The sequence below is a fragment of the Mauremys mutica genome, chromosome 15 (assembly GCF_020497125.1).
Source record: "Mauremys mutica isolate MM-2020 ecotype Southern chromosome 15, ASM2049712v1, whole genome shotgun sequence".
NCBI lineage: Eukaryota > Metazoa > Chordata > Testudines > Geoemydidae > Mauremys > Mauremys mutica.
The window spans coordinates 30,594,907-30,882,226 of NC_059086.1; the positions used below are offsets into that span (position 1 = coordinate 30,594,907).

Sequence of the window (287,320 nt, forward strand, 5' to 3'; positions counted from 1 at the left end):
AGAAATATGACCAATTAATTCTCAGATCAGGTTGCACTGTACATATTATCTCCCTATTTTCCATGTAGAAAACTGTGCCTCAGAGAAGAAAAGTAACTTGCCCAAAGTCTCACAAAAAGCCAGTGATATAGCTTGAGTTATAACTTGGAGCTGTGACCCAATTCCTATCCTGTACACCCCAAATTTCTCCTGGAACCAGAATAGAACACAGGATTCCTAACTCCCCTTCTACCCAATTAAAAACCACTCTACACCCAGAAGCTCTAGCTCCCAGCTGCCTCTATCTAACCAGTAGGGCCTATTCCCCTCCCAGAACCAGTGATAGAACCTAAGCCCATGCCATAGAGTCCCCTCTGCTACAACCCACACTCCACCAACAGATACAGAATAGAGCCCAAGAGTCCTAACTCCCAGACACCTCAATCTGAGCACTAGATTCCTTCCTAGAGCTGGGATAGAACCCAAGAGTTCTAATACCTGCTCTTATTTCCAGTCTCCTGGTACCATCCCAGTTAAACAGCTCCAGAAACAGAATCCAAACCGAGCTTTGTTTTCTTGGTTAGCCACTTAGCGAGTGCCTGTTTCTGTGTCAGTGTGTGGTTCATGGTGTCTAGAGTGTGAGCAAGTTTATTTGCTTTTCTGCTTTTCTGCATGGTTCTGTGTTAGTGTATGTGAATTCTCTGTGTGTATCATTTAGACTTGGCCCATGTAGGCCTCACTTGGTCTGAATGGGCCCAGCAGCCAAGAACAAGCGAAGAGATAACCGGTGTAAAAACAAGTTCAAGCAATAATTGGCTCACAAGCTATGGCTAAGATCATGTGGAAGGAGATTTAGCAGACAGGGAGGAAACTTACAAAATACCGGAGGGAACTAATCAAATATTCTCTGTTTAGATTTAGATTGGACATTAGGAAAAAATTCCTAACTTTCAGGGTCGTTAAGAACTGGAATAAATTGCTTATGGAGGTTGTGGAATCTCCATCATTGAAGATTTTTAAGAACAAGCACCTGTCATGGATGGTCTAGATAATACTTAATCATTCCATGAGTGTAGGGGATTGAACTAGATGACCTTGTGATGTCCCTTCCAGTCCTGTGATTCTAGTTTCATGGGGTGAATTTTGCTCGAGGAACAATATCAAAACAGGGCAGCCCTTTCTTATTTAGACACTCAAGAATGCATGATTGTGTGTTTGTATCTGAGTGCTTGGATGCTGTTGGTTGGATATAGTGTGTGTGAGTGCATCTCTGTGTATTGTGTGTTTCTATGTGTTTCTACAAGTGGGACTGCATGATTCTATGTTTGTTTCACTGTGTATTTGTGTATGAATGCATGACTGTGTGTTGTTGTTTGTATACAATTCCTGGGGATCTCTGGGGTGAGGATGGCAGCTGAACATCAGCTTCCTACCTGTACTGGCACAAACTCTGTGAGCAAACCAGGCCTAATGAGTGTCTCTGTTCCAGCTCCCTTGGGTCTTTAATCACCTGAGGGAGTTGCCAAATGCTCTTTTTTGCCTGCAGGGGAACAATAGCTCTGTCTCTATCCAGCCTCATGAAAGGACTGTGAAACTGAACTGCTGATCAATCCACTTCAATGGGGTGTTAACTCCCACTCAGTCAGCTTCTTCAATCACTGGGGGATGGAATCAAATCCATGTTAGAACTGGATGCAATTTAGAGACTGGTATGCAGATGAGGGGTTAGACCTCAAAATGTGATTCCACAAATGCAAATACACCTGTATAACAGAATTCTGAAGCCAAATACTTTGCTGTCTAGGGAAGGTTTCAGGTAGAAACCCTCCTTTGTGTGAGCCCAAGCTCACACAAAGAGCCAGTGGCATAGCTTGAATTATAACCATGGAGTTGTGATCCAAAGTCCTATCCATTACACTGCATGTTCCTCCCAGAACCAGGAATAGAACACAGGATTCTCAACTCCCAGCCATTTCAGTCTAACCCATTAAACATCACTCCACCGCAAAGCTGGTGATAGAACTTTGGAGCCCTCATTCTCAGCCCCCTTCCATCTAACTAAGCAGCAAAGAGTCCTGTGGCACCTTATAGACTAACAGACGTTTTGCAGCATGAGCTTTCGTGGGTGAATACCCACTTCTTCAGATGCAAGTGGTGGAAATTTCCAGGGGCAGGTTTATATGTGCAAGCAAGAAGCAAGCTAGAGATAACGAGGTTAGATCAATCAGGGAGGATGAGGCCCTGTTCTAGCAGTTGAAGTGTGAAAACCAAGGGAGGAGAAACTGGTTCTGTAGTTGGCAAGCCATTCACAGTCTTTGTTTAATCCTGAGCTGATGGTGTCAAATTTGCAGATGAACTGGAGCTCAGCAGTTTCTCTTTGAAGTCTGGTCCTGAAGTTTTTTTGCTGCAGGATGGCCACCTTAAGATCTGCTATTGTGTGGCCAGGGAGGTTGAAGTGTTCTCCTACAGGTTTTTGTATATTGCCATTCCTAATATCTGATTTGTGTCCATTTATCCTTTTCCTTAGAGACTGTCCAGTTTGGCCGATGTACATAGCAGAGGGGCATTGCTGGCATATGATGGCATATATTACATTGGTGGACGTGCAGGTGAATGAACCGGTGATGGTGTGGCTGATCTGGTTAGGTTCCATCTAACTAGTACAGCCTAACCCCCTCCCAAAGCCAGTGATACAATGCAAGTCCAGGTGCCCAGACTTCTCTGCTCTAACCCACAGGACCCCACCCAGAGATAGGCAGAGAACCGAGAAGTCTTGGTTCTCGGATACCTCAATCTAACCACTAGACCCCACTTCCCTTCCAAAGCTGGGATAGAACCTTGGAGTCATAATACCTGCTCCTATTTTCAGTCTCCTGGTATCACCCCAAATACACAGATCTAGGAACAGAATCCAAACCAAGCTGTGTTTTCTTCTTTAGTCACAGCGAGTGCCTGTTTCTGGGTCAGTGTGCGGTTCATGGTGTTTAGTGTGTGAGCACGTTTATTTGCTTTTCTGCTTTTATGCATGGTTTGTGTTAGTGTATCTGAGTGCTGTGTGTGTGTCTTTTAGACCTATCCCATGTAGGCCTCACTTGAACTGAGTGGGCCCAGCAGTAAAGGACAAGGCAAGAGAGAAGCTATGTAAAAACAAGTTGAAGAAATAATTGGTTCAGCAGCTATGGCAAAGATCATGTGGAACAAGACTTAGAAGACAGGGAGGAAACTAACAAATTACAAGGAGGGAACTAACCATATGTGCTCTGTTTAGGTTTAGATTGGACATTAGGAAAAACTTCCTAACTGTCAGGGTTTTGAAGCACTGGAATAAATTGCCTAGGGAGGTTGTGGAATCTCCGTCATTGGTGATTTTTAAACTCAAGTTAAACAAACGCTTGTCAGGGATGGTCTAGATCAGGGTTTCTCAAACTAGGAATCGTGACCCCTCAGGGGGATCATGAGGTTATTACATGAGGTCATGAGCTGTCAGCCTCAACCCCAAACCCTGCATCACCTCCAGCATTTATAAGTGTTAAATATAAAAAGGGGGTGTCACACACAGAGGCTTGTTGTGTGAAAGGGGTCACACTGTACAAAAGTTTGAGACCCACTGGTCTAGATAATACTAAGGGCTTGGCTACACTTGCAAGTTGCAGCGCTGGTAGAGGCTTTCCAGCGCTGCAATTACACCCTGTCCACACTTGCAGGGCACAACCAGCGCTGCAACTCCCTGGCTGCAGCGCTGGCCATACACCCAGGTCTGCTTGGGGTATAAGGGTTGCAGCGCTGGTTCTGCAGCGCTGGTCATCAAGTGTGGACACTCACCAGCGCTGTTATTGGCCTCCAGGGTATAAGGAGTATCCCAGAATGCTTTTAACTAAATTATTCCCTTTGTTTTGTTATGCAGCCTCTCTTTGTTTTGTTGTCAATTTGGAGCTCCGGGCTCCGTGCACCGCACCGGGAGCTGCTTATAGCTCCTGTTTGCTGTCATTAATCTGTAACTACTGTCAACAATGAAATGAGATAACCCCTGCAGGGGCTGAGTGTTTGCTTTGCTTGAGAGAAACGGGGGGGAGGGGGCAGAGGGGAGTATGTTGGATGCAGGTTGTTTGCAGTTAACAGTAAGGGGGTGGGAAAATTTTCTGATTTTGCACAGTGTCGGTTCCAAAAATCCACTCTCTCTCTCTCCCCCCCGGTCCCTGTCACACTGCCCCACACCCCCCTCTTTTGAAAAGCACGTTGCTGCCACTTGAATGCTGGGATAGCTGCCCATAATTCATCACTCCCAACAGCGCTGCAAATGCTACAAATGTGGCCACACTGCAGCACTGGTAGCTGTGAGTGTGGCCACACACCAGCGCTGGCCCTGCACAGCTGGATGACCAGCGCTGCAACTACCAGCGCTGCAGATTTGTAAGTGTAGCCATACCCTAAGGCTATGGCTACACTTGCAAATTTGCAGCGCTGCAGCAGGGTGTGAAAACACACCCCCTCCAGCGCTGCAAATTGCAGCACTGCAAAGCGCCAGTGTGGTCAAAGCCCCAGCGCTGGGAGCGCGGCTTCCAGCGCTGTACGTTATTCCCCACAGGGAGGTGGAGTACGGACAGCACTGGGAGAGCTCTCTCCCAACGCTGGCGCTTTGACTACACTTAGCGCTTCAAAGCGCTGCCACGGCAGCACTTTGAAGTGCAAGTGTAGCCATAGCCTTAGTCCCCCCTTGAGTGGAGGGAACTGGACTAGATGATATCTTGAAGTCCCCTCCAATCCTATAGTTCTATAATTCTAGTTTCACAGGGTGAAATTTGCTCCAGGAACAGTATGCAAACAGGGCAGTCTTTTCTTATTCAGCCACTCAACAGTACATGTTTGTGTGTTTGTATCTGAGTGTTTGGATGCTGTTTTGGATATTGAGTGTGTCATTGCCTCTCTGTGTATTGTGTGTTTGTATATGAGAGCCTTTGTACTCTTTGGACATTAATTGTGTGAGCCTGTGCTTGTGGGCTATGTGTTTCTTTGATTGATGATATAAGCATGTTTGTGTTACTCTGTGTTTCTACATGTAGGAGTGCATGATTCTGTGTGTGACTGCATATTTGTGTATGAGTGCACAGTTGTGTGTGGTTGTTTAGATATAGTTTCTGGGGACCTTTGGGTGCGGATGGCAGCCTGACATCAGCTTAATATCTGTACTGGTATAAAATCTGTGAGTAGTCTATCCTTCTCTGTGTCCGCTCCCCTGGGGTCTTTAATCACCAGAGGCAGTTGCCAAATCCTCTTCAGTGCCTGCAGGGGAACAATCTCTCTCCAGCCAGATCAAAGGAGTGTGAAACTGAACTGATGAATAATCCACTTCAATGGGGTGTTAACTCCCTCTCAGCTAGCTCCTTCAGTCACTGGGGGATGGACTCAAATTCATGTTAGAATTGGATGCAATTTAGAGACTGGGCTGGGTAAAAGATGTTAAGATTCCAAAATGTGATGCTACAGGGACCAACCCACCCGAACAGCAAAATTATGAGCCAAAGTCTTTCCTATGTATGGGAGGTTTCATGTAGAAATACTTTTGAATATGTATGCATGAAGGTGCCAAATGACAAATAACCAGCAGTTTTCACTGACTTCTTTTTCTAAAAAATGATAAATGACAGTATTTTTACTTTAAAAGATATACAGACAACATCCCACATGACAGATCCCATATTTATAAGAGGTTGTTTATTTATGATATAAACATAAATTGCAAATCCTTGTGGATTTTAAATACAAGTTCAGCAATGAAACTACCTAATAAAACTGTGTGTGGGGTGGTGGTGGTGGTGAGCATGTTCGTATGTGTTAAAAATACTAACAATATTTTAAAATATTCCTCTGAACATCTCACCCCACTAACCCCACAGAAATATTACCAATTATAAAACTTTGCTGAAATCTAACCTATTAATTATTTATGAGGTTGCTCTGTGCACATTATTAGCCCTCTATTTTCCAGATGGAAAACTGTCGCCCAGAGAAGGAAAGTAACTTGCCCAAGGTCACCCAAAGAATCAGTGGCATAACTTGAATTATAACCTTGGAGTCATGATCCAAGTAGAATTCTCTATACCACACACTCCTCCCAGAACCTGAAACAGAGCCGAGGATTCCTAACTCACAGCCCTTTTACTCTAACCCATTAAACACCACTCCTCACCCAGAGCCAAGAATAAAACTCAGGAGCCCTGGCTCCTAACCCTCCTCCATCTAAAAAGTAGAGCCTACTGCCCTCCCACAACTACTGATACAATGCAATCCCTGGCTCCCAAACCCCTCTCTGCTAACACACAAGACCCCACATCCCATCTAGAAATAGGTATATAACCCAGAAGTCATGGCCCTCAGGCCCTGTCATTCTAACCACTAGATCCCACTTCCCTCCCAGAGCTGGGATAGAACCAGGAGTTCTAATACCTGGTCTTATTTTCAGCCTTGTGGTAGCACCCCAATTACACAGCTCTAGGAACAGAATCCAAACTGAGCTTGTTTTTGTATTTAGCCACTCAGCAAGTGCATGTTTCTGGGTCACTGTGTGGTTCATGGTGTTTAGTGTGTAAGCATGCATATTTGCTTTTCTGCTTTTGTGCATGGTTGTGTGTTAGTGTATCTGAGAGCTGTGTGTCTGTGTGTCTTTTAGACCTGGCCCATGTAGGCCTCACTTGCTCTGAGTGGGCCCAGCAGTAAAGGACAAGGCAAGAGATAAGCTGTGTAAAAACAAGTTCAAGCAATAATTGGTTCAGCAGCTACGGCTAAGATCGTGTGGAAGGAGACTTAGGGCTTGGCTACACTTACAAATTTGCAGCGCTGCAGCAGGGTGTGAAAACACACCCTCTGCAGCGCTGCAAATTGCGGCGCTACAAAGCGCCAGTGTAGTCAAAGCCCCAGCGCTGTCCGTTATTCCCCACAGGGAGGTGAAGTACGGACAGCGCTGGGAGAGTTTTCTCCCAGCGCTGGCGCTTTGACTACACTTAGCGCTTCAAAGCGCTGCCGCGGCAGCGCTTTGAAATGCAAGTGTAGCCAAAGCCTTAGAAGACAGGGAGGAAACTAACAAAATACAAGGAGGGAACTAACCAAATACGCTCTGTACTTGTGGCACATCAACAGAGCATGGTACAAACAGGAACCGGGTCTAAAATAACCTGAGCACTCCTAAAGTGCATGAAATGTCATAGATTGGAAGACTCATGCACAGGGTCACATTTGTATATAAAACAACCAGTATTCTTTGAATTTATGCTATACCCCTCACCCATCCCCTACACATGAGTCTGACCAGTTCTGTGCAAGTGCTAATATACACCAATAAAGAAACTTGAGTGACGAGTCTGAATAAGAGCTGAGTTCTTGGGATCCACGAGGCTAAGAGCTTGAAAGAAATTCCAACAGCCTATACACAAAGATCCACCTATTTAATTACAGGTATGATTTTAAATTACTTTAGATCCCACAAGGATCAACTCTGGGCCCGGTTCTGGTCAATATTTTCATCAACAATTTAGATAATGGCCTAGAGAGTACACTTATATAGTTATCGGGTGATACCAAGCTGGGAGGATTCACAAGAGCTTTGGAGAATAGGATTAAAATTCTAAATCATCTAGAAAAACTTGAGAACTCCTCTGATATAAATAGGAAGAAATTCAATACGGACACATTCAAAGTACTCCATTTAGGAAAGAACAATCAGTTCTACACCTAGAAAATGGGAAATGACTGCCTGGGAAGGAGTACTGTGGAAAAGGATCTGGGGGTCATAGTGGATCACAAGCTGAATATGAGTCAACAGTTTAACACAGTTGCAAAAAAAGGAAACATTATTCTGGGATATATTAGCAGAAGTGTTGTAAGCAAAAACTAGAAGTAATTCTTCAGCTCTACTCTGCACTGATTAGGCCTCAACTGAAGTATTGTGTCCAGTTCTGGATGCCACATTTCAGGAAAGATGTGGACAAATTGGAGAAAGTCCAGAGAACAGCATTAAAGGTCTAGAAAACACCCTGTGGGGGAAGGTTGAAAAAATTGGGTTTCTTTAGTGTGGAGAAGAGGAGACTGAGAGGGGACATGAAAAGAGTTTTCAAATACATAGAAGGTTGTTACCAGAAGTCAAGTCAATTATTTTTGTTAACCTCTAAGGATAGGACACAAATTAATGGGCTTAAATTGCAGCAAGGGTGGTTTAGATTGGACATTAGGAAAAACTTCCTAACTCTCAGGGTTGTTAACCACTGGAGTAAATTGCCTAGATAGGTAGTGGAATCTCCGTCATTGGAATTTTTAAAGAACAGGTTAGACAAACACCTGTTAGGGTGGTCTAGATAATACTTAGTCCTGCCTTGAGTTCAGGGAGCTAGACTAGATGACCTCGTGAGATCCCTTCATGTCATATGATTCTGTGATTCTAGTTTCATGGGGTGAATTTTGCTCCAAGAACAGTATTGAAACAGGGCAGTCCTTTCTGATTTAGACACTGAAGAGTACATGTTTGTGTGTTTGTATCTGAGTGTTTGGATGCTGTTGGTTGGATATTGAGCATTGGAATGTCTCTTTGTGTTTTATGTGTTTGTTCATGACAGCTCATGTACTCTTTGGATATTGATTGTGTGAGCCTCTGTTTGTGGGTGGTGTGTTTCTTTGATTGCATATATAAATGAATTTGCATTACTCTGTGTTTCTACATGAGGGAGTGCATGATTTTATGTGTGTTTGACTGCATATGTGTGTATAAGCACACAGTGGTGTGTGACTGTTTAGATATACAGTCCAAACTAACACGGCTACCCCTCTGATGTTTAGATATAGTTCCTGGGGATCTCTGGAGTGAGGATGGCAGCCTGACATCAGCTTCCTATCTGTACAAGTACAAAATTTGTGAGCAGACTAGCCTTCTCTAACTCTCCTGGGGTTGTTAATCACCAGAGGCAGTTGCCAAAAGCTCTTCATTGCCTGGAGGGGAACAATAGCTCTGTCTCTATGTGGTCATATCAAGGTAGTGTGAAACTGATTAATCCACTTCAATGGGGTGTTAACTCCCTCAGTCAACTCCTTCAGTCACTGGAGGATGGACTCAAATCCATTTTAGAACTGGATGTAATTTAGAGACTGAGGTAGGCCAAAGAGGTTAAGATTCCAAAATTTGATGCCATGTGGATGAACCCATTTGAACAGCACAATTCTGAGCCAAAGTCTTTCCTGTTTCTGAATGTGTGTGTAGGCTAAAGCCAAATGCCAAATAACCAGCAGTTTTCACTTACTTACTTTTCTAAATAAAGATAAATGTCACTACTTTTACTTAAAAAGAAATAGAGACAAATTTCTATGTGACAGATCATAGAATCATAGAATATCAGGGTTGGAAGGGACCTCAGGAGGTCATCTAGTCCAACACCATGCTCAAAGCAGGACCAATTCCCAACTAAATCATCCCAGACAGGGCTTTGTCAAGCCTAACCTTAAAAACCTCAGGAAGGAGATTCCACCACCTCCCTAGGTAACCAATTCCAGTTCTTCACCACCCTACTAGTGAAAAAGTTTTTCCTAATATCCAACCTAAAACTCCGCCACTGCAAGTTGAGACCATTACTCCTTGTTCTGTCATCAGGTACCACTGAGAACAGTCTAGATCCATCCTCTTTGGAACCCCCTTTCAGGTAGTTGAAAGCAGCTATCAAATCCCCACTCATTCTTCTTTTCTTCAGACTAAACAATCCCAGTTCCCTCAGCTTCCCCTCATAAGTCATATGCTCCAGCCCCCTAATCATTTTTGTTGCCCTCCGCTGGACTCTTGCCAATTTTTCCACATCCTTCTTGTAGTGTGGGACCCAAAACTGGACACAGTACTCCAGATGAGGCCTCACCAATGTTGAATAGAGAGGAATGATCATGTCCCTCGATCTGCTGGCAATGCCCCCACTTATACAGCCCAAAATGCCATTAGCCTTCTTGGCAACAAGGGCACACTGTTGACTGATATCCAGCTCATGATCCTGTATTTATAACAGGTTGTTTATTTATGACATATACATAAATTTAAAATCCTTGTGAATTTTAAATACAAGTTCAATGAGTGAAACCATCCTAATAAAATTGTGTGTGTGCATGTTAAAAATAATAAAGTTATAAAATCTTGCTCTGAACATCTCACTCCATTAAGCCTACAGAAATATTACCAATTATTAAACTTTGCAAAAATCAGTCCTGCCTATTAATTCCATGTAAGTTGTCTCTATACATATTATATTTTCCCTCTATTTTCCAAATGGAAAATTCTGGCCCAGAGAAGGAAAGTAACTTGCCCAGGGTCATAGAAAGAATGAGTGGCAGAACTGGAATCCTGATTCCTAGTCCTATGCTCTAACTCACTAGACCCCCTCTTCCCTCAGCTAGGAATAGAACCCAGGAGTCCTGATCTCCAGCCCTCAATTTTCTAACCCACTAAGCCCCACTCCTCCACCAGAGATGGCAAGAGAACCTAGTAGTGTTGACTCCCCACACTCCCACTTTAACCCTTAGCTCCCACTGTCCTCCAAGAGCCAGGGATAGAACCCAGGAGTCCTGATGCCCATCCCTGTGTTTGGTCTCCTAGTACCAGCCTAATTAAATACCATATTTCTGGTTCCAGAACCACCTAACCACTTTCAATAACAAAGAGCTCACTCCCACACCCCTTAGACTAACAGGCACAAGATCATAGGCATTGCCAGACTGGACCAGACTCTAGGTACATATAGCCCAGGATCCTGTCTATGATAGGGACCAGCCCCTGGTGCTGCAGAGAAAGGTGTAGGAGCCATCTATTAGCAGATGGAGGATAATCTACCTCTGACATTAACTCTCAGTTTGGTCTCTAATAGAAAGAGATCAGCTTCAGCCCTGAAGTTATTGTCTGACCTCCTGTTCTTCACTGCTCCCATAATTTCCCACCACTGGAAAATTTAAATCAATAAATATTGATTAAAAAAAGCTTAAAAATCAATATCCACCAAAATTATACAAATTTAAAATCAAATTCTACCAAGTCTAGTCATCATCCCTCTATTTTCCACATGGAAAACTGTGCTCCCAGAACCACTGAGAGAACCTAAGCCCAAGCCATAGAGCTCCCTCTGCTGTAACCCACACTGCACCAAGAGATACAGAACAGACGCCAGGAGTCCTATCTCCCAGCAGGGCTGCCCAGAGGATTCAGGGGGCCTGGGGCAAAGCAATTTTGGGGCCCCTTCCATTAAAAAAAGTTGCAATACTATATGCTCATGGGGGACCCTAGAGGCCTGGGGCAAATTGCCCCACTTGCCTCCCCAGCACCTCAATCTGACCACTAGACTCCACTTCCTTCCCAGAGCTGGGATAGAACCCAGGAGTCCTAATACCTGCTCTTATTTCTAGTCTCCTGGTACCACCACAATTAAACATCTCCAGAAACAGAATCCAAACCAAGCTTTGTTTTCTTAGCTCAGCGAGTGCCTGTTTCTGTGTCAGTGTGTGGTTCATGGTGTCGTGTGTGTGAGAAAGTTTATTTGCTTTTCTGCTTTTCAGTATGGTTATGTGTTAGTGTATGTGAATTCTCTTTGTGTATCTTTTAGACCTGGCCCATGTAGGCCTCACTTGGTCTGAATGGGCCCCAGCCAAGAACAAGGGAAGAGATAAGAGGTGTAAAAACAAATTCAAGCCATAATTGGGTCACAAGCTGTGGCCAAGATCATGTGGAAGGAGACTTAGCAGATAGGGAGGAAACTTACAAAATATAGGAGAGAACTAATCAAATATGCTCTGTTTAGGTTTAGACATTGGACATTAGGAAAAACTTCCTAATCTGTCAGGGTTACTAAGAACTGGAATAAATTGCCTAGGGAAGTTGTGAAATCTCCATCATTGAAGATTTTTAAGAACAGGTTAGACAAACACCTGTCAGGGATGGTCTAGGTAATACTTAGTCCCACCTTGAGTGCAGGGGACTGGACTAGATGCCCTCATGAGGTCCCTTCCAGTCCTGCGATTCTGTGATTCTAGTTTCATGGGGTGAATTTTGCTTGAGGAACAATATCAAAACAGGGCAGCCCATTCTTATTTAGAGACTCAAAAGTACATGTTTGGATGCTGTTGGTTGGATATAGACTGTGTGAGTGCCTCTCTTGGTATTTTGTATTTGCATGTGAGAGCCTGTGTACTCTTTGGACAGTGACTGTGTGAGCCTGTGTTTGTGGGCTGTGTGTTTCTCTGATTGCATATATAAGTGAGTTATGTTACTCTGTGTTTCTACAAGTGGGACTGCATGATTCTATGTTTGTTTCACTGTGTATTTTGTATGAGCACATGGCTGTGTTTTGTTTTTTGCATATAGTTCCTGGGGATCTCTGGGGTGAGGATGGCAGCTGAATATCAGCTTCCTACCTGTACTGGTGCAAAATCTGTGAGCAAACCAGGTCTAATGAGTGTCTCTGTTCCAGCTCCCCTGGGGTCTTGAATCACCAGAGGTAGTTGTCAAATGCTCTTCTTTGCCTGGAGGGGAACAATAGCTCTGTCTCTATCCAGCCTCATGAAAGGAGTGTGAAACTGAACTGCTGATTAATCCACTTCAATGGGGTGTTAACTCCCACTCAGTTAACTCCTTCAATCACTGGGGGATGGAATCAAATCCATGTTAAAACTGGATGCAGTTTAGAGACTGGTGTGCTGATGAGGGGTTAGACTTCAAAATGTGATTCTACAAATGCAAATAAATCTGTATAACAGAATTTTGAAGCCAAATACTTTGCTGTCTAGGGAAGGTTTCAGGTATAAACCCTCCTTTATATTTGTTTCTGAAGATGAATGCCAAATACCATGTAAACAAGCAGTTTACACTGAATTACTTAACTGAAAAATGATAAATGACACTATTTTTACTTAGAAACACCGACAACATCCTACATGAAAGATCCTGTGTTTATAGACAGATTGTTTATTTAGGACATAAGCGTAGCTTGAAAATCGTTGTGATTTTATATATAAGGTCAGTAATGAAACAATTCAAATATAGGTGAGTGTGCTTAAAAATTAATAACAATCTCACCTCTATCCCTACAGAACTATTAACCAATTATAAAACCTTGCAGAAATATAACCTACTAATTCTCATATGAGGTTGCTCGGTACATATTATTATTCCTCTATTTTCTAGATCAAAATCTGTGGCACAGAGACAGATAGTAACTTGCCCAAAGTCACATAAAGAACCAGTGGCATAGCTTGAATTATAACCATGGAGTTGTGATCTAAAGTCCAACCCATTACACCACACACTCCTCCCAGGAGCAGAACCCAGGATTCCTAACTTCTACCCCTTTTCTCCTAACCTATTAAACACCACTCCCCACCCATAGAGCTCAACAGCCCTCGCTCCCAGCACCCCCTCCATCAAACCCATGAAGATTATTCCCCACCCAGACCCCTCTGCTCTAACCCACAGGACCCCTCCCAGAGATAGGCATAGATCCCAGAAGTCCGGGCTCCTGGACCCCACTTCCCTCCCAGACATGGGATAGAACCAGGAGCCCTAATCCCTGCTCCTATTTTCAGTTTTCTGGTACCACCCCAATTACACAACTCCAGGCACATAATCCAAACCGAGCTGTTTTCTTCTTTTGCCACTCAGCAAGTGCATGTTTTTGTGTCAGTGTGTGGTTCATGGCATTTAGTGTGTGAGCATGTTTATTTGCTTTTCTGCATGGCTGTGTGTTAGTGTATCTGAGGGCTGTGTGTGTGTCGTTTAGACCTGGCCCATGTAGGCCTGACTTGGCCTCAGTGGGCTGAGCAGTAAAGGACAAGGCAAGAGATAAGCTACGTAAAACAAGTTGTAGAAATAATTGAGCCAGCAGCTATGGCTGAGTCGGTCAGTGGGGCACACCTGGAGTGGGGCAGTTTACCAAAGGCAGAGGCACCAGCCTCTGGGCTGGGTGAAGAGGATTTTCCTCTCCCCACACATCCGGGTGGATGGAACAGAAACAATGTGCAGCCGGGCAGATGTAAAACCCCCTTGTTAGCAGGTGGCTCTGGGGGGTGGCCCACCTGGCAACTCCATAAGGGGAGAGCGACTCCGAGGGACACCCAGCGTAAGCCAGGGAGATGCCGTCCAGCGAGAGGCTCCTGGCTTGGGGCTCGGTCGCCCTGGCCCTGTGCGTGGCAGCCCCAGGTAACACCTTCCCCCTGGATATCCCCAGGCTGGGTCCCCCAGGACCCCTGTCTCTCTGCTCCCCTGGGTTGGGGAGAGGGGAGAACCGAGCACACAGGGGAATCACTCAGAAGCTTTTCCTTTTTGTGGACTAACTTCTGCTCTGATTTATTGATCTGCTGCAAGTAGCTGAGCCTGTCACAAATGCAGCTGCAGAGAGTGTCCGAGGGGCAGATACAGGGTCCCTGTGCAGGGCTGGGGGAGTGAAGCACAGGCACGGGCAATAGCTAATGGGTGTGCGGCTCGGGCACCCGAGGGCAGCTCAATGGGTGAGGCAGCTGCCTCTGCACCACCCGCAAAGTGGAGAATAGGGGAAGCGGAGAGTAAAACCTTCTCACTGTAGCGATGTCATAGCCATGTCGGTTCTGGGGTACTGAAGAGATGATTTGGGGGAGGTAACGTATTTTATTGGACCAGCCTGTGCTGGTGAGAGAGACATGCTTTGGCGTTTACACAGTTCCCAATAGCTTGTGTCTCTCACCAGCAGAAGCTGGGTCAATTGAAGAGGTTACCTCACACAGCTTGCCTCTCTGAATATACATAGACCTCCCCTCCACTCATTTAAGGCCTTTACATAGGGAGGGTAAACAACAGATTTGATATATGAGGAAACTGAGGCGCAACATTGCCAAAGTTCAGCGAAGAGATTAGAATGCAGGTTGCCAGCCTCCTACTCTAGCACCATCTCGACTAACCCACTCAAGGGGTCATGGCTTCCCTCCCCCCCCCCCCCAGTGCAGCGATTCCTCCAGCCCCAATGCATAATAATTAAATGGCAAAGAAGTTGGGGACCCAGTGGGGTTGGCTGTGTCGCTAGCCAGATGCAGGGGCTCCTTGCCTTGGGGACACCTCAGCGGTGAGGAGGGAGAGGAGGGCTGCCAGTGAGTAAAGTGATGGGTAAGTGAACGTAGAGTGATGGTCTCGTGTGCCCAAGGGTGAAGGACTGCACAGGGCGGAAGGAGCTGTCACGGTCAGTAGCTGTGATTGTCTTTCTGCGGCGCAGGCGAAGGGTTTGAGTGCAGGGAGCTGCTGCTCAAGGACATTGCGCAGGATCATTGGGGCATGGCTGTCAGAGGGCAGAGCTTAGGTGGCGTGGGTGCTTCCCTTCCTTCCATGCTGTCTGGTGCTCACCAGTTTTGCTGAATTTGATGTCCTGGAAGAGCACGAGCCATTGCTGGGCAACATTAACTGTGTGTTAACAAAGCTTTTTGCTATTTAATTTCCCAGCTTTTGGAACAGAAAGAAATGTTGTTATAGTTCCCAGCTGAGAAAGGAGTAAACTGAGGCACCCAGACAGGAGGGGACCTGCCAAAGACAACAGCAGAGCCTAGGCGTCCTAGCCAGGGCCGGCTCCAGACCCCAGCACGCCAAGCGCGCGTGTGGGGCGGCATTTTGCCGGCAGAGTGGCAGGCGGGTCCGGCGGACCCTCCGCAGTCATGCCTGCGGGAGGTCTACCCGAGCCGCGGGACCAGCACCTCCCGCAGGCATGACTGCTTGGGGCGGCCAAATTCCTAGAGCTGCCCCTGGTCCTAGCACCCAGGCATCACCCTCAAAATCATTTTTCCCACCCTCTGCAGCAGAAGGGCGGGTGTCTGGTCAGTGCCCTGAACAAGCACCAAATAACCAGGGGCTGGAATCTGTCTGGATTAGGTGCAGCGGCCATGCCACCAGAGCTAAGGTTGTGTGCAACATCTTTGTGTTTGGACAGTGGCAAGGATGATGAATCTCTTGTGTTGCTGATGGAGTTCCAATTCAACAAAACCTGCATTGTAACTTTTGGCCCGTGAGGGACTGTTTGATGAGTTGTTTGTACAATGTGAGGGTCTGGAAAGCTTTTGATAAATTGTTGAAAAATAGGCATTTGTGTGTGTGTGTAATAACATAGTTAACAGACCAGGTATTCCAAGGATACCATTTTTAGGAACATCCGTATTTTTTTAAAGTACTTTAAAGTGATCATGGTCAATTTTGTGCCTCTGGTTTTTGAAGCTGCCAGGTTTGAATTTGATGATAAAAATGTGGTGTGGGAAAAATGGCAAAAAATGTCCAGGACCCAGGTCTCTGAGATGACAAAAGCCACTGGTATGGCCCCAGGCTGTTTTCAGAGTGACTAACCCAGGTTGGGGTCTCAGATTTCTAACCATTAAGCCACACTCCCCTCCCAGAGCTGTAGGGAGAATCCAGGATTTCTGGGCACCAACACTCCTGCTGACAAGTGAATATTATGGTACCCCACTGAGAAAACATTGCTCACGTCCTTCTTCTGTGGCTGCTTGAGGAAGGGGCTAGTAATTGCTTCTGGAGCCCAGAGAACAAGCTGGGGATCTGAGCGATTGAAACCCTGCTGCTGATCTGTGTGGGGGCGGAGTGTATTTTCCTTCTGGGCTTGTACAGAACTAGCACAATGGGGTCTGGTCCAGGACCTGGGTCCTAGGTGCTGCCACGGTCTGGTTTCATGCAATTCACACAGTGAAAAGACACCTTGAAAACAGGTTTTGTGCTTCACAAGTCTGTCGCTGGGGCAATTATGGTGTGAATCCCTGACACACACATGTCAGGTGCTTGTCGCACGTTTTGTCCGTGGAAACCTTCCCCTCCAGTGTGGATGTGTGGTCAGTCTCCCATGACCTGCCCCACAGGCAGATGATCAGCCTGGGAGTCTGGCACTTTGGTACGAGCTGTAAAGTAAAGACTCATGTGTTTAGCAGTGGATTCATTGGTCTCGTCCCCAGCATTGGCCATGCTGGCAGCCAGCCCACGGGCAGGTGTTCCTTGTCAGCCTGCTCCACGGAAGTGAGGTTTGGTTCACATGGGAGAACCTGGGCAGATTGGCTGGTGCCGTGCAGGCTTGGCTGCTTCTGGCCATAGCCAATTTCCCTGAGTGCTTTGGGAGGTGAGTGATTGTGCAATACGTGCCCCGAAGTGTCCTGCTAACGCAGCCTCTGAGCAGTGACCCCTCTGCTTATATCTCCGTTACAGCAGCCCGCCCCATGGCCACACACTGCATGCACTGGCACCAGCCTCGTGCCCATAGAGGTCACTGCTGGTTCTGCCTTCCCTGCAGGTTTGGTGGAGCTGGGGATGGATTGTTCTTGCTTGTCCATCGGCGAAGGGCATGAAAGTTTGGGGCAGCATTGTGGGCAATGAGAAGGTGGGAGGGACGTACAAGTCTTCCTCTGTCACTACTTGTGCGATTGAACGATCCTTGTAATTTTCCATTAAATAGAATTTGTTCTGATTGCTACAATCCGTTCCCTGCACATTGCCCAGGTTGTAAAGTTTTATCGGGTTTCTCTTGTGTTTGATTAAAGCCGCCTTCATGGAACAGAAACCTGCTCCTTCTCTGAATTGTCTTATGAAACTCGGGCTTTAGCGACAGGCACCTGACCCTAGCCGTGGCCTTTACCACCCACCTGTCCCCGTCAGCGGATCCCGGCCTTGTTAACAAGCAGATGAATCTGGCTCAAGGGGAGAAGCGGATGAAACGAACAGGCATGTACGACTCACCAAACCAGGGCAGGCCCAGGTTTCTGTCTAACCGGCTCTCCTATCCCCTGTTCTCGTCCCCCATCCCCAGCGCAGCACCTCAGAGCCTCCAGCCACTGACTGGAACCTCATCCCATCAGGCCGGGGAGCTGCAGGTCCCCGTGGAGTGACGGGGCACCTACACGTCCCACTGCAGGTGGATGTTTGTTCAGTGCTGGAGCCAGGGCGCTTTGCCCAGCAGTTCTCGTGGGGCAGCACGTGTGGCCTCCATGTCATCAGGCTCCCAGGGTAGGACGTACAGGGCAGATCTGCCCCGAGCCCCTCTCAGCCCCTTCCCATCAAGGGTTGGGTCTCCCCGCTGCCAGTAGGGGGCTGGGAGGAAATATGCAAACTAGGGTCTGTTCCTTGTGCTCGTCGCATGTCTTCTTCCACTTCACCAGCAGATGGCAGCAGATGGCCAGGTTCATCCATAGCGAGCCGGGTGTCTGGCAAAGGCTGCCCGGCCTCGCTTCCAAGGGGGTGACTCTGCCAGGGGTCTGGGCTCAGGGGGAGCCCCAGGCCAAACGTGGGGGCCCGGGCTTTGGCCAATGGGAGTGGCGGGGGCGGCGCCTGTGGACAGGGCAGCGCGCAGAGTGGGGACATGCCGCTGCTTCCAGGAGCTGCTTGAAGTAAGCGCCGGCTGGAGCCTGTGCACCTCTGAGACCCTCCCAGGCCCCAACCCCCTGCTCCAGTCCTGATTCCCCTCCTGGAGGGTTGGGACTCCCCACCCTCCAAACCCCTCAGTTCAGCCCAGATCCATCTCCTTCACCCCAAACCTCTTGTCCCTGGCCCCATACCAGAGTCCGCATCCCCAGCTGGAGCTCTCCCATCCCGCAACGTCCCAACTCCCTGCCCAGCCCAGAGCCCCCTCATCCCTACTCCCACCCCAGAGCCTTCTCCCCGAGCCGGAGCTCTCCCCCCGCCCCCAACCCCCTGAGCCACCCTGGTGAAAATGAGTGAGTGAGGGTGGGGAGAGGGAGCGGAAGGTGGGGGGGATGGAGTGAGTGGGGCCAGGGGGCCTCGGAGAAGGGGTGGGACATAGCCTTGTAGGAGGGGCGGGAGGGGCAAGGGATGGGGCAAGTGTTCGGTTTTGTGCACATAGAAAGTTAGCAACCCTACCTGCAAAGCCGAGAGGCACAGACAGAGACGAGGGCACCAGACACACAGACAGACACAGGGCCCCAGGATGCTTCGACACTTTATTGGTGTTAATCATACGGTGAAGGGGACGGACTGCGAGAAGAAATATCCCACCACCTCCAACCCTGCATCCCCCCGTTAGTGCCCCCAACCCCGTCATCCCCCCATCAGTGCCCCCCCGCTCTGTCATCCCCCCAACCCTCTGATGGCGTCTCCTGCCCCACCACCACCCCAGTCCTCTGATGGTGCCCCCTGCCCTGCTACCCCCCCCAACGGTGCCCCCTGCTTGCCCCTGCATCCTCTGCTCTCCCCTGATTTCCCTCCTGCCCCACAGCTCACATCCTCGCCGGGCAGCGATTGGTGTTGGGGTCGTTCCCTCTGCAGTTCGTGCAGCCGTTGTTGTCACAGTGCAGCAGGGGCATGTCGTGCAGCCGGTGCCGGTGCATCTCATGGTTCCAGTCCCACGTGTAGATCTTCTGGAAGACGAAGGCCTTGTAGTCGTTGCTGATGTGGCAGAGGGTGTCGTTCACCATCTTTAGCATGTTGCAGGGCCCGTTCTCCCGCAGTCACGTCCCCACACAGGGTGAGTTGATGGTGAAGAAGATCAGGCAGCTGCTGCTTTGTAGATCTGGGCCAGGAGCTTCTGCACGGGGCTTTTCCGGTGACTCCAAAGCAGGTGCCACTCTGTGTGTTGCCCCACCCTACCCAGGCAGTTCATCCGTGCAGCCACAATGGGCCCTTCCTTCAGGTCGCCTGTTTATCTAATGGCTTTGCGCCTGCTCTTCAGCGCATCCTCCGGCAGCTCCTGTTCCAGACCAGATGGGTTCTGGCAATAGGTGCTGTTCAGGCTGACGGTGAAGGCGAATTGCTCATCCACTCCATGCCTAAGGGAAAGCAAAGTAAAGGGCAGTGAGGCCACATGGGGCTCCAGCTGGCTTTGCCCCCAGCCCTGAGTGGCAAATGGCTGCAGTGCACAACACTTGGGCTGGGTTACATATTGTGCTGTCACTGGCTGGTTCTGGGCTTCAGCCTGGATCAGGGGATGTGTGCGCCCTGGAAGAATGAAATACACTCAGAGAGTGGTTTTAAGAAGATCAGAAACTGCCACAGGTACCTCCAGGAATCATCAGCATGATGTGAGCTTTGGTCCATCAGTCCCACAGGGCTGAGTGTTACCGCTTGAGCTCCAGGAGCAAGCCAGAGCTTTTATGCGGAGCCACCCCAAGAGAGGGACCTGACACACAATTGGCCCCAGGACACATAGCGATTAGCTGGAGAACTGAAGAACACTGGAGATGGGGGCTCCTTGGTTTGCCCCTTAGCTCTGGGAGGGGACTGTGACTGTGGTTAAAGGGAGGCTGACAATGACATGTATATGTGGCACAGTCCCTGTGAAAGGCTCTGTGTCTGCCATGTTAGAGAGCTGGGTTCTAGTCCCACTTCTGCCTGAAGGGGCCTTGTACAGCTGAATTGGGGAGGGTTGGGGGCTCATAATTAGCTGAGGACAGGGCACTAATCTGTAAAGCCTGCACCCTTTTTCAGCAACACAAGGAGGAGGGATAGCTCAGTGGTTTGAGAATTAGCTTGCTAAACCCAGGGTTGTGAATTTAGGGAGCTGGGGCAAAAATCTGTCTGGGGAATGGTTCCCCTTTTGAGCAGTGGGTTGGACTAGATGACCTCCTAAGGCTTCTTCCAATGCTGATAGTCTATGAGCTAGGAAACAGAGAGACATTCCCTCTAAAGCAGGGACAGGCAAACTTTTTGGCTTTAGGGCCGCATCAGGTTTCCAGAATTGCATGGAAGGCCAGTTAGGGGAGGCTGTGCCTCCCCAAACAGCCAGGTGTGGCCTGGCCTCCACCCCCATCCAACCCCTCCTGCTTCTCAGTGGCAGGATGTGATTGGGTAAAGAATTGTTTTGTAATGGGCTAGGACTGATGAAAAACACGATTTTGTAGCATTTCAGGTTACAATGGGGAGCCCTACATGACCTGGCACTGACTGGCCCCCAGGAAAAGTCCATCTGCCTTATTGGGAGTGGTGAGCATTGTCTGCTTCCCCTGTGTATTCTCTTATGGTAACTGTTCGTAAATAGAGATTAAGGATATTACTGTGCAAGGCTCCTTCACTGGTAAAAGGCCCCACAAACCTGCAGAGAATTACTCCGAGCCCTAGGAAGTGGGAAAGCGCGGGGGTGCCTAAATTAACCGGAGCACGAAAGCTCATGCTCCAATATTTCTGTTAGTCTATAAAGTGCCACAGGAGTCTTTGCTGCTTAAATTAACCGAGTTATTCCTTGAGCCCACGGAAGGGTAAAGGTGGGTGGAGTGTGCAGGTAACAAATCAATAACATGGGCGGTGCTGAGCCCTAGACAGCAGACATGGGAGCAGATCTCCTGGCTCCCAGCCCAGTGCACCTTCGCTTTAGCTACCATTTACTGGGAGGGAATCTTGCTCTGAGTGGCTTGGGGGAGCACAGGTGTCATCTATGGGTCCAGGGTTAGCCATGCAGACCCTTCATCGTCTAAGTTGATCCCCCCACACTCCTGCTGCAGCCCCCATCCTCTGGAGCAGGGGGTGGGAATGAAGCTGGGTTCATGGTGGTTTGCCTTACTATAGGGCCTGAGTGCTATCACAAATATTCATGCTAATACTCAGCCTTGCGTGTCCAAATCTAACATCCTCACCTTGATTATATTGGGGGGCACTTATCCTACAGTGATACAAATTCATTCTATTTTAACTCATTATCATACTCGTCACCTCGCATTCAAGCAGATTTGTGGTTATCACTTCCGTGTTCCTGTGGCTGACGTTTACCTCTAAATTCCAACTCCTGCTGTTAAGCAAGTTATTTCTATTTCCCAGAACTGTCGCTCAAGGGAGTGGATTTTTCACATCTCTGAGCGACGTAGTGGGGTCAATCTACCAGGCCTCTGTCATTCCCAAGTAAGAGCCAAAGGGCAGCTTCCATCCCAGCCTCCTGTCACCTCCTGGCCCGTCGTCCTCTGGCAGAGCCATGGTAGTCAGCACAGCTACCTTTATCAACCAAACACCTCATCTCCTCCCAGAAGGATTCTGAGTTTGTTTCCCAAGACCTGTTTCGGCACCAATTCTCTTTTCTTCCCTTTAATTCTTTATTCCTAGAGCCCTGTATGAATCATTCCATGATTCTGCCCAGGGTCAGTGTCAGAGATAATGGGGGGACACACTGAGCCACTGGCGTTTGTAGGGGAGGACCCTGGTATCGAGATGTGTGGGCAGTGGAAGCGCACACAGATTGTGCCCAGGATTGGTGTCAGTTACCAGGCTCTACTTCCCCAGACCATCCCATTTATCCATTGTAAATACAGACACAATGTTAGCTTTTCCCCCATCCTTTGGAACTTCCCCAGGGTTCCAAGTTTTGTTAAAAATTTTAATGAATTGCTGAGAAATCTCTCGGCCAGTTCTTTTAAGACTCCTGGGTGGAAGTTACCTGATCCTGATTTATTCCAAACAGAATGTACAGCAAGCACATGACTACTGCTGGTTAAAATTTTTCAGACAGAACAGTTTTCCTTAGGGAAAGGCTGATTCAACAAAATCTAAATGTTCCAAGGGAATACATCAATTTTGTGTAATTTTCTGATGAAAAATTATCAGAACAATTTATTTAGATTGAAACATTTAGTTATGTTTTTTTTTTACTTTTGTTAGCTTATATTACTGTTTATAATATACAAGTGAAAACATCTGGACTATTTATTAATTATAATTACATTATATTAAGCATGAAGGTCAAGTTACTAAAGCTGAAATGGAAATATTTGGATCTTATTCAAATGAAATATTTAGATACTGTTAAACCGAAATCGGTTTTTATTTTTTTCCAAAACAACTTTTGTAGTTCCCGTTCTGTGGAAGTTTTCAAATTTTAGTGCTAATTTGGATTGAAAAAAAAAATAGAAATTTCAGAATTTCTGAGGGAATTGGAATTCCGCTTTCCAACCTGTTTTTCACATGAGTAATGAGACCCACATCTCCCCTCTGCACCCCTAGAATTACCCAGCTCCCAGCTCCAGGCTCCATTTACCCCTGCACCCTAGAATCATCCCTCACTGCTCTGCCATGGACTGAGGCACCTATGCCAGATAGAAAGCCACAGAGAGCAAACATGAAGCGTCTTCCCTCCTTTTCCCTTCATTTTCCCCCGGGGAGGGCAGAGGGGTCCCAGCCAGATGGGAAATGCCCCACTGGGGCGTCACTCTCTTATCTACATGATCCAGATCACTCAGGATTTCAATCCCTCAGATTCCCAGATTGTTCTCTGAGCTCCAGGAGCAATTATTAGCTCCTTCCTCAACCAGCCACAGGAGAAGGACGTGAGCAATGTTTTCTCAGTGGGTTACCATCATATTCACTTGTCAGCAGGAGTGTGTTGGTGCCTAGAAATCCTGGATTCCCCGCCCCCCCCAGCTCTGGGAGGGGACTGGAGTGCGGCTGCGTTTGTGACAGGCTCAGCCACTTGCAGCAGATCAATAAGTCAGAGCAGAAGTTAGTCCACAAGAAGGAAACGCTTCTGAGCAATATACTGTGTATTCGGTTCTCCCCCAGCCCCACCATTCACCTTGGTGCTTCCCCCTCCCTCCCCCCCCCCGACAGAACCATTCACGCTGCCACCTTCTCTGGGCAACAGGCTGCTGTGGGCATGCCCGTCCCTGCCTCCCCCCCTCCCGTGTCTGCCCCCTCGTGCTGGTGGGTGTTGCATTAATGCCAATGGCGGGAGCAGACCATGGCTCAGCGCTGGCTCCATGCCTGGGCGCTGGCTGGAAGGGAGGCCGCGGGCAGAGATTGAGAGTACGCCAAGCTGGGTTACTTTTCTGGGCTGCCAGGCTCAGAGCACAGGCCCAGAAAGGCCAGTGACGTTCTCCCCCAAGTCGCTCTGAGAGCGTTCAGAGAGTAACCCAGCGCTAGGAGCCAGAGCAGGCTCCCTTTGAAGCCCGAGGCCTCCACTGGGCTAGTGCAGTGCCACTGGGATGCAGCAATTCCATTCTGGCTTTGCAGTGGGCACTGTCACACCCGGGCACTCAGACCCGGGGGCCGATCACCGGGTCAGTTCAGCAGTGAAGACAAACCCAGAGATTCATAGGTCCCAAGGCCAGAAGGGTCCATTGAGATCATCCACTCGGACCTCCTGGATCACACAGGCTGGAGAACGGCCCCGCAGCTATTCCTAGAGCAGAGCTGGTAGAAAAACATCCAATCTCGATTTTAAAAATGGCCGGTGATGGAGAATCCACCATGACTCTCAGCAGAGTGTTCCGATGGTTAATTACCCACCCCCTCTGTTAGACAAAAAACCACTTAGAGCAGGGATTACTGGGATATGACCCCAGGACCTCTTGTTTAGTAGGGAGAAATCACAACCAACAACGCTGTGCCCACCCCCTTTGAAAGCGCATTCTTGGATCTACATCGCGACACAAGAGACTCAAGAGAAAAAGGGGTCAATGGGCCAGGTCACCAGCTGGTGTGAATGGATGCAGCTCAGCTGAATCATATACAGTAAATTCCCACACAACAACGCCAGCACTAAGCGGGGAGATCTTCACTGCCGTCCTCTACAAACTGGCCCTGAGCTGGTTTATTTTTGCAGATTATTCACCCCAGAAATGCTGAGGTCTTTAACTGCAGCGGGGCCCAGTGGGCCAGGTTCTGACCCCAGATTCTGGGCCTTGTTAGGGGTGAATCTGAAGTCAACCCCAACAGTGGCAGAGTGAGGCTTCGAGTTTCTATTAATTAACCTGGCCACCTGCTGCCATCTGCTGGTGAACAGGAGGAAGACATGTGACTAATGCAAGGAGCAGACCCTAGTTTGCATGGTCCCTGCCAGCCCGCCACTGGCTGGATCAGGCGGATGGAAGCTCGCAGAGCAGCACCTTCAGTCCAGACCCCAGTTTCACACTGGACAGTTTAAGGGTTCTGGGCAGGGCTGTGGGTCAGGCAACCAGTGGGGAGCAGGCGGTGTCAGGGACAGTTAGTTGGTGAGAGTGGGGCTGGGAGTCCCCGTGTCCCCTCCCTCCACCCCGTCACATTAATACTGGAAACCTCCATGAAAACGAACAATCTCGTGATCACATTCCAACATCAGGTGATGAAGTTAATGCATGTCGGTAGAGCTGGTCAGTAAAATTGCAGACCGAATTAGTTTTCCATTGGAAAATGCAGGTTCGGCAAAATGTGTTGTTTTGAAGGTGTTGATTTAGATGAGATTTTACATGGGAAAGGAAACAAGTCACTTTGAGGTTCTCAATTCACTGCAATGATGCAGAAAAGTTTCCTTCCCACGAGGGAAAAACGTTTCAATTCGAATTTATCATTTCAGTTAATTTCATTTTGACTTTAATTACATTGTAATATTACAATGTGAATTTTAATGGTATATATCTCTCCTGTTTTATATACTTTAATTACATTGTATATCTCTCCTGTTTTATATACTTTATTTTTATAGTTAGAGTTTCAAAATGATCAGAGAGAAGCATTTTACCTTCAACAAAATATTAACATTAACATTATAGAATATAGCATATATTTTATTTTATAATATAGTATAATGTTTTGAAATTATTGGACAGAAACATTATACATTATTACAAAATATTAATTAATTATACAAATGAAACATGTTACTTTACTTCAACCTATTAATTCAAATGTTTCCTTCTGATGAGGGGAAAATGTTACATTTTGAATTTATTGTTTCAATTCTTTTCATTTCAACTTTTATATTGAAATCTGGATTTTTATATTATTGTACATATATTTTATCTATTTTATTTTATATTGTAGTTTAATGTTTCAAAATGGTCAGAATGAAGCATTTTACCATACTGAAACAAAATATTACTATTATAGTATATAATCTATATTTCATTTTTTATTAAAGTATAATGTTTTGTAAATATTAGACTGAAACATTTTATTACAGATGTTACTTTATTACAAAATATTAATTGAAACATTTCCTTCTAAGAAGAGGAAAATGTTTCATTTTGAATGTATGGGTTCAATTCTTGTCATTTCAACTTTTATATTATATTGAAATCTGAATTTTAGTGTTATGGTATCTATCTATCTATCTATCTATCTATCTATCTATCTATCTATCTATCTATCCCCCTCCACCCCATCTATCTATCTATTACAAATCAGAACACAACATTTGAAACAACTGAAGACAGTTGGCAATTTTTCAAAGAGACCTTATTAAGGGCACAAGACCAAATTATCCCACTGCGTAGGAAAGATAGGAAGTATGGCAAGAGACCACCCTGGCTTAACTAGGAGATCTTGAATGATCTAAAAATCTAAAAAGAATCCTACAAAAGAGATTCAAAATTCAAAAGGATCAAATTACAAAGAATGAATATAAACAAATAACATAGGAATGCAGGGACAAGATTAGAAAGGCCGAGGCACAAAATGAGATCAAACTAGCTAGAGACATAGTGGGTGACAAGAAAACATTCTACAAACAAGTTTGATACGCCGGCTTTTCATTCGCATTCGGACTGACAACAGATTCCGGAAATGTCATGTTTCCTGTGGAGCAGCCATGCCACTTTCCCTCTGTCTCTGCAAGTAGAGTCATAGGTTCCGAGGCCAGCAGGGACCGGGCTGATCTAGGCTGAGCCCTGTGTAGCACAGGACAGGGAACGTCCCCAAAACAATTCCTAGAGCAGAAAAACATCCAATCTTTGTTTTAAAATTGCCAGTGATGGACGGGGTGGCCCCATTCCTCTCGCTGTCCTGGAGCCAGCCCCAGGTAGTACGAGTGCCAGTACTGGGGCCCATCTGGCAGCACGGTTACCGACCCGCTTGTGGCCAAAGCCCTTGCCGGTACATCAGTCCCAGTGGCACGTGGGAAACCCACTGGCTCACACTGCTCTGATTTCTGGGCTGTTAGCAATATCCAGCCCCCATGGGACCCACGGCAATACCAGCCTCCGAACCCCCCGTCCACAGCACCCACAGGGGCCCTGCCAACACCAGATGGGCTAGTCACAGACCTGTGGGGCTGAGGAGGCCTCAGCCTGACCCCGAGCCCTTCGGGGGTGACTGGCCCAGTGTCTCCCGCCTGGCTGCACTGATGTCCGGAGTTCAGCCAGTGCGGGGATGGGCTGACCTGCATGGGGGCCCAAGGGGTCAGGGATGGGGGTTCGGGCTGAGGCCAATGTGGGGGCTCTGTCACCCTGGGCTTCAAGCCATTATTATAGCCTATCCCCCTTGCCCCCCGTCAAGCTGTGTGGGGCTGATCCTGCGGCATCTGGGGGTTGACGGAGCCCCCTGGGTGGGCTCCACATGGTCTGTCCCCACCAGAGGGAGGAGGCAGCCATCTTTGTCACCATGGCTTACAAGACCCAGTGCCCCCTCACTGGTGCAAAGGGAGGTGATAAAACCCTGAGGAGCTGGGGCAGGGGAGAGGGTTATGGGTCCAGATGTGGGGCTTCTCCCTGAGCCTGGTGGATGCCACCTGAGGGTGTGGCCCTGTTGAGGATGCGGGTCCAGGGTTAGGGCACAGTGAGGTTGGGGTATCCTGGGGAAGAGACTGCAGTTGAGGTGGGCGTTCCAGGCAGGGGTCAGAGTCTGCATGGGGATAGAGTTCCTGGGGCAGGGAGCACAGTCGGGGGGGTAGGGGGTGTCTCCAGGCAGAGGCGTGAAATTGGAGTGGAGGTCCTGGGGAAGGCGGTGCACCTGAGGCAGAAGTCCATGGGCAGGACTCACCGTTGGGTGGGGGTCCCGGGACGGGGGCACCATCGGGGTGGGTGGGTGGGTGGGGTCTCAGGGAAGGTGTTCCATCGGGTTGGGTGTCCCCAGGCAGAGGGTGCAGTGGGGTTGCTGGTTCCAGGGCAGAGGGTGCAGTCGGGTTGGGGGTCCCTAGGGCAGGAGGGGTGCAGTTGGGTTGGGGGTCCCTGGGGCAGGAGGGGTTCAGTTGGGTTGTAGGTCCTAGGGCAGGGGGTGCCATTGGGGTAGTATCATGACCCCCAGAGTTTCCATCCCACTCTGTTCATTACAAATGTGATGAAGTTGCTGATTCTCTGCAGGGCGACCAAGGTCCCGGCACCTGGCATCTCTGCCCCAATGCTGGATGCCAGGACATCTTCATCCAACTCTGCCCAGAAAACCTCTTCCTGGGCTGGCTCCCAAACGGCATCAGCTTGTGCCTGTAACACAGGAGACCCCGACTCAGCCCCTGGCACGGCAGCTGGGACAGCAGCCGGCCAATCAGCACCTGGCCCAATAGAACAGCTCCTGTTTATGATCCTGGGGTTGAGTCAGACGGGTACATGCTGTGCGAGACGCCCGTCACTTGTTCCCTGGTTCTTACCCAGGCCAAAGACCGTTCCAGCTGGATTCCTCTGGAGGGGGTAGGGTGAGCAGATGTCCCAATTTTATAGGGACAGTCCCAATTTTGAGGGATTTTTCTTATATAGGCACCTATTACCCCCCCCCCACCCCCTGTCCCGATTTTTCATACTATCTGGTCACCCTAGGAGGGGGCTAGGGGCAGGGAGGTCCCTTTGCCCTCACAGAAAGGATGAGGGACTTGGGAGGGAGGCCCACAGAAAAGGTCACCAGAGGGTGGTCCCTCAGGGGCTGGAGGCTGCCGGCCCCACGGCTCTTGTGCCACCAGCACGGGGCACGGCCACAAGGGCCGTTTCTTTCTCAAACCAAGGTTAGGCCACAGGGGAAGTTCGGCCAGGACTAAGGCAAGGGGTTGGCGTAAGGCTCAGGAGCGAGGCCTCCCGGCTGCACAGCACTTGCCCCACCGTCACCACCGCAAGGGCCGTTTACTTCCCAAGCCACATTTGCGACAGTGGGGGGAGCTCGGCCAGTGGGGACACCCTGTGCCTGGCACAGTGCGGTGATGGAGGGTGTCTCACCGAGCCAGGCTGGGCCATGAACCCCTTTGTCAGGGTGAGCACCCCACCAGGACAGGCCCCAGCCCTACCCCCAAGTCGCACAAACCGCCCTGCCCTATCATCCCCAGCTGGGGGCCCAGCTCCCACCCACAGTCTCCCTGGGGTGGAGGCACCAGTTGGGTGCCGATGGGACACACAGCCCGATGGCTTTCCAGACGAGGGCGTCATTGGCAAGGACGGCACCAGGAGCTCCTGGAGGGTGGGGGGCTGGCGGGGAGCCCAGCCAGTATCTTGCTCTCAGCGCAGGGTGCACAGCCAGGACAGGGCTGGGACCAGCCAGCCGGACTCCTGCGTCCCAGGCCTGCACCACCTGCATCCAGCCCAAGCCTTGGGCACAGCCAGAGTGAGAGCAACATGGAGCAACAGCAAGGGGGGAATTGGCCCATCCCTCTGGGGAGCTGTCCCAGCCCTGATTCCTCCCGCTGGCCTCTGGGCACCTGGCTCCACAGGGGCTCGAGCACCCTGGAGCCCTGCTCCGGCTGGCCGGGGGAAGGGATCCTCATGGGTCACGGCTCCCCTCCTGGAAAGGGGCGTCCAGGCTGGGAGCCAGGGACCAAGCTGAGGGACTGCGGGGCAGAACGAGCAACACCCACACTCCCTGCTTTCCTTCATGCCCCCTACTCTGCCCCCAGCCCCCTGCTTTCCCCCAAACTGACAGAAATACCTTCTCTGCGTCCCCCCCGGCCTCCCAGAGACCACATCACCACGATGCTCTACCCCCCTTGCCCAGCCTGCCGGGGATCCTCGCTCTGCCCTGGTCCCTCCCTCTCACCCGGATCCCAGGTTCTCATTCTCCTGGGGGTCCCTTTGCCCCCAGAGGAAGGGTGAGGGGCTCAGGAGGGAGCCCTCGCCTGCTCCCCACTCCCTGCCACAGACAAGGCCACCAGCGGCTGGTCCCTCGGGGGTGGAGCCTGCTGGCCCAACGGCTCTTGTTCCAACACCCTGGCCACAAGGGTCATTTATTTCTCAAGCCACAGTTGCACCAGCAGGGGAAGCTTGGGACCATCACAAGCTAAACCTTCATCCCAATGTCCCCAGGAGGCTGAGATGCTGCTGGCGTGGGGCTCTCGGTTACATTTCTCTGTCCTGGACCTTCCCAAAACCTCCGTCAGTCCTGGATCCTAGCGAAACGCCGTCTGGTTTGGCAGAGGTGGTGCTGCATTTCTGCCAGTCCCTGTGGGGCGCTTTCCAGAGGGAAAATCTGCCCCTGCTGAGCACCAGTATGGAACCCACACGTATGTGCCAAGCTCCAATCTAGAACCCCCTCCCCCAGAGTGTGTAACAGCCTGAAGTCTAGAACCCCTGCCCCTCCTGAGTGTGCACCTGGCTCCGATCTAGAACCCTCACCTCCTTGTGCATGTGGCTTCTATCTAGAATCTCTGCCCCACCCAGAGCATGCGCCTAGCCCAAATCTAGAACCCACACCCTGTCCTGACTCTGCTCCACACTCCAATCTAGCACCCCCTCACTTCTTAGCGACCTCTCTGCTTCAGTCTAGAACCTCTGCCCCTTCCCTGAGCAAGTGTTGAACTCCAGTCTAGAACCCCCACCCCGAGCACACTCTAAGCTCCCCTCTAGAACCTCTCCCCACCCCGGGGTGACCTTGGAGTGAGGATTCCCAGCTGGAGCAGCTCCACTGAGGTCAGGGCCAAATGGCAGCCACTGGGAGCTGCCCCATTGTCTCCAATATCTCAGGGCCGATTGGCAGCTGCTGGGACCTGCCCCATTCACTCCAATGGCTTGGGGCCAATTGGCACAGGCTGGGACCTGGCTGACGTCCCATTTCATTGCACAGTGCTGCTGGCACACACAGCCGCAATCCAATCTTGCTTGATCTAAATGTTTTTGTAACGCTTGCAGGTAGGCTTTTAATTTTATTTCTTCTACCTCTGAGTCACTGGTATACCACAAAAGATGCTCTGGCATTCACATAGTTTGTTTAGTTATCACCTCAAAGGGTGTGTGATCTGTGGAGGCCGGTGGAGTTGCCCTGAGGGCCATTAAAATGAGAGGAATCAGGGTGTTCCAGTTCCATTTACTGGCATCTACCAGTTTTCGCAGCCTAAGTTTGATGGTGCGATTTGTTTGCTTTGCCATCCCTGATGACTGAGGTCTATATGGAATATGCAATTTTTGTTGCACTTCCAGTAACTGTAGACATTTTGGAAACACTTGTTCAGTAAAATGTGTTCCTCTGTCTGACTCTACCCTAGCAGCGAGTCCCCAGTGAGAAAAGATTTGTTCAGTCAAGACTTTTGCAGTAGCTACAACAGTATTTGCTTTTAAAGGAAATGCGTTTACCCACTTGGGTTAATAATAACCAAAAGGTGTTGGTTTTCCCTTGGTAAAGGTCCCACAAAATCATTTTGCAAAGCTTGTCATGGGCGCTTATATATTTGAGATCTTAAAGGAGCATTCTTTTTTTGTGGGGGTAGGAATTTGTTTTGTGCACAAACCAAACAATTTTCACAGTATTGTGGTATATCTGAACATAAGAACATAAGAGCGGCCATACTAGGTCAGACCAAAGGTCCATCTAGCCCAGTATCCTGTCTTCCAACAGTGGCCAGTGCCAGGTGCCCCAGAGGGAATGAACAGAACAGGTAATCATCAAGTGATCCATCCCCTGTCACCCATTCCCAGCTTCTGACAAATATCTGCCTTCATGCACGGCCACTAACCTACTGAGATAGGCACTGCATGGGGTATTTTGCCCCTGGATGACCTCCTGATCATGTGGCATGTACCAGATAGATTATTTCCCTGTGCAGCTGTGATGGGACTACCTATACCGGAAAACATTTTTTGAAATACATTAATATATCCTTAGTTATATACAGTTCTGACTTGTACTTTTGATACGGGGAGTCTGGTGACAATGAACTCCAAGTTTCTTATCTTCTACTGTAAAAGCGAGACGATGTTGACTTTCCTTAGACACAGGACCAATAACCACTGGCAATATCCACGGTAGAAAACCATTTTGCTTTGGGATTAAAAGATTTAATCGGGTTAGGCATTTTGGATCCAACAGTTGTACAAGCTGCAGTCACTTGATTTAATTTTCCATAATCAATAGTAAGATGCCACGACCCATCTGTTTTTTGTACTGGCCAAATTGGAGAGTTACATACGAATGTACACTCACAAATAATTTGTTGTTGTAGTAAAGAGTCAATGGTTTCAGCAATATGAGGTTTGGCTTGATCTGGAAAAGGATATTGCTTCTGTGGTGGAAACCCTTCTGAAATTTCAACAGTCACATTCGTTTTTCCCTAGTCGTGCCTATGGAAAAGCATCAGAATGCTTAGTTATTAATGCCTGCACATTAGCTTGCAGTTTTGCAATGTTTTCTAGGGTATACATTCCTGGTTCTGTTACTCTTGAAATAAAGTCACCAATGGAAATGACAACATATTGATTGTTCAATGCCTGAGTTGCAGTTACACATACCAAGTAACTGGTCAGATCTATAATGCATTCATGTTTCCTTAGAAAGTTTACTACTAGTAAGTTATAAGGTTCTTTTAGATTTGCTAGTGCAAACATTTCCTTTTTAAGTCTTCTATTTTTATCACCACTGGTTTTGATAACACAGCTGTGATCTGGTTACTTGCAAAGGTTGTCCTGATGATAAAGGGGATAATTCTGCATTCACCATTGCTGAGAATGTAGGTTTTCCATTTCCATTTCCTCCTAACGAGGCTATAATTTTACATGGGGTCTTTTGGAGTTACATATTCTGTTCCTTTAGGTGCACATTTTTTTGTTTGTTTCTCGGCTTTGATGCTTCATACACGGTTTTGAAATTCAGGCTGCCAGTTCAGTCCCTACTACAATGGGCTGCGGTGGCGTGTATTGGTTGTCCAACATTATGGCATTCATTTGCTGCTGTATTTCTTGTGTTTCACATTTGTGAAAGTCTAGTGTTTTTCCAATTTGGCAAAGTTCTTTTATAATCATCCATCGTAGGACTAGAGGGGTTGATCAATTGGGCTTCTCAGATGGAAGCAATAACTATTCGTGTCAGGCATGAATTGTTTCCTGCTTGTGATTTATTTTATAGGCAGCAGGTTTAAAACAAATAAAAGGAAGTTCTTCTTCACGCAGTGCACAGTCAACTTGTGGAACTACTTACCTGAGGATGTTGTGAAGGCTAGGACTATAACAGCGTTTAAAAGAGAACTGGATAAATTCATGGTGGTTAAGTCCATAAATGGCTATTAGCCAGGATGGGTAAGAATGGTGTCCCTAGCCTCTGTTTGTCAGAGGATGGAGATGGATGGCAGGGGAGAGATCACTTGATCATTGCCTGTTAGGTTCACTCCCTCTGGGGCACCTGGCATTGGCCACTGTCGGTAGACAGGATACTGGGCTAGATGGACCTTTGGTCTGACCCGATATGGCCGTTCTTATGTTCTTATGTTGTGATTGGTGAAGATGGTACAGACCATGTCCCTGTCCCATCATTCATGTTTCTAGGGTTATACTATCTGGGATTTTGAAGTTGGGGGTGTCGTGGTGTGGCCCCTTTTTGGTCTGATTTGATTTTAATATGATGTAACCCTCTTGGACTAGATGATTGACCTTGTGTCTCAGTCTGTGAACCTTCAACTTTAACTACTGCTTTATCAGAGGCTCCTTGAACAGTTGCTATAGGAGGATGATTTCTCTTGGAATTTTTTTGTTGGGTTTGAATATAACTCTAAGATTTAGACAATAAGTCCAGCACTTCTGGCAGAGTGCTTCCAGGGTTAATGCATTATTACTTTACCCCAAACTGCTGGTGAAGAATTGTTAACAAACAAATTAATACACTGTGGGTTTGTTTCCTTGCCAGGCATTTCACGAGAGACCAAAGAGGCTGAAAGTCCGTTGTGAAATGTATGCGGTGACTTGCCTTCCCATTGCTTCATGTTAGCTACCAAAGTCACTCCTGCCTGGCTTGGGTGCATTTTGCTTTTTAAGAACCCTACAGTGTCTTTAAATGTCTTGTCTTGTTTTGAAACTTTGGGGGCCGTGTATTTCATAAACCCCCTCTGCAGTTAACTGTAAAATCTTAACCTTGTCTTCTTCATCGAACTGAAACAATCTGACTACAGTTTCTAAATGGACTGCGTGAGCAGCCACCAGATTTGCTTTATTTATTTATTTTGGCCCCACTGTTTTTACGTCGCCTTCTAAGGCTATTATACTTGTTACTATGGCTATTGGAGAGACATGGTTACTGGAGTCTATAGATTCCACATTAGAAATTGATTCTTTTTTCTCTTTTACAGTTCCACTGGGGAGTCTGGGTTCCTCTTCCTCTAGAGGAATTGATATCTGCCAAGTTTGGGCAACTTTAACAGTGGACAATTTAGGTAGGGAATTTTGCTGTAACCTTTTACATTTTCGTTTGGCAGGCACCTACCCCAGCACCTTAGAAAAGTCCGGCACTGGCTTGGGTGCATGTGGAGGCTCTGGTTTGGGCTCTAAAGTGTCTTGGGGTACAATGGGCATGTTAGATTTAAAATGAATGATGCCACTTGTTCTTTTTATTATGGCTCCTGACTTGATTGGCTTAGAGAGATTAAAGTGACTTTTAGATTGCAAATACTTTTGTCTTTCTTGAGAGATACTGATATCCAGAATTTCACCCTTACAGGCTTTTACAGCAACTTCTACAGTTCCCTGAGTTCCTTGCAATAAACGACCCTGTTGTGGATGGGCTTGCAAGATATTTGGCTTACCCATTTTTGTCCTCCTCCCCCCCACGATAGATACTAATTGCCGTTAGCTTCATTTTCTGGTTTAATCCTTTAATATTTAAGTTTTGATCAAAACTTTCACTAACGCTGGCTGTGACCTGCTTTCCCCCCCCCACTAACAGCTTTTTCAGATTCTCCGCTTCCCCCTCCCCTGAAATTTTTGCAACTGTGTTTGCGTCTGATACTTTCTCTATTCCTAAGTTTCCTGTTGCTCTTCCTGTCTGGTTTTAGTTTTCAGTCTGCTTGAAAAATAAGAATCTAGCAGTAGGGCTATATTACAGACCACCTGACCAGGATGGTGTTAGTGACTGTGAAATGCTCAGGGAGCCCGTTGCTGGTCTGGGGTTCTGTCCGCCGGCTTGTGCCAGCCAGGGGTCCTGGCTGCCAGCCCCACTCAGCCCGCTGCCGGTCCGGGGTCCCGGCCCTGCCCACATACAGTGGGTACCTACCTTCTCCCTGGTTTTAGCCCATTCTCTTCCTCTCTCTCTGCACTGAGCTGGGGGCTGGGGGTGAAGGAGCAGGCTGGGGGTTGGGATGTAGGGTCGGGCCAGGAGCTAGAATGAGGGAGGGGATCTGGGTTGGGGAAGGAGGTTTAGGTTTGTGCTGCCTGCCAGGGTCCCAGACGCTGGCCCTGCCCAGCCCGCTGCCAGCCTGCAGGGCCGGCTCCAGGCACCAGCTGAGCAAGCTCGTGCTTGGGGCGGCCGATTCTACGGGGCGGCATTCTGCCCAAACCTAGGGCGGAACGGCCGCATTTTTTTGCTGTTGTTGTTTGCTGCTCCGGCCGCCCTGTAGGCCGACCGGAGTGGAGCGGAGCCCTCCCGGCAGGCGGTGCAGCGGTCGGGGCCGCGTGACAAGCGCCCCACTGAAGCGCTGACCACCCTCCTTCTCTCTTTCCCCCCCGCTCCCTCCCCTTCCCCCCCATTAGGCCAGGCGCGCGCTCTGCAGCACAGGGAGTCCCCCTGCACCCTGGCTCCGGCTGCCCTGTAGGGTTTTTTGTTTTGTTTCTCCCCCCGCTTTGCTGCTCCAGCCACGCCATTTTTGTGTTGTTCCCCCCCCCTCACTTTGTCACTCCATCTGCGCCGTGTTTCCCCCCCCGCCCCCGGCGCCTTGCCGCTCCAGCCGTGCTGGTTTTTTTTGTTTTTTTCCCCACACTTTTTTTGTTTTTTTTTTTTTTTTTGCTTGGGCGGCAAAAAAGCCAGGCCTGGGTTCAGCAGTGGGCTGAGTGGGGCTGGGGGCCAGCAGCCGGGACCCCGGCATGCAGCTGCGTGCCATTAAAAATCGGCTCACGTGCCGTCTTTGGCACACGTGCCATAGGTTGCCGACCCCTGGTCTAGATCCATCCTCTTTGGAACCTCCATTCAGGTAGTTGAAAGCAGCTAGCAAATCCCCCCTCATTCTTCTCTTCTGCAGGCTAAACAATCCCAGTTCCCCCAGCCTCTCCTCATAAGTCATGTGCTCCAGACCCCTAATCATTTTTGTTGCCCTCCGCTGGACTCTTGCCAATTTTTCCACATCTTTCTTGTAGTGTGGGGCCCAAAACTGGACACAGTACTCCAGATGAGGCCTCACCAATGTCAAATAGAGGGGAACAATCATGTCCCTCAATCTGCTGGCAATGCCCCTACTTATACAGCCCAAAATGCCGTTAGCCTTCTTGGCAACAAGGGCACACTGTCAACTCATATCCCGCTTCTCATCCATTGTAACCCCTAGGTCCTTTTCTGCAGAACTGCTGCTTAGCCATTCGGTCCCTAGTCTGTAGCAGTGCATGGGATTCTTCCGTCCTAAGTGCAGGACTCTGCACCTGTCCTTGTTGAACCTCATCAGGTTTCTTTTGGCCCAATCCTCTAATTTGTCTAGGTCCCTCTGTATCCTATCCCTACCCTCCAGCATATCTACCACTCCTCCCAGTTTAGTGTCATCTGCAAACTTGCTGAGGGTGCATCCATCCCATCCTCCAGATCATTAATGAAGATATTAAACAAAACTAGCCCCAGGACCGACTCTTGGGGCACTCCGCTTGATACCAGCTGCCAACTAGACATAGAGCCAGTGATCACTACCCATTGCACCCGATGATCTAGCCAGCTTTCTATCCACCTTATAGTCCATTCATCCAGCCCATACTTCCTTAACTTGCTGGCAAGAATATTGTGGGAGACTGTATCAAAAGCTTTGCTAACGTCAAGGAATTACACATCCACTGCTTTCCCCTCATCCACAGACCCAGTTATCTCATCATAGAAGGCAATTAGGTTAGTCAGGCATGACTTGCCCTTGGTGAATCCATGCTGACTGTTCCTGATCACTTTCCTCTCCTCTAAGTGCTTCAGAATTGATTCCTTGAGGAGCTGCTCCATGGTTTTTCCAGGGACTGAGGTGAGGCTGATTGGCCTGTAGTTCCCCGAATCCTCCTTCTTCCCTTTTTTAAAGATGGGCACTACATTATCCTTTTTCCAGTCATCCGGGACCTCCCCCAATCACCATGAGTTTTCAAAGATAATGGCCAATGACTCTGCAATCACATCCGCCAATGCCTTTAGCACCCTCAGATGCAGCACATCCAACCCCATGGTCTTCTGCTCGTCCAGCTTTTCTAAATAATCCTGAACCACTTATTTCTCCACAGAGGGCTGGTCACCTCCTCCCCATGCTGTGCTGCTCAGTGCAGTAGTCTGGGAGGAAAAAGGGGTAAACAGTAAGATGGCAAAATTTGCAGATGATACAAAACTACTCAAGAGAGTTAAGTTCCAGGCAGACTGCGCAGAGCTACGAAAGGATTTCACAAAACCGGGTGACTGGGCAACAAAATGGCAGATGAAATTTAATGTGAATAAATGCAAAGTAATGCACATTGTAAAACATAATCCTAACTATACAAATGCAATGTTGGGGGGTCTAAATTAGCTGTTACCACTCAAGAAAGAGATCTTGGAGTCATTATGGAGAGTTCTCTGAAATCATCCACTCAATGTGCCGCAGCTGTCAAAAAAGCGAACAGAATCCTGGGAATGATCAAGAAAGGGATAGAAAATAGGACAGAAAATATCATGTTGCCTCTGTATAAATCCATGGTACACCCAGACCTTGAATACCGCGTGCAGAGGTGGTCGCCCCATCTCAAAAAAGATATTTTGGAATTGGAAAAGGTTCAGAAAAGGGCAACAAAAATTATTAGGGGTATAGAATGACTTCCATATGAGGAGAGATTAAGAAGACTGGGACTTTTCAGCTTGAAAAAGAGGCGACTATGATAGAGGTCTATAAAATCATGAGTGGTATAGAGAAAGTAGATAAAGATGTGTTATTTACTCCTTCTCATAATACAAGAACAAGGGGCCACCAAATTAAATTAATAGGTAGCAGGTTTAAAACAAACACAAGAAAGTATTTGTTCATGCAGTGCACTGTCAACCTCTGGAACTTCTTGCCACCAGGACATTAATGTTCAACAGATCGAGCCCTTTCGAATGATGTCTCACAACGCCAATATTTAAAAAGGGCTCTAGGGGTGATCCTGGCAATTACAGACCGGTAAGTCTAACGTCGGTACCGGGCAAATTAGTTGAAACAATAGTAAAGAATAAAATTGTCAGACACATAGAAAAACATAAACTCTTGAGCAATAGTCAACATGGTTTCTGTAAAGGGAAATCGTGTCTTACTAATCTATTAGAGTTCTTTGAAGGGGTCAACAAACATGTGGACAAGGGGGATCCGGTGGACATAGCGTACTTAGATTTCCAGAAAGCCTTTGACAAGGTCCCTCACCAAAGGCTCTTACGTAAATTAAGCTGTCATGGGATAAAAGGAAAGGTCCTTTCATGGATTGAGAACTGGTTGAAGGACAGGGAACAAAGGGTAGGAATTAATGGTAAATTCTCAGAATGGAGAGGGGTAACTAGTGGTGTTCCCCAAGGGTCAGTCCTAGGACCAATCCTATTCAATTTATTCATAAATGATCTGGAGAAAGGGGTAAACAGTGAGGTGGCAAAGTTGCAGATGATACTAAACTACTCAAGATAGTTAAGACCAAAGCAGATTGTGAAGAACTTCAAAAAGATCTCACAAAACTAAGTGATTGGGCAACAAAATGGCAAATGAAATTTAATGTGGATAAATGTAAAGTAATGCACATTGGAAAAAATAACCCCAACTATACATACAACATGATGGGGGCTAATTTAGCTACAATGAGTCAGGAAAAAGATCTTGGAGTTATCGTGGATAGTTCTCTGAAGATGTCCACGCAGTGTGCAGAAGCGGTCAAAAAAGCAAACAGGATGTTAGGAATCATTAAAAAGGGGATAGAGAATAAGACTGAGAATATATTATTGCCCTTATATAAATCCATGGTACGCCCACATCTCGAATACTGTGTACAGATGTGGTCTCCTCACCTCAAAAAAGATATTCTAGCACTAGAAAAGGTTCAGAAAAGAGCAACTAAAATGATTAGGGGTTTAGAGAGGGTCCCATATGAGGAAAGATTAAAGAGGCTAGGACTCTTCAGTTTGGAAAAGAGAAGACTAAGGGGGGACATGATAGAGGTATATAAAATCATGAGTGATGTTGAGAAAGTGGATAAGGAAAAGTTATTTACTTATTCCCATAATACAAGAACTAGGGGTCACCAAATGAAATTAATAGGCAGCAGGTTTAAAACAAATAAAAGGAAGTTCTTCTTCACGCAGTGCACAGTCAACTTGTGGAACTCCTTACCTGAGGAGGTTGTGAAGGCTAGGACTATAACAATGTTTAAAAGGGGACTGGATAAATTCATGGTGGCTAAGTCCATAAATGGCTATTAGCCAGGATGGGTAAGAATGGTGTCCCTAGCCTCTGTTCATCAGAGGATGGAGGTGGATGGCAGGAGAGAGATCACTTGATCATTGCTGTTAGGTTCACTCCCTCAGGGGCACCTGGCATTGGCCACTGTCGGTAGACAGATACTGGGCTAGATGGACCTTTGGTCTGACCCGGTACGGCCGTTCTTATGTTATGTTCTTATGCTCACTGTGTACACAACAGAGCCGAATTCTATCACCATGGTAAATATGGGGGTGCCAGGGAACTGCCTTGGAGCACAGAGGGTCACAGCGCCAGACACAGGGACAGAGATGTGAGGCCCCAGGCCTTGCTCATGAGGAGGAGAATCAGGAACTTCCCCCCGTCGACCCCCAGCATGAGACAAACCAACCCACCTGGACAGGGCCAATGCTCCAGCCTGGAGTCTGCGCTGGCCGGTGTTCACCACCTCCCATCCCCCACTGCTGTGTGCCCTGGCCCTCACCATACCCCATCCCTCACCCCCATCTGCCCTGGCCCTCCCCAGCTCCCAGCCCCCTCCCCATCTGCCCCAGTGCCCTCACCACCTCCCATCCCCCACCATGTCTGCCCTGCCCCTTGCCACCTCCCATCCTGGTCCCCCGTCTGCCCCACCCCTCCTGGCTCAGCCCCACAATATTTCCTTTCAAGGCAATATTGAATGAATTAGTTGAGTCCCACCTCCCCTGCCGCTGGCCTGGTCACAGGGACAGAAGGAATGGGCACCGTCCCTCTGCAGCATGGGGGGGGGGGGAAATGGAGCTATAAGAAGAGGGGCTGGGAGCTGAGAGCCCATCACTGGGGATCTGGTATGAGCATCTGTCAGTGAGTGACAGCACCTCCTACTCCTGCCCCATGGAAACCCTTGTGAGTCCCTCCCACCTCCTCCTGCCCCACAGAAATGCTGGTGAATCGCCCCTTCCTCCTGCCCCATGGAAACCCTGGTGAATCCCCCTTGTCCTCCACTCCTGGCCCATAGAGCCCCACAGAAGACCTGTTTGCCATTCACACCCCACCCCATCAATCTCCAGGGGGTTATCCCCTGCCCCCTCTTCTGTCGGTAGCACACCAGGGGCTAGGGGATGTGGGTTGGTGGCTCTGGGTCTGTGCCCAGGCTCGGGGGCACTGACGCTGTGGGGTCCTGTGCAGGTGTCAGGACGGATGCCCAGGGCTGGACTCCTGCTGCTGCCCCTTCTCCTCTGCTTCGGGCCAGAGACTGTCAGGAGCATCAACCCGGCCGCGCTCAGAGAGATTTTGGATCATGCAGATAAGTGAGTGAGGCCCCAGTGGGGCATTTCCCATCTGGCTGGGACCCCTCTGCCCTCCCTAGGTGGTAAATGAAGGAAAAAGGGAGGGAAGATGCTTCATGTTTGCCCTATGTGATTTTCTATGCCATAGGTGGCTCAGTGCATGGCAGCACTTGGAGGCGTGATTCTGGGGTGCAGGGGGAACTGGGGCTCGGAGCTGGGAGGGGTGATTCTGGGGTGCAGGGGACTGGAGCTGGGAGGGTTGATTCTGGGGTGCAGGGGGAGATGGAGCCTGGAGCTGGGAGAGGGGTAATTCTTGGGGTGCACGGGGGTGGGGTTGTGGGTCTCATTACTATTGTGAAAAACTGGTTGGAAACTGGAATTCCAATTCCCTCAGAAATTCTGAAATTTCTATTTTCTTTTCAGTCCGAATTAGCACTAAACTTTGAAAACTTCCACAGAACGGGAATTCCAAATTTTGTTTGGAAAAATTAAAAACAGATTTCAGTTGGACCATATCTGAATATTTCATTTCAGTAGGCTCAAAATATTTCCATTTCAGCTTTAGCAACTTGAGTTTCCTGATATATAATATAATATAATATAATTAATTAATATGAAAGTCCAGATGTTTTAACCTGTATATTATAAACAGTAATATAACATAAAAAAAGGTTAAAAAAAGTCATAACCAAATGTTTCAATCTAAACAAATTTTTCTGATAATTTTTCATCAGAAAATTACACAGAATCAATGTATTCCTTTGGAACATTCAGATTTTGTTGAATCAGCCTTTCCCTAAGGAAAACTGTTCTGGCTGAAAAATGTGGCCCAGCACTAACCATGTGCTTGCTGTACACTCCCTTTGGAATAAATGAGGACCAGATACCTTGCACCTGAGACTCTTAAAAGATCTGGCCTGTAGGATAAGTGCCCCCCAGTATTGTCAGGGTGAGGATGTTAGACTTGGACATGGGAGGCTGAGCATTAGCATGAATAGTCATGATCACATTCAGGCCCTATAATAGGACAAACCACCATGAACCCAACTTCATTCCCACCCCTGCTCCAGAGGCTGGGGGCTGCAGAAGGAGGAGGGGGCTCAGCTTAGAGGATGAAGGGTCTGGAGGGCTCACCTTGCCCCCATAGGTGACACCTGTGCTCCCCCAAGCCCATGCTGTGACCCCCCAGAGCAAGATTCCCTCCCAGTAGATCGTAGCTAAGGCGAAGGTGCACTGGGAAGGGAGCCAGGAGATCTGCTCCCATGTCTGCTGTCTAGTGCTCAGCACAGCCCTTGTTACTGCACACTCCACCCACCTTTACCCGTCCGTGGGCTCAAGGCGTAACCCGGTTAATTTAGGCACCCCCGCGCTTTCCCACTTCCTAGGGCTCAGGGCATCATTTTCTGCAGGTTTGTGGGGCCTTTTACCAGTGAAAAAGCCTTGCACAGTAATATCCTTAACCTCTATTTATTAACAGCTACCGAAACAGAATACACAGGGGAAGCAGACAATGCTCACCACTCCCAATAAGGCAGATGGACTTTTCCTGGGGGCCAGTCAGTGCCAGGTCATGTGGGGTTCCAGCTGCTGCATTGAGGGCTGGCAGGGTGCTGAGGGCTGGCAGTGCTGATCTTGGGCTGTGTCCTGGAGTTAGCGTCCCAAGAACTTCCTTCCTTTTGGACCCCACTTTATATAGTGAAACTTGAGTCCTGCTTAGCTGTACCTGACCCAATCATTGTAAACTGAAATGCTACAAAATCATGTTTTTCACCAATCCTAGCCCATTACAAAACAATTATTTACCCAATCATATCCCACCACCTGAGTTGATTTAAATATTGCAAGATTAGTTATGCAACTGACAGAAACAATCAAAGAACCAGACAGAGACCATCTAGATAAAGAGGAGAGAAGTGGGGGACTATAATAGCAAAGCAATAGAAGTACAGATTGAACAATGACAATTGCTGATAAAGGGTTTCTTGCCAGGCTGCTGAACTCTGTCAAACAAAGTTTTGATTAAAGATTTTAAGACCTGGTGATGGTGGGGACTAGTAGGACAGGAGGGCCACCTTAACTGCCCAGTGTTACATTGTTTGTTTTTACAATTTAGAGGGAAGGTGAGGATGTGACTCTCTGTTTCATGGCTGCTGCTGCTAATTGCTGAAAAAAGGCCTCAGACCTTACAGATTAGTGCCCTGTCCTCAGTCAGTTATGAGCCCCCAACCCTCCCCAGTTCAGTTGCACAAATCCACTTCAGGCAGAGGTGGGATGAAAACCCAGCTCTCTAATGTGGCAGATACAGAGCCTTTCACACGGAATGTGCCACATATAGGTGCCATTGTCAGCCTCCCTTTAATCACAATCACAGTCTTCTCCCAGAGCTGGGGGGAGAAACGAGGAGCCCTGATCTCCAGTGTTCTTCAGCTCTCCAGCAAATCGCTGTGTATGCTGGGGCGAACTGTGTGTCACGTCCCTCTCTTGGGGTGGCTCCGCATAAAAGCTCTGACTTGCTCCTGGAGCTCAGGTGGTAACGCTCAGCCCTGTGGGGCTGACGGACCAAAGCTCACACCAGGCTGATGATCCCTGGGGGTGCCTGTGGCAGTTCCTTCTTAAAACCGCCCTCCACGTTTATTTCATTCTCTCAGGGAGCAAACGTCCCTTGATCCAGGCTGGAGCCCTGAGAGCCTAGAACCGGCCAGTGACGGCGCCATGTGTGACCCACCCCAAGTTTGCTGCTCCGGGCTGGGGGCAGAGCTGTTCAGAGCCCCATGCCCCCTCACTGCCCTTTGCTTTGCCTTCGCTCAGGGATGGGTTGGCTGTTGAATACGCCTTCGCCGTCAGCCTGCAGAAAGCCAGTTGTGAGAACCCATCTGGTCTGGAACAGGTGCTGCGCAGGAACAAGCTGCGGGACATGCAAGCGGCCATTAACCCAGAGGGTGTCCTGTACGACCCAGACGAAGGGCCCATTGTGGCTGCCCGGATGCAGCGCCTGGGCAGGGCGGGGGAACACGCCGAGTGGCGCCTGCTCCAGGGCGACCGGAACAGCCCCGTGCAGAAGCTCCTGCCCCGGACCTACAACGAGAGAAGCTGCCTGATCTTCTTCACCGTCCGCTCGCCCTGTGCGGGGACGTGCCTGCTGGTGAAGAGGCCCCACAACATCCTACGGATGGTGAGCGACACCTTCCGCCCCATCGACCACAACTACAAGGCCTTCGTCTTCCGGCAGATCTACCGTCAGGACCGCGACCTGGATCCCCAAAGCCTGCTGGAGGCCTGGCACCGGCTGCCCGACGTGCCCCTGCTGCGCTGTGACACCAACAGCTGCAGGGCCTGCAGAGGGAACGACCCCAAAACCGACCCCAGCGCCTGCCTGGATGAGATTTGAGCCATGAGGCAGCCGCTGCACTCACCTGGCAGGGGGCAGAAGGAAGAGCAGGGGGCAGAGGGGAGAGCAGAGGATGTAGGGGAGAGCAGGGGGCACCTTCGGGGGGATGGGGAGATGGTGGGACAGGGGGCACCATTGGAGGGCTGAGGGGACAGCAGGGCAGAGGGCGACATCGTAACATTGAGAGGATGGCCGGACATTGTGCTTCGTCGGAGGCACTGGAGACGGTGGAGTGGGGGGTGTCCGGGATGGCGGGGCATAGGGCGGAATGCGTTTTGTAGGAGATGGTGGGGCAGGGGGCGTCGGGGATAGCGGGGCAGGAGGCATGGGGGGTGGAGGGGACGGCGGGGCTGAGGGCACCGCTGGAGGGTTGGGGGGATGGCGGGCCAGGGGGCGCCATCGGGGGAATGGGGGATGGAGGGTTAGGACGCTCCATCGGAGGGTTGGGGGGGTTACAGGGCAGGGGACACTGTTGGAGGGTTCGGGGACATGGGGGGGATACAGGAGGTGGAGGAGGTAGGACATTTCTTGTCTCAAGGCCTGTGATTTTGCGGAGTCCCCCCATCCTGAATGATTAACACCAATAAAGTGTCAGAGCATCCTGGGGCCTCATGTCTCTGTCCCTGTGTCTGTCTCCCTCCTCTCTGTCCGTGTGTCTGGACTTTACACAGCGTGGGAAGCCTCCCAGCCTCCCTGGCAGTGCCCCCTTCATCGGGCCAGGCCTGGCCTCCACTTTTTGCCTGGGGCTCCCCCTGAGCCCAGACCCCTGGCAGAGACACCCCCTTGGGAGCGAGGCCGGGCAGCCTTTGCCAGACACCCAGCTCGCTATGGATGAACCTGGCCATCTGCTGCCATCTGCTGGTGAGGTGGAGGTAGACACATGAAAAACACAATGGGCAGACCTGAGTTTGGGGCTCCAGAGCTGGGCGCACGTCCACCTGCAGTGGGACGTGTAGGTGCCCCGTCACTCCACGGGGACCTGCAGCTCCCCGGCCTGATGGGATGAGGTTCCAGTCAGTGGCTGGAGGCTCTGAGGTGCTGAGCTGGGGATGGGGGACGAGAATAGGGGACAGGAGAGCTGGTTAGACAGAAACCTGGGCCTGCCCCGGCTTGGTGAGTCGTACATGCCTGTTCGTTTCATCCGCTTCTCCCCTTGAGCCAGATTCACCTGCTTGTTAACCAGGCCGGGATCCGCTGACGTGGACAGGTGGGTGGTAAAGGCCACAGCTAGGATCAGGTGCCTGTCACTAATGCCCGAGTTTCATAAGACAATTCAGAGAAGGAGCAGGTTTCTGTTCCATGAAGGCGGCTTTAATCAAACACAAGAGAAACCCGATAAAGCTTTAAAATCTGGGCAATGGCCAGGGAAGGGATTGTAGCAATCAGAACAAATTCTATTTAATGGAAAATTACAAAGATCGTTCAATCCCACAATTAGTGACAGGGAAAGACTTGTGCGTCCCTCCCCACCTTCCAGGGCTGGCTACAGACCCCAGCGCGCCAAGCGTGCGCTTGGGGCGGCATTTTGCCGGCAGGGCGGCAGGCGGCTCCGGCGGATCTTCCACAGTCATGCCTGCGGGAGGTCCACCAGAGCCACAGGACCAGTGGACCTCCCGCAGGCATGACTGCGGAGGGTCCGCTGGTACCGTGGCTTCGGTGGACCTCCTGCAGGCATGCCAGCGGATGCTCCAACGGAGTCGTGGGACCAGCGGAACCTCCGCAGCCACGTCTGCAAGAGGTCCCCCGGAGCCGCGGGACCGGCGACCGCCAGAGCGCGCCCTGCGGCGCGCCGCCCTGCTTGGGGCAGCGGGATTCCTAGAGCCGCCCCTGCCACCTTCCCATTGCCCACAGCACTGGCCAAAACTCGCCTTTCATGGCCTTCCCTGACAGACACCCAAGAACAATCCATCCCCAGCTCCACCGAACCTGCAGGAAAGGCAGAACCAGCAGTGACCTCTACTGGGTCCGGGCACAAGGCTGGTGCCAGTGCATGCAGTGTGTGGCCATGGGACGGGCTGCTGTAATGGAGATATAAGCAGAGGGGTCACTGCTCAGAAGCTGCGTTAGTGGGGCAATTTGGGGCACATATTGCACAACATTCACTCACCTCCCAAAGTGCTCAGGGAAATTAGCTACGGTCAGGTGCAGCCAGGCCTGCGCAGCACCAGCCCATCGTAGAATCATAATTTATTAGGGACCTCAGGAGATCATCTACTCCAACCCCCTGCTCAAAGGAGGACCAGTCCCCAAATGGCCCCCTCAAGGATTGAGCTCATAGCCCTGGGTTTAGCAGGCCAATGCTCAAACCACTGAGCTATCCCTCCCCCATCTGCTCGGGCTCTCCCCTGCCCTCCCATGTGAACTCAACCTCACCACCCTGGAGCAGGCTAACGAGGGACACTGCCCGTGGGCTGGCTGCCAGCGTGGCCAACACTAGGGACTGGACCAATAACTCTTGTCACAGACTCCCTGGGTGTGTGTCGGGGGGGGCCGGGGCAGGAGGCCAACCACACACCTACGCTGGGGCTTCCACAGGCAAAGCGTGTGACAAACAGCTGACGTGCGTGTGGGGGGGGATTCACACCATAACTGACCCAGCCTCAGAGTTGTGAAGCACAAAACCTGCTTTCAAGGGGGCTTTTCACTGCATGAATCACATGAAACCAGATCATGGCAGCGCCTAGGACCCCAGTCCTGCACCAGGCCCCCCCTGCGCTAGGCGCTGTACAAACCCAGAAGGAAAGACACTCAGCCCCCATATAGATCAGCAGCAGGGTTTCAATCCCTCAGATCCCCAGCTTGTTCTCTGGGCTCCAGGAGCAGCTAGTAGCCCCTCCCTCAAGCAGCCACCAGAGAAGGACGTGAGCAATGCTGTCTTGGTGGGTTACCCAAGCATTCACTTGTCAGCAGTAGCAAGTTGGCACCCAGGAATCCTGGATTCTCTCTCCGCCCCGGGTTCTGGGAGAGGAGTGTGGCGTAGTGGTTAGAAACCTGAGACTCCAACCTGGGTTAGTCACTCTGACAGTGTGGGGCTGTAGCAGATCAGAGGGGCTTCTTGGAGACCATAGATCTGGTCTGTGAACGATGATATCTGCAAATGTCACACACATACACACACACTCTTTCTCTCTCCATCACTGGCCAAAAATTAAAACCCAGGTTTTGTTTTATTAGAAGTCACTCAGCAACATAAGATATTCACTATCCCTGCTCTGCCCAAACACAAACGTGTTGCACACAACCCTAAGCTCTGGTGTCACTGCCACGGCACCTCATCCAGCCCCTGGTTACGTTTTGATTTTTGACACTTGTTCAGGGCACTGACCAGACACTGGCCCTTCTGCTGCAGAGGGTGGGAAGAATGATCCTGGGGCTGACGCCTGGGTCTGGGTGCCAGGACACCTGGGTTCCAGCCTTAGCTCCACCCCTGTCTTTGGCAGGCCCCCTCCTGTCTGGATGCCTCAGTTTGCCCCTCTCTAAATTTGGATCTATAACATCTGTGAGGTTTATAAGGGAGTTAACAACCAGCACAAATCTGAAGGCAACCATAGAAATGACATCCCACCGGTGTGTTCACAGAACCAGTGACTGACGTGACAAGGAAGTGTGTCTGCACAGCAACTGTACGGTTGCCAACTTTCTAATAGCAGAGACCTGAACTCCTTGACCCACTCCCTGCTCTGCCCCATCTCCAAGCTCCTGCCCCCACTCACTCCATCCCCTTCACTTGCTCACCCCCACCCTTGCTCACTTGTACATTTTCACCAGGCTGGGGTAGGGGGTTGGGGTGTGGGAGAGGGTTTGGGGAGCAGGCTCTGGTGTGGGGGCAGTTGGCTGGGATGTGGGAGAGGATACCGGCTCTGGCCTGGGGAGTTTGGGCTTGGGGTGGGGGAAGTAATGAGGGGTTTGGAGTGTGGGAGGGGGCTCCGGGCTGGGGTAGGCAGTCGGAGTGCAGGAGGGGGTTCAGGGAGCAGGCTCTGGGTGGCGCTGACCTCTGGCGGCTCCCAGGAAGTTGCGACATCTTACTCCAGCTCCTAGGCGGTGGCACGGCCCTGGGGCTCCACGTGCTGCTCCTGTCCACAGGCGCTGCCCCCACAGATCCAGTGGTCATGGTTCCTGGCCAGTGGGAGCTGCAGATCCTCCATGGCCGCCTCTGTGCCTAGAGGTTGCACCCTGCAGGGACATGTTGGCTGATTCCAGGAACTGCACGGAGCCGGGTAAGGAGCCTGCCTGCACCTCCAAGCAGACTTTTAATGGAGCCTCCAGGGTCCCTATTCGACCAGGTGTCCCGGTGAAAAATCAGACACCTGGCACTGGGCAGCCCTGACTGGGAGGCGTGACTCAGTCTCAGCTCATGTAGAGGGGCCCGTGCTAGTGCCTGTAAACATCACGACAGCTCCAGTTGTGCGGTGGGTGCTCGGCCCAGCCGCCCAAGTAATCGATCACTGTGGTCAGACCTCCCCTGTCACCAGACACATCCCCCTTCTACTCTTCCCTGTCGCATCCTCCCAGCCCAGCTCATTCCCTGGTTTTCTCAGGTTTTTGGTTTCCAACAAGGGTTTTAGGTGAGAATTTTCCGCTCACAGTGATGGGACCTCCCCCACCCCCAGGCCCGGCCCCATGTTTCTGATCACAAGCCATGAATGGCAACAGAAGGCCCCTGGGTGGCGCCAGACGTCTCCAGGCCAGAGTAGGGAGGGGTGAGTAGGTCTGTGTCAGACACCTGTGCAGAGTGTCTGTGTGTCAGTGCTGCACCTCCCGGGGGGGGCTGATGAAGAGGGCCCCCCCCCGGGGTTCTCACCTTTTGGTGGAGCTCTGCCAGGGAGGTGTTTAAGCTACAGGAGAGTCTGAGGGGTCACCCCTGGTTGCAGGGGCTGGGCAGGGCACTGTGTGTCTAAGCTGTGAGGGCAGGTGCTAGGCAGAGGGTCTGCACCCGAAGATGATGCCCAGGGACCCCAAGACAAAGCCCAATCCTGGACTCTGTTCAGACTCCCAGATCCAGCAGCTGGGTCCCCTCACAGCATTCTGGTGAGTGGCCAAGAGGGGGCGCTCGTCTGCCACTCGCTGCCAGGCTAAGGAAGGGGGGCGCTCACCCGGGGCTGTGGGGTGGCAGGGGGAGAAGCCAGGTCTCTGCTGACACAGGCTGGCACCAGCCATAAATCGATTTCACTCCATTCAGTTACTGTTTAACCTGAGGCCAGTCTGAGTTCTGGAGAGCTCTGTCTGGCTGTGGAACTGGTCCCACAAGCCAGAGGGGTTTTGCTGCCTGGCGCCCCCTGCTCAGCCCCCCCACAGGGGTGCAGGCCCGAAGCCTAGCACTGGCAAGGCGATGTTTGCAGAGCAGGGCGATGGCACAGGCGGTAAATCCAGGGCACCCAGCTCAGCCTGCACTCTGGAGAACCCTGTCTGCTTGTGGGTCCAGTCCAGAGACAGCAGAATTGGCTCTCGCCCAGTGAACCCCTGGTGAACTTGCAAGGGCTTTGCTGAGTAATTCCCAATCCCCCTCCCCGCCAATGGTCCTGGGCAGCAGCCAGCTGGAGAGATGGGCCCAGGCATGGAGAACGGAGAGGAAGGGGGTGAACTGTTTCTCTCTGTCATGGCCTGGGCCAGGCCTGGGCCAAGCATCCTGACCCCAGGATGTGTTGTGTGTCAGAAGGGAGTTTGACCGTGTCTGAGCGGCTGGCCAGGGGCCAATCCCAGATGCTGCCCTGCCAGGGGCGCTTGGCATCTCAGCAAGGACTAGCGTGGGGAGAGCCAGCCAGCCGGCATTCACGGGCCGTGGCTCTGGAAGGAGGCTCAGCTGCTGGCCCATCCCCTCTGGAATGAGAGTGTCTCCATGTGAGACTGGCCTGGCCAGGGGCAGGGAGCTTCTGAGTGGGGCCGTGGGGCAGAGACAGACCCCTATTCCTGGGGGAGTTCTGCTCTGGGGGGCCAAACACCCCCACAAGCCAGAAGGCCGTGTTGGGGAGACCGAGGCGACGGCAGGGAAGCTGCATGTCCTGAAAACGGGCAGAACTTGGGTTCACTGAAGGGGGAGCTCGGTGGGATAAAGGGGAGCAAAATCCCAGCTCTCTACTCACTGCTGATCAGGTAATCTCAGCCCGGGGCCTGGTCCGTTGCTGGAAGTCAAAGGTCCCTTCCCAGCTCGTACAGGCGCGTGCCACTTCGACAGGCACAACCTGTGGTCGTTGTCAGACACGGCTGTGGTGGGGCTGCCAGGACATGCCCTGCTTTGCGTGTTTCCTGGGGAAGGGGGTTTGCACAGAAGTCTGTTCATTCTGCCTGTCCTGGGCCATAAATCCATCCGCACTGGGGAGAGAAGGTCCTCCAGGGTTGAGCACCTTGTGTCTGAATGACGGGCTTCGGGAACGTGGGAGATCCTGGATCTCTCAGCCAGAGACGCACAGAGACAGCCTGGGATAGCAAGAGCTGGGAGGGGTCTCAAGGGCTGGTCTGGACCCCAAACACGCTGGGTTGGGGGTCAGGACACCTGGGTTCTTTCCTCAGTTCTGCTACTGACCAGCTCTGGGCCCCTGGGCCAGTCCCTTCCCCGGTCTCTTCTTGCCACCTGCCTATTTCCTGTATCAAGGCAGTCCCAGCATCTTGCCCCCTGTTTCTCGCAGTCCCAGGCTGTCTGGGGAGTCACCGATGCAGTGAACTGCCAGGGCCTGCAGGGATACCAGGTGTTGTCAGACGTCACCGGTGTGGTGCTCTGCTCAGTCCAATGCTGATAACAGTCGGCTGCGTGCATGTGCTCCCTCTGTGTGCTGCCCGGCTCTGCGCAGATCGCTGGCACAGCTGACCCCCAATGACCACAGACTCCGATAAGGTACGAAGGCACCCGGCCAGGTTTATTGTCAAATGAAGCACAGTCTCTAGCTCCTCAGATCAGATGTCTGCAGTTCTGCTGGTTCGTATGTGCTCCCTGACAATGGATCAGCTCAGTAAGTGGGGGATTCTCCACTGCCCTCTAGGCCAGACAAAGACAACCCCTCAGGGGTGCATTCTTATACACAGGTACAAACAAGTCACACATTGCTCCTGATGCATTGAGGTACAACCCCTCTACGCGTTAGGGTGCCACCTCTCGCCTGGTTATCAGTGTGGAATGTGCAAGTATTGGAGTGTTCTGGTACCACCCTGGCACATGTTTATATCTTTAGTGTCTAGTGCCTTTTAGGTAGGTGTATTTTTGCAACATCAGCCCTCTCCTTGCCAGACTCTGAGCAGGGCCTGCCTCTTGCTCACGGCTTAACTTTGCTTTATGTTAGCAAAGGCTTGACCATTACTTTAGTTCAGGCCTCAGGCCTCATACCGGGCCTCTGATACAAAGGTTTATGTTTCAGGGCCTAATCTTACTACATTCCCCCACTTTTTGTCTTTTTATGGGGAGGATGTTTACCCGTCATCCCGGAAAAGCACAGTGCATGGACTAAAGATAACCCAGTGGGCTAAACACTGTTACGTGGTTATCTTATCTTATCATCCATACACTCTTGCCCCATCTGTCTTTTTAGTCTGCACAGTCCCTCGTACGACTGACAGACAGATTTTATTATCCAATTATTTTTTAGTCCCTTATGGTGGGGCCTGGGAATGTTAGGCCCGGGACCATGACTGAGGAATGTAGTACACCGGACCCTCGCTAGAACACTATATAGCGTGAATTCACATATAACGTGGTTGTGGCCATGGATCCCAAATTTAATTACTTGAATTGCAATTCATTTTAACGCAGTCCCTGCTATAACACAGTCCCCGTGTTAACGCGATACCACGCATGGACCCCAAATCCTGCGTTCTAGCGAGGGTCTGGTGTATTATGATTGAGCCTTAGAGGCACTCCCAAATAATTAATATATATGAATAATATGGATATGGTGTATATATTCATAGCATATATGGGCCTATACGTATTGTGGCAAATTGCTGGCACTATTATGATGGGTCTCGTGCGTTCTCTTCTTTGTGGGGGGTTCAGGGCACCATTTCTTGCCCCTGAATTGGAATATTAATTGCCCCACTAGTGTCTTTGAGGAGGCGAGTGGAGAGGGAGGGACCTGGGCCCGCCCTCTACTCCAGGTCCCAGCCCAGGGGCCCTGAGGATAGTGGTGAACCACTTGAACTGGCAGTTCCTTCCCCTGGGCTACTTCCCTCTCCTGCCCTTCAGCTTGTGGGGGGGCTTCCTGCCCTCCCTCTGCACAAGCCAGATGCCCCTTACCGAGGGTCTTGGACTTCTTAGCCCACCGCAGCACTCCTCCAAACTTTCCTCTGCTTCTCTTCAAACTGTTCTCTGCTCCAATACCAATCCTTTCTGCTCCAACTCCCACACTGTGTGATTGAAGCAGGGGGTTTTTATCATGTGACTGACTGCTGGTGCTCTAATTGGCTTCAGGTGCTCTAATTGGCTTCAGGTGCTCTAGTTAATCTATAGCAAACTTTCTTCCCCTTACAGGGAATAAGGCTCCCTTGTAACACTCTCCTGCTGCCCTCTGGCCATGCCATATCACAGTATAGTATGTATGTTTACACATAACAGCACTTTATATCCAAGCATAACAATTCTTTTCCAATCTGGTGTTGTAGTTTGGTCCTTGTGGTACTGCAGACAACAACCCCCTTTTATCAGGGCAATGACAGTTACCATCTGTATCATTATTAGTAGTCGGCTGAGTGTTTTGAAATACTGGGATAGGGATTGTGATAATGTGTCCCACAGTGCTAGGTAAAGAAGAAATAAAAGAGAAATTTGGAGTAGTGACACTACCACTGAGGCCTTTATATGTAAATATATTGTAATTAGTTACTCCACAGAACTGTCCATTCATGGTATAGATTACTGCTGGTTGTCATCCTGTGGTAAGCTCCACCGGGCAGGAAACAGAAGTGGGTAGCGTCTCTGTTCCATTGGTTGAACTGCTCTGTGATACACCAGTAGCTGACATAGATCCAGTTGTTTCTTATGGATGCTGTCTTCCAGATAACCTATTGAATGCACAGTAACCAAATTAGCAAGGATTGGTGTGTCAGGATTTAGTACTGGTATCCAGACACTGATCAAGATTGTTTTGAATAACATGTGCCTCAGTTAGGTTGCAGTGTCACTGACCCAAATTATGACTGGTACTAACAGGCAATTTATTTACCCAATTTGTAGTTACTATAGAACTTGATTTCTTTAACAATTTGTTTTTTTCCCTTGCCTTCATACTGTTCGCTGCCATTCATTTGTTAATTATTTCCTATGTGCTGGTTAAACAGTTTAGCAATGTTATGCACATTGTAAATGATATAGAGGAATAATACAGTAATACAACAATAATGCAACACTACAACAATAATATAGTAATACAGCAATATTTGTTGCTTTTACACAGTAGCCAAATTCAAAAGAACTGACAGTGGATTCTAGCTTATTGCCAACTTAATTGTTCATATATTGTAGATTGAAATGTATTTGATCAGTCTCTTATTTATAAAGCACTTCATTTTTCTTTTCTTGATGCTTGGTAGGTTTCTTCACTGTATACTGATATCATCTGGTGTTTTTGTGATGTGATATCTCCTGGTGTCTTTGTGGTGCGATATCTTCTGGTATCTTTGGTCTGTGGGACACAATCTTAAACAGTTTAAGTTAGTTAACATAATAATTTTTTTATTTGTTTGTTTTTATATTTCTCTTGTTTTTAGTAACCCAAATTTAATACACTGATTAATTCAGTGTGTTTACAATGTAATAGGGACCAAGACTTTTATAACACAAGCTATACTTTTGCAGTTGTTGTGTAGACATTCATTTTCACTTGAGGTGCATTACTAATATTTTTTAAAAACAACGAGGAGTCCTTGTGACACCTTAGAGACTAACACATTTATTTGGGCATAAGCTTTCGTGGGCTAGAACCCACTTCATCAGCTGCATGATGTGGAAAATACAGTAGCAGGTATAAATATACAGCACATGAAACGATGGGAGTTGCCTTACCAAGTGGGGGAGTCAGTCTAACAAGACAATTCATTTAACAGTAGGATACCAAGGGAGGACAAATCACTTGTGTAGTGGTAATGAGAGTGGCCCATTTCAAACAGTTGACAAGAAGGTGTGAATAACAGTAGGGGGAAATTGGTATGGGGGAAATTAGGTTTTGTAATGACCCAACCACTCCCAGTCTTTATTCAGGCCTAATTTGATGGTGTCCAGTTTGCAAATTAATTCCAGTTCCGCAGTTTCACGTTAGAGTCTGTTTTTGAGGGTTTTTGCTGAAGAATTGCCATTTTTAGGTCTGTTATTGAGTGACCAGGGAGACTGAAGTGTTCTCTTACTAGCCCTATGGATGTAGAAGCTCTCTACATGAACATAAATGGTATTCTATTAAATTCTAAATACATTTCTATTTCAGCCAATCACTCAGACAAACAAGCTTGTTTACATTGGCAGGAGATAATGCTGCCCACTTCTTGTTTACAGTGTCACTTAAAAGTGAGAAGAGGCGTTCACATGACACTCTTGTAGCTGGTGTCACAAGATATTTACCTGCTAGATGCGCCAAAGATTCATACGTCCCTTCGTGCTTCAACCACCATTCCAGAGGACATGTGTCCATGCAGATGACGGGTTTTGTTCGATAACGATCCAAAGTAGAGCGGCCCGACGCATGTTCATTTTCATCACCTGAGTCAGCTGCCACCAGCAGAAGGTTGATTTTCTTTTTTGGTGGTTTGGGTTCTGTAGTTTCTGCATCAGAGTGTTGCTGTTTTAAGACTTCTGAAAGTCCTGCTCCACACCCCGTCCTGATCAGATTTTGGGCGGCACTTCAGATTCTTAAACCTTAGGTCAAGTGTTGTAGCTATATTTAGAAATCTCACATTGGTATCATCTGCGTTTTGTCAAATCTGCAGGAAAGTGTTCTTAAATGAACAACATGTGCTGGGTCATCATCCGAGACTGCTATTACATGAAATATATGACAGAATGTGGGTAAAACAGAACAGGGGACATACAATTCTCCCCCAAGAAGTTCAGTCACAAATTTAATTAACACATTTTTTTAATGAGCATCATCAGTATGGAAGCATGTCCTCTGGAATGGTGGCTGAAGCATGAAGGGGCACATGAATGTTTAGCCTATTTGGCTGTAAATACCTTGCAACACTGGCTACAAAAGTGCCATGTGAATGCCTGTTCTCACTTTCAGATGACATTGTAAATAAGAAGCAGGCAGCAGTATCTCCTGTAAATGTAAACAAATTTGTTTGTCTGAACGATTGGCTGAACAAGAAGTAGGACTGAGTGGACTTGTAGGCTCTAAAGTTTTACATTGTTTTGTTTTTAAGTACAGTTATGTAACAACCCCCCCATTTGTAAATTACACTTTCATGATAAAGAGATTGTATGACAGTACTTGTTTGAGGTGAACTGAAAAATACGATTTCTTTATAATTTTTACAGTGCAAATATTTGTAATAAAAATAATAATATAAAGTGAGCACTGTACACTTTGTATTCTGTGTTGAAATAGAAATCAATATATTTGAAAAGGTAGAAAAACATCCAAAAATATTTAATACGTTTGAATTGGTATTCTAATGTTTAACAGCGAGTTTAATCATGATTAATTTTTTTAATTGCTTTTTTTTTGAGTTAATCATGTGAGTTTTCTGCTCATTACCTCAATACGGTGCAAAAATTAATTCCACACAAGTCTGGAAAAAATTAGAGGGAAAATTGCTGATAGCCCTGGTACTTCAAACCAGGTCTCTCTCCACCTGACCTCACCACCCCTCTCCTACCCATGCCTCCCCATTTATCCCCCATCCAGAATCCCCCCTCCCCTCACTGCACCCTATCCCCACTGTGGTGGGTTATCACCCCCGGGGTGCAGTCTAGGAGGTGCAGGAACCACTGTGGGCTTTGTTGGAGATAACAGGGCCTGAGGAGGCTGAGTGTATCACCCAACATGACAGCAGGTGGTGCCACAAGCCCAACTGAGTTAACTGAGTGCTTTACCTAAGCCACTCCAGGACGTACAACCAAGTGCTCCAGCTTTACACCCCTGCTGGAATATAAACCCAGAATTATACTGTCTTGCACTGAACAAAGGTCTGTATAATGTAGTATATTAATATAGTTTGCTCTATAGTTCCCTCAATGTGGGAACGATATGCACAACAAGCTTGTGTTAACCAAGCTGAGATTTTCCCCAGACACTTAATTCAAAACACATTGATAAAGAGAAAACATAAAACAAGTTTATTAACTACAGAAAAATAGATTTTAAGTGATAGCAAACAGATCAAGGCAGATTATCTAGCAAAACAAAAAACGCCAGTTAAGCTTAACATACTAGATGAATAGGATTTGAATTAGCAGTTTCTCACCCTGACTAATGATACAAGCAGTCCACCAAGTTTTCATACACAGGCTAGAAATCCATTTAGCCTGTGACCATTACTTCCCCCAGTTCAGTCTTTGGTTCTCAGGTATTTCCAGGAGTTCTTTTGTGTGGGGACTGGAGTGAGACCCTGAGATGATGGCACATCCTGCCTTCTATAGATTTTCCATATGGCAGGAACCCTTTGTTCTAAAGTCAGTTCCCAGTCCAGTTTGTGGAAAAATACAGGTACCAAAATGGAGTTTAGTGTCATGTGGTCTGGTCAAATGCCCTTGCATGTCATAGCAGCCATTATCCATAGGCTGTCTGGAGCATTTTCAGGAAGGCTCACCAGGTGTGGGATAAGCTTCTTCAAAAGCCTATTGTTTCCCCTAATGGACCATTACCTTGAATAGGCCCTTCACAACCAGCTGTCTAGACTGGAAGCATCTCGCCAAGTGGGTGTCACCCAGGGGTGTCTACATGGACTATAAGGTGGTGTAGAGGTGTGGACTCACCCCTGTGGCACCTCCTGCTGGTGACTTCCGGGAATGAGCTCATTCCAGCTCTTGAGCGCCCTCTGCAGGCAGGTGATCCACCTGTCCTCCTCCAGCCCCCGTGTCCCTCCCTGGACCCCGGTGCCCCTTTAACTGGGGAGCTGCCCCTGGCAGTACCCCACTGATCTGGGTTTCCCTTCTCTGGGGAACCCCCAACCCACTATCCCCACCTTGCCTCAGTGTAAGGCTACTGCCAGTCACCAACTAGCCCCCGTTCCCTGGGGCAGACTGCAGTATCAGCCACTCATCACTGGCAAGGTGGGGTTGGACCTGCTGCCTTTGCCTACTCCTGGGCTGCCCTCTCCAACCCCCAGTACCTGTTGGCCCAATGCTAGGCCGCAGCCTGGGGCTTTCCAGGCTGGAGCTCCCCAGCTCCTCTGCCTTTCCCCAGCCCTGCTCCCCTCAGGTACTCTGCTCTAGTTCCTTGCAGCCAGGCCCATCTCCCACTACTGCCAGAGACAGACCGTTGGGCTCCTGGCTCCCAGCCTCTTTCTACAGGCCAGCTGTGGCCTGATTGGGGCGTAGCCCAGCTGCAGCCACTTCCCAATCAGCCCAGCTTAGCAGCTCCCACCACAATCTTCCCTCAGGGCTGTTTTAAGCCCTTCAGGGTAGGAGCGGGTGTCCACCCTGCTACAGGTGGATAGAAAGCTGACAAGATCGTCGGGCTCAACGGATAGTCATCAACGGCTCCATGTCTAGTTGGCAGCCGGTATCAAGCAGAGTACCCCAAGGATTGGTCCTGGGGCCGGTTTTGTTCAATATCTTTATTAATGATCTGGAGGATGGTGTGGACTGCACCCTCAGCAAGTTTGCAGATGACACTAAACTGGGAGGAGTGGTAGATACACTGGAGGGTAGGGATAGGATACAGAGGGACCTGGACAAATTAGAGGATTGGGCCAAAAGAAATCGGATGAAGTTCAACAAGGACAAGTGCAGAGTCCTGCACTTGGGAAGGAAGAATCCCATGCACTGCTACAGACTAGGGACCGAATGGCTGGGCAGCAGTTCTGCAGAATAGGACCTAGGGGTTACGGTGGACAAGAAGCTGGATATGAGTCAACAGTGTACCCTTGTTGCCAAGAAGGCTAATGGCATTTGGGGCTGTATAAGTAGGAGCATTGCCTGCAGATTGAGGGACGTGATCATTCCCCTCTATTCAACATAGGTAATGCCTCATCTGGAGTATTGTGTCCAATTTTGGGCCCCACACTACAAGAAGGATGTGGAAAAATTGGAAAGAGTCCAGCAGAGGGCAACACAAATTATTAGGGGGCTGGAGCACATGATTTATGAGGAGAGGCTGAGGGAACTGGGATTATTTAGTCTGCAGAAGAGAAGAATGAGGGGGGATTTGATGGCTGCTTTCAACTATCTGAACGGGGGTTCCAAAGAGGATGGATCTAGACTGTTCTCAGTGATAGAAGATGACAGAACAAGGAGTAATGGTCTCAAGTTGCAGTGGGGGAATTTAAAGTTGGATATTAGGAAAAACTTTTTCACTGGGAGGGTGGTGAAGCACTGGAATGGTTTACTTAGGGAGGTTGTGGAATCTCCTTCCTTAGAGGTTTTTAAGGTCAGGCTTGACAAAGCTCTGGCTGGGATGATTTATTTGGGGTTGATTCTGCTTTAAGCAGGGGGTTGGACTAGATGACCTCCTCAGGTTCCTTCCAACCCAGATATTCTGTGATTCTTTGTGACATACAGATAGATTGTCAATATTCACAACTTTAGAAACAAAATTGATTCATGCGTACAGATAGGATAATCATATTCAGCAAATCATATCTTTTTCCATAGACACCTGACAAGACATATCTTGTACAAGATGCAACATAATGATGTCAGAATTATATTATAATCATACCACTATGAAGAATACGGCGTGTAGTGTCACAGAGCACTGTAGAACCTTTTAGTTTTGTGTAATTTTTAAACCTTATACTTTCCTGATTTGGTTCTCTTGCAGAAGTAAAACCCAAACCAAACCAAGTTATGTGATTAAAAAGGTACTTTTTTTACTTTACAGGCTACATTTATAAGCAGCACAATAAATAATGGTCATCACTTTTTAACATTCCCTTTTAGAAAGGTACCTGCTGGAAAAAAAGAAGGCCCATGTGGCTAAAGGTGTAAATAAAAGACTTGAACAAAAATCAGCGTGTGCTTTATTGATGCACATTTTAAACTCATGGCAAGACAGATGTGTTTTGAATTACCGTGTGGTCTGAAGGGGCCTGTGGCCATGGGCCCTGACCAATTGGAGGGGGTTCCCCAGGCTGGAACTCCAACCCCACCACTCTGCTCCGTAGGGTGAGAATATTCCCCTTGCTCTCCCATGTGGTGCTGGCCCCCAGAGGTCAAGTGAATTGCTTACAGTCACGCACAAAGTGAATCAAGTATCACTGCTAGTTAGAGAACTCAAGAGTCCCGACTCCCAGCCTTGAACACTGACCAATAAACAAGACTGTTTTAATACAGAACCTCATGTCTCACCTACAACAATAGTTGGCACATAGGCAGAGTTCTCTGGCATAATGCTGTGTTAGTCCGGCCTTCAAGGTCTCTTGGCTGGGGGCGTCTCCCTGCACTGGGCCCCCTCCTCGTGTCCCCCAGCGCTCTCCCCAGCGGCTCCCTGCACCCGGCTCTGGACTGCTCCAGCCCCAGGAGTGCTGCAGCTTTCCTCCCAGCACGGATCTGCCCCCTGGCCTGCTTCTCTGGTTCTCCCTGGCTGGTGCGGCCCAGGCTCCTGCTCTCTCCATAGCTCTGCCCTGTTCCATCACTCCACCAGCTCACATGGAGGACAGGACCCCTCCTGCCTCCTGACTCCCTCATCAGCCTGCCTGCCCTGTCAATCAGGCTCACCTGGAGCGTTGGCCTCTCCCCATTGCCCCTGGGGATAGTCACACTCAGGGTCCTGATTTCCTATCGACCCTTTTGCTTGGTACTGGGAGCTACCCAACCAAAACCCGCACCGAGGTTAGTAAGGGGCCAATAGTCCCCATTACATAAAGGGCAGATCCACCCACAACCAGACCTGCTAGGAGCCAGCACTTCTCCCATGGGGTCATGGGGCTGGGCCTCTCACCCCTGAGCTGGGCCAGGCCTGGCAGGAGCCAGCACCCTCCCCAGGGGTCAGTGGGGCCAGGCCTGGGAGGCCCCATCACTGTGAACAACATATTCTCACCTAAAACCCTTGTTAGAAACCAAATACCTGAGACAACCCAGAAAAGTCTTTTCTTGGGGAAGGGGAATAAGCTGGGATGGGGGAAGAGTGAGATGGGACGGGAGACAGGAGGGGGATGGGGGCTTTGGGTGGAAGGGGGATGGGGCAGGTGACACGTAGGGATGCCAACTGTCTAATCACACAAACCCAAACACTTTTGCCCTGTTCCTTGCCCCACCCTTCCAAAGCCCCACCCAGCTCCCTCCATCCCTCCTCCCCCTGTTGCTCGCTCTCCCCCACCCCCACTCACTTTCATTGGGCTGGGGCAGGGGGTTGAGGTGCAGGAGAGGGTGCAGGCTCTGGGAGGGAGTTTGGGTGCAAGAGGGGGCTCAGAGCAGGGGCAGGGTATTGGGGTGTGGGAGGAGGTTTGGGGTGCAGGCTCTGGGAGTGGTCTGAGGGCTGGCTCAGGGGGTTGGGGTGTGAGAGGGGGAGTGGGGTGCTTATCTCAGATGGATCCCGGTCTGCACTGCAGCAGGGCTAAGGCAGACTCCCTGCCTGCCCTGGCCCCGTGCCACTCCTGGAAGCATCCGGCATGACCAGATGGCTGATAGACAGATTAGTTTGACCCCATGGCAAGTATGCCACCACCTATTTGAATGATGTGGTAATCTATAACCCTGACTGGGAGATGCACCTGGGGAAAGTGGAAGTGGCACTAGACACTCTTAGGGAGACTGGGCCTCACCGCTGGCCCATCCAAATGTGCAATAGGGCTAGCGGAGGTCAGATCCCTCAGGTAGGTCATCGGAAGGGGCCTGGTGAAACCCCAATGGAACAAAGTGGAGGCAATACAGGAATAGCCCCGCCCAATCTGCAAGAAGCAAGTCAGAGTGTTCTTAGGAATAGTGGGGTACTATCGCCGGTTCATCCCTCACTTTGCCACAAGGCCAGCACCCTCTGACGGACCTGATAAGAACTTGGGGCCCGGAGATAGTTAAGTGTTCACAGACCCAAGGATGGCCCTTTGCGGTCATCCAGTGCTTACAGCCCCAGATTTCAAGGAGGAATTCATTCTACAAACAGACGCCTCGGAGGTAGGACTTGGGGCCATCCTTTCACAGATGGTGGGGGATGAGGAGCACTTGATCTTTTACCTCAGCCGGACGCTCCTGCCCAGGGAGCAACGGGACGCCATAGTAGAAAAGGAGTGCCTAGCGGTTAAATGGGCCATGGAGATGCTATGGTACTACCTACTTAGGCAGCGGTTCACCTTTATGACAGACCACACCCCACTCCAGCGGATGCACATGAACAAGGAGGGGAATGCATGAGTGACTAGATGGTTCCAATCTCTACAACCTTTCCACTTCCGGATCCAGCATAGAGCCAATAACCAACACGGAAATGCGGATGGCCTAGTGTTGTTGAGTGGGGGTGGGGGTGGGGGAGAGGGAGATGTGTGATACAGCAGGGCCAGAGAGCTTTGTAATGATACCTTACAAGAGACCTTTTGTACGAAGCATATTCCAGTGATGTTATATTCACACTCATTAGCATATTTTCATAAAATCATGTGCAGTGCAACGTCACACTGACCACTAAGAGTGATGATCTTCGACCGTGAAGCATGAGGATTTATAACCTTTCCAATAAGCCATATTCATTGAGAAATGCCCAATATGCATCAGAAGCAAAAGCCATTGCACTGTCATCTTCACCCCATGGAAGTGGACGGGTCATTTATTGCCTTTTGCTCGGACACAAAACTCGCAAATGCTGTGTTGCAAAAGATGCTTTATTTGAATTTTCTAAAATCAACAAGGGAAATGAGCACATTTAGATTTGGATTCAAGGCTAATTATGCCACCGGTATCTGTTGATCAGAAGCGATCTTTGTTTGGAGAGCAGAGGTATCCAGAGCAGGGCTCATTGCTTTCATTTAATTTAGAATGTCATCGTTCTGTCTCCTCCCGGCTCTGGGGCTGTCACCTGAAAAGGACAGAAGGACAGACCTTCAGCGCCACGTCACTGGCTCAGCAGCGGGATGGCAGAAAAGGATCTAGGGGTTAGGGTGGATCACAAATTGAATATGAGTCGACATCATGATGAGGTTGTGAAAAAGGCAAATATAATTCTGAGGTGTATTAACGGGAGCATCGTATGTCAGACATGGGAGGTCATTGTCCTGCTGTAGTTGACATTGGTGAGGTCTTAGCTGGAGGACAGTGTCCAGTTTCGGGTACTGCATTTGCAGAAAGATGTCAGCAAATTGGAGAGAGTCCAGAGAAGAGCAACCAAAATGATCAGAGGTTTAGAAAACCTGACCTAGGAGGGGAGGTTGAGAAAATTGGGCAGGTTGAGTCTTGAGAAGAGAAGGCTGAAGGGGGAACCTGATAACAATCTTCAGATATGCAAAAGGTTGCTAGAAAGAAGATGGAGAACAATTGTTCTCCACAGCCTCCGAGGGACAGGCAAGGAGGAATTGGCTGAGTTTGCAGCTAGGGAGATTTAGGTGAGATACTAGGAAAAACTTGCTAGCTCTTTGGATAGTTCGGCTCTGAAGCAGGTTACTTAGGGGAGGTTGTGGCATCCCCGTCATTGGAGGTTGGACAAACGCCTGTCAGGAATGGTTTAGGTATATTTGGTCCTGCCTCAGCATGGGGCAGGGGGAGGGGGGCTTCCAGCCCCTTCCAGGTCCCTTCCAGCCCTGTATCACTATGGTTACATAGTTAGGTGGTTGGTGGATGTGTATGGGGATGGTTGGATGGGTGACTGTGGATAGGGATGTATGAGTGGATGGATGGATGCGTATGGGAATGTATGGATGGGTGTGTATGGGGAAGGATGGATGGATGCATGTGGTGATAGATCGATGGACACAGAGTCGCCAGATTGGGTCCTGTTGCACCGGGCACTGCCGAGACACAGAATCACTGAGATCAGGGGTCCCTTGCACCGGGTGCTGCAGACGGTCCCTGCCTGGAAGAGTTCCCAGTATAAATAGACAAAAGAAGGAACCTGTGGCACCTTATAGACTAACAGACGTTTTGGAGCATGAGCTTTCGTTGGTGAATACCCACTTCGTCGGATGCATGCACGAAGTGGGTATTCACCTATGAAAGCTCATGCTCCAAAATGTCTGTTAATCTATAAGGTGCCACAGGACTCTTTGCTGCTTTTACAGATCCAGACTAACATGGCTACCCCTCTGATACTTGATACCTGTAATCAGTTTCTTAATGTATTAGGCTTAGACTTGCGTGTTTTCGCTTTATTTTGCTTGGTGACTTACTTTGTTCTGTCTGTTATTACTTGAAACCACTTAAATCCTACTTTTTAATACTTAATAAACTAACTTTTGTTCATTAATAAACCCAGAGTAAGTGACTAATACCTGGGGGAGCAAACAGCTGTGCATATCTCTCTATCAGTGTTATAGAGGGTGGATCATTTATGAGTTTACTCTGTATAAGCTTTATACAGAGTAAATCAGATTGATTTGGGGTTTGGATCCTACTGGGAGCTAGGCATCTGGGTGCTGGAGATAGGTGACCTGCTGAGCAGTTTTCAGTTAAAGTCTGCAGCTTTGGGGGCGTGGTTTAGACTTTGGGTCTGTGTTTGCAGCAGGCTAGCGTGTCTGGCACAAGAAGTCAGGGTTCTGGAAGTCCCAAGTGGCAGGGAAAAAGGGCTCAGAGGTAATTTCAGCACATCAGGTGACAGTCCCAATGGGGATGTCTGTGACCAAACCCATCATACGCACCCCTGGTCCAGATAGAGATGTGATAAACAGAGACCATCCCAGTGCCCTGTTCTACCTGTCTCAGGTAGGGCAGTAGGTCCACCGACGGTCCCGGTCGTAGTTGTCTGTGGTAGAACACCAGAACTTCCCGCTGGCCTCCGCCAGGTTAGTGCAGGTGAGGAATTTAAAATTCTTGTAGATGAAGGGGAAGACACAGGGCTTGTCGTAGTCTGCAGACCAAACACACCAACAGCAGGTGAGTACCATGGCCAGAATCACAGGCAGCACATAGCACATGGAGGCGACATCAAACTGGAAGCAAACACTTTGTTAGATGGTTCCCCATACAGCTTAGAGATACGGGAGAGAGCGCGGTCCTGTGACAGGGGCGCCAGGCAGAGCAACGAGAGACTTGGGTGCTATGCCTGGCTCTGCTGGGTGACCTTTAGCAAGGCACGGCCCAGCTCCATGCCTCAGTTTATGCAATTCTGCAACATAAGGCTAATGATCCAAAGATGCCAATGGGACAGGCAAACAATGTCTCTGCTGTTGGGGGTTACGTATGGAAACTGTGTTAGGTGGTTTGTGGGTCCGTGGGAAGTCCATTTAGCCAGTTTACACAGGCACAGGTGGTTAGACACAGCCCCACCCCAGATGTGTTTTCGGGGTACATCCTCTGTGGTTATTACATGCATTAGTCAAGGCCTCTAGATACTCGTGTGAGATCTGGGGCTTCTTTTCCTGGGGCCCCTTTTGCTGAGTCACTGAGATCAGGGCCTCATCGCACCAGGTGCTGCCTAGACACAGAGTTACTGAAATCGGGGCTCCGTCACACCGGTTGCTTACCAGACACAGAATCACTGAGATTGGGGCCCCGTCATGCCGGGCGCTGCCCAGACACAGAGTCACCGAGATCATAGAATCATAGAATATCAGGGTTGGAAGGGACCTCAAGAGGTATCTAGTCCAACCCCCTGCTCAGAGCAGGACCAATCCCCAATTAAATCATCCCAGCCAGGGCTTTGCCAAGCCTGATCTTAAAAACCTCTAAGGAAGGACATTCCACCACCTCCCTAGGTAACCCATTCCAGTGCTTCACCACCCTCCCAGTGATTTTTTTTCCTAATATCCAACCTAAACCTCCCCCACTGCAACTTTAGACCAGTACTCCTTGTTCTGTCATATGGTACCACTGAGAACTGTCTAGATCCATCCTCTTTGGAACCCCCTAACAGGCAGCTGAAAACAGCTATCAAATCCCCCCTCATTCTCCTCTTCTGCAGACTAAACAATCCCCGTTCCCTCAGCCTCTCCTCATAAGTTATGTGCTCCAGCCCCCTAATCATTTTTATTGCCCTCCCTTGGACTCTTTCCAGTTTTTCTACATCCTTCTTGTAGTGTAGGGCCCAAAACTGAACACAGAACTCCAGATGAGGCCTCACCATGTTGAATAGAGGGGAATGATCATGTCCCTCGATCTGCTGGCCCCTACTTATACAGCCCAAAATGCCGTTAGTCTTCTTGGCAACAAGGGCACTCTGTTGACTTCTCATCCACTGTAACCCCTAGCTCCTTTTCTGCAGAACTGCTGCCTAGCCATTCAGTCCCTGTTCTGTAGCAGTGCATGGGATTCTTCCATCCTAAGTGCAGGACTCTGCACTTGTCCTTGTTGAACCTCATCAGATTTCTTTCGGCCCAATCCTCTAATTTGTCTAGATCCCTCTGTATCGTATCCCTACCCTCCAGTGTATCTACCACTCCTCCCAGTTTAGTGTCACCTGCAAAATTGCTGACGGTGCAGTCCACACCATCCTCCAGATCATTAATGAAGATATTGAACAGAGCCGGCCCCAGGACCAACCCTTGGGGCACTCCACTTGATACTGGCTGCCAACCAGACATGGAGCCATTTATGACTACCCACTGAGCCCGACGATCTAGCCAGCTTTCTATCCACCTTATAGTCCATTCATCCAGCCCATACTTCTTTAACTTGCCCTGTTGCATCAGGCGCTGCCCAGACACAGAGTCACTGAGATTGGGTCTCTTTTGCACTGGGTGATGCCCACACACAGTCACTGAGATCGGGGCCCTGTCACACTGGGAGCTGCCCAGACACAGATTCACTGAGATTGGGGTTGTGCCAGCTGCTGCCTAGACAGACAGAGACCGACAGTCCTTGTCTCAAAATGCTGCCAATCTAAAGAGCCAAAAGTAGGAGCCCCACCACTCTAGGGCGATTTGGGGGATGGTTTTAAGAACTGCTGAACAGCTGCTACCCATGAACTTCAGCTTGCTCAGTTTTCCCTAAAGGGTGGAGGGTGGGAACCAAAAAACCAACCTACGTGCTCTTAAGTGACTCACCCGAGGATCTATGACAGAGCCAGGAATTGAACCAGGCCTTGCTGAGCCAAAGGTTCAGCTGCCTCCGTCCGCTGTCCTACCTCGCTTGGAGCAGTAAGTCCACTTCTTGTCCACGTCGTAATTCCTGGTGGTGCTGCACCACAGTTTTCCCGAGCTCTCCCCATCGCTGGTGCAGGTGCAGTACACTCGATTATTATAGACGAAGGGGAACACACAGCTCTTTCCTACTGCGTTCCCACCCAGGACTAGGGAGGCAAAGGGAGGTGGTTATAGACACCGCCAACACGCCCACCTGCCTATGGACTAATGGCTCCCCCATCCTACTATGACTCGGCCACCCATCACCAAAAGCCAAGAAATCTCAGGTAGACTTTCATAGATCCCAAGACCAGAAGGGAACATTGTGATCATCTAGTCTGACCTGTAGAACACAGGCCAGTGAATTTTCCATGGCTCTCTCTGTGTTGAACCCAATAACTTGGCTTTCACTCAGGTATCTTCTAGAACAGCATCCGGTCTGGATTTGAAGACATCATCATGGCTAAAGCATCTTCCAGGAAAGCCAACACTGGCCTGCAACAGGAACCTGGATTTCCAAATCCCACTTAGGTCGGACCTTCCATCAGTTCTGGATCTGATTTTATGGCTGCTCCTAGACCCTGGTCTTGAACCTTTCCTGAAGGAATCCTTAGAGGCTCATTCAGCTGCTTGGAGGGCCGTGTGGTAAGCCACTATCCCACCAACCAATCTGATAGACTCCTACTGCCCAACTCCCATTGGTATCAATATGTCACAACTCCTCATTGGCTCAGGGGCACAGCAGAGATGTGTTGAGATCATACAGGAGATCTGGAGGCCCCTGGACAACTCGGTAAATAGAGGAGGATGAAACTTTTCAGATTAAATGTTTTTGGTAAAAAGTAAGGATTCAGTGAAGCCAAAATGTGTTGTGAATTTGTGGGATTGTTTGTGTCGGAAAAATGACCAAAAATTCAGAAAAAGTCAATTCTTCAATTTCAAACAACTTCTGTTTTCAAAATCTCCTTCTATTTTATTAAAACCAAAATTTAAAAAGTTTAAAAAATGCTCAAAATTTAAATGAAATGTTTCATTCAACCCAAAGGGATTTTTTTTCCTTAAATTTTCAGTTCGATGAAAATTTAAAACAAATCATTTTTGGGATCCACTCAAAACAATTTTGTTTCCTGATTTTTTAATTCACGAAAAGTATCAAAGAAAATTTCAATTCCAAGGTCCACCCAAAATGTATTTTCCCTGATCTTACAAATGATGGAAAATTTTGAATGTTTGTTTCTAGAATCCTCCCAAAACACATTTTCCCCTGATTCTTTTTTTGATTAATTAAAAACTGTAAAATATTTCATTTTCTGGACAACCTGAGACATTTTTTTTCTAATTTTTTGACTTACTGAAAATTTCAGAAATTTCATTTTAGGAATGTCCTCTAAACCATTTTTCTGATTTTTCAATGCAATGACAATTTTTAAAAAAATGAACTTTCATGATCTACCTGAATTGATTCCCTCCCCCATTTTTGATTCAATGACAATTTCAAAAAATTCATTTTCATGGCAATCCATGACAAGCTCCTCCCCTCACCCTGATTTTTCATAATCACCAGCAAACCACAAATTAGTTATTTTCCCAACTGTATGGGAAAAGCCAGAGTCAGATCTGCCCCAAAGGGAACATACAAAGAGACTGGATACATTACTGATATCTGGACAGTAGCTCCACTGCTTATCCTGGTTGTAGTTCTGGGTTGTAGCACACCAGAAATTTCCCTTCTTGCTTCCAGGGTTGCTGCAGCTGTGATATAGCCGGGATTTGTAAACAAAAGGAAATACACAGCGCTGACCATTTGAGTTCCCCCCATAGGCTGCAAAGGCAACAAGTAAATCAGAGTGAAGAGCGGGAATGACAAAGAGAGTGAAAAAGTAAAGCTGGGGTAGGAGTGTCTCATCTCACTGCTGCGGTGAAAGCCAAAGATAATTTTGTACAGTGGGTGAATGGCGTTGTGCCTAGGAGCATGGGATCACCCCAGGGGCCCATCTAACCTGGCATCCTGTCTCTGACGGCCGCATAACAAGGAGGTGCCAGGCAATCTGGCTGCACAGATGAAGCCATTTGTACAGGGTTGGCTCCAGGCCCCAGCACGCCAAGCGGGACCAGCGGACCCTCCGCAGGCATGCCGCGGAAGGCTGCCTACCTGCCACCCTACCAGCGACCGGCAGAGCACCCCCCATGGTATGCCGCCGTGCTTGGGGTGGTGAAGTGTCTAGAGCTGCCCCTGCATTTGTAGCATGCAGCCCCTCCAGGGAGCTTATTTGGCCCGCAAGACTGGGTGACAGCACTCCTTGTGCTAGAGCTCCACGTACCGGCACGTCCTCCACAAACCCTTTCCCTCTGTGCTGACACGGAGCGCTCTGCTCATGACCAGGACTCACCCTTGCTCAAGCAGAAGCGCCAGAGACGGTCTTTGCCGTAGTTGGGAGTGGTAGCACACCAGGGCCTTCCCATGTGGTCATCGACTGCCGTACAGCTGTGGTAGGTCTTGCCCTTATAGATGAAAGGGAAGACACAAGGGGAGCTGTCTGAATTTCCCCCTACAGCTGGTGGAGAAAGAGGCAAGGGAGGAAAGGGTTAAAAACAGGGCAGAAGGCAGGTCGCATGGCAGGTGATTTGCTGGAAGAACTGGGTGCGAATTTTCCCAACAAAACAATTTTTTAAAGTGGAAAAAATACCAATTCATGGGAACCGAAAGTGTTTGAGCATTTTGATGAAAGTTGCTGGTTTTGACGCATTTCCCAACTTGAAAAAAATGTCGAGGGAATAAAGTGGAAACAGTTTAGACATGCCTGAAATGGAAAAAAAAAAATCTGAGTTCCTGGTTGGGAGCACTTTTTTGTTTTGAAATATAAGCAGAGTCTGAATGAGCTCTCCCCTGACATCTAGTGGTGAGTTGTGGAAGAGGACTTCTGGGGCTGATCTCACTGCATGGACACACCCACCCTGCCTAGGTGCTCAGCATGATGGGATTGCTTCCCCAATGACCACTTTTGGCTGGTGTGGGATCCCCAGTCTCCTTCTTATTGGGGCAGGAGTAATAAAGGGTTGTTATCGTTGTGTGAATCAAGGGCAGCAGAACTGTACCTGGCGTATCCCAATGGTGGGACTCACCCTCGATGGAATAGCACTCGCTAGACCAGGAACATGGGTTCCAAAGCCCAGTGAACAGAGGGAGGGTTGTGATAGGTGCTTGTGTGTGATGATGTGGGCTGTGCCCAAGGCCCCCCAGATACTCTGACTCTTCCTCTCTCCACTGTGTAATAACACAGCTAATTTAAACTTAATTGAGGGTCTTGTTGCATGCTGCAAAGCTAAAATCACTGATATCCAGGTCTAAATATTAGGCCTGCTTTGAGACAGTGCCTCTGATGCCAGAGACTGGCCCATGTGCACTAGCCGTGAGGCTCTCCCACTAACATCTGAAATCACTGAGAACTATAATAAGTGATCGACCCTTAGTGAGTGGCAAACAGGGCAGCTGGTGGAGAGGGCCAGAGCAGAGCCCTGCAGAGAGGGGTGGCGAGTGAGTGCCTGAGCAGTGGAACAAGTAAGGTGCATCTTTACCGACCCTCCCTCCACACAGGAAGGGAGGTGAACTCTGCAGATGCACCTCTGAACTCTAGGTCTGCACTGACCAAGGACAACAACTGTGAGTGGGGTGCAGAGAAGGGATGGGCATGTTGAAGGAACTTTTGTTTGCTGGACTTAAGACCCTGAGGGGGAAAGGACACTGCCCAACCTACTTGGGGTGGGTCTTTTGCTCATGGTTTGTGTTTATGAACCCTGTTTGTGGCGTTTTCCCAAATTAACGCAGTTACTTCTCTCCTTTTATTAAAAGTTTTTGCTACACTCAGACTCCGTGCTTGCGAGAGGGGAAGTTTTCCCTCTTAGGGGTGCCTGGGGGTTGGTGTGTAATTGTCCCATGTAACTGGGTGGGAGCTTGAGCTCGTTCTGTGTTATATGGTTGAAAAGGAACCCCTAGATCCTGAACCCGGTCCTTGTTGCTGCCAACTCTGACTGGCAGAAGGGTTACAGGAATTTAAGTTAATTAGAGTGAAAAATTTTTAAAAAAGAAAAATGGTTGAAATGGAAACAGCAGGTTTCAAAACTAAACTTTTTAACTGAGCTGAACTGAGTTTGGCTTTTCAGTTCATGAATATTTTTGAGGTTTCATTTTTTCCCCCCTCCAATCCCAGAGGGGAAAAATGTTGAATTCCCAAAAATATTTCTAGGCTAGGAAAAAGATCCAAGGTGTCGATCGGCAGCACTGGGCAAAATTTTGGTTTGGTTCAATATGAGCACTGAGATGTTCCTTGTTCCTACAGGACCTATATACAAATGAATGCTTCCTGTCCACTCATTTTGTTTAACTGTTCAGATACCACAGTAATGGAGACACTAAAAACTCCCAGAGTAGAATAGAGCATTGCCCAGAGTCACTGAGAACAGACTCTGTCATGCCCAGTGCTGCCTAGACACAGAGCTAAAACCAGGAATAGAACCCATGTGTCCTGATTCTCTCTCCTGTGCTCTCTCCACTGGGCCATGGTGTCTCTTGCCCCCATAGTCTGTGTACATACCAGCTGCAAAGCAAACCCACCCCTTAAGCCTCTCCTGGCCCCACATACCTGCCGTGCCGCAGTACTTCCATTTACGGCTCGCTTCGTAGTGGCTTGTGGTGGCACACCAGGGCCGCTTGCTGTCAACCATGGTACAAGCTGTGTACCATCTGCCTTTGTAGCTGAATGGGAATATACAGGGTTCCTCCGAGTTTCCACCAAGCACTGGGAGAGATGGGATGGGGGAGAGAGATGGGATGTGGGAGACAGAAGAGACAGAGAGCATGCTGGGTAACGCGGTTCACACTCAAACTAGAATCACCACAAGTTGAGCCCATTTCCAGGTAAATAAAACCTCTCACCTCCCCGAGCTCCCCAGCAGCCCGACCACTGCCCCCTACAACCGTGGGGTAGTGCAGGGAATGGGGGACTGGGTTATGGGGCACTGGCAGAGCTGTGTGGGGCATGAGCCCAAGGCTGGGCTAGCAGGGGCTGCGGGTTGGGAGTGAGGGGCACTGGCAGAGCTGGGAGTGAGCCCAGGACTGGGCTAGCAGGGGCTGCGGGTCAGGAGTGAAGGGCACCAGCAGGGATGGATGTGTGGGGGGACACTGGGAGTGTCCGTGTCCCCTGCCCATGCCCCTTGGCCGGGAAGGCACCATACTTGTGTCAGGACAGTAGCTCCAGCGCTGATCTCTGTCGTAGTTTGCCGTGGTGGCGCACCAGGGTAGGTGAGTCTGCAACTTGATGCAGGAATGGAAGGTGCAGCCCTTGTACACGAAGGGGAAGAAGCAGGGCTGGCCGCCTGAGTTCCCCCCATAGGCTGAGGGGAAACACAGACAGGGACCGTCAGGGGGTGGGGTGTCCTGGGGGCAGTGCAGACGGGTGCAGACCTCTCACCCCACCCTGGACAGAGCCTGTGGGGGGGTGAGGCCCACCAGAGATGGGGACTCTGCTGCCATCTTGCAAGAGTCTGACCCATAGACAGACAGATGGGTGGAGGTGTATTGGGCTAGACAGACAGACAGAGGAGGGTATATGGGGCTAGTCAGACAGACCAACTGGGTGGCTCTGCCCTGCCCAGCTCTGGAGACGTCGCTGGGGCAGGTGGCAGGAAGACAGTGGCCGAGCGCCTGGACATGGGCCAGACCCACCAGCTCTGGGCGTGTGGGATCACAAACAGGGACCAAGACGCTCTTCCGTGCTGCCCGTGCTGCCCTCCATCCTCATCCCATCCCCCAGCTTCTTCCCCATCCCCATTCTGTCCCCGGGCTGCCCCTGTCCCTGAACCGTGCCCCAGCTACCCTCTTTCCCCATCCCATCCCCCGGCTTCCCTCTCATTCCGTTCCCTGGTTTTCCCGCCCCTGGGCGCTCACCCTCCTCGGAGCAGAACTTGTAGGTCTTGTCCCGGTCGTAGTTGGCGGTGGTGGCGCACCAGGGCCGCTTGCTGTCCGCGGTTGTGCATTCCTTGTAGACCTTGCCCTTGTAGGTGAAGGGGAAGATGCAGGGGGCAGGGTCCGCACCTGGCCATGAACAAGGGGCAGAGATCAGAAAAGGGGGCGATGGCTGCCAGGGGGCCCCTCAAAGCCTAGCAGGGGATGTCGTGGAAAGGGGACGTCGTGGTTTGAGCAGGAGGGCTGAGAGCCAGGACTCCTGGGTTCTCTCTCTGGCTCTGGGAGGTGGGGGGGTCTGGTGGGGTGGTGTCTGGGGGCCAGGACTCCTACTGTCCATCTCCAACCTCCTGCCAGGCTGGTATGTCTCGCACCACTTCACAAAACACACTGTGCTAGTCTACACAACAACAACACGTCCCTCAGCACACACTGCACTACAAACGCACACTGCCACACAGCATCCACTTCACCACAACCCCCATACCACGATACTAGTCAAAAACACACTGCTCCACAACACACAGTGTATTACACTCCACAACAAAACAGTCTCCTGAACAGCACCATATGGCTCCACAACACAACATGTTGCTCCACAACATGGTCCATTATACTTTACACCACACAGCTACACAATGACAGATTGCTCCTTGGCATACACTCTTCTACACTGCACACCAACACATCGCTGAAGAGCCACACAATCTACTACACTACAACACAGTGCTCCACAACACAGACTCTATTACACTACACAACTCACTGCTCCATAACATGCATTCTACTACACAACACAACATGCACTCCACTGCACAAGAACACACTGATCCACAACACAACAGACTGTTTCACAACATGGACTCTACTACAGTACAACACATGCTTTACTACACAACGCAGCATGCATTCTAATACACTACACAACAATACACTGCTCCACAACAGAACAACATACTGCTTCACAACATGCACTCTACTCCCCAACACACCACTTCAGAACATACATTCCACTACAACACATTGCTCCACAATATCTACTTTACTACACAACACAGGACACTGCTCCACAACACAGCAGCACACTGCTCCACAACACACCAACACCCTGCTGCATAGCCACACACTCTACCACAGTACACACCAACACACACCGACCTGGGACAGCCCCTGCCTCCCTTACCTTGGGTCCCCACGCAGAGCAGTGCCAGGGCCCAGGCCAGGACGCACGTGGCTGCGGGTGAAGCCATTGTCCAATCCACACTGCCCCAGCCCTGGAGCGCCAGCCCCATATATACAACCTCCCTTGGGGCTCCTCCCCTTGGCCACCCCCTAGAGGATTTCCTGCTCACCAGTTGGCCTGCCATCTCACCACCCTGCCACGCCCATGGCAAATCATCAGTCCTATGCTTCCTGAAACCTGAGCTCCCTGGATATCAGAACCTGCCCCACCCTGCCGGCTTAGGAGCACCCTACAAACCTCACTCCTTGGTCATGACTGTTGTAGCCCAGGGGTCCAGCTTACCTTTGCTTTGCATTATATTCTGCTTGATTGTATTCAGCAGTATATAGACAGGCTTGACTCCTGTAAGACATTGGCTTCAGCAGCTAGCATGAGGCTTGAGTCCTTTTGCATAGAAAAACTTAGATAACCGATAAGTTTTGGGGAACTGGAAGAATGGAAGGGGGAATAATGACATCAGCCAACCACAGAAACTTGAACTGACACCAGCTTCTGGGAGGTTTTGGACAGAAGATCCGATAAGGAGATTGCCACCCCAGCAACCAGGCCAGACTGGGGTCAGCTGCCCCTGAAACACTTCCTCCCCTCCCCTTGGGGTGTACCTGGATCCATGGGGGTCCTCCATTTCCTCAGGGTAGAAGGCCAGTGGCAGTCCCAGCGACACCTCAGTGCCTTGGTCAGCAGGTGGCTCCAGCACTCTGGCCGATCCTCGGCTCAGCGGGGTTCTGCTGTGCAGCACAGTTTCCCCTAGCACTCCCTGGGGCACTGAGGCCAGCACTGACTGCTGGGGAGAGTGCCCCCTACTGAGTCCCCACCCCCCTCCCTGCAGCACAATGCCTCATATTATAGACATTATGGAATGAAATTGGAGAGAGTCCAGCGGAGGGCAACAAAAATGATTAGGGGGCTGGGGCACATGACATATGAGGAGAGGCTGAGGGAACTGGGGTTATTTAGTCTGCAGAAGAGAAGAGTGAGGGGACATTTGATCATTCATTATTCATTCATGCCCGTCACCCCAACCGGGGTATGGGCCGCCAACCACAGATCTCCAGAGTCTTCTATCCTGGGCCATTCGCTCTAGCTGGTTCCAGGTATAGCCCATTTTTTTGCTATCAACCTGAAGGTCGCGTCGCCAGGTGTTTCTTGGGCGGCCTCTTTTCCGCTTGCCTTGGGGGTTCCACCGCAGTGCCTGTCTGGTGATGTTGGTTGGCTGCTTGCGTAGTGTATGTCCTATCCAGCCCCACCTTCTCCTTCTAATTTCTTCCTCTGCTGGGAGTTGACGGGTCCTCTCCAAGAGGTGGATGTTACTGATGGTGTCTGGCCAGCGGATCTGGAGAATCCTTCTGAGGCAGCTATTAATGAAGGTCTGGATCTTCCTGGTGGTTGTTTTGGTTGTCCTCCAGGTTTCAGCTCCATACAGTAGGACTGATTTCACGTTGGAGTTGAACAGTCGAATCTTTATTGCCAAAGACAGCTCTCTGGAGCTCCAGATGTTCTTGAGCTGTAAGAAGGCTGCTCTTGCCTTACCAATCCTTACTTTGATGTCTGCGTCTGTGCCACCCTGCTGGTCGATGATGCTGCCTAGGTAGGTGAAGGACTGTACTTCTTCCAGGGGGCGTCCATTCAGTGTGACTGGGTCGTTGCTGATGGAATTGATCCTAAGGATCTTGGTCTTGTCCTTGTGGATGTTGAGGCCAACCTGTGATGACGTGGCTGCCACTACGTTGGTCTTCTCTTGCATCTGCTGTTTACTGTGTGAACAACTCTATTGTTGGCGTTTCTGTAGCAAGCTGATTTTTACGGGGTGGAGTTGCTAGCCCCACACCCAACCCTCCTCCTTTACCCTGACTTGGGACAGGCAGATGGCCCCAAAGGACCTCTCTGGTGGAGTTGGGACATTTGATAGCAGCCTTCAACTATCTGAAGGGGGTTCCAAAGAGGATGGATCTAGACTGTTCTCAGTGGTACCAGATGACAGAACAAGAAGCAATAGTCTCAAGCTGCAGTGGGGGAGGTCTAGATTGGATATTAGGAAACACTATTCCGTTAGGAGGGTGGTGGAGCACTGGAATGGGTTCCCTAGGGAGGTGATGGAATCTCCATCCTTAGAGGTTTTTAAGGTCGGGCTTGACAAAGCCCTGGCTGGGATGATTTAGTTAGGGCTGGTCCTGCTTTTGAGCAAGGTGTTGGATTAGATACCTCCTGAGGTCTCTTCCAACCCTAATCTTCTATGATTCTGTGAAATTAAATAATATATAAAACATTTAAAGAAGCACATGGTCACAATTCATGTCAATAACGTCACACCCTCCTCCTGAACTTACTGCCAGAGACTTGGACACTGTCCATGGAAGAGGCAGTATACCTAAAATTCCTCTTTTCTGGACAGGGCATCTGCTACCAAGTTATCCTTTCCTTTAATATGCATAATCTCCATGTCAAATTCCTGCAGGACCAGGCTCCGGAGTAGCAGTTTGGAGTCTGTGCCCTTAGTCTGGTGATGCCATACCAAAGGTGAATGGTGAGTTAGTATCCTGAACCTCCTGTTGAAGAGGTAAGGCCTTCGTTGTCTGACGGCCCACACAACGGTATAGCACTTGTAGCCCATAGGACTAACCTGCTTTCTTCATATATATCTATATCTTTTCTTATAGTTTAAGTATCTGGTTAATTGTAATAGGTTTATAGATTTATATTAAAGTAAGTTTGGCTGTAAGGCAAGAGACCTACAGGCCATATCCTGTATGTTAAGCTAAAGCAAAGTTAACATATCTATATTAAGGCCTTTTACCCAGAAATTAAAGTTGACCTATATCTCGTAACCTAAATAGATAAATACCGACGCCTACGTCTAAGACCTTTTATCTAGACCAATTGACAATGAAGAATGGCATAGGGGTTTTTTCAATGTTGTACCCACAGACTTAACAGGTACACCACAAGGAAACTTATGTGTGTACGTACATGTCATCAATATGCACCTACATACTAGCCTATGGGGTAAGTGTACCCTAACATTTTGTGGGTGAGGAATGAAATTTGGGCATAGGAGGAAGGATTTCTGGCACTTGTGCCCTATAAAAGAGGTGAGCCACCTCAACTTTCTCACTTACTCTATCTTACTTTCACTCATTCTTTCTATTTTATTTTATTCTATCTATCTACTATGACTACTACTATCAGTAGGCTGCACTTGTTCTTCTTAAACTTTAAGTTTCAAGGGAACTAGGCTAAGCTTGGTTTCCCTAAGTTTTATTCTTAGTTTGTTTATTAGGTTTTGATTTTAAGTTTAAGTTAGTCAAGTAAACCCTAAGTTAGTTTTGATAGTTCTTAGCATTCGTTTATTCTAAGCACTGCATCCCTCACTCAAGAATTGAGAAACCTGAACCGCAAGGCTGGTCCTGTGTCTCTTACCACCAGGTTATCAAGGAAAGGTGTGAGTATATTAACCAAAGCTTTGTAAAATATAATACTATATTCTCATATGTGTCTTTTGAATAGCAGTAATGCAATCATAACTTTGTGACTCTGAGTATTTTACCATTTACTTACTATTACTGATTTAAAAAAAAAAGACTTTATGACTATATCTGTCTCAGTGTGAGCTTCCTGTCATACGCCCGAGGGTCCTTTGTAAATTCTGTGCAGCCTGCTTTGGGACAAGAACTTCTGATCAAACAGATTGGTGAACCTAAAACCCATACTATTAATCATTAATTATTATTAATATAAAATAAAATAGATCCATTAAATTAATATTATTAGAACACCCTAAATCAGGCTACACATTCTTCCTCTATGATAGAGTAATTCTGTTCAGCAGGGGACAGCTTTTTGCTTAGGATGGCAATGGGATGCTTCTTGCTGTCTTCCCCTGTTTGCATCAGCACAGCACCCAACCCTGTGTCTGATGCATCAGTACACAATTCAAAAGCTTATCAAAGTCAGGGCTGGCCAGCACAGGCTCCGCAGACAAGAGTGCTTTTACCTTGCCAAAGCCTTTCTGGCTGGCCTCTGACCAAATTACCTTATTAGGTTGATGCTTTTTCCATAAGTCTGTGATTGGGGCTACATCACTGAACCCCTGCACAAACCTCCTGTAATAGTTTGCCAGGGTTTGGACTTGCCTTTTACTCTGGGGTACAGGCCATTTCATGATGGCTTCCACCTTAAGAGGGTTGAGGGATATTTTGCCCCCTCCACCCAGTGTCTCAGATAAGGACTTTGGCTTCCCCTATCTTGCACTTAGAGGGTTTCACCGTTAGCCCAGCCTCTTTGAGCTTTGATAGCACAACTTCCAGGTTCTCCTTGTGGTCACCCCAGGTGTTGCTGAATACAGCAATGTCATCTCTGTATGCCCCAGTATAATGCTGCAAACCATTTAACACTCTGTTGACCAGTCTCTGGAAGTTGCACCAGCATTTACCAGACCAAAAGGTAGGACTGTAAATTCATAGAGCCGTATGTCAGTGATAAAAGCTGATTTTTGTTGTGCCTCCCGCTCCAGAGCGATCTGCCAGTAACCTTTGGTCAGATCAAAGGTACTGAGGTACTTGGCTTGACTCAGCGCATCCAGCACGTCATCAGCTCTTGGCATGGGTTAGGCATCCTGTCACAGTGACAGCAATGAGCTTCCTATAGTCTACACAAAATTTTACAGTGCCAACCCTTTGGGGGACCAAGACCACAGCTGAACAGGGCCGCCCAGAAGGGGGGGCAAGTGGGGCAATTTGCCCCAGGCCCCCACGAGAGTTTTTTGGGGCCCCTGGAGCGGGGTCCTTCACTTGCTCCAGGGGACCCGGAAAACTCTTGCGGGTCCCGAGCCCCTGGAGCTTCTTCCGCTCCCGGTCTTCGCCAGCGAAGGGTCCTTTCTCCCCGCCCGCTGGTGAATTACCGCCGAAGCGGGACCCGCCGCCGAAGCGCAGCTGAGTTTTCGGCGGTAATTTGGCGGCGGGGGCCCTTCCATTCTGGGACCCGCCGCCGAAGTGCTCTGAGGACCCGCGGCGAGAACTGCCGCCGCCGAATTACCACCGAAGACCGGGCTGCACTTCAGCAGCGGGTCCTGCTTTGGTGGTAATTCGCCGGCGGGGATGCCCGCCACCGGTCTTCAGGGCACTTTGGCGGCGGGTCCCAGAACGGAAGGGCCCCCTGCCGCCAAAGACCCCAGGCCCCCGGAATCCTCTGGACGGCCCTGCAGCTGAAGCCCTTAATCATCCCCAAGTCCAACATGCTTTATATCTCAGCCCGAATTTGCTCTTTCACCTTGCCGGTGGCCCTATAAGGCCTGGAAGGAGGAGGTTGAGCCCCTTTTGTGAGGATCCTATGGGAGAGCAAGTGTGTCCTCCCTGGTTTGCTGGAAAATACCTCACTGTACTTCTGCAGCGTTGACAATGCTTCCTCCCTTTCAATTGGGGTCAGCTCACTACAGATTTCTATACTTTCCAGGGTTGACCCGTCTTGGCATCAGCCATCAAATCAGTGAGTGGGTGTGCCTCAGTTTCCCCTTCGACACAACAGATCATGTTTACCCCGGCCACTCTACTGTGATAGGCCTTGAATCTGATTACATGCACCAATTGGGGTACCGCACCATCCAGGGGCTTTTTAACTTTACAAGTGTCCTCATTCGCCACTTCCACCACTTCAAAGGGCCCCTCCCAGGAGTCTTGCATCTTGAACTTTTTTGCAGAGCTGAGTACCATGGCCAAATCCCCTACGTCAAAAGTGCGTTTACAAGTATTTTTATCATGCCATGCCTTTTGCTTGGCCTGACTGGTCTAGAGGTTGTTTTGGACAATTTCCATCATGTCCTTCAACTCCCTCCTGAACCTCTGGACAAACTCAGTCACAGGTTTTTTCCCTCACTGTGTTGCATCCTTCCTCAGTGTCCCTGATGAGATCAAGAGGTCCTCTCACTTTCCTCCCATACATAAGGTCAAATGGGGAAAATCCTGTGGACTACTGGGGTACCTCCTTGTAGGCACACAGCAGGAATGGCAATGACTCATCCCAACTCTGGCCCCTTTTCTTGGCATACAACCCGAGCATGGATTTTAGGGTCCCATTGAAACTTTCCACCAGCCCATTGGCTTGGGGGTGGTAGGGGGCCGTCTTAAGTTGTTTCATTCCACACACCTTCCATAGCTCATTGAACAACTGCGACATAAAGTTTGCCCCCCGATCAGACAAAATCTCCTTAGGGAGGCCCACTCTGCTGAATATGGTGAGCAGAGCTCTTGCCACTGTCTCAGCTTCTATGTTAGACAGCGCGATTGCCTCGGGATACCGAGTGGAGAAGTCTACTACCAGTAAGATATACTTGTTCCCCCTCAGAGTGAGGGGCAGCATGAGACCCACTATGTCCATTGCCACCCTTTGGAACGCCTCCTGGATGACAGGCAGGGAACGCAGTGGAGCCTTCTGGGGTCCTGCGGTTTCTTCCTCTCTTAACACACTACACAAGTCCTACAATGATCCCTTGCATCAGTCTGTATCCCAAGCCAGTAGAAATTATTCCTCAGCCTGTCATACGTCCACTGTACCTCCAAGTGACCAGCAAAGAGATTATCGTGCACTACCAGAATCAGGACCAGGTGTGGGTTCTAGATTTGAGCCAGGCACACACTGCGGATGGGGTGGACCTTCTAGACAGGAGCCACATGGACATAGAGGCCGGAGGTTCTAGATTGGAGCCAGGCACAGACTCAAGAGGATCATGGGTTCTAAACTGGAGGCTGTTACACACTCCAGGAGGATGGGGTTCTCGACTGGAGCCTGGCACATATGTGTGGGTTCCATACTGGTGCTCAGCAGGGGCAGATTTTCCCTCTGGAAAGTACACCGTGCAGGGACAGGCAGAAATGCAACACCTCCTTTGCCAAAACAGCTGGTGTTTCTCACTTGCTAGGATCCAGGACTGATGGAGGTTTGGCGTAGGTCTGGGACAGAGAAATGTAACTGAGAACCCCACACCGGCAACATCTCCATCCCCTGCAGTCTCCTGGGGACATTAGGATGAAGCTCTGGTTTGCGTTGGTCCCCCGCAAAGGGTTGCTGTTTGGTACCTGAAAGTACCTGCTTGGTACCTGCTTCCCAGGTGAGTGGAAACTGAGGCAGGCCTCGGGGGTGCATGGGGGTGGCCTGTGCTAAGACCAAGCAGCTTCTGTCCAGCACCTAGGGGCTCAGCAGGGATCAGGCCCTGAGTGGGCACAATATTGTTGTAATGCAGGGTTAATGCGGGGCAGGTGTAGGTGCTGGTATGGGTAAGAGCATAGGTAGGGCCAGCCTGGGTCATAGCTGGGCCTGGGATCCCAGACACTCCCATCCTTTGGGGGTTCCCGGTGCTGCCCAGCCAGCGAAAGCCCCATACAACGGGACTGAAGGCACAGCCGGGGGGGTGGAGAATGTTTGAGGTTACGCAGCCATCCGGGTTTGGGAAGGACCCACTGAGTGTCCGACACAGCTGGGGAGCTCGCCAGTCTGCGTGCTCCTTCTGCGCCCAAGTGGTGCCCCCCCCAGGACAAAGGGGCTGAGCTAGTTGTGCCCTTTGGCAGCTATGCTGGTTCCTGTGGGTCAGTCGCCCTGGAAAGGGGGTTCATAGCCCAGCCTGGCTGAGTGGGACTCTCCCTCCCACGCCCTGAGCTGCCAACGGCCCTGGTCCAGCTCCCCCTGCTAGTGCGACCACGGTTTGAGAAATAATCGGCCCTTGCAAGCATGATGGTAGTGCAAGAGTCACGGGGCCGGCAACCTCCAGCCACCGAGGGAGCAGCCTCTGGTGACCTCGTTAGTGGCAGGGAGTAGGGAGCAGTCGAGGGCCTCCCTCCCAAGCCCCTCACCCTTCCTCTGGGTGTGAAGGGACCTCCCAGGCCCAGCCGTGAGCCGCCAGGAGAATGTGGCCAGGATCCAGGTTAGAAGGAGGGAGCAGGGTGGAGCAGGAGTCTCCAGCGGGCAGGATGGAGGTAGAGCAGGACAGCGAGGGTGTCTATGGGCTGGGGTGCTCCTGGCCTGGACGCCCCTCCCCATGAGGGAGCCATGACCCATGAGGGTCCTTTTCCCTGACTCGGGAGAACAGGGCCACTGCCGCTCACCAGGGCTCTAGGATGCTCAAGTCCTTGGGGAGCCAGATGCCGTGGGGCCAGTAGGGGGAATCGGGACTGGGGCGGCTCCCCGGAGGGATGGGGCGATGCCCTGTTACCGTTGCTACATGTTGCTCTTGCTCTGGCTGTGCCCAATGCCTGGGCAGGATGCAGGGGGCCCTTGTCCTGGTCGTGGACCCCACGCTGAGGGCAGGACACTGGCTGGGCTCCCTGCCAGCCCCTCGCCCTTCAGGAGCTCCCAGTGCTGTCCCTGACAGCAACGGCCTCGTGGGGATGGGCTGGACGTGTGGCCGAGGGGAGGCCGTTTGGGGTCAGGGCTTGGGAGGGAGGCACTGAGCCCCTCACAATCGGGGGAGCCATTGGGCTGCATGTCCCATCTGTGCCCAACCAGTGCCCCCACCCCAGGGAGACTGCGTGTGGGAGCTGGACCCCCGCTGGGAACAATGGGACAGGGCTGGGTCATGTCACTCATTGGCTGGGCAGGGGCCTCTCCCTGTGGGGTGCTCACCCTGGCAAAGGCGTTCATGGCCCAGCCTGGCTGGGTGACACCCCACCCCAACTCCCCACACGTGGCCAGGCACAGGGCGTCTCTGCTGATTAAGTTCCCCCTGCTGTTGCAAATGCGGCTTGGGAAATAAACGGCCCCTTGTGGTGGTGATGGTGGCGCAAGAACTGTGGGGCCGGGAGGCCTCGCTCCTGAGCCTCACAGGTACCAGTCACCTCAGCCCTGGCTGGGCTTCCCCCCCAGGCACAACCTCGGCTTGAGAAATAAACGGCCCTTGTGGCCTTGGTGGCACAAGAGCTGCAGGTCCGCCGGCCTGAGCCCCCGAGGGAGCAACCGCTGGCAGCCTTATCTCCAGTAGGGAGCGGGTCAGGGCCTCCCTCCTGCACCCCTCACCCTTTCTGTGGGGGAAGGGACTGCTCTGCCTGTGGCTAGGGCTGGATTAACCTTTTGCTGGTCTGGCACCAAACCTGTTTGTGAGCCCCCGTGGGGAACAGGAGATGGACATAGCCTTGGACCCCCCACCCCGACCGCACCCCCTACCCCAGGGACCTCCACTCTGACTGCACCCCCTGCCCTGGGACTTCTGTCTCAGGTGCACCTCCTTCCTCAGGACCCCCACCCCAATTCCATCCCCTTGTCTGGAGCCCACTCCCCACTCTGACTGTGGCCCCTGTCCCAGGAACTCCATCCCCATGCAGACTCTGACCCCTGCCTGAGACGCCCACCTCAACTGCAGCCACTTCCCCAGGACTCCCAAACCTGACTGTGCCCCTGCTCAGTGACCCCCAGCTTGACTGTGACCCCACTCCCAGAACCCTCATCCCCAACATAGCCTCACCCCCAAGTGTCATCCACTGGGCTCAGGGAGCAGCTCCCCAAATCCGGATCCATGACCCTCTCTCCTGCCCTCGCGCTGCAGGGTTTGATCACCTCCCTGTGCACCAGTGGAGGGGGCACTGGGTCTTGCGACAAAGATGGGGAGCAGCGGCTTGTGTGGCTGGAGCAGCCGCTGCTGGGTGATGCCAAACAGCAGCTGGTGCTGCTAGCCCCATGGATGGATGGAGCAGTGGCCAGTGGGGCTGCCCCTGGACCCCCCTGGAGTAGCAGCACCCGGAGTCCCCACAGAGGCCCACCAGAGCAGCAGCCCCAGGGGTCCCCTAGGTAAGGTTTAATCAGGGGTATTTATAATAAAGGTCAAAGACAGGTCACGGACCATGAATTTCTGTCAATTCCCCATGACCTATGCAGGACTTTTACTAAAAGCACTGTGACAAAATGGCTGATGTTGGTATGGTGGGTCCCGCGCTTTTCTTGTAGTGGGCTAGGACATCATTCCTTGTCCCTGCTCTTGGGGCGCCGAGGACCCCGCTAGTGGCCCAGGAAGGTGGTGGAGAAGGGAAACAGGGAAGGGATCTTGATCTGAGCCCCAGCCCCTCTCAACCCCTGCAGGTTTCTAACCCTCTTCCCCCCAATTAGGGTGACCAGGGGTGAGCTGCAGACGGTTCGCAACGGTTCGTGCGAACCGTTTGCTAAAATTAGACGCCGGACAGAGAACCGGATGCTAAAGTTCTCTGTCCGGCGTCTAATTTTAGCAAACGGTTCGCGCGAACCGTTGCGAATTCTGCCTCCACCTCCTGCCATGAAGCTCCTCCTTGCTTCTCCTCCCCCACGGCTTCCCGCGAATCAGCTGTTCACGCGGGAAGCCTGGGAGGGCTGAGAAGCAAGCAGGCTTCCCCGGCCCAGGAAGAGGACGCTGAGGTAGGAAACGGGGGGGGGGGGGGGGCGCGGCGGGGGCCCCGGCCGGGCCCCGGCTGCGGCCCGTCCCCGGCTCCGGCCGCACCCTCCCCGGGTCCCCGCCCGACCCTCCCGGGCTGCGCCCCCCCCCCCCGCGTTCCCGGCCCCGTGTTCCCGGCCGCGACCCTGACCGGCCCGTCCCCGGGTCCCCGCCCGACCCTCACCGGCTGCGGCACGGCCCCGCGTCCCCGACCCCCCCCCGAGCCCCTCCCCGGCCGCCCGGCTCCGGCCGCACCCTCCCCGGGTCCCCGCCCGACCCTCCCTGGCCGCGCCGCCCCCCCCCCACGTTCCCGGCCGCGACCCTGCCCGTCCCCCCGCCCCGTCCCCGGGTCCCCGCCCGACCCTCACTGGCTGCGGCACGGCCCCGCGTCCCCGACCCCCCCCGAACCCCTCACCGGCCGCCCGGCTCCGGCCGCAACGCCCCCCCGGCCCTGCCGTGCCCCCACCTACCGGGATGCTCGGCTCTGGACACGGCCCCCCACCTCCAGCCCGGCCTGGCCCCGTGGCTCCAGCCGCCCCGATGTTTTGCCAGGGGGCCGGGCTCCGGCAGCGCGGGTCTGGGCGTGGCGGCGGCCCCGGCTGCCCGGCTCCAGCTCTGGCCGCAGCCCTCCCTGGCTCCACCCGGCCAGCCACCTGGCTCCGGCCGCTGGGCTCCCGCCACATCCTCCGGCTCCGGCCGCGCGACTCCTGTCCCGGCCCAGCCACGTCCAGGCAGCGCGGTAAGGGGGCAGGGAGGGGGTGTTGGAGAGAGGGTAGGGGGTGGGGGGGTCAGAGGGCAGGGAACAGGGGGATTGAATGGGGGCCAGGGTCCCGGGGAGCAGTCAGGAAAGAGCAGGGTTGGATGAGGTGGTGGGGGCACTCAGGGACAGAGAGAAGGGGTAGTTGTATGGGGTAGGGGTTATGGGGGGCCATTGAGAATGAGAGGAGGGGTTGGGTGGGGTGGCAAGGGGCAGTCAGGGGACAGGGAAGGGGGGGATGGGTCAGGGGTCTCGGAGTGTGTGTGTCAAGGAACATGAGGGGTTGGATGGGGCACGACCCCCCCCCCGGAGGGGGGGGAAGGAGGGAACCCGTTGTTAAAATTTTGGAGGGAGGAGGGAACCGGTTGTTAAAAATTTGGCAGCTCATCACTGAGGGTGACCCTTGGTCCTTGATGCTGGGGGAGGGAGTCTCCCTGCTCTGCTGGGACAGGGTCTCCCTTCCTCCAATTCTCTGGTCTTTCAAATCTCAGCAACACATCTCTAAACTCCAGTCCTGTCTCCTTCCTCAAATTCCCCCTGTCTGCCTGAAGCAGAGGGGAAAGGGGGGTTATTAGGTTCCTGACAGGGCCTTAATTTGCTACAGACACTTCAATTGGCCTACAGGGAACCACACCTTAATTAGGCTGCTGTGTGACATTAGGCTCCTGACTGGGTCTTACTTGGCTACAGCTGCTTCAATTAGCCTGCAGTAGCCTTCCCTAGTCTCCAGGGAACCAGGCCTTCATTAGACTATATCTCCCCTCTAGCACTCTCCCACTGCTCTCTGGCCCTGCTCTATCACACATCTCCCTCTCCCCGTCCCCCCAACAACACTGGGTTGGGCTACTTGGGATGAGAGACAGTGTTGTCGTGACAGGCCGTCCGCGTTGCCGTGTTGGATTCTGGCTATCTGCTGGATCCGGAAGTGGAAAGGTTGTAGAGACAGGAACCATCAAGTCACTCGTGCATTCCCCTCCTTGTTTGTAGGCATCCATTGGAGTGGGGAGAGGTCCATCACAAGGGTGAACCGCTGCCCAAGTAGGTAGTACCATAGTGTCTCCATGGCCCATTTAACCGCTAGGCACCCCTTTTCTACTACGGTGTCCCGTTGCTCCCTGGGCAGGAGCTTCTGGCTGAGGTAAAGGATGGGTGCTCCTCATCCTCCACCATCTATGGAAGGACGGCCCCAAGTCCTACCTTGGAGTTGTCTGTTTGTAGAATGAATTTTTGGTGTAGAATTGCGAAAGGGGGAAGACATGTACCATGACTGTAGAAAACGCTGCTAAAATGTATACCATACGTATGAAGTGATTGATCATTCAGGTGTGCGCACCCCCGGTCATGGAAGTGCCAGGCAATAGGGGGAGGATAAAGTCCTCTCTCTGACCCGTCTGTCAGAAAAAACTATACTAAACCAAATTCTGAAGGATATAGGAATTTGGGCAGTGTAGTATTTTTTTAATAAGTAATATTGTGGTGATTTCACAATTTAAAAAAAAATGTTTAAAAAAAGGGACCAGGAGGTGTGGGGGCTGGTTGAGGAATCCACTCTTCTTGCTAAATTGGTAGTGGAACAAAGCCTGTGTCTATAAAAAGGAACAGTTCAGCGAGGAAAGCAGGATTGGGCCCAGACAAGTAGGCAGGCAACAAATAAAAAAAATTAAAGAACAGGTTAAAAGCCCTGAGGGCATAGAGGCAAAAATAGAAAAAAAAGTAAGTACAGGCAGGGGGATTTCAAATTCCTGGAACAATACTTGAAACAGTAAAAATCTAAGTTAATAAAAGTGTCTTTTTAAAAAAATAAGCAAGTAATTTAAAAAAAAAGTAAGACGTTAACTCTGCAAAGGCTGGAGGGAATTAAGCTATTAAATGTTGTAAAAATGTCACAAAAAAGTTATAAAAGAAATGTCTTGGTTTCTTTGCCACCATTCTGAAGGGAAAATGGGCACTTTTCCAAAGGAATGTCTGTAAATAAGCCAGGCAAAAAAACAGTCTAATTTAAATAATTTAACTATGAACAATTTAGTCAAATTCACGAAAAAAACATAAGGGGTTTCTATTGGAACTTAACTGCCCCCAAATGTATACACATGTAATCTATGTACAGCTGTGTAAAAATTAAACCAATGTAGAAAATATTTAAAAAAATATGTGTGCATAAATATATTGTGTAAATATGTGGAGTGTTTAGGACCTAAACCAACACTCTTGGTTTGTAAAACTTTTGTCTTGTAGGTTTAAAATAAATTGGTTTTGTTTTAAATAATACCACTAAAATCCATTTAAATCTTCATTCAAAGTTGCAAAACCAAGAAAGACTTTTTGCCAGACACAGGTAACTAGTGTTGTTTGGCTTTTGTATTTAGCATTTAACCCTTAAGGTACCTTAATGCTTTATAAATTCAATATCTTTTTAAAAGACCAAAGTCACGGCTCCAGCAGGGCAGGTCAAAATCAGGAGAGTGGGAAAAGATTCTGGATTTGTTTTTGGTAACAAAATAGCAGATAAGTGCTGAAGTAAAAGAAAAAAAAAAGACAGTGCCCCACACTGAGCCTTAAGGTGGCTCTGTGTAATCAAAGTGTCACTTTAATAAGGGTACATAAAAACTCTGTAAGCACCAAAAGAACCCCAGTTACATCGTATGTAAAAATTGATATGGGTAATGTTATAGAAGTACAAATATGGAAGGGATGTGCATTTTCCCCAGAATATGCGCAGTGTATATTGTAGAAGGGGTAAAAAAAATGCAAAAACATACCATGCTACTTAATTAAAATCCTTTTAGGGCTCCAAAGGGAGCCACAATAGGTTGTGTTTTCTTTTTCAGATCGCTGTGTGTTTTGGAAGCAGGAGTTAAAAGTGGAAAGTAATCAAAACCCTGGTGGAAGCTGGTTGTGTCCCTTTTAAGACTAAGCTGCTGATGGCTTTGGATCCAAAAGCAAACCAAAAAGCATCTGTGTTAATGCAAATTACCTAACTAATAAAGGGGAAAAAAACCCTGCCCATAAATGGCAGCACAAAGGAGTCAAACCAAAGGACAAGAAGGGAGACAGGTAAATCGGAGGAAGGTCAGGGCCCTGGTAGAAATGCTGGCTCTACCGACGCCCACTCTTTAAGAGTCTGCTAGAAGAATTCAATTTTCTTAGATCACACATTTATAAATATGCTAAAACAACTCACCCATTGTAAAAACAGCTAAACAAAACAAAATAAAACTGGGAAAAAGAGCAGGACTCCGCTTTAACCCTGCTGAAACAGAAGGCTCTCACAGCCCCAGCCCTGCGTTTCCCTGATAAATCTCAGCCTTTTATTATTCGTTTGGTGGCTAATAACATGGCCTTGGCTGCCACACTATTACAAAATATTAAAAAAGGAAACCAACATGAACGTCCAGAAGGCACTCTGGAGCAAAGAATTGCCTTGGTAAAGACACCCCCAAGGAAAAAAGTTAAATACCCTGGGCCAAAAAAAGCACGTCTGGTTTACTGATGGGAGTGCAATGGTAGTGAAAGGGAAAAAATCTGTAAAATACGCTGCCATTTACTTAGCCCTGGTCTACACTACGAGGTTAGGACAAATTTAGCTGCGTTAGGTTGATTTTATAAGCAATGCATCTACACAACCACCCCCGTTCCGTCGACATAAAGGGCTCTTAAAATCGACTGCTGTACTCCTCCCCGGCCAGGGGAGTAGCGCTAAAATCAACCGTTCTGAGTCAAATTTGGGGTAGTGCAGACGCAATTCAATGGTATTGACCTCCAGGAGCTATCATAGTATCATAGAATATCAGGGTTGGAAGGGACTGTTGACTCATATCCAGCTTCTCATCCACTGTAACCCCTAAGTCCTTTTCTATAGAACTGCTTCCTAGCCATTCGGTCCCTAGTCTGTAGGAGTTCATGGGATTCTTCCATCCTAAGTGCACGACTCTGCACTTGTCCTTGTTGAACCTCATCAGGTTTCTTTTGGCCCAGTCCTCTAATTTGTCTAGGTCCCTCTGTATCCTATCCCTACCCTCCAGCGTATCTATCACTCCTCCCAGTTTAGTGTCATCTGCAAACTTGTTGAGAGTGCAGTCCACACCATCCTCCAGATCATTAATGAAGATATTGAAGAAAACGACCCCAGGACTGACCCTTGGGGCACTCCGCTTGAAACCAGCTGACAATTCATTCCACACATGAGTGGAAAAAATTAGAGGGAAAATTGCTGATAGCCCTGGTACTTCAAACCAGGTCCCACTGCACCTGACTTCTGCACTCCGCTCCTACCCACGCTTCCCCATTTATCCCTCATCCAGAATCCCCCGTCCCCTCACTGTGCCGTATCCCCACTGTGGTGGGTTATCACCCCTGGGGTGCAGTCTGGGAGGGGCAGGAACCACTGTGGGCTTTGCTGGAGATAACAGGGCCTGGGGAGGCTGAGTGTATCACCAACACGACAGAACGTGGTGCCACAAGCCCAAGTTAATTGAGTGCTTTACCTAAGCCACTCCAGGACATACAGCCAAGCTTCCCAGCCTTGCACCCCTGCTGGAGTATAAATCCAGAATTATATTGTCTTGCACTGAACAAAGGTCTGTACAATGTAGTATATTAATATAAAGAACAGGAGTACTTGTGGCACCTTAAAGACTAACAAATTTATTTTAGCATGAGCTATGCTAAAATAAATTTGTTAGTCTTTAAGGTGCCACAAGTACTCCTGTTCTTTTTACGGATACAGACTAACACGGCTGCTACTCTGAAACCTATATTAATATAGTTTGCTCTATAGTTCCCTCAATGTGGGAAAAATATGCACAACAAACTTGTGCTAACCAAGCTGAGATTTTCCCCAGACACTTCATTCAAAACACATTGATAAAGAGATTGCAGAACCATTGGCCATTATCTTTGAAAACTCATGGCGAACGGAGCAGGTCCCGGATGACTGGAAAAAAGCTAATGTAGTGCCCATCTTTAAAAAAGGGAAGAAGGAGGATCCAGGGAACTACAGGCCAGTCAGCTTCACCTCAGTCCCTAGAAAAATCATGGAGCAGGTCCTCAAGGAATCAATTCTGAAGCACTTAGAGGAGAGGAAAGTGATAGAGGAGAGGAAAGTGATCAGGAACAGTCAGCATGGATTCACCAAGGGCAAGTCATGCCTGACTAACCTAACTGACTTCTATGAGGAGATAACTGGGTCAGTGGATGAGGGGAAAGCAGTGGATGTATTATTCCTTGATGTTAGCAAAGATTTTGATATAGTCTCCCACAGTATTCTTGCCAGCAAGTTAAAGATGTATGGGCTGGATGATTGGACTATAAGGTGGATAGAAAGCTGGCTAGATCGTCGGGCTCAACGGGTAGTGATCAACGGCTCCATGTCTAGTTGGCAGCTGGTATCAAGCAAAGTGCTCCAAGGGTCGGTCCTGGGGCCTGTTTTGTTCAATATCTTTATTAATGATCTGGAGGATGGGATGGATGCACCCTCAGCAAGTTTGTAGATAATACTAAACTGGGAGGAGTGGTAGATAAGCTGGATGGTAGGGACAGGATACAGAGGGACCTAGACAAATTAGAGAATTGAGCCAAAAGAAACCTGCTGAGGTTCAACAAGAACAAGTGCAGAGTCCTGCACTTAGGACAGAAGAATCCCATTCACTGTTACAGACTAGGGACTGAGTGGCTAGGCAGAAGTTCTGCAGAATAGGACCTAGGGGTTACAGTGAACAAGAAGCTGGATATGAGTCAACAGTGTGCCCTTGTTGTCAAGAAGGCTAACGGCATTTTGGGCTGTATAAGTAGGTGCATTGCCAGCAGATCGAGGGACATGATCATTCCCCTCTATTCGACATTGGTGAGGCCTCATCTGGAGTACTGTGTCTAATTTTGGGCCCCACACTACAAGAAGGATGTGGAAAAATTGGAAAGAGTCCAACAGATGGCAAAAAAAATGGTTAGGGGGCTGGAGCACGTGGTTTATGAGGAGAGGCTGAGGGAACTGGGATTATTTAGTCTGCAGAAGAGAAGAATGAGGGGGGATTTGATAGCTGCTTTCAACTACCTGAAAGGGGGTTCCAAAGAGGATGGATCTAGACTGTTCTTAGTGGTAGCAGATGACAGAACAAGGAGTAATGGTCTCAAGTTGCAGTGGGGGAATTTTAAGTTGGATATTAGGAAAATCACTAGGAGGGTGGTGAAGCACTGGAATGTGTTACCTAGGGAGGTGGTGGAATCTCCTTCCTTAGAGGTTTTTAAGGTCAGGCTTGACAAAGCTCTGGCTGGGATGATTTAGTTGCGTTTGGTCCTGCTTTGGGGAGGGGTGGATGCAGTTAGATCAATGCAGTGTAAGTGTAGACACTGCACTACTGATATCAACCATTGCTGCCTTCAGAAGCCATCCCACAATGCCCCACACTGACAGTTAAATCGGTACCAGCACTCCTGGTGAGGACACGCACTGCTGACACAAGGGGTGCAGTGTTGACATGCAAAAGTGATTTAATTACTGCCCTGACTATACGTTGACGTAACTTAGGTTGACTTAATTTTGTAGTTTACCCCTGGTCTACACTACAATCTTAGGTTGAATTTAGCAGCGTTATCTCGATTTAACCCTGGACCTGTCCATGTGACGAAGCCCTTTCTTTTGACAAAAAGGGCTCTTTAAATTGATTTCTTTACTCCACCTCTGATGAGGGGATTAGGGCTGAAATCGGCCTTGCCAGATCAAATTTGGGGTAGTGTGGATGCAATTCGATCGTACTGGCCTCCAGGAGCTATCCAAGAGTGCTCCATTGTGACCGCTCTGGACAGCGCTCTCAACTCAGATGCACTGGCCAGGTAGACAGGAAAAGGCCTGCAAACTTTTGAATTTCATTTCCTGTTTGGCCAGTGTGGCAAAGCGCTGGTGAGTGCAGATCTCATCAGCAGAGGTGACCATGATGGGGTCCCAGGATCGCCAAAGAGCTCCAGCATGGACCAAACGGGAGGTATGGGATCTCATCGCTGTATGGGGAGATGAGTCTGTGCTAGCTGAACTCTGTTCCAGTAAACAAAATGCCAAAACATTTGAAAAAGTCTCCAAGGGCATGAAGGACAGAGGCTATAACAGGGATGCAAACAGTGCTGTATGAAAAATTAAGGAACTAAGGCAAGCCTACCACAAAACCAGAGAGGCAAATGTCTGCTCCGGGTCAGAGCCCCGATCATACCGCTTCTATGATGAGCTGCATGCCATGCTAGAGGGTGCAGCCACCACTACCCCTGTGCTTTGACTCCGTCAGTGGAGAAGCATGCAACATGGAAGCAGGTTTTGGGGACGAGGAAGATAGCTCACAACAAGGAAGCGGAGAAACTGGTTTCCCCAACAGCCAGGATATGTTTTTCACCTTGGACCTGGAGCCAGTAAGCCCTGAACCCACCCAAGGCGTGCTCCCGGACCCTTAAGGCAGAGAAGGGACCTCGGGTGAGTGTACCATTGTAAATATCACACATGGTTTAAAAGTAAGCGTGTTTAATGATTAATTTGCCCTGGCATTCACGGCCAGTACAGCTACTGGAAAAGTCTGTTAACGTGTCTGGGGATGGAGCAGAAATCCTCCAGGGACATCCCCATAAAGCTCTCCTGGATGTACTCTCAAAGCCTTTGCAAAAGGTTTCTGGGGAGGACAGCCTTATTCCGTGTGCCATGGTAGGACACTTTACCACACCAAGCCAGTAGCACGTAGTCTGGAATCACTGACTAAGAAAGCATCCGTTCCTTATCTCTCTGTGTTATCCTCAGGAGAGTGATATCATTCATGGTCACTTGGTTGAAATAGGGTGATTTTATTAAGGGGACATTCAGCCATTCCTGCTCAGCTGTTTGGCTATGGCTGAACAGAAATGTTCCCTGCTGTTAGCCACGCGATGGGTGGAGGGGTGAAGCGATCATCCTAGAGAATTGGGTGTGTGTGGAGGGGGTTATTTGGGTTTGTGCTGCATGCTAACCCGCAAACCGCAGCCCCTCCTTTTAAATTGCAAACCCATTTTAAATGGCCAACCCAACGGTCACTTGGTATGGGAAATGAGGGCGCTGCTGTTTGAAACCATTCCCACATGTTATGAAGGTTAAAGAACCCAAAAGACTGTGGCTTACCATGGCTGCCTGCAAGCTGAATTCTGTTGCCTGGCACTGCGTGAGTGATCTCTCAACCAAGCCGGCATGCCCTCAATATAAGAGGCAAAATGCAACCTTGTAACGAAAGCACATGTGCTATATAATGTGAACAGCAAGGTTTACCGTGAAAGAGTGTACTTATTGTTCTCTAAAATGTGTCTTTTTAACTACCACTCTCCCTTTTCCTCCTCCAGCTGCAAATGTTTTTCCTTCGCAGAGGCTAGCAAAGATTAGAAAGTGAAAAAACCGCATTTGGGATGAAATGTTCTCTCACCTCCTGCTGTCCTTCCACACTGACAGAGCACAGCAGAATGCGTGGAGGCAGCCAATGTCAGAGTGCAAGAAAGCACAATATGAACGCGAGTAGAGGTGGTGGGCTGAACAGAGTAAGTAGCAGCTGAAGATGATAGGTGGCGTCAGTTTGCTGACAGAAGGCAGGAGTCTATGCTCAGGCTGCTGGAGCATCAAACTCATATGTTCCAGAGTATATTTGAGCTGCAGGAAAGGCAGCAGGAGCACAGACCACTGCTACAGCCCGTGTGTAACCAACACCCTTCCTCCCCAAGTTCTATATGTAAGCAGAGTCAGGATGAGCTCTACCCTGACATCCAGTGGTAAATTATGAGGAGTGGGCAAAGGAATTTCAAGAATGTGCATTTGCATTGGTAAACCCACTCCACTTAGCATAACACACAGCAGCCTGGGATGGTTATTTTCATAGCTGTGGGATCCCCAATTTCTTTGTTATTGGGGCAGGAAGGAAAAAAAGTGCTGTCACCTTAATTATGTGAATGAGGAACTATGAGACTGCTTTATGACAGAAATGACTCAACCTACATTAAATAGTACTTGCTAGACAAGGGACATGGGTTCCAAAACCCAGTGAAAAGAAGAGAGATTGGGGACTGGTGTGTGTACTTGATGGTATGGGCCAATTGCACATCCTCCTCTCTCCACTGTTAAAGAGCAGAGCTAATTTTGAATTCTTTAGGAGTCCATCTAGAGGCTGCTGACCTGAATTCACGTTGGGCCAATGTGGCACTGGGGCTCCCCTACTACAAGCTGAAACCATTAAGAGCTGAAATCACTAGAAGAGCTAAGCTTACTGAGCTGAGATCACTGAGTGGGGGAGCCTGAAGATCAATCGCTAAGCGGCTGGCAGAGCGGAGCAGTCTGCAGCATGTTGGAGCAGCCCATAGAACAGTGAGCAGTGTGGAGCGGTTTGTTGGGACGGCTGACGTGGTTCACGGGTCTGCTGGAGGAACAGCACAGCTGGTGGAGTGGAGCCAGTCGTGGTGAAGGCTGCAGCAGAACTCCACGGAGAAGCAGGGCAGTCGGCCCTGGCCCACGTAAGGTGTCCCTTAACACCCAGGCTGGGGAGGGGGGTAAAACTCTGCAGATAAACTTTTGAACTCTGGGGTGGCACTGACCAGAGACAGAGACTTTTGGGTTGTTGGACTTTGGGGTGATTGGACTTAAGACCCTAAGGGGGAAAGGACATTGCCAAATGTACTTGGAGGTGGGTTTTTTGCTTATGGTTTGTGTATAGTCCTGTTTCTGGTGTCTCTCCAACGTGATGCTGCATTGGTTCCCTCCTTTATTAAAAGGATTTTGCTACACTCGGACTCTGTGCTTGTGAGTGGGGAAGTATTGCCTCCTAGAGGCGCCCGGGGGGGTGGTTGGTAATTGTCCCAGGTCACTGGGTGGGGGCTCGAGCTGGTTTTGCATTGTGTTATTGAAACGGAACCCCTGGATACTGAACCCGGCCCTTGTTGCTGCCAACTCAGAGGGGCAGAAGGGTTACATATAGCCTCCTCACCCAGATGCCCAAGAACGCGGGGGGGCCTCTGGCCACCCAGCCACTCCACCCCAGAGGATTGCCCAAGCAACAGAAGGCTGGCATTCAATAATTTTTAAAGTTTTTAAGTTTCAAAGTTCAGTGTGGCCTTTTCCTTCCCTCCTCCTCTACCTCTCCTGGGCTACCTTGGCAGTTATCCCCCTATTTGTATGATGAATTAATAAAGAATGCATGAATGTGAAGCAACAATGACTTTATTGCCTCTGCAAGCAGTGATAGAATGAAGGAGGGCTTACAGGGAAGTAGAGTGAACCAAAGGCAGCAGGCGGGGGGTTCATCAAGGAGAAACAAACAGAACTTTCACACCGTAGCCTGGCCAGTCATGAAACTGGTTTTCAAAGCTTCTCTGATGTGCATCGCGTCCTGCTGTGCTCTTCTAGTTCATAGACGGGGAAACCAGGGCACACACAGAGGTAAAGTGACTTGACCAAGGTCAGGCATTGAGTCTAAAAGCAGCAGGAATAGACCCCTGATGTCCTGAATTGCAGTCTGGTGCCCTGCCCACAAGGCCATCTTTCCCTTTCATTAATACAGACATTTCCCGGATCTAATAAATAAAAGAATCTGCCGATGGGCTCAGTTTCTTTGTGGCAGTTAGTTGCATCCTGTGCTGGTTAGGACAGCTGCATCCAGGCCAGGTATTTGCTGTTTGCTCTGCTCTGCCATGGCAATGCTTTCACTCACTCTGGAGTCTTCTGGTTTTTTACATGCCAGCCTGTGCCTGGCTGGTGCTCTGCATGGTTTCCAGAGCTCGAATTCTAAACTGAGACAACCAGTGATGAGCTGCCAAAATATTAACAACCGGTTCCCTCCTCCTCACCCCACGAGGGGGTCGTGCCCCCCCACCCCCCGGGACTCCTGCCCTATCCAACCCCCCACATTCCTTGACACCCCAACCCCAGGACCCTTGCCTTATCCAACCCCCTTCCCTGTCCTCTAACTGCCTTCCACCGCCCCATCCAACCCCTGGTCCTTCCCGACTGCCCCCCCAAGACCCTTGTCCCCATTCAATTCTCCTGTTCCCTGCCCTCTGACCGCCCCGAGTCCCGACCCTAATCCACCCGCCCATCCTCTATCCAACACCCCCTCCCTGTTCTCTGCCCCCCTTACCGTGCTGCCTGGAGATGGGGGCCGCACCGCCCGGAGTCAGGGCCGGCTGGAGCCGCGGGCGCCGGGCTGGAGTTGGGGGCCGGGCCGGAGCTGCTGGCCAGCACAGAGCCAGGGGCCGGAGCCACTGGCCGGCCCGGAGTCGGAGGCCAGCCCGAAGTTGGGGCCGGGGGCTGGCTCAGAGCCACTGGCCAGGCCGGCGTCGGGGGACGGGCCGGAGTCGGGGCCAGGGGCCAACCCAGAGCCGGGGGCCGGAGCTGCTGGCCAGGCCGGATTCGGGGGCCGGGGGCTGGCCCGGGTCTGGGGGCTGGCCCAGGGCCGCGTCCACCAGGCCGGCAGGAGTCAGGGCCGGGGCCGCCCGGAGATACATGGCACCTGGAGCCCTCCTCGGGCCCCCCGCCCCAGCTCACCTGCAGGAAGCTGCTGCTTCCTTCTCAGCCCTCCCAGGCTTCCCACACTAACAGCTGATTCGCGGGAAGCTGGGAGAAGGAGCCTTCAGGGGAGGAGGCAGAGGCAGAGCTGGAACTATGTGAGCTGGGGCTGGGGGTAGGGCAGGGAGCTGCTGGAACTTTTGTTAAATTTAAAAGCCCTTTACAACCGGTTCTAAAAGGGCTTCTAAATGTAACAACCGGTTCCCACGAACCGGTGGGAACTGGCTCCAGCTCACCACTGGTTAGAAGTAATCTCAGCACATCACTTGGCAGTTCCCACAGACTCTACACTGCAAAGTAAATCTCATGAAGCCAACTTTCAGAGCCTAGGTTAATTGACTAGAGCTCACAGGTCTCAAGCTGCAGGGCTAAAAATAGCAGTGTAGACATTCCCGCTCAGGCTGGAGCCCAACCTCTGAAACCCCGCGGAAGGAGAGGGACTCAGGTCTGGACTGCAGCCGGAGTGGGAGAGTCTAGACTGCTCTTTTTAGCCCCGCAGCCCAAGCCCCACAAGCTTGAGTCAATTGACCCACGCTCTGAGACTCAGCACAGGTGGGGAGGTGGGGGTGGTCTTTGCAGTGTAGACGTATCCCGTGGCTTTAATTGTATCCTGCATTTTTTTAAAAAAATCAAAATGAAAAATTCTTCATTTTGAAACAACTTTTCATCTCAAAATGTAAGTAATGTAGTATTATAGTAATTAGGGCTGTCAAGTGATGAAAAAAATATTTGTTATTAATTGCACAATTAAAAAAAATTAATTGTGATTTATCACAATGTTAAACAATAATAGAATACCATTGATTTAAATATTTTTGGATGTTTTCTACTTTTTCAAATATACTGATTTCAATTACAACACAGAATACAAAGTGTGCAGTGCTCGCTTTATATTTATTTTTGTTACAAGTATTTGCACTGTAAAAAAGCAAAAGAAATCATATTTTTCAACTCAACTAATTGTAGTGCAATCTCTTTATCATGAAATTTGAACTTTCAAATGTAGAACTTTGTACAAAAAACCTTAATTCTACAATAAAACAATGTAAAATTTTAGAGCCTACAAGTCCGCTCAGTCCTAGTTCAAAATCTGAGAGGGACGGGGTTTGGGGAATACTTTCAGAAGTCTTAAAAGAGCAACACTCCAATGTGGAAACTACAGAACCTGAACCACCAAAAAAGAAAATCAACCTTCTGCTGGTGGCATCTGACTCAGACGATGAAAATGAACATGCATCAGTCCGCACTGCTTTGGATTGTTATCGAGCAGAAACCGTCATCAGCATGGAAGCACGTCCTCTGGAATGGTGGCCAAAGCATGAAGGGGCATGCAAATGTTTAACATACCTGGCATGTAAATACCTTGCAATGCTGGCTACAAAAGTGACATGCGAATGCCTGTTCTCATTTTCAGGTGACTTGTAAACAGTAAACAGGCAGCATTATCTCTTGTAAATGTAAACAAACTTGTTTGTCCGACCAATTGGCTGAACAAGAAGTAGGACTGAGTGGACTTGTAGTCTTTGAAGTTTTGCACTGTTTTGTTTTTGAGTGCAGTTAGGTAACAAAAAAATCTACATTTTTAGGTTGCTCTTTCACAACAAAATGATTGCACTACAGGACTTGTAGGAGGTGAATCGAAAAATACTATTTATTTTATTATTTTTACAGTGCAAATATTTATAATCAAAATAATATACACTTTGATTGCAATTATGACAGAGAATACAATATATATGAAAATATAGAAAGACATCCAAAATATTTAATGAATTTCAATTGGTATTCGATTGTTTAACAGTGCGATTAAAACTGCAATTAATCGCGATTCATTTTTTTAGTAAATCGCATGAGTTAACTGTGATTAATCGACAGCCCTAATACATGTACCTCATGTGCAGACTCACACCCCATATCCATAAACATTCTCACACACACACACACACACACACACACACACACACACACACACACACACACACACACACACAGAAGGCTCATCTCCTCCAGCAGGGAGCAGCAGGGACACACACACACACACACACAGAGCAGGGCCCAGCCCACCAGCAGGGAGCGGCAGGGACACACACACACACACACACACACACACTGAGCAGGGCTCAGTCCCTCCAGTAGGGGGCAGCAGGGACACACACACACACACACGCACAGAGCCGGGCCCAGCCCCACCAGCAGGGACATACACACACACACACACAGCAGGGCCCAGCCCCTCTAGCAGGGGACATGGACACAGAGACACTCACAGGTACTGGTTCAGCAGGCAGTGCTCAGATGCTCAGATCCCCTGGGGCAATCAGCCCACGCTCAATATGTTTTGAATTGAATATTCCAGGCCAAAATCAGAGGTGATATTTAAGGCCGTAAAATTAGTACATGGGGTAGAGTAGATCCAGGGTTTGTGCTGAAGGGCAGGGTGGCTAATTTCCCTTATATTTTCTTACACCATCCTCTGATCTCCTTTACTGATTTAAATTGCTCTTCTAGCTACCTGGGACCAGACCCTCAGCTGGTGTCAATCAGCCATAGCTCAATTGGAGTCAGTGGGACCAGATCCCCAGTGTGACAGGTTCCCTGAGTGCTAACTGAACTGAGGTACTGCTGAGTCCTCAGTCCCTCTAATCCAGGCTCCCTCTCACACTGTGATGCTGTGACAAGCTGCTAACCCCTCCAGGTCCTGCATTTACACAGACATCCACAAGCAGGGACACCCCCAGCTGAGTTACAAGAATGCTTCTCTCAGCCACTCATGAGCTAACAACAGAGAGGCTCCAGCCAATTCCCCGCAGCTCCTCAGTCTCAGACCCCAGGGCTGTACCCTCCAGCCCTGGTCAGAAACCTGACCAGTATAAGTTTATTATCCAGTCCGCCCTCCCTTAGTATGGACAGGACATGCACCGGCCTTTGTACCTGAGCTGAGGTTTCCCCAGCACTTCAACCAAAACACACTGCTTTAAGTAAAGTATAAAAACAGATTTAGGGTATGGCTACACTTACAGCTGTATAGCGCTGGGAGTTAAACTTGTCTTCGTACAGCTGAGTAGGGAAAGCCCTGCAGTCTGTCCACACTGACAGCTGCCAGCGCACTGTCGTGGCCACATTTGCAGCATCTGCAGCGGCATTGGGAGCGGTGCATTATGGGCAGCTATCCCAGCGTTCAAGTGGCTGCAACATGCTTTTCAAAAGGGGTGGGGTGGAGTGGGGTGGAGTGTGACAGGGAGCGTGGGGGGAGAGAGAGAGTGGATTTTTGTAGCCGACACTGTGTCAGCTCCCTGCCTTGCAAGTTCCGACCCCCTCCCCTACCCCTCTCTCACTCACTGAAAGCAAACAGCAGCTGTTTGTTTTTTTCCTCACAGACCAGATAAGCAGCTGCTCGCTGAAATGGACCCCACTCCCTCCCGCCGCGCTGCTTCTCTCCTCAAGCAAACACTAGCTGTGGGCGTTCCAAAGGGAGCCCCCCCGCCTCTGCTCATTCACAGCAAACAGGAGCTGTGTTTGTTTTTTTGATAAGCAGCTCCAGGAGCCCGGAGTTCACAACAAAACAAAGAGGCATCACAACAAAACAAAGAGCGGGACCTTCATTTAAAACGATTATGGGAAGCTTCCGGAGGTCAGTCACTGCGTACTAAGATTATTCCCTGTTTACACGGGCACCACAGCGCACCAGCAGCAGCGCTACACTCTTTATTCCTCTCACGGAGGTGGAGTACAAGCAGCGCTGTAGCCACAGAGATATAGCGCTGTATGTGCCTTGCCAGTGTGGACAGGGAGTGAGTTACAGCGCTGTTGGTGGCTTTATTGCACTGTAACTCTCAAGTGTAGCCAAGGCTTTATTAACTACAGAAAGATAGGTTTTAAGCAATTATAAGTGGTAGGCATAAGAAAAATCAGAGAAAGTTACCAAAGAAAATAAGAGAATAACGCAGGATCTATATCTTAAACCTTATTACACTAGGCAGTATTTGGATCAGCAATTTTCTCACTTCACTGGATGTTACAGTTCTTAATACACAGGCCTCTCCCTTAAGCCTGGACCAGTCTCCTCGGATGATCTTCATCTTCTCAGCATTCCAGTTGCTTCTAGCATAGGTGGGGAAGGAGAAAGGCTGAGACATGTTGCAAGCGACTGTTCCTTAGTTTATACCCTCAATCCATGTGTCTGGGAGACACTTTCCCGGTCATGTCCCGGTGAGCTTTGCTGAGTCACAGTGATCCAGTAAAGTTCCATTGCTGGACTTGGGCAACTGTCATTGAACTGCAAATCCTTTGATTACAACTCCCCCACTGATTAATGGTCGTGGAGCATCCTCCTGGGCGGGGGTCCTTTGTATGTCACTAGCAAACTTACAGCATATTTCAGTAACAACCATACAGCAAAATCTCATGCCTGTATACACACTAATGATATACAGATTTGGATAGAACAGCAGGTTCCAGCAGATCATGATCTTTCATGTGATCCCTTACATGGCATGTGTCGTTATGAAATATCACAACCATAAGTGAATGATGAAGTTTGCGGACGATACCAAGCTGGGAGGGGTTGCAAGTACTTTGCGGGACAGGATTAAAATTCAAAATGATCTGGACAAACCAGAGAAATGGTCTGAAGTAAATAGGATGAAATTCAATAAGGACAAATTCAAAGTGCTCCATTTAGGAAGGACCAGTCAGTTGCACACATACAAACTGGGAAATGACTGCCTAGGAAGGAGTACTGCAGAAAGGGATCTGCGGGTCATAGTGAATCACAAGCTAAATATGAGTCAACAGTGTAACGCTGTTCCAAGAAAAGTAAACATCCTTCTGGTTACCTTTTTTTTTTTTTAAAGAAAGTGCAAATTCTCACAAAAAGACATGGCTCTGAGAGCTGGAGACATCAAGAAACAACACAAAATATCACCTGACAAAGTCACGCGAGGCAGTCGAGGAGGCTACGCACCCGATCCGGACAGGATGGGAAAGTGAAAGTGGAAGTACCTAGGCAGGTGGCAGCGGGTCATTCCCAGGGCTGGAATTTTGGCCAGGCACCGGAGTATGACATCCCTGCTCTTGCAAAACATTATGTGGGGAGGCGCTCTCAGTCACATGGGCAGAGTTGGAGTGGGACATCCGTGTCCCAGGTCAAGAAGAAGGGGAACATCTTCTCGGAGAAGGGGTAGTTGAAGGTGAAGATGTGCTCCATGGTGTCGTTGTTGTAGAAGGATAGTTGTCCAAGGATGTAATCTAGATGCACCTTGGTCCTGCGCAGAGGCGCCCATAGGAAAAGCGTCGTCTTAGGGGTGCTGAGCGCCTGGTACTCCCCATTGTTAAACTCCAGGCCCCAGAACCCCTGCTCGGCCGTTATGTAGAGAAGCCCCTTCCTCTCCACTGACTCCTGAGCGGCGCCAACGATCCAGCCTTTCCCGGCACCCACATCCACTACCCAGTCCAGCTGCCCCCTAGAGATGCCCGGGACACCCAACACGCAGGGCTGGAAATCAAAACGCTCGGAGTGGCTGGGAAGGTACTGGGGGCGGTCCCCGAGCCTCATGCTTTTCTGGTCTTGGGAGATCAGCAGAGTGGGGAACGCGGTGTTGGGATCCAGCTTCACCTCCACTGGGGAGAGAGAAGCAGAGAGTTAGGGTGAGATCTCGGCATGCAGCACAACGGCCGCTGTGAAATCTCACCGCGCCCTGGGCTGGTATTGGACAGTCACTGACCTTTCTTCTTGGTTCCGAAAAATCGATCGCACATATCCGAGATCAGCTTCTCCTGCTGGTCCTTTTTGCCGTCCTCGCTTGCGCCAGCCGGCTCTGGCATCTGACGGAAAACTACAAGACACATGAGAGAAATAATTACCCATGGGAGAAACTGCCTCCGAAAGGGACAAACGGAGGCAGGCTGGCAGGAGCTCAGGCTAGAAAGACCCGGGGTCAGCCCTATTATAGATACATTGCTTCCCAATAGGGGGTGCTCTAGTGAGGACAGGCAATCTCTACAGAGGGAAGAATCAAACCCTGAATGTTGCACTGTCTTCTCCCTCTCTCGTTTTATACATGAACAATGAACTACACCTACAGCCAGCATGGGCAGGAGTCAGTTTTTATGGGTTTACAATTTTGAGGGATAAATAGCAATGTTTATTTTGAAGCTTTTTTCTATTTTTGTCGACTGAAATGTTCACAGGTGCTGAAATTTTTGGGTTTTAAGAATTTCATTCCATTTTGATTGACCAACATTTTCACAGTTCTGCCACATTATGGGTTTTAAGCCTTTAGTAATAATTGGAGATATACCAATCTCCTAGAATCTGAAGGGACCTTGAAGAGTCATTGAGTCCAGCCCCCTGCCTTCACTAACAGGACCAATTTTTGCCCCAGATCCCTAAGTGGTCTCTTCAAGGATTGAACTCACATGCCTAGGTTTAGCAGCCCAATGCTCAAACCACTGAGCTATCCCTCCCCCACAAGTCACCTCAATTTTCTTTTTGATCAATTACACTGATTGAGCTCTCTAAATCTCCCACTTATTTTTTCCAGCCTTCAAATAATTTTTGTGGCTCTTTTCTATTTTGAGCCTCTCCAATTTTTCAACATCCTTTTAAAAATATGGATACCAAAACTGGATGCAGTATTCCACTATCAACCATACCAATGCCATATGCAGAGGTAAAATCTTCCGGCTCATTACTCCCCTGATTTTACATCCAATGATCACATTAGCCCTTTTTGCCACAGCATCTCACTAGCCCATAAGATGCTTTTCCACTATGATCCCTAAACCCTTTTCAGTCCCTGCCTACCAAAATACAGTCCCCCATTCTGTAGGTATGGTCTGCATTCCTTGTTCCTAGAGGTATAAATTTGTATTTGGCTGCATTAAAATGCATTTTGTTTGAATGAGCCCAAATTACTATGCAATCCAAGCAACTGTGTTTGTAACAATGTTGTTTGGGGTGATGGGGTGTTACTTAGAATGCAAGATGCAAGACAGCACTCAAAAGCCCACTGGGTGCATTGAGACCATTGCCTACCACAGGGGTGGGAAAACTATGGCCTGTGGGCCACATCTAGCCCATGGGACCATCCTGCCTGGCCCCCGAGCTCCTGGCTGTGGAGGGTAGCCCCCGGCCCCTCCCCTGCAGCCTCAGCTCACTGCGCCACTGGTGCAATGCTCTGGGCAGTGGGGCTATGAGCTAAAGGTAAGGTAATAATTGGAGATATACCAATCTCCTAGAACTGGAAGGGACCTTGAAAGGTCATTGAGTCCAGCCCCCTGTCTTCACTAGCAGGACCAATTTTTGTCCTAGAACCAGCTAAAGTTAAGGTAATAATTGGAGATAAACCAATCTCCTAGAACTGGAAGGGACCTTGAAAGGTCATTGAGTCCAGCCCCCTGTCTTCACTAGCAAGACCAATTTTTGTCCTAGAACCCTACGCAGCCTCCTCAAGGATTGAACTCACAACCCTGGGTTTAGCAGGCCAATGCTCAAACCACTGAACTAACCCTTCCTCCTGCCACCTCCTGGGGCAGCATAGCTGCAGAGCCCAACCTGACCCCATGCTCTGAGCTGTGTGGTGGTGGCGGCAGCAGCAGCATGGCCCAGCTCCAGCCAGGCAGCGCGGCTGTAGCACCGCCAGCCACCAGTGCTCCAGGCAGCGCAGTAAGGGGGCAGGAAGCAGGCGGGTTGGATAGAGCGCAGGGGAGCTTGGGGTGGTGGTCAGGGGTCAGGGGTGTGGATAGGGGTTGGGGGGGATCAGGGGGTTGAATGGGAACAGGGATCCCAGGGGGGCAGTCAGAAAGGAGTGAGGGTTGGATAGGGTGGCAGTCAGGGGACAGGGAGAAGGAGTGATTGGATGGGGCAGGGGTCCAGGGTTGGGAAGGGAACTGTCAGGGAATGGGCGGGGTGGTGGTGGTGGATGGGGCAGAAGTCCCGGGGGAGGGGGGCAGATAGGTGGGGGCTGGGCCACAACCCCCTCCCCTAACCGGCCCTCCATACAATTTACAAAACCCAATGCAGCCCTCAGGCCAAAAAGTTTGCCCGCCCCTGGCCTACCATATCAACCAATATTGTCTCATTGAGTCCTTGTACTCCCCAGTCTGCCTGTCTGTATCCACTTGTTGTCTCTCGATTAATACTTACGATTGTAAACTCTTTGGGGGCAGGGACCATCTTTTTGTTCTCTTTGTATAGTGCCTAGCACAGTGGGCTTTCTTTTTTTCTGTTTTTATCTATTTACATTTTTCAGAGTTGCAGGAAATCCTTTTGTGGGGGATAAAGGGAGGTCAGACAATACAGTAACTCCTCGCTTAAAGTTGTCCTGGTTAACGTTGTTATGTTGCTGATCAATTAGAGAACATGCTCATTTAAAGTTGTGCAATGCTCCCTCATAGCGTTGTTTGCCAGTCGACTGCTTTGTCTGCTGCTTGCAGGAAGAGCAGACTGTTGGAGCGAGCTGGTGGGGGCTTGGAACCAGGGTGGGCCGGCAGCCCCCCCGCCATCAGTTCCCTGCTCCCCTAAGTTCCCTGTGCAGCGGCTGCCCAGCAGGCGATCAACTGCCGGCAGTTCAGCTGTCCCTCCCCACACTGCCGTGTGCTGCTCCTGCCCTCTGCCTTGGAGGGTGTGTGTCTCTGTCTCTCTCTGCCATGCTGTCTCCCCTCCCTCCATTTCTGCTGCCTTGTAGAGTGTGAGGCTACATTCACAACAATGTGTTAACCCTTGAGGGCCCAGCCGAGTGCTAGTTCATCATTTAGCAGTAAGGCTCCCTGGGAAATAGCCCACCCTCTTCCACCCTCTGACTCCACCACCTCAACCAAGCTTCACAATGATCATTGCTGTGAACAGTATTAAATTGTTTGTTTAAAACTTATACTCTGTGTGTGTGTATGTGTAGATAGATAGATAGATAGATATCGCCAGACAAAATGTGGTGGGGGGGGAGGGGCGAATTTTTTTTTCCTGGAACCTAACCCCCGCTATAATTCTCATGGGGAAATTGGATTTGCGTAACATCATTTCGCGTAAAGTAGCATTTTTCAGGAACATAACTACAACGTTAAGCGAGGAGTTGCTTAATTACTGAGATTCCAAAAGTTGAAGTTTTATAGCCAAATTGTCCACATCACACGTCAAAATGCACAAAGTAAATACCCTTAAATCCAACTCTATTAAGGTCTCAAGCCACATTTTTCTTACTTTCTTTTTAAAGTTCGATTAATGTTGATGGGAACATTTTTTCGTCAGTCCCTGTGTGTACAGTGAAGTCAACGTATTATCGTCAGGGATATTTTTTCGTCGGTCTGCATGTGCGCGGTGAAATCAACGTTTACCGACGTTTCCCAATAAAAATTTCACCCTTCCAAGCCAATCTCTAGGTTGGGTCCCAGATGGCAGGTCCACACACACTGCTTTAACTTAGGTCTCATCTACACTATGAGTTTAGGTCGAATTTAACCGCTGACATGCGGCTTCTACGCTGATCTGCATGCCATTCTGCGGGGGGGGGGCTGCCACCACTACCCCACCCCTGACCGTGGATTCCAAGGAGGGGGTAATCTCAGCCATGCCCTTCTGGGAATGAGGCTGAATTTCCCATCACCAGTGTGGGACGAGGCGATGGAGGGAGTTACACCTGCCGGTATCACACCACATCACAAACCCCTGACTGGTCGGAGCCCAGCGCCCCCGTGCAGCTGGTGGTAGCAGGTGAGGGGCTCGACTCAGCGTCCCTGCTCCCAGCACCACAGCCAGCTGGACACTCAGGGGGGCTCGGACCCCAAAGGGACCCTCAGAGCCAGACTCTGCCCTGAGCCCTGGGCCCAGCAGAGGGGACGCCCATCCAGGAGCAGGGATGGAGTCACTGGGAGGTTCCCAGTCATTGGAGATTTGGGGACAAGAGAGGGGTGATCCCAGCCCCCAGGGGACCCTCAGGTGTCACTTACCCTACCTGTGCCTCCATTTCCCCTTGTACGAATGGGGGATAATCATCCTTCCTGCAGCTGGTGTCTGGTTAGACAGTCAGGGTTTGGCTTTAGGCCGAGGGCTTTTTCTCACTGTGTCTGAGGAGCCTACAGCAATTCTGACTTCCAGCCCCTCCCACCAGTCTAACCACTAGACCCCACTCCCCTCCCAAAGCTGGGGAGAGAACCAGGAGTCCTGGCTCCCAGCCCTGCTGTTCTAAACCGCACTCTCTTCTGGCTCTCAGTCCTCTGCTGTAGCCACTATCCCATCAACCCTCCAAGGCGCTGAGCCAGGCTGACATCCGCTGGGTGGTCGTGTGGCCTAGTGGGTAGAGTGCTTGGGCTGGGACTCTGGAGACCTGGCTGCCATTCCTGGTATGGCCGTGATTTTCTGGGGCACCTTGGCTGACTCGCTGCAAGTTTGCTTCAGTTTCCCCCTCTTTGCCTCAGTTTCCCCCTCTGTAAAATGAGGCTGGTTCCCCTGCCCCCCTCTGTAAAGCACTGTGAGATCTGGGGGTGAAAAGTGCTGGGGAGGAGCCAGGTATTGTTGTACCAGACACAGTCAGGTCCTGCCCGGTGCCACCATCCTGAGAGCGGCAGCTTTCCAGCCCCTGACAGAGACGTAGCAGCTACTGGTAACTGCTGGTTACAAGACAGTGGCTGTGAGGGCCTGTGGGTCTGACCTGTGGAGAGGATACTGGCTAGATGGGCCCAGGAGTGTGATCCCATGGGGCAGGGTTGGGGAGCGAGAACACCGGGCTTGGAGGGGTCCCATTAAGTAGATAGACGGGTACAGATTTTTTGTTCCATTACAAACTCAGTTCCTCTCTAGGCAGGAATCAGGACAGGTGAAATGTTTCCCACCAAAACTTTATTTTGATGGAAAATTGGGTTTTTAACCAAACAAAAACTGTAGCACAAAACATCCGTTCTCCTTTAGATTTTTTTGATATTTCTTCAGCAAACCAAAACTTTTTGCCAAAAATGCTCAGCCCCATAGTTACCAAACCTGAAAATTTTGGCTGAAAACCCAAAATGTTCCATTTTCTCAAGAAAAATTAAAAACAAATTGTAGAAAGCAAAACATTGTGTGACCCAGCGTGCCTGGGGCAGCCCTCACTGGAAATGCCAAGGTCAGGGCAGGCTGCAAAGGGAGAGCAGATCCTCCCAAGACAGGTGGGTAACGCTGACGTTAAATCTCCCAACCAGTCACAAACTGTGCATCTGATCCCCCACCCTGGTTATCAAGAAGCAAAAAAAGGAACCACACAGCCCCCTTTACTGCATTCCCGTCTCTGGATCCCAATCAGCTCCTAGGTCCTGTACAGGAAGAAGTTATTTAAAAACTCTGCTCACTCTACAAAATGTTCTTCTGACCCTAAAGGCTTGGCCATGTCACCCGAGGTTTGGATCTTACCCAACATACCACCCTGCCAGCCAGTCCTTCAGTGCCTAAAACTAAAGGTTTATTATCAAGAAAAAAGAAAGAAGAAGAAGAAGAGAGCTGTTAAATGGTAAAGCAATCGCATATACACAGACTTCAAAGTCCATGAGGTTCCTAGTGGTACTGGTGACTTTGCTGGCTTGAAAGTCCCTCTGGAACAGATCCCCAGCTGGGAAAGGTCACTCAGTCCTTTATTCAGAGCTTCGTTTGCAGAGCGGTTCCTCCCGAGGTACAAAGCAGGACTGAAGACAAACAGCAGAAGCTGAAGGTGCCTTTTAGTCCTTTGCCATGTGGCCTGTGCTTCCTTTGTTCCGAACACAGGCTGCCCAGCACATGGCCTGGAAGGCTGAGAGTTCTGTCCAGAGGCAGCCCCTGCCTGCCTGGCTGAGTCATAAGGTGTATCTGCCTTCGCTCAACGGGTCAATTGTATAGCTCAGTGGTTCCCAAACTAGTTCCGCCGCTTGTTCAGGGAAAGCCCCTGGTGGGCCGGGCCGGTTTGTTTACCTGCCGCGTCTGCAGGTTCAGCCGATCGCGGCTCCCAGTGGCCGCAGTTCGCTGCTCCAGGCCAATAGGCGCTGCTGGAATCGACGTGGGCCGAGGGACGTACTGGCCGCCACTTCCAGCAGCTCCCATTGGCCCGGAGCAGTGAACCGCGGCCACTGGGAGCTGCGATCGGCCGAATCTGCAGATGCGGCAGGTAAACAAACCGGCCTGGCCCACCAGGGGCTTTCCCTGAACAGGCAGCAGAACAAGTTTGGGAAGCACTGGTACAGCTGATGCTCTTTAATGGGCAAGGTGCTGTACATTATTTATTATGGCACCATCTAGAAGCCCCAGTCATGGCCCCATTGTGCTAACTGCTATACAAACCCAGGACAATCAGACCATCCCTGCCCCATAAAAATATGAACCAGATGGTTCTCCATTCCTATCCACTCTAGCAGTTCCTGTGGTTTCTAATCTCCCACAATGCACTGCTGCTAGCTTCTGAGCTAGGAAGTGTGGTTCAGGTACCCCAAGAACATTGCAACAGAACTGGACCAGGACAACACAGGGCAGACCTGCACTTGTTTTGGCACTGATCAGCATGGGGGCACAGGGGCGGTGGAGGGGTCAGTATGGCTGCAGTGCACGCAATGAACTTTCTCTGCATAAGATGACTCGTTACCAGCCTTTCAGTGCCAAGCGGTTCGATTTTCCATTGCTTGGACGCTGCTTACTCCTCCTTGCACATCTGCTGCGAATTCAACTCAAAAATTGACACCAGGCTCAGGCTAATTGCTTCTTTGGGATTCAAACCCCCTGAAGAATCAATTTGTGAATCGTCTCATTATGCCCAAGATCCTATGCTTAGAATCTTTGTCAAGCGTATAAAGATCTCAGGAAATTTAACTTTCTTCTAGTTCAGCTGAGCTCCCCAATTCTCTGCAGGCTGAGAAAATGAACGAATCTGCTAAGCATAGTGGCTAGAAGGTGTCCCAGGCCTGTCTCCTCTGATCTAACAGGGGATGCTTTCCGTGTCATTCCCTTATTGAGTCATTCTCTGCTCTTCCATTTCCAATGTGCATGCCATCTGGACAAGCCCAGGAGCCTGGGTCCTTGTCTAGGACTCGCAGAAGGCACTGGAATTTGCACACACGAATGGGGTCTGGAATAGAGGCTAAATAATACGGAGAATCCTCCTGCTAAAGTGATCAGCCAGAATTAATTTGATCAGCAATAGAAATCTTTTTTGGTACTTAAAATAATCACCTCTGGCTTTAACCCACCCAAACCGATGGTGTTCCAAGCACCTTACTTTATTGGGGATGCGTTCTTCCAGAGACAGCCCTGAATTGCCTCAATATTGCCTGGCTTTCACATCTGAAAAGGTAATTGGCACTTTAGACGTCTTAATTTCACACTTGCTGTCACTGGCACCAAGTCCCAGAAAGTAGAAAATTTTTCATCTTTTCCCATCCCAAGTTTTCTCAGGACTCTTCCTTGTGATTCTGCAGGATGCAAATTCCCGGGACATGCTTCTGCGAATCTCCTGGCCCTGTGAATCCTGGGGCTATGGAATGAGGTGAGTCACTGGGATTTTTCCTTCACTCCATGTGCAGAACTGCCCCTGTTTGATCCGGTGTATATATTTTTATTCTAGTTTTCTCTTTTTCATTCCTACATAGATCAGAAAGGCATTTTGGTACACTTAATTGGAAACTATCATTTATTATTATTATTGTTTTTATTAAATATGATATGTGGTCCCATCGGTAGAATCATGTAGCACTGGAAGGGACCTTGATAGGTTGTCTAGTCCAGTTCCCTGTACTCAAGGCGGGATTACATGCTTGTTCGATTGGGCCTATTTTTCTTAAAACCACATTGGCTGCCATTAATGATGCTACCATCTACAATTTCTTTTCTGGTTGCACAATAAGATAATGGATTTAGAGGCTCGATTTCTGGCCAGTCATGATCTATACCCACCTACCTGGGGAGGAAATATCTGATCAGCAGCAGCTTTTCCAGAAGAAAAAAGCATCAAGAGATGTGATGGTTGGAAGCGGAAATGAGAAAAAATCAGCCTTGAAATAAGTCACAAATATTGAACCGTGAGGCTGATTGATCTGTGGGACAATTCACTAAGGGACAAGGGGGATTTTTCGTCGCTTGAAGTTTTTAAATCAAGACTGGCCTAGCTTGATCTGGTCTGGGTTTAAAGCAGGGATGACCAGTGAAATTCTCAGGCTTGTGTTATACTGGGCATCAGACTAGATCGGGGTAGGCAACCTATGGCACGCTTGCCAAAGGCAGCACGCGAGCTGATTTTCAGTGGCACTCACACTGCCCAGGTCCTGGCCACCGGCCCGGGGGGCTCCGCATTTCAATTTAATTTTAAATGAAGCTTCTTAAACATTTTAAAAACCTTCTTTCCTTTACATACAGCAATCGTTTAGTTCTATATTATAGACTTATAGAAAGAGACCTTCTAAAAATGTTAAAATGTATTACTGGCACCACGCGAAACCTTAATTCAGAGTGAATAAATGAAGACTCAGTACATCACTTCTGAAAGGTTGCCGACCCCTGGACTAGATGATCAAAGTGGTCCCTTCCAGTCTTAGAATCTTTGACATTAGTTCCCTGGCATATTTTCACATACTGAAGCAGCGGTTGGGAACTTTTAGTGTGTGGGGGCAGGTCCGCATGGCCAGTAAGTGCACGGCAAGCTAGCGGGCTGCAGATTTACACACCAGTTGGCAGTGCGCTGAGGCTGTATCTACTCTGTGGCTGCTATTATTATTAACCCTCTGCAGTGCCGTAGCGTGGATGCTTCCACTCAACACTTGAGAGTTTTACTGATGATTTAGTTAACCCATCTATTCCATAGGTGATACCATCTTGACAGAAGAATTCTTACATCGAAGTAGTTGTGTCTACACCGGAGGTTAGGTCAACCTAACTGTGGAGAGGAGGCTGCAAAATTTTTCACAGTCCTGAATGCCGTAGAGAGGTTGATCTACTTTGCAATGTAGAACTTAGGAGCAGCCGGGTCAGACCAAAGGTTCATCTAGCCCATTACCTCTAGACAGTGGCCAATGCCTGGTGCCCCAGAGGGAATGAACAGAACAGGGAATCATCAAGTGATCCATCCCCTGTCGCTCATTCCCAGCTTCTGGCAAACAGAGTTTAAAGACACCACCCCTGCCCATCCTGGCTAATAGCCATTGATGGACCTTTCCTCCATGAACTTATCTAGTTCTTTTTTGAACCCTATTATAGTCTCGGCCTTCACCACATCCTCTGGCAAAGAGTTCCACAGGTTGACTGTGCATTGTATGAAGAAAGACTTCCTTTTGATTGTTTTAAACCTGCTGCCTATTCATTTCATTTGGTGACCCCTAGTTCTTGTGATATGACAAGGAGCAAATCACACTTCTTTATTTGCTTTCTCCACACCAGTCATGGTTTTATAGACCTCTATCATATCCCACCTTAGTTATCTCTTTTCCAAGCTGAAAAGTCCCCATTTTATTAATCTCTCCTCGTATGGCAGCCGTTCCATACCCCTAATCATTTTTGTTGCCCTTTTCTGAACCTTTTCCAATTCCAATATATATTTTTTTAGATGGTGCAACCACATCTGCATACAGTATTCAAGATGTGGGTGTACCATGAATTTATACAGAGGCAATATGATATTTTCTGTCTTATTATCTATCCCTTTCTTAATGATTCCTAAACTTTTGTTAACCTTTTTGACTGCTGCTGCACATTGAGTAGATGTTTTCAGAGAACTATCTACAATGACTCCAAAATCAAAGAATCATAGAATCATAGAATATCAGGGTTGGAAAGGACCTCAGGAGGTCATCTAGTCCAACCTTCTGCTCAAAGCAGGACCAATCCCCAACTAAATCATCCCAGCCAGGACTTTGTCAAGCTTGACCTTAAAAACTTCTAAGGAAGGAGATGCCACCACCTCGCTAGGTAACCCATTCCAGTGCTTCACCACTCTCCTAGTGAAAAAGTTTTTTCCTAATATCCAACCTAAATCTCCCCTATTGCAACTTGAGACCATTTACTATTTGTTCTTTCTTGAGTGGTAACAGCTAATTTAGATCCCATCATTTTATATATATAGTTGGGATTATGTTTTCCAATGTGCATTGCTTTGCATTTATCAACATTGAATTTCATCTGCCATTTTGTTGCCCCATCACCCAGTTTTGAGAGATCCTTTTGTAGCTCTTCGCAGTCTGCTTGGGACTTAACTATCTGCAGTAGTTTTATTTCAGGTGCTAGTGCAATATAAACAACTGTACTTAGTACATTTCAGTATTGTCCACAGCATTGTGTAGGCTATTGCAGAAAAATGTCCATTTGCACATAATGCCAGGCTTTGCATGGCATGATGTCTCTCCTGTTGTTAGCCCTCAATGTAGTAACCACTCATCCTGTCTCTTGGCAGATGAGCCCTGGACTGTGGTACCATGGAAGGAGACAATGACTCTCTGGTGACTGAATTCATCCTGGTAGGAATTTCTGGTGGCCCTCATGTGAAGTTCACTCTCTTTGGCATCCTTTTTGCAATCTACCTTCTGACCCTGGTCGGAAACACTCTCCTGATCCTGCTCACCAGAGTGGACCTCCGACTCCACACCCCCATGTACTTTTTCCTCAGTAACTTGTCCTTCTTAGATATCTGCTATATCACCATCAATGTCCCTCAGTTGATGGTCCATTGCCTCTCCAAGAGACCCTCCATCTCCCTGGGCAGGTGCTTGGCTCAGATGTACATCTCACGCTTCTTGGGGATAACGGAGTGCCTTCTGCTGGCTGTGATGGCTTATGACCGCTGGGTGGCCATCTGCAAGCCGCTGCGCTATACCCTCGTCATGAGCAACAGGGTCTGCGTCCAACTGGCAGCCATGTCATGGAGTGGCAGTTTCCTCCTATGCCTGTCTGATTTCCTGGCCAAGCAACCTCGCTTTTGCGGGCCCAACATCATCAACCACTTTGCTTGTGAGCTCCACTCCATGCTGAAGCTGGCCTGTTCGGACACCCGCAGCAACCAAATCGTGATGATCAGCACCAGCGTCCTGGTCCTGCCGGTGCCCTTTTCCTTCATCCTCGTGGCCTATGTCCACATCATTGTGGCTGTGCTGAGGATCCACTCCACCCAGGGCAGGACCAAGGCCTTCTCCACCTGTGCCTCCCACATCACCGTGGTGGCCTTGTTTTACGGGGCAGCCATCTTTGTGTATCTGCGGCCTCAGTCCAAATCTTCCGCGGATCAGGACAAGTACATTTCCCTCTTTTACGGAGCAGTCACTCCGGTTCTAAACCCTCTGATCTACAGCCTGAGAAACAAGGATGTGAAGGAGGCCCTGAGGAAGTTGACAGGAGCGAAAATGAATTGCTGAGAGCTTCCGAGAGCTTTGATTCCTTCTCCCATGTGTGCTTCAGAGCCTTCTTCATGTGCCTCCTGACTTAACAACGTAGAGACGCTCAGGACAGAGAGTTGTAGTGGAACCTGATTCCTGACCTAAACGATGTTGGATGTTGAAGGAAGGATTCCAATTTCCCAGACTGAGGCAGACTTTATTTGTTAAAGTTTCACCTCACATCTCTTTCTGTAGTAAATTATAAGTGAGTAGAATAAAGGAAGATGGGAATAAAAAGTCAAAATATTTTTTTTTTTCTCAGAACAGGGAATCTTTTGGTGCTGAAGTGTCAAAATGTTATGTCTGACACTAACCTGTCTTCCCCTGAGCACTACTGTTAATCATGGGGAAATACTTCTCTGTGGGTTGAAATATATTTCCCCAAGGTCACAGAGACCCTGTAGCAAGGCCGAAGACTCACTGGCGTGGCGCCTCCTGCTGGTCGTCTGGGAATTAACTCTTTTCCAGTCTCAGAGCGCCCTCTGCTGGCCGGTGTCTCGCCTACGTCAGGCGCTGTGTCCCTCCTAGACCCTCGTGCCCTTTATCTTGGGGTTCTGCCCCAGAAGTCCCCACACTCTGGGTCTTCTCTCCCAGGGGGACCCCCCCAATCCTCTACTCCCACTTTGCCTCAGTGGCTACTGCCAGTCGTCATCTAGCCCTCATTCACTGGGGCAGCCTTCAGCCTGTAAGGGCCCCTTATCACTGGTAAGGTGATTGGACCAGCTGCCTAGCCCTGGGCGACATGTCTGCCACCCCAGTGTCTCTTTAGGCCCCCAACAAGGCCTGCAGGGGAGTTGCCAGGCTGGAGCTCCCCAGCTCCTCTTGCCCTTCCCCAGCACTGCTCTGCTCCAGGTACCCTGTGCTCTCAGGCAGCCAGGCCCTTCTCACTCCAAAGCTAGAGTGAGACTTCTTCAGCTCCTGGCCGCCCCCAGCCCCCGTATCATTTATTCTTTTACATAGAGACTGTCCATAAACTACATAAAACGACGTAAAAGAATAAGTGGACAAAAATCAGACGTCAAGAATTATAACATTCAAAAACCAGTTGGAGAACACTTCAACCTCTCTGGCCTCTCGATTACAGACCTAAAAGTCGCAATATTACAACAAAAAAACTTCAAAAAATAGACTCCAATGAGAGACTGCTGAATTGGAATTAATTTGCAGATTGGACACCATTAAATTAGGTTTGAATAAAGACCGGGAGTAGATGGGCCATTACACAAAGTAAAACTATTTCCCCATGCTTATCTCCTCCCCACCCACCCAGTTCCTTATATCTCCTTGTCAAGTGCTGGAAATGGGCCATTTTCATTACCACTACAAACAGTTATTTTTCTCTCCTGCTGACAACAGCTCACCTTAACTGATCACTCTCCTTATAGTGTGTATGGTAACACTCATTGTTTCATGTTCCCTGTGTATATACATATCTTCCTTCTGTATTTTCCACTACATGCATCTGATGAAATGAGCTGTAGCCCACGAAAGCTTATACTACAATAAATTTGTTAGTCTGTAAGGTGCCACAAGTACTCCTATTCTTTTTTCAGTAATACAAGTTATATTTCATTCTCCTAACTCCAGACATAGAAATAACACATGCAAACAAATGGGATGAACACACTCAGTGGATCCTAAGCTTTGTAATGATACCTTACAAGAGACCTTTTGCATAAAGCATATTCCAGTTACATTATATTCATACTTGTCATAAACAGATAGTTAAGGGTTAATGTCTCTTTTACCTGTAAAGGGTTAAGAAGCTCAGTAAACCTGGCTGACACCTGACCAGAGGACCAAAAATGGGACAAGCTACTTTCAAATCTTGGTGGAGGGAAGTCTTTTGTTTGTGCTCTTTGTTTGGGGGTTGTTCACTCTTGGGACTAAGAGGGACCAGACATCAATCCAGGCTCTCCAAATCTTTCTGAATTAGTCTCTCATGTTTCAAACTTGTAAGCAATAGCCAGGCAAGGCGTGTTAGTCTTATTTTTGTTTTCTCAACTTGTAAATGTTCCTTTTTGCTGAGAGGATTTTACCTCTGTTTGCTGTAACTTTGAACCTAAGGCTAGAGGAGGTTCCTCTGGGCTATATGAATCTGATTACCCTGTAAAGTATTTTCCATCCTGATTTTACAGAGATAATTTTTACCTTTCTTTCTTTAATTAAAAGCTTTCTTTTTAAGAACCTGATTGATTTTTTCCTTGTGTTAAGATCCAAGGGGATTGGATCTGGACTCACCAGGAGTTGGTGGGGGAAAGGAGGGGGGATGGTTAAATTCTCCTTGTGTTAAGATCCAAGGGGTTGGATCGGTGTTCACCAGGAACTTGGTGAAAAAGCCTCTCAAGGCTGCCCAGGGAAGGGAAGGTTTTGGGGGGATAGAAAGTGATCCAGACACTGAAATTTCTGGATGGTGGCAGTGTTACCAGATCTAAGCTAGTAATTAAGCTTAGAAGTGTCCATGCAGGTCCCCACATCTGTACCCTAAAGTTCAGAGTGGGGGAGGAACCTTGACAATACTTATAAACATATTTTCATATGGAGTGCAAGATCACATATGTTTCCTAGGATATACTGTAATTACATCATTCAGCCAGAGGGGAAGCAGCAGTGCATCTTGGGAGTTGTAGTTCGGGTGTCTTGTTCCACCATTCTCTCTGGTATGGATTATATCTCCCATGATGCACGGTGGTCACTATGTTTCCCATGATATATTGCATCAGTTTAACCAGAGGCAGCACCGTCGTGGATTTGGCCCAGCTTTGGAAAAATTTGGCGGCCAGTACATCCCTCAGCCCACGTCGATTCCAGCAGTGCCTATTGGCCTGGAGCAGCGAACTGCGGCCACTGGGAGCCGCGATCGGCCGAACCTGCAGATGCGGCAGGTAAACAAACCGTCCCGGACCACCAGGGGCTTTCCCTGCACAAGCAGTGGAACAAGTTTGGGAACCACTGGTACAGCTGATAGTCCTTAATGGGCAAGGTGCTGTACATTATTTATTATGGAAGCACCTAGAAGCCCCAGTCATGGCTCCATTGTGCTAACTGCTATACAAACCCAGGACAATCAGACAGTCCCTGCCCCATAAAAATATGAACCAGATGGCTCTCCATTCCTATCCACTCTAGCAGTTCCTGTGGTTTCTAATCTCCCACAATGCACTGCTGCTAGTTTCTGAGCTAGGAAGTGTGGTTCAGGTACCCAGAAAACATTGCAACAGAACTGGACCAGGACAACGCAGGGCAGACCTGCACTTGTGTTGGCACTGATCAGCATGGCTTGGAATTGTTCTGGGGGCACGGGGGTGGTGGAGGGGTCAGCATAGCTGCAGTGCACTCAATGAACTTTCTCTGCATAAGATGACTCGTTACCAGCCTTTCAGTGCCAAGCAGTTCGATTTTCCATTGCTTGGATGCCGCTTACTCCACCTTGCACATGTGCTGAGAATTCAACTCAAAAATTGACACCAGGCTCAGGCTAATTGCTTCTTTGGGATTCAAACCCACTGGAGAATCAATTCGTGAATCGTCTCATTATGCCCAAAATCCTATGCTTAGAACCTTTGTCAAGCGTATAAAGATCTCGAGAGAATGTAACTTTCTGGGCTCCCCAATTCTCTGCAGGCTGAGAAAATGAACGAATCTGCTAAGCATAGTGGCTAGAAGGTGTCTCAGGCCTATTTCCTCTGATCTAACAGGGGATGCTTTCCGTGTCATTTCCTTATCGAGTCGTTCTCTGCTCTTCCATTTCCAATGTGCATGCCATCTGGACAAGCCCAGGAGCCTGGGTCCTTGTCTGGGACTCGCAGAAGGCACTGGAATTTGCACACATGAATAGGGTCTGGAATAGAGGCTAAATAATACGGAGAATCCTCCTGCTAAAGTGATCAGCCAGAATTAATTTGATCAGCAATAGAAATCTTCTTTGGTACTTAAAATAATCATCTCTGGCTTTAACCCACCCAGACCGATGGTGTTCCAAGCCCCTTATTTATTGGGGATGTGTTCTTCCAGTGGCAGCCCTGAATTGCCTCAATATTGCCTGGCTTTCACATCTGAAAAGGTAAATGGATCTTTAGACGTCTTAATTTCACACTCGCTGTCACTGGCACCCAGTCCCAGAAAACGGAAATTTTTTCATCTTTTCCTGTCCCAAATTTTCTCAGGACTCTTCCTTGTGATTCTGCAGGATGCAAATTCCTGGGACATGCTTCTACGAATCTCCTGGCCTCTGTGAATCCTGGAGCTATGGAATGAGGTGAGTCACTGGGATTTTTCCTTCACTCCATGTGCAGAACTGCCCCTGTTTGATCTGGTGTATATATTTTTGTTCTGGTTTTCTCTTTTTCATTCCTACATAGATCAGAAAGGCATTTTGGTACACTTAATTGGAAACTATCATTTATTATTATTATTGTTTTTATTAAATATGATATGTGGTCCCATCGGTAGAATCATGTAGGACTGGAAGAGACCTCGATAGGTTGTCTAGTCCAGTTCCCTGTACTCAAGGCGGGATTACATGCTTGTTCGATTGGGCCTATTTTTCTTAAAACCACATTGGCTGCCATTAATGATGCTACCATCTACAATTTCTTTTCTGGTTGCACAATAAGAAAATGGATTTAGAGGCTCGATTTCTGGCCAGTCATGATCTATACTTACCTACCTAGGGAGGAAATATCTGATCAGCAGCAGCTTTTTTAGAAGAAAAAAGCATCAAGAGATGTGATGGTTGATGGCGGAAATGAGAAAAAATCAGCCTTGAAATAAGGCACAAATGTTGAACCGTGAGGCTGATTAACCTGTGGGACAATTCACTAAGGGACAAGGGGGATTTTCCGTCGCTTGAAGTTTTTAAATCAAGACTGGCTAGCTTGATCTGGTCTGGGTTTAAAGCAGGGATGACCAGGGAAGTTCTCAGGCTTGTGTTATACTGGGCATCAGACTAGATCGGGGTAGGCAACCTATGGCACCCATGCCAAAGTGGCACGTGATCTGATTTTCATTGGTACTCATACTGTCCAGGTCCCAGGTGTGGGAGTACCATGGATTTATATAGAGGGAACATGATATTTTCTGTCTTATTATCTCTTTCTTTCTTAATGATTCCCAACCTTCTGTTTGCTTTTTTGACTGTTGCTGCACATTGAGTGGATGTTTTTAGAGAACTCTCCACAATGACTCCAAGATCTCTCTCTTGAGTGGTAACAGCTAATTTAGACCCCATTGTGTAGACAAGGCTTCTCTCAGTGTTTAGAGAAACCCTGGGGCCTATTGGGTCTGAAGCACCTTTGTCAGTTTTGAAAGCATGACATCAGTTCCTAAATCGCTTACACACTTTTGAAAATGTTGTCAGAGAGCTAATCTAATCCATGTGCACTAAGCCATGTGCATCATTGTCAGGGTATGTGGGGGAGCAAGACCCAAATGGTTTTTAAAACAGGAGCTGGGCAGCATGAATGGGCATGTGGCTAAACTGTTAAATGAATACTCTGGAGATATGGATTCAGTTTCCAGATCTGCGGTAGGCCCCGTTGTGTGATCTTGGATAAGACCCTTTGCCTCCCTGTCCCTCTTTCATCCATCTGTGAAATGAAAATACATTAGACCCCCTTGGTTTACTAACTGAGCGGGGTTTGAGGAGTTCATAGCATTTAAACAATCATAAAATTGAATCTCTCAAAATGACACAGGTCTGGAGTATAAATTGCCATATGGTGCTTTCTTCTTGTCTTTCAAGTCGTTGCAAAACAATTTCCAACAAAGTGATGGCATCAGAATGTGAAAAGACGTTGCTCTATTTTTCATCAATATTACTTTTGTCAGGAGATTTCTTTTTTTTAACCCTATCTGGGAAAGTAGTTTCTAAAGTTGGTTGTTTGTAAGACTGATGTTTCTAAAATTGAGAATCTATTCTAATAATAGAAGCAGTTGTGTGAATCACTGATTGTTTTTTGATTCACTGGCAGTCCCAATTTTATTAAAAAATGTAGGTTTGGGTCAACCTGAAAAAGAAACGTTATGAAGTTTTTGGTGGATCAAAAAATAAAATCAATTTGCATTTCAGGCAGAACTCAACATGTTTAATTTCAATTCAAAGCATCTGTGAATGTATTTTTAGTTATTTTTAATAAAATTAAAGGAAATTCCAAACCAAAAATGTCATTCCAAATTGAAAATTTGTTTCACTTTGGGGAAATTGTAAAAAAAAATTTTTTTTTACTTTTTCAGGGTGTTTTGGTTTTGTTCTCCCCCTCCCGCCCTGACATCAGCAATTTGGTGACACCAACACAAGTTCCTGGAATCTGTTGTTTCATTTCACCCAAAAAACTTTCAGCTGGAAGATTTCCTCCCGCTGTAATAACCCTTGTCCATTTACACTGTAAGTTGCATGGGAAAGAGACTATCTGTTGCTAGAGCACCTAGCACTCTCCCGGCAGTGATTTTGGTTTGAGCGTCATAAGAACATAAGAGCGGCCAGACTGGGTCAGACCAAAGGTCCATCCAGCCCAGTATCCTGTCTCCCAACAGTGGCCAATGCCAGGTGCCCCAGAGGAAATGAACAGGTAACATCAAGTGATTCATCCCCTGTCGCTCATTCCCAGCTTCTGGCAAACAGAGGCTAGAGACACCACCCCTGTCCACCCTGGCTAATAGCCATTGATGGAGCTATCTAGTTTTTTTTTGAACCCTGTTATAATCTTGGCCTTCACAAAATCCTCTGGCAAAGAGTTCCACAGGTTGACTGTGCATCGGGTGAAGAAATACTTCCTGTTGTTTGTTTTAAACCTGCTGCCTATTCATTCATTTGGTGGCCCCTAGTTCTTGTGTTATGAGAAGGAGTCAATAGCACTTCCTTATTTACTTTCTCCACACCTGTCATGATTTTATAGACCTCTATCGTATCCCCACCTTAGTCGTCTCTTTTCCAAACTGAAAAGTCCCAATCTTATTAATCTCTCCTCGTATGGCAGCCGTTCCATACCCCTAATAATTTTTAATGCCCTTTTCTGAACCTTTTCCAATTCCAATGTATCTTTTTTTAGATGGGGAGACCACATCTGCATACAGTATTCAAGATGTGAGTGTACCATAAATTTATACAGAGGCAATATGATATTTTCTTTCTTATTATCTATCCCATGGGTAGGCAACCTATGGCACGCGTGCTGAAGGCAGCACACAAGCTGATTTTCAGTGGCACTCACACTACCCAGGTCCTGTCCACCAGTCCAGGGGCTCAGCATTTTAATTTAATTTTACATGAAGCTTTTTAAATGTTTTAAAAACCTTATTTACTTTACATACAACAATAGTTTAGTTTTATATTCTAGACTTATAGAAAGAGACCTTCTAAAAATGTTAACATGTATTACTGGCACGCGAAACCTTAAATTAGAGTGAATAAATGAAGATTCGGCACACCACTTCTGAAAGGTTGCTGACCCCGATCTATCCCTTTCTTAATGATTCCCAACCTTTTGTTAACTTTTGTGACAGCCGCTGCACATTGAGTGGATGTTTTCAGAGAACTATCCACAATGACTCCAAAATCAAAAAAACATAGAGTCATAGAATATTAGGGTTGGAAAGGACCTCAGGAGGACATCTAGTCCAACCCTCTGCTCAAAGCAGGACCAATCCTCAATTAAATCATCCCAGCCTGACCTTAAAAACCTCTAAGGAAGGAAATTCCACCACCTCCCTAAGTAACCCATTCCAGTGCTTCACCACCCTCCTAATAAAAAAGATTATCCTAATATCCAACCTAAATCTCCCCCACTGCAACTTGAGACCATTACTCTTTGTTCTTTCTTGAGTGGTAACAGCTAATTTAGAGCTCATCATTTTATATATATAGTTGGGATTATGTTTTCCAATGTGCATTGCTTTGCATTTATCAACATTGAATTTCATCTGCCATTTTGTTGCCCCATCACCTAGTTTTGAGAGATCCTTTTGTAGCTCTTCGCAGTCTGCTTGGGACTTAACTATCTTCAGTAGTTTTATTTCAGGCGCTAGTGCAATATAAACAACCGTACTCAGTACATTTCGGTATTGTGCACAGCATTGTGTAGACTATTGCAGAAAACCATCCATTTGCACGTAATGCCAGGCTTTGCTGACTGCATGGCATGATGTCTCTCCTGTTGTTAGCCCTCAATGTAGTAACCATTCCTCCTGTCTCTTGGCAGATGAGCCCTGGACTGTGGTACCATGGAAGGAGACAATGACTCTCTGGTGATTGAATTCATCCTGGTAGGAATTTCTGGTGGCCCTCATGTGAAGTTCACCCTCTTTGGCTTCCTTTTTGCAATCTACCTACAGACCCTGGTTGGAAACACTCTCCTGATCCTGCTCACCAGAGTGGACCTCCGACTCCACACCCCCATGTACTTTTTCCTCAGTAACTTGTCCTTCTTAGATATCTGCTATATCACCATCAACGTCCCTCAGTTGATGGTCCATTGCCTCTCCAAGAGACCCTCCATCTCCCTGGGCAGGTGCTTGGCTCAGATGTACATCTCACGCTTCTTGGGGATAACGGAGTGCCTTCTGCTGGCTGTGATGGCTTATGACCGCTGGGTGGCCATCTGCAAGCCGCTGCGCTATACCCTCGTCATGAGCAACAGGGTCTGCGTCCAACTGGCAGCCATGTCATGGAGTGGCAGTTTCCTCCTGTGCCTGTCTGATTTCCTGGCCAAGCAACCTCGCTTTTGCGGACCCAACGTCATCAACCACTTTGCTTGTGAGCTCCAGTCCATGCTGAAGCTGGCCTGTTCGGACACCCGCAGCAACCAAATCGTGATGATCAGCACCAGCGTCCTGGTCCTGCTGGTGCCCTTTTCCTTCATCCTCGTGGCTTATGTCCACATCATTGTGACTGTGCTGAGGATCCACTCCACCCAGGGCAGGACCAAGGCCTTCTCCACCTGTGCCTCCCACATCACAGTGGTGGCCTTGTTTTACGGGGCAGCCATCTTTGTGTATCTGCGGCCTCAGTCCAAATCTTCCGCGGATCAGGACAAGTACATTTCCCTCTTTTACGGGGCAGTCACTCCGGTTCTAAACCCTCTGATCTACAGCCTGAGAAACAAGGATGTGAAGGAGGCCCTGAGGAAGTTGGCAGGATCGAAAATGAATTGCTGAGAGCTTCCGAGAGCTTTGATTCCTTTCTCCCATGTGTGCTTCAGAGCCTTCTTCATGTGCCTCCTGACTTAACAACATAGAGACGCTCAGGATAGAGAGTTGTAGAGGAACCTGATTCCTGACCTAAACGACGTTGGATGGTGAAGGAAGGATTCCAATTTCCCAGACTGAGGCAGACTTTATTTGTTAAAGTTTCACCTCGCATCTCTTTCTGTAGTAAATTATAAGTGAGTAGAATAAAGGAAGATGGGAATAAAAAGTCAAAATATTATTTTTCTCAGAACAGGGAATCTTTTGGTGCAGAAATGTCAAAATGTTATGTCTGACACTAACCTGTCTTCCCCTGAGCACTACTGTTAATCATGGGGAAATATTTCTCTGTGGGTTGAAATATATTTCCCCAAGGTGCATGCTGATCACATGTTGTGATGGGTTCAGTCACAGAGACCCTGTAGCAAGGCCGAAGACTCACTGGCGTGGCGCCTCCCGCTGGTCATCTGGGAATTAACTCTTTTCCAGTCTCAGAGCGCCCTCTGCTGGCCGGTGTCTCACCTACGTCAGGCCCTGTGTCCCTCCCAGACCCCGGTGCCCTTTATTTTGGGGTTCTGCCCCAGAAGTCCCCACACTCTGGGTCTTCTCTCCCAGGGGGACCCCCCAACCCTCTTAAGAACATAAGAACATAAGAACATAAGAAAGGCCGTACCGGGTCAGACCAAAGGTCCATCTAGCCCAGTATCTGTCTACTGACAGTGGCCAATGCCAGGTGCCCCAGAGAGAGTGAATCTAACAGGCAATGATCAAGTGATCTCTCTCCTGACATCCATCTCCATCCTCTGACGAACAGAGGCTAGGGACACCATTCTTACCCATTATGGCTAATAGCCATTTATGGACTTAGCCACCATGAATTTATCCAGTCCCCTTTTAAACATTGTTATAGTCCTAGCCTTCACAACCTCCTCAGGTAAGGAGTTGCACAAGTTGACTGTGCGCTGCGTGAAGAAGAACTTCCTTTTATTTGTTTTAAACCTGCTGCCTATTAATTTCATTTGGTGACCCCTAGTTCTTGTATTATGGGAATAAGTAAATAACTTTTCCTTATCCACTTTCTCAACATCACTCATGATTTTATATACCTCTATCATGTCCCCCCTTAGTCTTCTCTTTTCCAAGCTGAAGAGTCCTAGCCTCTTTAATCTTTCCTCATATGGGACCCTCTCTAAACCCCTAATCATTTTAGTTGCCCTTTTCTGAACCTTTTCTAGTGCTAGAATATCTTTTTTGAGGTGAGGAGACCACATCTGTACACAGTATTCGAGATGTGGGCGTACCATCGATTTATATAAGTGCAATACTATATTCTCAGTCTTATTCTCTATCCCCTTTTTAATGATTCCTAACATCCTGTTTGCTTTTTTGACCGCCTCTGCACACTGCATGGACATCTTCAGAGAACTATCCACGATGACGCCAAGATCTTTTTCCTGACTCGTTGTAGCTAAATTAGCCCCCATCATGTTGTATGTATAGTTGGGGTTATTTTTTCCAATGTGCATTACTTTACATTTATCCACATTAAATTTCATTTGCCATTTTGTTGCCCAATCACTTAGTTTTGTAAGATCTTTTTGAAGTTCTTCACAAACTGCTTTGGTCTTAACTATCTTGAGAAGTTTAGTATCATCTGCAAACTTGGCCACCTCACTCTTTACCCCTTTCTCCAGATCATTTATGAATAAATTGAATAGGATTGGTCCGAGGACTGACCCTTTGGGAACACCACTAGTTACCCCTCTCCATTCTGAGAATTTACCATTAATTCCTACCCTTTGTTCCCTGTCCTTTAACCAGTTCTCAATCCATGAAAGGACCTTCCCTTTTATCCCATGACAGCTTAATTTACGTAAGAGCCTTTGGTGAGGGACCTTGTCAAAGGCTTTCTGGAAATCCAATTACACTTTGTCCATCGGATCCCCCTTGTCCACATGTTTGTTGACCCCTTCAAAGAATTCTAATAGATTAGTAAGACACGATTTCCCTTTACAGAAACCATGTTGACTATTGCTCAAGAGTTTATGTTTTTCTATGTGTCTGACAATTTTATTCTTTACTATTGTTTCAACTAATTTGCCCGGTACCGATGTTAGACTTACCGGTCTGTAATTGCCGGGATCACCCCTAGAGCCCTTTTTAAATATTGGCATTACATTAGCTAACTTCCAGTCATTGGGTACCAAAGCCGATTTAAAGGACAGTTTACAAACCTTAGTTAATAGTTCCGCAACTTCACATTTGAGTTCTTTCAGAACTCTTGGGTGAATGCCATCTGGTCCCGGTGACTTGTTAATGTTGAGTTTATCAATTAATTCCAAAACCTCCTCTAGTGACACTTCAATCTGTGACAGTTCCTCAGATTTGTCACCTACAAAAGCCAGCTCAGGTTTGGGAATCTCCCTAACATCCTCAGCCGTGAAGAACGAAGCAAAGAATCCATTTAGTTTCTCCGCAATGACTTTATCGTCTTTAAGCGCTCCTTTTGTATTTTCATCGTCAAGGGGCCCCACTGGTTGTTTAGCAGGCTTCCTGCTTCTGATGTACTTAAAAAACATTTTGTTATTACCTTTGGAGTTTTTGGCTAGCCGTTCTTCAAACTCCTCTTTGGCTTTTCTTATTACACTCTTGCACTTAAGTTGGCAGTGTTTGTGCTCCTTTCTATTTGCCTCACTAGGATTTGACTTCCACTTTTAAAAGGAAGTCTTTTTATCTCTCACTGCTTCTTTTACATGGTTGTTAAGCCACGGTGGCTCTTTTTTAGTTCTTTTACTGTTTTTCTTAATTTGGGGTATACATTGAAGTTGGGCCTCTATTATGGTGTCTTTAAAAAGGGCCCATGCAACTTGCAGGGATTTCACTTTAGTCACTGTACCTTTTAACTTTTGTCTAACTAACCCCCTCATTTTTGTATAGTTCCCCCTTTTGAAATTAAATGCCACAGTGTTGGGCAGTTGTGTTCTTCCCACCACAGGGATGTTGAATGTTATTGTATTATGGTCACTATTTCCAAGCGGTCCTGCTATAGTTACCTCTTGGACCAGCTCCTGCGCTCCACTCAGGATTAAAACTAGAGTTGCCTCTCCCCTTGTGGGTTCCCGTACCAGCTGCTCCATGAAGCAGTCATTTAAAGTATCGAGAAATTTTATCTCTGCATTTCGTCCTGAAGTGAAATGTTCCCAGTCAATATGGGGATAATTGAAATCCCCCACTATTATTGTGTTCTTAATTTTGATAGCCTCTCTAATTTCCCTTAGCATTTCATCATCACTATTACTGTCCTGGTCAGGTGGTCGATAATAGATCCCTAATGTTATATTTTTACTAGAGCATGAAATTTCTATCCATAGAGACTCTATGGAACATGTGGATTCGCTTACGATTTTTACTTCATTTGAATCTACACTTTCTTTCACATATAGTGCCACTCCTCCCCCTGCACGACCTTTTCTGTCCTTCCGATATATTTTGTACCCCGGAATGATTGTGTCCCATTGGTTGCTCTCAGTCCACCAGGTTTCTGTGATGCCTATTATATCTATATCCTCCTTTATCACAAGGCACTCTAGTTCACCCATCTTATTATTTAGACTTCTGGCATTTGTGTACAAGCACTTTAAAAACTTGTCCCTGTTTATTAGCCTGCCTTTTTCTGATGTGCCAGATTCTTTTTTATGTGACTGTTTATCATCTGATCCGGCCCTTACATTATACTTTTCAGTCCTCTGCTCCTGACTATAACCTGGAGATTCTCTATCATCAGACTCTCCCCTAAGAGAAGTCTGCGTCCGATCCACACGCTCCTCTGCAGCAGTCGGCTTTCCCCCATCTCCTAGTTTAAAAACTGCTCGACAACCTTTTTAATGTTTAGTGCCAGCAGTCTGGTTCCACTTTGGTTTAGGTGGAGCCCATCTCTCCTGTATAGGCTCTTCACCCACTTTGCCTCAGTGGCTACTGCCAGTCATCATCTAGCCCTCATTCACTGGGGCAGCCTGCAGCCTGTAAGGGCCACTTATCACTGGCAAGGGGGTTGGACCAGCTGCCTAGCCCGGGGCGACACGTCTGCCGCCCCTGTACCTCTTTAGGCCCCCAACAAGACCTGCAGGGGAGTTGCCAGGCTGGAGCTCCCCAGCTCCTCTTGCCCTTCCCCAGCCCTGACTGCTCCAGGTGCCCTGTGCTCCCAGGCAGCCAGGCCCTTCTCACTCCAAAGCTAGAGTGAGACTTCTTCAGCTCCTGCCCCCCCCAGCTCCCTTATCAGGGCCAGCTGGGCCCTAACTGAGCTGGCCACAGCTGTGGTCAGTTACTCCCTCAGTTGCTCTCGCTCCTTATCCCAGCCGCAGCCTCTCCAGGGCTGCTTTGAACCCCTGTTCTGCTGGAGTGGGGCAGCTGCCCCACTACTGACCCCCTTGGGACTGTCACCTGATGTGGTGAGATTACCTCTGAGCCCGTTTTTTCTGCCAGTTTCGGCCTACAGAACCCTGCCTTGTTGAGCCAGACACGCCAGCCTGCTGCAACACAGACCGAAGGTTTCCAGCCATGCCCCCAAAGCTGCAGACCTAACTGAAAACAGCTCAGCAGGTCACCTATCTCCAGCACCCAACCACCCAGCTCCCAATGGGATCCAAACTCCAAATAAATCCATTTGACTCTGTATAAATCTTATACAGGATACACTTATAAATTGTCCGCCCTCTATAACACTGATAGAGAGATATGCACAGCTGTTTGCTTCCCCCAGGTATTAATCACTTACTTTGGGTTAATTAATAAATAAAAGTGAGTTTATTAAGTATAAAAAGTAGGATTTAAGTGGTTTCAAGTAATAACAGACAGAACAAAGTAAGTTACCAAACAAAAAAAAACCACACAAGTCTAAGAAACTGATTACAGGTAATATCTCACTCTCAGAGATGTTCCAATAAGCTTCTTTTACAGACTAGACTCCTTCTTAGTCTGGGCCCAATCCTTTCACCTGGTACAGTCCTTGTTAGTTCCAGCTCAGGTGGCAACTAGGGGACTTCTCGTGACTGGAAGTCCCTTTTGTTCTGTTTCACCCCCTTTTATCTTTGGCACAAGGTGGGAATCCGTTGTCTCTCTCTGGGTTCCCACCCCTCCTTCTAAATGGAAAAGCACCAGGTTAAAGATGGATTCCAGTATCATGCGACATCTAAGCCTTCATTACCCACTGGCTGGCACCCATGTATACAGGAAGGTTTGCAACTAAACAGAGCCATTTACAAGTCATTGATTCTGAAGCACCCTTAATGGCTTCCACTTAATATGTTTGCATCAGTAATACAAGTTATAATTTATTCTCCTAACTCCAGACATAGAAATAACACATGCAAACAAATGGGATGAACACACGCAGTGGATCCTAAGCTTTGTAATGATACCTTACAAGAGATCTTTTGCATAAAGCATATTCCAGTTACATTATATTTATAAACAGATTTTCATATGAAGTGCAAAATCACACATGTTTCCTAGGATATACTGGAATCATTCAGTCAGAGGGGAAGCAACAGTGCATCTTGGAGTTGTAGTTCGAGTGTCTTGTTCCACCATTCTCTATGGTATGGATTATATCTCCCATGATGCATGGTGGTCACTATGTTTCCCAGGATATATTGCATCAGTTCAACCAGAGGCAGCACCATTGTGGATTTGGTCCAGCTCTGGAAATCTTTAATTTTTATTTTCCCAATGGGAAATGGAAACAAGTTGCAGAAATTCCATTTTCCATCCAAAAAAAAAAAAGTTTTGACAGAAAATTCCCAACCCTCTCTATAAATGAACTAATAAAATTGGTCTTGAAATAAAGCATTTTGGCTTTTCTGCCTTGACACTGAAAAATCAGACTTTCGCCAAGCATTCTGCCATTGACAGGACCCAGTTCCCCTCTCAGCGTATCACTAGCGGATCTTGATTCAAAGAATCAGACCCAGCAAAGTTTGTACATCTCTTCCAGCACATGGCTGTTGCCACCCCTAATTTTAAATTACTTTGACAAGACTGAGGTTAGAACGTAAGAACGGCCATACTGGGTCAGACTGTAACCGGGTGCAGACTCACCCCGTGGCACCTCCTGCTGGTCTCTCAGGGAATTAGTTTGATTTCCAGCCCGGAGCACCCTCTGCAGCTCGGTGATCCACTACAGCTGGCCCCTGTGTCCCTCCCGGACCCCTGTTCTCTCTGAGGTGCTGGCCCCTGGCAATACCCCAACAATCTTTGTGGGTCTCCCTTCCCCAGGGATCCCCCACCCACTACCCCTACCTCACCTCAGTCAGGCTACTGCCAGTCCTTACCTAGCCCCCGCTCACTGGGGCAGACTGCAGTATAAAAGCCACTCATCACAGGCAAGGAGGTTTGACCTTCTGCCTTCTTCTACCACTCAGTACCTCTCTGGGCCTGGAACCAGGCCCTGCAGCCTGGGGAGTCACCAGCCTAGAGCTCCCCTGCTCCTCTGGCTCTTCCCCAGCCCTGCTTCACTCCCAGGTACCTTCTTACTCCCCTGCAGCCAGGCCAGTCTCCCTCCACCGCTAGAGGAGAGGCTCTGCTCAGCTTCTGGCTGCTCTGGCCTTCTTAAAAGGCCCAGCTGCCCTGATTGGGGCGTGGCCCAGGTGTAGCTCCTTCCCCAGTCAGCTTGGGCTTTTTCTCCTAGCCCCGAACCCTCTCCCAGGGCTGGCTTCTATCCTGTCAGGGCTGCAGTGGGTAACCACCCCACTACACAGACCAATGGTCCATCCAGCCCAGTATCCTGTCTTCTGACAGTGGCTAGTGCCTGGTGCCCCGGAGGGAATGAACAGAACAGGGAATCATCAAGTGATCCATCCTCTGTCACTCATTCCCAGCTTCTGGCAAACAGAGGCTAGGGACACCGTTCCTGCTCATCCTAGCTAATAGCTATTGATGGACCTGTCCTCCATGAACTTATCTAGTTCTTATTTTGAACCCTTTTATGGTCTTTGCCTTCACAACATCCTCTGGCAAGGAGGTCCACAGGTTGACTGTGCATTGGGTGAAGAAATATTTCCTTTCATTTGTTTTAAACCTGCTGCCTATTCATTTCATTTGGTGACCCCTAGCTCCTGTGTTATGAGAAGTAGTAAACAACACTTCCTTATCTACTTTCTTGACACTAGTCATGATTTTATAGACCTCAATCATATCTCCCCTTAGCCGTCTCTTTTCCAAGCTGAAAAGTCCCAGCTTTATTAATCTCTCATCATACGGCAGCCGTTCCATACCCCTCATCATTTTTGTTGCTCTTTTCTCAACCTTTTCCAATTCCAATGTACCTTTTTTGAGATGGGGCGACCACATCTGAACACAGTAGTCAAGATCTGGGCATACCATGGATTTTTATAGTGGCAACATGATATTTTCTGTCCTATTATCTATCCCTTTTTTAATTATTCCCAGCACTCTGTTCACTTTTTTGACTGCTGCTGCACATTGAGTGGCTGTTTTAAGAGAACTATCTACACTGACTCCAAAATCTCTTCCTTGAGTGGTAACAGCTAATTTAGACCCCATCATTTCATGAAAACAAAGCTAGAGACACTAAATAGATTACAGGAGCTCCTGAAGTACTGTAAAACCTTATGCTTTAGGGCATAAACCACCCTATAATTAGGCTTGGCAGAATGAGAGTTTTTACTGTTTTTTTTTGTCATTTCAGCAGATGATATCGATGTTTATTTTAAATAATTTTTTTTCAATCTTTATCTATTTAAATTTTCACAGTTGTGTAAATTGTTTAGTGACAGTTGACTTTGTGATTCAAAAATTATACCCATTAAAACACAAATTGTCAACATCAAATATCAATATTCACAGAGTAAAGGTTCGTAAATCAAACTCTCCTATGTTCTCAAGCAGCATTTCTCTTCCTTTGCCAATCAGGAAGTTTATATTATTTTCAATAGACATATTTTTTCATCAGTTTGAATCTGTACAGTGAAATCGATGTTTACTGACATTTACCAGTAAAAAAAACCCCTAACCCCTCCCAGAGAACTACAGGGGGACAAAATATGAAATTTCCATTTTGGGGGATATTCCAACATTCTGATCATTGTTTTCATTCCAAAAAGGGAAGAAAATAAATAAATAAATAAATTTCCTGTGAAATGAAATTTAAAACAATTCACTTCAGAAAAAATCAAAAATTTCCACTGAAGATTTTCAAATTGGCAGAAGCGGCTTTTACCGGGGAAAATCATTTCAATGCAGAATCCCTGAGTAAAGTTACCAGAGGAAGGATTAAAATGAATCACAAGGACAAAAAGTGAAACACAAGAGTTTCTGAAGGGCTATAAAGACCATAGGCACTGACTGTCCTGCTAGCAGAGTCCTAGGCCCCAGGTCCTGACTCTGGCCGCTTGGGGTGGTGGTATTACTGTGTTGGCGTAACAGGATGCTTGCAGCGGTGGGAGATCACTAGACACCATTAGACTGGTGCAATCTGCCTTGTGTCGACCCAATCATGTAGCCTCTGTCAGGCCTCAGTGCGCAGTGTAGATACACCCCTAGTACATGTGTACCTTTACCACCACTGAATACACCCAAAAGCACCTGACCTCCCAACCCTGCCTCCTTTCCATGAAAACCCAAGGAAAGTTTGTTTGCTTGTGTAATAATTTGCATTCTAGGTCTGACGAGGGGTATATGGGGACCTGAGGTAAAGAGGCACTTGGAGATGTATCTATCTAGGTTTTATACCAAGTTCATTACTATGATCCCTGGACACCTACTTCAGAGACAAAGCAGTTGGCTGAGAAGATGGCGTTCAAGCCCCAGACCTCGTCTACACACAAAAGCGGGACCGTTTTCACTGTCCCAGTGTACGCATTGCAGTGCAGGGCCCCCGTGTGAATTTTTGAGGCCACGTCTACACTACAGCCGCTGCACTGGCTCTGTAGCTGGGCCGCTTTAGTGTCGTAGCACTGGGTTTCCTCGTCAAATGTCATTAATCAGGGCGCCGGAATGCTGGGGGTGGGGAGGCAAAGGGCCCCTGCCATTTTTTACTGATCACAAGGGCAAGCAATGGGAGGGGAGGGGGCAGAGAGGAGTGAGAAGGGGCGGGGTTTGGGGGGGAAGAGGCGGTGCAGGAGCAGGGCCTCAGGGGAATGTCAAGGTTGACGTAACTACAGTGCTCAGGGCACAACTCTTCACAGCCCTGAGTAGCGGAGGTAGGTCAGTCTAATTTTCAGCTGTAGACCAGGCCTTAGTTCTATTGCTAAAAAGGTGCGTCACAGCAGTGTAGCTATTCTTGCACGGAAGGGAAATCAATTATTCCAGTAGAAGGAACCTTTATACTGGTTCTAACTGTGTCCACTCTAGCTGTCGCACTGGTTTGAAAATCACACCCCTAACCAAGAGGTTTCTACCAGCACCAAATCTGTGTGTAGACCAGGCCTGAGTTGACAATGGCTCGGCTGCTGGTGTGTTGAGCCCACTGGCCATCAAATTGACCAGTGGTCCATCCGCCGTGAATATCACTCTGTAGTAATCACATCCATGACTTGGAGAGCGTTTCAGAAGCAATCCTGTCTGGCCATAACCATTGCCGAAGGAGAGCTGCCATGTAAGCATGTGTCTCCAGAGGGGGGCCAAGTTAGCAGCCCCATGCAATAATGGCTCAGCTAAATCGCACTGGGCATCATTAAAAGAGTGCATTGCGCTGTGCATTGCAGTGTGCGGAGAGCTTCCTCGGGGCATTGGGTCTGATCGCTACAGCAACGAGGGATCACGCAACTGCTAAACGAACCTTTAATGAAACCCATGGGGATGTGCCAACTTTCCCAATGTTTCTGTAAGTGGCAGTCGTTTTAATTGGCATAGAGCAGAGAGACATGATGCCACATTCATTTCCCATCTATCAGCCCTTCATGCAAATAGCAACTTCAGTGCCATATCTTTCCCGATGTGGGGTACCCAGAACAGGACACAATACTCCAGTTGAGGCCTTAACAAAGTAGAGCGGAAGAATTACTCAAACAGGTTTTCAAAGCCTCACAGAGACAGAAATCCTTACTGGCTCTTCTTATTGCCCTGGTATCTGACTGCTCAAAATTAGCTGCCACTATCCACCCCCCACCCCCATATCTTTCCCTATGTGGGGTACCCAGAACAGGACACGATACTCCAGTTGAGGCCTTAACAAAGTAGAGCGGAAGAATTACTTCTCGCGTCTTGCTTACAACACTACTCCTAATACATCCCAGAGTGATGTTTGCTTTTTTGACAACAGTGTGACATTGTTGACTCATATTTCGTTTGTGGTCCGTTCTAACCCCCAGATCCCTTTCCGCAGTACTCCTGCCTAGGCCGTCCTTTCCCATTCTGTATGTGTGCAACTGATTGGTTCTTCCTAAGTGGAGTACTATGCATTTGTCTCTGAGGGACAGATTTCATCTGTAATCACTTTCTTACTGTATTAGGTTTAGACTTGCGTGTTTTATTTTATTTTACTTGATAATTCACTTTGTTCTCTCTGTTACTACTTGGAACCACTTAATCCTACTTTTTGTATTCAATAAAATCACTTTTTACTTACTAATTAACTCAGAGTATGTATTAATACCTGGCGGGGGGGGGGGGGAAGAGACCAGCTGTGTATTTCTCTCTATCAGTGTGATAGAGGGCAAACAATTTATGAGTTTACCCTGTATAAGCTTTATACAGCGTAAAACAGATTTATTTGGGGTTTGCACCACATTGGGGGCAGGACATCTGAGTGTTAGAGAGAGGGACACTTCTTAAGCTGTTTTCAGTTAAGCCTGCAGCTGTTGGGGGATGTGGTTCAGACCTGGGTCTGGGTTTGCAGCAGGCTAGCGTGTCTGGCTCAAACGAGGCAGGGTTCTGGAGTCCCCAGCTGCCAGGGAAAATGGGTTAGAAGCAGTGATGAGCTGCCAAAATATTAACAACCGGTTCCCTCCTCCTCACCCCACGAGGGGGTCGTGCCCCCCCTACCCCTGGGACTCCTGCCCCATCCAACCGCCCACATTCCTTGACACCCCACCCCCAGGACCCCTGCCCCATCCACCCCTCTTCCCTGTCCCCTAACTGCCTCCTGCCGCCTCATCCAACCCCGCCTCTTATTCCTGATGGCCCCCCGGGACCCCTGCCCCATCCAACCACCCCTTCTCTCTGTCCCAACTGCCCCTAGAACTCCTGCCCTTGACTGCCTCCCACCGCCCCATCCAATCCCTGGTCCTTCCTGACTGCCTCCCCCAGGACCCTTGCCCCTATTCAGTTCTCCTGTTCTCTGCCCTCTGACCGCTCCGAGTCTCGACTCTAATCCACCCCCCACCCTCTATCCAATACCCCCTCCCTGTTCTCTGCCCCCCTTACTGCGCTGCCTGGAGATGGGGGCCATGCCGCCTGGAGTCGGGGCCGAGAGCCGTAGGCTCCAGGCCGGAGTTCGGGCCCGGGCCGGAGCTGCTGGCCAGCCCAGAGCCAGGGGCCGGAGCCACTGGCCGTCCCGGAGTTGGGGGCCAGCCCGAAGTTGGGGCCGGGGGCCGGCTTGGAGCCACTGGCCAGGCCGGAGTCAGGGGCTGGGGGCTGGCCCGGGGCCGGAGGCTGGCTCAGGGCCGCGTCCACCAGGCCGGCAGAAGTCAGGGCTGGGGCCACCCGGAGATACACGGCGCCTGGAGCCCTCCTCGGGCCCCCCGCCCCAGCTCACCTGCAGGAAGCTGCTGCTTCCTTCTCAGCCCTCCCAGGCTTCCCACGCTAACAGCTGATTCGCGAGAAGCTGGGAGGAGGATCCTTCAGGGGAGGAGGCAGAGGCAGAGCTGGAACCAGGTGAGCTGGGGCCGGGGGCAGGGCAGGGAGCTGCTGGAGCTTTTGTTACATTTAAAAGCCCTTTACAACTGGTTCTAAAAGGGTTTCTAAATTTAACAACCGGTTCCCGCGAACTGGTGGGAACCAGCTTCAGCTCACCACTGGAGACAACGCATCCTACAGACTGCTCTTTGCAACCATCGTGTGTAAGGTCCAGGCCTCATTGCAGGAATTTTGCCATTGGCTTCAGTGGGGCCAGGATTCCTCACCCTCTGCCCCTCGCAAGCCTTCTAGCTCCAGACTAGTAACTGCAGGAGGCCTTGCTTTTCAAAAGGCCACCAATTTTGAAGGCCCAACTTGAGACCCTTGGGGCCTGATTTTCACAGCAGCTGCAGATCAAGCTGGGGTCAGTGACTCTCAGCACCTCTAATAACCAGGCTCTAGGGGCCAGATTTGCAGCTCTTCACTGTGTTTGTGCCTGAGATCGTGAGTACAAAAATTATGGGCCCCAGTCAATTTCACTTGGGCATGCCCGTCCCTGATGGTGCCTGCAAATCAGGTGCTGGCAGAGAAAGTGCACCCACAGGAACCCCAAGGCCTGGTCAAACCTGGCCCCTGGGCTCTCAAGTTGGGCTCCCAGAAGTCATGGCCACTCTTGGCTCCTGATACTTGCACAGACAGTGTTGCTTGCAGGATGGCACATGGATTAGGGAAGAGAGCCCACATCTTGAGATCCCAGTACTGGTTTTCCCAGGTCTCATGCTGCACAGATCTTTGCTTTTATCTCCATCTGACATGCTTTCAGAGCTGACAAGCTGGCGTTTAATACATCAAGACACACGGCGCCATCCTTCGCCCTGCTACATGCCCCGTGCCAGCCCTCAAGAGGCCAGCACAGCAGCTTTAGAGCTTTGCTTATTTAGAAGGACCCCCCCGCCCCAAAAATGCCCCCCCACAGCACACGGTGTCTGCACTGCTCTGGATTGCTTCTAGTAGAAACAGTTCTGTTCACTGGCAGTTCTGGGAGGAAAAAGATTAATTTGGGGTCAAACTGAAAATGAATTTTTCCAAAATTTTTGGCTAATTGGAAAAAAACAAAACCGTTTCAGGCGAAGGAACCTTTTTGCTCCCCCTGCACTGGAATGTTTGGTTCAGTTTTGAGCATTTTTTAACATTTTAAATTTTTTTTCTAAATAATACGAAAGGAAATTTTTAAATGAAAAGTTCCAAGAAAAATATGGAAATGTTTTGATTTTTTTCCCCAGAATTTTTCCTTTGTTTTTGTTTCGACGCGAAGGACTTAACAAAAGCAACACCAATTCGCAAAATGTTTGTGTCACCAAAAAGATGTCCCCTGGCTGTAGTCCCTGTATCTCTCCTACCCACTGCTGCTCCCCACCCATACCCAGAGTAGTATCCCTCCTTTATACGCACCTGCCTCCCACGTTATCATCTGATTTAGCCAGGTGCCTTTTCGGCTCTCACTCCCCCCCGCCATCCAATCCCTCACCTTCTACATTGTGAGGATTCTCTGCACCTTCAAGTCTTTAAACCACAAGTTGAGGACTTCAGTAGCTCAGACATAGGTCAGGGGTTGTTACAGGAGTGGGTGGGTGAGATTCTGTGGCCTGCATTGTGCAGGAGATCAGACTAGAAGATCATAATGGTCCATTCTGACCTTAAACTCTATGAGTCTATCCTCTGGTGAGTCTCTTCCCTGAGACAGGAGATGGCCTCGTGCTGGACTCAATTCCCTTCTCAGACCAGCTAACCCCTGCCCAGCAGGCTGAGATCAGAGAGGTGCTGCATTCACACCAGCAGCTGTTCTCCAACCAGCCTGGGCTCACTAACCTGGCTGTCCACCAGGTGGAGACAGGAACCCACCCTCCTGTCAGATGATCCCATTCAGAGTCAGGGGGAAAACAGCCCAGGACCTGGAGAGAGAGATCGGGGACATGCTGGCTTTAGGGGTGATCCAGCTGTCCACGGGTGAGGCCCAGGGGCTGGTCCCCAAGAAGGACGGGTTGATCCGGTTCTGTGTGGACTATCAGAAGCTCAGTGCCATCACCATGTCCAATGCCTACCCTATGCCTAGGACTGACGAGATCCTAGACAAGCTGGGGAGGGGGGCTCGTTACCTCACTACCATGGATCTCACCAAGGGCTACTGGCAAGTGCCTTTGGATCCAGAGGCCAGGCTGAAATCTGCTTTTATCACTGCTCTGGGGCTCTATGATTTCCTGGTCCTACCTTTTGGCCTCAAGGGGGCACCTGCCACCTTCCAGCACTGGGTGGACAAGTTACTGAGGTGGATGGAGGACTTTGTTCTAGAGTACATTGACGATGTCTGGGTCTTTAGCCAGACCTGGGAAAAACATGTGTCCCAGGTGAAGAGCGTGCTGGGTTGTCTCCAGGATGCAGGACTGACGATAAAAAGTAGGAAAATGCAAAGTAGGGATGGCAGAGGTGTTGTACCTGGGCCACAAGGTGGAGAGTGGCTGCCTAAAGCCAGAGCCGGCCAACATGGAGGCAATCAGAAATTGGCCCACTTCCCAAACTGAAAAAACAGGTCCTGGCTTTCCTTGGGATGGCAGGGCACTACTAGGGGTTTGTGCCTCACTTTAGCTATGTGTCACCTCCCATCACTGAGCTATGCGGGAAGGGTAAGCCAGACAAGCTGGTCTGGACTGGGCAGTGGTTCTCCTGATCCCAAAGGACCAAGCCCCAGATCAATATACAAGTTAGATCTTACCCACAAATCACGCTGTTGCCAGTCCTTTAGAATCTAAAATTTAATGGTTTATTCATAAAAAGAAAGAAATATAGATGAGAGCTAAAATCGGTTAAATGGAATCAATGACATACAGTAATGGCAAAGCTCTTGGTTCAGGCTTGTAGCAGTGATGGAATAAACTGCAGGTTCAAAACAAGTCTCTGGAGTACTCCCCCGCTGGGATGGGTCATTCAGTCCTTTGTTCAGAGCTTCTGTTTGTAGCAAAATCCCTCCAGAGGCAAGAAGCAGGATTGAAGAACAGATGGAGGGGTTTTCAGGGCCTTTTATATTCTCTGCCCACGGAAGGGCCCCTCTTTGTTCTGACTGTGGAAAATCACAGCAGCAAGATGGCGCTTGGAGTCACATGGGCAAGTCCATGCATGACTCAGTTCTTTACAGGCCGACACCATTGTTTACATGTTAGTTTGATCGTTCCCAGGAAAGCTCAGATGTGGATTGGCATCTCCCAAAGTCCATTGTCAGTTAAGTGTTTCTTGATTGGGCACTTACTGAAAATAGTCTTTTCTCAAGAAACTGACCAAATGCTTCACTGAGGCTACTTAGAATCAAAACCATATTGAGATACAAGTACATAGCCAATATTTATAACTTCAACTACAAAAATGATACACACATACAGACAGCATAATCATACCCAGCAAATCATAACCTTTCCATAGACACCTCACACTACAACCTTTGTACAATATTTGCTGCAAATATATAACTGTGGTTGCAACAATGATCTATATGGTGTGACAAAGTTCTGAGCCTGTATTGTTGGGTCCCGCGCTTCTGAGCGGATTCAGTGGCCTCAGAAACTCGATAAGACCCCGATGTGACCTCCCTTTCTCAGTTTAGCAGTAAGAATCACAGCCTATTGAGTTATTTTCATCACCAGCTAGTATGGGAGATGGGAAGGGGGATTACCCCACAGTCTCTGTTCCGTAGAGCTCAGTGGGCACAGTTTGGCCTCCCGCCTGAACCGAGTCCTGCTTCCCCTCTCAGGAGGATTGCTGTAGAGTATGGGGGAGAGCCGAACCCAGGCCCACCCTCTACTCCAGGTTCCAGTCCAGGGTAGAAGCTGTTGGTGGCTTTTTCTTCACCACTGATGCTGCTTTGATTCCCTGGGCCACTTCCCCATGGTCCCCTTTTCCCAGCTTCACCTTGACCTCAAGGTTCAGCAACGCTTCCTCCCCTCCAGCTCCTTTCACCTGGGCTCTCCCGAGAGAGCTGGAAAGGAGAGCTTTTAAGCAGTATGAGTGGGACCTTCACTGGTTCCAGCTGTCTCCATTAGCCTAATGGCCTTAACTGACCCTTTGCCAGTTAATTGGGGTCAAGTGTCTTGATTGGCCTGGAGTAGCCTTTGTTTGGCTATCCGGGGAACAGGGACCTGCTCATTCTGAGGCTGATCTACCTGCCTTCTACTCTTTTGAGGCCATCCTGCTGGCTGGTTGCTCCCCTGGCTGCTGCTCTGGGGAGGACCCTGCTGGTGGAACCCTCAGAGTTTAGTGCGAGGCCCCACTTTTCCCATCATTTTGGGGGCCTCCCCTGGTTGGGTTGCTGCTGAAGAGGCTGTTACTGCTGCTGGAGCTGAGGAGGGAATGGAGGAGGCCCTGCGTTGTGGAGGGGGTTTGTAACATCCTTCCTTCTGTGGTGGTAGGTGCTATAGTAGTGGGGAGCTGGGGGAGTGGTGTGGAGCCCTTCCCCTGGTCAGTCCACTCCCCTACTGCCACCACCACCCCCTCCACCTTCCCAATTACCCTCTGGCTCTGCTCTCCACTCCCCGGCCCAGCAGTTTGCTCTGTCCTTTTCCCCATCTTGGGACAGGAGCAGCAGCAAGCAGGCGCTTGTTTTTTGGGCGCCCGTGGGTGCGCATTTCCTCTTCCCTCCCTTGAACTTGCCCTCCCTCCCCTGCTGCATTCGGCTGGTGGGCTCCCTTTCCCCTCTGCCCTGTCCTTCCAGCTGCTTGCCCCCTTTCCCTTTGCTGCCTGCCCCACCCTCCCCCTTCTAGCCACCCAGTTTGCTCCGTTTTGCCCTGCCCTGCTCTTTGAGGGGCTTCTTTCTGTGTAGGCCCTCGGTTAGTTTGTTTGCCCCGCCCTTGTCCCATGGTGCAGGTGTTGACGCCAGCCCCATTTCCCTTTATTCGGTTTGGTTGGTTTTGAGCCCACCCTGTTTGTTTTGCTCCTTGCCTGTGGCATATTCATTCCTCCCACCCTTCATTCCAGTCCCTTGCTGTCTCACCCCCCTGCCCTCCCCCGGCTTGCCCTCTTCGCCTGCGTGCCCACCTTCCATTTTTGGTGCTTGAGATTCCCCTCCCCTCGTTAGTTGTTCCCTTCGCTGAGGCACACTCCTCCCTTCCTTTCCTTAGTGCGGCCGGGGGAGCCGTTTTTTTCATCCTGTGCCAGGAGTTGTGTTCCTTGTTTTCCTGTGTCTCTGTCTGTTGGCGCCTTCCTGCCTTGCTTTCAGCCTAGCAGAGGGGTGTGGTAGCTGTTCACCCCCTTCCCTTTGTTTCCTGCCCTAAGTGGCTCTCCCTATCCCTCCCTTACTGTGGTGGGTGATTCGGGGGGTGGGACTTCCCTGGATGCCCCTGCAGTTCCCCTGTAGTCTCCCTTCCCTTGCGATGGCTGCCTCAACCGCTGCTGCTGGGTTGACTGCCATTGCTGCCACTGAGGCACTGGCAGTGGCGACCAGGGCCAGATTAACCTTTTGTGGGTCTGGCGCCAAACATATTTGTGGGCCCCCATGGAGGCAATGGAGCATGGCATGGGGAGGTTAGTCCCCGGAGCGAAGGGCCAGCCAGAGGCAACAGGGCATGGCTAGCAGGGGAAGCCTCGCTCTGCCCAGTGCGAGGGCATTATTTACAAACTGGCAGTAGCCAGACACACAGTGGCCTGCCTGGCCCTGTGCTGCCAGCACGCCCCAGGCCCTTCCCCTCAGGGGCAGGCCCATGCCACATCACACAGCCTCCCCTGTCCAACACCCCCCAACTCCCTATGGCCAGAGGCCCCCCGGACCCACTATTCCCAGCATCCCCCCAGACCCACCCACAAATGCACAGCACCCAGCACCCCACCACCTCTACCCACAGCCCCACCACAACTGCCCAGAACCCCTCACAGAACTCCCACTCCCTAGTGCCCCAACACACACAGATCTTCCCTGCCCCCTCACAGCCCAGCACCCCCCAGACTCCCCGGAGACTCCTTCCCCCAAGCCCTGCCTCCCAGCCGCACTCACTGGCTCTGCTGGGAGGTGACTGTTTCTGCCGGGCTGAGCCGGCAGTGCAGCCATGGCTGGTCCCAGGGCCAGGAATCACTCCAGTCCCTCAGGAGTGGTGCGATCAGCCAGGCCCACACCTGCCCTGGCCGGGGTCCCTTCAGACACACTTGCCTGGAGGGGCCCAATCAAGCCCTTCACACTGTTGCCCCCCACGCACACCTGGCTGAGACTGGCCAGGCTTCTCAGCTCCGGGGAGACAGGTGGAGCCCCACAGGTGGTGGGAAGTAGAGACTGCCTGGAGCCGGAGGTGCACTGGGGGCCGGCCAGGAAGCAGAGAGAAGCCGGAGGGTGAGGCCAGGAGGTGGAGAGGAGCCCTCGGCCGGCTGGCAGGCAGGCCGAGAGGAGCAAGTGCTGGGCGGAGGTAGGGCCGGTGCAAGGAAGTTTCGCGCCCTAGGCGAAACTTCCACCTTGCGCCCCCCAGCCCTGCAGCAGCTCCCTGCCCCCCTCCACCCTGAGGTGCCCCCCGCCCCCACGGCAGCACTCCTCCCCCCGCGGCAGCTCCCCACCCCCTGGCCCAGGGAGCCCTGCGGTACCTCCCCACCCCAGCTCACCTCTGCTCCGCGTCCTCCCTGAGCACGCTGTCCTGCTCTAATTCTCCTCCCAGGCTTGCGGTGCCAAACAGCTGATTGGCGCCACAAGCCTGGGAGGTGGGAGAAGCGAAGCAGCGACTGTGCAGTGGAACCCCTGGGCTGCCAGCTGCCGGCAGCAGTGCGCTGACCCAGGGAAACCCCTGGGCTGCCGCCGGCAGCTCAGACTCCCTCTCCCTCAGCAGCCGCTGAAACGCTTAAAAAAAATTTGGGGGGCACCGCTTTTTGGCGCCCCCAAATCTTGGCGCCCTAGTCAACCGCCTAGTCTGCCTAAATGGTAGCACCGGCCCTGGGCGGAGGTGAGCCAGCAGGGTCTCGGGGCACAGTGCAAGCGGAGCAGGCCAGGGCCCCTTCTGAGCATGGGCCCAGCTCCATGGAGCCACTGGAGCCATTGTAAGCCTGTCATTGATGGCGGTGGACACAGATAGGGACTCCTTAGTCTCTGCTGCTGCTGCTACAACCTCTGCCATCCCCGCTTCTGAGACCGCTCCCTTGGCCGGGGGATGAAGAAAGGCAAGGGCCCCGCCTGGAAGGCGAAACCTCAGCGGACGGCGGTTTTTGTTTTTCCCTCTCCTGGCCCATCCGGAGCTGTAGTTCTCCCTCCGCCGCAATCCCCTGTGCTGGGGTCAAGCTGCAGGGCCGGTACGGGGACCCAACTTGGGGACGGTCAGGAGTCTCTGCCCCCTGCCCCCAGGTACCGCGAGACAAGCGGCGCTATTTCTTACTGGATACCCATGGTTCCAGAAAGAGGGTGCAGCTCGCTCTCCAGCACTGGGGGGACTTTCATCTTGCTCTCCGGGCCGTGAGGGCCATTTTAGGGGAGGGCAAAGGGACTGGGAGGCAGGACACTGCCCTACCAGCAGACCCGCTACTTCCGTGACTCCCTGATGGCTTTCGGGGTTGGTCACCGTTTGCTGCAGGGACCAACAGGGATTGCTAGCGTGCCTGCCCATGAGAATCTTCCCCAGCCCTCCTTATGCCGATGACCATCTTTGCCACTTTGAACACCCGGGCTGTGGGGTGGGTCTCCACAGGTGTCAGGTGCTCTCCTTCCTTTGGGAAGGGGGGTACTTGGTAATTTTCCTGCAAGAGACCCACATGGATCTGGCCGCCGAAGCTAGCTGGCAGCTGGAGTGGGGGGGACAGGGTGTATTACAGCCACCTTTTGGCTTGTCAGACTGGGGTGGCGACCCTGTTCTCCCCCGACCTACAGCCCGAGGTGCTGGGGACAGCCGAAGTCGTGCCTGGCCACCTGCTGCACCTCCGGGCCCGGGTGAAGGGGCTGATATTGAACATAGTCAACATCTATGCCCCGACATCGGGCCCGGAGTGGGTGTGTTTTTTTCCAGCAGGCATCCGCCTTCCTCGGCTCTTTAGATCCTCATGAGTGTCTGGCCCTGGACAGGGATTTTAACGCTCCCCTCGAGGAGCGGGACCGCATGGGGACTGAGCAGTGCCAAGCTGCCGCGGACGTCCTCTAGGAGATTATAGATCATCACTCCCTGGTGGACGTCTGGCGCGATTACCACCCGGATGATGACTCCACCTTTATGTACATCCGGGAGGAGGTTGATCTGTCATGCCACTACTGGTTGGATCGCATTTACTTATCTAGTCACCATCTTTCATGGGCCCACTCCTCCAGCGTCTAGCCGGCCCCATTCTCGGACCACCATCTGGTGGCCATGAAGGCCTCTCTTATACTAGAGAGGCCAGGGCCGGCCTATTGGCACTTTAATAACAGCTTGCTGGAGGATGTGGGCTTCGAGGTGTCCTTCTGGGAGTTCTGGCTGACCTGGTGGGGGCAGCGGCGCATATTTTCCTTGGTGCAATGGTGGTGGGATGTGGGGAAGAGTCGTGCCTGGCTCTTCTGCTGTATCTACACCTGGGGGGCCAGCCAGCGGAGGGATGTGGCAATAGAGCAGTTGGAACGGGAGGTCTTAGAGCTGGAGAGACGTCTGGCCACCAGCCCTGGGGATCCATCCCTCTGTGGAGCGTGCCAGGAGAAGCAGGAGGAGCTTCGGGCTCTTGATGATCTCCAGGCCCGGGGTGCCTTTGTTTGAGAAAGAGGAGGGGGTGAAAAAGCATGTCCTCTGCCTTGTCGTGGAGGATGGCACCCCCCTCACGGATCTGGTGGAGATGCATGAGAGGGCCAGGGCCTTCTACGCTGGCCTTTTCTCCCTGGATCTGACTGAAGCTGATGCCTGTGGGGTGCTTTGGGATGAACTCCCAGCGGTCAGCGTGGGCGACCAGGACTGGCTAGAGCTGCCTCTCACTCTGGCTGAGTCCCTGGAAGCCCTCCGTCTCATGCCCACTAATAGGTGGGCATGAGACGAGCTGACCATGGAGTTCTACCGCATATTCTGGGACGTCTCCAGCCCGGACCTTACCATCATCTGGGCCGAGTCCTTGGGAAGCGGGGTCCTCCCTCTGACATACAGGTGAGCCGTGCTTGCCTTGCTTTCAAAGAAGGGGGATCCCTGTGACCTTCAGAATTGGCGTCCCGTCTTGCTCCTCAGCGCGGACTATAAGGTCATAGCGAAGACCATCTCGCTGCGGCTGGGGTCCGTGCTGGTGGACGTGGTCCATTCTGACCACACCTACACTGTCCCAGGCCATACCATCTTCAACAATCTTTATTTGGTCCGGGATCAACTTGAGCTTGGGTATAGGGATGGTCTGTCGTTCGCCCTCCTTTCGCTGTATCAGGAGAAGGCGTTTGACTGGATGGACCACGGGTATCTCCTGGGCACTCTGCAGGCATTCAGCTTCGGGCCCCGTTTCGTGGGTTTTCTGCAGGTGCTGTATGCCTCCGTGGAGTGCTTGGTCAGGCTCAACTGGACCCTGACCGAGCCGGTCAGCTTCGGGCAAGGAGTGTCAAGGCTGCCCGCTGTCAGGTCAGCTATATACTCTGGCCATTGAGCCCTTCCTTCCTCTCCTCTGGAAGAGGCTGATGGGGTTGGTGCTGCGTGAGCCAGGGATGCAGCTGGTCCTGTCAGCGTATGCCGATGCCATACTCCTCGTGGTGCAGGAGGGACCGGGTGTGGGTGGAGGCCTGCCAAGCTGTGTACTCGGCAGCCTCCTCCATCCGGGTCAACTGGGTCAAGAGCTCTGGCCTGATGGTCGGGGCTCGGTAGAAGGTGAGCTCCCTCCCACCCATGCTTCAGGCCATTCGGTGGGGTGTAGGTCCACTGCTCAGTCTTGGCATTTATCTTTCTGCCACGCATCCTTCTCCGCCGGAGAACTGGCACGATTTGGAGGCCAGGGTGGTTGAGCGGCTATGGATACCATCCAGGCCTGGCCCCACTGAGCCCATGGGGAGGGTGCTGGCTCCTGCCAGGCCCAGCCCAGCTCTGGGGTGAGGGGCCCAGCCCCACGACCCCATGGGAGCAGTGCTGGCACCTAGCAGGGCTGGTTTGGGGTGGGTCTGTGCTTTACAAACCCGGTCTCTCCCCTGTGGCTGGGGTTGGGGGGCTGGGTCTGTGACCTTTACCCTGGGGAGGAGAGAGGGGGATGTGACAGCTGGAGGTGTGGTTGGCACATGGCACCCCATAGTGGAAAGCCAGCCAGTCCCGCTACAGCTTGGGGCTGGATCACAACTGGCCCCCTCTGCGAGCTGGGGTCAGAACCAGACCTCCCCAGTTCGCCAGCCGGGTGCCCCCATTTACCCCCAGGGAAATCAGTAACAGGGGAGTGACAAGAACACGACTCCACGTCCCTTTTGTTCTGGCTGCCGTCTCCTTTGCTGACTGCCCCAGGACTGTGACTAGCCACCCCGCACCTGCGTTACACAGATCAGCTTAGCCACAGGTGGGGCTGTGACCTGCATACTAGGGGCTGTGGTGCCCCCCATTTCTCCACCCCTCTGTGCCAGTATCCCCCATTCTCCTCCTGTGCAGGGGCTCTGTGCACTCCCCATTCCTCTCTTCCCCCCATCCCCTCATTTCCCTTCTCAGCCATGCCACGGTGACTGGTTGGGGAGTCTCTCTGCACAACGGATGCATTGGGACTTTGGAAGCTGTTATTACACAGGTGCTGTGCAGGCCAAAGCCCCTCTAGCCGAGTCTCCCCCATGAGCTGGGTCACGTCTCCACCATACCAGGGACAACAGGGGTCCCTGGGATTCAATGACCCTCGATTGAAGGGACAGTATCTGGGGATACTGGGTTTGCTGGAGTGGGGAGAAGAGCCGTCCGCCCCCGTCTGAAGGGAGGAGCCAGGGGGAGTAGCGGGATGTCACCAACACAAGGCAAAGAGAGGGGAGTAAAGCCAATGCTCCTAACAGGACTCATTGGGGAGACTCGCAAGAGCCGCGGGGAACAGGCAGCGCTGGGCAGGAGAGACCAAAGGCACGGCCCAGCCAGGGCACGGCAGGCCAGCTGGGCTAGAGAAGACCCCGTGTATCAGATCACAAGCTGTGCACAGTGGCAGGAGGGCCCCAGGTGGCTCCTGACAGCTCCAGCCCAGAGCAGGAAAGAAACTGAGGCAGGGGAACGCAGATCAGGTTGGGATCAGTGGGTAGGTCTGTGTCAGACGTCTGTGCAAAACGTCTGTGTGTCTGTGATGCAGCTCCCTGGTGGGCTGATACAGAGGGACCCCCAGGGGCTCCCACCTTTACGTAGAGCTCTCCAAGGGGTGTTTAAGCTACAGGGGAATCTGAGGGGTCACTCCTGGCTGCAGGGACTGGGCCCAAGAGGGGATGCTCGTCTGCCATATGCTGCCAGGCTAAGGGAGCGGAAGGCGCTCACCCTGGGCTGTGGGATGGCAGGGTGAGAAGCCAGGTCTCTGCTAAATCAACTTCACTCCATTCAGTTATTGTTTAACCCCGAGCCCAGCCCGAGTTCTGGGGAATGTTTGTAGAGACTGAGCAGCTGTCAGGGCGTTAGCACAGGTGGCAAATCCAGGGCACTCAGCTCAGCCCAGATTCTGGAGAATTCTAGCTGATTGCAGGACCTGCCCAGAGACAACAGAGAACTGGCTTTTGTCCAGTGAATGCCTGGGAAAATTGCAAGGGCTTTGCTGAGTAATTATTCCTGGTCCACCCTCACAACCCCCACCGGCCCTGCCAGCCAGAGACATGGACCCAGGCGTGGAGAATGGAGAGGAAGGGGCTGAACTGTTTATTTCCGTGATGGCCTGGGCCAAGCACCCTGACCGCAGGATGTGTTGTGTGTTGGAAGAGAGTTTGACCAGGTCTGAGTGGCCAGCCAGGGGCCAATCCCAGACACTGCCCTGCCAGGGGGCGCTTGGCATCTTGGCGAGGACTAGTGTGAGGAGAGCCAGCCAGCCAGCAAATGAGGGCCTTGGCTTTGGAAGGATCCTTAGCTGCTGGCTTCTGTCATAGGTTTATTCCCCACTTTGAACTTTTGAGCTTCCCACAGGTTTTTCATGGTCCCTGACAGGAAATTTGTTCCCGAATCTGTAAGAATGTCAGAGGGCCAACCTACCCTGGCAAAAATGTCAGTTAAGACCTGGCACATAGTTTTAGCCCTGGTGTTGCTTAGAGCTACTGCTTCCGGCCATCTGGTAGCAAAGTCCACAAAAGTCAGCATGTATTGTTTTCCTCTGGGGGTCTTCTTTGGGAAAGGACCCATAATATCTACAGCTACTCGCTGAAATGGGACCTCAATTATGGGGAGTGGCTGGAGAGGGGCCTTGACCTGGTCTTGGGGCTTTCCTACCTTTTGGCACACCTCACAAGACCGGACATAATTGGCAACGTCCTTGCCCACCCCATCCCAGTGGAAGGACTTCCCCAACCTGTCTTTGGTTCTGTTCACCCCAGAATGGCCACTGGGATGATCATGGGCTAAGCTTAAGAGCTTTTCCCGGTACTTAGTTGGAACTACCAACTGTTTTTGAGGATGCCAGCCTTCCTGGTGTCCACCAGAAAGAATCTCCTTATATAAAAGTCCTTGTTCTACAACAAACCGGGATCGGTTAGAAGAGCTGAGAGGCGGTGGGTTGCTCCGTGCCGCCGCCCAAGCTTTCTTAAGGCTGCCATCTGCTTCCTGCTCAGTCTGGAACTGTTCCCTTGAGGCTGGAGACACCAGTTCCTCCGTAGACTGTGGACTTGGGCTTGGTCCCTCTGGAAGCGATGTAGGTGATGAGGTTGTTTCCATTGACTGTGAACCGCTCTCCGCTGGTGCACTAGGTGATATTTCAGGCTCTGGTTGGGCCTCTTGGGTAGGGTCGTCTGCTGCTTCTGCCAGTTCAGGCCCGCTGGCGCCCTCTGGCGATGGGGTTGGAGACGGGTTTGCAAGCGCTGCCGTCAGTGCTGGTAATGGTTCTGCCGCTGGTTGCTCTTCCAGTTCTGGTTCTGGGACTGGATGCACTATGGCGGCTTCAGTTGTTAGCATGGGATCCGGTTCCATCACCTCTGTCTGGGTCTCTGGTAACACAGACGGGGCCCTGGTGGATGGCTCAGGAACAGGGATGGGAGTGGAAGCTTGTTTGGCCTGGCTGCGGGTAACCAATCCCCCTTCTTGGCCAGCTTCACATGGTTGGCCAAGTCGTCCCCCCGTAGCATGGGGATGGGATAATTGTCATAGACAGCAAAAGTCCATCTTCCTGACCAGCCCTTGTACTGGACAGGCAATTCAGCTGTAGGTAAGGTTACAGATTTTGATATGAATGGAGAAATTGTGATTTGGACCTCTGGGTTGATGAGTTTTGGGTCCACTAAGGACTGGTGGATAACTGACACGTGTGCGCCGGTGTCTCTCCACGCGGTAACCTTCTTCCCGCCCACTCTCAAGGTTTCCCTGCGCTCCGGGAGTATTTGAGAGATATCTGGGCATGGGAATCCTTGGCGTGATGATGGTGTAATGGACTGTACTCGATTGGGGTTCTTGGGGCAGTTGGCCTTTATATGTCCCAGTTCATTACATTTAAAACATCGCCCAGCTGATGGGTGACTGGGCCGAGGTGGGTTGCTGGAGACTGGTGAGGTGGGACTGTAGGTAGTCTGAGGCTTTCCTTGGGTTGTAGCTGGGGTCTTGGGTGGCCCCCGGGTATAGGGTTTATTGTCAGCATGCCCCTTGTTATATTCACTCCCCTTGATAGTAGCTTTTTTCTTTTCTGCTATTTCCACCCATCTGCCTCCAATCTCACCTGCCTCTGTTACATCTTTGGGCTTCCCATCTAGGATGTTCTGTTCTATTTCCTCAGGAACACCATCTAAGAACTGTTCCATTTGCATCAGGTGGGCCAGGTCTTCTAGAGATTGAATCTTTAGTCCTGACATCCAGGCATCCCAATTCTTTCTAATGTAGTAGGCGTGTCTGGGGAATGACACATCTGGTTTCCACTTTAGGGCTCTGAACTGCCGACAGGCATGCTCAGATGTTAGCCCCATTCTGATTCTGGCCTTTGTTTGAAACAGTTTATAATCGTTCATGTTTTCCTTAGGCATTTCAGCTGCCACCTATGCTAAGGGTCCACTGAGCTGTGGCCTCAGCTCTATCATGTACTGGTCTTCAGGGATGCTGTACCCATGGCAGGTCCTTTCAAAATGTTCTAAGAAGGCCTCAGTGTCATCACCTGCCTTGTAGGTGGGAAATTTCCTGGGATGGGAAACAGTACCTGGAGAAGGGTTGTTAGGGTTGGCTGGAACATTCTGCTTCGCCTTTTCTAATTCCAGCTCTTTGTCTTTTATCTCTAGTTGTCTCCTGTGTTCGGCCTCTTGCTTCTCCATCTCTCTCTTGTGGGCAGCTTCTTCCCTGGCCATTTCTGCTTTAATTAGTTCCATCTGTCTTTGATGTTCTTTGTCTTTTTCTGCTGCTTGCACCCTAGCCAGTTCGAGTTTGTCAACTGTTTCACTGTTACTCATGTTTGTGTGCCTTCTGGTGCTGGCCACACACCCCTGCAGACAGTGAATTGACTGTGTTGCTTTAGCTCAGGTTGTTTGGTTTACAGTTTGCTAACCTTTCTATTCCCAACTGAATAAAAAGAAAACAAAACTTTTCATTTGCAAATGTTGTTTTGCTGATGTTTGCTGGCTCACAAGAAACCAGAAAAACTGGTTTGTCCTGTCTCTCTCAAACTGCTAATGCTCTCTCAGTGGGAATCTCTTTCTAACAAAGCTTGTTAGAAAAACCTAATACCTCCAGCTTAGCCCAGCTGGAAAACTCCTTCTAACAATATCTTGTTAGAAAACTGAATACCTCTGCCCCCCCTCTTTCAGGCTGCTTCCCTGCTCTAGAAGGAGAGACAGCTCTCAATCGCTCTTGGTTCTTAAAATATCCCAACCACTGCCTACCATGTCATAGGTTTATTCCCCACTTTGAACTTTAGCGTCCACAAGATGGGGACCTGCATGGACTCCTCTAAACTTAAATCCTAGTTTAGATCTGGTAAAGCTGCCACCAGCTAGAAATTCCAGTGTCTAGCACACTCCCTGTTCCTCCAAACTTTCCCTGGGGAACACAGATCCCAACTTCCTTGGATCTTAACACAAAGGGAAATAATCCATTCCCCCCCACCTTCTTCCCCCTCCCCTAGTCCTTGGGAGAGATCACCTTGATTCAAACACCTTGAATCAAAACAAAGAGGGACTCACCTTCCCCTCTCCCTTCCCCTGAGATTCCAAACAAGGGAAGAAATCAATCAGGTTCTAAAAGAAAAGATCTTTTAATTAAAGAAAGAAAAGTAAAAATATCTCTGTAAAATCAGGATGGAAATGTTTACAGGGTATAACTTATGAAACTGGAGAGCTAGCATCAGGACAAATACACAACCAAAAAATAAAATAAAATAGGGTTTCAGCAAACACACATTTGCAAATACAGAAATTAATTAGAAGACTAATCTGCCTTTCTAATACTCACTATACTGAATAGAAGAGAATACTTCAGGAAACCTGGAGAGCCTGGAATTACATCTGGCCTCTCTTAGATCCAAAAAGAGAACAACCCCCAAACAAAGAACACAGGCAAAGACTTCCCTCCACAGAAATTTGAAATTATCTTGTCCCTTGATTGGTCCTCTGGTCAGGTGTCCGTCAGGTTACTGAGCTTGTTAACCCTTTACAGGTAAAAGAGACCTTAACCCTTAACTATCTGTTTATGACAGGGGCCCTGGGGCAGAGACAGACCCCTATTCCTGGGGCAGTTCTGCTCTGGGGGGCCAAACACCCCGAGATGGCCATGCTGGGGAGGCCGAAGTGGCGGGAGAGAAGCTGCATGGCCTGAATGTGGGCAGAGCTTGGTGGGATAGCTCAGTGGTTTGAGCATTGGCCTGCTAAACCCAGGGTTGTGAGTTCAATCACTGAGGGGGCCACTTAGGGATCTAGGGCAAAAATCTGTCTGGGGATTGGTCTCCCTTTGAGCAGGGGGTTGGACTAGATGACCTTCTGAGGTCCCTTCCAACCCTGATGCCCAATGAGAGGCACATCCTCCCTCCCCCACACTCACTGGAACCAGCCACCCAGAGGAAGGAGGTGTCCCCCACTCCTCAGTGGGGAAGCTGAGAAAAGACCCCAGCTCGAGCAAGGTCACAGGCAGGGTTTACTCCAAGAAACTGGTTAAAAGGTGGGGTGTAGCACCCAATCCGTGGGGCCCAAACCTGTCCCTTCCTGTCTGGTCTGTGGTCACCCACACAAGCTGTTTTCTGCAGGACTGCTCCCCTCCTCCCCCACTCCCTGTCCTCAGGCAGGCTGGGGTCCGGCCCAAAGGAGGAGGGGCTCGGCCCATGTGTGCCCCACAGAGGGGTCACTGAATGGGGACCCCTGCCAGCGGCTGCCCAGGAGAGCCAGGATGGGATGGCAGCCAGTGCCATGCGGTGCCCTCTGTTGGGCACTGCTGCTCCTCCCCAGTGCTCCTAACCAGCCAGAGCACAGGGCACCACATCTGTCACAGCCCACGAATCCCCTAGTGAGCCAGTGTGAGCCGGAATGAGGCATTTGGAAACAGAGCTTCCCTGGGCAGGTCACTCCCAGACTGGGGTACTCCCCAGGGTGGGACCGACACAGCGACGCTGCCTGAGTCTGCTGAGAGCCTGAGCCTGTCGCTGTGAGGGGGGAGCTGCCCCCTGCATTTAAGTGGGGCAGGAGCACTGTCTCCCAACCCACTGCTTGGGGGCGGGCTTCACCAGCCCCACCACCTACTGCCTGGGAGATGGGGATAGTACCGGGGTGACCCCTGCCACGCTGGAGGGGGGTCCCTGCTGCTGTCTCCTCCACCCCTCCTGGCTCAGCCCCATGGAGATTCCTTAAAGTAAATATTGAATGAAGCAGGAAGCAGCTGAGTGGTACCTGGTGCCACCTCCCCTGTGCTGGGCACGGGGTCAGCCGGAGTTGAAATGGCCCCGCCCCCAGTGCAGGGTCGGGGTGGGAAATGTGGCTATAAAGAGGGGCTGGGAGCTGAGAGACCATCACTGGGAATCCGTTGTGAGACTCTGTCAGTGAGTGACAGCACCTCCTGCTCCTGCCCCATGGAAACCCTGGTGAGTACCTGCTGCTCCATCTCATCCTGCTCCATAGAAATCCTGGGGAGCTCCCTACCCCTTCACCTCCTCCTGCCCCCTGGTAACTGGTGACTCCCTCCTGCCCCAGGGGGTCCCACTGCCCCCTCTCCTGTCGGGCCAGGAGATGTAGGTCAAGGGGCTCTGGGTCTGTGCCCCAGACTCAGGGATGCTGATGCTGTGGGGTGCTGTTCAGGTGCTGGGACACATGCCCAGGGCTGGACTCCTGCTGCTGCCCCTTCTCCTCTGCTTTGGGCCAGACACTGTCGGGAGTATCAACTCTGCCACACTCAAAGAGATCGTGGATCATGTGAATGAGTGAGTAACCGGCCTGGGGGAAAGGGGGAAGCATCTTGGTCCTGCTCCACACCACTAGCCATGAAGGGCACAGCAGAGACCCCTTGTGTCTGCTGGTATCAGAGGGTTACCTAGAGCTACTGCCTCAGAACCGGGGATGCAGGGGGAGATGCAGCCCAGAGCTGGGACGCGGTGATTCTGGGGGGGGGGGGTCATTGGGGAAATGGAGCCTGAGCTGAGAGGGGTGATTCTGAGGGGGGACAAGGAGTCCGAGCTGGAAGAGGTGATTCTGGGGGTACAGGGGGGAGATGGAGCCCAGAATTAGAAAGGTGATTCTGGGGGTGCAGATGGGAGATGGAGCCTTGAGCTGGGGGGGTGATTCTGGGGGTTCAGGGGGAGATGGAGCCCAGAGCTGGGAGGGATGTTTCTGGGGGTTCAGGGGGAGATGGGGGCCCAGAGCTGGGGAGGGGTGATTCTGGGGGTGCAAGGGGAGATGGAGCATGAGTTGAGACAGATTATTCTGGGGGACTGAAATGTTTCCATTTCAGCTTTAGCAGCTTGACTTTTATGTTTAATATAATATAATATAATATCAAAGTCTAGATATATTCTTGTATATTATAAGCAGTAATATAATATAACAAAAGTAAAAAATTAAGTCATAACTAAACATTTCAATCTAAACAAATTGTTCTGATAATTTTTTATCAGAAAATTACACAAAATAGATGTATTCCCTTGGAACCTGTAGATTTTTTTGAATCAGCCTTTTCCTAAGGAAAACTGTTCTGTCTGAAACATTTTGACCAGCGATAGTCATGTGCTTGCCATACACTCCCTCTGGAATAAATCAGGACCAGATAACTTGTACCCAAGAGTCTTAAAAGAACTGGCCGAGAGCTCTCTCAGCAATTGATGTAGATTTTTAACAAAACTTGGAACCCTGGGGAAGTTCCATAGGATGGGGGGAAAGTTAAGGTTGTGCCTGTATTTACAAAGAGTACTGGTAAATGGGACGGTCTGGGGAAGTGTAGGCTGGTACCTGACACCAATGCTGGGCACAATCTGTGCGTGCTTCTATTGTCCCCCCACCTCGATGTCAGGGTCGCCATTCCCTCCCCCACCCCCATGCCAGTGGCTGGGTGTGTCTCCCTATTTCCTCTGACATTGACCCTGGGCAGAATCATGGGAATGCTTCATACAGGGCACCAAGAATAAAGAATTAAAGGATGGAAAGGGAATTCGCACCAGCCAGCATTGCTTCATGGGAAACAAAGTCATTATCCTTCTGTGATGAGATTTGGTGTTTGGTTGATAACAGTAACTGTGCTGCTGGAGGATGATGGGCCAGGAGGTGACAAGAGGCTGGGATGGAAGCTGCCTTTGGAGAGACACAGCAGCTCTTACCTGGGAACGACAGAGGCCAGGTAGTCGACCTCACTACGTTGCTCAGAGGTGTGAAAAATCCACCCCCCCCCCGAGTGATATAGTTAAGCCGACCTATGTCCAGGTGTAGACTGTGAATTTGGTAGGGCCCTACTTATTGGATAAGTGCTCCCCAATATTATGAGGGTGAGGAAGTTAGATTTGCACATGGGAGGCTGAGCATTAGCATGACTATTCATGATAAAGCTCAGGCCCTATAATAGGGCAAACCACCATGAACCTGGCTTCGTGGGTCTGCTGTCTAGCGCACATCACAGCCCTTGTTACTGGCACACTCTAGGGCACCCACGTTTACCCTTCCGTGGGTTCAAAGCATATCCCGGTTCATTTAGCCCCCCCACACTTAACCAGTTCCTAGGCCTCAGGGTAGAACCTCATTAATTTAAGTACCCACCTTACTGAGTTCTTAGGGCTCAGGGCGTAATTTTCGGCAGGTTTGCGGGGCCTTTTACCAGTGAAATAGCCTTACACAGTAATATCCTAACCTTTATTTATGAACAGTTACCAAAACAGAATACACAGGGGAAGCAGACAATGCTCACCACTCCCAATAAGGCAGATGGATTTTCCTGGTGGCCAGTCAGTGTCAGATTTTCTGGACCCCTCCTCTTCCCCCCTGCCCGGCAGCACACTCACTCTGCACCACGGTCACTGCACATGCTCCTAGGGACTCTCAGGTCCAGAAAGCCCACTCGCCTCCCCTATGGTGGGTACCAGGTGGTGGTGGGGGTTGCCATCTTGTGTGGCCTCCCCTGCTGCTGCCCCTCACCCTAGCCTCACTGGGGATGGGACTGCCCCTTGCCCAGCTTTGGGCAGGAGTGGGGGCTGCAGGGGGAGGGGGTGGATCACAGGGTTAAACCTCACCGAAGCCCCAGCAGCTGCTCAGGTGAGTGAGGTCCACTCCAGATGTCCATCTCCTGGCCGGAACCCCTCCTCCAGGTGGGTGCCAGGGGACGGAGAAAGGGCTCCCAAGCACATGCATGCATCTTCTCCCCCTCTCCCCCTCCCCCAGTGCTCCAACAGGAACCGGACGCTGTTCTCTATAGCCTTAGGCAGAAGCAGCAGCAGGCAGCACAAGCAAGGGAGAGAGGCACTGGCTGTTTTTTTTTTTTCTGGCAGGGAAGCTCCGTGGCAGGGGGGACACTCTGAGGCATGGGCGGGGGGGGGAGGGGGCAGGGCCCGCTCCAGGCAGGGCCAGGGGAGAAACCCAGCTCCAAATATTGGTGGAGCACAGCCCTCAGCCTTGAATATTCCTGGTGCTCGAGCACCTTGAGCCCATATAACCTGCCGCCCTTGTGACCCACACCCACTGAGGCCAGCCGGGGATCTGACCCCTTGCCATTCGCAGGCACGGAAATGATCAGTTAAGGCACCTAAAGGCTCATGACAGGACCTGAGTGCTGCTGAAAACTCATATTGTGTGTTATTGTCACGTTAGAAATAAGAGCTTTGCCACTGATGTCAATGGATCAGGACTTCACCCAACCTCACGAAGAACACGGAGCCATTGCCACTGGGCATTTTGGGTCATTTCCCTCTAATGTGTCGACTGTGAACATAAAACTAGTCAGGCCAGGCCAGACCCAAGGTCTGTCTAGTTCAGTATCTCCGGCAATAGAAGCATGACAAGCTTCAGAGAAAGTACTGGAGAAATGTGGGATAATCTGTCTCCCAGGATGTTCTGTTCCTGACCACTAAGAGTGATCATCTTCAACCCTGAAGCATGAGGATTTATAACCCTTCCAATAAGCCATGTTTGTTGGGAAATGCCCAATATGCATCAGAAGCAAAAGCCATCGCGCTGTCATCCTCACCCCAGGGAAACAGACAAGTCATTTATTGCCTTCTACCCAGATGCAGAACTTGCAGATGCTGTGTTTCAGAAGATGCTTTATTTGAATTTACTAAAATCAGCTAGAGAAATGAGCACATTTGGATTTGGATTCAAGGGTGATTATGCCACCGGTATCTGTTGATCAGAAGCTATCTTTGTTGGGAGAGCAGAGGTGTCTAGAGCGGGGCTCATTCCTTTCATTTAATTTTGAATGTCATCGTTCTGTCTCCTCCCGGCTCTATGGCTGTCACCTGAAAAGGACAGAAGGACAGACCTTCAGAGCCACTTCATTAGCTGGGCAGCAGGACGGCAGAAAAGGATCTAGGGGTTAGGGTAGATCTCAAATTGAATATGAGTTGACATCATGGTGAGGTTGTGAAAAAGGCAAATAACATTCTGAGGTGTATTAATGGGAACATCGTATGTCAGACATGGGAGGTCATTGTCCTGCTGTAGTTGGCATTGGTGAGGTCTCAACTGGAGGACAGTGTCCAGTTTCGGGTACTGCACTTGAAGAAAGATGTGAGCAAATTGCAGAGAGTCCAGAGAAGAGCAACTAAAATGATCAGAGGTTTAGAAAACCTGACCTAGGAAGGGAGGTTGAAAAACTTGGGCAGGTTGAGTCTTGAGAAGAAAAGGCTGAGGGGGGAACCCGATAAGTCTTCCAATATGCAAAAGGTTGCTAGAAAGAGGATGGAGAACAATTGTTCTCCACGGCCACCGAGGGACAGGCAAGGAGGAATTGGCTGAGTTTGCAGCTAGGGAGATTTAGGTTAGATACTAGGAAAAACTTTCTAGCTCTGCAGATAATTCGGCTCTGGAGCAGAATACCTAGGGGAGATTGTGGCATCCCTGTCATTAGAGGTTGGACAAACATCCGTCAGGGATGGTTTAGGTATATTTGGTCCTGCCTCAGCATGGGGCAAGCGGGGGGAGGGCAGGGCTTGGTTCTTTGGTCCCTTCCAGCCCTATATCACTATGGTTCCATAGTTGGGTACTTGGTGCATGTGTATGGGGATGGTTGGATGGGTGACTGTGGATAGGGATATATGAGTGGATGGATGGATGTGTATGGGGAAGGATGGATGGATGCACGTGGTGATAGATGGATGGACACAGAGTCACCAGATTGGGGCCCTGGTGTGCTGTGCGCTGCCCAGACACAGAGTCATGGAGATCAGGGGTCCCTTGCACTGGGTGCTGCAGACGGTCCCTGCCTGGAAGAGTTCTCAGTGTAAATAGATAAAAGAAGAAGGATCATCCTGTGATGTTGCACTCCACATGCTTTATGGAAATATGCTTATGAATATGACATAACTGGAATATGCTTTATGCTAAATACCCTTTGTATGGTGTCATCAGAAAGCTTGTCATCTACTAAGTGTGTTCATCCTATTTGTTTGCATGTATTATTTCTACAGCTGGAGTTAGGAGAACAAGATATAAACTTGTATCACTGATGTAAACATATTAAGTGGAGGCCATTAAGGGAGCTCCAGAAACAATCAGTTGTAAATGGCCTAGTTACTTTAAAGCTTTCTTGTGTATGTGTGGGCCAGCCCATGGGGAATGGAGACTAGGGGTCTTACAGTGATATGTGACCATGTCACCTGATAATAAAATCCATCTTCAATCTGGTACTTTTCCATTTAGATTTACGGGTGGGGACCCAGAGAGGTAAAAGATTCCCACCTTGTGCCAAAGCTATAAAAGTGGGGTGGAGGAGGACAAAAGAAGCTGCCAGCCATGAGAAACCCCCTGCTTACCACCCGAGATGCCAGATGGAACTAACAAGGACTGTACCAGGGGAAAGGATCGGGCCCAGACTAGGAAGGAGTCTAGTCTGTGAAAGAAGCTTATTGGAACATCTCTGAGGGTGAGATTTACCTGTAATCAGTTTCTTAATGTATTAGGCTTAGACTTGAGTGTTTTTGCTTTATTTTGCTTGGTGACTTACTTTGTTCTGTCTGTTATTACTTGAAACTACCTAAATCCTACTTTTTATACTTAATAAAATCATTTTTTTCATTAATAAACTCAGAGTAATATGCAAACAGCTGTGCATATCTCTCTATCAGTGTTATAGAGGGCGAACAATTTACTAATTTACCCTGTATAAGCTTTATATACAGAGTAAAACAGATTTATTTGGGGTTTGGATCCCATTGGGAGCTGGGTGTCTGGGTGCTGGAGACAAGTACCTGCTGAGCTGTTTTCAGTTAAGTCTGCAGCTTTGGGGGTGTGGCTCAGACCCTGAGTCTGTGTTGCAGCAGGCTAGCGTGTCTGGCTCAACAAGTCAGGGTTCTGGAAGTCCCAAGCTGGCAGAGAAAAAGGGCTCAGAGGTAATTTCAGCACATCAGGTGACAGTCCCAAGGGGATCTCTGTGACCGAACCCATCATACGCACCCCTGGTCCAGACCGAGATGTGATAAACAGAGACCATCCCAGTGCCCTGTTCTACCTGTCTCAGGCAGGGCAGTAGCTCCACTTATGGTCCTGGTCGTAGTTGTCTGTGGTGGAACACCAGAACTTCCCACTGTCCTCTGCCAGGTTGGTGCAGGTGTGGAATTTAAACTTCTTGTAGATGAAGGGAAAGACACAGGGCTTGTCGTAGTCTGCAGACCAAACACAGCAACAGAAGCAAACACTTTGTTAGATGGTTCCCCATGCAACTTAGGGCTAGGGGAGAGAGCGCCAGGCTGAGCAACGAGAGACCTGGGTGCTGTGCCTGGCTCTGCTGGGTGACATTTAGCAAGGCACAGCCCAGTTTCATGCCTCAGTTTCTCCACTTCTGCATCATGGGGCTAATGAGCCAAAGATGCCAAGGGCACAGACAAAAACCCCCCAGCTGTGCAGTTGGAGGTTGCGTATGCAAAATGTGGGTCCATGGGAAAGTCCATTTAACCAGTTTATACACGCACAGGTGGTTAGACACAGCCACAACCCAGATGTGTTTTCGGGGTACATCCTCTGTGGTCATTACGTGCATTAGTCAAGGCCTCTACATACTAGCCTCAGAGTCACTGAGATCAGGGCCCCATCGCGCCAGGTGCTGCCCAGACACAAAATCACCAAGATCAGGGTTGTGCGAGGCGCTGCCCAGACAGACGGAGACAGACAACCCCTGTCTCAAAGTGCTGCCAATCTAAACAGCCAATAGAAGGAGCCACTCCGCTCTAAGGCGATTTGGGGGATGGTTTTAAGAACTGTTGAATAGCTGCTACCCATGAACTTCAGCTTGCTCAGCATTTCCTAAGGGGCAGGGGGTGGGGACCAAAAAACCAACAAATCACTTCCTAACTGACTCACTCAAGGAGTCTATGAAAGAGCCAGGAATTGACCCAAGTCTCGGTGAGCCAAATGCCTTAACTGCAAGGCTCAGCTTCCTCCGTCCCCTGTCCTACCTGGCGTGGAGCAGTAAGTCCACTTCTTGTCCACCTCGTAATTCCTGGTGGTGCTGCACCACAGTTTTCCCGAGCTCTCCCCGTCGCTGGTGCAGGTGTAGTGCGTTTGTTTGTTATAGTCGAAGGGGAACACACAGCTCTTTCCTGGCGCGTTCCCACCCAGGACTAGGGGAGGCAAAGGGAGGTGGTTATAGACACCACCAACACGTCCACCTGCCTACGGACTAACGGCTCCCGCATCCCACTATGACCCGGCCACCATCACCAACAGCCAAGAAATCTCAGGCAGGCTTTCATAGATCCCAAGGCCAGAAGGGACCATTGTGATCATTTAGTCCAGGGGTTCTCAGACTAGGGGTCGGGACCCCTCAGGGGTTTGCAAGGTTATCAGCCTCCACCCCAAACCCCACTTTGCCTCCAGCATTTATAATGGTGTTAAATATATAAAAAGGTGTTTTAAATTTATAAGGGGGGGGTCACACTCAGAGACTCGCTATATGAAAGGATCATCAGTAAAAAAGTTTGAGAGACACTGGTTTAGTCTGATGTCCTGTAGAACACAGGCCAGTGAATGTCCCCCGATTTTCTCTGTGTTGAACCCAATAACTTGGGTTTCACTCAAGTACTAGAATGGCATCCGGTCTGGATTTGAAGACATTATCATGGCTAAAGCATCTTCCAGGAAGGTCAACACTGGGCTGGAACAGGAACCTGGATTTCCAAATCCCACTGAGGTCAGACCCTCCATCAGTTCTGGATCTGATTCTGTGGCTGCTCCTAGACCCTGGCATCGAACTTTTCCTGAAGGAATCCTTAGAGGCTCCTTCAGCTGCTGGGAGGGATGTGCTGTGAGCCACTATCCCACCAACCAATCAGATAGACTCCCAGTGCCCAACTCCCACTGGTGTCAAAGTGTCACCACTCCTCATTGGCTCAGGGGCACAGCAGAGAGGGGATGAGATCATACAGGAGATCTGGAGGCCCCTGGGTAACTTGGTAAATAGAGGTGGATGAAACTTTTCAGATTAAATGTTTTTGGCAAAAAGTACAGATTCAGTGAAACCAAAATGTGTAGTGAGGGATTGTTCATGTTGGGAAAATGACCAAAAATTCAGAAAGGGTCGATTCTTCAATTTGCAAAAACATCAGCTTTCAAAATCTCCTTCTATTTTATTATAACCAAAATTTAGAAAGTTTAAAAAATGCTCAAAATTGAAATGAAAAATGGTCCATTAAACCCAAAGGGATTTTTTTCCCTTACATTTTCAGTTCAATGAAAATTTAAAAAAAATAATTTTCGGGATCCACCCAAAACAATTTTGTTTCCTGATTTTTTAATTCACAAAAAGTGTTGAAAAAAATTTCAATTCCAGGATCCACCCAAAATGTTTTTTTCCCCAATCTTCGAAATGATGGAAAATTTCGAACAAATTTGTTTCTGGGATCCTTCCAAAACACATTGTCCCTCAATTTTTTGGATTAATTAAAAACTGTGAAATATTTCATTTTCTGGACAACCCAAGACAGATGTTTTTCTAATTTTTTTAACTCTTTAAAAATTTCAGAAATTTCATTTTAGGAATACACTCAAAACCATTTTTTCTGACTTTGAAATGCAATGACTTTTTTTTTTTAGAACTTTCATGATCTACCTGGAATGATCCCCCCTCCCAATTTTTTGATTCACTGACAATTTCTACAAATTCATTTTCATGGCAATCCATGACAAACTCGTCCCCCAGCCTGATTTTTCAGAATCACCAGCAAACCAGATCTACCCCAGAGGGAACATACAAAGAGACTGGATACATTACTGATATCTGGACAGTAGCTCCACAGCTTATCCTGGTTGTAGTTCTGGGTTGTGGCACACCAGAAATGTCCCATCTTGCTTCCAGCATTGGTGCAACTATGAAATAGCTCAGTTTCATAGATGAAAGGAAACATGCAGCGTTGGCCACTGGAGTTCCCCCCATAGACTGCAAAGGCAACGAGTAAATCAGAGTGAACAGCAGGAACGCCAAAGAGAATGACCATCATGGCCGTTTTCTCAGCAAAAAAGAAAAGCCAGGGTGTCTCATCTCACTGCTGTGGTGAAACCAAGATAATTTTTTATACTGTATGAATGGCGTTGCACATAGGAGCATGGGATCACCCCAGGGGCCTATCTAGCCTGACAATGGCATCCCATCTCTGATGTCAGCATCACAAGGAGGTGCCAGGCAATCTGGCTGCACAGAGGAAGCCATTTGTAGCACGCAGCCCCACCAGTGAGCTCATTTGGCCCACAAGACTGGGTAACAGTGCTAACTGTGCTAGAGCTCCACGTACCGGCATGTCCTCCACAAACCTTTTCCTTCTGTGCTGACACGGAGCGCTTTGATCATGGCTGGGACTCACCCTTGCTAAAGCAGAAGCGCCAGAGATGGTCTTTGTCGTAGTTGGGAGTGGTAGCACACCAGGGCCGTCCCATCTGGTCATTGACTGCCGTACAGCTGTGGTAGGTCTTGTCCTTATAGACGAAAGGGAAGACGCAAGGGGAGCTGTCCAAATTTCCCCCTGCGGCTGGTGGAGAAAGAGGCAAGGGAGGAAAGGGTTAAAACAGGGCAGAAGGCAGGATGCAGGGCAGGCAATTTGCTGGGAGAACTGGGCCTGAATTTTCCCAACAAAACAATTTTTTTAAGTGGAAAAAATGCCAATTCATGGGAATCAAACGTGTTTGGGCTTTTTGATGAATGTTGCTGGTTTTGATGCATTTCCCAACGTGAAAAAAATGTAGAGGGAAAAAAGTGTGGAAACGTTATGACATGTTTGAAATGGGAAAAAAAAAATCTGGGTTCCCGGTTGGGAGCACCTTTTTGTTTTGAAATGTAAACAGAGTCTGAATGAGCTCTCCCCTGACATATAGTGGTGAGCTGTGGAAAAAGACTTCAGAAGCTGATCTTGTTTGTATGGACACACCCACCCTGCCTAGGTGCTAAGCATGATGCGATTGCTTTCCCAAATGGTCACTTTTGACTGGTGTGGCATCCTCAAGCTCCTTGTTATTGGGGCAGGAGTAATAGAGGGTTGCTATCCTTGTGTGAACAGAGGGCAGCAGAACTCACCCTCAACTAAACAGCACTCGCTAGGTCAGGGACATGGGTTCCAAAACCCAGTGAACTGAGAGAGGGTGGGGATAGGTTTGTGTGAACTGTCCTTAAGGGACCCAGACAGTCTTTGACCTGATCTTCTCCATGGTATAATAAAAGAGCTAATTTAGATGCAGTTAAGAGTTTTGTTATGCGGCAAAGCTGAAATTGCAGATACCTAGGCCTGAATATTAGACCTACTTTGGTACAGTGCCTCTGATGCAAGAGACTGACCCATGTGCACCAGCAGCGAGGCTCCCCCTACTAACAGCTGAAATCACTGAGAGCTGAGTTAAGCAGTGGACCCTGAAGACATCTTAGTGACTGGCCAGCAGGGCAGCTGGTGGAGAGAGCCAGAGCAGAGCCCCGCAGAGAGGGGTGGTGAGTGAATGCCTGAGCAATGGAGCAAGTAAGAATCATAGAATCATAGCATCTCAGGGTTGGAAGGGACCTCAGGAGGTCATCTAGTCCAACCCCCTGCTCAAAGCAGGACCAAACCCAACTAAATCATCCCAGCCAGGGCTTTGTCAAGCCTGACCTTAAAAACCTCTAAGGAAGGAGATTCCACCACCTCCCTAGGTAACCCATTCCAGTTCTTCACCACCCTACTAGTGAAAAAGTGTTTCCTAATGTCCAACCTAAACCTCCCCCTCTGCAACTTGAGACCATTACTCCTTGTTCTGTCATTTTCTACCACTGAGAACAGTCTAGATCCTCCTTACCCACCCTCTTTCCACCCAGGGTGGGAGGTGAACTCTGCAGATGTGTGTCTGAACTCTAGGTTTGCACTGGCCAAGGACAGCAACAGTGACTGGGGTGCAGAGAAGGGATGGGCACGTTAAAGGGACTTTTGGTTGCTGGACTTAAGACCCTGAGGGGAAAAGGACACAGCCCAACTTAATGGAGGGTGAGTCTTTTGTTCATGGTTTATGGTTATAAACCCTGTTTGTGGTGTTTCCCCAAGTTAATGTAGAGTTACTTCCCTCCTTTTATTAGAAGTTTCTTTTCTACGCTCAGACTCTGTGCTTGCAAGAGGAGAAGTTTTGCCTCTTAGTGGCACCCAGGAGGTGGCGTGTAAAAGTCCCAGGTCACTGGGTGGGAGCTCGAGCCGGTTCTGAGTTGTATTGTTGAAAAGGAACCTCTAGATACTGAACCCAGCCCTTGTTGCTGCCAACTCTGACTGGCAGAAGGGTTACAGGAATTTAAGTTAATTAGAGTGAAAAAAGTTAAAAAAAGAAAAAAGGTTGAAATGGAAACAGAAGGTTTCAAAACTAAACTTTTTAACTGAGCTGAACTGAATTTGGCTTTTCAGTTCATGAATATTTTTGAGGTTTCATTTTTTTCCCCCTCCAATCCCAGAGGGGAAAAATGTTGAATTCCCAAAAATATTTCTAGGCTAGGAAAAAGATCCAAGGTGTCAATCAGCAGCAACAGGCAAAATTTTGGTTTGGTTCAATATGGGCACTGAGATGTTCCTTGCTCCTACAGGACCTATATACAAATGAATGCTTCCTGTCCACTCATTTTGAATGACTGTTCAGATACCACAGTAATGGAGACACTAAAAACTCCCAGAGTAGAACAGAGCATTGCCCAGACACATAGTCACTGAGATCGGACCCTGTCATGCCCAGTGCTGCCTAGACACAGAGCTAAAACCAGGACTAGAACCCATGTGTCCTGATTCTCTCTCCTGTGCTCTCTCCACTGGGCCATGCTGCCTCTTGCCCCCATAGTCTGTGTACATACCAGCTGCAAAGCAAACCCACCCCTTAAGCCTCTCCTGGCCCCACGTACCTGCCATGCCGCAGTACCTCCATGTATGGTCTGCTTCGTAGTTGCTTGTGGTGGCACACCAGGGCCGCTGGCCATTGTCCATGGTGCAAGCTGTGTACTGCCTGCCTTTATAGCTGAATGGGAACATACAGGGCTTCTCCGAGTTCCCGCCAAGAACTGGGAGAGATGGGATGGGAGAGAGAGATGGGATGTGGGAGACGGAAGAGACAGAGAGCATGCTGGGTAACATGGCTCACACTCAAACCAAAATCATAGAATCATAGATTATCAGGGTTGGAACAGACCTCAGGAGGTCATCTAGTCCAACCCCCTGCTCAAAGCAGGACCAATTCCCAACTAAATCATCCCAGTCAGGGCTTTGTCAAGCCTGACCTTAAAAACCTCTAAGGAAGGAGATTCCACCACCTCCCTAGGTAACACATTCCAGTGCTTCACCACCCTCCTAGTGAAAAAGTTTTTCCTAATATCCAACCTAAACCTCCTCCACTGCAACTTGAGACCATTACTCCTTGTTCTGTCATCTTCTACCACTGAGAACAGTCTAGATCCGTCCTCTTTGAAACCCCCTTTCAGGTAGTTGAAAGCAGCTATCAAATCCCCCCTCATTCTTCTCTTCTGGAGACTAAACAATCCCAGTTCCCTCAGCCTCTCCTCATAGGTCATGTGCTCCAGCCCCCTAATCATTTTTGTTGCCCTCCGCTGGATTCTCCAATTTTTCCACATCCTTCTTGTGTGGGACCCAAAACCGGATACAGTATCCAGATGAGGGGAATGATCGCGTCCCTCGATCGGCTGGCAACACCCCTACTTATACAGCCCAAATGCTGTTAGCCTTCTTGGCAACAAGGGCACACTGTTGGCTCACATCCAGCTTCCCATCCACTGTAACCCCTAGGTCCTTTTCTGCAGAACTGCTTCCTAGGCATTCGGTCCCTAGTCTGTAGCAGTACATGGGATTCTTTCGTCCTAATGCAGGACTCTGCACTTCTCCTTGTTGAACCTCATCAGATTTCTTTTGGCCCAATCCTCTACTTTGTCTAGGTCCCTCTCTATCCTATCCCTACCCTCCAGTGTATCTAATACTTCTCCCAGTTTAGTGTCATCTGCAAACTTGCTGAGGGTTCAATCTACGCCATCCTCCAGATCATTAATGAAGATATTGAACAAAACCGGCTCCAGGACCAGCCTTTGGGGCACTTTGCTTGATACCGGCTGCCAACTAGACATGGAGCCGTTGAGCCGATTGGGTAGCCGTTGAGCTGATCACTACCCATTGAGCCCGACGATCTAGCCAGCTTTCTATCCACCTTATAGTCCAAGTTGAGCCCATTTTCAGTTAAATAAACCCCCTCACCTCACCGAGCCCCCCAGCAGCCTGACCACTGCCCCCCCACCATCCCAAGGTAGTGCAGGGAATGGGGGACTGGGTTATGGTGCACTGGCAGATCTATATGGGAGGGGGGCCCAAGGTTGAGGTAGCATGGGCTGCAGGTCAGGAGTGAAGGCCACCGGCAGGGCTGGGTGCGTGGGGGGGATGTTGGGTGTGGCCCGGTCTCCTGCCCATGTCCCCTGTCCGGGAAGCCCCTGGAGGCACCATACTTGTGTCGGGACAGTAGCTCCAGCGCCCGTCCGTGTCGTAGTTTTCCGTGGTGGAGCACCAGGGCTGGGCCCCGTGGCTCTGCTCTGTGGTGCAGGCATGGTACGTGTGGCCCCCGTACGCGAAGGGGAAGAAGCAGGGCTCGCCGCCCGAGTTCCCGCCGTAGGCTGGGGGGAGAGAGACAGGGACTGTCAGGGGGTTGGGTGCCTTGGGGGCAGTGCAGAAGGGTGCGGACCCCTCACCCCACCCTGGGCAGAGCCTGAAGGGAGGGTAAGGCCCACCAGAGATGGGGACCCTCTTGCCACCCTGCAAGGGTCTGACCCATAGACAGACAGACAGATGGGTGGGGGTGTATTGGGCTAGACAGACAGAGCAACTGGGTGGCTCTGCCCTGCCCAGCTCTGGAGACATCGCTGGGGCGGGTGTCAAGAAGACGGTGGCTGGGCGCCTGGACATGGGCCAGACCCACGAGCTCCGGACATGTGGGATCACAAATGGGGAACATGACGCTCCTCCGTGCTGCTCGATGCTCAATGCCCCCTGTCCCCGGGCTGCCCTCCATCCCTGAACCATGCCCCGGCTACCCCCGTCACCATCCCGTCCCTCGGCTGCCTCTGTCCTATCCCTGTCCCCTGGCTTCCCTCCCATCCCGTCCCCTGGCTGTCCTCCTGTCCTGTCCCTGTCCCACCCTTGGGAGCTCACCCTTCTCGGAGCAGAACTTGTAGGCCTTGTCCTGGTCATAGTTGGCGGTGGTGGCGCACCAGGGCCGCTCGCTGTCCTCAGTTGTGCATTCCTTGTAGACCTTGCCCTTGTAGGTGAAGGGGAAGACGCAGGGGGCAGGGTCCGCGCCTGGCCATGAACAAGGGGCAGAGATCAGAAAAGGGGGCGATGGCCTAGCAGGGAGAGCCCTGGGCCAGGGGTCATCAGGACACCTGGGTTCTAGCCATGGCTCAGGGAGGGGAGGGGGCCTGGTGTGTGTGTGGGGGGGTGCGAGCTGGGTGCCAGGACTCCTGCTGTCCATCTCAGACCTCCTGCCAGGCTGGTATGTCTCTCATCGCTTCACAAAACACTCTATGCTACTCTACACAATGACAGCGTGTCCCTCAGCACACACTGCACTACACAACCCCCACACCACGATACTAGTCAACAACACACTGCTTCATAACACACAGTGTATTACACTTCACAACAAAACAGTCCCCTGAACAGCACCATGCTGCTCCACAACATGGTCTGTTACACTTTACACCACACACCTACACAACGACAGACTGCTCCTCGGCACACACTCTCCTATACTTCACAGTGACACACTGCTGCAGAGACACAGTCTACTACACTGCTCCACAATACGGACACTATTACATTACACAACATACTGCTCCATAACATGAACTCTACTCCACTGCACTGCACTACAACACACTGCTCCACAACACAGACTCTACTACACTACACAACACACTGCTCCACAACATGCACTCTACTACACTACACAACACACACTCTACTACACAATACAACATGCACTCTACTACACTATGCCACACCACACTGCTCCACAAAACAAGAAGATACTGCTCCACAACATGCACTCTACTCCACACCCCTTCAGAACATGCCCGCTACAACACACTGCTCCACAACACGCACTCTACGACACAACACAACACGCACTCTACTACACAAGACAACACCACACTGCTCCACATCACAACACCACACTGCTCCACAACATGCACTCTACTCCACTACACACCACACCACTTCAGAACATGCCCACTACAACACACTGCTCCACAACATGCATTCTACTACACAACATTACACACCGCTCCACAACACACACTCTACTACACATCAGTACCCTGCAGCATAGCCACACACTCTACCACACTACACACCAACACTCACCGACCCGAGACAGCCCCTGCTTCCCTTACCCTGGGTCCCCACGCAGAGCAGTGCCAGGGCCCAGGCCAGGACGCACGTGGCTGCAGGTGAAGCCATTGTCACGTCCACACTGCCCTGGCCCCGGAGCCCCAGCCCCATATATACAGCCTCCCTTGGGGCTCCTCCCCTTGGATTCCCTGCTCACCGGACGGATTAGGAGAGGGCTAAAGGGCAGAATCAGGGGTGGTGGGTGGGGAGGTGTTAAGACCAGGGGTGAGGCGCTGGCAGAGGGTGACAGAGGGCAAAACCCGGCACAGGCAGGGGCTCAGGGGGTAACAGTTACCCAGTGGGACTGAGACACCCGTGTTTGTTGCGGGGGGAGGAGAAGTTTTTTCATTTGAGCAAAGTGGCTTTTTGTACGGCCACATGAACGGAGCATGCTCAGGAACATCTGCTGAAGCCACTGCCCTTTATGAGTCAACAGTGTGCCCTTGTTGCCCCTTCCAACCCTGAGATTCTATGATTCTATGATTCTAAAATTCTGCCAACAGCTATTTACAGGGCTTAAAAAGTGGCAAAGGGAGCGAATCTGAGCAGGGGGGTGGCCAGGGTCTGAGCAGGGGGTGGAAATGGACTGATTGTGGTGCGGGGGGTCAAGCAGCTGGAGGCAGGATTAGGAGAGGGGCTAAAGGGCAAAATCAGGGCTGGGGGAGGAGGCGGCGTTAAGCTCGGGGTGAGGCGCTGGCAGAGGGTGTCAGAGGGCAAAACCCAGCACAGGCAGGGGCACAGCAGGTAGCAGTTACCCCAGTTGGGGGGGGAGGACTTTTTTATTTCCCCTCCCATAGACAGCACCTCTCAGCATGGGCTTCCCAGGGCTGGGTTCTTAAAGGCACAGGCATCCCAATGCGGAGTCCCTGCTCCTGTTAATCCACCTCGACGAGGGGATTAGCTCCAAGCCGAGCCTGTCCACACTAGCGCTTTAAAGCGCTCAAACTTGCTATGCTCATGGGTATGGGTGTGTGTGTGTATGATTTTCCACACCCCTGAGCCAGCAAGTTAGAGCGCTTTAACTTGCCAGTGTAGATAATCCTCGAGACTTAAGTCCGTGAAATATTTTACACATATCCCCTCAGAAACAAAGAACCCCTTATCACTGTATCTGACTGCATAGAGTTTCCCAGCAGTTTCCCAAGTTGTCTTATCTGCTGCTGTGATTCTCTGAATTCCCTGAATTTTTAATTTTGTTTTTTTTGTTCTTATTTTTAGAGCAGATGTTTATTCTGTTGGATCATCTGACTTCCAGTCTGACTGAATTTCTGGCCTAGTGTCAAAACTTTGTTTTGATTCAAGCCACCAATGGGGATTGCATTTTTGCAATGGTTATTTTGCCTCTCAGTCCAGCCCTTAGTGTTTTTCCGCATGCCATTGCTTGTGTGTACAACTTGATTTTCAAATATTCAGTAAAGGCAGTATGCTGCCTGCGATAATGTCTTTCTCCCTGGAAAAAAAATCTATTGTAATTTTTGCTGAAAATTAGAACTGCTGTTGTGGGTCAGACCAATAGTCTGCCTAATATAGTATCCTGTCTTCTGACAGCAGCCAGTGCCTGGAGCCAGGGGCGGCTCTAGGAATTTGGCTGCCCCAAGCACGGCGGCATGCCGCAGGGGGCGCGCTGCCGGTCGCCGGTCCCGCGGCTCCGAGGGACCTCTTGTAGACGTGCCTGCAGACAGTGCGCTGGTCCCGCAGCTCCGATGGAGCATCCGCAGGCATGCCAGGGCTCTTGTGCACACCATGAAACAAGCCCTACAACTCTTTGAACAGTAGCATGACAGTTCATGGGGTGGACATCAAGGAATAGTCAAAACAACAATGGCCATGAGCAGGGCCGATGGAAGAAAGTTTTGTGCCCTAGGCGAAACTTCCACCTTGCACCCCACTCCCAGCCCTGTGGCAGCTCCCCGCGCCCCGCCCCCGCCCTGAGGCACCCCGCCCGTGGCAGCTCCCCCCCTCTGCCCTGAGGCACCCCCCCCATGGCAGCTCCCTACGCCCGGGGAGCCGTGCAGCACCTCCCAACCCCAGCTCACCTCTGCTCTGCCTCCTCCCCGAGCATGCCGCCCCTGCTCTAACTCTCCTGCCTCCCAGGCTTGTGGCACCAAACAGCTGTTTGGCGCCGTAAGCCTGGGAGGCAGGAGAATTAGAGCGGGGGTGGCATGCTCGGGGAGGAGGTGGAGCAGAGGTGAGCTGGGGTGGGGAGCCCTGTGGCAGCTCTCCCCACCCCGCCCTGAGGCACCCCCATGGCAGCTCCCCACCCCCCTGGCCCGGGCAGCCCTGCGGCACCTCCCCACCCCAGCTCACCTCTGCTCCGCATCCTACCCGAGCTTGCTGCCCCCGCTCTAATTCTCCTCCCAGGCTTGCAGCGCCAAACAGCTGATTGGCGTCGCAAGCCTGGGAGGTGGGAGAAGTGGAGCAGTGACTGCACGCTCGGGGAGGAACTGCTGTACAAAAAAAATTGGGGGCACCCCTTTTTGGTGCCCCCAAATCTTGGCACCCTAGGCAACCACCTAGTTCGCCTTAATGGTAGCACCGGCCCAGGCCATGAGTGGAAGATACTATTAGCCTGGGATGACAAAAGACATCACCGATTGAGTCTGTACTGGAATAAAACTAAAACCTGTAATATTTACTTTATATTTTAAATACAAGTTTTACATTTACATTGTAAAGAACAGTAATTATAGATTTGCTGCAAAATGTACAATCTCTTCCCTTGCAACAACACTTTCATATAAGAAATTTAATTTCATCCTATTATTCTGTCTACACGACATAGGTTTTGCGATGTCTGCATTGCCAGAAAGTGGGAAGTGAAATAAATCTGGCTACCACCTTGAAAAGCATAAAGGTGAGTTTTGGACTCTGACACATCTACAAACTTTCTTCAGAATTTCCTTTTCCCTTCCTTCCAGTGTCAAAGCATCAGGAATGTTCTTAGTGCGGACGGCTTATACATTATATCAATGAGGCCTTTAATTCCCAATGAATGCAATGCATGGGAGTGGCACAACAGAGTGCGACACTGAGCTGTATTGCTCCTTGCACTGCCATATTTCCACAGATTTATTATTATATCATTTTTCTCACAAGTTTTCCTGTATTTTTTTTCACTTCATTTGGTTTATTTTATGTTCTGAATGGTTATGATAGTGTGGTTTCTTACAAGTCAACATATCAGTAACTGCTACCAGTAGCACATCCCTATGAGGAGCAGTGCAGCTGGTGCTTAGGAGGAAAGCGTCCGTGACAATGAACACATCACAGTGTCTGGTTCCTGCCACCAAGGGCTGGGAAAAGCAGTGGAGGGGGGCTGCGGGTCGGGATTGAGGCGCACCGGTGGAGTTCAGGGAGCAGGATGTGATGGGGAGGAGATCAGGGCTGGGTCAGCAGGAGGGGTCTGAGAGACATTGTAACAGTTGGGGTGTGTGGGGAGCAGGGCTGAGATAGCAGGGGCTGTGCAGGGTCGGCCTTAGGGAAAATGAACCTGTATTTTGGTGCCCCCTCCCATCACTCCTGGCCCCCACAGGCTCCCCGGGCTTGCTGCCCCGCCATCACCTCTGGGATCTGCTGCCTTCCCCAGTGTTTAATTTGTATTGAAAGAGCTGCCAGAGCTCAGCCTGGGTGCAAATTAAGCACTGGCAGGGTGGCCTGATACTGGTGGGTCTGGCCGGGTGCCCAGCTCTGAAGGCAACCCCACAGACAGCAGCAGCGCAGACGTAAGGGTGGCCTGGTGCATGGTGTATTGCCACCCTTATGTCTGCGCTGCTGCTGTGGCTTGTAGTGCCTGGCGCTCGGCACGTGGCTCAAGGTGAGATTCGTGCTGTCACACGGTGGGGGCTGCATCCTGCCAGAGCCCACAGCCCTCCTGCAGCCCTCTGGCTCACCGGGGCACCATTTCAGATTTTGAGGGGGAAGGGAAGGAAACTTTAAACATGATTCCAGGGACTACTTAGGCACCTGAAGATGCTAGGGCAGTGGTGGGCAACCTGGGGCCTGTCAGGGCAAGCCGCTGGCCGGCCGCCAGACTGTTTGTTTACATTTGCACGGCTGCCTGCAGCTCCCAGTGGCTGCAGTTCACCATTCCCGGCCAATGGGAGCTGGGGATGGCCATGCAAATGTAAACAAACAGTCTGGGGGCCCGCCAATGGCTTGCACTGATGGACCGTGTGTGGCCCGTATGTTGCCCACCACTGGTCTAGATTTTTTGCAGATAATAACTTAGGAATTAGGTGACAGGAGCACCTTATCTAATTGTTATAAAAAGAAAGAAAAACTATATACAGACTCCAATTAAAGCCACGTTTAAAGTTTATATGCAAATTTAGAACAATGAGGCGACAATACCGCAAGGTATTCCCAATCCCAAGCCTTGAGGTATCAGTTCTGGAGCTTTAACACAGATATCAGAAACATAACTTTGAATCTTTCCTGGATCATGCCCCTTTCACAGCCTCCAAGTCAGAATTCAGGTCCCTGGTGTGGTTGGCACCATTCCACGGCAAACACGGGAGGAACACAAGCACTGACTAGGAAAGTTCACATGCCCCAGTGTCATGATTGCCTGAGTATATTTACTTTCCACCAAGCAAACAGGCTGCAGGGAATGGCTGGCTGGCGGCTGGTGCTCAGGAGGAAAGCGTCCGTGATAATGAACTCATCACAATGTATGGTTCCTGCCCTTCGTTTTCCATTTTCTTTTTTATTTCATTTAATTTTTCCTGGGACTTTATCAGTGTTTATTACCACCACAACATAAACAGGTGAAAATCGGTGCAAAAGCTATTAATCATTTTTCTGGGTAAATATCAGGGTTTATTTTGATGGGCAGAAGGACAGTGGAAAAAAAGCATGCAGTGAATGGATGAATGGAATTCAATGTGTTTTTCTGCAGAACTAAAACAGAATTCAAATCTCTTTGCCACCTCAGAGTTGAAGAAAACAATACATCCCTAATCCCCAAATAAACCTTTTCATTTGAATAAATAGTTTACTGTTGTAGACTGAGAACGATTAGCTTGTAAATACGTAACCCTTGTGGCAGGTGAAGCCAGCAGCAACAAGGGCCTGGTTCAGTATCTAGGGGTTCCTTTTCAACAGTGTAGCAAAAACTTTCAATAAAAAGAGGGGCTCATAAACAAAAAACATGATCAAAAGACCCATCCCCAAGTAAGTTTCCACTTCCCTCAGGGTCTTAAGTCCCGCAACCCAAAATTCCCTTTAATGTGTCCATCCCTTTGTCGGGGTTATCTCTATCCCAGACTTTTCAGGTTCGTTGTCTGACCGCAAAGAGACAAGCAACCCAGCAAAGTCCAAATACCAAGTTCTTTATTAATGCATGAACACAAACAACAAAGAACAGCCCATTCTCCACATAGAACTAGCCCCCCCTTCTGCAGATTCAAACTGTGTTTTATTAGCTGCTCCGTCGCGTCATCACTGTACCTTCCCAGTTATACTTTCCCAGCATACAAAACAAAGAACAACTGTTATTTCTTCATTTCTTCATAGTTAGTACAAAAAAGTACATGTTACTTCAAAAAGCTTCTTCAAGCATTTTTCCCAGCCTCCGCAAGCACTGTCTTAACTAACAAGGTCATACAGTCAGCAACCAGGCAAGCGCCTGACTGTTTCAGCTAGTATATTTTTTTCCCTTCAGTAGGCTTTGCTGTGTTATTGCTAAGCAAAACAGGCCATCAAAGCAAACTCATCACCTTCTCTGTACCCCACTCGCAGTTGCTGTCCTTGGCCAGTGCAGCTCCACAGTTCAGAGGTTCATCCGCAGAGTTCACCTCCCACCCTGTGTGGAAGGCAGGGGCGGCGGGGGTAAGGAGGCACCTTACGCACTCCATTGCTCAGGCACTCGCTCATCGCCTCAATGGCCAAGTCTCTGCGAGGCTCTGCTCTGGTCCTCTCCATCAGTTTCTCTGCTGGCTGCTTGCCACACTGCTCCACCAGCCACCCACCCACCAAGATGTCTTCATACTTCCCCCCCCCCCACCGTTAACACAGCTCTCAGCGATTTCAGCTGCTAGTGGGGGAGCCTCACGGCTGGTTCACACTGGTCTGTCTCTTGCAATAGAGACACTGTCCCAAAGCAGGTCTAATACTTAGACCTAGGTATCAGTGACTTCAGCTCTGCAGCATGTAACAAGACTCTCAATTGAGTCTAAATTAGCTCTGTTGTTGTACCATGGAGAGAGGACAGGTCAAATAATATCTAGGCCTGTAGCGAAGCGAGACTCACCGGGATGGCGCCTCCTGCTGGTCATCTTGGGAATTAGTTCTTGTCCAGCCCAGAGCGCCCTCTGCAGGCTGGTGTCTCACCTGCCGCTGGCCCTGTGTCTGTCCCAGACTCCGGGGCCCTTTACCTCGGGGTTCTGTCCCAGCAATATCCCCTCGTTCTGAGTCTCCTTTCCCAAGGGAATCCCCAACCCTCTAAACCCACCTTGCCTCAGTGGCTACTGCCAGTCATCATCTAGGCCCTGCTCACTGGGGCAGACTGCAGTCTGTAATGGCCACTCATCATTGGCAAGAGAATTAAGACCTGCTGCCTTTGCCTATTCCCAGGCTGTATCTCTGCAGCCCTAGTACCTCTGTTGGCCTTCAACAAGGCCCGCAGCCTGGGGTTTTACCAGGCTGGAGCTCCCCAGCTCCCTTGCCCTATTCCTCAGCATTGCTCCAGTTCAGGTACCTTCCTCTCAGGCAGCTAGCCCTTCCCCCTCCAGGACTGGAGAGAGACTCCTCCACCTCCTGGCCTCCAGACCTCTTATCAGGGCCAACTACCCACTCAGCTGTTCTCACGGCTTTTCCCAGCCACAATGGCTTGCAGTCTTAATGCAGCATCTTCTGCTAAACACCCAGGAGATGACAATGGCTAGCAGTCATACTGCACCATCTGCTGCCAGCCTAAGATGTAAAGGATAGATGGAATAGATCAAAACAAGAAATAGAGCAGATTTGTTTTGTATTCATTTGCTCTCTCTTTCCTCCATGAAATAAACAGCCTGCTAAACCCAGGGTTTTGAGTTCGATCCTTGAGGGGGCCATTCTGAGTGATGGTTGTTTGTGTTTCTCCTTGATGCAAAGCCTCCGCCTTTGTGGATTTTAATTCCCCGCCGTAAGCCATGTCGTCAGTCGCCCCTCTCTCTGTCAGAGCAATGGCAGACAATCGTTTTGCGCCTTTTTTCAGTGCAGGCACCATACCATGGCAAGCATGGAGCCCACTCTGCTCAACGCAGCAGTCATGAACATTGTAAACACCTCGCGCATTATCGTGCAGTTTATGCTGAACCAGAACCTGGAAAACCAGGCGAGGAGGAGGAGACGGCAGCACGGTGACGAGAGTGATGAGGACATGGACACAGAATTCTTTCAAACCGCGGGGCCCGGCGCTCTGGAGATCATGCTGTTAATGGGGTAGGTTCATGCCGTGGAACACCAATTCTGGGCCTGGGAAACAAGCACAAACTGGTGGGACCACATAGTGTTGCAGGTGTGGGATGATTCCTAGTGGCTGCGAAACTTTCACATGCGTAAGGGGACTGCTGCCCCCTTACTAACATTCAGTGGGGGTGTTTTGGTTGGCTAGCTCCCAGAACTAAAAGGGGAGGGCTGATAGATCGGAAATGAATCTGGCACCGTGTCTCTCTGCTCTACGCCAGTTACAACAATTGCCACTTACAGAAACATTGGGAAAGTTGTCACATCCCCAAGGGTTTCATTAAAGGTCCATTTAGCAGTTGCGTGATCCCTCGTTGCTGTAGCGATCAGACCCAATGCCCCGAGGAAGCTCTCCGCACACTGCAATGCACAGCGCAATGCACTCTTTTAATGATGCCCGGTGCGATTTAGCTGAGCCATTAAAAGTTGCATTGGGGCTGCTAACTTGGCCCCCCTCTGGAGACACACGCTCACACGACAGCTCTCCTTCGGCAATGATTATGGCCAGACAGGATTGCTTCTGAAACGCTCTCCAAGTCGCGGATGTGATTACTACAGAGTGATATTCACGGCGGATGGACCACTGGTCAATTTGATAGCCAGTGGGCTCAACACACCAGCAGTCGAGCCATTGCCAAGTCAGGCCTGGTCTACACACAGATTTGATGCTGGTAGAAACCTCTTGGTTAGGGGTGTGATTTTCAAACCAGTGCGACAGCTAGAGTGGACACAGTTAGAACCAGTATAAAGGTGCCTTCTACTGGTATAATTGATTTTCCTTCCATGCAAGAATAGCTACACTGCTGTGACACAGCTTTTTAGCAATAGAACTAAGGCCTGGTCTATGGTTGAAATTTAGACTGACCTACCTCCGCCACTCAGGGCTGTGAAGAGTTGTGCCCTGAGCACTGTAGTTACATCAACCTTGACGTTTCCCTGAGGCCCTGCTCCTGCACTGGCTCTTCCCCCAAAACCCCGCCCCTTCTCACTCCTCTCTGCCCCCTCCCTTCCCATTGCTTACCCTTGTGATCAGTAAAAAATAGGAGGGCCCCTCTGGCCCCTCCTGTTCCGGCGCCCTGATTAACTACATTTGACGGGGAAACCCAGTGCTATGGCACTAAAGCGGCCCAACTACAGAGCCAGTGCAGCAGCAGTAGTGTAGACATGCTCTCAAAAATCCACATGGGGGCCCTGCACTGCACTGCACTGCACTGTGTATACTGAGAGAGTGAAAACAGTCCCGCTTTTGTGTGTAAACGAGGCCTGGGGCTTGAATGCCATCTTCTCGGCCAACTGCTTTGTCTCTGAAGTAGGTGTCCAGGGATCATAGTAATGACCTTGGTATAAAACCTAGATAGATACATTCCAAATGCTTCTTTACCTCAGGTCCACATATACCCCTCGTCAGACCTAGAATGCAAATTATTACACAAGCAAACAAACTTTCCTTGGGTTTTCATGGAAAGGAGGCGGGGTTGGGAGGTCGAGTGCTTTTGGGTGTATTCAGTGGTGGTGAAGGGACATGTGTACTGTGGGTGTGTCTACACTGCACACTGAGGCCTGGCCGAGGCTACGTGATTGGGTCTACACAAGGCAGCTTGCACCAGTCTAGTGGTGTCTAGTGGTCTCCCACCACTGTAAGCGTCCTGTTACGTCAACACAGTAATACCACCTCTCCAAGTGGCCAGAGCCAGGACCTGGTGCTAGGACTTTGCTAGCAGGACAGTCGGTGCCTAGGTCTTTAGAGCCCTTCAGAAATTCCTGTGTTCCACTTTTTGTTCTTATGATTTGTTTTAATCCTTCCTCTGGTAACTTTACTCAGGGATTCTGCATTGAAATGATTTTCCCCGGTAAAAGCCGCTTCTGCCAATTTGAAAATCTTCAGTGGAAATTTTTGATTTTTTCTGAAGTGAATTGTTTTAAATTTCATTTCACAGGAAATTTATTTATTTATTTATTTTCTTCCCATTTTGGAATGAAAACAATGATCAGAATGTTGGAATATCCCCCAAAATGGAAATTACATATTTTGTCCCCCTGTAGTTCTCTATAGCTAGACTGGGAAGGGTTAGGGTTGTGGGTTTTTTTTCATTGGTAAATGTCAATAAACATCGATTTCACTGTACAGATGCAAACTGATGAAAAAATGTCTATTGAAAATAATATAAAATTCCTGATTGGCAAAGGAAGAGAAATGCTGCTTGAGAACATAGGACAGTTTGATTTACAGACCTTTCCTCCATGAATTTTGATATTTGATGCTGACAATTTGTGTTTTAATGGGTATCATTTTTGAATCTCAAAGTCAACTGTCACTAAATAATTTGCACAACTGTGAAAATTTAAATAAATAAAAATTGAAAAAAAAATTATTTAAAATAAACATCAATATCATCTGCTGAAATGATAAAAAAAACAGTAAAAACTCTCATTCTGCCAAGCCTAATTATAGGGTGGTTTATGCCCTAAAGAATGAGGTTTTACAGCACTTCAGGAGCTCCTGTAATCTATTTAGTGTCTTTAGCTTTGTTTTCATGAAATGATGGGGTCTAAATTAGCTGTTACCACTCAAGGAAGAGATCTTGGCGTCACTGTAGATAGTTCTCTTAAAACAGGCACTCAATGTGCAGCGGCAGTCAAAAAAGTGAACAGACTACTGGGAATAATTAAGAAAGGGATAGATAATAGGACAGAAAATATCATGCTGCTGCTATAAAAATCCATGGTATGCCCACATCTTGACTACTGTATGCAGATGTGGTCGCCCCATCTCAAAAAAGATACATTGGAATTGGAAAAGGTTCAGAAAAGAGCAACAAAAATGATGAGGGGTATGGAACGGCTGCCATATGAGGAGAGATTAATAAGACTGGGACTTTTCAGCTTCGAAAAGAGACGGCTAAGGGGAGATGTGATTGAGGTCTATAAAATCATGACTAGTATCAATAAAGTAGATAAGGAAGTGTTGTTTACTACTTCTCATGACACAAGAGCTAGGGGTCATCAAATGAAATGAATAGGCAGCAGGTTTAAAACAAATGAAAGGAAGTATTTCTTCACCCAATGCACAGTCAACCTGTGGAACTCCTTGGCAGAGGATGTTATGAAGGCAAAGACCATAAAAGGGTTCAAAATAAGAACTAGATAAGTTCATGGAGGACAGGTCCATCAATGGCTATTAGCCAGGATGGGCAGGGATGGTGTCCCTAGCCTCTGTTTGCTGGGAATGAGCGACGGGGAATGGATCACTTGATGATTACCTGTTCTGTTCATTCCCTCTGGGGCACCTGGTACTGGCCACTGTCATAAGACAGGATATTGGGCTAGATGGGCCCTAGGTCTGACCCAGTATGGCCATTCTTATGTTCTTCCTTTCTATTGTAACTCTGCTGAGGAAGTTTCCATGGAAATGATTTTTCCATGGAAAATGCAGCTTCTGAAAATTTGAAAATTTCCATTGGAAAATTCAGACTTTTTTTCTGAAACAAATGAATTGTATTTTTTTTTAATTTTGTTTCACAGGAAATGTTGACTTTTTTTGCTTGCTTTCTGGTTTGGCACAAAAAAAACGTTTTACAAACAAAAATTGCAGGATTTCCCACAGCATGGAAATTCCAAATATCGATCTTCCATAGTTCCCAGTATCTCACGACCATGAAAACATTGGCACAGTGACAGTGGTTCTGAAGAGAACAAGGCTGGAGGTGCAACATAGCTTGGCTGTGTGCAGCGGAGTGGAATGTGGCAGCAGATTACACATATCTGAAGAGTGAAAATATAAAGGCAGGCTAGGGAACAATTATGGTAGTTCCATCCAGGTGGTACCATTATGGGCATCCCTTTGTTTGACTGTTTGTTTAACTTGTTGCTCCTACAAAGAGGGATGTACAACAGGCTCCCAAGACAATTTTCCAAAAGGCCATCAATTTGGGACATTTAAGAACCAGGGGTCACCCAATCAAATGAATAGGCAGCTGGTTTAAAACAAAGGGAAGTACTTCTTCATCCACCACACAGACCACCCGTGGAACTTGTTCCCAGGGGATGTGGTGAAGGCCAGAAGTATAACTGGATTCAAAAAAGAATTGCAGCAGTTCATGGAGAAATAGATCCATTAGTGGCTACTAGCCAAGATGGTCAGGGATGCAACCCCATGCTCTTGGTGTCCCTCGGTCTCTGGCTGCCAGATGCTGGGAGTGGATGACAGAATGAACCACTTGATGATTCCCTGTTCTGTTCATTCCCTCTGGGGCATCTGGCACTGGCCACTGTCAGAAGACAGGATACTGGGCTGGATGGACCATTGGTCTGTGTAGCGGGGTGGTTACCCGCTGCAGTCCTGATAGGGTAGAAGCCAGCCCTGGGAGAGGGCTCGGGGCTAGGAGAAAAAGCCCAAGCTGGCCACGCCCCAATCAGGACAGCTGGGCATTTTAAGAAGGCCAGAGCAGCCAGAAGCTGAGCAGAGCCTCTCCTCTAGCAGTGGAGGGAGACTGGCCTGGCTGCAGGGGAGTAAGAAGGTACCTGGGAGTGAAGCAGGGCTGGGGAAGAGCCAGAGGAGCAGGGGAGCTCTAGGCTGGCGACTCCCCAGGCTGCAGGGCCTGGTTCCAGGCCCAGAGAGGTACTGGGTGGTAGAAGAAGGCAGAAGGTCAAACCTCCTTGCCTGTGATGAGTGGCTTTTATACTGCAGTCTGCCCCAGTGAGCGGGGGCTAGGTAAGGACTGGCAGTAACCTGACTGAGGTGAGGTTGGGGTAGTGGGTGGGGGCTCCCTGGGGAAGGGAGACCCACAGAGATTGTTGGGGTATTGCCAGGGGCCAGCACCTCAGAGAGAACAGGGGTCCGGGAGGGACACAGGGGCCAGCTGTAGCGGATCACCGAGCTGCAGAGGGTGCTCCGGGCTGGAAAACAAGCTAATTCCCTGAGAGACCAGCAGGAGGCGCCACGGGGTGAGTCTGCGCCCGGTTACAGTCTGACCCAGTATGGCCGTTCTTATGTTCTAACCTCAGTCTTGTCAAAGTAATTTAAAATTAGGGGTGGCAACAGCCATGTGCTGGAAGTGATGTACAAACTTTGCTGGGTCTGATTCTTTGAATCAAGATCCACTAGTGATACACTGAGAGGGGAACTGGGTCCTGTCAATGGCAGAATGCTTGGCAAAAGCCAGATTTTTCAGCGTCAAGGCAGAAAAGCCAAAATGCTTTATTTCAAGACCAATTTTATTAGTTCATTTATAGAGAGGGTTGGGAATTTTCTGTCAAAACTTTTTTTTTTGGATGGAAAATGGAATTTCTGCAACTTGTTTCCATTTCCCATTGGGAAAATAAAAATTAAAGATTTCCAAAGCTGGACCAAATCCACAATGTTGCTGCCTCTGATTGAACTGATGCAATATATCCTGGGAAACATAGTGACCACCATGCATCATGGGAGATATAATCCATACCATAGAGAATGGTGGAACAAGACACCCGAACTACAATTCCCAGGATGCACTGCTGCTTCCCCTCTGACTGAATGAATCCAGTATATCCTAGGAAACATGTGGGTTGTTGCACTCCATATGAAAATCTGTTTATAAGTATGAATCTAATGTAACTGGAATATGCTTTATGCAAAAGGTCTCTTGTAAGGTATCATTACAAAGCTTAGGATCCACTGCGTGTGTTCATCCCATTTGTTTGCATGTGTTATTTCTATGTCTGGAGTTAGGAGAATAAATTATAACTTGTATTACTGATGCAAACATATTAAGTGGAAGCCATTAAGGGTGCTTCAGAATCAATGACTTGTAAATGGCTCTGTTTACTTGCAAACCTTCCTGTATACATGGGTGCAAGCCAGTGGGTAATGAAGGCTTAGATGTCGCATGATACTGGAATCCATCTTTAACCTGGTGCTTTTCCATTTAGAAGGAGGGGTGGGAACCCAGAGAGAGACAACGGATTCCCACCTTGTGTCAAAGATAAAAGGGGGTGGAACAGAACAAAAGGGACTTCCAGTCACGAGAAGTCCCCTAGTTGCCACCTGAGCTGGAACTAACAAGGACTGTACCAGGTGAAAGGATTGGGTCCAGACTAAGAAGGAGTCTAGTCTGTAAAAAAAGCTTATTGGAACATCTCTGAGAGTGAGATATTACCTGTAATCAGTTTCTTAATGCATTAGGCTTAGATTTGTGTGTTTTTTTGTTTTTGTTTGGTAACTTACTTTGTTCTGTCTGTTATTACTTGAAACCACTTAAATCCTACTTTTTATACTTAATAAACTCACTTTTATTTATTAATTAACCCAAAGTAAGTGATTAATACCTGGGGGAAGCAAACAGCTGTGCATATCTCTCTATCAGTGTTATAGAGGGCGGACAATTTATAAGTGTATCCTGTATAAGATTTATACAGAGTCAAATGGATTTATTTGGAGTTTGGATCCCATTGGGAGCTGGGTGTCTGGGTGCTGGAGATAGGTGACCTGCTGAGCTGTTTTCAGTTAGGTCTGCAGCTTTGGGGGCATGGCTGGAAACCTTCGGTCTGTGTTGCAGCAGGCTGGCGTGTCTGGCTCAACAAGGCAGGGTTCTGGAGGCCGAAACTGGCAGAAAAAACGGGCTCAGAGGTAATCTCAGCACATCAGGTGACAGTCCCAAGGGGGTCTATGGTGGGGCAGCTGCCCCACTCCAGCAGAACAGGGGTTCAAAGCAGCCCTGGAGAGGCTGCGGCTGGGATAAGGAGTGAGATCAGCTGAGGGAGTAACTGACCACAGCTGTGGCCAGGTCAATTAGGGCCCAGCTGGCCCTGATTAGGGAGCTGGGGGGGCCAGGAGCTGAAGAAGTCTCACTCTAGCTTTGGAGTGAGAAGGGCCTGGCTGCCTGGGAGCACAGGGTACCTGGAGCAGACAGGGCTGGGAAAGGGCAAGAGGAGATGGGGAGCTCCAGCCTGGCAACTCCCCTGCAGGTCTTGTTGGGGGCCTAAAGAGGTACAGGGGCGGCAGACGTGTCGCCCAGGGCTAGGCAGCTGGTCCAACCCCCTTGCCAGTAATAAGTGGCCCTTACAGGCTGCAGGCTGCCCCAGTGAATGAGGGCTAGATGACGACTGGCAGTAGCCACTGAGGCAAAGTGGGTGTAGAGGGTTGGGGGGTCCCCCTAGGAGAGAAGACCCAGAGTGTGGGGACTTCTGGGGCAGAACCACAAGATAAAGGGCACCAGGGTCTGGGAGGGACACAGGGCCTGACGTAGGTGAGACACCGGCCAGCAGAGGGCGCTCTGAGACTGGAAAAGAGTTAACTCCCAGACGACCAGCAGGAGGCGCCACACCAGTGAGTCTTCGGCCTTGCTACAGGGTCTCTGTGACTGAACCCATCACAACATGTGACCAGCATGCACCTTGGGGAAATATATTTCAACCCACAGAGAAATATTTCCCCATGATTAACAGTAGTGCTCAGGGGAAGACAGGTTAGTGTCAGACATAACAATTTGACATTTCTGCACCAAAAGATTCCCTGTTCTGAGAAAAATAATATTTTGACTTTTTATTCCCATCTTCCTTTATTCTACTCACTTATAATTTACTACAGAAAGAGATGCGAGGTGAAACTTTAACAAATAAAGTCTGCCTCAGTCTGGGAAATTGGAATCCTTCCTTCACCATCCAACGTCGTTTAGGTCAGGAATTAGGTTCCTCTACAACTCTCTATCCTGAGAGTCTCTATGTTATTAAGTCAGGAGGCACATGAAGAAGGCTCTGAAGCACACATGGGAGAAAGGAATCAAAGCTCTTGGAAGCTCTCAGCAATTCATTTTCGATCCTGCCAACTTCCTCAGGGCCTCCTTCACATCCTTGTTTCTCAGGCTGTAGATCAGAGGGTTTAGAACCGGAGTGACTGCTCCGTAAAAGAGGGAAATGTACTTGTCCTGATCCGCGGAAGATTTGGACTGAGGCCGCAGATACACAAAGATGGCTGCCCCGTAAAACAAGGCCACCACGGTGATGTGCGAGGCACAGGTGGAGAAGGCCTTGGTCCTGCCCTGGGTGGAATGGATCCTCAGCACAGCCACAATGATGTGGACATAGGCCACGAGGATGAAGGAAAAGGGCCCCAGCAGGACCAGGACGCTGGTGCTGATCATCACGATTTGGTTGGGGCGGGTGTCCGAACAGGCCAGCTTCAGCATGGACTGGAGCTCACAAGCAAAGTGGTTGATGACGTTGGGCCCGCAAAAGCGAGGTTGCTTGGCCAGGAAATCAGACAGGCACAGGAGGAAACTGCCACTCCATGACATGGCTGCGAGCTGGACGCAGACCCTGTTGCTCATGACGAGGGTATAGCGCAGCGGCTTGCAGATGGCCACCCAGCGGTCATAAGCCATCACAGCCAGCAGAAGGCACTCGGTTATCCCGAAGAAGCGTGAGATGTACATCTGAGCCAAGCACCTGCCCAGGGAGATGGAGGGTCTCTTGGAGAGGCAATGGACCATCAACTGAGGGGCGTTGATGGTGATATAGCAGATATCTAAGAAGGACAAGTTACTGAGGAAAAAGTACATGGGGGTGTGGAGTCGGAGGTCCACTCTGGTAAGCAGGATCAGGAGAGCGTTTCCGACCAGGGTCAGTAGGTAAATTGCAAAAAGGAAGCCAAAGAGGGTGAACTTCACATGAGGGCCACCAGAAATTCCTACCAGGATGAATTCAGTCACCATAGAGTCATTGTTTCCTTCCATGGTACCATGATCCAGGGCTCATCTACCAAGAGACAGGAGGAATGGTTACTACATTGAGGGCTAACAACAGGAGAGACATCATGCCATGCAAAGTCAGCAAAGCCGGGCATTATGTGCAAATAGCCTACACAATGGTTTTTCTGCAATAGCCTACACAATGCTGTGCACAATACCGAAATGTACCGAGTACAGTTTATATTGCACTAGCACCTGAAATAAAACTACTGCAGATAGTTAAGTCCCAAGCAGACTGCGAAGAGCTACAAAAGAATCTCTCAAAACTGGGTGATGGGGCAACAAAATGGCAGATGAAATTCAATGTTGATAAATGCAAAGCAATGCACATTGGAAAACATAATCCCAACTATATATATAAAATGACTGGGTCTAAATTAGCTGTTACCACTCAAGAAAGAACAAACAGTAATGGTCTCAAGTTGCAATGGGGGAGATTTAGGTTGGATATTAGGAAAAAACTTTTTCACTAGGAGGGTTTTGAAGCACTGGAATGGATTACTTAGGGAGGTGGTGGTATCTCCTTCCTTAGAGGTTTTTAAGGTCAAACTTGACAAAGTCCTGGCTGGGATGATTTAGTTGGGGATTGGTCCTGCTTTGAGCAGAGGGTTGGACTAGATGACCTTCTGATGTCCTTTCCAACTCTGATATTCTATGATTCTATGATTCTTTCATTTTGGAGTCATTGTAGATAGTTCTCTGAAAACATCTACTCAATGTGCAGTGGCAGTCAAAAAAGTTAACAGAAGGTTGGGAATCATTAAGAAAGGGATAGATAATAAGACAGAAAATATCATATTGCCTTTGTATAAATTCATGGTACACCCACATCTTGAATACTGTATGCAGATGTGGTCACCCCATCTAAAAAAAGATATATTGGAATTTGGAAAAGGTTCAGAAAAGGGCAACAAAAATAATTAGGGGTATGGAACGGCTGCCATCCGAGGAGAGATTAATAAGACTGGGACTTTTCAGCTTGGAAAAGAGACAACTAAGGTGAGGACCCAATGCACAGTCAACCTGTGGAACTCTTTCCCAGAGGATGTTGTGAAGGCCAATACTATAACAGGGTTCAAAAAAGAACTAGATAGCTCCATCAATGGCTATTAGCCAGGATGGGCTGGGGTGGTGTCTCTAGCCTCTGTTTGCCAGAAGCTGGGAATGAAAAACAGGATGGATCACTTGATGTTACCTGTTCATTCCCTCTGGGGCACCTGGCATTGGCCACTGTTGGGAAACAGGATACTGGGCTGGATGGACCTTTGGTCTGACCCAGTCTGTCCACTCTTATGTTCTTATGAGGCTCAAACCAAAATCACTTCCCAGAGGTGCTAAGTGCTCTAGCAATAGTCTCTTTCCCATGCAACTTACAGTGTAAATGGACAAGGGTTATTACAGCGGGAAGAAATCTTCCAGCTGAAAGTTTTTTGGGTGAAATGAAACAACAGATTTCAGGAACTTGTGTTGGAGTCACCAAATTGCTGATGTCAGGGGTGAGGTGGAAGGGAAGCAAATAAAGAAGTGTGATTTACTCCTTGTCATATCACAAGAACTAAGGGTCACCAAATGAAATGAATAGGCATCAGGTTTAATACAAACAAAAGGAAGACTTTCTTCATACAATGCACAGTCAACCTGTGGAACTCTTTGCCAGAGGATGTGGTGAAGGCCGAGACTATAATAGGGTTCAAAAAAGAACTAGATAAGTTCATGGAGGAAAGGTCCATCAATAGCTATTAGCTAGGATGGGCAGGGGTGGTGTCTCTAGCCTCTGTCTGCCAGAAGCTGGGAATGAGCGACAGGGGATGGATCACTTGATGATTCCCTGTTCTGTTCATTCCCACTGGGGCACCCGGCATTGGCCACTGTTGGAAGGTAATGGGCTAGATGAACCTTTGATCTGACCCACTATGGCTGCTCCTAAGTTATACATTGAAAAGTAGATCAACCTCGCTACGGCATTCAGGACTGTGAAAAATTTTGCAGCCTCCGCTCCACAGTTAGGTTGACCTAACCTCCGGTGTAGACACAACTACTTCGATGTAAGAATTCTTCTGTCAAGATGGTATCACCTATGGAATAGATGGGTTAACTAAATCATCAGTAATTGATTTTTAAAAAAGCTCATGATTTCTAAGCCAATCTTGCGATTTTGAGAGGCCTGTCATGTGATTTTTGTATGCAGTGTGTTGTAGCCATGTTGGTCCCAAGATATCAGAAAGACAAGCTGGGCAAAGTAAGATCTTTTACTGTACCAACTTCTGTTGGTGAGAGAGACACGCTTTTGAGGCACACAGGCTATCTACACACACTCCAGCCTACATCAGTACAAGTTATGTCCCTCAGGGGTGTGACTAAGCCACCCCTCTGAGCGCCAGTGTGGACCGTGCAGTGTCCAGCCAACAGAGATACTGCCGCTATTCACTCACAGGTGCTGGGGGTGGTTTTGTTTTTTATCTTTTTCCTGTGTGAGTTGATTCGAGAGCGTAGTGATTTGCCTGGTTTCACTCGCATACTTGTTATTGGAGGATTGAGTCCACTGGGTGAGGTACAGCGCATATTGTGATAGGCACGTGTAGGACCCGTGGATCTAGACAGGTGTGTTGTAGGGGAGTATTCATCATTGCAGCAGTGGAGAGCTGTCCGCAGGCTTTGCAGCTGTTATTCTGGCAGGGTCTGGTGCCACTTTGAGTTAGTGTGTCCTGGTCTGGGAGGAACTAGCTGCTGCTTCTGAGCTTGGAGAGACTGGGGGGTTGTTTGAAGGGCAGAATTGGGGGTTCAGGGAAGATTTCTTTCAGAAGAGGATCCCCGTCAAGTATGGGTTGTAGTTGTTGATGATACCCCGTATCGATTCCAGTGTGGGGTGGCAGATCTTGCAACCTTTGAACACTTTGGGGGTAGCGATACTGAATTTCCCTCAACCAGCCAATAATTACATACAAAATAGGCCCTACCCAGGAACAGACCCCTCCTTTGACCCATTACTTTGAAATTTTCCAGAAGAATTCTTACGTACTGTGAAATAAGAATTCTTTCCTGGGTGCTGGCTGGTGAGTCTTGCCCACATGCTCAGGATTTAGCTGATCGCCATATTTGGGGTCAGGAAGGAATTTTCCTCCAGGGCAGATTGACAGAGGCCCTGGAGGTTTTTCGCCTTCCTCTGCAGCATGGGGCACGGGTCACTTGCTGGAGGAGTCACTGCAGCTTGAGGTCTTTAAACCATGATTTGAGGACTTCACTAACTCAGACATAGGTCAGGGGTTTGTTACAGGAGTGGGTGGGTGAGATTCTGTGGCCTGCATTGTGCAGGAGGTCAGACTAGATGATCATAATGGTCCCTTCTGACCTTAAAGTCTATGAGTCTATGAGTAAAACTCTCTAGTGTTGAGTGAAAGCATCCACGCTATGGCACTGCAGAGGGTTACTAATAATAGCAGCCACAGAGTAGATACAGCCTCAGCGCACTACCAACTGGTATGTAAATCTGCAGCCCGCTAGTTTGCCGTGCACTTACTGGCCATGCGGACCTGCCCCCACACTCTAAAAGTTCCCAACCGCTGCTACAGTATGTGAAAATACGCCAGGGAACTAATGTCAAAGATTCTAAGACTGGAAGGGACCACTTTGATCATCTAGTCCAGGGGTCGGCAACCTTTCAGAAATGATGTGCTGAGTCTTCATTTATTCACTCTGATTTCAGGTTTCGCGTGGTGCCAGTAATACATTTTAACATTTTTAGAAGGTCTCTTTCTATAAGTCTATAATATAGAACTAAACGATTGCTGTATGTAAAGTAAAGAAGGTTTTTAAAATGTTTAAGAAGCTTCATTTAAAATTAAATTAAAATGGAGAGCCCCCCGGACCGGTGGCCAGGACCTGGGCAGTGTGAGTGCCCCTGAAAATCAGCTTGTGTGCCGCCTTTGGCAAGCGTGCCATTGGTTGCCTACCCCTGATCTAGTCTGATGCCCAGTATAACACAAGCCTGAGAACTTCCCTGGTCATTCCTGCTTTAAACCCAGACAAAATCAAGCTAGGCCAGTCTTGATTTAAAAACTTAAAGCGATGGAAAATCCCCCTTGTCCCTTAGTGAATTGTCCCACAGATCAATCAGCCTCACGGTTCAACATTTGTGCCTTATTTCAAGGCTGATTTTTTCTCATTTCCGCTTCCAACCATCACATCTCTTGATGCTTTTTTCTGCTGGAAAAGCTGCTGATGATCAGATATTTCCTCCCCAGGTAGGTGAGTATAGATCATGTCTGGCCAGAAATCGAGCCTCTAAATCCATATTCTTATTGTGCAACCAGAAAAGAAATTGTAGATGGTAGCATCATTAATGGCAGCCAATGTGGTTTTAAGAAAAATAGGCCTAATCGAACAAGCATGTAATCCTGCCTTGAGTACAGGGAACTGGACTAGACAACCTATCGAGGTCCCTTCCAGTCCTACATGATTCTTCCGATGGGACCACATATCATATTTAATAAATACAATAATAATAATAAATGATAGTCTCCAATTAAGTGTACCAAAATGCCTTTCTGATCTATGTAGGAATGAAAAAGAGAAAACCAGAATAAAAATATATACACCAGATCAAACAGGGGCAGTTCTGCACATGGAGTGAAGGAAAAATCCCAGTGACTCACCTCATTCCATAGCCCCAGGATTCACAGGGGCCAGGAGATTCGCAGAAGCATGTCCCAGGAATTTGCATCCTGCACTATCACAAGGAAGAGTCCTGAGAAAACTTGGGATGGGAAAAGATGAAAAATTTTCTGGTTTCTGGGTCTTGGTGCCAGTGACAGCGAGTATGAAATTAAGACGTCTAAAGAGTCGTTTATCTTTTCAGATGTGAAAGCCAGGCAATATTGAGGCAATTCAGAGCTGTCATTGGAAGAAGGCATCCCCAATAAGGTAAGGTGCTTGGAACACCATCGGTTTGGGTGGGTTAAATCCAGAGATGATTATTTTAAGTACCAAAAAAGATTTCTATCGCTGATCAAATTAATTCTGGCTGATCACGTTAGCAGGAGGATTCTCCATATAATTTAGCCTCTATTCCAGATCCCATTCATGTGTGCGAATTCTAGTGCCTTCTGCAAGTCCTAGACAAGGACCCAAACTCCTGGGCTTGTCCAGATGGCATGCACATTGGAAATGGAAGAGCAGAGAACGACTCAATAAGGGAATGACATGGAAAGCATCCCTTGTTAGATCAGAGGAGACAGGTCTGAGACACCTTCTAGCCACTATGCTTAGCAGATTCGTTCATTTTCTCAGCCTGCAGAGAATTGGGGAGGTCAGATGAACTAGAAGAAAGTTACATTTTCTCGAGATCTTTATACACTTGACAAAGGTTCTAAGCATAGGATCTTGGGCATAATGAGACGATTCACAAACTGATTCTTCAGGGGGTTTGAATCCCAAAGAAGCAATTAGCCTGAGCCTGGTGTCAATTTTTGAGTTGAATTCTCAGCAGATGTGCAAGGCGGAGTAAGCGGCGTCCAAGCAATGGAAAATCGAACCGCTTGGCACTGAAAGGCTGGTAACGAGTCATCTTATGCAGAGAAAGTTCATTGAGTGCACTGCAGCCATGCTGACCCCTCCACCGCCCCTGTGCCCCCATGCTGATCAGTGCCAAAACAAGTGCAGGTCTGCTCTGTGTTGTCCTGGTCCAGTTCTGTTGCAATGTTTTCTCAGTACCTGAACCATACTTCCTAGCTCAGAAGCTAGCAGCAGTGCATTGTGGGAGATTAGAAACCACAGGAACTGCTAGACTGGATAGGAATGGAGAACCATCTGGTTCATATTTTTATGGGGCAGGGATGGTCTGATTGTCCTGGGTTTTTATAGCAGTTAGCACAATGGGGCCATGACTGGGGCTTCTAGATGCTGCTGTAATAAATAATGTACAGCACCTTGCCTATTAAAGAGCATCAGCTATACCAGTGGTTCCCAAACTTGTTCTGCTGCCTGTTCAGGGAAAGCCCCTGGTGGGCCGGGCTGGTATGTTTACCTGCCGCGTCTGCAGGTTTGGCCGATCGCAGCTCCCAGTGGCCAGGGTTCGCTGCTCCGGGCCAATTGGAGCTGCTGGAAGTGGCGGCCAGTACGTCCCTCGGCCCGCGTCGATTCCAGCAGCGCCTGTTGGCCTGGAGCAGCGAACCGCGGCCACTGGGAGCCGCGATCGGCCGAACCTGTGGACATGGCAGGTAAACAAACCAGCTCGGCCTGCCAGGGGCTTTCCCTGCACAAGCGGCGGAACAAGTTTGGGAACCAAAGAGGGGGAAACTGAGGCAAACTTGCAGTGAGTCAGCCAAAGTGCCCCAGAAAATCACGGCCATACCAGGAATGGCAGCCAGGTCTCCAGAGTCCCAGCCCCAGCACTCTACCCACTAGGCCACACGACCACCCAGGGGATGTCAGCCTGGCTCAGTGCCTTGGAGGGTTGATGGGCTAGTGGCTACAGCAGAGGACTGAGAGCCAGAAGAGAGTGCGGTTTAGAACAGCAGGGCTGGGAGCCAGGACTCCTGGGTTCTCTCCCCAGCTCTGGGAGGGGAGTGGGGTCTAGTGGTTAGACTGGTGGGAGGGGCTGGAAGTCAGAAGTGCTGGAGGCTCCTCAGACACAGTGAGAAAAAGCCTCTGGCCTAAAGCCAAGCCCTGACTGTCTAACCAGACACCAGCTGCAAGAAGGATGATTATCCCCCATTCGTGCAAGGGGAAATGGAGGCACAGGTAGGGTAAGTGACACCTGAGGGTCCCCTGGGGGCTGGGATCACCCCTCTCTTGTCCCTAAATCTCCAATGACTGGGAACCTCCCAGTGACTCCATCCCTGCTCCTGGATGGGCGTCCCCTCTGCTGGGCCCAGGGCTCAGGGCAGAGTCTTGCTCTGAGGGTCCCATTGGGGTCTGAGCCCCCTGAGTGTCCAGCTGGCTGTGGGGCTGGGAGCAGGGATGCTGAGTCGGGCCCCTCACCTTCTACCACCAGCTGCACGGGGGCGCTGAGCTCCGACCATTCAGGGGTTTGTGATGTGGTGTTATACCAGCAGGTGTAACTCCCTCCATCGCCCCGTCCCACAATGGTGATGGGAAATTCAGCCTCATTCCCAGAAGGGCACGGCTGAGATTACCCCCTCCTTGGAATCCACGGTCAGGGGTGGGGTAGTGGTGGCGGCCCCCCCTAGAATTGCATGCAGCTCAGCGTAGAAGCGGCATGTCAGTGGTTAAATTCGACCTAAACTCATAGTGTAGATGAGGACTAAGTTAAAGCAGTGTGTGTGGACCTGCCATCTGGGACCCAACCTAGAGATTGGCTTGGAAGGGTGAAATTTTTATTGGGAAACGGTTGGCGTGAGGATGGCGAAAAGGACCAGCAGGAGGAGCTGATCTCGGATATGTGCGATCGATTTTTCGGAACCAAGAAGAAAGGTCAGTGACTGTCCAATACCAGCCCAGGGCGCGGTGAGATTTCACAGCGGCCGTTGTGCTGCATGCCGAGATCTCACCCTAACTCTCTGCTTCTCTCTCCCCAGTGGAGGTGAAGCTGGATCCCAACACCATGTTCCCCACTCTGCTGATCTCCCGAGCCCAGAAAAGCGTGAGGCTTGGGGACCGCCCCCAGGACCTTCCCAGCAACTCCGAGTGTTTTGATTTCCAGCCCTGCATGCTGGGTGCCCCGGGCATCTCTGGGGGCAGCTGGACTGGGTAGTGGAGGTGGGTGCCGGGAAAGGCTGGATCGTTGGCGCCGCTCGGGAGTCAGTGGAGAGGAAGGGGCATCTCTACATAATGGCCGAGCAGGGCTTCTGGGGTCTGGAGTTGAACAATAGGGAGTACCAGGCGCTCAGCACCCCTAAGACGACACTTTTCCTACGGGCGCCTCTGCGCAGGACCAAGGTGCATCTAGACTACTTCCTTGGACAATTCTCCTTCCACAACAATGACACATCGTCACCTTCAACTACCCCTTATCCGAGAAGATGTTCCCCTTCTTCTTGACCTGGGACACGGACGTCCCACTCCAACTCTGCCCATGTGACTGAGAGCGCCTCCCCACATAACGTTTTGCAAGAGCAGGGATGTTATACTCCGATGCCTGGCCAAAATTCCAGCCCTAGGAATGACCCACTGCCACCTGCCTACGTACTTCCACTTTCACTTTCCAGTCCTGTCCGGACCGGGTGCGTAGCCTCCTCGCGTGTCTCGCGTGAGTTTGTCAGGTGATATTTTGTGTTGTTTCTTGATGTCTCTAGCTCTCAGAGCCATGTCTTTTTGTGAGAATTTGCACTTTCTTTAAAAAGAAAGGTAACCAGAAGGATGTTTGCTTTTTTTGGAACAGCGTTACACTGTTGACTCATATTTAGCTTGTGATCCACTATGACCCGCAGATCCCTTTCTGCAGTACTCCTTCCTAGGCAGTCATTTCCCAGTTTGTATGTGTGCAACTGACTGGTCCTTCCTAAATGGAGCCCTTTGAATTTGTCCTTATTGAATTTCATCCTATTTACTTCAGACCATTTCTCTGGTTTGTCCAGATCATTTTGAATTTTAATCCTGTCCCCCAAAGCACTTGCAACCCCTCCAAGCTTGGTATCGTCTGCAAACTTCATCATTCACTTATGGCTGTGATATTTCATAACAACACATGCCATGTAAGGGATCACATGAAAGGTCATGATCTGCTGGAACCTGCTGTTTTATCCAATTCTGTATATCATTAGTGTGTATACAGGCAAGAGGTTTTGCTGTATGGTTGTTACTGAAATATGCTGTAAGTTTGCTAGTGACATACAAAGGACCCCCACCCAGGAGGATGCTCCACGACCATTAATCAGTGTGGGAGTTGTAATCAAAGGATTTGCAGTTCAATGACAGTTGCCCAAGTCCACACAATGGAGCTTTACTGGATCACTGTGACTCAGCAAAGCTCACCGGGACATGACCGGGAAAGTGTATCCCAGACACATGGATTGAGGGTATAAAATAAGGAACAGTCGCTTGCAGCATGTCTCAGCCTTTCTCCTTCCCCACCTATGCTAGAAGCAACTGGAATGCTGAGAAGATGAAGATCATCCGAGGAGACCGGTCCAGGCTTAAGGGAGAGGCCTGTGTATTAAGAACTGTAACATCCAGTGGGGTGAGAAAATTGCTGATCCAAATACTGCCTAGTGTAATAAGGTTTAAGATATAGATCCTGCGTTATTCTCTTATTTTCTTTGGTAACTTTCTCTGATTTTTCTTATGCCTACCACTTATAATCGCAATAAAGCCACCAACAGCGCTGTAACTCACTCCCTGTCCACACTGGCAAGGCACATACAGCGCTGTATCTCCGTGGCTACAGCGCTGCTTGTACTCCACCTCCGCGAGAGGAATAAAGAGTATAGTGCTGCTGCTGGTGCGCTGGGGCGCCAGTGTAAACAGGGAATAATCTTAGTACGCAGTGACTGACCTCCGGAAGCCTCCCATAATCCTTTTAAGTGAAGGTCCCGCTCTTTGTTTTGTTGTGATGCCTCTTTGTTTTGTTGTGAACTCCGGGCTCCCGGAGCTGCTTATCAAAAAACAAACACAGCTCCTGTTTGCTGTGAATGAGCAGAGGCAGGGGGGCTCCCTTTGGAACGCCTACAGCTAGTGTTTGCTTGAGGAGAGAAGCAGCGTGGCAGGAGGGAGCGGGGTCCGTATTGGCGAGCGGATGCTTATCTGGTCTGTGAGGAAAAAACCAAACAGCTGCTGTTTGCTTTCAGTGAGTGAGAGAGGGGTGGGGGGTGGGGTCGTAACTTGCAAGGCAAGGAGCTGACACAGTGTCGGCTCCAAAAATCCACTCTCTCTCTCCCTCCACGCTCCCTGTCACACCCCACTCCACCCCACCCCTTTAGAAAAGCATGTTGCAGCCACTTGAATGCTGGGATAGCTGCCCATAATGCACCGCTCCCAATGCCGCTGCAGATGCTGCAAATGTGGCCACGACAGTGCGCTGTCAGCTGTCAGTGTGGACAGACTGCAGCGCTTTCCCTACTCAGCTGTACGAAGACAGGTTCAACTCCCAGCGCTGTACAGCTATAAGTGTAGCCATACCCTAAATCTGTTTTTATACTTTACTTAAAGCAGTGTGTTTTGGTTGAAGTGCTGGGGAAACCTCAGCTCAGGTACAAAGGCCGGTGCATGTCCTGTCCATACTGAGGGAGGGCGGACTGGATAATAAACTTATACTGGTCAGGTTTCTGACCAGGGCAGGAGGGTACAGCCCTGGGGTCTGAGGCTGGGGAGCTGTGGGGAATTGGCTGGATCCTCTCTGTTGTTAGCTCATGAGTGGCTGAGAGAAGCATTCTTGTAACTCAGCTGGGGGTGTCCCTGCTTGTGGATGTCTGTGTAAACGCAGGACCTGGAGGGGTTTGCAGCTTGTCACAGCATCACAGTGTGAGAGGGAGCCTGGATTAGAGGGACAGAGGACTCAGCAGTACCCCAGTTCAGTTAGCACTCGGGGAACCCGTCACACTGGGGATCTGGTCCCACTGAGTCCAATTGAGCTATGGCCGATTGACACCAGCTGGGGGTCTGGTACCAGGTAGCTAGAAGAGCAATTTAAATCAGTAAAGGAGATCAGAGGATGGTGTAAGAAAATGTAAGGGAAATTAGCCCCCCTACCCTCTGCCCTTCAGCATAAACCCTGGATCTACTCTACCCCATGTACTAATTTTACGGCCTTAAATATCACCTCTGATTTTAGCCTGGAATATTCAATTCAAAACATATTGAGCGTGGGCTGATTGCCCCAGAGGATCTGAGCATCTGAGCACTGCCTGCTGAACCAGTACCTGTGAGTGTCTCTGTGTCCATGTCCCCTGCTAGAGGGGCTGGGCCCTGCTGTGTGTGTGTGTGTGTGTGTCCCTGCTGGTGGGGCTGGGCCCAGCTCTGTGTGTGTGTGTGTGTGTGTGTGTCCCTGCCACTCCCTGCTGGAGGGGCTGCGCCCTGCTCTGTGTGTGTGTGTGTCCCTGCTGGAAGAGATGAGCCTTCTGTGTGTGTGTGTGTGTGTGTGTGTGTGTGAGAATGTTTATGGAGATGGGGTGTGAGTCTGCACATGAGGTGCATGTATTAGGGCTGTCGATTAATCACAGTTAACTCATGTGATTAACTAAAAAAAATGAATCGCGATTAAAAAAATTAATCGTGATTAATTGCAGTTTTAATCACACTATTAAACAATCGAATACCAATTGAAATTCATTAAATAATTTGGATGTGTTTCTATATTTTCATATATATTGTATTCTCTGTCATAATTGAAATCAAAGTGTATATTATTTTGATTATAAATATTTGCACTGTAAAAATAATAAAATAAATAGTATTTTCGATTCACCTCATACAAGTCCTGTAGTGCAATCGCTTTGTTGTGAAAGTGCAACCTACAAATGTAGATTTTTTTGTTATCTAACTGCACTCAAAAACAAAACAGTGCAAAACTTCAAAGCCTACAAGTCCACTCAGTCCTACTTCTTGTTCAGCCAATTGCTCAGACAAACAAGTTTGTTTACATTTACAAGAGATAATGCTGCCTGCTTACTCTTTACAAGTCACCTGAAAATGAGAACAGGCACTCGCATGTCACTTTTGTAACCAGCATTGCAAGATATTTACATGCCAGATATGTTAAACATTTGTATGCCCCTTCATGCTTCGGCCACCATTCCAGAGGACGTGTTTCCATGCTGACGACGGTTTCTGCTCGATAACAATCCAAAGCAGTGCGGACCGATGCATGTTCATTTTCATTGTCTGGGTCAGATGACACCAGCAGAAGGTTGATTTTCTTTTTTGGTGGTTCAGGTTCTGTAGTTTCCGCATTGGAGTGTTGCTCTTTTAAGACTTCGGAAAGCATTCCCCAAACCCCGTCCCTCTCAGATTTTGAACTAGGACTGAGCGGACTTGTAGTCTCTAAAATTTTACATTGTTTTATTTTAGAATTAATTTTTTAGTACAAAATTCTACATTTGAAAGTTCAAATTTCTTGATAAAGAGATTGCACTACAATTAGTTGAATTGAAAAATACGATTTCTTTTGCTTTTTTACAGTGCAAATACTTGTAACAAAAATAAATATAAAGCGAGCACTGCACACTTTGTATTCTGTGTTGTAATTGAAATCAGTACATTTGAAAATGTAGATAATATCCAAAAATATTTAAATAAATGGTATTCTATTATTGTTTAACAGTGTGATGAATCGCAATTTTTTTTATTGCACAAGGAATTGGGTGAGTGGGGAGGAGATAAGCATGGGGAAATAGTTTTACTTTGTGTAATGGCCCATCCACTCCCGGTCTTTATTCAAACCTAATTTAATGGTGTCCAATCTGCAAATTAATTCCAATTCAGCAGTCTCTCATTGGAGTCTGTTTTTTGAAGTTTTTTTGTTGTAATATTGCGACTTTTAGGTCTGTAATCAAGTGGCCAGGGAGGTTGAAGTGTTCTCCAACTGGTGTTTGAATGTTATAATTCTTGACATCTGATTTGTGTCCATTTATTCTTTTACGTAGTTTTACATAGTTTATGGACAGTCTCTGCATCAAAGAATAAATGATAAGGGGGCTGGAGGGGCCAGGAGCTGAAGAAGTCTCACTCTAGCTTTGGAGTGAGAAGGGCCTGGCTGCCTGGGAGCACAGGGTACCTGGAGCAGACAGGGCTGGGGAAGGGCAAGAGGAGCTGGGGAGCTCATAAGAACATAAGAAAGGCCGTACCGGGTCAGACCAAAGGTCCATCTAGCCCAGTATCTGTCTACCGACAGTGGCCAATGCCAGGTGCCCCTGAGGGAGTGAACCTAACAGGCAATGATCAAGTGATCTCTCTCCTGCCATCCATCTCCATCCTCTGACGAACAGAGGCTAGGGACACCATTTTTACTCATCCTGGCTAATAGCCATTTATGGACTTAGCCACCATGAATTTATCCAGTCCCCTTTTAAACATTGTTATAGCCCTAGCCTTCACAACCTCCTCAGGTAAGGAGTTCCACAAGTTGACTGTGTGCTGTGTGAAGAAGAACTTCCTTTTATTTGTTTTAAACCTGCTGCCTATTAATTTCATTTGGTGACCCCTAGTTCTTGTATTATGGGAATAAGTAAATAACTTTTCCTTATCCACTTTCTCAACATCACTCATGATTTTATATACCTCTATCATGTCCCCCCTTAGTCTTCTCTTTTCCAAACTGAAGAGTCCTAGCCTCTTTAATCTTTCCTCATATGGGACCCTCTCTAAACCCCTAATCATTTTAGTTGCTCTTTTCTGAACCTTTTCTAGTGCTACAATATCTTTTTTGAGGTGAGGAGACCACATCTGTACACAGTATTCGAGATGTGGGCGTACCATGGATTTATATAAGGGCAATAATATATTCTCAGTCTTATTCTCTGTCCCCTTTTTAATGATTCCTAACATCCTGTTTGCTTTTTTGACCGCCTCTGCACACTGCGTGGACATCTTCAGAGAACTATCCATGATGACGCCAAGATCTTTTTCCTGACTCGTTGTAGCTAAATTAGCCCCCATCATGTTGTATGTATAGTTGGGGTTATTTTTTCCAATGTGCATTACTTTACATTTATCCACATTAAATTTCATTTGCCATTTTGTTGCCCAATCACTTAGTTTTGTGAGATCTTTTTGAAGTTCTTCACAATCTGCTTTGGTCTTAACTATCTTGAGTAGTTTAGTATCATCTGCAAACTTTGCCACCTCACTGTTTACCCCTTTCTCCAGATCATTTATGAATAAATTGAATAGGATTGGTCCCAGGACTGACCCTTGGGGAACACCACTAGTTACCCCTCTCCATTCTGAGAATTTACCATTAATTCCTACCCTTTGTTCCCTGTCCTTTAACCAGTTCTCAATCCATGAAAGGACCTTCCCTTTTATCCCATGACAGCTTAATTTACGTAAGAGCCTTTGGTGAGGGACCTTGTCAAAGGCTTTCTGGAAATCTAAGTACACTATGTCCACCGGATCCCCCTTGTCCACATGTTTGTTGACCCCTTCAAAGAACTCTAATAGATTAGTAAGACACGATTTCCCTTTACAGAAACCATGTTGACTATTGCTCAAGAGTTTATGTTTTTCTATGTGTCTGACAATTTTATTCTTTACTATTGTTTCAACTAATTTGCCCGGTACCGACGTTAGACTTACCGGTCTGTAATTGCTGGGATCACCCCTAGAGCCCTTTTTAAATATTGGCATTACATTAGCTAACTTCCAGTCATTGGGTACCGAAGCCGATTTAAAGGACAGGTTACAAACCTTAATTAATAGTTCCGCAACTTCACATTTGAGTTCTTTCAGAACTCTTGGGTGAATGCCATCTGGTCCCGGTGACTTGTTAATGTTGAGTTTATCAATTAATTCCAAAACCTCCTCTAGTGACACTTCAATCTGTGACAGTTCCTCAGATTTGTCACCTACAAAAGCCAGCTCAGGTTTGGGAATCTCCCTAACATCCTCAGCCGTGAAGACTGAAGCAAAGAATCCATTTAGTTTCTCCGCAATGACTTTATCATCTTTAAGCGCTCCTTTTGTATTTTCATCGTCAAGGGGCCCCACTGGTTGTTTAGCAGGCTTCCTGCTTCTGATGTACTTAAAAAACATTTTGTTATTACCTTTGGAGTTTTTGGCTAGCCGTTCTTCAAACTCCTCTTTGGCTTTTCTTATTACACTCTTGCACTTAAGTTGGCAGTGTTTGTGCTCCTTTCTATTTGCCTCACTAGGATTTGACTTCCACTTTTTAAAGGAAGTCTTTTTATCTCTCACTGCTTCTTTTACATGGTTGTTAAGCCACGGTGGCTCTTTTTTAGTTCTTTTACTGTTTTTCTTAATTTAGGGTATACATTGAAGTTGGGCCTCTATTATGGTGTCTTTAAAAAGGGCCCACGCAACTTGCAGGGATTTCACTTTAGTCACTGTACCTTGTAACTTTTGTCTAACTAACCCCCTCATTTTTGTATAGTTCCCCCTTTTGAAATTAAAGGCCACAGTGTTGGGCAGTTGAGATGTTCTTCCCACCACAGGGATGTTGAATGCTATTGTATTATGGTCACTATTTCCAAGCGGTCCTGCTATAGTTACCTCTTGGACCAGCTCCTGCGCTCCACTCAGGATTAAAACTAGAGTTGCCTCTCCCCTTGTGGGTTCCCGTACCAGCTGCTCCATGAAGCAGTCATTTAAAGTATCGAGAAATTTTATCTCTGCATTTCGTCCTGAAGTGAAATGTTCCCAGTCAATATGGGGATAATTGAAATCCCCCACTATTATTGGGTTCTTAATTTTGATAGCCTCTCTAATTTCCCTTAGCATTTCATCATCACTATTACTGTCCTGGTCAGGTGGTCGATAATAGATCCCTACTGTTATATTTTTACTAGAGCATGAAATTTCTATCCATAGAGACTCTATGGAACCTGTGGATTCGCTTAAGATTTTTACTTCATTTGAATCTACACTTTCTTTAACATATAGTGCCACTCCTCCCCCTGCAGGCCTTGTTGGGGGCCTAAAGAGGTACAGGGGCGGCAGACGTGTCGCCCAGGGCTAGGCAGCTGGTCCAACCCTCTTGCCAGTGATAAGTGGCCCTTACAGGCTGCAGGCTGCCCTAGTGAATGAGGGCTAGATGATGACTGGCAGTAGCCACTGAGGCAAAGTGGGTGTAGGGGGTTGGGGGGGTCCCCCTGGGAGAGAAGACCCAGAGTGTGGGGACTTCTGGGGCAGAACCCCAAGATAAAGGTCACCAGGGTCTGGGAGGGACACAGAGCCTGACGTAGGCAAGACACCGGCCAGCAGAGGGCGCTGTGAGACTGGAAAAGAGTTAATTCCCAGATGACCAGCAGGAGGCGCCACGCCAGTGAGTCTTTGGCCATGCCACAGGGTCTCTGTGACTGAACCCATCACAACATGTGACCAGCATGCACCTTGGGGAAATATATTTGTTATATCCTTGGGGGCAGCCGATTTAGGAAGAAATCACTTGAGGCCAGACAGCAGACAGCTAACAAAACTACTATTTTATTTACAGACACAGAGCTCACCCAACCTGCCGAAGCTGGCTGAGCTATCCCCTAATAATCTAACTCAGTTGCCATAGGAACAAAAACCATGACAACCAAATACACAACATATTCCTCCCCCCCAGTAAGAATATCCCCTAAATAAAACACACACTAGACTAGAGAAGGAGGGTAGACTGCCTCCATTCCCGGCTAAACCCTGGGGATTATTTTGCCCCATAACCGTGGGTTCGCCCTAGCTAAAGATCCAGCTGATGAGGAGGCCTTCTGTCTCTAGGTGGATGACGGCAAACTTCTGGTGTTGTTGCACCCGAAAGTACCATGGGATCAGGGTCCGCAGCACGAACAGGTGAGGAGGTGGTATCAGCTCGTGCTGGGCAAAGGGGTATCTCAGCCGCTGGCAGTAATGGAGGAGAACAGTCAGGAACAGGTGATTCGTGATTCGGTGTCTCACCAGAAGAGGTGACATCAGACCACTCAACTGCAGATGTGTCCTGAGGACTGGCATGACCTGGCAACAGCTGATCTACATGTCGCCACCAGGTAAGATTCTCTGCAGTCTGGACTGTGTAGGAAACAGGTCCTGTTTGAGTGATGATTGTGGCAGGGACTCATTTAGCTCTGGAAGTATAATTCCGAGCCAAAACTGGCTGTCCCGGGCTAAAGGTTCGGTCTTTTGCTCTGGGTGCCCGTCTGATGACTTGATATTGCTGCTGATGTTGCACAATTTGTCAGGGTTCAGAAGGTTTCAGCAGATCAAAGCAAGTGCACAGCTGTCGTCCCATCATTAGAAAGGCCGGGGATGCCTGGGTCGTAGCATGAGGTGTGTTTCTGTAGGAAAGTAAGAAGGTATCCAGATGCTTTTGGATGGAGTGTTGTTCCCTTGCTGATTTCAAAGCATGTTTCATTGTCTGCACAAATCTTTCAGCTAATCCGTTGGTGGACGGATGATATGGTGCTGATGTGATGTGGTGTATCCCATTTGCCTTCATAAAATTTTGAAACTCTTGAGAGACGAACTGCAGTCCGTTGTCGCTCAGAAGTTGTTCTGGCAGACCAAAACGACTAAAGAGTCCTCGTAGTTTTTGGATAGTACTCTCTTCAGTAGTGGACTGCATTATAGAGACTTCTGCCCATTTAGAATGGGCGTCTACTGCCACCAAGAACATGCTTCCTTCAAGGGGGCCAGCGAAGTCAATGTGAATACATTGCCACGGGTTTTCAGGCCAGTCCCATGGGTGTAGGGGTGCCCACTGGGGTGCATTCCTCACACCCTGACATGACATACAAGCTTTTGCCTTCTCTTCAATAGCACTGTCCAATCCAGGCCACCAAAAATAGCTTCGTGCAATTTCCTTCATGCGCACTATTCCACAGTGACCGGAATGGAGCTGTTCTAAAATCCGTGATCTCAGTGGTGGTGGAATAATGACACGTCTCCCCCACAACAAACAACCAGATTGGACCGATACCTACATGTCCAGGAGGACGGAGTTAACAAGGTCGGGTGACACCAGAGAGGTTTGTTGAGATTTTCCATGCATCACCAGGTCCATAACTTGGGACAATACTGGGTCAATGCGAGTTGCCTTCTTTATCTGAGTAGCAGTGATGGGTGTATTCTCTACCTGTTCAAAGTAGAAGATTGCCTTTTGGGCACTATCTTGATGTTTGACCGGCAAAGGCAACCTTCAGAAGCCATCTGCATTGCCGTGCAGAGTGGATTTCCGATATTTGATTTCATATGTGTGTGCTGAAAGTAACAATGCCCAACGTTGCATACGACTAGCAGCTAATGGGGGAATGCCTGTGTAGGGTCCAAAAATTTACGTCAAAGGTCGATGGTCTGTGAGAAGAGTAAACTTTCGCCCAAACAGGTACTGATGAAACTTCCGAATTCCAAAAACAATTCCTAATGCCTCACGTTTGATTTGGGCGTAGTTAGTTTCTGCTTTGCTCAGAGTGCGTGAAGCAAAAGCAATAGGTCTCTCTTCTCCCGAAGACATAATGTGTGACACGACTGCTCCCACTCCATAAGGGGAGGCATCACAGGCCAATTGCAGGGGTAAGGATGGATCAAAGTGCGTTAGAACTTCAGAATTTAGCAATGCATCCTTAGCTTTGTTAAATGCAACATCACAGGCTTCAGTCCACTTCCAGGTCTTGTTCTGCCCAAGGAGCTCATGAAGTGGTTTTAGCAGTGTGGCTAACTGTGAGATGAACTTTCCATAATAGTTCAGTAGTCCTAGAAACGAGCGCAGCTGGCTTACATTTCGAGGTGGGGGAGCCTCCACAATAGCTTTAACTTTTGCAGGGGCCTTATGAAGACCTGCAGAATCAATGATGTGTCCCAAATATTCAACAGAGGGCTTGAAAAATTCACACTTGTCTTTGTGAACTCGTAGGCCATACTCTTCCAGTCTTTGTAGGGTAGCCTCTAAATTCTTTAAGTGATCCTCTTCATTTCTTTCAGTGACCAGGATGTGGGGATATATCATCCCTATGCTGCCTTGGTGGAAAGTTACAGCAGCAGGCCACAAGGACAGAGGGGTTAGATAAAGTTGTTGTGAGAAAGTAGGGAGCTAGCCAGGAGGAGGCAGGCGCCAGAAGGCCTGGCTGGGATCGGTTTCAAGGTGATAAACAAGACCATAATTAGATGGATTGCATGGGAAATGGGGAACCAGTGAGCAAAGGGCCATGCATGTGAAAAGCGTGTGTATCGGACAAAGAACCAATCAGCAGCAATGTGATGTTGGTGTGTCTGACGTTTGCTAACATGGAGAAGCCTATATAATATGATGCATTGTACACAATAAATGATTCTGCTTGCAATCATATTGGTTGCTTTATCCGGCCCGCATGAGACGCAACACCAGGATATCATCCAGATAGCACTGAACTCCTGACAAACCACACAAGATCTGGTCCATAGCCCTCTGGAACAGGGCGGGAGCAGACGTTATTCCAAAGGGTAGGCGACAGTATCGATAAAGCCTCTTATGAGTCACAATAGTCAACAGCTCTTGGGACTTTTCATCAACGTGCATCTGTAAATATGCTTGACTCAGATCAATCTTACTGAACTTTTGTCCCCCAACCAGGCTTGCGAAGAGGTCATCGATGCGGGGAAGCAGGTATTGCTCTGCACACAACACTGGGTTGACAGTGACTTTAAAATCACCGCAAATCCGGAGAGAGCCATCTTTCTTCACTATTGGAACGATAGGAGTGGCCCATGAGCTATGGGTAACTGGTATTAGGACTCCATTGGTGACCAGGCACTCCAGGTCTGCTTCAACTTTTGGCCTGATGGCATATGGCACAGTTCGGGCTTTCAGATATTTTGGTGGACTCTCAGGTTTAATGTTCAATGTCACAGTGATTCCCTTCATACTTCCCAAATCATCTCCAAAACCAGCAGCATGTTTCCTTAGTATAGGGGTTAGACGGGTTTCTTCTTTAGTCATCCGGTGCACTTCTGCCCAGTTCAGTTGAATCTTCCCAAGCCAAGACCTACCCATTAAGGCTGGGTGGTTACCTCTCACCACAAACAGTGGCAATTTAGCAGCCTGTCCATTGAGCTCCACCTTAACACCAATAGTGCCCAACATGGGCACAGCTTCTCCCGTATACGTCTTCAGAACAGTTTTTGTTGCCTTAAGCGGAAGATGCTGTAGCTTTTCTTTATACACAGTCTCAGAGACCAGCGAGACGGCTGCACCGGTGTCCAGTTCCATGTGTATAGGTTTGCCATCCAACAACGGTGTTACCCAGTATTCATGTGAGCCCACTGCCAAAGACAAAATATGCAGTGGCACTTCCTCTTGCTATGAGGTGTCACGTTGATCATCCTGGGTCTGCTCTAGGGTATGCAGGGTAAGGGTTCCTCTTTTTGTCGGCCAGACCACAGGCCTCTTTTTCTTTTGTTTACAGGCACACTCAATGTGTCCCTTTTTGCCACAGTGTCGACACACCAGGTCCTTACACCAGCATTCTGATGCCTGGTGACCCGGCTTAGCACAGCGGTAACATTCTTGACTCTGCACAGTTTTGTGGGTCAGTTCTTGTGACACTTTTTGCACCCTAGGGGATGCACCGATGTATTGCACGTCCCTTGTAGCCAGTTCCATGGAGACAGCAATATCAACAGCCTTCTATAAGGTAAGCTGAGCCTTTGTCAATAGGCGCTTCCGTACAGCTTCACTGTACAGGCCACACACTAACCTGTCACTCATGGCATCATTTAACATCTCTTTAAATTCACAGTGTTCTGCTAGCTTTTTTAAAATGGCTACAAATTGTACAACTATTTCATCTTCCTTTTGGTCTCTTTTGTGGAACCTATATCTTTCAGCAATTACCAGTGGTTTTGGGGAAAAATGGGACCCCAGGATTTCCACAATGTCACTGTAAGATTTAGTCTCAGGCTTAACAGGGTGTAGTAAGCTGTGTAGCAGGGAGTAGGTTTTAGCCCCTACAACACTTAAGAATATTGGCACCTTCTTTGCTTCTGTAATGTCATTTGCAATAACAAAAAGCTCAAAACGCTCAGTATACACATGCCACTGCTCTATATTCTCATCAAAAGGTTCCAGTGGCCTGGTCAGAGTAGCCATGATTTTTAGTTTCACTTTCACAGTCAGTGCAAACAAGCAGCTTTTTTGTTTGTTTGTTCTTTACCTTTGTTGGTGTCCCTAAGCCTAAATAAACCAAAGTGATAACCAAAGGTCTTCCATGCTGTGAACTTTAACCAGCCTAAGATGCTAACAGACAACAAGCAAAATGTGTAACTGTCAGCTGTCTCAGCTTGCAGCTGTAGGACAATTTGAAACAGCAAAAAGCGGCGGGGAGGAGGGGGAGGAAAATCTGCATGCGTTTGTGCTGTGAAGGCCATAGATAAATATGCGAATGGGAACTTTTTTTACACGCTGAAATGTAATGTTTAAAGTAACTGCTGTTGGGAACGGAGGGGTGAGGGGGAAACCAAACAAAAGGCTTACACAAACAAGGGGGGTATAAATGCTGGGACCCCGCCTGCGCGCGGGTGTGCAGGATTTGAGAATGCTTTTTCTCCCTGGCACCTTATTTGGGCTCAAATAAACGTGGTTTGCTTCTCCACCCTGGTGTGTTAATCAGTGCGACACACACCGGGCAACAAACCCTGCTGTTGCTCCGCCTCGGGCCCTTTGAGCCGGCAACACCTTGACTTCTACTTCCTTCTGTTACTGGAGCAGCACCGGAATCCCATCCATCGTCGCCACTTGTTATATCCTTGGGGGCAGCCGGTTTAGGAAGAAATCACTTGAGGCCAGAGAGCAGACAGCTAACAAAACTACCATTTTATTTACAGACACAGAGCTCACCCAACCGGCCGAAGCTGGCTGGGTTATCCCCTAATAATCTAACTCAGTTGCCATAAGAACAAAAACCATGACAACCAAATACACAACAATATTTCAGCTCACAGAGAAGTATTTCCCCATGATTAACATTAGTGCTCAGGGGAAGACAGGTTAGTGTCAGACATAACATTTTGACACTTTTGCACCAAAAGATTCCCTGTTCTGAGAAAAATTTTTTTTGACTTTTTATTCCCATCTTCCTTAATTCTACTCACTTATAATTTACTACAGAAAGAGATGCGAGGTGAAACTTTAACAAATAAAGTCTGCCTCAGTCTGGGAAATTGGAATCCTTCCTTCACCATCCAACGTCGTTTAGGTCAGGAATCAGGTTCCTCTCCAACTCTCTATCCTGAGAGTCTCTACGTTGTTAAGTCAGGAGGTACAAGAAGAAAGCTCTGAAGCACACATGGGAGAAAGGAATCAAAGCTCTTGGAAGCTCTCAGCAATTCATTTTCGCTCCTGCCAACTTCCTCAGGGCCTCCTTCACATCCTTGTTTCTCAGGCTGTAGATCAGAGGGTTTAGAACCGGAGTGATTGCGCCGTAAAAGAAGGAAACGTACTTGTCCTGGTCCGCGGAAGATTTGGACTGAGGCCGCAGATACACAAAGATGGCTGCCCCGTAAAACAAGGCCACCACGGTGATGTGGGAGGCACAGGTGGAGAAGGCCTTGGTCCTGCCCTGGGTGGAGTGGATCCTCAGCACAGCCACAATGATGTGGACATAGGCCATGAGGATGAAGGAAAAGGGCCCCAGCAGGACCAGGACGCTGGTGCTGATCATCACGATTTGGTTGCTGCGGGTGTCCGAACAGGCCAGCTTCAGCATGGAGTGGAGCTCACAAGTAAAGTGGTTGATGGCGTTGGGCCCGCAAAAGCGAGGTTGCTTGGCCAGGAAATCAGACAGGCACAGGAGGAAACTGCCACTCCACGACATGGCTGCCAGCTGGAGGCAGACCCTGTTGCTCATGATGAGGGTATAGCGCAGAGGCTTGCAGATGGCCACCCAGCGGTCACAAGCCATCACAGCCAGCAGAAGGCACTCGGTTATCCCGAAGAAGCGTGAGATGTACATCTGAGCCAAGCACCTGCCCAGGGAGATGGAGGGTCTCTTGGAGAGGCAATGGACCATGAACTGAGGGACATTGATGGTGATATAGCAGATATCTAAGAAGGACAAGTTACTGAGGAAAAAGTACATGGGGGTGTGGAGTCGGAGGTCCACTCTGATGAGCAGGATCAGGAGAGTGTTTCCGATGAGGGTCAGTAGGTAGATTGCAAAAAGGAAGCCAAAGAGGGTGAACTTCACATGAGGGCCACCAGAAATTCCTACCAGGATGAATTCAGTCACCACAGAGTCATTGTCTCCTTCCATGATACCACGGTCTAGGGCTCATCTGCCAAGAGACAGGAGGAGTGGTTACTACATTGAGGGCTAACAGGAGAGACATCATGCCATGCAAAGCCGGGCATTATGTGCAAATGGACGGTTTTCTGCAATCGTCTACACAATGCTGTGCACAATACTGAAATGCAACAAGTACAGTTGTTTATTGCACTAGCACCTGAAATAAAACTACTGCAGATAGTTAAGTCCCAAGCAGACTGCGAAGAGCTACAAAAGGATCTCTCAAAACTGGGTGATGGGGCAACAAAATGGCAGATGAAATTCAATGTTGATAAATGCAAAGCAATGCACATTGGAAAACATAATCCCAACTATATATATAAAATGATTGGGTCTAAATTAGCTGTTACCACTCAAGAAAGAACAAACAGTAATGGTCTCAAGTTGCAATGGGGGAGATTTAGGTTGGATATTAGGAAAAACTTTCTAACTAGGAGGGTGGTGAAGCACTGGAATGGGTTACCTAGGGAGGTGGTGGAATTTCCTTCCCTAGAGGTTTTTAAGGTCAGGCTGGGATGATTTAGTTGGGGATTGGTCTTGCTTTGAGCACAGGGTTGGACTGGATGACCCACTGAGGTCCCTTCCAACCCTGATATTCTATGATTCTATGTTTCTTTGATTTTGGAGTCATTGTGGATAGTTCTCTGAAAACATCCACTCAATGTGCAGCGGCAGTCACAAAAGTTAACAAAAGGTTGGGAATCATTAAGAAAGGGATAGATCGGGGTCAGCAACCTTTCGGAAGTGGTCTGCCGCATCTTCATTTATTCGCTCTAATTTAAGGTTTCGCGTGCCAGTAATACATTTTAACATTTTTAGAAGGTCTCTTTCTATAAGTCTATAATATATAACTAAACTATTGTTGTATGTAAAGTAAATAAGCTTTTTAAAACATTTAAGAAGCTTCATATAAAATTAAATTAAAATTCAGAGCCCCTGGACTGGTGGCCAGGACCCGGGTAGTGTGAGTGCCACTGAAAATCAGCTTGCCATAGGTTGCCATAGGTTGCCTACCCATAGGTTGCCATAGGTTGCCTACCCATAGGTTGCCATAGGTTGCCATAGGTTGCCTACCCATGGGATAGATAATAAGACAGAAAATATCATATTGCCTCTGTATAAATTCATGGTACACCCACATCTTGAATACTGTATGCAGATGTGGTCTCCCCATCTAAAAAAAGATACATTGGAATTGGAAAATGTTCAGAAAAGAACAACAAAAATTATTAGGGGTATGGAACGGCTGCCATACGAGGAGAGATTAATAAGACGGGGACTTTTCAGCTTGGAAAAGAGATGACTAAGGTGGGGATATGATAGAGGTCTATAAAATCATGACAGGTGTGGAGAAAGTAAATAACGAAGTGCTGTTTACTCCTTCTCATAACACAAGAACTAGGGGCCACCAAATGAAATGAATAGACAGCAGGTCTAAAACAAACAACAGGAAGTATTTCTTCACCCAATGCACAGTCAACCTGTGGAACTCTTTGCCAGAGGATCTTGTGAAGGCCAAGATTATAACAGGGTTCAAAAAAGAACTAGATAGCTCCATCAATGGCTATTAGCCAGGATGGACAGGGGTGGTGTCTCTAGCCTCTGTTTGCCAGAAGCTGGGAATGAACAACAGGATGGATCACTTGATGTTACCTGTTCATTCCCTCTGGGGCACCTGGCATTGGCCACTGTTGGGAGACAGGATACTGGGCTGGATGGACCTTTGGTCTGACCCAGTCTGTCCACTCTTATGTTCTTATGAGGCTCAAACCAAACTTCCCGGAGGGTGCTAAGTGCTCTAGCAATAGTCTCTTTCCCATGCAACTTACCATGTAAACGGACAAGGGATATTACAGCAGGAGGAAATCTTCCAGCTGAAACTTTTTTGGGTGAAATGAAACAGATCCCAGGAACTTGTGTTGGTGTCACCAAATTGCTGATGTTGGGGGGCGGGAGGGGGGGAAACTAAACCCTGAGAAAGTAAGAAATTTTTTTTTTTTTACAATTTCCCCAAAGTGAAACAAATTTTCAATTTGGAATGACATTTTGGTTTAGAATTTCCTTTAATTTTATTAAAAATAACTAAAAATACATTCACGGATGCTTTGAATTGAAACTAAACATGTTGAGTTCTGCCCAAAATGCAAATTGATTTTATTTTTTGATCCACCAAAAACTTCATAACGTTTCTTTTTCAGGTTGACCCAAACCTACATTTTTTAATAAAATTGGGACTGCCAATGAATCAAAAAACAATCAGTGATTCACACAGCTGCTTCTGTTATTAGAATAGATTCTCAGTTTTACAACCATCAGTCTTACAAACAACCAACTTTACAAACTACTTTCCCTGATAGGGTTAAAAAAAAGAAATCACCTGACAAAAGTAATATTGATGAAAAATAGAGCAACGTCTTTTCACATTCTGATGCCATCACTTTGTTGGAAATTGTTTTGCAACGACTTGAAAGACAAGAAGAAAGCACCATATGGCAATTTATACACCAGACCTATGTCATTTTGAGATGTTCAATTTTATGATTGTTTTAATGCTATGAACTCCTCAAACCCCGCTCAGTTAGTAAACCAGGGGGGTCTAATGTATTTTCATTTCACAGATGGATGAAAGAGGGACAGGGAGGCAAAGGGTCTTATCCAAGATCACACAACGGGGCCTACTGCAGATCTGGAAACTGAATCCATATCTCCAGAGTATTCATTTAACAGTTTAGCCACATGCCCATTCACGCTGCCCAGCTCCTGTTTTAAAAACCATTTGGGTCTCGCTCCCCCACATAGCCTGACAATGATGCACATGTCTTAGTGCACATGGATTAGATTAGCTCTCTGGCAACCTTTTCAAAAGTGTGTAAGCGACTTAGGAACTGATGTCACGCTTTCAAAACTGACACAGGTGCTTCGGACCCAATAGGCCCCAGGGTTTCTCTAAACAGTGGGAGAAGCCTTGTCTACACAATGGGGTCTAAATTAGCTGTTACCACTCAAGAGAGAGATCTTGGAGTCATTGTGGAGAGTTCTCTAAAAACATCCACTCAATGTGCAGCAACAGACAAAAAAGCAAACAGAAGGTTGGGAATCATTAAGAAAGAAAGAGATAAGACAGAAAATATCATGTTCCCTCTATATAAATCCATGGTACGCCCACACCTTGAATACTGCATACAGGTGTGGTTGCCCCATCTCAAAAAAGATATATTGGAATTGGAAAAGGTTCAGAAAAGGGCAACAAAAATTATGAGTGATATGGAATGGCTGCCATATGAGGAGAGATTAATAAGATTGGGACTTTTCAGTTTGGAAAAGAGACGACTAAGGTGGGGATACGATAGAGGTCTATAAAATCATGACAGGTGTGGAGAAAGCAAATAAAGAAGTGTGATTTACTCCTTATCATATCACAAGAACTAAGGGTCTCCAAATGAATGAATAGGCAGCAAGTTTAAAACAAACAAAAGGAAGTATTTCTTCATACAATGCACAGACAGCCTGTGGAACTCTTTGCCAGAGGATGTGGTGAAGGCCAGTGGTCAGCTGCAGCCAGTTCGCACCAGATTGCGCGAACCGGTTGTTAAATTTAGAAGCCCCCTTTAGACCCGGTTGTTCCCCGTGGGACAAACTGGTTCTAAAAGGGCATTTAAATTTAACAAGCGCTCCTGCTGCCTGCCCCAGCTCACCTCAGCTCTGCCTCCACCTCCTGCCATGAACGTTCTTCCTTGCTTCTCCTCCCCCCGTGATTCCCGCGAATCAGCTGTTCGCGCGGGAAGCCTGGGAGGGCTAAGAAGCAAGCAGGCTTCCCCGGCCCAGGAAGACGACGCTGAGGTAGGAAACTAGGGGGGGCCGTGTGCCCCAGCCGGTCCCCGGCCGCGGCCCGTCCCCGCCTCCCCGGCCGTGACCCTCCCCGGCCACCCAGCTGCGGCTCCGTGTCCCCGACCACCCCGGCCCCGGCCACCCGGCCGCACCCCCCTGCTCCCCGCGTCCCCGCCCGACCCTCCCCGGCCGCGCCCCCCCCCCCCCGCGTTCCCGGCCGCGACCCTGCCCGGCCTCCCGGCCCCGCCCCCACCCCCGTCCCCGGGTCCCCGCCTGTCCCCGCCCCTGGCACCCCTCCCCGGCCCCGCAACGACCCTCCCCGGCCCCGGCCGTCCCCCCCCCCGTGTCCTCCCCTCCCCACGTTCCCGGCCCCGCATTCCCGGCCGCGACCCTGCCCGGCCACCTGGCCCCCCCCCGTCCCCGGGTCCCCGCCCGACCCTCCCCGTCCCGGCCGCGGCCCCCCCACCCCAGTCCCCAGGTCCCCGCCCGACCCTCCCCAGCCGCATCCCCTCCCCCCCCCGCGTTCCCGGCCGCGACCCTGCCCGGCTCTTCCGTGCCCCCACCTCCCGGGATGCCCGGCTCTGGACACGGCCCCCCACCTCCAGCCGGGCCTGGCCCCGTGGCTCCAGCCACCCCTGCTGTTTTGCCAGGGGGCTGGGCTCCGGCAGCGTGGGTCTGGGCGTGGCGGCGGCCCCGGCTGCCCGGTTCCAGCTCTGGCCGCGGCCCTCCCTGGCTCCACCCGGCCAGCCACATGGCTCCGGCCGCCGGGCTCCTGCCGCATCCTCCGGCTCCTGCCGCACGACTCCTGTCCCGGCCCAGCCACGTCCAGGCAGCGCGGTAAGGGGGCAGGGAGGGGGTGTTGGAGAGAGGGTAGGGGAGTTTGGGGGTGGGGGGTCAGAGGGCAGGGAACAGGGGGATTGAACGGGGGCCAGGGTCCTGGGGGGGCAGTCAGAAAGGATCAGGGGTTGGATGGGGCGGTGGGAGGCAGCCAGAGGCAAGGGTTCCAGGGGCAGTCAGGGGACAGAGATAAGGGGGGGTTGGATGGGGCAGGGGTTCCTGGGGGGGGCATCAAGGAACGTGGGGGGTTGGTTGGGGCAGGAGTCGGCGGGGGGGGCATGATTCCTCCTGGGGTGAGGAAGGAACCGGTTGTTATGATTTTGGCAGCTCATCACTGGTGAAGGCCGAGACTATAACAGGGTTAAAAAAAGAACTAGATAAGTTCATGGAGAATAGGTCCATCAATGGCTATTGGCCAGGATGGGCAGGGATTGGGTCCCTACCCTCTGTTTGCCAGAAGCTCGGAATGGGCGACAGGGGATGGATCACTTGATGATTCCCTGTTCTGTTCATTCCCTCTGGGGCACCTGGCATTGGCCACTGTTGGAAGACAGGATATGGGCTGGATGGACTTTTGGTCTGATCCAATGTGGCTACTCTTATGTTCTATATTGAAAAGTAGATCAACCTCGCTACAGTGTTCAGGGCTGTGAAAAATTTTGCAGCCTGCGCTCCATAGTTAGGTTGATCTAACCTCCGGTGTAGACACAGCTACTTCGATGTAAGAATTCTTCTGTCAAGATGGTATCACCTATGGAATAGATGGGTTAACTAAATCATCAGTAAAACTCTCTACTGTTGAGTGGAAGCATCCACACTACGGTACAGCAGAGGGTTAATAATAATAGCAGCCACAGAGTAGATACAGCCTCAGTGCACTGCCAGCTGGTGTGTAAATCTGCAGCCCACTAGCTTGCTGTGCACTTACTGGCCATTCGAACCTGCCCCCACACACTAAAAGTTCCTAACTGCTGCTTCAGTATGTGAAAATATGCCAGGGAAATAATGTCAAAGATTCTAAGACTGGATGAGACCACTTTGATCATCTAGCCCAGGGGTCGGCAACCTTTCAGAAGTGGTGCACCAAGTCTTCATTTATTCACTCGAATTTAAGGTTTCGTGTGCCAGTAATACATGTTAACGTTTTTAGAAGGTCTCTTTCTATAATATAGAACTAAACGATTGTTGTATGTAAAGTAAAGAAGGTTTTTAAAATGTTTAAGAAGCTTCATATAAAATTAAATTAAAATGCAGAGCCCCCCACAAACCGGTGGCCAGGACCTGGGCAGTGTGAGTACCAATGAAAATCAGCTCGCGTGCCGCCTTCGGCATGCGTGCCATAGGTTGCCTACCCCGATCTAGTCTAACGCTCAGTATAACACAAGCCTGAGAACTTCCCTGGTCATCCCTGCTTTAAACCCAGACCAAATCAAGCTAGGCCAGTCTTGATTTAAACACTTCAAGCGACGGAAAATCCCCCTTGTCCCTTAGTGAATTGTCCCACAGATCAATCAGCCTCACGGTGCAACATTTCTGCCTTATTTCAAGGCTGATTTTTTCTCATTTCTGCTTCCAACCATCACATTTCTTGATGCTTTTTTCTGCTGGAAAAGCTGCTGCTGATCAGATATTTCCTCCCCAGGTAGGTGGGAATAGATCATGACTGGCCAGAAATCGAGCCTCTAAATCTATTTTCTTATTGTGCAACCAGAAAATAAATTGTAGATGGTAGCATCATTAATGGCAGCCAATGTGGTTTTAAGAAAAATAGACCCAATCGAACAAGCATGTAATCCTGCCTTGAGTACAGGGAACTGGACTAGACAACCTATCAAGGTCCCTTCCAGTCCTACATGATTCTACCAATGGGACCACATATCATATTTAATAAATACAATAATAATAATAAATGATAGTCTCCAATTAAGTGTACCAAAATGCCTTTCTGATCTATGTAGGAATGAAAAAGAGAAAACCAGAACAAAAATATATACACCGGATCAAACAAGGGCAGTTCTGCACATGGAGTGAAGGAAAAATCCCAGTGACTCACCTCATTCCATAGCCCGAGGATTCACAGCGGCCAGGAGATTCAAAGAAGTATGTCCTGGGAATTTGCATCCTGCACTATCACAAGGAAGACTCCTGAGAAAACTTGGGATGGGAAAAGATTAAAAAAAAATCCGTTTTCTGGGACTTGGTGCCAGTGACAGCGAGTGTGAAATTAAGACGTCTAAAGAGCCATTTACCTTTTCAGATGTGAAAGCCAGGCAATATTGAGGCAATTCAGGGCTGTCACTGGAAGAACGCATCCCCAGTAAAGTAAGGTGCTTGGAACACCATCGGTTTGGGTGGGTTAAAGCCAGAGATGATTATTTTAAGTACCAAAAAAGATTTCTATCGCTGATCAAATTAATTCTGGCTGATCACTTTAGCAGGAGGATTCTCCATATAATTTAGCCTCTATTCCAGACCCTATTCATGTGTACAAATTCCAGTGCCTTCTGCGAGTCCTAGACAAGGACCCAGGCTCCTGGGCTTGTCCAGATGGCATGCACATTGAAAATGGAAGAGCAGAGAACGACTCAATAAGGGAATGACACGGAAAGCATCCCTTGTTAGATCAGAGGAGACAGGCCTGAGACACCTTCTAGCCACTATGCTTAGCAGATTCGTTCATTTTCTCAGCCTGCAGAGAATTGGGGAGTTCAGCTGAACTAGAAGAAAGTTACAGTTTCTCAAGATCTTTATATGCTTGACAAAGGTTCTAGGCATAGGATCTTGGGCATAATGAGACGATTCACAAATTGATTCTCCAGTGGGTTTGAATCCCAAAGAAGCAATTAGCCTTAGCCTGGTGTCAATTTTTGAGTTGAATTCTCAGCAGATGTGCAAGGCGGAGTAAGCGGCGTCCAAGCAATGGAAAATCGAACCGCTTGGCACTGAAAGGCTGGTATCGAGTCATCTTATGCAGAGAAAGTTCATTGAGTGCACTGCAGCCATGCTGACCCCTCCACCGCCACCATGCCCCCAGAACAATTCCAAGCCATGCTGATCAGTGCCAAAACAAGTGCAGGTCTGCCCTGCGTTGTCCTGGTCCAGTTCTGTTGCAATGTTTTCTGGGTACCTGAACCACACTTCCTAGCTCAGAAGCTAGCAGCAGTGCATTGTGGGAGATTAGAAACCACAGGAACTGCTAGAGTGGACAGGAATGGAGAGCCATCAGGTTCATATTTTTATGGGGCAGGGATGGTCTGATTGTCCTGGGTTTGTATAGCAGTTAGCACAATGGGGCCATGACTGGGGCTTCTAGATGCTTCCATAATAAATAATATACAGCACCTGGCCAATTAAGGACCATCAGCTGTACCAGTGGTTCCCAAACTTGTTCTGCCGCTTGTGCAGGGAAAGCCCCTGGCGGGCCGGGCCGGTTTGTATACCTGCCACGTCCGCAGGTTCGTCCGATCGCGGCTCCCAGTGCCCGCGGTTTGCTGCTCCAGGCCAATAGGTGCTGCTGGAATTGATGCGGGCTGAGGGACGTACTGGCCGCCGCTTCCAGCAGCGCCTATTGGCCTGGAGCAGCGAACCGCGGCCACTGGGAGCCACGATCGGCCGAACCTGTGGACGTGGCAGGTAAACAAACCGGCCCGGCCCACCAGGGACTTTCCCTGCACATGCAGCAGAACAAGTTTGGGAACCACTGAGCTATACAATTGACCCATTGAGCGAAGGCAGATACACCTTATGGCTCAGCCAGGCAGGCAAGGGCTGCCTCTGGACAGAACTCTCAGCCTTCCAGGCCATGTGCCGGGCAGCTTGTGTTTGGGACAAAGGAAGCACAGGCCACATGGCAAAGGACTAAAAGGCACCTTCAGCTTCTGCTGTTTGTCTTCAGTCCTGCTTCATACCTCGGGAGGAACCGCTCTGCAAACGAAGCTCTGAATGAAGGACTGAGTGACTTTTCCCAGCTGGGGATCTGTTCCAGAGGGACTTTCAAGCCAGCAAAGTCACCAGCGCCACTAGGAACCTCATGGACTTTGAAGTCTGTGTATATGCGATTGCTTTACCATTTAACAGCTCTCTTCTTCTTCTTTCTTTTTTCTTGATAATAAACCTTTAGTTTTAGACACTGAAGGACTGGCTGGCAGGGTGGTATGTTGGGTAAGATCCAAACCTCAGGTGACATGGCCGAGCCTTTAGGGTCAGAAGAACATTTTGTAGAGTGAGCAGAGTTTTTAAATAACTTCTCCCTGTACAGGACCTAGGAGCTGATTGGGAGCCAGAGACAGGAATGCAGTAAAGGGGGCTGTGTGGTTCCTTTTTTTGCTTCTTGATAACCAGGGTGGGGGATCAGATGCACAGTTTGTGACTGGTTGGAAGATTTAACTTCAGTGTAACCCACTTGTCTTGGGAGGATCTGCTGTCCCTTTGCAGCCTGCCCTGATCTTGGCATTTCCAGTGAGGGCTGCCCCAGGCACGCTGGGTCACACAATGTTTTGCTTTCTACAATTTGTTTTTAATTTTTCTTGAGAAAATGGAACATTTTGAGTTTTCAGCCAAAATTTTCAGGTTTGGTAACTATGGGGCTGAGCATTTTTGGCAAAAAGTTTTGGTTTGCTGAAGAAATATCAAAAAAATCTAAAGGAGAACGGATGTTTTGTGCTACAGTTTTTATTTGGTTAAAAACCCAATTTTCCATCGAAATAAAGTTTTGGTGGGAAACATTTCACCTGTCCTGATTCCTGCCTAGAGAGGAACTGAGTTTGTAATGGAACAAAAAATCTGTACCCGTCTATCTACTTAATGGGACCCCTCCAAGCCCGGTGTTCTCGCTCCCCAACCCTGCCCCATGGGATCACACCCCTGGGCCCATCTAGCCAGTATCCTCTCCACAGGTCAGACCCACAGGCCCTCACAGCCGCTGTCTTGTACCCAGCAGTTGCCAGTAGCTGCTGCATCTCTGGCAGGGGCTGGAAACCCGCCGCTCTCAGGCTGGTGGCACTGGGCAGGGCCAGATTGTGTCTGGTACAGCAACACCCGGCTTCTCCTCAGTGCTTTACACCCCCAGATCTTATGGTGCTTCACAGAGGGGGGCAGGGGAACCAGCCCCATTTTACATAGGGGGAAACTGAGGTGCACAAACAGTCAGCAAGGCTCCCGAGAAAATCACGGCCATACCAGGAATGGCAACCAGGTCTCTTGAGTCCTAGTCCCAGTGCTCTCCCCACTAGGCCACCCGGCCACCCAGGGTATGTCTTCCTGGCTCAGCGCCTTGGAGGGTTGATGGGATAGTGGCTACAGCAGAGAACTGAGAGCCAGAAGAGAGTGCGGTTTAGAACAGCAGGGCTGGGAGCCAGGACTCTTGGGTTCTCTCCCCAGTGCTGGGAGGGGCGTGGGGTCTAGTGGTTAGACTGAGGGGAGGGGCTGGAAGTCAGAGGTGCTGGAGGCTCCTCAGACACAGTGAGAAAAAGCCCTCGGCCTAAAGCCAAGCCCTGCCTAACCAGACACCAGCTGCAGGAAGAATGATTATCCCCCATTCGTACAAGGGGAAATGGAGGCACAGGCAGGTTAAGAGACATCTGAGGGTCCCCTGGGGGCTGGGATCACCCCTCTCTTGTCCCCAGATCTCCAGTGACTGGGAACCCCCCAGTGACTCCATCCCTGCTCCCCGGATGGGCATCCCCTCTGTTGGGCCCAGGGCTCAGGGCAGAGTCTTGCTCTGAGGGTCCCATTGGGGTCTGAGCCCCCCTGAGTGTCCAGCTGGCTGTGGGGCTGGGAGCAGGAATGCTGAGCCGGGCCCCTCACCTGCTACCACCAGCTGCACGGGGTCGCTGGGCTCTGATCAGTCAGGGGTTTGTGATGTGGTGTGATACTGGCAGGTGTAACTCCCTCCATTGCCCTGTCCCACACTGGTGATGGGAAATTCAGCCTCATTCCCAGAAGGGTCCCACGTCTTTATACGGGCTCCAGTTTTACTCAGAACAGACCTCAGGCCTGGCTGCCCACCCACATACTGGAAGATGACATTTCCCGCCCCCGACTCAGTCACCCAGCGGGGGCTCACAGACAGGGAGGGTTTGGAAAACTTTCTCTCTGGATTAAGAAAGAACCAGGAGGTCAGTGGGGCACGTGTCAGCCCTGCCCTGTTGGAATCTGTCTGTGAGTCCTGCCCCCACCCAGCCCCTGTGTGTCCAGAGACCATCCCGTCCTCACAGCCCCTGGGAATCACACAGCAGGGTGAGCAGGGCATTTCCGATCTGCCGCCTCTGCGAACCACACCCATCAGAATCTGATCTCAGCCTCCTGGGTCAATCTGGAGTCACCCCTGATTGCACTGGGGGCAGGGCTGGGTTCTGATCTCAGCCCCCCAGGGTTGATCCGGAGTCACCCCTGTTGTGTATTTGGTTGTCATGGGTTTTGTTACTATGGCAACTGAGTTAGACTATTAAGGGATAGCTCAGCCGGTTTCAACCGGCTGAGTGAGCTCTCTTTTTCTGTAAATAAAATGGAGGTTTTGGTTAGCTGTCTGCTCTCTGGCCTCAAGTGATTGCTTCCTACACCGGCTGCCCCTAGGATTTAACTCTGGCGACGAGGGTGGGATCCTGGTGCTGCTCCAGTAACAGAAGGAAGTAGAAGTCAAGGTAAAGACCAAACAAAGAAAAAAAGCTGCTTGTTTGCACTGACTGTGAAAGTGAAACTAAAAATCATGGCTACTCTGACCAGGCCCCTGGAGCCTTTTGATGAGAATACAGAGCAGTGGCATGTGTATACTGAGCGTTTTGAGCTTTTTGGTATTGCAAATGACATTACAGAAGCGAAGAAGGTGCCAATATTCTTAACTGTTGTAGGGGCTAAAACCTACTCTCTGCTACGCAGCTTACTACACCCTATTAAGCCTGAGACTAAATCTTACAGTGACATTGTGGAAATCCTGGGGTCTCATTTCTCCCCAAAACCACTGGTAATTGTTGAAAGATATAGGTTCCACAAAAGAGATCAAAAGGAAGAGGAAACAGTTGTACAATTTGTAGCCATTTAAAAAAAGCTAGCAGAACACTGTGAATTTAAAGAGATGTTAAATGATGCCCTGCGTGACAGGTTAGTGTGTGGCCTCTGCAGTGAAGCTATACGGAAGCGCCTACTGACAGAGGCTCAGCTTACATTACAGAAGGCTGTTGATATTGCTGTCTCCATGGAACTGGCTACAAGGGAGGCACAATACATCGGTGCATCCCCTAGGGTGCAAAAAGTGTCACAAGAACTGACCCACAAAACGGTGCAGAGTCAAGAATGTTACCGCTGTGGTAAGCTGGGTCACCAGGCATCAGAATGCTGGTGTAAGGACCTGGTGTGTCAACACTGTGGCAAAAAGGGACACATTGAGTATGCCTGTAAACAAAAGAAAAAGAGGCCTGTGGTCTGGCCGACAAAAAGAGGAACCTTGCATACCCTAGAGCAGACCCAGGATGATCAAGGTGACACCTCCTCACAAGAGGAAGTGCCACTGCATGTTTTGTCTTTGGCAGCGGGCTCACATGAATACTGGGTAACCCCCTTATTGGAGGGCAAACCTATACGCATGGAACTAGACACCGGTGCAGCTGTCTCGCTGGTTCCTGAGACTGTGTATAAGGAAAAGCTACAGCATCTTCCGCTTAAGGCAACAAAAACTGTTCTGAAGACGTATACAGGTGAAGCTGTGCCCATGTTGGGCACTATTGATGTTAAGGTGGAGCTCAATGGACAGGCGGCTAAATTGCCACTGTTTGTGGTGAGAGGTGACTACCCAGCCTTAATGGGTAGGTCTTGGCTTGGGAAGATTCAGCTGAACTGGGCAGAAGTGCACCAGATGACTAAAGAAGAAACCAGTCTAACCCCTATACTAAGGAAACATGCTGCTGTTTTTGGAGATGATTTGGGAAGTATGAAGGGAATCACTGTGACATTGAACATTAAACCTGGCAGTCCACCAAAATATCTGAAAGCCCAAACTGTGCCATATGCCATCAGGCCAAAAGTTGAAGCAGACCTGGAGCGCCTGGTCACCAATGGAGTCCTAATACCAGTTACCCATAGCTCATGGGCCACTCCTATCGTTCCAATAGTGAAGAAAGATGGCTCTCTCCGGATTTGCGGTGATTTTAAAGTCACTGTCAACCCAGTGTTGTGTGCAGAGCAATACCCGCTTCCCCGCATCGATGACCTCTTCGCAGGCCTGGCTGGGGGACAAAAGTTCAGTAAGATTGATCTGAGTCAAGCATATTTACAGATGCACGTCGATGAAAAGTCCCAAGAGCTGTTGACTGTTGTGACTCATAAGGGGCTTTATCGATACTGTCGCCTACCCTTCGGAATCACATCGGCTCCCGCCCTGTTCCAGAGGACTATGGACCAGATCTTGTGTGGCTTGTCAGGAGTTCAGTGCTATCTGGATGATATCCTGGTCACTGGAAGAAATGAAGAGGATCACTTAAAGAATTTAGAGGCTACCCTACAAAGACTGGAAGAGTATGGCCTACGAGTTCGCAAAGACAAGTGTGAATTCTTCAAGCCCTCTGTTGAATATTTGGGACACATCATCGATTCTGCAGGTCTTCATAAGGCCCCTGCAAAAGTTAAAGCTATTATGGAGGCTCCCCCACCTCGAAATGTAAGCCAGCTACGCTCATTTCTAGGACTACTGAACTATTATGGAAAGTTCATCTCACAGTTAGCCGCACTGCTAAAACCACTTCATGAGCTCCTTGGGCAGAACAAGGCCTGGAAGTGGACTGAAGCCTGTGATGTTGCATTTAACAAAGCTAAGGATGCATTGTTAAATTCTGAAGTTCTAACGCACTTTGATCCATCCTTACCCCTGCAATTGGCCTGCGATGCTTCCCCTTATGGAGTGGGAGCGGTCGTGTCACACATTATGCCTTCGGGAGAAGAAAGACCTATTGCTTTTGCTTCACGCACTCTAAGCAAAGCAGAAACTAACTACGCCCAAATCGAACATGAGGCATTAGGAATTGTTTTTGGAATTAGGAAGTTTCATCAGTACCTGTTTGGGCGAAAGTTTACTCTTCTTACAGACCTTCGACCTCTGACATCAATTTTTGGACCCTACACAGGCATTCCTCCATTAGCTGCTAGTCGTATGCAACGTTGGGCATTGATACTTTCTGCACACACATATGAAATCAAATATCGGAAATCCACTCTGCACGGCAATGCAGATGGCCTCTCAAGGTTGCCTTTACCGGTCAAACATCAAGATAGTGCCCAAAAGGAAATCTTCTACTTTGAACAGGTAGAGAATACACCCATCACTGCTACTCAGATAAAGAAGGCAACCCGCGTTGACCCAGTATTATCCCAAGTTATGGACCTGGTGATGCATGGAAAATCTCGACAAACCTCTCCGGTCTCACCCGACCTTGTTCCCTACATGTCCAGGCGGACAGAGTTATCGGTCCAATCTGGTTGTTTGTTGTGGGGGAGGCGTGAAATTATTCCACCACCCCTGAGATCACAGATGTTAGAACAGCTACATTCCGGTCACTGTGGAATAGTGCGCATGAAGGAAATTGCACAAAGCTATTTTTGGTGGCCTAGATTGGACAGTGCTATTGAAGAGAAGGCAAAAGCTTGTATGTCATGTCAGAATGTAAGAAATGCACCCCAGTGGGCACCCGTACACCCATGGGACTGGCCTGAAAACCCGTGACAACGTATTCACGTTGACTTTGCTGGCCCCCTTGAAGGAAGCATGTTCTTAGTGGCAGTAGATGCCCATTCTAAATGGCCAGAACTCTCTATAATGCAGTCCACTACTGCAGAGAGTACTATCCAAAAATTACGAGGACTCTTTAGTCGTTTTGGTCTGCCAGAACAACTTGTGAGCGACAACGGACCGCAGTTCGTCTCTCAGGAGTTTCAAAATTTTATGAAGGCAAATGGGATACACCACATCACGTCAGCACCATATCATCCGTCCACCAACGGATTAGCTGAAAGATTTGTGCAGACAATGAAAAACGCTTTGAAATCAGCAAAGGGACAACACTCCATTCAAAAGTGTCTGGATACCTTCTTACTTTCCTATAGAAACACACCTCATGCTACGACCCAGGCTTCCCCAGCCTTTCTAATGATGGGACGACAGCTGCGCACTTGCTTTGATCTGCTGAAACCTTCTGAACCCAGACAAACTGTGCAACATCAGCAGCAATATCAAGTAATCAGACGGGCACCCAGAGCAAAAGACCGAACCTTTAGCCCAGGGCAGCCAGTTTTGGCTCGGAATTATACTTCCAGAGCTAAATGGGTCCCGGCCACAGTCATCACTCAAACAGGACCTGTTTCCTATACAGTCCGGACTGCAGAGAATCTTACCTGGCGGCGACATGTAGATCAGCTGTTGCCAGGTCATGCCAGTCTTCAGGACCCATCTGCAGTTGAGGGGTCTGACTTCACCCCTCCTGGTGAGACACCGAATCATGAGTCACCTGTTCCTGACTGTTCTCCTCCATTACTGCCGGCAGCTGAGATATCCCTTTGCCCAGCACGAGCTGATGCCACCTCCTCACCTATTCGTGCTGTGGACCCTGAGCCCCTAGTACTTTCGGGTGCAACAACACCAGAAGTTCGCCGTAATCCACCTAGAGACAGAAGGCCTCCTCATCGGCTGGATCTTTAGTTAGGGTGAACCCACGGTTATGGGGCAAAATAATCCCCAGGGTTTAGCCGGGAATGGAGGCAGTCTACCCTCCTTCTCTAGTTTAGTGTGTGTTTTATTTAGGGGATGTTCTTATTAGGGGGGGAGGGATATGTTGTGTATTTGGTTGTCATGGGTTTTGTTACTATGGCAACTGAGTTAGACTATTAAGGGATAGCTCAGCCGGTTTCAACCGGCTGAGTGAGCTCTCTTTTTCTGTAAATAAAATGGAGGTTTTGGTTAGCTGTCTGCTCTCTGGCCTCAAGTGATTGCTTCCTACACCGGCTGCCCCTAGGACTTAACTACCCCTGACTGCACTGGGGGCAGGGCCAGGTTCCGATCTCAGCCCCACTAGGTAAATTCAGGGGAATGGATTAGAGTTTATGGGGGGGAAGGCTCAGGGTTCAGCTCCTCTTTTCCCCTCCCCGGTCCTTAACACTAAAGTTTTCTCAGCCCCAGAGATACTCACGTCCCAACTCCCTGCTCTGCCCGGCCAGCCAGCAGCCTGGAAAGGAGATGAGTCGTTAGGGACCAGATCCCAGAGCACTTGGATCCTACATCCTGGTCTCAAGTCCCCCCCATGGACACACACCTTGGCTACCTCTGATACTCACTGAGGAAGAGGATGAGAGCAGATGCCATAATGGGGCAGTGAGGGGCCCCTCGATCAGCTCCACCGAGCCCCAAATAAGGAGCTCAGCTGGTGGCTTCAGCCACAGGAAGCCGGCGATGGCTCGTCTCTTCCTGCATCGATCACACCTTGTCTCTAATCTGCAGGCGAAATCTAGTGCAGTTATAGTAAGCAGAGGTCTTTGCAAAACCCAGGAAACCCTGGGCCCATCAGCCTGGCCATCATCATGCAGGGTGCACCTGGTCTGTGTCTCTTTGGGGAGTGGGGAGAGATCACCCTCAGTGTACCCTGCAGCCTTCTGGAGGGTCCACCGGGCTGGGAGCCAGGAGACCAAATGCCTCATCTTCAATTTTCAGCTGACCACTATTTCCATGAAAATTCTGCCCCCTTTTCAATATGGGTTCATGTGGCTGATGACTGAGGTAGGTAAAATTAATACATGCTCGTGCAATTAAAGGATGGTGTCGTAATGCATGTGCATGAGGGGGCAGAGTTAAGGTTGTTCAGGAAACTGTAAGTGTGGCATTTCTTGGTGCTGGAGGGTCTGACTCTGAAACTTTCCTGCTCAGCCTGCCAACCTGCCCATGTGTGACACCAAGTGAGGAGGGGACGCAATGGGGAACACCTGGGTTTGCTGCCCCTTGTGCCACAGCTGAGCGGTGATGGCGGCTTTACACTCTAATGCCTGGTTCTAAGGGGCTTTTCTCAACATGAGAATTAAATAAACCAGGTTCAAAAGAAAATTGGAGAAAGAGAAATTCTATCTTGGGCCCCCAAGCGAGTCACCAGCGGGGAGAGACCCAGGGACCTTCTCATGCCCCCACAGAGACACTGTGCCCTGAGCTGGAGGAGACACTGTCAGTGATTATGTGGCCAGGCCCCTAGAGAAGGACGTGACGCAGGCTAGAGGGCAGCAGGAAGCTGTGGGTCAGGGGGCTCTGTTCCCAGCTCCGGGAGAGGAGTGGGGACTAGTGGTTAGACCTAGGGGCTGGGAGCAGGACCCAGGTTTGATGGTGGTACCGTCACCCGTGGGTTGCTCTGACCCAGCGCTGGGCACTGCCAGGGACACCACGACTCGGGGTCAATGTTAGAAGATAGTTCAGGAGCCCAGCTAGATGGTCCCAATGGGGCTTCTTAAATCCCTGACCCCCCTGCTCACCAGCCACCCCCCCAACCAACCAGGAACCTCCCTCCTCAGCTTCCCCCAGACCCACGGAGCAGGAGGGGGACAAGCAGCAGATTTGCCTACAACTAACACCCCCCCAAACCCACTTGCCCCCCATCTTCCATCCTGCCCCCTTCAATTCCCCCCCAGCCTGCCCTCCTCACACCCTCCCCCTGCCCCATTTCCCTTCTAATGCCCATCCCCGCCCTCAATTAATATGGCCACCATCTCTCAGAGGCCCTGGTGGGCTTGGCGCCAGGCTGCCCTTGGGGAAATGGCACCTACCTGGGCTGGGAGGAAGGGCTGGGGGGCAGGGGAATATGGGGGGGTGAAAGAATATAGGTTGAACATTAGGGGGCTGGAGCAGGCAGGACAGTGGTGGGGGAGGGGGGACAATGGAAGCTACCCCCATTGGTTTGGGGGTGCCTGGGTTCCCCACTCATGAGCATTTCAGGGAGTATCTGCCCCATGGCCATGGGGGGTGTCACCTGCTCCTCGCTCCCTCCCCACCCAGCCAGAGGTGCCCCAGGTCAACCAGAGTTTTGGCAGGAAAACAATCCCCCCCAATCTGTCGATCCCGACTGTGTGAGAGGGGAGCCCTTCCCCCGCCCTTGCCCATCCCCATCCAACCTCTGCCCCCCTAATCCCATCCCATCTCCTTTCTACCCCGTCCTGTCTCCCCTCAAACTTCTGTCCCCCACACCCAGCACTGACCTCGGCCCATCTCCCCACCCGCCCTGTCCCCACTCCAACCCCTATCCCCATTTTCTCAACCCCCTGTCCTGCCCCACTGTGAGCTCCCCGACCATAGCGTGTCTCCCCTCCAACGCCCGTCATGTCTCCCCCCTGACACTCACCCACCCGCCCCCTTTCTGTCTCCCCTCAAATTCCTGCCCCCCCCACTCCCTCCCTGACCTCAGCCTGTCTCCCCTCTAATCCTCCCCCTGCCCTTGGCTTGTTCCCCAAACTCCCCCATCTCAGCTACTCCTTGCAGAGGGCCTCACAGGCCTGGAGGGCTCAGGGGGGTGGGAAACTCTCTCTCTCACCAGCGTTACACAGGCCGGGGATCGTTTCCAACCGAGCCCCTGGTTCTACTCGGCTCCTGGGCAAACCCCCAGCAGCAGCCGCTCACAGGCAAAGCTTTCAGGTTAACCCCACGGCCAAGGAATCTATTGAAACGGGGGCTGAGCGACCACGGCCAACAGCCGGAGTCAGCCTGGCTCCAAGTCTGGCTGCTTCCAGAGTCACCAGAGCAGAGCCGCTTGTGTCTAGACCAGCCGGGCTGTGGGGGGAAGGAACCGGTTCATTTCACTCTCCGGTCAGACAGGCAGGGTGGCCGCTGACCCTGCTCCTAGTGTAAGCGGGGGAAGGGTCCTGCTATTGTGGGGAACTTTCCTGGCTTATACCCGCCCCGGTGGGATTGGCTGGTGAAAGGATCTGAGTCCTCGCTCCCACTCCCTTTACCCAGAGGCCTGCCTGACCCCAAGGGCTGCCCTTCCTCCCTCCCGTGCGGCAGAGTCCTCGTAACCCCGGCAAGGCTGGGCCCCAGATCCCTGCGGACTCAACCCCCAGTCTTGTCGTGGTCACTTAGGGTAGGTCACTTCCCTCACCCACTGATCATTACATAGAGTTCAGAGCATACAATGTATTACACAGCAACTCATAACAAAACAAGTAAAAATGGGGACGGTGAACGGAAACTAGTTACCCCGCCCTGCGGTCACGGGGACACCATGAATAGCTGCTTCTGCACGGGAAAGGAAGTTCACAGTCTGTTCCTCACACCTCCCGGGCCTCCTGCCCAGGCCCTGGCCACGCTGCATTGATACCAGAGGGTGACAATCTGTACCTCAAGATAGCACCCTGGAGCCCCCGTATTCACCACTGTGACGGAATTATGATGGGTTGGGTACAAATTATGCCTTGTGCAGCATCATTTTAAGTCTTGATCTGTTCAACATGAATATCCTGATGGATTGTATGTGCTATCCTAGTATGGGAAGTTACGAAGCATTGTTGTGTGCGCTACTGAAATGTGTTGTGAGGTTGGGAGACACCCACAGCCAACCTCTCAACTGTAACAAAGTACCAGCCAGCCAGTGTCAATGGCTCATCCACACCCATTGAGGAAAGAATCCACTATCCCAGTGACTGTGTGTAATCATGTGTGACCGGGGCTTGACCCTCTCCGAGGGGCGGAGGGGAGCCACACCGACTCACTACATGCTGTCTGGTCCGAGCAGGTCCACGGTGTTCCTGGGCGAACACCACAAAATCCCAAGGCACAGGCCCTCTGGCTCGGGGCTGAGCAACAATACAGAGTCAACGGGGCTCAGGCCCTCTGCTTCAGGGCTGAGCAACAATACAGAGTCAAAGGGTTCAGACCTCTTTTGGCTCAGGGCTGAGCAAACAATCAGTAACCCAAAGTTCAGGGAGCTCAGGCCCTCTGGTTCAGGGCTGAGCAGCAGTACAGTTTAAAGGGGCCCAGCCCTAGGTTCGGGCAGGGCACCAAACACAGAGTCACCAGGCTCAGACCCTTTTGGCTCAGGGCTGAACAAGCAATCCTGTACCTAAGCTCGGGCTCTTACACCCGAGCGTTGGGTGAGGGGGAAGACTGCCACCCGAGAGTGGGGTGGCAGGGGGGACACAGGCCCACCCACTCCACTGCGTCCCAGCCCGGGGCCCTAGCAGCGGCTATCACCGCTGCTCGGTCAGTGGGGCTCCTGACCGAAACACACTGACATAGGTTCGGGTATGTCTGCAGCCTGACTGGGGTCGGCTACCCCCAGGCTATTTCCGGTCTCCCCTTTGGGGCCTACCTGGTCCGTGGCATCGGTCCCCAGCCAGTCCACCAGCATGGGCTCCTCTCGGCCAGGGCTTGGTGGCAGGTCTGGCAGTTCCTCGGGGAAGTCCGGCCAGGCGTGCTCCAGTGGCTCCTCCGGGTAGTAGCAGGGACGGGGAGGCTCCGGTGGCTCCTCCGGGTAGTGGGAGTGGGGAAGCTCCGGGAGCTCCTCCAGGTAACGGGTGCGGGGAAGCTCCAGCCAGTCTGGCAGCTGCCCTGGGTCCCTGAGGTTTCCCAGTCATGAGCTCCCTGCTGCACATCTGCTCCCTGCGGCAGCTGGCCCCTAACTGAGCTCTGGCTGCCAGCTTTTATCCTTCCGGGTCGCTGCCTGACCCTTGGAGGGGCGGGCTCAATGCTCCTTGGCCCCGCCCCCTCAGGCTTCTGGCTAGGTGCTCCCTCTGCTGGGCAGGAGGGGAGCCACACCGACTCACTACACTGTGTAAAATGGAGATTGCTGGACGAATGGTGCCTGCCTGATCCCCGGGTCACAGCAAAGATCTTTCCAGCAAGCTGGCAGAATATATAAAAGAAGGGACATTACATTATCCCTCAGCTTCTCTTCCTCCCACCTGGAGGAACATCTGGAGGACTGTCAAGGTTTCCTCCCCCCACTTTGAACTTTAGAGTACAAATGTGGGGACCTGCATGAACACTTCTAAGCTTAATTACTAGCTTAGATCTGGTAACGCTGCCACCAGCCAGAAATCAGTGTCGGGCACACTTTCTGTCCCCTCAAAACCTTCCCTGGGGAACACAGATCCAAACCCCTTGGATCTTAAAACAAGGAGAAATTAACCATCCCCACTCACCAATCCCTGGTGAATTCAGACCCAATCCCCTTGGATCTTAAAACAAGGAAAAATCAATCAGGTTCTTAAAAAAGAAAGCTTTTAATTAAAGGAAGAAAAGGTAAAAATCATCTCTGTAAAATCAGGATGGAAAATGCTTTACAGGGTACTTAGATTCATATAGCCCAGAGGAAACCCCCTCTAGCCTCAGGTTCAAAATTACAGCAAACAGAGGTAAAAATCCTTCCAGCAAAAAGAAACATTTATAGGTTGAGAAAACAAAAATAAGACTAACATGCCTTGCCTGGCTAGTTACTTACAAGTTTGAAACATGAGAGACTGATTCAGAAAGATTTGGAGAACCTGGATTGATGTCCCGTCCCTCTCAGTCCCAAGAGTGAACGAACCCCAAAAAAAGAACACAAACAACTCCCTCCACCAAGATTTGAAAGTATCTTGTCCCTCTATTGGTCCTCTGGTCAGGTGTCAGCCAGGTTTACTGAGCTTCGTAACCCTTTACAGGTAAAAAGAGACATTAACCCTTAACTATCTGTTTATGACAAGGACAAAGACTTGGAACTGGGGAAGGGTGGTCCCAGGCTAGTCCAGTCTGTGTACTGAGGATCTGTAACCGGCTTGTACCATCTGTCAGGGGGAGACGCTGCCTGATTCAAATCCTGTTTCATTTGTAGAACTCAGACTGCGAATATATTTTTATTTCTTAAGTCCCTCACTCCAATGTGGGGCTATTGACTCCTGGTTCCAGCTTCTGCTTTATCCCAGCATGATGTCGACAGGGACCAACCCAGTGTCTATGGCTGGTTCTCTCGCTTGGGTTACAACATTCAATGTCATCCCCAGTTTCCCCTGGTTCTCGGGGCCTTGGCACAGCTGGGGAACTTGCCCGTGGGTTTTACATGTGAGCTCGCAGCCGGGCCGCTTCGCAGGCTCAACAGCACAACAGTGTGAATGAACCCCAGGTGGCCCAGGCTGGTGGGACGATCCCTCATCCTCTCTGGCGTGGCTGTGTCGGAGTGTGTCCCAGAGGCCACGGGTACAGGGGGTGCTGCCCACAAGGCACGGACCCTAGGGCGCCCTGTGTCCCCATGGCCCCAGACACCTTGTAGGGCCTGGAGCTCTCCCTTAGGTGCCCAGTGGCACAGGTTCCCCATCCCGCTGCCATTAGCCATTTCTGCCACCCCCAGATGAAGGCCCTGGCACAGCCCCTCCCCCAGCCCCATGCCGAGCCAGGCTCATCCAGACCCCTGGGGGTCGGTCAGCGGGGCTGGCTCAGACAGGTTCAGCTGCACTGGTCCTTCTGGCTCTGTCCTGACGATGCGGCATCACCTCACTCGGGGTGACAGTGACCTCGCAGCCCCTCCTCCATCCTGGGGCAGCCTCGGCCAGGATCAGTGCCAGGGACAGCAAGACCCCGGCACCCAGGGCCAGACGGATGATGTTGCCCTGGGTGTAATCTGGGGGTGACAAACGGGGGGGGGGGCATCAGCAGCTGCTCCAGGGGGTGGAGCGGGTGGTCACTGTCCAGCCAGAGGCATAAGGGCTCCCACCCGCTTTCTCCCCGCCAAGATCAGAAAACCACCACAGCCCCATGCACCCACCCATCTAATCTAATCTATCCCCACCCACACCCCCCTGCCCTGTTGTGCCAGAACAGGGGGGAACTGGGGGACCATGGCCCTACCACTGTTTTGCTAGTGGTAAGGGTGGGTAGGAGGGGATGGAGAGGAGCAAGTGGGGGGCAGGGTCTTGGTGGGAAAATGCTGCGTGGGAGGGGTCCGTGAGGGAAGAGGTGATGTGGGGGCAGAAGCTTAGGGAAAGGGGCAGTACGAGGCCCTGTAGCCCCCCTCCCCATTTTTAGGTCACTGATGCTGCTCCTGCTTATGTCTAGCTATCTCTCCCCCCGCCCCCCCACACCCCTCTATATCCATCCATCCATCCACCCACAGCGACTGGCGACTGCTCTAGGTGGACATTGGCTCTGACCCAGGCTAACCGGTCCCAGGCTCCTCCAGCATCTGTCTGTCTGTCTCAGGTATTTCCAGCCCCTCCCACCATCCATGGTGCCATGGCACCAGCCAGGCCTGGCCACACTGGCTCAGACCAATGGGCCCATCTAGCCCAGTATCCCGCCTCCAATGCTGGCTGCTCCTGGCAGCATCACAGGGAGCTCCAGGGCACACACACCCCAGGGCCACTGATGGGCCCAGCTGCCCCCAGAGGAAGCCTCCAGCTGCCCTGATAGTGGGGGGTTTATGTCTGAGCAGGTGGCTTCACTCCCCTCCCAAATCTGTCGGCAGGGGTGGAGGGAAGGCGGGAGTCACTGCTCCTGTGAACAGCCTTCGTCCCTCCCCTGGGCAATCACTGTGGGGAGCTGCCTTGTAATTTTTTACTCAGTAGATTCCCCCCGGGCCCTGGTACCTGGCCTCATGCTGCCCGGGCGGGTGGGAGCCGGCTCCGCTCCAGGCTGGGTCACGTTGGTTCCCCCTGCGGGAATAGAACCAGCGTCTGTCAGGGGCTGGGGGAGGGACAGGAGCTGAAACAGCAACTCAGCAATCACCCTCCCCCCTTCCCCCTGCAACTCAGCATCGATCAGCCCGACCGGTACAAGCTGGGCAGACCCTAGGCCCCGACTTCTCTGTTCGTCCCCAGAGCAGGGGCAGCCCAGGGGAGCATCCCCCTGGGAAAGGCCCCTGCTCTGCAGCTCCCATCAGGGCAGGGGTCCCCCCTCCCTTGGCCTCAAACCTCCAGCGGCTGCTGCTCCCCCCTGGCTGAGGAACCCCACAGCAACTCCGCCCCCGTCCCCTAGCAGGATATCCCCTCTGCTGGGCTCAGGGCAGAGCCTGGCTCTGAGGGTACAATCGGTGCAGAGCCCCTCCGAGGGTCGGGCTGGGTGTGGGGCTGGGAGCGGGGACGCCAGGCTGGGCCCCTCACCTGCTACCACCAGCTCCACGGGGTCGCTGGGCTGTGAGGAGACGAAGGGCTCTGACCGGGGCCGGTAGCTGCAGCTGTAGCTCCCTCCGTGCTGCCGGCCCACGCTGGGGATGCGGAACTCGGCCCCGGCCCCAGCAGGGTCCATGTGTCGCTGCGGGTTCAGGTCTCCAGCCTTGTGCAGGAAGAACCTCACGTCCCGGCGCTGCCCCTGACACCGGATGGTGACGTCTGCCCCTGGGGCGGTGACCCCAGTGGGGCTCAGGGAGATGGAGGGTCTGGGTAAGCCGGGATCTGAGCACAGCAGACAGGCTGTGAGAGCCAAGCCGACCCCGGGCACTGGGTGCACACGTGAGAGGCTAGTCCTGCCCAGCCACAGCTCCATTGATATTTTCACCTCCATCAGAGGTAGCCCTGGTGCTGCACACTGGCTCTCAGCTGCAGGGCAGACACTCAACAACAGCCCACAGCTCTGGGCTGACCCCAGGGTGACGGCTCCCTGCCTCCGGCCTGGACGTAATCAGGGTCACACTTGTCTGGGCAGAGGACAGAACTTCCTTGGGGATCAGGCCTAGGCTGCGAAATGCGCTCCCCCAGCATCCAAGGACCCCCCAACCTCCCCGCCTCCGGCTCCAAGGCCAGCGCCCTGCCTCTGACTAGGTGTGGGGCTAGGAACAGGGACACTGAGCCGGGCCCCTCACCTGCTACCACCAGCTGCATGGGGTTGCTGGGCTGTGAGGAGACGAAGGGCTCTGACCGGGGCTGGTAGCTGCAGCTGTAGCTCCCTCCGTGCTGCCGGCCCACGGTGAGGATGCGGAACTCGGCCCCGGCCCCAGCAGGGTCCATGTGTCGCTGCAGGTTCAGGTCTCCAGCCTTGTGCAGGAAGAACCTCACGTCCCAGCGCTGCCCCTGACACCGGATGGTGACGTCTGCCCCTGGGGCGGTGACCCCAGTGGGGCTCAGGGAGATGGAGGGTCTGGGTAAGCCGGGATCTGCGCACAGGAGACAGGCTGTGAGAGCCAAGCCCACCCAGGGCATCGGGTGCACACGTGAGAGGCTAGTCCTGCCCAGCCATGGCTCCATTGATATTTTCACCTCCATCCGAGGTAGCCCTGGTGCTGCACACTGGCTCTCAGCTGCAGGGCAGACACTCGACAACAGCCCACAGCTCTGGGCTGACCCCAGGGTGACGGCTCCCTGCCTCCGGCCTGGACGCAATCAGGGTCACACTTGTCTGGGCAGAGGACAGAACTTCCTTGGGGATCAGGCCTAGGCTGTGAAATGCGCTCCCCCAGCATCCAAGGACCCCCCCAACCTCCCCGCCTCCGGCTCCAAGGCCAGCGCCCTTCCTCTGACTAGGTGTGGGGCTAGGAGCAGGGACACGGAGCCAGGCCCCTTACCTGCTACCACCAGCTCCACGGGGTCGCTGGGCTGTGAGGAGACGAAGGGCTGTGACCGGGGCTGGTAGCTGCAGCTGTAGCTCCCTCCTTGCTGCCGGCCCACGGTGAGGATGTGGAACTCGGCCCCGGCCCCAGCAGGGTCCATGTGTCGCTGCGGGTTCAGGTCTCCAGCCTTGTGCAGGAAAAAACTCACATCCCGGCGCTGCCCCTGGCACCGGATGGTGATGTCTGCCCCTGGGGCGGTGACCCCGGTGGGGCTCAGGGAGATGGAGGGTCTGGGTAAGCCAGGATCTGAGCACAGGAGACAGGCTGTGAGAGCCAAGCCGACCCCGGGCACTGGGTGCACACGTGAGAGGCTAGTCCTGCCCAGCCACGGCTCCATTGATATTTTCACCTCCATCAGAAGTGGCCCTGGTGCTGCACGCTGGCTCTCAGCTACAGGGCAGACACCCGACAACAGCCCACAGCTCTGGGCTGACCCCGGGGTGACGGCTCCCTGCCTCCGGCCTGGAAGCAATCAGGGTCACACTTGTCTGGGCAGAGGACAGAACTTCCTTGGGGATCAGGCCTAGGCTGCGAAATGCGCTCCCCCAGCATCCAAGGACCCCCCCAACCTCCCCGCCTCCGGCTCCAAGGCCAGTGCCCTGCCTCTGACTAGGTGTGGGGCTGGGAGCAGGGACACTGAGCCAGGCCCCTCACCTGCTACCACCAGCTCCATGGGGTTGCTGGGCTCCGACCAGGTCTCGGGATCCGAGTCGGGGGGTTAATAGCAGGTGTAGCTGCCTCCCTCTGCGCGGTTCACTTTGGGGATGGGAAATTCAACCCCAGCCGAATCCCTGCCCCCGCTGCTGCATTCCTGGCCCCGGCCTTGTACAGAACAAACTCCAGACCCCGGCGCTGACCCCGACACCGGACAGTCTCAGCTCCCCGCAGGGCAACCCCCCCACACACTGGGGCTGAGAGATAGGGCTGGATTAATGTAGGGGCTTTAGGCTAAGGGGTGCCCTGCAAAAAGATCTCAGAACCACTAAAAGTCCAGATCTTAGCCCAGGGCCCTGGGCTGCAGCCACTGAAGCCCCTGCTGTGTTATATGGCGCTGCCCAGCGGGGGGAGGATGGCTTCATACATTCCCTGCCCCACCCCCACCCCCAGGCTGGAGCCGTGCGGCGATCAGGGGAAGCTCTGACACTCTCTCTGCACTGCCCTCGCCTACAGGCACCGCCCCAACAGCTCCCAAGGTAAGGGCAGACCCCCCCCCCGACTCCCTCCTGCACCCCAACTCCTGCCCCAGCCTGGAGCCCGCCCTCGCACCCCCCCTGCACCCCCACCCCCAGCACAAAGTCCGCAGCCAAACTCCCTCCCAGAGCCTGCATCCCCCAGACAGGGGCCCCAGAAAATCCAACAGCCCTGGGCCCACAGGAGGCTCTGGCTGGTGCTGGGGCCGGGGATGAGGGGTTTGAGGCGTAGGAGGGGGTTCCAGGCTGGGACAGGGGGTTGGGGTACGGGCTCGTGGTGGCGCTTACTGGGGCTCCGAGGAAGCAGCTGCCAGAGCCCGGTGGCCTCTAGGTGCATGGGAAACTAGGTGACTCAGCGCAGTATGTGCTGCCTTCACACCCACAGGCACCGCCCCCCGCAGCTCCCATTGTTTGCGGTTCCCGATCACTGGGAGCTGCAGAGCTGGTACTCGGGGTGGGGGCAGCGTGCGGAGCCTCCCAGTCCCTGGCCTCACCAGCACCTAGGGGCTGCAGAGACTTGGCAGCTGCTTCCAGGAGCAGCGCAGAGCCAGGGCAGGCAGGGAGCCAACCCTAGCCCCAGACTCTTGCTGCGCCACTGACTGGAGCTGCCAGGGTCCCTTTTCTACCTGGCGTTCTGGTAGGGTTGCCAACCCCGGCGGTTTCACCGGAAGTCTCCTGGAATCAGGCCCTATCTCCCAGAGGGTACTGAAGCCAAACTGGGAGATTTGAGGTGCTAGAAATCCGGTGGTGCGGTGGGGCTAAGGCAGGCTCCCTACCTTCCCTGGCCCTGCACCGCTCCGGGAAGTGACCGGCACATCCCTGCAACCCCTGTGCCTCGAGAACTGACTCCGCAGCCTCCACTGGCAGGGAACTGCAGCACCAGGCGGTGCTTCTGGGTGCGGGCTGCGTGCAGAGACCCCTGGCTCCCTCCCCCCCACCCCCCTGCCGCCAGACATGACGGCCACTTCTGGGAGTGGTGCAGAGCCAGGGCAGGCATGGAACCTGCCTTAGCCCCCTGCACCGCAGCCTGGGAGCCACTCCAGATAAGCGCCTCCCGGCTGGAGCCTGCAACCCACACCCCAGGCTCAGCCCAGAGCCTCCTCCCACACCCTGAACCCCTTGGGCCCAGCCCAGAGCCCGCACCCCAACTCCCTGCCCCAGCCCAGTGAAAGTGAGTGAGGGTGGGGGAGAGTGAGTGATGGAGGGAAAGGCCCCCTGCTCTGCAGCTCCCCTTGGGGGCAGGGATCCCCACTCCTGCAGCCCCGAACCTCCAGTGGCTGCTGCAACCCCCAGCTGGGGAACCCCCCAGGGATGCTGTCCCCAGACCCCAGCTTGGCATCCCTCTTGTGAGGCCCAGGGCTCAGGGCAGAGCTGGCTCTGAGCATCCCGTCAGCTCTGAATCCTGCTGGGGGCCTGGCCTGGTGTGGGGCTGGGAGCAGGGACGCCAAGCGGGGCCCCTCACCTGCTAACACCAGCTCCATGGGGTCGCTGGGATGTGACCAGACGGGTGGGTCTGATTTGCTGTGATAATAGCAGCTGTAGCTCCCTCCATGTATTGGGCTCACGTTGCTGATGGGAAACTCAGCCACGTCCCCAGCGGGCTCCGTGTCCTGCAGCACGTTCCGGTTCCCATCTTTGTACAGAAGGAACCTCACGTTCTGGTGCCTACCCCGACACCGGACGGTCACGGCTCCCCCCAGGGTGACCCCCCCGCTGGGGCACAGGGAGATGGTGGGTTTGGAGTAGCTGAGCTCTGCCGTGAGAAGGAGACAGGCCGTGAGACAGACCCCGGCACGGTCACTGCGCCCTGTCCTCACCGCACGGTCCCAGCCAGAGATTCCTGGGAGCTACGACTGACGCTGCCCGAGGACCTAAATCCAGAGCACCCTCTGTACCCGTCTATCCACTTAATGGGCCACCCCAGCCCAGTGTTCTCCTCCCCATCCCTGCCCCATGGGCCCATCCAGCCAGTATCGTCCCCACCGTCTCCTGGATCAGACCCACAGGCCCTCACAGCCGCTGTCTTGTACCCAGCAGTCACCAGTAGCTGCTGTGTCTCTGGCAGGGGCCGGAAACCTGCTGCTCTGAGGCTGACAGCACTGGGCTGGGCCAGATTGTGTCTGGTACAACAATACCCGGCTCTTCCCCAGCGCTTCACACCCCCAGATCTCACAGCACTTCACAGAGGGGGGCAGGACATCATCCCCATTTTACAGAGGGGGAAACTGAGGCAAAGAGGGGGAAGGGACTTGGCCACGGTCCCCCAGAAAATCACGGCTATACCAGGAATGGCAGCCAGGTCTCCTGAGTCCTGGCCCCAGCGCTCTACACACTAGGTCACATGGCCAGCCAGGGCCTTGGAGGGTTGGTGGGCTAGTGGCTACAGCAGAGGACTGAGATCCAGAAGAGAGTGGGGTTTAGAACAGCAGGGCTGGGAGCCAGGACTCCTGGGTCCTCTCCCCAGCTCTGGGAGGGGTGTGGGGGCTAGTGGTTAGAGCAGGGGGGAGGGGCTGGAAGTCAGAGGTGCTGGGGGCTCCACAGATACTGTGAGAAAAAGCCCCTGGCCTAAAGCCAAGCCCTGACTGTCTAACCAGACACAAGGTGCAGAAATGGATGAGTATCCCCCGATCATACAAGGGGAAATGGAGGCACAGGCAGGTTAAGTGACACCGCAAGGTGCCTGGGGGCTGGGATCCCCTCTCCCTCGGCACCGAATCTCCAGCGGCTGGGAACCCCCCAATGACTCTGTCCCCGCTCCCCGGACGGGTGCCGTTCTGCTGGGCCCATGGCTCAGGACAGAGCCTGGCTCTGAGGGTCCCATCGACACAGAGGCCCCACAGAGTTCACCTAGCTTTGGGGCTGGGAATGGGGACACTGCTCCAGGCCCCTCACCTGCTACCATAAGCTCCACGGGGTCGCTGGGCTCCGACCAGTCAGGGGTTTGTGATATGGTGTAATACCGGCAGGTGTAAGTCCCTCTGTTGCCTGGTCCCACGCTGGGGATGGGAAATTCGGCCTCATTCCCGGAAGGGTCTCGCGTATTTACAGGGTGTCCACTTCTATACAGAACAAACCTCATGCCTGGCTGCCCACCCACACACCGGAAGATGACGTTTTCTCCTGGCTCAGTCTCCCCTTGGGGGCTCACGGACAGGGAGGGTTTGGGAAACTTTCTCTCTGGATTAAAAAAGAACCCGGAGGTCAGTGGGGCAGGTGCCAGCCCTGCCCTGTTGGTGTCTGTCTGTGAGTCCTGCCCCGACCCAGCCCCTGGGTGTCCAGAGACCTCCCCGTCCTCACAGCCCCTGGGAATCACACAGCAGGATGAGCAGGGCATTTCCGATCTGCCGCCTCTGTGAACCACACCCGTCAGTTTCTGACCTCAGCCCCCTGGGATGAATCTGGAATCACCCCTGACTGCACTGGGGGCAGGGCTGGGTTCTGATCTTGCTCCTCCCAGGGTAAATCCAGATTGAAGCCACTCTTTCAGGAGTGGCTGGGTCTGGTGTGTGTGTGTGTGTGTGTGTGTGTGAGGCATATTTTGGGTGCTGCATGGCAGGATGTGGCCCACTCTTTGACCTGGGGTACATCAGTTCAGGGGGGTCAGTGTGAGTTTGGGGAGAAGGTTCAAGGTTTGGCTCCCTTTTCCCTCCCCCACCCCACCATCTTGCAGGGTAACATTCCCCCCAAACCCCACCCCACAGATACTCACGTCCGGACACCCTGCTCTGCCCAGCCAGCCAGCAGCCTGGAGAGGAGACAGCTCGTTAGGGACCAGATCCCAGAGCAAATGAGTCTCTTTACCCCTGAATCTCCAGGGTGCCCCCCCACCATGGACACATGCCCTGGTCTCAGATTCCCCCCATGGACACATCAGCTGTCTCCGATACTCACCGAGGAGGAGGACGGTGAGAGCAGATGCCATGGTGGGAGCAGAATGAGGCACTGAGCCAGGGGCTGCACCTCCAGGAAGCCAGCGATGGCTCCTCTCTACCTGAGTACTTCACACATTGTCTCTAATCTGCCAGCCAAATCTACCGCGGTCAAATTAAGCAGCTGCCCCTGCAACAGGAAGGAAAACCTGACGCCTTCAGCCTGGCCAAGTGTCACATACCTCACACCTTGTCCGTGTCTCTGTGGGGAGTGGGGACCGGTCACCTTCCATGTACCCTGCAGCCTTGGGGCAGGTGCGCTGGGCTGGAAGCCAGGAGGCCACCGGGTCTGGTCTTCAATCTTCGACTGACCATGATTTCCATGCTGAGTTCCCAGCAGATTCATTGCGAAGGAGGGTCATTCCCCACCCTGACCTGCCCCCCTACCCTGACCTCCCCTCCCCCCGTCTCTCACTCCACACCCCTCCTCCCCCCTTTCTGCCCCCTGGACTGTATCCCCTCCCAGACCACTGGCCCCTTCTGCCTCCCTGCACCTCTGGCCCATCCCCCCTCACAGCCCTCCACTAGCCATGGTCACCATCTCCCATTGGTCCCCCAGGTGCCTTCAGTTAAAATGGCCACCCCGTTGCCCTCGCAGGGCGGCTGTGCTGTCCCTGGCTAAGGTGGCCAATGCCGCAGCTTGGGGATAGGGAACAATCCTCATCCCATGGACTGTCTAGAGGGGCAGGGGGAGGATGTGACATTATATGATTATGATACAACATCTCATTGAAGTGTGACACGTGGCCAGAAAAGGTTAAGCATCCTGCAGGCTGACTGACCCAGAGATGACCTGGAGAGGCATGTTAGAAGAGGTTGTGAATGGTAATGAGGATCATTCATGGATAGCTAGGACAGAACTTTAAGTGCAAACCTGTATTGTTAGAAATTAAAGGTAACACTAGTTAATGAACAAATTACCTTGTGTTAATCTGCATAGTTAATTGCCAGTGGTGGTTGGGAAACAAGGAGATTATTTCAGAGGGGCAGCTGTGTTAGTCTGTATCAGCAAAAATAACGAGGAATCCTTGAGGCACCTTAGAGACTAACAAATTTATTTGAGCATAAGCTTTCGTGGGCTATAACCCACTTCATCAGATGCATGCAGTGGAAAATACAGTAGGCAGGTATAAATATACAGCAAATGAAAAGATGGGAGTTTCCTTACCAAGTGGGGGGGGGTCAGTGCTAATGAGCCAATTCAATTAAGGTTGTCGAAGAAAAACTAAGTTCTCGCTTTTTTGTTTGGGTACAGCAAAATCAAATACTTTATTAATTTCTCTAGTGAACACAAGAGGGAGAGAGTGTCATAGGAACTGGGTTGCCCCTTGTCCCGGACGGATCTCTCTCAATTAGTAAGCAATTCATAACAATCATTTATACCTTTGTAACAGACAATGGTTAGTAATCTTGGAGACATTGAAGATAAACATTTGCATTTGTTTATACATAAGCCTATTCGCTATCTTATTTGTCTTCAATACTAGAACAAAAACAAGACTGCATTTCACAAGGTCGTAATGACTTTTCACACAATTCACTCTGTACCACATTATCTTACAGCATGCAGGGTCACATCCTAACTTCTGCTAAATTAGCTAACATACATTAAGATCCCTTCAAACCTTTATTAATTAATTCTTGGCCTCCACAAGGTGGAAGTGGGCTGTTCTCAATAGTTGACAAGAAGGGGTGAGTGCCAAGGGAGGAAAAATCACTTTTCTAGTGCTAATGATGTCAGTGTAATCAAGGTGGCCTATTTCAAACAGTTGACAAGAAGCTGTGAGTATCAGAAGGGGGAAATTAATTTTTGTAGTGACCCATCCACTCCCAGTCTTTAGTCAGGCCTAATTTGACGGTGTCCAGTTTGCAAATTAATTCCAGTTTTGCAGTTTCTCATTGGAGTCTGTTTTTAAAGTTTTTTTGTTGAAGAATTGCCACTTTTAAGTCTGTTATTGAGTGACCAAGGAGATTGAAGTGTTCTCCTATGGCGGGTTTTGGGAGGGAGTTTGGGTGCAGGGGGTGAGGGGTTGGCTCTGGGAGGGAGTTTGGTTGCAAGATGGGTGCGGGCTCTGGGAGGGAGTTTGGGTGCAGGAGGGGGTTTGCTGCAGGCTGTGGAAGGGAGTTTGGGTGCAGGCTCTAGGCTGGGGCAGGAGATTGGGAGATGCGGGCTCTGGGAGGGAGTTTGGGTGTAGGGGGTGAGGGGTTGGGCTCTGGGAGGGAATTTGGGTGCGGGAGGGGGTACAGGGTGCAGGAAGGAGTGAAGGGTGAGGTGGTTACCTGGGGCAGCTCCCATAAGTGACTCGCACCCGCCCCCCACCCCGGCAGCAGTTCCTAGGCAGGGAGGATCAGGGGCTCGCCGCACGCTGCTACCCGCAGGCACCGCCCCCGCAGCTCCCATTGGCCACAGGGGTGCTCGAGGTAGGGACAGCACACAGAGACAAACACACCCCTGCCCAGGGGCCGCAGCCACCTGGCACGCAGTGGCCGAGCAGGAAGCTGCTTTAGCCCCACTGCGTTGCTGGTGATGGCAGCAAAAATTGCCTGGGGACAGCTGGCAGGGCTGGGGGACGCATTGGGGGAGGCATGCAGTGGCCCATACAACTCACTACCTGTGCCCCCATCTGGCTCCTCCCAAATGCTCGCCCTGGGGGAGCCCAGAAGAGCCGGTGGCTAAATCCCTCTGCGCCCTGTTGTGTTCATGGAGACGCAACAAAGGGCCCAAGGTGCGAACACGCCCCAGGCCCTGCCCCACACTGAACGGGGTTAAACACGGGCCAGGGGCGAGGTCCAGAGCCAGCAGCCTGCTCAGCCCCACAGCAAACCCCCCATTGACCCTTGGGACCGGCTGTTACAAACCCAGCAGAGCAGGAACCAGGGGAGCCGTGGCAGGCGCTGTGTGAAACGAGGGGTTTGTTCCAGCCCCGGCCCCGTTCGCTGGAGCGAGTCTCTAGCCAGAAAATGCCCCGAGTTTGGGTGTCTCCCCACTGGCCCTGAAGACGCTAGCGACTGTCCTGGGGGGGCGCAGAGGAGCTGGCGGAGCTGGGCTGGAGCCGGTGTCGCTGCAGCTGCTGTTAAAGTCCGACCCTGTTTCCTCCTGGGTTGGGGGTTCAGCTGGGGGAGGGGCGATGGCGTTGGGGTCCCTCTCTCTGGCCCCTCTGCTCAGGACGTCTCTGCAGAACAGGGTCTGGATGGCCCGGGGGGCCCAGGAGTTGGGGGGTGGCAGCCACGATGGTGAAGCAAGTCTCTTTCTTTGAGGGCCCAAAGGGTGGTGGGTGGCACAGCCCGTCCCCGCAGTATTTTATCCACCAATGAGGCCTCGTTTCCGACACCCCAATTTTGGGTCACAGATTTCTGCTCCCCGACTTCTCTCGTGTCCCAGGCGGGCTCCTAAACCAGCCCTCAAGTTATATCCAGTGGCCGGGTTAGGGGCCCGCCTGGGAAATGGGAGAAGCGATCCCGTCTGCCTCAGGTGTAACACACACTGCCGGCGTTGGGACAGGGCCTGTGGGGTACCCGGGGCGGGGGGGGGGGAAGTTTGTTGTTCTGTGTTTATTACAGATCTGGAGATTAACAGGATGCAAAATAACACAAATAGCCACCTGTCCCTCCCCCTGGTGCTGAACCCCCACGGCCCCCCACATGTGGGGCAGCACCAGCTGTTGGAGGAGTTACTGGGGGACTATACGCGGAATCCGTTCTCTGTGGGGGGTGACTCCCCCCCGGGTTCATCTTATGGGGGTGGGGGGAGGGTGCCCCCTTCACCCTGTGGCTGCCCGTGGGGCACCTGGCTCACGTTGATGGCAGCGTACAGGACGGGCTCAGGGGCAGGGGCCAGGCCCCCCGGTTTGGCCTGCAGCGTCCGGAGGTCCAGCTCAGCATAGGTGAGTCCCTCAGTGCTGGGCTCCTGCGGCTGGGAGGGGAGAGAGTCACCATGAGCCGTGTGTGTGTGTGAGAGAGTGTAAGTGTGTGAGTGTGCCAACACACACACACTGCCACACTGCACATAGCGATGTGCGTGCACACACACACACACAGAGATTTGTACACACACAGGTGAACTTACACCAACGTAGCACATCGACGTGTGTGCTCCCCGCACCCTCCCCGCACAGCAGCAGAGCAGACCCAACCCCTCCACCAGGGGGCAGCAACGTTCACACCCACATACAACTGCTCTGACACACTCTGTCCTGTCCAGCGATGGGCTCTGGAGAGCAGCTCTTCCTCCCGCCCCTCCCCTGGGGAATCCAGTGACACCCCCTCTCCCCGGACACTCCAGCCACAGAGCCCCATGGGGCAGAAATCAGGGAAATCTCCTCCCCTGCCCCCAGCACCTGCCCCCCTGGAATTCCGCTGACCGTCCACAAACCTCAGATAAATGCGAACATTTGGGGGAAGGTTCAGGTGTGTGTGGGGGTGAGTTTGTGGGGTGCAAGGTCAGCCTCTTATTCTCTGTGTTCTGGGTCTCACCCCTACCCTCTGCCCCCCGATCCTGGTGGGAGCCTGGTTCCTGATCCCTGTTGCTCTAGTGGGGCCCATGCAGGGCCAGATTGGTGGGCCGGTGGGTGTCTTGGGGAGTGGGAGGCACTTACCAGGACATCCAGCTGCTTCCCTTGGCCCATAAGGGTGTCTGTGGAACAGAGACAGCGCCAGTGAGGGGCTGGGTCCAGATCAGGGCCAGGGGCCTGGCCTCCCACTCCCCATCTCAGCCCTTTGCAGAGTGGCCCGCCTGCCCCCCTGCACACCGGGCTCGGGCAGGGTAATGAGCTCCATGGTGCAGCAGGGGAAACTGAGGCACAGAGCAGGGTGGGGGCACCCCAAGGGGGCGCAGTGAGACACGGCAGAGATGCCTCGTCCCAAAGTGACACACAGGCTGCACCAGACATCAGCATGTCCTCCCCCCCTCAGGACACGGCCCCAGGGGACACCCGCCTCTCCCCTCTTCTCCCCTTCCCTCCTCCCCATGGCTGCCCCCTCGTGTGTGACTTACCGACTGTGGCTGCAGCCTCGGACTCTCTACAGGGACAAAGAGAGCGAGATCGTAACAAACCCAGGCGTGCTGCCTCCCAGCCCCCCAGCTCCAACCCACTAGACCCCACTCCCCTCCCCGAGCCGGGGAGAGAACCAGGAGTTCTGTGTCCCAGGACAGGTAGATTGGGGGTAACAGAGGGGGGTCTCACCTGCTCTCTCTCGATGCTAGTCCTTTCCCTGCAGAGACAGGAAGCAGAATCATCCATCAGTCGACCCAGATCCCCATGTACCAGCCCTGCCCCTCAGCAGGCAGCCGGGATGGGGGGCTCAGGAGGGAGGGATTCCTCCCTCTACCTCTCTGCCTGGATACCCTAGAGACAGGCTGAGCCCTGCTCCCTGCAGCACAGCACCCCCTATGGAGCCCCCCCACTTCCTGCAGCACAGCGCCCCCTATGGAGCCCCCCACTCCCTGCAGCACCGCGCCCCCTATGGAGCCTCTCGCCCCCTGCAGCACCGCCCCCTCCATGGAGCCCCTTGCCCCCTGCAGCACAGCGCCCCCTATGAAGCCCTCTCACTCCCTGCAGCACAGCGCCTCCTACGGGGGGCCAGTTCTCTCTGCCAGGGGAGAGCACCCCCTGCTGGGCCCCCTGCTCTGCCCCCTGGGTTTCCTGGCCTGTCTCCCGTCCAAGCCGTGACCCCTTCCCAGCTCGGCTTAGCAGCAGGTTTAACCATTTCCTCGCTGGGCGGGGCACTCACTTCCTTGGCTTCTTCTGCGACAGAGGATGCCCAGGAGGAGGAGGAGGCCGGCGGCTGCTGCGCTCACCCCGGCGATGATGGGGCCGGTCAGAACCGATGCTGCGCTTGTTTCTGATCCACCTGGGAAGCAGCACCAGGCTGTGAGCGCCATGGGTGGCTGGATTGTTACCTGCTACCCCAGCCCCTCCCCGTCGAGGCCTCAGGGACACACAACAGAACATGCTACGGAGCTGGGAGGGGCAGGAGCAGAGGGGATGCTGCGTAATAGTGGTCAGGGGAGTTCACTGCCAATGGCAAAGGGCTGTCCTGGGGTAGGGGCAGAGTGTGTGGGGGGTGGGGGGGTTCAGGCCCCGTGTACCCTGTGAAGCCAGCTGGGCCTGAAACCCATAGCCCAGCCCCTTAGGTCCTGCTACTGTCCTGGGAATTTCCCAGCAGCTTCAGCTCATTTCTATGTAGCAATCATGTGGGTGGGGTAATGGCAGTGGGTGGAGCTTGTGGCTGGGGAGGGCACCTTGAGATCATTGGGAGAATTATGCCTCGCTGAAACGATCAGCAGCAGAAAATATAATGGTGCTGTCATTGCAACAGCCATCGTTAGGTTCCAGAGTCAACAACATGTCACTCTGAATGGGTGGCTTCAAGTGTTAATTCCATGTCTATCTGAATTGATAGGTTCCCGGGTTAACACCCCGCTGGGCAGCACCCATGTGAAGGGAGAGCTCTGCTTCTGAGCCGTTCTCCCGGGCTCTCTGCAGGCACAAGCAGACAGACGGGATACATGGGACCGTTATCCCTGGCTCTCTGTCCCCGGCCCTGTTTTTCTATAGGGATACACACTGAGCTGTGCCCCACATGGGTGGCTTTGTGGTGCTGGGGGGCAGCACAGCATCCCAGTCTGTGGGGCCCCCAGGGTGGGGCTGTGCATAGGAGGGAAGCTGTCCCGGGCCCTGCCCCCACCAAGCCAATCTGGCATCTGTCCCGTGACATCCCCCCAGCATATGAAATGAGTCAGGGGGCTGTCAGCCCAAATGGGGCAGTCGCTGTGGAGATCTGCCCCGATCCCACCCAAACAACCCTTCGTGGCTCCCCCTAGGGGCAGCTGCTAGGACAGCACAAACCTGTTTCTGTGGGGGTTGATGGCGATTTCCTGCCCCCAGCCCCAGTACCTGGCCCCGTGCTGCCTGGGTGGGTTGGAGCCAGCGCCGTTCTATTCCCACAGGGGGGTCAGTTCCCCCTGTGCGAATAGAACCAGCGTCTGTCAGGGGCCAAGGTGCAGGGGTGAGAAAGCTGGAGCCCTAGTGTTTGGGGTAAGTTATACAGGGAAACTCTCCTCCCACCAACCAGTGATGGGGGCTTTTCCCTGGGCAGAGAGAGAGGACGGGACCCAGGGATTCAGGCTGGCTCAGAGCCCCGGGGATCGCAGGAGGGGAGGATCGGCCCAGAGAGACCCTCAGCACAGATATAGCCCCTGCCTGGCTCCACAAACCTGGAACTGCAACCATTAATGACTAGTATTAATTACCAGGAGCCCCTGCCCGGGCCCCGTGTGCTCGGAGCTGTACGGACACAGGACACAGAGACGGTCCCTGCCCCAGCCAGGTGCCATTCAGATCTGGAGTCACTGCGGAGCTAATCTGAGCGCGGCTGTTCCTATATTAGAAGAGGACACCCTGTGTCTATGGAGCTACAGGAGAGCTCATCTGCCAAACGTGTCTCTATCAAACCGGGGGTGCGAATTCTGACAGCCCAGACTCGCTCTGAGATCACCAGTGGGGGTTGGAAACCACACGGGATTCATCATTTTGGGTACAGTTTTCATGAGGACAAAGTCTTAGTCCATCTTTCTATCCCTCATCAGACGCACTCCCGTCTGTCCACCACAGACCCACATTCCCATGGACTGGTGGCCATAGGTCCCCATGGATCTATTCATCATCCTCTGTGTAGAAGACCTGAACCCATCAGTTCTGTCTCCAGGGCCCACCCCCATCCAAACAGCCGTGATCCCTGTTCCCTGGGGGATGAATTGTTCCATTTCTCCCGCTGGCTCTGTTGTGGGGGGATCCGGCTGCTGGGGCCCAGCTGGGTCAGTTCCCTCTGGGGAATTAAAACAAGCGTCGGCCTGGATGTGGGAGGGGATGGAACCAGCACCCAGGCCTGGGGCGGGAAGGGGCTGAAACGGTGACTCAGTGACTGGGCCGCTCGCCCCATGACCCGGCGTAGTTATGGGTTCCATTATCCGGGCAGGTTGGGGGTGAATTCAGCTCTGGGGCCAGCGCTGGCTGGCCAGCCCCTGGGCCCCGACTCCTCGGTATGTCCCCAGAGTGGGGGCAGCTGGGGGAGCATCCCCCTGGGAAAGGCCCCTGCTCTGCAGCTCCCCCTGGGGGCAGGGATCCTCCCTCTCTTGGCCCCATACCTCCAGCAGCTGCAGCTCCCCCCTGGCTGGGAACCCCCCAGTGACTCCGTCCCTGCTCCCCACCTGGGTGTCCCCTCTGCTGGGCCCAGGGCTAAGGGCAGAGCTGGCTCTCAGTGTCCCATTGGCACAGACACCCCCTGAGGGTCTGGCTGGGTGTGGGGCTGTGATTGAGGACCCACACTGAGGGGAACCCACTCTCCCAAGGACCCTCGCAGAGAGAGCATCTATGGAGACTGCTTGACCCACTGCTAGCAAAAGATCTTCCCAGTAAGCTGGAAGAAGCTATAAAGAGGGGGAGTGACAACATCCCTTGGCCTCACTCCCCGCACAAGTCAGCACCTGGAAACACGTCTGGAGGACAAAGACTTTGAGCTGGGGACGGTGGTCCCGGTCAGAAGGCAGTTCCAGTCTGTGTACTGAAGATCTGTGATCTCTGTGTACCAGCTACCAGGGGGAGATGCTGCTTGATTCAAATCCTGGTTAGTTTGTAGAACTCAGTTTGTCAGTTTATTTTTGTTTCTTATGTAACTGACTCCAATCTCTACGCTTGCTAGTTCTAATCACTTCAACTCCATCTCTCTGGAGTTAATACATCTGTTTTATATTTGACCTCAAACAGTGTGTTTTGGCTGAGGTGCCTGGGAAATCTCAGCTCAGGTTGCAAAGGCTGGTGTGTGTCCTCTCCCCAGCGAGGGAGGGCCGGACTGGGTAATGAACAGACACTGCTCAGGCTTCTGACCAGTGCAGGACGGTACCAGGCTGGGGATCTGGGAGGGACTTGGCTGGCGCGTCCCTATTAATGGTCTGTGAGAGGCTGGGAGATCGTTCATGTCACTCCAGTGGGTGTGTCCCTGGCTGCGGATGGCTGGGTAAGTGCAGGACCTGCCAGAGTTTGTAGCTTGACATCAGCATCACAGTTGCGAGGGAAACCCCAGGTTGGTGGGACAGAGAGTCCAGCGGTTCCATAGACCCACCCCGGGACCCCTGTCACAGAGCAGAGATACTGAGCCGGCCACTCACCTGCTACCATCAGCTCCACGGGGTCGCTGGGATGCGACCAGACAGGTGGGTCCGATTTGGTGCCATATTGGCAGCTGTAACTCCCTGTGTCTCTCCGGCTCACGTTGTCGATGGTAAACTCAGCCACACCCCCAGCAGTCTCTGCCCAGCGCCGTACATCCAGGTTTCCAAGTTTATACATGAGGACCGTCACATTCTGGCATCGACACTCACACCGGATGGTCACGGTTCCCCCCAGGGCGACTCCCCCGCGGGGGCTCAGGGAGATGGAGGGTTTGGGGGAGCTGAGCTCTGCCATGAGAAGGAGACAGGCCGTGAGACAGACCCCGGCACAGTCACTGCACCTCGTCCTCACCGCACGGTCCCAGACACGGGGCACCTGGGAGAAAAACAGCCAGAGGAACCTCTCCGAGAGCCCAGAGATTCCTGGGAGCTACAACCAACACTGCCTGAGGACCTAAATCCAGAGGGGAGAGGGATAGCTCAGTGGTTTGAGCATTGGCCTGCTAAACCCAAGGTTGTGAGCTCAATCCTTGAGGGGGCCATTTAGGGAACCGGGATAAAAATCTGGGGATTGGTCCTGCTTTGAGCAGGGGGTTGGACTAGATGACCTCCTGAGGTCCCTTTCAAACCTGATATTCTATGATTCACTCTCTGTACCTGTCTATCCACTTAATATTCTCCCCCCCACAGCCTGGGAGCCAGGATGCCTGGGTTCTATCCCTGGCACTGGGAAGGGAGTGGTATCTAGTGGTTAGAGCTGGAGGGGGAGGGGCTGGAAGTCAGAGGTGCTGGGAGCTGCACAGGCACAGTGAGAAAAATTCCCCCACCCTAAAGCCAAGCCTGACTCTCTAAACAGACACAAGGTGCAGGGAGGATGATTCATACAAGAGGAAATGGAGAGACAGACAAGGAAGTGACACCACAAGGATCTCTGGGGGCAGGGATTCTCTCCTCCTCCCCCCCCCCCTGTCAGCCCTGAATCTACAGCAGCTGGGAGTCCCCACTCCCTGGGCCCCTCACCTGCTACAACTATCCGCACGTAATCACGGGGATCCATGGTCGGCTCTGAGCTGGAGTGAGATCTGCAGCTGTAGAACCCTCTGTCTCCATGTCCGGCGATGGAGATGGTGTATTCACCCCCAGCATCCAGCTCCCTGATTTGGATTCCATCTTTATACAGAAATAACCTCCTGGCCTCGGACCGACACTGACAGCGGATGGTGACGGCTCCCCCCAGGGCGATCACCCCGCTGGGGCTGACGGAGATGGAGAGTCCGGGCGCAGGGAGCTCTGCATTCACACACAAACAGGAGTGAGATGGGGAAGACAGACACCCCTCCCTGTGTCTCTGTAACCTGCCCTCAGCGCCCAGTTCCAGGGACAGCGCCAGGGTAACAGACCCCTCACTGCATCCACAGGGAACCTGTGCGCCGGGCTCTGATCTCAGCCCCTCAGGGTCAATCTTGACTGAGTCTTGGGGGAAGGTTTAGGGCTCATTGTTCTTTTCCCCTCTACCTTCCACTGCCTCCTCCCCCACCCCCATTGTTAACACTTAGCCTTGAGCAGCACAGATACTCACTTCCGGACACCTCGCTCCACAGGACCAGCCAGCAGCCTGGGGAGGAGACGGCTTGTTAGCAACTGGATCCTACACTCTGGCCTCAAATCCCCACCATGGGCTCATGCCCTGGTCTCAGACCCCCCCCCCCCATGGGCACACACCTTGGCTGTCTGCAATACTCACAGAGAAAGAGGACGGTGAGAGCAGATACCATGATGGGGCAGTGAGGGGCCCCTCAGCGCTGCCACCAACACCCTGGTGGACCAGCTCCACCGAGCCGCAAATAAGGAACTCAGCTGGTGGCTGCAGCTAGAGGAAGTTGACATGTCTCCTCTCTTCCTGCGTCCATCACACCTTGTCTTTAATCTGCAGGTGAAATCTAACACAGCTAAAGTAAGCAGCAGGCCCTGCAAAACTGAGGAAACCCTGAGGCCTTCAGCCTGGCCAATCATCGTGCAGCTCACAGCTTGTTCGTGTCACTGTGGGGAGCAGGAACAGGTCACCCTCAATGTACCCTGCAGCCTTGGGGAAGGTGCACTGGGCTAGGAGCCAGGAGACCACAGAGTCTAGTCTTCAGTCTTTGCCTGATCACAATTTCCATGCTGATTCCACGCTCCAATCCTGTCCTTTCTTACATTCTGGAATTAAACCTCACTGGTGACCAATGTAGGTAAAATTAATATGTGATCATGCAATTAAAGGATGGTGTCATAATGCATGTGCACGCGGGGGGCAGAGTTAAGGTTCAGGAAACTGTAACTGTGGCATTTCCCAGTGCTGGAGGATTTGACTCTGTAGCCTTCCCTCTCATCCTCCAAAGTTGCCCACGTGTGACATGAGCCATGGCACCGTGTGAGGAGCAGGTGCGATAGGGAGCACCTGGGTTTGCTGCTTCTTGCACCATAACTGAGCAGTGAGGATAGCTTTACACTTTAACACTTGGTTCAAAGGGTCTTTTCTCAGTGTGTGAATTAAATAAACCAGGTTCAAAGGAAAACTGGAGCATGAGAAATTTCATCCCATGACCCCAGAGGGGAGAGACCCAGGGACCTTCCAATGCCCCTGCAGAGACCCTGCCCCCGAGCTGGAGAAGACACTGTCAGTGGTTATGTGGCCAGGCCCTTAGAGAGGAAGGTAACACGGGCTTTGTTTATCTGCTATTGCCTAGAAGGCAGGAGGAAGCTGGGGGTCAGGAAGGTTTGACTCTGTTCCGGGCTCTGGCAGGGGAGTGGGGATTAGTGGTTAGAGCTGGGGGTTGGCTGGTGTCACCATCACGGTGTTGCCCCGCTCTGGTGCTCGCACTCAGCCCTGGGCTGGGCCAGGGCTGCATTAAAGGTGCATCAGCTGCCCGGCCGACGGGTTCCTTCTTCAATCAGCCCCCTCGTCCCAGGGCCCCGACCCCCCTGCTCACCATCCCCCTGAGAGCCTTCACCCCCCAGCCCCGGAGCAGGAGGCAGATGGGCAGCAGATTCATTGTGAAGCAGGGTCATTCCCCCCAACCCGGCCTGACCCTCCCAAGTCTCCCAGCTTAGCTTGTGTCACCCACATCCCTCCTCCCCACATTCTGCCCCCTGGCCTGTGTCCCCTCACAGACCACTGGCCCCTTCTCCCCCCACACCCACCAGCATCTCTGACCTGTCCCCCCTCAGCCCATCTTTAGCCATGGCTGCCATCTCCCATTGCTCCCCAGGGGCAGGGACCCCAGCTGCCCTCAGTTAACATGGCCGCCCCGTCGCCCCCTACAGCCCTCGCAGGGCAGCTATGCTGCCCCCTGGCTAAGATGGCCGATGCCTCAGCCTGAGGGTGGGGAACAATCCTGCCCCCCGGACTGTCTATAGGGGCAGGGAGGGGTGACTGTGGGGTTGGGGGCATTATGGGGCACTGAATGTGGGGCAGGAGGGATGTGGGGGAGGGACTGAGGGGACAGAAAAATGGGGGACCCTGAGGCTGAGAGGGCTGGAGCTTGGTTGGGGCTGAGCAGGGGGCAGTGAAAGGGGAGGCTGCTGGGGATAGAAATTGGAGCCCAGAGGGAACTTGAGGGCACCAGCTCCCCCCTTGCTCCTCTCCCCCCCCAAATCCTGCCCCCCAGCTCTGACCTTCTGAGGAGGGGAGCCTGGCTGCTCTCAAACTCCATCCTGGCCCCTCTCCCCTCAGCCCCCCTCCTGAAACCCCCCGACCTACTTCCCTCAAACTCCCGGCTCCCCCATCCAGTTCCCCAAAAACATCCACCATGGGGGGGCCCAGAAGCACCAGGGGCTAAATCCCTCTGCACCCTGTTGTGTTCATGGAGACGCAATAAAGGGCCCAAGGTGTGAACACGCCCCAGCCCCTGCCCCACACTGAACAGGGTTAAACATGGGCCAGGGATGGGGTCCAGATCCCTCAGCCTCTTCAGCCCCACGGCAAACCCCCCACTGACCCCTGGGACCGGCTGTTACAGACCCAGCAGAGCAGGAACCAGGGGAGCCGTGGCAGGCGCCAAGTGAAACGAGGGGTCTGTTCCAGGGCCGGCTCTAACATTTTTGCTGCCCCAAGCAAAAAAAAAAAGAGTGCCGCCCTGCCCCCGCGAGCGCTGCCCGACCCCTCTGCGAGCGTCGCGCCGCCCAAGTCCCCGCTCCCCCCGCCCCAGCACCGCCTGGCCGAACAAAAAAAACCAAAAACAAAGCCTGAGCGTCGCCCCGTCCCAAGGTGCCGCCCCAAGCACGTGCTTGGTAGGCTGGTGCCTGAAGCCGGCCCTGGTTTGTTCCAGCCCTGGCCCTGTTCGCTGGAACGAGTCTCTGGCCGGAAAATCCCCCAGGTTTGGGTGTCTCCCCGCTGGCCCTGGAGATGCCAGAGACTGTCCTGGGGGGGGGGGGGGAAAGAGGAACCAGCGAAGCTGGGCTGGAGCCAGCGTCGCCGCGGCTGCTGTTAAAGTCCAACCCCGTTTCCTCCTGGGCTGGGGGTTCAGCCGGGGAGGGGCATTGGTGTCAGGGTCCCTCTCTCTGGCCGCTCTGCTCAGGCCGTCTCTGTGGAGCAGGGTCTGGATGACCCGGGGGCCCAGGATATAGGGAGTGGCAGCCACGACAGTGAAGGCAATTTCCTTCCCCCCATCTCTTTAAGGACCCAAGTCCAGAGAAAGGGCCCATGAACCTCATGGCAGGCAGCACCTGGGGGGAGTCCAGGCTGATCAGCTCTGAATTGATGGTGATGCCGGGCTGGGCACGGGGCAGGCTGAGCTGCTGTAAAAGCAGGAGCTAGGAAGGGGTTGGTGGGTGAAGGTCTCCAGGTCTAGAGAGGTAAGGGGAAAATCAAGGAGAACAGATGCCTGGGTGCTGGCCCCGAGGCAAGGGCCCCAGAGGAGGGCAGAGAAGGAGCAATAGCAGCCCAGGTTTGAGATGGGACAAAGGTTGGCTGGTGGTTGTGGGCTGGACCCTGGAGTGGCAGGCGAGCCAGGGTTCCCCTACCAGCCATGGGGACAGTGGCACAGAGCAGGCAAAGGAGCAGGATTCTGCCTGGACCAGTCACCCAGTGGGAGTTTGATACCCCAGATGAGGAGGACCAGAGCGACTAGCCAGAGGCCAAGCCCCAGAGATGGGGCACCCTGCTTGATGCAAAGGGAGCAGTCAGGCTCTAGATAGCGAATGTGAGACCCCAGGGTGAGAGACCAAAGGAGGGGGCATTGGACAGGATCTGAGCTTATCCCCAGACGTAGCTGCAAGGAGGCACGCCGGTGGTGAGTATAACACGCCTAAGCCCCCTCGTTCTCAATTTAAACCGATTTTTATGGAAAAAAATCCCGGGTTTTACAAAAATTTGATTTATTCCAATTTTCACCCTTGTTTTCTATCATTCAACTATATAAAAAGTAACTGGTTTTATTAGGAAAATACGATCCCCATTGCCTGAGAGATGTGTCCTAGGCTAAGCCATTAGTCTGTGTGCATATGCAGAGCTGACGGTTGAAGTAAGGCTATGGATTAGCCGATACACTCAATAACCAAACAGGTGCGCACGCAAGCTCTGAAGCGCGTTCGCATCTGAACGTACCGATGAATCTCACCTGCACACCACGGACACATTTCAAGCTGCTAGCAGAGAACGGGTTAAAGATGTGACAGACTAAAATACGAAGAAAACAACAATCTGCCTCAGAACACATTTCAGGACACAAGGCATCGAAGTTATAGGCTAACAGTTCTAACTCTACAACAGTAAACTGTTTATTCAAATAAAAAGTTTTATTGGGGGCACACACCCCGGTCTCAGATTCCCCTTCTCCCATGGACACATGCCCTGGCTGTCTCCAATACTCACCAAGGAAGAGGATGAGAGCAGATGCCCCTCACCCAGCTCCACCAAGCCCCAGATAAGGAACTCAGCTGGTGGCTCCAGCTACAGGAAGCCGACAATGGCTCGTCTCTTCCTGCATCCATCACACCTTGTCTCTAATCTGTAGGCGAAATCTACTTCAGTCAAAGTAAGCAGAGGTCTTTGCAAACTTCAGGAAACCCTGGGACCGTCAGCCTGGCCAATCATCACGTAGCTTGCAGCTTGTCCATGTCTCTGTAGGGAGGGGGGACAGGCCACCCTCAATGTACCCTGCAGCCTTGGGGAAGGGGCACTGGGCTGGGAGCCAGGAGACCAAAGGGTCTGGTCTTCACTCTTCGACTGACCATGATTTCCATGAAAATTCCACCCCCTTTGCAAGCCCTGGGTTAGTGGCTGATGACCCAGGTATGTAAAATTAGTATGTGATCATGCACTGAAAGGATGGCGGGGTGATGCATGTGCACAAGGGGGCACTGGAGGGTTTGACTCTGCAGCCTTCCCTCTCAGCTTGGGAGGGAGTTTAGGTGCAGGAGGGGGCTCAGGCCTGGAGCAAGTGGTTGGGGTGCGGGAGAGAGTATCAGGTGCTGGCTCTGGCAGGGAGCTGAGGGCAGGGGATGGGGGGTGAAGGGTGTGAGCTCTGGGAGGGAGTTTGGGTTCAGGAGGGAGCTCCAGGCTGGGGCAGAGCGTTTAGGTGCGAGAGGAGATGAGGGATCCGGCTCTGGCTTGGCAGCACTTACTTCGAGTGGCTCCTGATTGGCAGCACAGCAGGGCTCAGGCAGGCTCACTGCTTCCTCTGGTCCCTGTGGCCCCTCGGGGGTGAGCAGGAGGTCATCTAGTCCAACCCCCTGCTCAAAGCAGGACAAACCCCAACTAAATCATCCCAGCCAGGGCTTTGTCAAGCCTGACCTTAAAAACCTCTAAGGAAGGAGATCCCACCACCTCCCTAGCTAGCCCATGTGACGGGTTGGATCACAGAAACCCCCTGGGAGCTGCAAACTGATGAGCCAAGACTACTTCTGCCCCAACTTTCCCTGCCACCTTGGGACTCCAACACCTTGTCTTGCTGAACCAGCCACACCCGTCTGCTCCAACTCAGACCCACAGTCTGAACCACATGCCCCAAAGCTGCAGACTTAACTGAAAGCAGCTTACAGAAGTGTTCCTGTCTTTAACACTCAGATACCCAACTCCCAATGGAGTCTAAAAGCCAAATAAATCCATTTTACCCTGTATAAAGCTTATTCAGGGTAAACTCATAAATTGTTTGCCCTCTATAACACTGATAAAGAGATATGCACAGCTGTTCCCCCCACAGGTATTAATACATACTCTGGGTTAATTTATAAGTAAAAAGTGATTGTATTAAATACAGAAAGTAGGATTTAAGTGGATCAAGTAGTGACAGACAGAACAAAGTGAATTACCAAGTCAAATAAAATAAAACACACAGGTCTATGTCTCATACAGTAATAAAACTGAATACAGATAAAATCTCACCAGTTCCAGTAAGCTTCCTTCTACAGACTAGTCTCCTGCTAGTCTGGGTCCAGCAATCACTCACACCCCCTGTGGTTACTGTCCTTTGTTCCAGTTTCTTTCAGGTATCCTTGGGGGTGGAGAGGCTCTCTCTTTAACCAGCTGAAGACCCAATGGAGGGGTCTCCCAGGGATTTAACTAGACTTTCTCATGTGGGTGGAGACCCCCCTCCTCTCTCCTATGTAAAGTCCAGCTCCAAGATGGAGTTTTAGAGTCACATGGGCAAGTCACATGTCCATGCATGAGTCAGTTTTTACCAGCCAAGCCACACTCCTGGGAAAGCTCAGATGTGGATTGGCATCTTCAAGTTCATTGTTGGCTTAAGTGGTTTTTGATTGGGCACTTAATTTGCACTTTTCTCAAGAAGCTGACCAAATACTCTACTGGGCTAGTCAAAATCAAGCCAGCACACAGCTAGTATTCATAACCTCGAATACAAAAATTATACATGCATACAAATAGGTTGAATGCATTAAGTAGATCATAACCTTGACATAGATATATTACATGGCATATGTAGCCCAAAACATATTCCAGTTATGGCACATATACATTCATAAGCATATTCCATAAAGCCTTATGGGGGGCACCATCACAACCCATTCCAGAGCTTCACTGTTTTTTTCCTAATATCCAAACTAAACCTCCCCCACTGCAACTTGAGACCATTGCTCCTTGTTCTGTCATCTTCTACCACTGAGAACAGTCTAGATCCATCCTCTTTGGAACCCCCTTTCAGGTAGTTGAAAGCAGCTATCAAATCCCCCCTCATTCTTCTCTTCTGCAGACTAAACAATCCCAGTTCCCTCAGCCTCTCCTCATAAGTCATGTGCTCCAGCCCCCAAACCATTTTTGTTGCTCTCTGCTGGACTCCTTCATTGGGCCAGGCTTGGGCCCCCACTTTTTCCCAGAGTGACTCCCGTGGCTCCCCTGCCCCAGGCCCCTGGTCGAGACGTCACCTCCTTGGGAGCGACGTGCCCGGCAGGGACTGGGCAGAGAGGCGGCACAGCCTTTGCCAATCTAGCCGGTGTTTATCAGTCACCAGGATCCGGGACTGAAGGGGCTTTGGGGTGGGTTTGGGACAGGGGCACGTAACTGAGAGCCCCAGGCTGACAATGTCTCATCCCTGTGGGACACTGGGACGAAGGTTTAGTTTGCGTGGGTCCCCTCCAAAGGGGTCGCTGTTTGGTACCTGCAGGTCTGCTTCCCAGGTGAAGGGAAACTGAGGCAGGGCTTGCCCATGGCACCACACCTGGCCACAAGGGTCTGCACTAGCACAGCCTGCGCTATAACCAAGCAGCTTCTCTCCAGCACCTGGATGGCCAAGGGGGCTCGGCACACAGGGATCGGGCCCCAAGCGGGCACATTATTGTTCTAATGCAGGGTTAATGTGGGGCAGGTTGTAGGTGCCAGGCGGCGTAAGAGCACAAGAGGGGCCAGCCTGGATCACAGCCGGAGCCGGGCTCCCAGGCATTGCCCTGTCCTTCAGGGGATGTGACATACCAAAGTACAATCCAGACTAATGAGCAGCTGTGTCACCCCTGCCCTGCACCCTCAGGTGCCTTACAATGCCTTGCTGAAAGAGCTCCCATGTAGGCCACTCACGAACAGCCTCCGGCACGCAAGCTCCACCCTGAGTGTCTGTGTGTAACTGCAGCCTGCCAGCAACACCCTGGTTCTCACCAGCCCTCGTTATACTGCAGGGTGGCCCCGACACAACCCCAGTCCCATATTTCCCTCAGAAAGCTATGTCCTGTGCCGCCCAGCCCTCTCCTGGACAGCGCAAGTTACATTCAGTCCATTGTTCCTTTCAGAGAATAATATGCACCCAGCTCGTCACCCCAAATGGAGTTTCCCAAACACTTCAGTTTAAACACACTGGATCAGCTAAAACAATAAAGTTTATTAACTACAAAGAGAGAGATGTACAAGTCAGACATGGATACAAAAAAACTAAAGATAAGACGTTTACTAATCCCTAACATAACAAACTATATCTGGATCTCCCTGCATGCATTCGGCAGTCTTACTGACCCAAACGTCGGTCAGGACCCCTCTCCCAAAGTCCAACGAATGCTTCCTTTGTTGCTTCCAGTGCCGTGAATGCGATGGGCAGGGAGAGAAAGCAGGGTTCCTTGAGGTGTTTCTCCCTCCTTTTTATAGTTTCTGTCCCCTTCTTGAAAAACATTTGCAGCTGGGCACTAGATGAAAAATCTGTGTGGAAGGATGTTTCCTGCTGTTTTTTTCCCCACCTGTTTGACCTGACTTTGTCTTCCCTTCTTGCTTGATGATTCTGTTTACTGCGTAAGTGCAAATTAAGCAGCACACACATTCTGGCTGGACACTGCCAGCTTCATCCTGGCCATGGACCCCACACTGAGGGCAGGACACTAACTGGGATCCCCCCTAGCCCCCGCCCTCCAAGAGCTCCCAGTGCTGCCCCTGCCAGACTCTTGGGGATGGGCTGGATGTGTGGCCGAGGGGAGGCCATTTGGGGTCAGGGCTTGGAAGGGAGGCGCTGAGCCCCTAACAGCCATTGAGCCATCAGGCTGCATGTCCCATCTGCACCCAACCAGTGCCTCTGCCCTGTGGAGACTGCGAGTGAAAGCCGAGCCCCTGCTGGCAATGAGGGGGCAGGGCAAGTCGTGTCACACAGGGGCAGGGCTGGGGCCTGTCCCTGTGGAGCCCTCGCACTACAAAGGGGTTCATGGCCCAGCCTGGCTGGACAAGGTCCTCCCACTCCCCACCCATGCCAGGCACAGGGCATCTCTGCCGAGTGAGCTCCCCCCACTATTGCAAACGCGGCTTGGGAAATAAACAGTTCCTTGTGGTGGTGACGGTGACGCAAGAGCTGTGGGGCCGGGAGGCCTCACTCCTGAGCCTCACAGTTACCAGTCACCTCAGCCTTGGCTGGGCTTCCACCCCTCCCCCCCGGGCACAACCTCGGCTTGAGAAATAAATGGACCTTGCGGCACAAGAGCTGCAGGGTCGCCGGCCTCAGTCCCTGAGGGAGCAACCGCTGGCAGCCTCATCTCCGGCAGGGAGCGGGCCAGGGCCTCCCTCTCGAGCCCCTCACCTTTTCTGTGGGGGAAGGGACCTCCCTGCCTGAGGCTAGGGCAGGGCTGCCCAGAGAGGGGGGCAAGTGGGGCAATTTGCCCCAGGTCCTGGGCCTCACAGGGGCCCCTATGAGACTATACTATTCTACAGTGTTGCAACTTTCTTTTATGGAAGGGGCCCCCAAAATTGCTTTGCCCCAGGCCCCCTGAATCCTCTGGGCAGCCCTGGGCTAGGGCTGGATTAGCCTTTTCTTGGCCTGGCTCCAAACCTATTTATGAGCCCCCATGGGGAACACATGTAAAAGCCAGGAGATGGACACAGCCTTGGACCCCCATCCCAACTGCACCCCCTGCCCCTGGAGACTCCAATCCCGACTGCACCCCCTGCCCCTGGAAACCCCCATCCTGACTGCACCCCCTGTCTCAGGGACCCCCATTCCAACTGCACCCCTGTCAAGGTTCCTTCCCCACTCTGAACTTTAGGGTACAGATGTGGGGACCTGCATGGACACTTCTAAGCTTAATTCCTATCTTAGATCCGGTAACGCTGCCACCAGCCAGAATTCCAGTGTCTGGCACACTCCCTGTCCCCCCAAAACTTTCCCCTCCCTGGATAGCCTTGAGGCTTTTTCACCAAGTCCCTGGTGATACCGATCCAACCCCTTGGATCTTAACACAAAGAGAAATTAACCATTTCCCCCTCCTTACCCCCACCAACTCCTGGTGAGTCCAGACCCAATTTCCTGGGATCTTAAAACAAGAAAGAAAAAAAAATCAATCAGGTTCTTAAAAAGAAAACTTTTAATTAAAGAAAAAGAAAGGTAAAAATTATCTCTGTAAAATCAGGATGAAAATATTTTACAGGGTAATCAGATTCTTATGACCCAGAGGAACCCCCCCGCCTCTAGCCTTAGGTTCAAAGTTACAGCAAACAGAGATAAAATCCTCTCAGCAAAAAGGAAACATTTAAAAGTTGAGAAAACAAAAATAAGACTATCACGCCTTGCCTGGCTGTTACTTACAAGTTTGAAACATGAAAGACTGATTCAGAAAGATTTGGAGAGCCTGGATTGATGTCTGGTCCCTATCAGTCCCGAGAACGAACAACACCCAAACAAAGAGCACAAACAAAAGACTTCCCTCCACCAAGATTTGAAAGTATCTTGCCCCCTTATTGGTCCTCTGGTCAGGTGTCAGCCAGGTTTACTGAGCTTCTTAACCCTTTACAGGTAAAAGAGACATTAACCCTTAACTATCTGTTTATGACAACCCCCTTCCCCTAGGGACCCCCCATCTCAACTGCACCCCCTGCCGCTGGGGACCCTCATCGATTGCATCCCTTGCCACTGGGGACCTCCATCCCAACTGCATCCCCTACCCCAGGGACCTCCACTCTGACTGCACCCCCTGCCCTTGGACTTCTGCCTCAGTTGCACCTCCTTCCCCAGGACCCCCATCCCAATTTCACCCCCCCCCCCGCCTGTGCCCCCTGCCCCAGGAACTCTATCCCCACACAGACTCTGATCCCTGCCTGGGACACCCACCTCAACTGCAGCCGCTTCCCCAGGACCCCCCGGCCCCAAGACCCTCATTCCCAACATGGCCTCACCCTCAGGTGTCATCCACTGGGCTCAGGGAGCAGCTCCCCCAATCCGGATCCATAGCCCTTTCCCCTGCCCTCGCGCTGCAGGGTTTGATCACCTCCCAGTGCACCAGTGGAGGGGGCACTGGGTCTTGCAACAAAGATGGGGAGCAGCGGCTTGTGCGGCTGGAGCAGCTGCTGCTGGGTGATGTCCAATCAGTAGCTGGTGCCGCTAGCCCCATGGACGGATGGAGCAGTGGCCAGTGGAGCTGCCCCCGGGTCTCCCAGAGCAGCAGCCCCAGGGCCCCCCAGGTAATGTTTAGTCAGGGTTATTTATTTATAATAAAGGCAATAGATAGGTCACGGACCATGAATTCCCCCATGACCTGTGCATGACTTTTACTAAAAGCACTGTGACAAAATGTCTGATGTTGGTGTGGTGGGTCCCGCGCTTTTCTTGGTGGGGGGCCTGGACATCATTCTTTGTCTCTGCTCTTGGGGTGCCGGGGGCCCTGCTAGTGGCCCAGGAAAGTGATAGAGAAGGGAAACAGGGAAGGGATGTGGGTCTGAGCCCCAACCCCTGCAGGTTTCTAACCCTCTTCCCACCTGAGTAGGGTGACCCTCGGTTCTTTAACACTCAGTGATGAGACTCCCTGCTCTGTTGGGACAGAGTCTCCCTTCCTCCAATTCTCTGGTCTTTCAAATCTCATCAAAACACCTCCGAATTCCAGTCCTCTCTCCTTCCTCACTCCCCCTGTCTGCCTGAAGCAGGGGGGAAAGGGGGGTTATTAGGTTCCTGACAGGGCCAAAATTTGCTACAGACACTTCAATTCGCCTACAGGGAACCACACCTTAATTAGGCTGCTGTGTGACATTAGGTTTCTGACTGGGTCTTACTTGGTTACAGGTGCTTCAATTAGCCTGCAGTAGCCTTCCCTAGTCTCCAGGGAACCAGGCCTTCATTAGACTATATCTCCCCTCTAGCACTCTTCCACTGCTCTCTGGCCCTGCTGTATCCCATATCTCCCTCTCCCCGCCCCCATAACAACACTGGGTTGGGCTACTTGGGAAGAGAGACAGTGTTGGCGTGACAGGCCGTTCCGGTTGCCGTGTTGGTTTCCGGCTCTGTGCTGGATCTGGAAGTGGAAAGGTTGTAGAGACAGGAACCATCAAGTCACTCGTGCATTCCTCTCCTTGTTTGTCTGCATCCATTGGAGTGGGGTGAGGTCTGTCACAATGGTGAACCGCTGCCCAAGCAGGTAGTGCCATAGCGTCTCCATGGCCCATTTAACCGCTAGGCACTCCTTTTCTACTACGGTGTCCCGTTGCTCCCTGGGCAGGAGCTTCTGGCTGAGGTAATGGATGGCTGCTCCTCATCCTCCACCATCTGTGAAAGGACGCGCCAAGTCCTACCTCCGAGGTGTCTGTTTGTAGAATGAATTCCTTCTTGAAATCTGGAGCTGTGAGCACTGGATGACTGCAAAGGGCCATCCTTAGGTCTGTGAAAGCTTCATCCACCGCCTCGGTCCACTTAACGATCTCTGACCCCTTAGCTCTTATCAGATCCATCAGAGGTGCTGCCTTCGTGGTGAAGTGAGGATGAACTGGTGATTGTACCCCACTGTTCCTAAGAACTCTCTGACTTGCTTCTTGTAGATTGGACGGGGCCATTCCTGTATTGCCTCCACTTTGTTCCATTGGGATTTCACCGGCCCCTTCCGACGACATACCCGAGAGATCTGGCCTCGGCTAGCCCCATTGCACATCTGGAAGGTGCTCAACCCTGGAGGCCCTTCTCTCCCCAGTGCGGATGGATTTATGGCCCAGGACAGGCAGACCGAACAGACTTCTGCACCCCTCCTCCCCCAGGAAACATGCAAAGCAGGGTATGTCCTGGCAGCCCCACCACAGCCGTGTCTGACAACGACTCCATGTTGTGCCTGTCGACGTGGCACAGGCCTGCGAGAGCTGGGAAGGGGCCTCTGCCACCCGGCAATGGGCCAGGCCCCGGGCTGAGATTACCTGATCAGCAGTGAGTAGAGAGCTGGGATTTTGCTCCCCTTTATCTCACCGAGCTTCCCCTTCAGTGAGCCCAAGTTTTGCCTGTGTTCAGGACATGCAGCTTCCCTGCCGTCGCCTTGGTCTCCCCACCATGGCCTTCTGGCTTGTGGGGGTGTTTGGCCCCCCAGAGCAGAACTCCCCCAGGAATAGGGGTCTGTCTCTGCCCCACGGCCCCACTCAGAAGCTCCCTTCCCCTGGCCAGGCCAGTCTCACATGGAGACACCCTTGTTCCAGAGGGGATGGGCCAGCAGCTGAGCCTCCTTCCAGAGCCACGGCCCGTGAATGCCGGCTGGCTGGCTCTCCCCACGCTAGTCCTGGCTGAGATGCCAAGCGCCCCTGGCAGGGCAGCGTCTGGGATTGGCCCCTGGCCATCCGCTCAGACACGGTCAAACTCCCTTCTGACACACAACACATCCTGGGGTCAGGATGCTTGGCCCAGGCCTGGCCCAGGATGTGACAGAGAGAAACAGTTCACCCCCTTCCTCTCCGTTCTCCATGCCTGGGCCCATCTCTCCAGCTGGCCACTGCCCAGGACCATTGCGGGGGGTTGGGAATTACTCAGCAAAGCCCTTGAAATTTCCCCAGGCGTTCACTGGGCGAGAGCCAATTCTGCTGTCTCTGGCCTGGACCTACAAGCAGACAGGGTTCTCCAGAGTGCAGGCTGAGCTGGGTGCCCTGGATTTACCGCCTGTGCCATTGCCCTGTTCTGCAAACATTGCCTTGCCAGTGCTAGGCTTCGGCCTGCACCCCTGTGGGGGGCTGAGCAGGGGGCGCCAGGCAGTAAAACCCCTCTGGCTTGTGGGACCAGTTCCACAGCCAGACAGAGCTCTCCAGAACTCAGACTGGCCTCAGGTTAAACAGTAACTGAACGGAGTGAAGTCAATTTATGGCTGGTGCCAGCCTGTGTCAGCAGAGACCTGGCTTCTCCCCCTGTCACCCCACAGCCCCGGGTGAGCGCCCCCCTTCCTTAGCCTGGCAGCAAGTGGCAGACGAGCGCCCCCTCTTGGCCACTCACCAGAATGCTGTGAGGGGACCCAGCTGCTGGATCTGGGAGTCTGAACAGAGCCCAGGATTGGGCTCTGTGTTGGGGTTCCCGGGCACCCTCTTGGGGTGCAGACCCTCTGCCTAACACCTGCCCTGACTGATTAGACACACAGTGCCCTGCCCAGCCCCTGCAACCAGGGGTGACACCTCAGACTCTCCTGTAGCTTAAACACCCCTCTGGCAGAGCTCCACAAAAAGGTGGGAGTCCCCGAAGGGCCCGCTTCATTGTCCCCCCTGGGAGGTGCAGCACTGACACACAGACACTGTGCACAGACGTCTGACACTGACCTACCCACCCCTCCCTACCCAACCCCTGCCTCAGTTTCTTCCCTGCTCTGGACTGGAGACGTCTGGCACCACCCAGGGGCCTTCTGCTGTCATTCATGGCTTGTAATCAGAAACATGGGGCCAGGCCTGGGGGTGGTGGCGGGGGTGGTGGAGGTCCCATCCCTGTGAGCAGAAAAGTCTCACCTAAAACCCTTCTTGGAAACCAAAAACCTGAGAAAACCAGGAAAGTCTTTAATTCTGGAAGGCGGGATGGGGAATGAGCTGGGCTGGGGGAAGGGGGGGATGCGACAGGGGAGAGTAGGAGGGGGATGTGTCTGGTGACAGCGGATGTCTGATCACAATGATCGATTACTTGGGCGGCTGGGCTGAGCACCCACTGCACAACTGGAGCTGCCGTGATGTTTACAGGCACTAGCACGGGCCCCTCTACATGAGCTGAGACTGAGTCACGCCTCCCAGTCAGGGCTGCCCAGTGCCAGGTATCTGGTTTTTCACTGGGACACCTGGTTGAATAGGGACCCTGGAGGCTCTATTAAAAGTCTGCTTGGAGGTGCAGGAAGGCTCCTTACCTGGCTCCGTGCAGTTCCTGGAAGCAGCCAACATGTCCCTGCAGGGTGCAACCTCTAGGCACAGAGGCGGCCATGGAGGCTCTGCACGCTGCCCCTGCCCCAAGCGCTGGCTCCACAGCTCCCATTGGCCAGGAACCACAACCACTGGATCTGTGGACAGGGGCAGCACGTGGAGCCCCATGGCTGTGCCACCACCTAGGAGCTGGAGGGAGATGTCACAACTTCCTGGGAGCCGCCTGAGGTCAGCACCACCCAGATCCCTCTCCCTGAACCCCCTCCTGCACCCCAACTGCCTACCCCAGCCCACAGCCCCCTCCCACACTCCAAACCCCTCATTACTGCCCCCACCCCAGAGCCCGAACCCCCAGGCCAGAGCCCGTATGCCATCCCACACCCCAACCCACTGTCCCCACCCCAGAGCCAGCTCCCCAACCCCCCTCCCACACCCTAAGCCCATACCCCAGCCTGGTGAAAATGAAAGCATGAGCAAGGGTAGGGGAGAGCGAGTGATGGGGATGGAGTGAGTGGGGGCAGGAGCTTGGAGAAGGGGCAAGGCAGGGGGTGAGTAAAGGGGTTAAGTTCTCTGCTATTAGAAAGTTGGCAACCCTGCAGTTGCTGTGCAGACACACTTACCCATCACGTCAGTCACTGGCTCTGCGAACACTCTGCCCCCTGCCCCACACGCAGCCCCAGGGAGTCTGTGACAAGGCTCAGCCTGGGAGCCTGGTGCAGTTGGTGCAGTCCCTAGCATTGTCCCTCGTCAGTCTGCTCCACGGCGGTGAGGTTTGGTTCATATGGGAGGACAGGGGAGAGCCCGGGCAGATCGGCTGGTGTCACACAGGCCCGGCTGCTCCTGGCCACAGCCGATTTCCCTGAGCGCTTTGGGAGGTGAGTGAAGATTGTGCAATACGTACCCTGAATTGCTCCACAAACGCAGCTCCTGAGCAATGACCCCTCTGCTTATATCTCCAATACAGCAGCCCATCCCAGGGCCACACACTGCATGCACTGGCACCAGCCTCGTGCCCGGACCCAGTAGAGGTCACTGCTGGTTCTGCCTTCCCTGCAGGTTCAGTGGAGCTGGGGATGGATTGTTCTTGGGTGTCTGTCGGGGAAGGCCGTGAAAGGCAAGTTTTGGGCAGCATTGTGGGCAATGGGAAGGTGGGGAGGGACACACAAGTCTTTCCCTGTCACTTCCTTGTCATTTTCCATTGAATAGAATTCGTTCTGATTGCAACAATCCCTTCCCTGCGCATTGCCGAGATTGTAAAGCTTTATCGGGTTTCTCTTGTGTTTGATTAAAGCCGCCCTTCATGGAACAAAAACCTGTTCCTTCTCCTCTGAATTGTCTTATGAAGCTCGGGCTTTAGCGACAGGCACCTGACCCTAGCCGTGGCCTTTACCACCCACCTGTCCACGTCAGCGGATCCCGGCCTGGTTAACAAGCAGGTGAATCTGGCTCAAGGGGAGAAGCTGATGAAACGAACAGGCATGTACGACTCACCAAGCTGAGGCAGGCCCAGGTTTCTGTCTAACCGGCTCTTCTGTCCCCTGTTCCCGTCCCCTATCCCCAGCGCAGCACCTCAGAGCCCCCAGCCACTGACTGGAACCTCGTCCCATCAGGCCGGGGAGCTGCATGTCCCCGTGGAGTGACGGGGCACCTACACGTCCCACTGCAGGTGGACGTGCGCCCAGCGCTGGAGCCAGGGCGCGTTGCCCAGGAGTTCTCGTGGTGCGGTGCGTGCTGGCCAATCTCATGGACCCGCCCAGAGCACACAGGACAGATCTGCCCTGACCCCTCTCAGCCCCCGCTGAGCTTCCCCCCGTCTGATCCAGCCAGTGCGGGGCTGGCAGGAAATATGCAAACTGGGGCCTGCCCAGAGTGTTTTTCAAGAGTCTACCTCCACCTCACCAGCAGATGGCAGCAGATGGCCAGGTTCATCCATAGCGAGCTGGGTGTCTGGCAAAGGCTGCCCGGCCTCGCTCCCAAGGGGATGACTCTGCCAGGGGTCTGGGCTCAGGGGGAGCCCCAGGCAAAAAGTGGGGGCCCAGGCCTGGCCTGATGAAGGGGGCACTGCCAGGGAGGCTGGGAGGCCTCCCACACTGTGTAAAGTCCAGGCGCATTGTGGAAGTAGGGAAAGAATTTATAAGGATTTGAAGGGGATTTTAATGCATGTTAGTTAGTTAGCAAAAGTTAAGCTAATAGTTAGCAAAAGTTAGGCCAGCTGTAACTTTAATGAGGTTTAACTTTAACATTAAAAACTAGACCTGGTAAAAAAAACAAAGCATCGTTAATTGGCAAAAAAAAAAAAAAACTGTAAAAAACGTGCTTAAAAATGTAAAATTAAATGGTAGCTTAAATTTCTTCCAAGGGCAGAGCTCTATGCTTATAAACAAGTACCTTGGGAATGTACTGCCCTCCCTAATTGGCTTTCAAATAATAAATACCAAAAGTGCCTTGCTACCACAAAAATTACCCCCACTAGCCCCTCAACCCTGGCCATCACCTCTATAATTTATCCAAATACAAACAAAATTGTATATTCTAATGAAATTAATTGGCCAAGGCCTTCCCATCTTAGTAATTTATTAGAATATTGCTCAAAAAAACTATTTTTTAAAGTTCAAAAAAATTCATATAAGCAAACAATTAAATAAAAAACAAATAAATCAATAAAAATAAAAATAAAAATCCATAATATTACTGCAAATAAACCCCAAAAATTATAAATAAAATTAATAAGTTCCATAATAAAATAAAATTAAGACAACTAAAAAAGGCCACTAGCCTTATTTCTAAAGCTCAGCTAACCCAAATACAAGCTAAAGTTGGTAAGTTACATGTCATTTCCACCCTTAGTTCTATAACCCAAAAATTACTAACAAAAATGGTATTAAATATCACTAAAGCTAAAAAAGCATTGCAGTAAAATCTAGTATGTTTAAAAATTCAAAATTTCCTAAATAACCAGCTAATGGCCATTGAAAATAATCTTAAGCACCAAAGTTAGCCCACTGCCCTTACAAACGCATCAAAAGTACATCTAATCTGTGGTCAAAAAACCATACTTGGACACTTTCACAGTGCTCCTTCCAAGCATCTAAACTGATTAGGGGGGTGTGGGCTCCCACATACCAAATCCTAACAAGTCCATAAAAAAAATATAAAACTAAATTATTTACCAAAACATCTAAAAAATTAAACCACCTAATATACCTATCTAATTTATAGTCAATGCCCCTAAAATAACATCTAACATTTTAAATAAAAATAAAAAAATCAATAAACATTTTGGTTGTTAAAACCCCTACAGCCTCAGTATATCTATAAACTAAAGCCAAAAAAAGTTGTCACTGTTCATAATAACGTTTGCTAAAAAAATAAAAAACAAAAAACTACCCTAACAAAACACCCACTTTTTTCAAGCTAATAATAGCTTTATGTATGTTAAAGCCATCACATTGCAAAATATACATATTAATCTTACCTCTGCTGCAGGCAATCATATCATTTACTGGCCTGCAAATAAAATATTGCAAATAGCTCTTAAATTTCAGGTATATTTTAATTAAACTAAAGTAGTACCTAATCAATTTCAAAATTTGCTTTCATTATTACCAAAAGTTCAAAAAATCTCTAAATTGCAAGAGCAAATTCACATGCTTCAAAATATATATCAAGCTAAAAAAAATGCCTTTCATACAGCTTATAAAATGTCTACATTATGTACTAAGAATAATGTATTGTGCTTTATGACCAAAACTGTATAACAACCCCATTATATTATTGCTATAAAAATGTTATTGTTTGTAGTGTTGTTAGTTAGCTTAAAATTATGTTGTTGTTGTTGTTATAAAAAACATAATAATAGTAATACCTTTCATATCCATGCTAATCATGCATTATCATTACATCCAATAAAAACCCCTAAGATTAAAATATCTGCTATAAAATCTAAAATCCATAGTTTAATGCAAATAAAAATTTAAAAATATCTGTTGTACTAAAAGTACAAAAGGGGGGAGTGTGGAAGTAGGGAAAGAATTAACAAGGATTTGAAGGGGATTTTAACGCATGTCAGTCAGTTAGCAAAAGTCAAGCTAATAGTTAGCAAAAGTTAGGCCAGCTGTAATCCTAATGACGTAAGACTTGTAGAAGCGAAAATGGTGTCAGGCGAGAGAAAAAGAACTGTGTAAAAAGTTATTACGACCTTGCAACTAATAACCAAATATGCAGATTGGTATCTTCTAAAAGTAAAAAAAATAAAATAGCAGGATGGCTTATGTATAAACAAAATGCAGTAGTTGCTCATTATTGTCTGTGTTATTGTCTGTAACAAAGGTATAAATGCTTGCTGTAATTGTTTACTAGTTGAGAGACCTGTCTGGGACTGGGGCGACCCTGTGTTCTAGGGCACTCCCTCCCTCTATTGTAATTACTAGAAAAAGAATAAAGTATTTGATTTTGCTGCACCCAAACGAAAAAGCGAGAACTGAGTTTTTCTCCAACAGCACGGACAGAGAGGAGGGAGACAGACATAGGGACAGAGACACGAGACCCCAGGAGGCTCCAACACTTTATTGGTATTAATCATTTGGGGACTGGGGAGACACTGCAAAATCACAGGCCTTGAGAGAAGAAATGGCCCACCCCCTGCATCCCCCAATCCTCCAAATCTTCCGATGGTGCCCCGTGCCCCGCCCTCCCCGGCTGGTGCACCCTGGCCCGCCATCCCCCCCAACCGTCAAGTGGTTCCCTCAGCCCCGCCGTCCCCCACGACCCCCACGTCCTCCACGCCCCCCACGTCCACCCCGGCGTCCACCGCCCCGCCGTCCCCCACGGCGTCCGCCGCCACGCCGTCCCCCACGGCGTCCACCTCCCCACCGTCCCCCACGCCTCCCACGGCCCCATCCACCCCATCCCCTACGCCTCCCATGGCCCCACCCACCCCACCGTCCCCCATGCCTCCGACGAAGCTCAATGTCCGGCCATCCCCCCAATGTTACGACATTGCCCCCTGCCCCATTGTCCCCCCAACTCTCCAATGGTTCCCCCTGCCCCATCATCTCCCCAACCCTCTGAAGGTGCCCCCTGCTCTCCCCTACATCCTCTGCTCTCCCCTCTCCGCCCAGCTCTCCCTCCTGCCCCCTGCCAGGTGGGTGCAGCGGCTGCCTCATGGCTCGAATCTCGTCCAGGCAGGTGTTGGGGTCGGTTTTGGGGTTGTTCCCTCTGCAGTCCCTGCAGCCGTTGGTGTCACAGTGCAGCAGGGGCACAGCAGGCAGCCGGTGCCAGGCCTCCAGCAGGCTTTGGGGATCCAGGTCCCGGTCCTGCCGGTAGATCTGCCGGAAGACGAAGGCCTTGTAGTTGTGGTCGATGGGGCGGAAGGTGTCGCTCACCATCCGTAGGATGTTGTGGGGCCTCTTCACTAGCAGGCACATCCCCGCACAGGGCGAGCGGATGGTGAAGAAGATCAGGCAGCTTCTCTCATTGTAGGTCCGGGCCAGGAGCTTCTGCACGGGGCTGTTCCGGTCGCCCTGGAGCAGGCGCCACTTGGTGTGTTCCCCCGCCCTGCCCAGGCGCTGCATCTGGGCAACCACTATGGGCCCTTTGTCAGGGTCGTACAGGACACCCTCTGGGTTGATGGCCGCCTGCATGTCCCGCAGCTTGTTCCTGCGCAGCACCTGTTCCAGACCAGATGGGTTCTCACAACTGGCTTTCTGCAGGCTGACGGCGAAGGCGTATTCAACAGCCAACCCATCCCTAAGGGAAGGCAAAGCAAAGGGCAGTGAGGAGACAGGGGGCTCTGAACAGCTCTGCCCCCAGCCCCGAGTGGCAAACTTGGGGTGGGTCACACATGGCACCACCACTGGCCGGTTCTAGGCTCTCAGGGCTCCAGCCTGGGTCAGGGGACGTTTGCTCCCTGGGAGAATGAAATAAACTTGGAGGGCGGTTTTAAGAAGGAACTGCCACAGGCACCCCCAGGGATCATCAGCCTGGTGTGAGCTTTGGTCCGTCAGCCCCACAGGGCTGAGCGTTACTGCTTGAGCTCCAGGAACAAGCCGGAGCTTTTATGCGGAGCCACCCCAAGAGAGGGACGTGACGCACAGTTGGCCGCAGGATACACAGCAATTTGCTGGAGAGCTGAAGAACACTGGAGATCAGGGCTCCTCATTTCTCCCCCCAGCTCTGGGAGGGGACTGTGATTGTGATTAAAGGGAGGCTGACAATGGCACCTATATGTGGCCCATTCCGTATAAAAGGCTCTGTGTCTGCCACCTTAGAGACCTGGGTTCTCATCCCACCTCTGCCTGAAGTGGCCTTGTGCAGCTGAATTGGGGAAGGTTGGGGGCTCATAGCTGACTGAGGACAGGGCACTAATCTGCAAGGTCTGAGGCCTTTTTCAGCAATAAGCAGCGGGAGCCAGGAAACAGAGAATCACATTCCCTCTAAATTATAAAGAAAATGTAACACTGGGCTGTTAAGGTGGCGCTTCTGTCCTAACAGTCCCCACCATCACCAGGTCTTAAATCTTTAAAGAAAACTTTGACAGAGTTCAGCAGCCTGGCAAGAAACCCTTTATCAGCAATTGTCATTGTTCAATCTGTACTTCTATTGCTTTGCCATTATAGTCCCCCACTTCTCTCCTGTTTATCTAGATGGTCTCAGTCTGGTTCTTTGGTTGTTTCTGTCAGTTGCATAACTAATCTTGCAAGATTTAAATCAACTCAGTTGGCAGGATATGATTGGTTAAAGAACTGTTTTGTAATGGGCTTGGATTGGTGAAAAACATGATTTTGTAGCATTTCAGTTTACAATGATTGGGTCAGGTACAGCTAAGCAGGACTCAAGTTTCACTATATAAAGTGGGGTCCAAAAGGAAGGAAGTTCTTGGGACCCTAACTCCAGGGCACAGCCCAAGATCAGAGCTGCCAGACCTCAGCACCCTGCCAGCCCTCAATGCAGCAGCTGGAGCCCCACATGACCTGGCAGCGACTGGCCCCCAGGAAAAGTCCATCTGCCTTATTGGGAGTGGTGAGCATTGTCTGCTTCTCTTGTGTATTCTGTTTCGGTAGCTGTTAATATATAGAGGTTAAGGATATTACTGTGCAAGGCTTTTTCACTGGTAAAAGGCCCCAAAAACCTGCAGAAAATGATGCCCTGAGCCCTAGGAAGTGGGAAAGCACGGGGGTGCCTAAATTAACCGGGTTATGCCTTGAGCCCACAGACAGGTAAAGGTGGGTGGAGTGTGCAGGTAACAAATCAGTAACAAGGGCTGTGCTGAGCACTAGACAGCAGACATGATAGCAGACCTCCTGGCTCCCAGCCCAGTGCACCTTCGCCTTAGCTACAATCTACTGGGATGGAATCTTGCTCTGGGGGGGGTCACAGCATGGGGTTGGGGGAGCACAGGTGTCACCTGTGGGGCAAAGGTGAGCCCTCCAGACCCTTCATCCTCTAATCTGAGCCTCCCCCCCCGCCTCCTTCTGCAGCCCCCAGCCTCTGGAGCAGGGGGTGGGAATGAAGCTGGGTTCATGGTGGTTTGTCCTATTATAGGGCCTGAATGTGATCATGACTATTCATGCTAATGCTCAGCCTCCCATGTCCAAGTCTAACATCCTCACCCTGATAATACTGGGGGGCACTTATCCTACAGGCCAGATCTTTTAAGAGTCTCAGGTGCAAGGTATCTGGCCCTCATTTATTCCAAAGGGAGTGTACAGCAAGCACATGGTTAGTGCTGGGCCACATTTTTCAGCCAGAACAGTTTTCCTTAGGGAAAGGCTGATTCTACAAAATCTAAATGTTCCAAGGGAATACATTGATTCTGTGTAATTTTCTGATGAAAAATATTCAGAACAATTTGTTTAGATTGAAACATTTGGTTATGACTTTTTTTTTTTACTTTTGTTATGTTATATTACTGTTTATAATATACAGATGAAAACATATGGACTTTCATATTATTATATTATACTATATTATATTATACTATAAAGCAGGAAATGCAAGTTGCTAAAGCTGAAATGGAAATATTTTGATCTTGCTGAAATGAAATATTCAGATATGGTCCAACTGAAATCTGTTTTTAATTTTTCCAAAACAAAATTTGGAATTCCCATTCCGTGGAAGTTTTCAAATTTTAGTTCTAATTCAGACTGAAAAGAAAGTAGAAATTTCAGAATTTCCGAGGGAATTGGAATTCCAATTTCAACCAGCTTTTCACAATAGTAATGAAACCCCCACCCCCGAGCACCCCTAGAATTACCCCTCTCCCAGCTCCAGGCTGCATCTCTCCCTGCACCCCAGAATCACCCCTCCCAGCTCCAAGCCCCAGCTCCCTCTGCACCCCAGAATCATCCCTCCCAGCTCCAAGCCCCAGCTCCCTCTGCACCCCAGAATAATCCCTCCCAGCTCCCCCTGCACCCCAGAATCACCCCTCCCAGCTCTGCCATGAACTGAGCCACCGATGCCATAGAAAATCACATAGGGCAAAAGTGAAGCATCTTCCCCCCGTTTTCCTTCATTTACCACCTGGGGAGGGCAGAAGGGTCCCAGCCAGATGGGAAATGCCCCACTGGGGCCTCACTCACTTGTTCACATGATCCCCAATCTCTCTGAGCGCGGCTGGATTGATGCTCCCGACAGTCTCTGGCCCGAAGCAGAGGAGAAGTGGCAGCAGCAGGAGTCCAGCCCTGGGCATCCATCCCGACACCTGCACAGGACCCCACAGTGTCAGCACCCCTGAGCCTGGGCACAACCCAGAGCCACCAACCCACATCCCCTAGCCCTTGATGTGCTACTGACAGGAGAGGGGGCAGGGGATAACCCCCTGGAGATTGATGGGGTGGGGTGTAAATGGCAGACAGGTCTTCCCTGGCGCTCTAAGGTCCAGGATCGGGGATACAAGAGGGACTCACCTGGGATTCCATAGGGCAGGAGGAGGCGGTGGGGATTCACCAGGGTTTCCATGGGGCGGGAGGTGGGGGGGACGCCTCACCAGGGTTTACATGGGGCAGGAGGACGCGGGAGGGACTCACCATAGTTTCCATGGGGCAGGAGTAGGAGGTGCCGTCACTCACTGACAGATGCTCATACCGGATCCCCAGTGATGGGCTCTCAGCTCCCAGCCCCTCTTCTTATAGCTCCATTCCACCCAGCCCCTCCCCATGCTGCAGAGGGGAGGTGACCACTCCTGTTCTCCCTGTGACCAGGCCAGTGGCAGGGGAGGTGGCACTAGGTGGGACTGAGCTAATTCATTCAATATTGCCTTGAAAGGAAACTCCATGGGGCTTAGCCAGGAGGGGTGGAGCAGACGGGGGAACAGGATGGGAGGTGGAAAGGGGCAGGGCAGACATGGTGGGGGATGGGAGGTGGTGGGGGCACTGGGGCAGATGGGGAGGAGGATGGGAGCTGGGGAGGGCCAGGGCAGATGGGGGTGAGGGATGGGGTATGGTGAGGGCCAGGGCACACAGCAGTGGGGGATGGGAGGTGGTGAACACCGGCCAGCGCAGACTCCAGGCTGGAGCATTGGCCCTGTCCAGCTGGGTTGGTTTGTCTCATGCTGGGGGTCGACGGGGTGAAGTTCCTGATTCTCCTCCTCATGAGCAAGGCCTGGGGCCTCACATCTCTGTCCCTGTGTCTGGCGCTGTGACCCTCTGTGCTCCAAGGCAGTTCCCTGGCACCCCCATATTTACCATGGTGATAGAATTCGGCTCTGTTGTGTACACAGTGAGCCTTGTGAGGCATCATTCGAAAGGGCTCGATCTGTTGAACATTAATGTCCTGGTGGATTGTATGTGCTGTCATTGTATGGGCGGTTATGAAGTTGTGGTTGGTGTGTGTCACTGGAAGATGTTGGGAGGTTGGAAACACCCACAACCAGTCTTTCAGGTACAACAATGATGAAGCTAGATAGTGTTGATGGTCCATTAAGGGGAATGCACACTCCCAAGGACTATCATGTGTGTCCAATGAAGGTTTCTCACAGGGAGCCCATAGACAATGGACACAGCTTGACTCATATTTTGCAAGCCCATCCACATTGGGGTCATTTATTGCAAGGAATTCAGGAAACTGTAGAAGTTGCTATAAAAGCCTGTATGGATGAAATTCTGGATATCAGTATCTCTCAAGGAAGACAAAAGTCTTGCAATCTAAAAGTCACTTTAATCTCTCTAAGCCAATCAAGTCAGGCGCCATAATAAAAAGAACAAGTGGCATCATTCATTTGAAATCTAACATGCCCATTGTACCCCAAGGCATTTTAGAGCCCAAACCAGAGCCTCCACAGAAACCCATGCCAGTCCTGGACTTTTCTAAGGTGCAGGCACCTACCCCAGCAAAAGAAAATGTAAAAGGTTACAGCAAAATTCCCTGCCTAAATTGTCCGCCGTTACAGTTGCCCCAACTTGGGAGATATCAATTCCTCTAGAGGAAGAGGAACCCAGACTCCCCAGTGGAACTGTAAAAGAGAAAAAAGAATCAATTTCTAAAGTGGAATCAATAGACTCCAGTAACCATGTCTCTCCAATAGCCACAGTAACAAGTATAAAAACCTTAGAAAACGTTGTAAAGGCAGTGGGGCCAACAAAAAAAGAGGAAATCTGGTGGCTGCTCATGCAGCACATTTAGATCCGTAGTCAGATTGTTTCAGTTCGATGAAGAAGCCAAGGTTAAGATTTTGCAGTTAACTGCAGATGGGGCTTTATGAAATACACGGCCCTCAAAGTTTCAAAACAAGACAAGACATTTAAAGACACCGTAGGGTTCTTAAAAAGCAACATGTCCCCAAGCCAGGCAGGAGCAACTTTGGTAACTAACATGAAGCAATGGGAAGGCAAGTCACCGCATACATTTCACAATAGACTTTCAGCCGCTTGGCTCCCTAATGAAATTAGAAAAAACCACAATGTGTTAATTTGTTTGTTAACAATTCTTTACCAGCAGTTTGGGGTAAAGTAATAATGCATTAACCCTGGAATCACTCTGCCGGAAGTGCTGGACTAATTGTCTAAAGCTTAGGGTATGGCTACACTGGCGATTTGCAGCGCTGGAAAGCCTCTACCAGCGCTGCAATTAGTAAGTGGCCACACCTGCAGGGCACTTCCAGCGCTGCAACTCCCTGGCTGCAGCGCTGGCCGTACACCTCACTCGTCATGGGGAATAAGGATTCCAGCGCTGGTGCTGCAGCGCTGGTCATCAAGTGTGGCCACACACCAGCGCTGTGATTGGCCTCCAGGGTATAAGGTGTATCCCAGAATGCTTTATAAATTACTCTCTTTGTTTTGTTATGCAGCCTCTCTTTGTTTTGTTGTGAACGAGCTCCGATCGGAGCTCCGTTCTGTACCTGGCTGTAAACAATCAAATCAGGCAGGGAGAGTGAATGAAACAGAACGGAGCCGATGGGAGCTCCGTTTGAACTGCTTATCTATAAAAACAAACACTGATCACAGCAAACAGAAGCTATCTGTACCTGGCTGTGAACGATCAAATGAGAGGCAGGGGAAACAGTGTTGGATGCAGGCTGTTAGGGTTCGCAAACATTTTGTGATTTTTCCAATCTCTCTCTTCCCCGTTCCCTGTCACAGTACACCACAGGGAGTGAGTGAAACAGGGGGGGAGTCCGTGTTGGAGGCAGGTTGTTTGCAATTAGAGTTAAGACTAAGGGCTCATGAACATTTTGTGATTCTTCCAATCCAGGAAGCTAACACACAGTGTTGGCTCCAAAAATCCACACTCTCTATCTTCCCCGCTCCCTGTCACAGTACACCACCCTCCACCCCCCTCTTTTGAAAAGCACGTTGGTGCACTTGAATGCTGGGATAGCTGCCCATAATGCAGCACTCCCAACAGCGCTGCAAATGCTCCAAATGTGGCCACACACCAGCGCTGGTAGCTGTGAGTGTGGCCACACACCAGCGCTGCTCCTACACAGCTGGATGACCAGCGCTGCAAACTACCAGCGCTGCAAACCGTAAGTGTAGCCATACCCTCAGAGTTATAGTCAAGCCCAAGCAAAAAATCCCAAGAGAAATCGCCCTCCTACAGCAACTGTTCAAGGAGCCTCTGATAAAGCAGTAGTTGAAGTCGAAGTGTCACAGACTGAGACACAAGGTCAATCATCTAGTCCAAGAGGGTTAAATCATATTAAAATCAAATCAGACCAGAAAGGGGCCACACCACGACACCCCCAACTTCAAAATCCCAGGTAGTATAACCCTAGAAACATGAATGATGGGACAGAGACACAGTCCGTACCATCTTCACCAATCACAAGCAGGAAACAATTCATGCCTGATATGAATAGTTATCGCTTCCGTCCCAGAAGCCCAGTTTATCAACCCCCCTAGTCCCTGCCCTGACTCCTACACCCCCCATCACATACCACCAGCCCCCTACCCTGACTCCTAAATACCACACACACCCAGCCCCCTGCCCTGACTCCTACACCCTCCTGCACACACAGCCCCTGGCCCGGAGTCCTACACTCCCCCCCACACACACCCAGCCCCTGCCCTGACTCCTTCACCTCCACACACACCCAGCCCCCTGCCCCTGAGCCTCCAACAAACCCCAACCACCTGCCCTAACTCTTACATCCACACGCACACACCCAGCCCCCTTCCCTGATTCCATACACACACCCACACACCCAACCCCCAGCCCTGACTCCTACACCCTCCACATACCTCCAGCCTCCTACCTTGACTCCTACACTCTCCCACACCCCCAGCCCTCTGCCCTGACACCGAAACCCCCCCACACACACCCAGCCCCCTGCCCTGACTCCTACACCCGCCCCCACACACACAGCCTCCTGCCCTGAGCCTCCCACAGCCCCCAAGATCCCTGCTCTGACTTCAATACCCTCCCACACACAGTCCCCTGCCCTGAGTCCCCCCACCCCCAGCCTCCTGTCCTGACTCCTGCAACCCCCACACACAAAGCCACCCCCGTGCCCTGAGCTCCCCCACACCCACACACAGCCCAGCCCCCAAGATCCCTGCTCTGACTTCTACACCCCTCCACACATACACCCAGCCCCCTGCCTTGAGTCCCCCCACCCCCAGCCCCCTGCCCTGACTCCTACACCCCTCCACACATACACCCAGCCCCCTACCCTGACTCCTACACCCCCCCCACACACACAGCCTCCTGCCCTGAGCCTCCCACAGCCCCCAAGATCCCTGCTCTGACTTCAATACCCTCCCACACAAAGTCCCCTGCCCTGACTCCTACACCACACCACATACACTCAGCCCCCTACCCTGACTCCTAGGCCCCTACCCACACACACAGCTCCCTACCCTGGCTCCTACACCCCACCACACACACCCAGCCTCCTGTCCTGACTCCTGCAACCCCCACAAACAAACCCACCCCCCTGCCCTGAGCTCCCCCACACCCACACACAGCCCAGCCTCCAGCCCCCCTGCCCTCCACCCCACACTTAAATTTCTAACAGATACTGTCGTATTGCCACATACACACACACACCGATCCCCTGCCCTGATCCCCCCCAGGCGGGGCTGTGACAGAACAGTACCTGTAAGAAATTTAAGTTACTTTCACCCCTGCCCACAAATAATTTGTTGCTCTCAAAAGAGGCATCAATGAATCTGTAGGTGAAACATGTTTAAGGTAATAACCCCACTATGTGGTCAGCTGGAAAGGTACCAACAAAACTTATTGGCAGTAAATGTAACACAAGTATCATGTCCAGTACAACTAATTGCATGGAAAGCTCCTATGAAGCAAATAGCCTGTGCAGGAAAGAAACAATATTGTGTAGTACCCAATCAGAAAGAATCCTGTATGGTCACAAATCCAAATTTTTCTTTTAAACCACAAATGCCCATAACAATTGGTCATACAACGATATTTCCGATACCCACTTGTAAAAAATAAAACTTATTCTTAGTAACCCTAACTAACAGAATTTAGTCAGACAAAGTACTCCAATTTTTCATGTATTTATACCACCCCTAACCTTACAGCTCAAGCAATTGTGAAAAAAAGAATTAACATTTAATTGAAAGTAGCAATAATATGAACAAAGCAAATCAAGCAATAATTAAAATTTTAAACAGTGGTCATTCTCAGAACAGTACACCTGAAGAAATGGGAATTGGATAATAAGGATCAATTATTGGCCATAATAGCCTTACTACGTGCAACATCTTTGTCTCATGTTGCATGGAAGGAAAGCTTAAAGTAATACGAGCACAAAAGGTGAACCCGTTACCGCATGTGCTTCCTATTACAGTACTTCTGTGGTCAACTGTCACAACGCCACCAACAACCAAAAAGAATATAAAAAAAAAGAATACAAGAACGTTAATACTTATAAGGTAATGCAAAGCCTAAGTCCACAACAAGTTCCAAAAGCAGCCTATAACGAGGTACCAAGAAAAGAAATCAATCCCTAATAATATAAATTAATAGCATGCAAATGATGCTAGGTTACATATCATCTTTAGGCATAGATTTAAATTAAACACAGTCAGATGCCCACAAACAGAATGGGAAATGACTGCCTAGGAAGGAGTATTGAGGAAAGGGATCTAGGGGTCAGACCGGGGGGGTTACACGAGAAGTCATTCTTCCACTCTGCTCCACACTGATTAGGCCTCAACTGGAGTACTGTGTCTGTTATGTCCTAGGGGCAGCCGGTGTAGGAAGCAATCACTTGAGGCCAGAGAGCAGACAGCTAACCAAAACCTCCATTTTATTTACAGAAACAGAGAGCTCACTCAGCCGGTTGAAACCGGCTGAGCTATCCCTTAATAGTCTAACTCAGTTGCCATAGTAACAAAACCCATGACAACCAAATACACAACATATCCCTCCCCCCCTAATAAGAACATCCCCTAAATAAAACACACACTAAACTAGAGAAGGAGGGTAGACTGCCTCCATTCCCGGCTAAACCCTGGGGATTATTTTGCCCCATAACCGTGGGTTCGCCCTAACTAAAGATCCAGCCGATGAGGAGGCCTTCTGTCTCTAGGTGGATTACGGCGAACTTCTGGTGTTGTTGCACCCGAAAGTACTAGGGGCTCAGGGTCCGCAGCACGAATAGGTGAGGAGGTGGTATCAGCTCGTGCTGGGCAAAGGGGTATCTCAGCTGCCGGCAATAATGGAGGAGAACAGTCAGGAACAGGTGACTCATGATTCGGTGTCTCACCAGGAGGGGTGAAGTCAGACCCCTCAACTGCAGATGGGTCCTGAAGACTGGCATGACCTGGCAACAGCTGATCTACATGTCGCCGCCAGGTAAGATTCTCTGCAGTCCGGACTGTATAGGAAACAGGTCCTGTTTGAGTGATGACTGTGGCCGGGACCCATTTAGCTCTGGAAGTATAATTCCGAGCCAAAACTGGCTGCCCTGGGCTAAAGGTTCGGTCTTTTGCTCTGGGTGCCCGTCTGATTACTTGATATTGCTGCTGATGTTGCACAGTTTGTCTGGGTTCAGAAGGTTTCAGCAGATCATAGCAAGTGCGCAGCTGTCGTCCCATCATTAGAAAGGCTGGGGAAGCCTGGGTCGTAGCATGAGGTGTGTTTCTATAGGAAAGTAAGAAGGTATCCAGACGCTTTTGAATGGAGTGTTGTCCCTTTGCTGATTTCAAAGCGTTTTTCATTGTCTGCACAAATCTTTCAGCTAATCCGTTGGTGGACGGATGATATGGTGCTGACGTGATGTGGTGTATCCCATTTGCTTTCATAAAATTTTGAAACTCCTGAGAGACGAACTGCGGTCCGTTGTCGCTCACAAGTTGTTCTGGCAGACCAAAACGACTAAAGAGTCCTCGTAGTTTTTGGATAGTACTCTCTGCAGTAGTGGACTGCATTATAGAGACTTCTGGCCATTTAGAATGGGCATCTACTGCCACCAAGAACATGCTTCCTTCAAGGGGGCCAGCAAAGTCAACGTGAATACGTTGCCACGGGTTTTCAGGCCAGTCCCATGGATGTAGGGGTGCCCACTGGGGTGCATTTCTTACACTCTGACATGACATACAAGCTTTTGCCTTCTCTTCAATAGCACTGTCCAATCTAGGCCACCAAAAATAGCTTCGTGCAATTTCCTTCATGCGCACTATTCCACAGTGACCGGAATGGAGCTGTTCTAACATCTGTGATCTCAGGGGTGGTGGAATAATGACACGCCTCCCCCACAACAAACAACCAGATTGGACCGATAACTCCGTCTGCCTGGACATGTAGGGAACAAGGTCAGGTGAGACCGGAGAGGTTTGTCGAGATTTTCCATGCATCACCAGGTCCATAACTTGGGATAATACTGGGTCAACGCGGGTTGCCTTCTTTATCTGAGTAGCAGTGATGGGTGTATTCTCTACCTGTTCAAAGTAGAAGATTTCCTTTTGGGCACTGTCTTGATGTTTGACCGGTAAAGGCAACCTTGAGAGGCCATCTGCATTGCCGTGCAGTGTGGATTTCCGATATTTGATTTCATATGTGTGTGCAGAAAGTATCAATGCCCAACGTTGCATACGACTAGCAGCTAATGGGGGAATGCCTGTGTAGGGTCCAAAAATTGATGTCAGAGGTCGATGGTCTGTAAGAAGAGTAAACTTTCGCCCAAACAGGTACTGATGAAACTTCCTAATTCCAAAAACAATTCCTAATGCCTCACGTTCGATTTGGGGGTAGTTAGTTTCTGCTTTGCTTAGAGTGCGTGAAGCAAAAGCAATAGGTCTTTCTTCTCCCGAAGGCATAATGTGTGACACGACCGCTCCCACTCCATAAGGGGAAGCATCGCAGGCCAATTGCAGGGGTAAGGATGGATCAAAGTGCGTTAGAACTTCAGAATTTAACAATGCATCCTTAGCTTTGTTAAATGCAACATCACAGGCTTCAGTCCACTTCCAGGCCTTATTCTGCCCAAGAGCTCATGAAGTGGTTTTAGCAGTGTGGCTAACTGTGAGATGAACTTTCCATAATAGTTCAGTAGTCCTAGAAATGAGCGTAGCTGGCTTACATTTCGAGGTGGGGGAGCCTCCACAATAGCTTTAACTTTTGCAGGGGCCTTATGGAGACCTGCAGAATCGATGATGTGTCCCAAATATTCAACAGAGGGCTTGAAGAATTCACACTTGTCTTTGCGAACTCGTAGGCCATACTCTTCCAGTCTTTGTAGGGTAGCCTCTAAATTATTTTGTTTACAGGCATACTCAATGTGTCCCTTTTTGCCACAGTGTCGACACACCAGGTCCTTACACCAGCATTCTGATTCCTGGTGACCCAGCTTACCACAGCGGTAACATTCTTGACTCTGCACCATTTTGTGGGTCAGTTCTTGTGACACTTTTTGCATCCTAGGGGATGCACCGATGTATTGTGCCTCCCTTGTAGCCAGTTCCATGGAGACAGCAATATCAACAGCCTTCTGTAATGTAAGCTGAGCCTCTGTCAGTAGGCGCTTCCGTATAGCTTCACTGCAGAGGCCACACACTAACCTGTCACGCAGGGCATCATTTAACATCTCTTTAAATTCACAGTGTTCTGCTAGCTTTTTTAAAATGGCTACAAATTGTACAACTGTTTCATCTTCCTTTTGGTCTCTTTTGGGGAACCTATATCTTTCAACAATTACCAGTGGTTTTGGGGAGAAATGAGACCCCAGGATTTCCAGAATGTCACTGTAAGATTTAGTCTCAGGCTTAACAGGGTGTAGTAAGCTGCGTAGCAGAGAGTAGGTTTTAGCCCCTACAACAGTTAAGAATATTGGCACCTTCTTCGCTTCTGTAATGTCATTTGCAATACCAAAAAGCTCAAAACGCTCAGTATACACATGCCACTGCTCTGTATTCTCATCAAAAGGCTCCAGGGGCCTGGTCAGAGTAGCCATGATTTTTAGTTTCACTTTCACAGTCAGTGCAAACAAGCAGCTTTTTTTCTTTGTTTGGTCTTTACCTTGACTTCTACTTCCTTCTGTTACTGGAGCAGCACCGGAATCTCACCCTCGTCGCCAGTGTTATGTCCTAGGGGCAGCCGGTGTAGGAAGCAATCACTTGAGGCCAGAGAGCAGACAGCTAACCAAAACCTCCATTTTATTTACAGAAACAGAGAGCTCACTCAGCTGGTTGAAACCGGCTGAGCTATCCCTTAATAGTCTAACTCAGTTGCCATAGTAACAAAACCCATGACAACCAAATACACAACAGTGTCCAGCTCTGGGCACCACATTTCAGGAAAGTTGTGGAGAAATTGGAGAAAGTCCAGAGAAGAGCAACAAAAATGATGAAAGTTCTAGAAAACATGAGCTGTGAGGGAAGATTGAAAGAATTGGGTTTGTTTAGTCTAGAGAAGAGACGACTGAGAGGGGATGTGATAACAGTTTTCAAGTATCTAAAAGGTTGTTACAAGCAGGAGGGAGAAAAATTATTCTCCTTAACGTCTGAGGATAGGACAAGAAACAATGGACTTAATTGCAGCAAGGGCAATTTAGGCTGGACATTAGGAAACACTTCCTAACTGTCAGGGTGGTTAAGCACTGGAATTAATTGCCTAGGGAGGTTGTGGAATCTCCATCAGTTGGAGATTTTTAAGAGCAGGTTAGACAAACCCCTGTCAGGGATGGGCTAGATGGTGCTGGTCCTGCCATGAGTGCAGGGACCCTCTCACGGTCCCTTCCCGTCCTGGGATTCTATGATTCTATTAAATGTGAATGTTCTATCAAGTATATATGTATCTTATTGCATTAATCATTGTCATATGCTGTCATATGTATGTGACAGGGCACTTAATCTAATCTTCACTTGATAATGAGATAACACTGGTTTCAGAGTAGCAGCCGGTTAGTCTGTATCTGCAAAAAGAACAGGAGTACTTGTGGCACCTTACAGACTAACAAATTTATTTGAGCATAAGCTTTCATGGGCTACAGCTCACTTCATTGGACTATGACTGCGTCCGATGAAGTGGGTTGGAGCCCACAAAAGCTTATGCTCAAATAAATTTGTTAGTCTGTAAGGTGCCACAAGTCCTCCTGTTCCTTTTTGAGATAACACTGACCCTGTCAAGGGTGGGAAATGTAGCCAATGGTTTTAGTTTGGTATTTAGTTATTGTGTGATGTTATGATTACATGCTATACACTCCTTATATGTTAATCAGAATTGATTTATACAATTAGAAAAGTATACAATTAAGCAATATTTAAAGGAACTAGGTAGTAAGTCAGACAGGCTGAAATGCAAGAAGCCTGTGGGCTAAGGGCTGCAAGATTTTAGCTTAGCTATTTTAGGCCTTGAATACAAAACATGATGTAAGTTGGTAACCTAAAAATAACCCGATGCCCTAAGATTCTAAGAAAAGAGGCAGAAACGGGTAATATTGAGAAAGTCGAAGTGGGAAAGTTAAATTTAAATCATAAAAATGCTGTAACAAGAAAATGTGCTTATAACATGTACCTTAAACTGCAAGACAAAGGCGGGACATCAACCTGCCCAGACTCCAACACCACCTGAGAGGCTGTAAGTATGTTTATAGTTATAATTATATATATCTTTATTTGGAATTATAAGTGCTGTAAATTTTATGATTTTATTGACAACTTTAATAAAACGGCTAAAAGAGAGATGCTCTTGTAATTGTATGTGCTACTTGCCTGTGGTTTCCTGTGTTCCTATGGGCTCACGATGTAGAACAAACAGAGATTATTCTGTTGAACTTAAAATTGTAGCCGCCAGAGCGAAGCCAGTAAAACATGATTAACATAAAATAGAATAAAATGCTACAGAGGGTGAGACATTGCCTGGTTCAAATCCTGTTTAGTTTATAGAATTAAGACTGCAAATTAGTTTTATTTCTTAGGTGACCAACTTTGATCTCTACACTCACTATTTACAATCACTTATCATCTGTCTTTCTGTAGGTAATAAATCTGTTTTATATTTTACCTAAAGCAGTGAGTTTTGGTTGAAGAGCTTGGGGAATCTGCTCAGTGTACACAAGCTGGAGCATGTCCTCTCCACATCGAGGGCGGAATGGACTGAGTTATCAATTTACACTGGCCAGGCCTCTGACTAGGGTAGGATGGTACAGACATGGGATCCAAGGACGGAGAGCTGCGGGGAATTGGCTGGATCCTCTCTGTTGTTGGATCCTGAGTAGGTGGGAGAAGAATTCATGTAACTTGGCTGGGTGTGTCCCTGCCTATGGATCATAGAATCATAGAATATAACGATTGGAAGGGAGCTCAGGAGGTATCTAGTCCAACCCCCTGCTCAAAGCAGGACCAATCCCCAATTAAATCATCCCAGCCAGGGCTTGGTCAAGCCTGACCTTAAAAACCTCTAAGGAAGGAGATTCCACCATCTCCCTAGGTAACCCAGTCCAGTGTTTCACCATCCTCCTAGCGAAAATGTTTTTCCTAATATCCAACCTAAATATCCCCCACTGCAACTTGAGACCATTACTCCTTGTTCTGCTACCACTCAGAACAGTCTAGATCCATCCTCTTTGGAACCCTCTTTCAGGTAGGTGAAAGCAGCTATCAAATCCCCCCTCATTCTTCTCTTCTGCGGACTAAATAAGCTCCCTCAGCTTCTTCTCAGAAGTCTCCAGCCCTCTAATCATTTTGATCTGATTTTTGGCTGTATAAGTACAGCACCTGGAGGGGTTTGCAGCTTGTCACAGCAGCACAGTGTGAGAGGGAGCACAGAGGGCTCAACGGTACCCCACTTCCAGGTTACACCCCAGGAAAACCTTTCACAAGCACCAGCATCTCTGTCCATGTGTCTGGCTCTCTTCCACCCTGTCAGGCCAGACACAGACAGCTGGGGATGGGGCAGGAGGCTGAACATGTCCATCTGTCGCTCAGTGAGATCAGGTTGCCGCTGTCTGTGCCAACCACACTGTGCAATGAAATGGGATGTCGGGCAGGTCCCAGCGGGTGCCAATCGGCCCTGACGTCAGTGGACCTGCTCCAGCTGGGAATCCACACTCCAAGGTCACCCCAGGGTGGGGAGACGCTCTAGTGGGGAGCTTAGAGTGTGCTTGGGTGGAGTGGGGGTTCTAGACTGGAGTTCAACAGTTGCTCGGGGAAGGAGAAGAGGTTCTAGACTGAAGCACAGAGGTCACTAAGAAGTGAGGGGGTGCTAGATTGGACTGTGAAGCAGAATCAGAAGGGGGTGTGGATTCTACATTTGAGCCAGATGCACACTCCAGATGGGGCAGAGGTTCCAGGTAGGAGCCACATGAACACAGATGTTGAGGGTTCTAGAGAGGAGCCCGGCGCAAACTCAGGAGGGGCAGAGGTTCTAGACTGGCGGCTGTTACACACACGCGGGTGACATTTAAGATTGAAGCCTGGTACATACTTGTGGGTTCCATACTGGGGTTCAACAGGGGAAGATTTTCCCTCTGGAAAGCACCCTGCACCGCACAGGGACTGGCAGAAACGCAGCACCGCCATTGCCAAACCAGCTGGTGTTTCGCTAGGATCTAGGACTGTTGGAGGTTTGGGGTGGGTCCAGGACAGAGAAATGTACCTGAGAGCCCCACGCCAGCAGCTTCTCTGCCCCCTTCAGCCTCCTGGGGACATTGGGATGGAGTTTGGCTTGTGATGTTCCCATCCAAACGGGTTGCTGTTTGGAACCGAAAAGTCTTCTTTTCAGGTGAGGGGAAACTGAGGCAGGGCTCACCCACGGTGCCACACCTGGCCCTAAGGGGAACGATGAAACGGCCTGCGCTAAGACCGAGCTGCTTCTCTCCAGCACCCGACTGGCCAAGGGGGCTCGGCATACAGGGATGGGGCCCCAAAGGGGCACACTATTGTTCTAACGCAGGGTTAATGGGGGCAGGCTGTAGATGCCAGGAGGGGTAAGAGAACAGGAAGGACCAGCTTGGATCACATTTGGGGCCAGGCTCCCAGACACCCCCCGTCCTTCTGCAGCTCCCAGTGCTGTCCAGCGAGCGACGGCTCCAGAGCAATAGGACTGAAGGCACAGCTAGGGGGTGGGTGTTTGGGGTCACACAGCCATCCGGTCTTGGGAGGGACCCACTAAATGTCTAATACTGCTGAGGAGGCCGCCTTTCTGCCCACCTCTTCTGTGCCCAAGTGGTGTCCCCGGGGACTATGGGGCAGGGCAGTTCATGCCCCTTGATGGATGTGCTGGTGCCTGGGCACTGCAGGCAGGCGCCCTGGGAAGGGGGCTCATAGTCCAGCCTGGGTTAGTGGGAGGCTCCCCTCTGGGTCCAGCTCCCCGAGCTGCCAATGGCCCCAGCCCAAGCTTCCCCTGCTGGTGCAACTGTGGCTTGAGAAATAAACGACCCTTGTGGCCAAAGTGTTGGAACAAGAGCCGTTGGGCCAGCAGGCTCCACCCCCGAGGGACCAGCCGCTGGTGGCCTTGTCTGTGGCAGGGAGTGGGGAGCAGGCGAGGGCCTCCCTTCTGAGCCCTCACCCTTCCTCTGGGGGAAAGGGATCCCCAGGAGAATGAGAACCTGGGATCCGGGTGAGAGGCAGGGACCAGGGCAGAGCGAGGATCCCCAGTGGGCTGGGCAAGGGGGGTAGAGCAGCGCGGTGAGGGGGTGTCCCTGGGGGGGGATGCAGAGAAGGTATTTCTGGCCGTTTGGGGGAGAGCAGGGGGCTGGGGGCAGAGCAGGGGGCATGGAGGAGAGCAGGCAGTGTGGGTGTTGCTCACTCTGCCCTGCAGTCCCTCAGCTTGGTCCCTGGCTCCCAGCCTGGACGCCCCTTCCCAGGAGGGGAGCTGTGACCCCTGAGGATCCCTTCTCCCGGCCAGCCAGAGCAGGGCTCCAGGATGCTCGAGCTCCTGTGGAGCCAGGTGCCCAGAGGCCAGCGGGAGGAATCAGGGCTGCGGCGGCTCCCCAGAGGGATGGAGCGATTCACCCGGCTGTTGCTCCATGTTGCTCTCGCTCTGGCTGTGTCCAAGGCTTGGGCTGGATGCAGGTGGTGCAGGCCTGGGACGCAGGAGTCCGGCTAGATGGTCCCAGTCCTGTCCTGGCTCTGCACCCCGCACTGAGAGCAGGATGCTGGCTGGGCCCCCCGCCAACAACCAGCTCCCCAGGTGCTCCCGGTGCCGTCCCTGCCAATGACGGCTTCGTCAGGAATGCCATCGGGCTGTGTGTTCCATCTGCACCCAACCGGTGCAGTGCCCCCACCCCAGGGAGACTGGGTGGGAGTCGGGACCCCAGCTGGGAACTATGGGGCAGGGTAGTTCATGGCACTTGGGGGTAGGGCTGGGGCCTGTCCTGGTGGGGTGCTTGCCCTGACAAAGAGGTTCAAGGCCTAACCTGGCTGGGTGAGACACCTGCCCCCCTGCACCGCACTGTGCCAGGCACAGGGCGTCTCCATTGGCCGAGCTCCCCCGCTGTCGCAAATGCAGCTTGGGAAATAAACGACCCTTTCGGTGGTGATGGTGGTGCAAGAGCTGTGAGGCCGGGAGACCTCGCTCCTGAGCCTTATGCCAACCCCTCGCCTCAGCCCTCACTGAGCTTCCCCTGTGGCCTAACCTTGGTTTGAGAAAGAAATGGCCCTTGTGGCCGTGCTGGTGGCACAAGAGCCGTGGGGCCGGCAGCCTCCAGCCCATGAGGGACCAGCCTCTGGTGACCTTTCTTAGAAAGCTTATTACTTCACCCTCCCACTTCCCTGGCCCTTCTCGCATGAACAGAGAGCGACAATACCCAGAGTCCAAAGGTGCAAAGAATTCCATGGTGACTGGGGTGAACTTCCAGCAAGCTTCAATCCAAGTTCCTTTTTCCTTATTTTTGAATCCCAAATTACTCCCTCTTTGCCCCTAGTTTATTTAGTAATATTCTCAGTTATACCTAAACCAATCGTTTTACTGAAATCTATCTAACCAATCCTAACATATTGTAACATAATTCTCTAACCAATTATATCCCACCACCTTAATTAACTTACACCTCGCAAAATTAGTTATACAGCAGACAGAGACAATTAGAGAACCAGACAGATTAACAATTGAAAAGTGCGGGCCATAAAGATAAAAGATACAGACATGAGGGTTTCACTACCACAACCACTGATAAGTGATTTCTTGCCAGACAGGATGTTATCAAAGTACATTTTCTTTAATCATCTTTCTCTGGTGGTGATGGGCACTATCAGGACAGGATTTATTCCTAACAGTCCAATAGCACCTTATTTCAGTGTGACGGGTTTGGGATGTGAGGATGTGACCTTTGCTTCCCAGATTATGGCTGCCTCTGCTGCTTGGCCAAAGGCCTTAGCCTAAGAACCAGGCCTCAGACTGTCCTAGTGAGAGAAGGCCCAGACACAGGCAGACTGTGATTTTGATTCTTTGTTTTATACCTCAGTAACTAGCTAAGTGGTAAAAATACACCTGCGTTCCTAAAGTTTAGACCTTTACAGGCAGGCCTGCCTATCTATATCCTAGCGACCTTGTCTGTGGCAGGGTGTGGGGAGCGGGAGGGCCTCCCTCCCAAGTCCCACATCCTTTCTGTGGGGGCAAAGGGACCTCCCTGCCCCTGGCCCCCTCCTAGGGTGACCAGACAGCAAGTATGAAAAATTGGGACAGGGGGCGGGGCGGTAATAGGTGCTTATATAAGAAAAATCCCCCAAAATCAGGACTGTCCCTATAAAATCAGGACATCTGCTCACCGTACCCCCTCCAGAGGAATCCAGCTGGAACGGTCTTTGGCCTGGGTCAGAAACAGGGAACAAGTGACGGGCTTCTCGCATGCGTGACATGGCTGCGTGACTACCCGTCTGACTCAACCCCAGGATCATAAACAGGAGCTGTTCTATTGGGCCAGGTGCTGATTGGCCAGCTGCTGTCCCAGCTGCCGTGCCAGGGGCTGAGTTGGGGTCTCCTGTGTTACAGGCACAATGTGATGCCGTTTGGGAGCCAGCTCAGGAAGAGGGCTCGAATACTGTGTATAGATGTGGTCTCCTCACCTCAAAAAAGATATTCTAGCACTAGAAAAGGTTCAGAAAAGGACAACTAAAATGATTAGGGGTTTGGAGAGGGTCCCATACGAGGAAAGATTAAAGAGGCTAGGACTCTTCAGCTTGGAAAAGAGGAGACTAAGGAGGGATATGATAGAGGTATATAGAATCATGAGTGATGTTGAGAAAGTGGATAAAGAAAAGTTATTTACTTATTCCCATAATACAAGAACTAGAGATCACCAAATGAAATTAATAGGCAGCAGGTTTAAAACAAATAAAAGGAAGTTCTTCTTCACGCAGCACACAGTCAACTTGTGGAACTCCTTACCTGAGGAAGTTGTGAAGGCTAGGACTATAACAATTGTTAAAAGGATAAATTCATGGTGGCTAAATCCATAAATGGCTATTAGCCAGGATGGGTAAAGAATGGTGTCCCTAGCCTCTGTTCGGCAGAGGATGGAGATGGATGGCAGGAGAGAGATCAGTTGATCATTGCCTGTTAGGTTCACTCCCTCTGGGGCACCTGGCATTGGCCACTGTCGGTAGACAGATACTGGGCTAGATGGACCTTTGGTCTGACCCGGTACGGCCATTCTTATGTTCTTATGTTATGTTCAGAGCTGGATGAAGATGTCCTGGCATCCAACATCGCGGCAGAGATACCAGGTGCCGGGACCTTGGGAGCTTTATTGGCCTCGGTCGCCCAGCAGAGAATCAGCAACTTCATCACATGTGTGTAATGAACAGAGTGGGATGGAAATTTCTCATGATACTACCCTGATGGCAC

At 50.5% G+C, this 287,320-nt stretch overlaps 5 protein-coding genes across 8 annotated transcripts; 2 read left to right on the forward strand and 3 right to left on the reverse strand.

Moving 5' to 3' along the window:
* Window positions 1–61,981: 61,981 nt before the first annotated feature.
* Window positions 61,982–167,226, reverse strand: LOC123350668 (epididymal sperm-binding protein 1-like). 4 transcript variants are annotated; one of them, XM_044989341.1, is made up of 9 exons: window positions 74,140–74,247; window positions 72,280–72,426; window positions 71,568–71,726; window positions 70,976–71,131; window positions 68,726–68,890; window positions 67,993–68,157; window positions 66,338–66,502; window positions 63,970–64,123; window positions 61,982–62,143 (listed from the first exon to the last, which is right to left on the reverse strand). In XM_044989341.1, exons 1-8 carry the CDS (start codon window positions 74,147–74,149, stop codon window positions 63,975–63,977), a joined length of 1,116 nt encoding a protein of 371 aa, XP_044845276.1. In that variant the 5' UTR covers window positions 74,150–74,247; the 3' UTR covers window positions 61,982–62,143; window positions 63,970–63,974. The 4 variants fall into 4 exon arrangements, with proteins under 4 accessions (XP_044845276.1, XP_044845275.1, XP_044845274.1 ...); XM_044989339.1 differs by lacking the exons at window positions 61,982–62,143; window positions 63,970–64,123; window positions 66,338–66,502; ... (4 more) ...; window positions 72,280–72,426; window positions 74,140–74,247 and adding exons at window positions 155,268–155,479; window positions 157,690–157,843; window positions 158,633–158,797; ... (4 more) ...; window positions 165,860–166,006; window positions 167,104–167,226; XM_044989340.1 differs by lacking the exons at window positions 61,982–62,143; window positions 66,338–66,502; window positions 67,993–68,157; ... (3 more) ...; window positions 72,280–72,426; window positions 74,140–74,247 and adding exons at window positions 158,633–158,797; window positions 160,447–160,611; window positions 161,033–161,197; ... (2 more) ...; window positions 165,860–166,006; window positions 167,104–167,226.
* On the forward strand, window positions 112,601–113,533 carry LOC123350208 (olfactory receptor 13H1-like). Its single transcript, XM_044988660.1, has one exon. It carries the CDS (start codon window positions 112,601–112,603, stop codon window positions 113,531–113,533), a length of 933 nt encoding a protein of 310 aa, XP_044844595.1.
* LOC123350482 (olfactory receptor 13H1-like) lies at window positions 121,775–122,707 on the forward strand. Its single transcript, XM_044989098.1, has one exon. The coding sequence runs from the start codon at window positions 121,775–121,777 to the stop codon at window positions 122,705–122,707; it is 933 nt and encodes a 310-aa protein (XP_044845033.1).
* Window positions 167,227–182,322: 15,096 nt separating the features above from the next.
* Window positions 182,323–183,255, reverse strand: LOC123349968 (olfactory receptor 13H1-like). The gene has a single exon (XM_044988303.1). The coding sequence runs from the start codon at window positions 183,253–183,255 to the stop codon at window positions 182,323–182,325; it is 933 nt and encodes a 310-aa protein (XP_044844238.1).
* Window positions 183,256–205,169: 21,914 nt separating this feature from the next.
* Window positions 205,170–206,102, reverse strand: LOC123349969 (olfactory receptor 13H1-like). Its single transcript, XM_044988305.1, has one exon. The coding sequence runs from the start codon at window positions 206,100–206,102 to the stop codon at window positions 205,170–205,172; it is 933 nt and encodes a 310-aa protein (XP_044844240.1).
* Window positions 206,103–287,320: the final 81,218 nt, after the last annotated feature.

What these genes read in the sequence shown, in the direction of transcription:
- LOC123350208 (XM_044988660.1), top strand. Translation starts at nt 112,601, where the DNA reads ATGGAAGGAGACAATGACTCTCTGGTGACTGAATTCATCCTGGTAGGA.
- LOC123350482 (XM_044989098.1), top strand. Translation starts at nt 121,775, where the DNA reads ATGGAAGGAGACAATGACTCTCTGGTGATTGAATTCATCCTGGTAGGA.
- LOC123350668 (XM_044989340.1), bottom strand. Translation starts at nt 167,212, where the DNA reads ATGGGGCTGGGGCTCCGGGGCCAGGGCAGTGTGGACGTGACAATGGCT. An exon ending in GAGCTACTGTCCCGACACAA is followed by an intron (nt 163,717 to 165,159) that starts GTATGGTGCCTC and finishes CATCTCTCCCAG; the next exon opens with TTCTTGGCGGGAACTCGGAG. An exon ending in GAGGTACTGCGGCATGGCAG is followed by an intron (nt 161,198 to 163,560) that starts GTACGTGGGGCC and finishes TTTCTCCACCAG; the next exon opens with CCGCAGGGGGAAATTTGGAC.
- LOC123349968 (XM_044988303.1), bottom strand. Translation starts at nt 183,255, where the DNA reads ATGGAAGGAAACAATGACTCTATGGTGACTGAATTCATCCTGGTAGGA.
- LOC123349969 (XM_044988305.1), bottom strand. Translation starts at nt 206,102, where the DNA reads ATGGAAGGAGACAATGACTCTGTGGTGACTGAATTCATCCTGGTAGGA.